At 56.7% G+C, this 283,449-nt stretch overlaps 1 protein-coding gene, 1 long non-coding RNA gene and 1 pseudogene across 7 annotated transcripts; 2 read left to right on the forward strand and 1 right to left on the reverse strand.

Moving 5' to 3' along the window:
- Positions 1-18,758: 18,758 nt before the first annotated feature.
- Positions 18,759-103,234, reverse strand: LOC107517423. Of its 2 annotated transcripts, XR_004950522.1 has the most exons (5): positions 103,148-103,234; positions 101,885-101,973; positions 100,591-100,807; positions 96,905-97,094; positions 18,759-20,087 (listed from the first exon to the last, which is right to left on the reverse strand). It is a non-coding gene; the product is annotated as an uncharacterized LOC107517423 (long non-coding RNA). The 2 variants fall into 2 exon arrangements; XR_001598510.2 differs by lacking the exon at positions 103,148-103,234 and having other exon boundaries at positions 101,885-102,746.
- Positions 103,235-104,837: 1,603 nt separating this feature from the next.
- On the forward strand, positions 104,838-208,609 carry LOC107517420 (contactin-3). Of its 5 annotated transcripts, XM_016158114.2 has the most exons (23): positions 104,838-104,994; positions 141,596-141,726; positions 145,601-145,727; positions 151,771-151,946; positions 154,863-154,958; positions 158,280-158,483; positions 159,957-160,059; positions 160,562-160,746; positions 163,752-163,888; positions 164,654-164,783; positions 165,287-165,437; positions 177,580-177,707; positions 179,390-179,565; positions 186,231-186,348; positions 187,300-187,458; positions 187,553-187,702; positions 189,217-189,287; positions 190,101-190,335; positions 192,341-192,456; positions 197,834-198,017; positions 203,352-203,464; positions 204,110-204,278; positions 206,393-208,609. In XM_016158114.2, exons 2-23 carry the CDS (start codon positions 141,672-141,674, stop codon positions 206,491-206,493), a joined length of 3,084 nt encoding a protein of 1,027 aa, XP_016013600.2. In that variant the 5' UTR covers positions 104,838-104,994; positions 141,596-141,671; the 3' UTR covers positions 206,494-208,609. The 5 variants fall into 5 exon arrangements, 4 of the variants coding, with proteins under 4 accessions (XP_016013600.2, XP_016013601.2, XP_016013602.2 ...); XM_016158115.2 differs by lacking the exons at positions 104,838-104,994; positions 189,217-189,287 and having other exon boundaries at positions 140,625-141,726; positions 187,553-187,683; XM_016158116.2 differs by lacking the exons at positions 104,838-104,994; positions 179,390-179,565 and having other exon boundaries at positions 140,625-141,726; positions 187,553-187,683.
- Positions 171,839-171,957, forward strand: LOC118602356 (annotated as a pseudogene).
- Positions 208,610-283,449: the final 74,840 nt, after the last annotated feature.

Raw genomic sequence — 283,449 nt, forward strand, 5'->3', positions numbered from 1 at the left:
AAGGAGGACGCCGAAAAACGACGGGCCACACATACCGCAGCCTGTCCTCCCTCCTAAAATTTTATCCATGGAAAACGGAACACTGAACTGTTGGAAAGGCGCATTTCTGAGGAGTTCAGAGATCTGGGGAAGTTGACGCAGCAACAGCCCAAGCCGCGGATGGGACACCACGCCCTGGGTGCCCGTGCCCGTGGACCTCGGCCGCGCGCCCGCGTCCGCGCCCCGCTGCGCCCGCGCGCGCCTTCCTGGCTCCCTGGGCGCATCTCCGCCTCGCGCCGCTGACCTCCGCGGCCCCGGTCCCCCCTCGCGGGGCTCCCGTGCATTGCGGTGCAGAGCAGCAGCCCTGGCCCCTAACACTGCATGGATGCAGACTCACTCGTGACACTAACGATGGCTCCAGGTACCGCCAACGTCGCATGGCGCGGGGCGAGCGGGCGGCGAGTCGACCCCTCAGAACACCTGCGCCAGGAGGGGAAAAGCTTAAGGGTCCTCAAAAAACAAAACAGAACAAACAAAAAACACCAAACCAAACAAACAGACAAAAACACACCCAAACCCAGAAATTATTGTCACGACCACACCCTAATCGGGGCTTTCCCAGAAGGCGACCCCGATGTCACGATCCGGGCCCAGGAAGTGCCGGCGGAGGGCGACGCCACCGGAGGTCAGTGAGCGGACAGACGGCCGCACGCCACTGGCCCCGGGAGGCTGCGGGCACCAGGCCCCGGTTCTTCCCCCACCTCCCGGGCTGAGGGCATGAGGAGGCCAGTCAGCGACACCCCCTCACTGCAGAGCCATTCCTCAGGCCACCGGTTCCCCAGAACTCTGCGCCTGCCCCGCAGGGGGCTAGAGGGAAACCCCGCGCCTGGCGGGCGTTTGTGCAGGAAGCCCTGGGACATTCTGCGCCGGTCCCCAAAGTCCGGCCCCATCACGTCGCCCGAAACCCCCCTGGGGATGCAGGTTCTCAATAAGCACCACGACGCACGACGGGAACTCTGAAATGAGGCCTGGGAGGCTCAGTTTCAAGCCCTCTGGGGGGATCTGCCGCCCACACGAGGGTCCCAACCCCGTCCGGCTCAGCGGGGCCCGTCCGCGGGCGTGGGCAGCAGCCGGAACTGCACCCGGGTGTTTGTGCGGCCGCCAGGCTCCATGGCACGTGTGCGACGCGGGCCAGCCGCACACGACCCGCACGGCTCGCTCCAGCGCCACGGTGCAAGGCGGGGGGCCCTGGACGCACGAGCCGCGGGAGCCGGGGCGGCCACCCCCGCGTCTCCCCAGGAGGGTCTGCGCACGTGACTTCAGCACCGTGGCACTGATGAGACCCGGGGTACCGCCCTGCGCGCGCCGCACCTGCGCCCTCCCACCTGGCTCCCGGCCGCCGCCTGGGAGCGCCCGCCCTCCGGGGGGACAGCCCTGCTCCCCCGGAAGCCCCGGCCTCCGCCTGCGCTGTCCCCGCCCCAGCGCCTCCAGCCACGTGCCCGCAATTTCCGACCCGAGGGCGCCCCTCACGTGAACGCGCGGTGCCCGCCCCGCGCGCGGGATGCCGCCCCACCCCGACTTCAGTGCCGCGGCTTCAGGGGGACAGTGCTCGAGAGATGCACTGGTGTCGTCCGCCTTCACGACGAGGCATCTCAAATGCCGGCACAGTGGCCGGGGGGGGGGGGGGGGGCGGGGACAGACGCCAGGTCGCCCGCTGGTCCGGACGCAGAGCGCCGGCCCGCGCCGAGGTCGCTGCGCTCCCGCGACCAGAGCCCGCGTCCCACCCGCTTCAAGCCGGCGCGCCGAGGACCCCGAGGACGTTTGGCCCGCGACGTCAGGCCCCGGGTGCCTCCGTGACCGCGGGGCCCGCAGCGCCGACTTGGCAGACGAGAGGAAGGCTACGGATCCGGTGACTTGAACCAGCCGCGTTTCCGGGGTGCCCCGCGTGAGCCGGCGACAGCAGGAGCCGCACCCGCGGAGCCCGGCGGGGCTCAGGGGCCAGCACGCCACGGAGGGGTCGGGAGCTGGCCCTGGTGCTGAGGGCGCGCGGCCGGGGAGAAAAGTGGCCTCAGGGTGACCCGTCTCCCAGCGAGAGCCAGGAGGAGACCAGGGCCACAGTCCTGCCCCACAGCGAAGCAAACTGCGCCAGGGCCGGGCAGGCCTGGAACCAGCCTGCCCCAGGACCGCCGGGGAAGAGCCCAGCGGAGCCCGCCTGACCCTCCGTGGGCTGACGAGCCGGCTGTCCTGCTAGGACTCCGGGCGTCCCGCAGCGCCTCCCGCACCGGTGAAAAGCTCGCGCACGGCGCGGCAACCCCTCTGCGCTCACGGCGGCTCAGCAAACGGCTCATCGACTCGCGGCGTCTTGACGGAGGCTCCGGAGCCGTGAGGTGGGGCAGGGTGCGTGGGGCCCCGGGTCTGGCGGCAGGGCGGCCACCGCCTCGCCCGCCACGCGCCGCTGCCCCCGAGGCCGGCTCCCCGACAGGCCCCCCGCTTCCCTCACCGGCCTCTCTGGCCACGGTTCCTGACGCGTCTGAACAAACGAGTCGTTCGCTCTAAGCGTGGATCGCCTAGTCGTGGAAAGCGATCCGTGGGTCGCACGAGCCCTGGAGCGAAGGACGGCCCTGGGTTTGGGGCCCTATGTGCAGCGGGATGGTGGGGGGACGCCCGTCGGCAGGCTCAGAAGCATGAACGGAACATTCTGGTCCACGTCAAACGCAAGAGCCCCCCTCGCCGGGCCGGGCGCTGGCCGACCTTGGGGGCGGCTTCCCTCCCCCTGCTGCTGCCCCTTTCAAGTCTCGACACCGGGGTTGGGGAGGGGTGGATTCTCCTGCAAGCGACAGACCCTCTCAGCACGAAGCTGCCACAGACGCCCGAGGAAGGGGCGCCCGTCCACGCCACACGCCGTGCGCGAACCTCCGCGCCAGTGTCCTGGGTCCGGGGGAAGCCGCGATGCGGCCGGCGGCTCGGCGAGCGACGCTGGAGCCGAGGACGTGCACCGCGGCCCGTGTCCCACGCGGGGCCCGCGGAGGGGCCGGCGTGCCCCAGAGGTCCAAGGTGAGGACCGTCGGCGAACCGTGTTCGCGGCGGGAGGACGCCTGGGCCCAGCGGCTGCTTCGCGAGCGATCGACCCCGCCGGCCGGCCGGGGCTCCGCGGAAGACAGTCCGCACAGAGCCGCCCCGCAGGAAGCGTGTCTCTGGCAATCAGACGTGCAAAGCTCCCAACTCCCGCGAACGGCCACCTTCCGGGAAGCCATCGGACCTATTTCAGTAACATGCGCGGAACCCGAAGCTCGTGCTGGGGTCACACGCACTGAGCTCACGTCTGCGTACAGACGGCCAAGGGGTCAACGCCGCGGTCTGGCAGGGTCAGGCCCCGGCAGCAGCGAGAGCCGCCCGGGGCGTCCTCGTGAGCAGATGGAGGCTGAGCCGTCTGGAGACCGACGCCTTCCGAGAAGCCCCGCCGCCCTCTCCCTGGCTGAGCCGCCGTCCCCGGCCACCCGCACCACACAGCGCCACACGCGGGCTCCTGCTCCCCGCTGGCCTCTGCGAGCCGCGGGCCGGCCCGGTGGCAGGTCAGCGCGGGCCACTTGGGCTCCCACACCCCAGGGGGTCCCCACCCCACCAGTCAATGTCCGCGTCCCCGCACACCTCCCGCACCCCAACTGCCTCCCGACTGCACCCCCTTTGGCCCCTCGGCACCAGCCCTTGACCTCCGTCCTTCCTCAAGCAAGTCAGACAGGCAGCCGCCCCCAGGCCTGTGCGCCTCCACTCCGTCCCTGCTCGCCTGCCCCCCCTGCACCCCTCTCCCCCTGCACCCCAACGCCCGCCCCCCACCCACGCGGCTCTGTGCAAACCGCGAGCCCCTCACGGCCGCCCCCCTCGCGCCCACACTGTGGAGCGTGGTCGCCGCCCCCCCCCCCGCGGCCCCTCCGACCCTGCTCCACGTCCCCCGTGCTACTCGTCACCTCCCGCCACCCCGGTGGCTCTGCGGCGGGTCCAGGGCCGGCACTCCCGCTCCTTCCCGCAGAACTGCAGGCCCCGGAGGACGGGCATCTGCGGGAGCTGCAGGAGCACCGGCCCGCAGCACGCCAGGGCCGCGCACACGGGGTTTTCTGCAGCCCTCGGTAAACGAGGAACAGCGACAGCTCAGAACACGTGAAAACAATCAAAAACGTGTATCACGTGGAATAACACCTGTGTCTCTGGAACGCGATCATTTCTACACGTGACGCTGGCCACATGTCAAGCACCCGGCAGCCACACGTGGCGACCGGCTCCAGCCCTGGCCGGTCCCCGATCCGGGCGGGCCCCGCGTACAGCGCTTTCTGGACACTCAGGAGCTGAGGAGGAAGCGGGATTCCAGGGGCGCCCTGTCGGAAGCCGTCCGCCCCGCGGCAGCTGACCCCACGCGGCTGACCACATTGCCCCCCTCCGGCTGTCCGCCACCTCACGGCGCTCAGCAGGGCGCTGCTCGGGGCTTCACTCCGAGTCCCGGCTGGCCTCGTCCCACCCCCCCGGGGAGGGTCACCGTGGAAACCCCTCACCGGTTCCTGACGCTTCCCGTCCTCTCGAACGTGACTCTCCACACGCAGCGTCTCCGGGGACCAGCTCCCCGGGCTGGGGGCCCGACTCTCCAGTGCAGCCCGAGCTCCGTCCCCGGAGGACCCAGTCTCACACTTGTCCTCTGCGAAAGTGACCATGACGCAGGCGCAAACAGAAATGATTTAGTGGCCGGAAATCAGCTCTGACTTCGCGGAATGAACTTCAGTCCTGGGATGAAATCCACCTGCTTTAACACACTGATCATGTCTCCTGAAAAACAAGTGAGAAGTTATTGATCTTGTAGAGAGAGGGTTTTGAACACCATCTGGCGAAGACACACGACAAACTCATTTTTAGGGTTAGCTAAAAGCCACGCAGGCGTCGGGGTGTGCGCCGGGGCGGCCACGGTGGACAGCGACGTGGGGGATGCTCAGCCAGTTAGACGGAACGGCCGTGCGACCCAGCAGCCCCTCTTCTGGAACAACGCAGCCAGAAAGCCCAGACTAGCTCTGAAGGAGCTCTGTCCCCCATTCACTGCAGCTTTGTACGCGGCAGCCGAGGCGTGCAGACCACCGGAGCGTCCATCAGTCGGTGAGTGGGTAAAGAAAACGTGACTGATTTTTACACACACACGCACACAATGAACTCTTCAGCCATACAAATAATAAACTCCTGTCATTTGTGACAACGTGGACGGACATCGAGGGCATTATACTAAGTGAACTAAGTCAAAGACAAATACTGTATAATCTCACTTACACGTAGAATCTTAAACAAAAACCCCAAACTGATAATAAAAGAAGCCGCCCCCGCATTGCTGGAGCTGCGGGGGGGGGGGGCACAGAGGACCTGGCGGGAGGTGGTCGCGAGGTGCAAACATGGCCCTCACGTGTCCGGGCCCCTGGCTTCCCCCAAGCAGGCGCCCAGCCGCCTGACTTGTGACCGGCCCGGACCAGTCCCAAGGCCGAGGACCCAGGCCCGGCGCCCTCGGGAACGTGCGTGTGCCCTCGGCACGCTGCTGGCCTTGCTCCTCCGGGCACGGCCGGGCTTTGGCCTGGCTGGGTCCCCCGTCCGCACACCCCAAGGCCCTGCATAAAGACATCTCCGTCGCTTAGTTCTAGGGGAGTCTGAGTCGGGCTGGCACTCCGCACTGTAAGGTCCGTGAGGACGGCGGGCTCTGCTCTCTCCTGCTGTCCCCCCACCCCCCGCCTCTGCCGGCGGCCGGGCCGCAGGTGCCGCCGTCCCGTGGCTCCAGCTTCGTGGCGCGGACACACTCGTGGGAGCGCCATCTGAGGCGGCGGAGAACAAGGCCCCTCGCTGGGCGGCTCGCTCCCTGGGCTGCGGGTCTGCACGGGGCGGTCAGGGCAGCCCCCTCCCAGGGTGGGCCGGGCTGGGCAATGGCCGCCTTGGGGCCCGGCCTGGCAACGGCTCCGGGACCCACTCCTGGGGGCTGAGAAGAGTTCTGAGTGTCCCCAGTCACCCCGTGAGCTATTCAAGCCCCTCGACCAGCCTCCGGCACTCAGTCCAGTGAGGACGGCGGGTTCCGTCTTCGCACGAGGGCCTGGCTGCTGCGGGGGGCCGGGCAGCAGAGAGCCATGGGGGGTTCAGCCTTCGCTGTGACGAGCTGCCTGCTCCTCGGCCGGGCCAGTGTCTCCCGTCGTGGGGGGCTCTGTTCTTATTCATCGTTCGATGGGAGACGTTCTGCCCCCAGCACCCCAGAACGCCTTCCTCTTATTAGCGCGCTAAACCCTTAAGCTACCTACCCCCGAAGCGAAGAACCCACGTGTGTGTAGAGGCGAGATCTGCCCGTGCACACATAGTCACACTTCCGCACCAGTCCCCTGCTGCGCTCCAGCCGGGGACCACGGAATCCTGGCGGTGACGTTGGGCCACGCTGCAGCGCCGGTCTCCGGGCCAGCTGGCCGGTGGTCGGCTAGTCGAGGGAGAGGTCGTGCAAACACCTGAACACGCTGTACGTCCGGCTGCACTGGACCCTGGGGGGCGGCTCCGTGTGGGGACGGCCACTTCCCAGGGGAAGACCCTCCCCTTCGACGGTCGGGGGCCGTGGGGCGCACGCGGCCTCTTCCGGCCCAGATTCAGAACTGGCCCCGCCCCTTCTCTGCAGGCCACGGGCTGGAGCGAGTCCCACGGCGCGTCCATTCGCGGGCAGCCGGGAGGCGTGCCCGCCGCGTGCAGGAGTGGAGGCTCGTGGCGGGGACGGCTTTGGGAGGGGACGCGAGGCTGGCCCTGTGCCTCTCCCGTGTGGCCCCTCCAGCTTCCTCAGTGGGGGACGCGGGGCCATCGGACGCCAGGCTTCCCTTCCACTCTTAGCTTCATTACTATTGACTTAAAATAATCAGGGAGGTAAATGTGATAGCTTTTATTTAAAAAAAAATAGCAATCAAAATCCACTGAATGGTTTGAGTTTCATTTCCACAGCCCACGGACAGGAAGCTGCTGGAAACTCCTGAGCCCCCCAGGAAGAAAGTCCCCCGTCTTTGGGGAGTGACTACCTCTACTGCACGTAGGTCGAGTCGAATTCTGAGTCGCTCACTTGCACGGAGGCCCAGAAGAGGGCCATAAATTTCTAACCTGTGACATTTTAATCAAGCTCCATGCTGTTGGCTAATTACAGCCCACTGCACTTAGAGCGAAGCCAAGAGAGATGCCGGCTGGGGCAGGGGCGGGCACAGAACTGTCCTGAGCACGTCGCCGACCACGCGACCACCACCCCGTCACACCCCCGGAAGAGAGGAGCCGGTCCCTCTGGAGGTCGTATTTCCAGCTTTCTTCCAATTTCAGTGTGCAGTAAGCTTGGACCCGGCTGACTCACAAGCTGCCATTGTCTCCGGGGGCATCCGCTCTGTCCAAAAACACGTGACCCGGATCTAGGGGCAGCACTGGAGCCACTAAACCGCAGAAGCGCGAAACCCACCAGGGAGCGCCCTGATGCCACGCACTGGGCGCAGCGGGTGGGCGCGGAGCCAGGCGGACACAGCGCTACCCGCTGACCGGCCCACGGCAAGGACGCATCGCGATGAAACTCGAGCCAGCCGCCTCCACCCCAGAGTCCCCCCGCAGGAGCCACGCGAGCCACGGCCACGTCTGATCCCTCGGCCACAGCAAACACGCCTCATGTCACAGGAAAGCCCGGCCTCTGCTAACGCGGCTTCCGCCCAGTCCTGGGCTTAGAGCCCAGCCGGAGCCGCTGGGAACTGCTGGAAACCTCCGTCTGCAACGAGGAGTCGTGGGGAAGGGGCGGACGTCTGCTCTTCAGTGAGAAGGTGCTTGGCCCCAGGTCCTGGGACTGATGCCACCGTGCAAACCGGGAGAAGGCGGAGCGCCCCCTGCCCGGCAGATCTGTGCAGGCGACGTGGAGGCCCGAGTCTCACGCCCGCACGGCTCTGGGGGTGACTGAGCAGACCTGAAGAACGGGCAGAAAGAAACCCGGTGGCGACAACATCCTTTCAGCACCTGGTTCCAGCCGCGCCTGAAGACAGCCCGCCCCAGGCGCCGGCATTGGATGCGTCTACTCCCTGCGCCTCCGTCTACGTCAGTCTGCGGTGCGGCGGGACCTCGAGGTCCTTCAGGATGTGACAGCTAGATTTAAGAATTTCTTGCTAATAAGAACTATTTAAAAATGGAATGAATAAACATAGTAAGTTGATGTCACAAATAGCATCAAGTAAATAATAAATTTGCTATTGGGAGCAAATCCAAGATGATTTAAGGACGAACAATGTAACTCGGTAGGAAGAGCTTAAAGTTCAATATGCGTCATGACAACAGAGGCAAAAGAAAATACGAAAATACTTTTTGAAAAAAATCAATGGCGGGCAGGAAGAAACAGGTTAGTAATAATTGTTTCAACACCTAGGATTAAAAACTTCTTTGTAGCTGAAGAGAACAGAACTTAAAAAGAAACATACAAAGAGTAAATAAGACATTTGCCAGAATTGTAACATTTCCAACCACAACAATGTGACATTTTAACAAGGTAAAAATATCCAAATGTAACCGACCTTTAGGCTCCGCCTCGCTCCCACGCCCCGTGCTCAGGACCTGTGGGACTTCACAACGGTGTCACTGGAGACGCAGAGTGGCTCTCACGTTTTAGAGGGACGTCATCCGGTATGGACTGTGTCCCATGTCACTGTGGCCAAGATGCCCTGCAGACTAAATGTGACCGAGAAACGTTTTCCGTGAAGATCGGCAGGCCCCAGTTTAGCTCCTTCTGAGCACACTCACCCCCCGTGGGCCCCACGCCGTGCCGCGACCCCCGCCACCATCTTTTCGCTTAGTTGATGCCTTTTGTTTTTGTTGTGTAGAAGCCTTTGAGTCTGACGCAGTCTCGCTTATTTTCTATTTTGTTGCCTGTACATCAGATATCAGATCGAACATTATAACCAAGACCCATGTCAAGGAACTTTATTCCTCTGTGTTCTTACAGGAGCGTCACAGGTTCGGGTCTTACATTTAAGCCCTGGGTCCGCTGTGAGCTAATTCCTGGCAGCGGTGTGAGGTATGGGTCCAGTTTCACGGCTTCACTGTGAATTTCCAGTCGTCCCTGCCTTGCTCACTGCAGGAACCGTCCTTCCCCCACTGAATGTTCTGGGCTCCCTCACCAGACACCGTGTGGACCGCATGCCATCGTGGGGGCGCCGACCCTCGGTGACCCCGTGAATGCACGGCCCTGATGGCCTGTCCCCGGCAGCCCTGGCCACCCGTCTGGTCGTGCCGATGGCTTCCTGGATAGAGTCAGCCCGTCTCACAGATTCGGTCACAGAGTTTGTCAATTATTCGCTGACTGCGCATGATCGGGGTGACTCCTGGGCTCTGTCTAGGTGTCTGTTTTTGTGCCAGTACCGGGCTGTTCCGATGGCTGCAGCTCTATCGTCCAGCCTGAGCCCAGGAGGTGTGATGCCTCCGGCTTCGGTCTTTCCCAGCTTTCTTTGGCTGTAGGGTGTTTTTTGGTTCCATATAAATTTTAGGATGTTTTTCCCACTTCCACTGGAAGATTCCACTGGAACCTTCATACAGATGGCCTTGACTCTACAGATGGCTTTTGGTAGAGTCGATTTTAACAACGTTAATTCTTCCGATGCATGAACATGGGAACTCTCCCGTTTATCTGTGTCTTCGATTTCTTTCCTCACGTCTTGTAAGTTTCAGAATAGAGATCCTTCACCTCCTTAGTTAAATTTAGCCCTAAGTATTTTATGGCTTTTGATGCTATTGTGAGTGGGATCAATTTCTTTCTTTTTTCAGAAGATTCATTGCTAGTGTACAGAAATACTACTGAATTTTGTATGTCAATTTGGTCTTCTGCAAATTCACTGAATTCATGGATTGGATCTAACAGGTTCTCGGTGGTCTTTAGGATTTGCTATATACAAAGTCGGGTCATCTGCAATTAGAAACAATTTTACCAGGAAGGGAAAACAGTTGTTCTTCACTTTTCCCACCCGGTTAAAACCATTGTTTGCCAAGGGCTCTACCTGGGACTCAAGGTCTGAAATCATGTTCACAAAAAAGCACTCATCAAAGTCAGTTATTTGGGAAAAGAAGAAAAATAATCGTGAGCACAAAAAAAGGTCTCATCCAAGCACATCCAAAGCCTTCCTGCCTCGAGGTAAAAACCACGTTTGCATTCTGGGAAATGACTTCTAATCTCATTCATGACTGTTAACACATGGCGACCAGCGGCGGCAGCTGCCCGCAGAGCTCTGACTCCTGCTGGGCGCTGCCTCTAGCGCTCACACTTGACACTCGTGGAACCCTCACGACCACCCGGTGACAGAGGCTCCATCGTGACTCCCAGCTCTAAACGAGGAAATGGAGCTGGAGCCGGGCTTGTCACCTGTCAGAGGGGGCAGGCCCACGCTGCCCTCGGGGGCCCGCAGACGAGCGGCCGCGTCGTCCCCAGCGCAGCGGGCGTCCAGGGCGCCAGGAACGGCGCCTGGGAGGTTCGCTCAGGTCTGTGCCGTGATCTTGACGCTGCGGACCTGAGCAGTCCTTCGTGCTCAGTATGAAACAACAACAAAACCGAAATAAAAGTTAGAAGCCAGTGTACCGTACAGGGAGTGCTATCAAGCTAATTAAAATTAATATCTGAAACACCATTTATATGCAAAGGTTTTTGTTTATGTTTGTTTTTCCTCTCTCATTAGCTCCAGACCCACTGAGCTTCTGAATACATCTCATTGTTTTTGCAAATTACATCCCACGTCTATTTATGAAATCATTCCCTGTGTCAGAAGAAAGTGATGCATTCTCCGGATTGTTTATGCTCAGCGAAGACCGAGTGAAGGTCACGGGCAGCCAACAGCCACGGGTCTGACAGCGCGTCCAGACCACAGCCCCCAGCGACGCTGTGAGGTACCTTCGCTTCCCCTGCTAAGAACCCGCTATTTACAGACGTGTAAACACACGTACGTAACGCACGCAAAGAAAAAGACCCGCTTTTTTGAACATTTAACAGTAAGCTGACAAACGGGCTGTAGATGTCACTTGTGTTTCTGTGTTTTGTGCCTGAAACGGCCTCTCCCTTCACCAGGAGCAGGGGGACGGAGCTGGTGATGGCGAAGGTGGACCTGTCCACACGCGGGCCCCGGGGCCCTGCGTGGTGTAGGGAGAACGCTTCGGCTTCCATTCGGTCAGCAGTACCGAGGGGCTGTGTGTCCACCGCGCATCTGGAAGCTGCTGCCACACCGTGACTGTAGCACACGCGGCCAGGAGACCACGCACACGCAGACAGGCGGGCGAGCTGCCCGCGCGGAGCGTGCGACGTGCCAGAAGGCGTGTGGGCTGGAGAGCGACCCCCATTCAGGAAGGAAGGCAGAGCCAACGGCACAGGCGTCTCCTCGGCCTCGAGACAGGCGGCCGGGCTTCTGAGCCGACAGGTCACGGGGCTTCGTCCCCAAGCCCCGTCCAGTGAAGCAGCTTCTGTGCCCAAGGGCCTGGGGCCTGGGTCAAAGGGCCTCGGCCGTGGGCGCAGCTGCCACTGGGGCCTGGGTCCTCCGGGGGAGAACCGCCAGCCGAGGCCAGCGGACTGGCCCAGACGGTCTCAGCACCCCCCCCCCACCGCCCCACCCTCTGTCTCCCCTGGGCCCCACCGTGGCCCTGCCCGGCCTCTCAGTGACAGTGGGGCGGGGGTCAGGGGGGCGCAGAACCTGCCTCCTTGCGGGAGATCTCGAGATCGCGGCGATGAGGATCAGCGTTTCACGTTTGAGAGAAGCTGCCGCGTCGAGCAACCCAGCGCTTATTCCCCGACGGAATGCCCAAGGGAGGCAGCAGGCAGGCGGCCACACTGTCCCTCATTTCCTCTCTGTCCCAGGGGCCAGAGGCCTGGCCCCTGCCCCCCTCCCTAGGGATTACAGTGCCCGTCTAATCTCCCTTCAAGGAACCTTTGAAGCCCTTACTTTGTCCACTTAACTCGTCCCCGAAGTGTTTACCACCCTCTGACGTCACCGAGCCCCGGGGATGGCACTGCAGGAGCCTCAAGGCACTTCCGCGACGTGTCCCACCAGAGGAGACAGACGTCACCTTGCTCCTGACAGGCAGCCGAGCCTGCGACGTAGTGGAGTAAAAACAAGGCTGCTGTGCCCGAATTCTCCGCTTCCACGCTCACCAGCGTAGCCCAGGAGACACTGACAGTTCTTCAGAAGAATGGGGGGGGCGGGGGAGGGAGTGGGCGCTGGGGTGTGCCGTTGCCGGGGACCTCGAGGCCCAGGGACAGCGGAGGCGGGACTGGCCAGCCCCTGCCCCCCCCCACCCCCCGGAGGAAGTCGCAGACACTCGCTGATGCTCGCCGTGAGGCCCGGCTGCTCGGTAAAGCCGAGGACTTCCGGGTCCTCACGACAGCAACAGGGAGCAACGCCAGAATTCGGGGGTCGTTTCTCACACGCGCTGTCAGCGCCCGCGGGGACCCACTCGGCTCCTGCGATTGGTCCCCCCATTTGATGGGAGGGGACTTCAGCAGACGAGCCGGCTGCTGCCGTCTTTGTGTTAACAGTGACACTCTTCACCGTGCTATAACTCGGGGTCCCCAACTCCTACCAGTAGGGGAGCGGGCAGAGTGCCATCTGCATCTGCAGCTGCCCCCAGCGCCAGCATCGCTGCCTCGGCTCCGCCTCAGGTCGCCAGGCGTCGGGTGCTCACGGGAGCCCCGGGCCCTGGTGCCACATAGGCTGGGGGCCCCTGGGATAACTTTGGCAATTTTTACCTTCTAATCAAATTAGTTATTGTCATACAAGCAGTTATAAAGGGCTTCCTACAATTAACAACTTACCAAACATTTTCATTTACTTTATAATCTTCTTCAGAATAAAAGCTACCATTAACTGCAGCGTTCAACAAATTTGTTGCTAATACACCTAGTTTTTTCAGCTTTGTGTCTTGTTATGCTCCTACCAGTACATTTCAGAAAAGCACTTGTAGATTACATGGAGATTGTAGAAACACTGAAGAGTATTAACTACATATTTTATGTATGTCAAATGCATCCACATAAATCTTCGGTGTGAGTACAGCAAAATTTACATGCTGAGGACAGTTACAGACAGGAAGTGCTCGCCCTGAACACTATGCTGTTAATTCTGCAGTAGGCTACAGAAATAGGGAAACTTGGAAAATTGCATTTAATCATTATCCAACTATGTGATTCACTTTCTCACTCCGTAAGAGGCAGCGGTACTGCTCAGGTACGTACGACTTTTCATTTTGGGAGAAAACGGGGTCATTCTGTGGCCTTGCCCCTTCTCTCCAGGTCTGACGGTTCCTTTCCGGCTGAACCAACAACGCGGCTTCGATAGATCCCAGTCCGCGCGTGGTCTGGTCACGCGGACGCGCTGTCACGCAGCACGACGGAGCCGCGCAGACAAGCCGCGCTGCAAACATGTCCAGTCAGGTTCCTGCCACGGACGCGTCCGGATGAGTTTGCCTGGCGTCCCTGCCGGGAGGCGGGCCGACAGGGAAATGCCGGGGCCGGAGCCCTCGGTTCCAGCCCGACCGGTGCCCGGCCACGTCCTCGTCCTCGTTGTCGCCGGCCTCAGGACCTTGGGTCCCCACCCTGTCCTCCTCCCGGGGGCGGGGACGGTGCCCGCCCTGCATGCGGCCCGAGACGGTGCCCGGCGAGTGCTCGCGTGATGTCAGCTGCCTGAGCACAGAGCGGCGAGGCCCCCGAGCCGCCGGCCAGCAGCCGGGCCGCCCCCGGAGGTGCTGACTGCCCTCGTCTCGTAAAGGCGGCAGAGAACAGAAGCCATTCGGAGCCCGAGTGGCTGCCCCCGGAGACGGCGACGTGCTCGTTAGCGCCACCGAGCGCCGGCTCCGAGTGTCACGGCTTCTCCCGACGCAGCGGCTCCCCCACACGCCTCCCGGCTCGCCTTAAACCAACCAGGTGCCCACGTCGCCCCTCATGTCAGCGCTCGGAATCACCTGCGGGCACAGGGGCCGCGCGCCGGGCTCCCGGCCCCCACGTGTCCTCCAGCCAGACCCGAGCCACTCCTGCTCGGTGGCCCCGTCAACCGCTCTGTGTGGTGAAGGGACAGGACAGGGGCTGGCAGGGCACACGTCACGAGGAGGGCGCCCCATCTCCACGAGGTGACGGCGCCGGGGACAGCGAGCAGCCGGCCGACGCAGCGCTGTGTGCAGGGTGAGCCGGGGCCACGGCCCTGACGGGGCATCAGGGTGACGCCCGCGTTTCTGGTTTGCGCCGCGGGACGGATAAGCCACGCTCTGGGATCGAAGTCGCCCTCGCTGAACCTGGCGTCGCTTACAAAGCCACAACACTGCGGTTCCGGAACGGAATCCGAGGACAGGTCGCCTCGACCGCCTTCCCGCCCCTTCGGGGACCGCGTCGCCTGACACCTCGGCCCGGCGCCCACCCCTTCGGCCCGCTCGCGGCTGGCGGCTGCGGGCGTCGGCGTGGAACGGCCCTTCGGAGGGGTCTGGACAGCGCGGCGCACGGCGCACGGCGGGGCTGCCACCGCCCGCGCCCCCTCGTCAGCCCGAACGCCGCTGTGATACCGTCGTGAGTCCCTCTCATTCGCTTCCTACCATCACGCGCACTGTGTGAACTTGTTCTGGGCTTAGTTTCTTACCACAAACCTCACGGAAACATCCCATCTCAGGGCTCGGGGCCGTCACGGAGACGGCTTCGCCTGCTTTGCTTCCAGGGGACAACGTGCGGGCGAGGGGCCACCCGGATGCGGCCCCACTAACGAACGGTCTCCGAGCCTCGCCCTGCGGTGGGGTCCCCACGGCGCTCCCGCCCCGCGTCAGCCGCGAGCCCCGCGGGCCTTGTTCTGGTCAGAAGCGATGTTTCGCATGACTAGAGTGTTTTCGTAAAGCCAGACATTCTGGAGCAGAGCTAAGCACACGTTTTGATTTCCCTCTCCCTAACTCCTTTTCCTTTTAAAATTGCGTCTGCACGTCGCTGCCGGGTCTTTCTAAAAGCGTGCCCGCATCCCGCCGCTGAATCCCTTGCGGACGGACAGAAGACGCCCCCCGGCTGCACGCGGCGCGACACTGCTTCCCGCTCAAGGTCGCCGGGAACGCCTCCCACCCGAGAGCGTGATCCCAGCCCGCGCTGCGGCTCGGGCGGCTGGCCGTCCCACACGGCCACACTCCGGGATGTTTCGTTTCTTCTCTGCACGGAGGGCCTTCCACCCCTGCCTGTACCTGAAAACTCCATTGCCTCGTCCAACACTGCCCAGTCCTCGAGCCGAGATGAACCCCAGCCCCCCGCCCCCCGTTAAGCCCGGCATCATCACTCCAGCTCACAGGGCCGTTCGTTTCCGAGTTACCGCAATTACACATAATTAATGCTGGGTGGCTTAAGCAATTACCTGGTTTCCAGGGTGACATTTCTATCACCGATAGCAGACTCTCTAACGGAAGGGACCTTCCTCGCATCTCCACGCATCTGGATCACGATGCCGCCCACGCAGGCGTTCAGTAAAGAGACGGTCGCTGGATTGACTGATGAGGAAAGAACTTCGAGCCGCGAGGAAACGCAGCTCGGTAATCTGGGTGCGTTCCTGTCTGCGCAGGTACCCGCACCCCAGGAGACAGGGAACGTTCCACTCATGTGGTCTGATCTTCCCTTGTAATTCTGACTTGTAATTTTGCAGCAACTGGAGAGAAAGCCAAAAATAAAACTGAGGATGAAAGTCACTGAACCGTTTGGAAATTGGAAGCTACTGAAAGGAAGAGCCTGGAGAGTCGTCGCAGCCTCCCGGCAGCCCTGGGGCTGCACGTGGCCGAGGTCCTCACCGCCTGTGCGCTGCAGCCCGGGACGTCAGACACCACCCGGCAGCTCCCACCGACCACCGTGCGGACGCGACGGGTCAAACTGCAAACCGAGCACAGCGTGGGAACGTGATCTATGCTCACGCTGTGCAGCTCGGACACTGGTCACGTGACGTAGCAATCTACACAATGTATCCGTTCATCTGTACAGTAACCGCATGTTGAATCCTGCCATGCGACAGGGAACGTGCTCGTTGCTAAAGATACAACAGTGACGCAGATGTTCTGATGGAGCGTACAGCTCCGATGTGCAGAAACATGAATGATAGAGAAATATCTACGTAAGGATAAATGTAGATTATTTCATTTGTAGAAAACGAATGAGCGTCATCACAGAAAATGACAAGCGGAACCCCCCGCCTCCCCCCCGAAAGGCCCGAGGAAGCGAAACTGGACTTGCCCCTGAGGCATGGGAAGGTGCTGGCTGCACAAAGGGGCCCGTCTGTCACTTTCTTTACCAAACACGTGAGTAGTGGTTATGGCGAGACACGAAGCAAACGTTTTATTTCACGACCTAACGACCTGCGCGCGCAGCCCCAGGGCAGAGCCTGCTCCACGCGGAGTCTCAGTGAGCTGGGCCTCTCTGCATTCGCCGTTGTTCGAGGTACTCGCGGATGCTACGTCAGGCGGTAACACGCTAGAAGACTTTATGAGCAAGATGCAAGCCATCGCCCTCGCGGCTCCCTGCACGCGGTGACCTTTTCCTGCTGGCCCCCGGTGTCCTTCAGATCACCACTGCCGCAGCCATGTCCCCAGAGCACAGCGCGGCCCTGGCCAACTCTGAACACCAGTGAGCCCCAGGGTCCCCCGCACTTTGCCGCTTCTGTTCCCACATTTCAAAGCCTCACTCTGATGAATAACACGGTCGTGTATGTGTGACATTAAAGGCAGGCCGAAATTGTGATTAAAATTGTAAAACATTAGATTTGCCCATAATTCTTTCCAAAGATACGTAGTCTGTCTCATTCCCACGAGAAAGGGGACCAACTCCGGAGGATGCGCTGGGTCTCGGGCACGTCCTGGCAGGACCATCGCGTCTGCCTCCGATCGGCGCGTCCGTCAGCGCCGACGGCGACGCCTCGGGATGCAGCCGCTCTGCAGGACGATTCCGCCTCAGCAAGATGAAAAACGCACACACGTCTCCGACAAACCCCGCAAAGCGGGATCCAAGAGCCAATTTATCCTCCGGAAATACAGAGAAGGTGCGTTTTCCTCCCCACCTCAAACGACAAAATGTTCGTCTGCAAAACCAGAAATGTTTTCACATCTCACATGAGCCCTTAAGACACGTCCTTTGTTAAATGGCTTTCTCCCCAGTGGGCTTTCATTAAGTTCAGAACCGTGTACCACACAGTGAGACACAAACGCAGATCAAATCGCTGTCGAGAGTGGCCGGTCCTCACACCGCTCACGGCTGTTACACGCACTCACACGGCTCCTCCTGAACCAGACCGCTGGCGACCGGTCACAGTCGGATGTGCCTGGACTTGTCCTCCGCAGGGCCCTCCCGGAGCCCGCGACCCCCAGTGACTCCGCGTGCCTGACCCCGACCCTGACCCTAACCCCACACGCAGCAGGCTGCTGAGGACCGTGCGGCCGCTCAAACAGCCTCCGGGCGGTCACAGCGGCAGCCGCGCCACCCACGACGCAGCCAGGGGGTCTGCTGACCGCACCCCCGCGGGAGCCCACCGGCGTCCGGACGTGGCTGGACAGGTCGGGTCCACGACCCTGATGGCATGGCCGTGGGGCCAGGGATGGCCCCGTAGTGGGTGCTAGGGCTCGTCAGAGGACCGGGGGCTCGCTGGGGCCCTGGGCGGAGGGCGCGGACACGGCTTCGCTCCACACTGGACGGTCCCGGGAGGCAGGGTCATCCTGTGAGGGGCCACGTGAGTGACCCTGGCGGCGGGGTCGGGGCGACGGCATCCGCCGCTGTGAGGGGCAGAGAGGCCGCGGTCACTCATGTCGTATGGGACTGGGGGGTGGCTGGTGGTTTGGGGGGCCACGTTCAGGCTTCGTCTGTCCGGACACGACCAGAATGGTCCTTCTTGCTCGCGTTTGACCTGCCAGGCTCCCGGGCTGCCCTGTCCGACGTCACTGTTTACGTCACACGGGGCAGGCTGAGGCCTGTGGTGACGCCAAGTCTGGCTGGATGTCGGAGGCTGCTTCCCCGTCTCAGGGCAAACGAGTCTGCACTCCAGGGGCGTCTGGCTGTCGCCCACGGGGTCCTCTGCAGGTCGTCACGCCTGCGTGCTCCGTGGGTCCGCCTGGAACACGGAAGGCAGCAGACTTCCGAACGCCTGTGACGCGTCAGCTCGGAAGCCCGTGTCCACGCGTCCTGACTGTCCGGGACACGCCGGTTCCACATGGCAGCTGCTGCGGCCACAGGTCGGTCTGGGCCGGTCACCACAGTCACCGCTACAGCCACCAGTCGTCGGGCTCCGTAACTCTCACGGCACCAAGAACGCGATCTCTGAAGCCTCACTGGTTTTACTGTCCAGTTTTAGTGCACAAAACCATGCCAGGCGTCCAGCAAGCATTTCGCATAAAACGTCTAATCTAAGCTCTGAGCAACCCCGTCCCCCCGAGGTCAGAGGTAAACGCTGTGGTTTGGAGACATTGCCGTGGCCCCCCTGACGCGTGACCAGCGTGGTCCCGGCCCGCCCACACCCTCGGACCCGCAGCCACGTGGCCACATCTCCCCAGGGAATCGCAGCCTCTGACACCTCGAGTTTCTCCCTACAATGTTGGAACATGCACGACTGAACCTAAAAAATCCAGAGAAAAGATGAAGTGTGCTTGAGACTGGCTACTCCAGGACCTTCCTAAAGGCAAGAACTAGGCTCTGCGGCTCCCGGGGGCAGAAATCACGCGACCGCACTTTGCTCCTGCTGGGTACGACCCCACGCGGGGAGTCGGGGTGACGACTCGCACCCCCGTGCGGCCGAGGACACCGCGTGCGCCGACCCGTGCCCGGCGCCCGCGCTGCGCGGGACCACGGCGGGGGGACAGGGTGTCCATCCTCACGGGACCCCCGAAGGAGCAGACAGGCAGCAACGCGCCCGCGACGTGAACACGCGCCCGCACGGTCAGCACCGGCGGGGACACAGGCCGCAAAGCCCGGTGACCGGTTAGGAAGGAGGGGCCGAGTATGCGCGTCGTGGTGACAGCGTTTGAACTCCAGCTTAGACGGTCGGGTCGCCCGCTTAATGGGGTCAAAGGGACGTTCTCCCGTTTGTGTTGTTCTCGGCTAATGCTTTCACTTTCCACTTTGATTCTCGAATGCAGATCATCACCGCTGGATGACCGAGGTGGAGGACATACAGAAATCAATGACAATAAGTCTTTATTATTGAAAAAAGCCAATTTAGATATTAGACCAGCTGAAAAGTTGTTTCATTTAGAGCATCAGCAGCCTCTAATTCAGCACAAATGTGTATCGCTGGACCGTGCCTGCTCAGAGCTCAGAGTATTTTGTGTCTTATTTAAGGCTTTTTTGCTATGTCTTGGCAAAAAACTTTTACTGGCAATTATTGCATTTATTTCTGGTTTCTTGGAGACTTCATGGCATGGAACACCAAGCAAACGGCTCGCCACATCTTCATGAGATCTTAAGCATGATACTTGCATCCAAAGTATGACAGCAACTAAGCACATTCCGTATTGCAAAGCAGCACAGGTAATTTAGCTGGATAGAGCAGAGGCAAATGGATAAATCCTGCTTTAATAAGGTTCCCAAATCCTTCACTTAAACACGGGAGGAAAATAAAAACTGAGCAGGAAAAAAAACCTTGTATTACCCACCAGCATACTGGAGCTACTGTGAAACTGATTAAATTCGGGATTTAGACCTAAAAAACAAGATTGAACAACAACAATCAAACAACACAATTCAACGAGAAAATCCCTTGCGTTGCTTTAAATAAAAGCCAACGGGCTGAGGCAGAAATCGTCCCGCGCGTTGACTCAGCCAGAGCTGTGTTTACGCACCGGCCACGAGAAACACTGCGGCCTGAAGCGCGTGTCCGCGGCGCTGCTGTGGGTCTCTGCTTCTGTTCTGCGGTCCGCGGCCGTCTGGGCGTCTGCAGCGGCAGCAGAAGGAAGGGCCGGCTGAGGCCCGCACGCGCCAGCACCCGGGCCGCCGGCATCTGCTCCCCTCCCGCCACAGCTCTGGGCCACAGGAACAGCTGGAGGCCGCACGACGTGGCTACAGAAACCGGATGCTGTTGGGTCAATTTACCTTACGTCGGTATCCTCGTCTGCAAAATAAGTATAAATCAGGGTCAAACAATTTGTCTAAGAAAATGTGTCCTGCCGGTGGAAATACTGGAACCCAAATCAATCAACTTTCTATTGACGGAGGCTTCTTTCTCTTCATCCTAAGAGCATGTTGCAATTTTCACATAAAGCTATTTTTAAAACAGCCTTCTTTACTTTATTCTAACTGATCAATCTCTATGAAATTCCTGTGTTCTTGGCCCTGCTGTTATTTCATGTCAGAGAATAATTTTCTCACTTGTGCAATGCTGAAAACGTTCTGGTATTTATTTGAGAAACGTTACAATGATATATTTAATTTCCTTGATATAACTATCTTTCCTAGAAAAATGCTGCAGCCATATCTGTCTCATTTATTACAAAGAGGGCCAATTTTTATTATTAAAACGACTGTCTTAATTGAGGTATTTTGTATTAATTTAACCCATTTCCTACTTAGAAAAAGAAAGTGCAGCTCGCTGCCAGCCTTAATTGAATTTTACATAAACAGGCCCTTTGAGGCCAAAGCAACTCTAACTGGGTTTCAATGCCAAAATAAAATATAAAACTGTCCTTAAAGTCATTTCTAAACAGGACTCGTCTCTCACCCCTATGTAACAAATGCATGCATACACCGGAATTGACTGCTCCAGAGTGATGTTCACTACACCAGGATCAGATTTTGTAACTATTAACCCACTACTAAGAACAGAATGCTATGGACAGAATGATGTCATTTGTTTCCGAAGACTATCGATGTACTAGAGCGATGTGAAAACCATAGGGAAAGCGAGATATTTCATGGCAAACTGGGGGTGCGGTTAGGACTGAAAGCTGCGAGTCATGTTGGGGCGCACGCCGTAGTGGCCGGCTCCGATGGCGAGTGTCCTTGGGGCAAATGGGAAATGCGTTAAAAAACATATGGACAGAAAAAGTTATCTCACTTATCTTCTCAAATGAAAAAGAAAAAAGTTTACTTCCAATCTAAAAAGAGCATGCCTTAACAAATGTAGAGAATCAAAATGTGACTGTAATAGCTAAAAGAAACAACCTTTCCTTAATCATGAATCAAGAGCTCTCTTTTAAGTCAAAAGATTCAAACTCATTGCATGTTTGTTTCATGGTAAATAGGTTTAGTGTGTCTTGTCACAAAGAAGGAAGAAAGGAAGAGAGGGAGGTTCCGGCAGGGCAGGGAGAGCAGGACGTGGCTGAGACAGAGCCGTCGCAGGGAAATACCCAGTGCAGGGTTTCTCAGCAGATGCTGCACACGGATACACATTTTTATGTTAATATTTATTTATTTATTTAATGCTTATTATAAAATAGAACCAGAAAATCAAACTTGTGATTTAATGTCTATCACTGCTCAGGGTAGAGCTAGAATTTTAAGCAAAATATGAGTCACATTTACTTATTGCATAGATAGTTTAGCTGACATAGATAAAACTCATTAAAGGAAGCCACAAATAGCTCAGATTTTAAAGACTCTACACATTTTCCTTCGGAGCTGGGGATGCGTAAGTGGCGACGGTGTTGGGGAGGAACCGTCAGCTGTCCCCAACCCTTCCGCGACGACGTCCCCAGAACAGGCCTCGGGTCAGCGGGGAGCAACAGCTGTGTGCTGCCCCCGCCCCACGGAGCTCACGGGCGGAGCAGGCTGGAGGCGAAGGCCGCAGGGAACTCCAGGGCAGTCCTGGCAAACGCTGCGCCGACCTGCAGAGGGAGTCCAGCAACTGGGAAGGCACTGGGCTCAGATGTCTGTCCGACCCAGAAACTGTGACCGAGAACACAAACACACGATTAACTCACATGCCACACACTGGGGACAGCGACAGCAAAGGTCATTTTAATATTCAGAACTTTCTGGCTTTGGCCTTCGCAGAACAGGACGTGGGAGAACGGGTCCGAGCGGCGCCTGTCTGTGCCGTCCGCCGGCTCAGCCAGGGAGACCGAGGCCAGTGCCGCTCTTGGCCGTCGACGGCCTCCCACGATGGTTCTGACTCACAAAGGTACCGACTTGCCAAATTAGGCTCTTCATCGTACGATAGTCCATCATCATTTTGGGTGCAGATCGCATGCACTTTTGGGTTGTAAAGATGTTTCGTAGAGGTAAGCTCCCTTTGTCTGGAATTTGGGGTGGCAGATGACAAAATCCCAACCACGAGCAGGTAAAACAGGACTGGGAAACCAGAACAGGGAACAAACGGCTACTTCAGGCGCTTGATGCCATCGTCAGGAGCTCGCACTCTTCCGCCCGCCACACTCCCTGACTCGCTGGCTCTTTCGGCTTTGTTCCGTTTCTGTCTTGTCGTGAGCTTCCTGCTGACTGCGAGCTGCGGTGCAGGCACCGAACTGCATCCCAATGAGGACGCGGTGGGGGAGGGCGTCTCTCCCTGATCCTGCGTCTCATCAGGAGACAGGCTCTGCTCGAAGACCCAGAAGACAGCGCTTACCAGTTTAGGGGCCAGAACAGCTTCCCACAGCTGCCGGTGACGCTCATTGGGAACACGGTATGTAGCGAACAGGAAGGGCAGGGACAGGAGGTGGCCGAGCTCGGCCGGGAGTCACGCCCTGCCCCGTGGCACGCCGCCGACCCTCAGAGCGGCAGCGACTCCAGAGCGAGGAAGACGGGGAGGTGCCGGACAGGCGTGAGCAAGGCCGACACACGCTCTCCCTCCCGCAGGGGGGTCTCGGCTCCCTGGGGACAGAGAGAGGGTCCCCCTGTGTATAAACACCTGCGGGAAAGAAGTCCTTAGCAGAAAACCAGGCTAATCATCTTCAACGTGCCAAACACTCTGAAAAACCTCTGTTTTATGTACATTATTGTGAAACGTTTACATTTTGTTTTCCTTTTGAAGATTCTGGATGTTATCAAAAGAATGCAAGCATGTTAATAAGTTGACACTTGGAGGCCAGATGAGCATAATTCACTTAATGCTGCCATGTCGAAAATCTCCAAGAACTAGTTTTAGCCTCCACAAATGGAGTGAAAGCAGAAGTGGCACAGCAAACCCTAAACCGTGGGACGCTAAGCAGGGAGGACAGGCGAGCCTCCGGGGCATCAACTCAGTCGCGATGTCTGCTGTCAGCTCGGGAGGCGGACTGGCGGGTGGCGTTTCCCACGGGAAACACTGCTGTCCCTCGGCCTTCTCCACCTGCGGACGGCGGGGCTTCGTCTGGAGCGAGCAGCATCTGGGCCACACTGTGGGGTGACCCAAGTCTGCGGGGGGCAGGCACCGCGGCTCTCAAAGCCCCGCCCCCACCCCGGAGCGGCAGACGCGCAGACGCCGCCTCGGGTGCTGCAGCTCGGGGTGCCAGGCCCGGCCCGGCCAGCAGGACCGCGACCGCAACCAGAAGGAAGGAGGCCGGGTGCAGCAGGTGACGCCGGTCCAGGGCAGCAGGGAAGGACCACTAGGTCCCCAACATGGATAAAAACCCCCCAGCAGGACCATTTTGCTTTAAAAAGTGCTGGCAATAGTGAAAGCAAAATATTCACAAGGCTTCTCACGACGGGGAAGGAGGGACTGTCCGCGCCGGCCGGTGGAAACGGGCTGCGACGTGCAGCTTTACTTGGGCGGGCGCCCACTGGACCCCGCCACCGCCGGGGTGTCCCACCGACCACGGGCCCACGCGGGGCCCAGCTGCTCCTGGTGCTGGTGTCCCCTCTGAGCAGGAGCTGTCCTGAGATGCGGCCCCTGCCGTCCACGAGGCGGGCACAGTGACCACAGGGGCCAGGCAGCGCCACGGCCTGGGCGTCTGGACCACGGACTCTCTCCGTCTGTCCAGACCCGCACGTTCCAGCAGCTTCCGGCTTCCCTGAGGACACACGCTGTGTGGACCGAGACGGGGACGTGAAAGGGATGGAGGACGTCGACCAGGCTGAGCTCAAGGCTCGACTCCCTGGACGGCGCCACCACCCAGGCCAGCCCCTTCTGGGCGCCACCTGCACACACCCACACGGCTGCCTCACCGACCACGTCACTGCCGAGGCCCGAAACGACCCGCCACACGGGAAGTCCTTGTTTGTGTATTACCCCTAACTTTTAAAATCAACGTGGCGCACTGCCAGCTTGACACAACTGCCCACACCCAGCATTTCGTTTTCCAGTACAATGCCATCTGGGTGTACGGTCAGCGAAAAGCACACCGGTTCCTCCTTCTGAGCCAGCCCCCCCGCCCCACGCCCCGTGCTGTCCGACCGAGCCCAGCCCTCGAAGAGACCCCCAAAGAAGGTGGAGTCTAAAATGTGGCGCCTCCTGCTTGTCTACAGATCTCGCCTCGTGTTTTGCGTAGACGGCCCTGCCCGGGGAAAGTGGATTTCGCTCCAGCACTTCCCGACCCGGATCTGACCATCAGAAGCACCGTGAAGCACACGCACGCACACGCACACACATGCGCATGCACACGCGCGCACGCACACATATTTTTAGAAAACAGAGCCCCTCTCGTCCCCGCAGACGGTACGCGTTTAACTTCAAGAAACGTGCCACATTTGTCCCTCTGACTGCACACCTGCCACACGGCTCTTCTCCTTGCCTCCGAGGCCTGGGCTTCGTGCAGGGCGGGCACCCCACTGTCCCCAACCTGCCACCTCTGCCCTGCAGTCTACTGCCGCGTGCTGGCCGGGAGGAGGGGGTGGTGGAGCTCAGACACACACACACCTGTGCCAAGCCTGGGCTGCACAGGCCTGTTTCCATAGCGACCGAAGCAGCCCTATTGTTTCAGTTTGTCACTCATCACAGCGCCGTGTGCCTGGGAGGCTGCGCTGAGTATTTCTGGCCGTTTTGTTGCGGAATCGAGAGACGGGATGGCCATGCTGCCATGGTTACAGCGCTTTGTCTTAGGGGAGATTCTAGAATAAAGTAACCTCCTTGGCTCCAACAGGAACTTTAAATAGAGGGGCGAGAAGTTGTGCCAGCCGGCTCCCTCCCGACTTCCTTTTCCCGTTTTGTTTTCTTGCTGCTCACGGTGACGCGGTGGTTGTGAGAGGAGGGAGAAGTGTGGACCAGATTGGAACAACGGCAAGGACAGAAAGGGGCCTTTGGAGACTAAGAAGAGAGAGGAGAACGGCTCGAAGAAAAATATATACTAAACATTCACATATTCAAGCAATCCTTTTATCAATCTACGTATTACCTAGTTCGAATGAGCCTCTCCCCACTCTTACAAACGCAGTTCATTTCCTCAGCCAGACCGTGACCCTCTTCCCAGCCCTGATGACTAAGGGCCATCGGGGATAGTAAAGACATCAGAAAACCTTTGCGCTAACATTTTAGGAAATTCCATCTACTCCTCATTCCACGGGTCCCACGGCTGATGCAAAGAAACAGCCGTTAAGAGTCACAGAAAAGGCCGCCACCGATTTTCTCCCTCAGATGGTGACCATGGCGTCTCTCCCGTATCAGACCACTGCAAACCCTCAGCACGAATTTATTTTATGAAAATTATTAAAAGCACAGGAAACTGTAATCCAATCAAACGCCCGGAGATGAGCACTGTTATTACCTTGATTTTATGACTGTGTCTTAGTATTTCTGTAAGGCAGATTCTACAGCGTAACAGAACTGAATTAGGTGCATTACTTGCACTATTTCACATATATTTCACTAAGAACTTCCAGTGGCATTTTCATTTCCAGAGGGTCGACAGTTAGTTGGTTGAATCGCTTAAATTAGAGCCAGACCTCCACCACTGAACTCCATGACGGGCGACTCCTGCTTCTGTGGCCCACCGGGTCGGAACCACGCTGTACGTACTGCCTGATGATGTCCTGTGCCTGAGTGACCCGTGGGTGATCAAGGAGTTGTCAGTTGCTAGACATTATTTTTAAATGTCTGTAGTGATAATTTCTCACTTCATTCATGAACTTTGACAAATCTTTTATGTCTATGTGGTTCTAATGCATTCTTTCAATCTCTGCAAACATTTAATGAGCCACTATTATGCACTGAACTAACAGGTTATGAATATATATGATAGGCATCATTTTCTCAAAATATTCTTTTGGAAATATAGCATAAGATACTTGAACTATATTTAATCCTTTTGCCTAGAAATGAAATGGTCACAGCTGGGGTTAACGGGGCACACAGCACCGAGGCGACATCTGGATGGGGGACTTTGGCCCAGACTGTAGGGCACGCACGGACAGGTGGTTCGCCCCACAGAGACCTGCCGTCACCTCTCTCCAGGGACCTGCTCAGTGGTGCACGGTCTCCATAAATTGTGTCTCTTAATTCCAATAGCGACATCAAGTAGAATGTGTATGTAAGAAAACCCAGCTTTCCTCTTCTCTTTTCCTGGGTTTTGGTCATTTTGCAGCAGGAACTGTTGTCAAATGCTATTTTTTTCCCCCATAAACTTTATTCCTTGCAGAAAGTTCAGAGCTTTTAAAAGAACTTAGCCTGAAATACAAGGCCAACTCCCAAGACATAGTCAAGAAATGAACGCTCCGGGAAACATGGCAGTTATAGGTATTGGAAAAACAATTTCATCCTAAACAGAGCTTCTAAGTTAAAAAAACAGTGCATGGTGTGTGTGCAAACATGTATCTGTAGTCGCGTGTGCACACACGACACAGCTAACGCCCACATGTCAGCGTCTGTGAGACGGCCGCGGCTGCGTCTGAATGCGTGAATGCACGCAGGTCGCGGGGAAAGACGGTGCCCCTCGGTGACAGGGACGGTAGCTGCGTCTTAACTCAGTTTAGGATTTTGATGTCCATGTTTCTTTATTGTATTTCTTTGCTTAGTATTCTAGTTCTTTTACGTTTCATAAAAAAGGAAATTACTGTATTACAAACAAGTAACACTGAAGGTCTGCTTCATGCCCGCACACTCGTCCCTGGGGGTGGCGGCCCCATCTGTGTCCCCCGTCAACAACGCACTCGGAGCCCCGTTCCCGGCGCCGCACTGGCCCCGGAGGGGGACGCGGCCCGTGCGGGTTCGGCCTCAGCGCCGTGAGCAAAGGCCGGGGCGCCCCCGGCCCGTAACCGGGAAGGCACTGCGGTCAGTGGCCAGCCAACGCCGGCTCCGAGCGCCGGCCTGACCCGGCCCCGCACGAGTCTCCGCCGTGTGCGCGCCACGCGCCCAGGCCCGCGGCCACGCGCTTCACTGCGGGGCGCGGATGGTGTGGAGCGCTCCGTGGCCCGAGCTCCCGGGCCAGCACCCCGCAGCCTGCAGCCCACAGCCCGCACCCTGCAGCCTGCACCCCGTGCCCCGCAGCCTGCAGCCCGCTTCCTGCACCCCACACCCTGCATCCTGCACCCCGCAGCCCGCAGCCCACAGCCCGCTCCCTTCAGCCTACAGCCCGCACCCTGCATCCTGCACCCCGTGCCCCGCAGCCCGCACCCTAAAGCCTGCACCCCGAGCCCCGCAGCCCTGCGGACCTTCCGCCCTCGTCCTGTGTGATGCGCACGCGCCTTCTAGACCCGACTCCGCACCTCCCGCCCCGGGGCTGACCCGGCGGTCGCTTCCAGCGGGACCTTTGACTGGCAGACGAGGTGACACACGCGCGCGGTCGTGGCACTGACGCTGAGGCGCCGGCCTCCCGTTCCGCGGCTGCGCGCAGGGTGCCGCGTCACTGCGGGTCACGGCGGGTCACGGCGGGTCACGGCGCGTCACCGCGGGTCACGGCGGGTCACGGCGCGTCACCGCGGGTCACGGCGGGTCACCGCGGGTAACGGCGCGTCACGGCGGGTCACGGCGGGTCACGGCGCGTCACCGCGGGTCACGGCGCGTCACCGCGGGTCACGGCGGGTCACGGCGCGTCACGGCGGGTCACCGCGTGTCACGGCGGGTCACGGCGCGTCACGGCGGGTCACGGCGCGTCACGGCGCGTCACGGCGCGTCACTGCCGCACAGCGCGCCGCCCACGCAGCGCCGTCCGCACCCGCCGCCTACGCCCGCAGCCCCGCAGGCACTGCTCTGCCCAGCTCCTGCCGGTCACCGTTTCACCCAGGCCACAGACACTGGTCACGCAGATGCGCCCTCTGGGGACGGCTACAAGCCAAGGTGGTCCCCAGGAAGCCCGGCCGGCCCTAGAAGGACCCGCCCGAGTGTCCCAGAGTGGCCCGATGCCGTGCCCCGCCCGCGGGCGTGCCAAGCCGGCTTCTCCACGCGTCACAGCGTCTGGGCCTCGCATTACTGCTGACGCTTATTTCAGTCACGCTGACTAAAGACAAGCGTCAGGAGCTCCCCGACCGCGATGCGGGAGCCGCGGACAGAGCGGCTCTGTGGGGCAGGAGGTGGGGGTGTGTGTGTGTGTGTCAGAGCTGAGGGGCCCCGCGAACAGGGACGCCCAGGACGGCGCATGTCAAGGACGTGCCGCTGGCCCGGCCACGTTTGCACGTCCACGGCCCTGTCATGAGCTCAGCCGAGTTGCGTCGTTGAGTCAGAGACCAGCCACCCACAGAACCCCAAATACTCGCTGTCCTGCTCTTTACAGAAACATCCGCCAGCCCTTTCTTAGAGCAAAGGATCCATCAGGGGGACCGAGTGGCCCCCGGACCACAGTCGGCAGGTTTCCGGTGGCTCTGTGGCAGCGGTGTCCAGTGAGACGGCCGGGCCGGGCATGAAGAACGGGCCCATGGGCGCATGGGGAGCGTGCAGCCACCTCCGTCCACCGAGTGGCCGCCCCATCCCGCCAACTGAACGTCCTTCTCTGCTCCCGGGGCGGAGACAGCGACGCAGAGCCCCTGAGCCACGTGACCCCAGCCGGCGGGCAGGGGTCCGAAGGGGAAGCCCACTTACTTCATGGAAACCATGTTCCTTTTGTGACCCGGTATTTCCCCCTAACATCTGTTTGCAAGCCCAGAATAAAACCTCAGAAAACTGCTCTGGGTCCCAGAAACCATGAGCGCAAAGGCGAAGGGAGCTTGTGGGGAACCCCGTCTCAGAGCATAATCTGCTGTGGGTGCCAACAGGAACAGAGAGAGTGAGACCACTAAAAGCTAAGCTCCACGGACCTCAAACCCTCTTCTCTCAAGTGCGAAGGACTCTCAGTCTCCAGACGCCTCTAACTTACGAAAACCATCTACGCGGGGTGTGTTCCCCAGGCGTGAGGAGTTCATTACAGCGACACCTGTTCTAAAATGCTTTGTGCAGCCGAGAAAATGGGTGAATGAAACCTTTGAAGTTAACAACCCTTAAAGGAAGTGGAGGCGTTTCTAATGAGAGGAAAAAGGAGACCAGGCCGACCAGAACCTCACTGTCCTGTAAAGTAGAGGTCCCAACCTGCCTGGCACCAGGGCTCGGTGCTCCTGTGAGCACCTGACACCTGACGACCTGAGGCGGAGCTGAGGCGGCGATGCCGGCGCTGGGGGCGGCTGCAGAAGCAGATGGAGCTTCGCTCGCTCCCCGCTGCTCCCCTCCTGCTGCGCGGCCGGGTCCTGGCAGGCCAGGGATCGGTACCGGTCCACAGCCCGGGGTTTGGGGACCCGCGTTATAAAGCTCTACATGAGAAACCTCAACAAGAGGGTATAAATGTTGCTCCTAACAGGTAATTCACGGCAGCCCAAACTCAGAGCTGTGTGCCATATGTGTGAGGCACATCAGCCTCATGTCCCCTCCCGCTGTCCGTGTCAAGGCCGATGGCTGGAGGCTGGCAGGTTGGAGGAAAGGGTGGCTATAACACGGGTCACTGTCCATCAGCCACCACGTGAAAGCAGCAGGACTCAGGGCAATCTGGCCTCTCGGGGACATCTGGAAACGTCTGGACAGGTTTTTGGTTGCCACAAGCCTGGGTGAGGAACATGCCAGTGGCATCTAGTGGTCAGAAGCCTGGACGCTGTTCAAGGACCCAGAATACATAAGGGAAAACTCAGCAACAAAGAATTTTCTGGCCCAGAATGTCCAAGGGCCCACCGGGTCGAGAAACCCTGCATTAAAGGAACACCCCACAACACACGCCGTGACTCACTGGCAGTCCAGCCGAGGGAAAAGCCACCGACATTCCAAGCATAGTCATTACACGCGGACAAGCGTCATCTGCAGTCACGAAATGCCATCCCTAAACCACTGCAGTGGGCGAGGACAGCCTGCAGGAAAGAACGTCACGGGGATGACGGAGAGGGCACAGACGACGTACCATGTCAGCATCACCACGCACGGCTTTTAATTAAAAACACGGCCCTCCTCTTCAAAGGCAGCAGTGCATACATGTCTGTGTACACACACCCTCTAAACCAGAAGCCCGGAACTACCTAGAACAGTGAAAACCTACACAGGGCAAGCTGCCAATCTGTCCACAAAGAGACAGAAACGTGTAATTGAAAAAGTGTTCGGCAAAGAAGCTGCAGGTGAGTGTGACTGATACCTGATTGTTCACCGAGAATGTATCATCCCTCAGGCAGAACAAGGTGGGCAATTTGCTCTGATCTCCTGAGATGATTTACCAAATGACTGCACAAAAATACACTTAGCTCATGTCAGAGTTAGAACACCAACCAATCAAACCCCAGCGCACTCAGAGTGCTGGTAATTTGGCCTAATTTCCCTTTGTGGGTTTTAGACAATATACTCCAAGGGAATAAGTCAAAGGTGGTATAAAAACCTCAACTGGAAACTGGAAATTCACATCTGAGTTCTTCCAGAACTAGATTTTAATGAAGTCTGGTATTGAGAAGCTATAACACGGATACATGTCAGTAATAATTTTAAACATGAATCAAATTGGTTATTGCATTGGTTACTGTCCTATTACAGAACAAATTATACACAGATATTAGCGTGTAATTTAATTTGAACACAAATGTAATGCCGATGAGCTGGATCTTCCTGGATCTTGATAATAAACTCTGCAGACTTGAACTGGAGAAAAATCTTCTGACAGCCGGCCGGCTCTGTCCTCAGGTGCGCACGAGAAAGCCACTCCGGCAAACTGGCTCGTTGCTCTCCGGGCTTCGTTCCTGCCCCGCAACCAGACTGCAGGTTCTGTGCCCACGGCCACGTGACCCTTCACTACCTCCCACCGTCGTGTGAGGGTCTCACGTCCTCAGTCCGCTGATGCTGGGTTTAGCCACACGATTTGCTCTGTCCCCCAGACTGCGGGCTGCAGTCCAGGTGCAGGCCGAGGGCCTTACGGGCGCTTCGCAGCCCTGCTCACCTCGCTGCCTTCACGCCCTGCCGCCGTTAGAGGAACGCGCCTTGCGTGGTTATTACCCGACAGGCAGCCGAGGCGCAGACTCCAGAGCCAGCAGGGCCATGAGGCCGCTCGTGGGGCCGCACGAACGGCCGCGACACTCACGGAAGGTTGACGGTTCACCCACGGGTGTTGGCGTTTCCCTTCTACGCGTTTGTTCCCTGGCCTTCTGTTAGAGACCCCCACCCCTTCCTCACTCCACACCGGCTCGGAAGGCTGGAGCGCACCACGCCCTGGCACTTGTCACTATGACTTGATTCAGGGATAGACACGGGGTGCTAGGAGGACCAATCACAGTGAACTTCAGGATTCCTGGAGCAGTGACCAGAACACAAGGTCACTGTTCCCTCCAGGTCTTTTCCTGGAAGAATAGGCGCGTCGGGCTCCCACAGCCTTCTGTCTGCCTGACACAGGAGGAAGTCCCAAGCCACCTGGACTTACACCAACAAAGCTGGAAGTGAGGTTGAGAGACGGGAAGGTAGAATCCTGATGGTGGGCTCAGTCTCCGAAGCACCTGCTCCCGAAGGTGAATCCCGCTCTGGAGTTTTGCTTTATGTGTGTTGGTCAGTTTCTCTGATTCCTTCCTCTAAACTGACCACAGAGAGAGTCCTGATGCTTACCACACCTCCGAGTCGATCCAAAGGATGGGAAATGAAGAAAGTATTATTTTTAAAAACAATTTTCCTTCATTTGAACTGAAGCATTCAGCCATCCTTAATGTCTACAAAAAGAATTTACTGCAGAAAGAGAACAATTATAACAGCATATGCAAAAAACATGCTTAAATCTCCTCTAGTCATATAATTTTCTTGTAAAAGTATCATTATAACATAATTACAGTTTATCCAAATCCCAACTCAAAATTAACATTTCGAAGATAGAATAGAATTATAATAGGTTTCCTACAGGATGAAATATTTTATGAACTTAAGACTAAATGTATAATCTTCCAAACTTCATCTAAGACTATCTAAAACTCTATTAGATTTAAGATGAACAAGTTTAATCCCAAGCTTATGAATAAGACACGCAAAAAAGCTTCTGCTGTCGGAGAGAATGAAGTCCGCGTGTCCTGAAGTCGAGTCCGCAGGAGCCTGCCGTCCGCGGGAGGCAGGAGAGTGAGTCCTTGACAGAAGGAAGGCGCTCACTTCTGTCAGCGGCTCAGGCTGTCCGGGTTCAGCGAAGAGCTGTCCTTGGTGACTGCCACCAACATCCACATGCCGCCTGAGCCACTGCGTCTGACAGGCACGTCACCCGAGGTGAGCAGTCACCTCTGGCTGCTTAGCTACTTGCCTACGTTTTAGAAAACACATCTTCTCTCTCTGACGACAAATGGGATACGTACTCATGTTGTGTGATTTGGAAATCACCAAAAGGTACGAAGAGGAAACAAGACCCGCCGTGTTCCAAACAGAAGATGTTTGCTACAGTCAGCATGGCGCCGTACTTCTCGCTCCCCGGACATTACTTTCTGGAAACATTTCACTTATATAATTGTGCGTCTTGGTTTCTGTTTGTTTTGTTGCATTTTTTACCTTTTGTGTTTGGACATTTCCCTATGATGATCGTTTGTTGAAGAATCCTCCAGCAAATGCACGTCTCACTCTGAGGAGGAGCCGAGTTTGACAACGGCCTCCACGAAGTGCGTCTTCTCCTCTGCCTCACACGCTCCTTGTCCACGCGGCTCTGGCCCCGGCGCTGCCTCACGCCTTTGCACCAGGCGCCCGCGGCCACTGGGCCCCCCCACGGCCAGTCTCTGCAACACCCCGGGACCTCCCTGCGTCCCAGCTGTGTGACCTGGGAAGCGGCTACACTCGGCCTGGGGGCAGCGCGAGGACCCCCGCGGGGCCGCCTCGCGACCCGCTCTGCCCGCTGGTTCCGCTCCCGCCCGACTCCTCTCCAGTCCGCGTGCCGCGTCGTGACACACGTGTCACTGTGGGTCCTGACGCGTCGTCACTATAAACGACCGAGGGACCACACTCCCTGGGTCTGTCGCATCTCCCCTCGCGAGGCTTCGCCTTCCACCAAGCTGAGGACTGCTGCTTGGAGAACATGTCACAGAAAATGCTCCCCACACAGGGACAGACGGCCAGTCGACACCAGCATGGCCCGCACTGCTGTCACCTGCGACGCCTCCAAACCTGTCACGTGTCACCTCGCCGCCCCCGAAACGGGGACTGCTGCCGTGACAACGTCCACTCCACAGACAAGAGGCCTGAGGCTCTCGAACCCTTAGCCGGGCCCCGTGGGTCACGCTGATGGGTGACGGAAGGCGGGTGCAGACGGCGTCAGACCCAGGGACTCTACTCCTGGCCAAAGAGCCGCCGGCCGCGTGGCCACTTGTCAGACAGGCACGGAACGGTCACCGTCACGGGACGTCCCCTGGGCAGCGCAGACCCCACGGACACCCTGACGCTCGCTGGGAGCGCGGTATCCGCCCCCCACCCTGCAGACCAGGGCGGCGAGCTCCTGGGAGGCCTACAGGCTTGTCCACACTCGAGAGCCATCGTGCTAGAGGCGGGTGGTCACTGGGCGGGGCCCTCATCACGACGTGCTGCCCGGGACGGGGCGGGAGGCCCGATAAACGTGCAGCACGGATGCGTGGCCGGAGGGGCCTGCGGCGCCCACGTGGCCGGAGGGGCCCGAGTCTCCGCAGCAGCTCCACGCGGCACCTGCCACCGGCTCACGTCACGCACGTCACAGCTGGGACAAAGGCCGTAGCACGGTCCTCGCAGACTCGGCCGCGAGGTGTCCCTGCCGGCCCCCACCCGAGGGGCCCCTCTCCGACAGCCACGGCTATGACAAGGACGGCTGCACATGAGGCCGAGACGTGGAGGCTAAATCCTGCTTTGCAGGGCCCCCGGTGGAAGGCGGCAATGTGTGAAATGGTGTTTGTCAGATCATTAAAAGAAACTAATGGACTCGCTGGCTGCCGGAAATCGCAGGCCTTTCGGGAGGATGGCGGCCCGTGTTTTTAACTGCACCATGATCATGCGGACGCAGCGGCTGTCACCCGCTCCAGATGCACGTTCCCTGTGCAGTCCGTCCCGCGACATGGCACCGGGGGCGGTCGTTGCGGGCTCAGACTTGGGGACAAGTGTCACAATGAGGCCTGAACAGGGGCTCTGCCGGCCGCACACCCTGCAGTTTAACGCTGCGCTGAGAGCACCGGCAGCACAGAACGTGAATCCTGACGGTCTGAAACGGACTGCTGTCCTGGACTGCTGTTTGCGTCCCCAAGTCACACGCTGGCGCCTGAGGCCCCGGTGTGACGGCCTCTGGGGGCAGCGTCTCCGAAGGCCGTTGGGGTCAGGTCAGCGCACAAGGGCTGACGGTCCCCCCTTGACCGAATCTCTGTCGGGCGCCTCTAATCCCCACCTCGCCCAGGCCTTGACTTTCCTACGGCCCTGTCCCCTTGGCACGGTCTCCTGCTGAGAGGCCCGAGCTGCCCCATATCTGACCCAGTCCCCCTGTGGCTGCCGTCTGGCCCCCCGGTCTCCCTCCAGCCAGGACCCTGTTAGGTCAGTTCACCCCGAACCCCCTCATCCCCGACCTTTCCTTAGTGACTCTCCATCCCGACCCCACTGTGGCTTGGCTACAAAGTCCCTCTGTTTCCACCGCGACAGACGGCGAGCCCCGGCCCTCCGCCTGCTGTGACACCTGTGTGGTGGGCCCTGCCTGTCCTGACCGCTCTGAGTAGAGTCTGCCTAAGCTGGCAACACGCGTCAGAGTCGATTTGTTCTTTTAACGGGTGTGGCCACCGAGCTAAGGTCATGGCTCTCCGCGGGAGCCGAGCGACGGCCAGGGGAGGACACGGGAAGGAGCGGCCACCGTGAGCTAGGACCAGCACGCTTAGCGGAAACCAGCCTGCCTGCACCTTGGCCGTGGGCCTCAGCCTCCAGAACAGGGAACAGCGAGTTTCGGGGGCTCAGGCCCCCGGCCCATGGGTGTCTGTTCCCGAGGCTGCGTGCGCCAGGCCCAGCCCTGCTGCCCCGCAGAGCCTCTCGCCTCATCTTCACGCAGGTCACGAGGGGAACGCTGCCTGCATGGCTCACAGTGAGGAGTCGAAGGCTGAGGAGCTTACACGGAGGTTAAGGGACTCCCGAGGCCGCACGGGCGTCTCCCGCTCACTCTGAGGCCAGGTCCCGAGCACGCCCATCCGGCTGCTGGGCGCACGCACGTGGCCCGCGGCCCGCAGCAGCTGCGGAGCCTTCCGGGCACGGGACATGCTGCCGGCGGGTCCCCGCAGCCGCCGGAGGCTCCTCCCTGCCGGTGCGTGCACACCGCGCCCCTTGCCACTGGGCTTCGCGGGGCGTGCACAGCAGGTGCATCCGCGGTGACTTCCTGTCTCACCCAGGAAATCCTATCCGCTTCGGTTCACAGACGGGAGGCTGCGATGCCTGTCACTGCACATCGGACGGGAGCTCCACACCGAGGGGCCCAGTTAGGTGACCTCGGGCAGGTCACTTTCTCTCTGAGGACAGTGCTCTTTGCAGACATCTCCTGGGGTAGGGAGACCAGGCTGGCCCTTAACATCCCCCCCAAACCCCCGGGTCTAACAGTGATTTTATGTCCTTGAAGAAAGTCTTGTCAAGAACTCCATTATCTCAGCTGACGAAATAAGTGTTTGATCTTTGTAAAAGGTTTCAGTCTTGCCACAGGATCACTGTGGATTGTGAGTCTTCAGGTCAAAAAATGAAAGAATAAGATTAAAGAAGGAAGGAGGAACGAGGGAGGGAGGAAGTCAACCATATGTGCTATTCTACCAAAGAGCTAAGAAAAAAATAAATAAATAAAGTTCAGACGCTGATCGTCTGACAGACTGTCCTGCTAGCGAACATGAAGTAATTAGTTCCACGCGTCAGGACACACTCAGTCACAACGGACGAAAACCCATCTCGAAATGGATCAAGCAACAAACAAAAGAACATTTACTGAGTCGCACAAATGAAAAGTTCACGGGCGGGTTCGGCTTCCCACAGGAGTCCGTGCCAGCAGCTCACTCAGCTCACCTTTCAGAAGAAAAAAAGACTCCCAGAACCGTCTCTCATTGGCTGAAAAGGGGTCAAACTCCTACGTTTCAGGTCCTCCTGCGGCAAGACAGGTCCTATGCGAGCACCCTCAGCCAGCTGGGAGCCACGGGGAGATCCAAGGAAAGCGGCCAGAGGATGAAGAAGGGTTGCCCGGCTAAAGCACGTGGTCCCCGCCTCACAGGCACGACGCCAGCGCGGGGAGGACGGGAAGGGGCAGAGTGCGTCCCCGCCGCGCGAGGGTCGCGTCCCGCAGGGGTCCGTGGCCGAGCGTGTCTCCCCGTCCCGGCTGCGCTGCGAACCGCACACACGCCATCCGGGCACAGACAGAGCCGCCGGCTCACAGGGGGCGTGTCGCGGGCGCTGAATCCCCGTGGCAGGCAAGGGGCCACGCTGACCACGCGCAGAGTGGCCCAAGTCCCGCTGCCCGCGACGCGGCGACAAGGCCGGTGGCAGGACCCAGCTCAGAGCCAGGTGCAGCAACGCCAGCACCCCTGCCACCCGGCCAGCGGGGCCTCCGCCCCCTGGGGCCACTCTGCTCCGCTGCAGACGCTGGTGCCGCCGACCGTGGGGCGCTGCGTCGCCACGAAGCTCGGAACCGTGGCGCGTGGGACACACGCATCCCCCTCGGCTTCAATCGCGGGCAGCCGAGGCGCGGCGGTCCGTGTCACTGCGGCATGTGCACCGAACAGCAGGACGAGGCCACGCGCGTCGGGAGCAGCCGCGTGGGGCGGGGGCGCGCCCGGGGGACGGAGTGGCCAGGGCGGCCAGGGGCTGCTGACTCAGCCAGATGCAAGGGGCCCTGCTCCACGTGCCACTGAGGCCGAAACGCTGCGGCAGGACCAACCCCCAAGGCAGGCGCCCGTCCTGGCCACGGCGTCCAGCATGCGGCCCTGTCCCGGCTGCGGTGCTGAGCGTCTGTCCCCCGTCCTGGCCACGGCGTCCAGTGTCTGTCCCCGTCCCGGCCGCGGCGTCCAGCGTCTGTCCCCCGTCCCGGCCGCGGCGTCCAGCATGCCCACGTTTATTCCACATTTTTGCCTTAAGGACAAATACCTCCACCACTTATCAGGCCGGTGTGTCCCAAGCCCTGTGCTGAGCCGGGTGGCCTTCCTCCCTCTGGAGGGACAGTGGGGCCTGGACAGCCAGACCCCTGAGCAGGTGGCTGCCGGCCACGGGAGGCCACACAGCACAGCGGGGTCGCCACACCCATGTTCGCGTCAGTAGCATGCGCCCTCGGACCGAGTTTCCTCAGCTGCGAACGGGCACAGCACGTGGGGTTTACACGCTGCAGGGTTCCGCAGTGAGATCACAATCGGTCTAAAACAACGGAACTGTGTGCACGGTGCCATAGCACAGCGGATGCTAATGAAACCATAGCTGCCAGATTCTCTCTAAACGGACTTCACATTTGCTTGCCGATTACATTTGCATTTGTCTGTATATGCGCATATTTAAGACTGAAATTATTTTTCCCAAAGAAAATATATACATAAAAAAACCTATAGAAGGAAGAGCCTTGATTTTTTTTCATAATCTTATAATGTCGTCATTGTTTAAACACAGGAGTTTCAGAGGAAAGGTGGTTGGACCATGTAGATGTGGAACTGGCCCAGCCTCCTGACCAGGTGACTCATTTCTCACGGAGCGACTATTTACACTAAATCGCTGGATGGCACGATACAATGAAATTAGATCTGAGCAACAATCTGGGACAATAGTGGCTGCTTATGAGCCAATATTACACAAAAATGAAAGAGATTAACAATCCACATAATCACGCCTTTTTAGAGCCTCTCTCTGTCCTGATTTCAGTAACGTGTACGTTAATCGTGTCTCACGGGGCAACCAAAGATCGGGGCACCTTTTCAAAGCTGACAGGCGTCTAACAGGCTCGCGACAGGTGTTGGCCCCAGGGGAATGTCGGCATGGGCAGAGCGCCCCGTGGTGAAAGCAAACCCAGAAAGCAGTGTCTATGCATCAAGTCCTGAGGGAGATAACAAGGTCACACGACACCGGCGACTGTGAAAACCACAGCGCGCAGTACGTGTGGGAGGGAACAAAAATGCGTCAATGGGCTGAAGATTTGTGGCTTTATTCTGGGAAGAATTAGTGAAAATTACTGAAGAAAAAAGTTGAACGAGGGCATAAAAGAGACGCTGGTCGTGGAAACGGAGAGGAAACACGAGGTCCTGGCCCCGAGCCCCACGCCGCACGTCACCTCTCCCTCCTCTTTCCCACAACGTCCTTTTGTAAACTGAAAGGAAACACACAACAGAAAAACGCACAGGCAAAAAAAGGAGTCGTTTTCGACGCTGGCATAAGTAGACTCTCACGGTATGTGTTCTCTTTTTCGGTTTCTTCTACAAAAATACGGTGATGAGTTTTTCCCACACTGTCACACGTCATGGTCACCTTCCTCGCTCCCACGTGTGCACCGCAGGTTTGGCCGTGACGGTGACGGGGACGACATGGCCCCAGCCAGCCTGCCCCGCTCGGCCACCTGTTGGGGAGGCAGCCGGAAGCGGGGTCGCCGGTCCCAGCTGCCTGCGTCTCCGCGTCAGGCTCCCGGGCCGTCGTGCGCGCTCGCCCTGGACGGGTGCGCGGGCTGCACCCCCCGCGCCCGGGCCCTCCGCGGCTGCGCGGCTGCTCACGTGTCGCGGCATCTCACCGCGCCCCTTGTCTACTGGGGTACGACGCACGCACGACCAGATGCACAGGTCTCAAGGCTCAGTTCCATGAGCTCCGTCACAGGCACCCACCCACCTAGTCACCACTCAGCAAAACACAGAGCACGTCCATGACCCAGAAAGTTCTCTCTCCCGGCTTCCCTCCCATTCCACGCGCCCACGCGAAGCGTTACTGCCACCACGTCCCTGCGTCCGGGTTCAGAGAAGTCCCACGGCACGTAGCTGCCGGCGTCCGGCTTCCTGTGCCCAACACGGCATTTAGCAGATGCCCCGTGACACGGATCCGCGGCACGTGCCAGGAATGGCCGTGTCACTCCTACTGGCGAGCAGCGTGCCACCGTGCTCACCCCGGTCTCGCCACGCCTACGCCTGTCCACTCAGATCACCGCACCTGTCCACTTACTTGATTCTCAGGTCAATGAGCATTCGAGCTGTTTCAAACTGGGGCTACTCTGATGCGCTACGATGAACATTTAAAAAAATGTTTTGTGGACATGTGTTTTACATCCACAAACACCTCGGTGTGTAAAATCTCGTGGGTAAATGGAGAACAGAATACCTGGGCTTAACTTCATGTGAAGCTTCCGAGCTGTTAGTCACAGCGCCTGAAGCATCTCACGTTCCTGCTCACGTTTAAGTCGCAGGAGTCACACATCCTTGCGGTAAACGATTAGCGGTCGTTCTCATTGTACCCACTCCAGTGGGTGCAAAGTGCTCTCCCGTGTGTCTTTACAATGTGTTTCTCAGGTGAAGCATTTTCCTTCACACACTCATGCTTACCAGTCATATCTTCTTTTAGGAATACGTGTTCGAAAGTTTTACCCTTTTAATTGGGTTGCTTGTCTTTACAACTTTGATTTGTAGTTCTTTACATCAGGGGTCCCCAATCCCTGGGCTGTGGACTGGTACCGGTCCGTGGCCTGTTAGAAGCCGGGCCGCACAGCAGGCGGGGAGCGGCGGGAAGCGAGTGAGGCTCCATCCGCATCTGCAGCCGCCCCCAGCGCCGGCATCGCCGCCTCAGCTCCGCCTCAGGTCGCCAGGCGTCAGGTGCTCACGGGAGCACCGGGCCCCGGTGCCAGACAGGTCGTGCGCCACTGCGTTATATAATTCTAGATAAAACATTTTTCAGATTTATGCATTATAAATATTTTTCTTTCAGTGTGTGCCTGGTTACTTATTTTCTTTTGTTGTATTTGATAAACAAGTTTTCTTTTTAATATTGACAAAGTCTAAATTATCAATTTTTGTAATGACTAATGTTTTTTATGCTTCGTCCCATAAGCCTTTGCCTACTCAAGATGACAAAGACATTTTCCTATGTTTTCTTATAGATGATTTATGGCTGAAGATATTATATATAGGCCTTGCACTATTTGAATTTATTTAATTTTGGTGTGTAAAGAGGTATATTGAATACAGTACTATGTGTTAAAAAGACTTCCATCTCCTGCGGAGTTAACTCAGCACCTTGTTTGGAACAGTTCACTGTATCTGCAGGTTCGTGTCTACACTCGGCACTACTGACCCACCTGTCACTCCTCGCACCAGCACTGTGGACTTCACACAGCTTCACAGTGATTCGGAAAGCCAGGTAACAGATGCCTCTCGACTTCATTCTTTAAAAAGTATACGTGTGTGTGTGTGTGTGAGTGTGAGTGTGTGTGTGTGTGTGTGTGTGTGTGTAGCCTTTGAAATGTCATTTTAATCTTAGAATTCATGATTTTTTTCTAAAACTGCTGGTATTTTGATTGGGACTAAGTGGAACCTATAGATCTCTAACTGTTAGTAAGGTTTATAATTTACCCTTAGTTTCCACGAACAATGGCATGCGCCTCAGTGGATTTTTCTCTTTATGCTGCTTGGGTTTGACAGCACTTCTGGAATTTCTGCCTCAAATCCTCCGATTCACTCTTTTAAATTCTTAGTCACAGTCTTCTCGACCGCTGCTCCGGCCCCATCCACCCCGGCCTGCGCGGCTCAGCCTCGGCTCACACGTTCATGCACCCACCCCAGAGTCTGCGCAGCCCGCGGGCCCCACTCCAGCCTGCTCCCCTGTGGGGCGACCGGCCTCGGTCTGGAGGCTGCCTTCTGACCCGCTGTGCACCTCATGCCTTCTCTAGCTGTGTCTGACCCACTGGTGAACTCGGCCACTCAATTTAATAAAATCTCAGCACCAGGGAGCTTAACCAAAGTTGTTCTGTTCTTCAGGTCTAGAATTTCCAAACATTTTAATTTTCCAGGTCTCTGCTAAAATTCTCCATTTTGTCACTTATATTCTGAACATATCGACCAGTTACTTAACATTTATGAGTTATAACTCCAATACGTGGTTATCCTCTAGGTCATTCTCAGTTGTCAGCTATTTCTCTTGGAAATTGGGGCCAGTTTTTGACTTCTTGACCGTGATTACAGTGTTTGCTGAGCTCGTACATCACTATGTAGGAAATCTGGATCAGTCATTTGAAACTCGGGCTAAGTGGATCCTTCTGCAGAGGAGTTACTTCTGGTGGCTGCCTCATCGCTGCCCTCTGATCGGGAACCGAGGGCACGTTAGCCTGGGCTCCGTGACGATCGGGCCTGGTCGCGCCCCTCGGGTCCCGCCTGCGGACACTGCGCGGGGCTGGGGGCCCTGACCGCGGCCCAGCAGTGCGGGACAGCCCTGCTCCATGCTCAGCCGCGGCCTTGGCACTGGCGTCGGCGTGAGTGGGAAGCAGGGCTCCCGATACTGAAACTCCCCTTTGCCATTCCTGGTCGTCTGGCCCTTAGTTTTTACGTTCTGAGTGCCTTAAAACTGAACATTTTCTAAATATTTTCCTAGCTTATTTAGTTGTTCTCAGCAAAGGCTGTTCTGAAACCTAGTTAGGCATTGTGCTAGAAGCACGATTTCTTCATAGCTCCTAAAAAGGAAATTTCTATACAAGTTACTGTACTGGCCTTCAAAAAAAATATTAAGATATCACCCTCTTTGACAGATCTAGAAAAGGCAAGGTTTTACTAATGTAGATTCAGGTCACTGGCATTCAGAATCTTTAGTTGGGATATGTCGACTTTTAATTGGTAATTATGGACATTGCTCAATAAGGAAAAATGCAACTTGGGTGTGTAGAGCAGGATGACGGGACTAAATGGCCCTCAGGCTTCCCTCTGAAAACATGTATGTACGAAACACACCTGAACCAGCACGGCCAGAGCTGATGGGACTGAACTGAAATTTGGAGCAAAAACTACAAAAGACAAGACAGACCTTACAGTCTGAACTTAACCAGACTTACTGCCTCCAAAAACAAAACTATTCCCATTCCCAAGAGAATCAGAATAGAAACTAGAGTCTACACGATATATCATGAATAATGAGCAACATCCAACACAAAATTAGTTGACAGAAATATACAGAAATGTGACCCATTTTTAAGAGAAAGGACAATCTAACCCGGACTTTGGAATGATCAGATGAGGCCTTTAAAACAGCTATCGTAACTATTATTATTAATTACAACTTATATAATAAATACATCTCAAATGGATATAGATAGGAAATACCGGTAGAGAAATAAAAATACAAAAAATAGCAAAGTGAAAAAATTTAAAACTGGAAAGTATAATATTTTACATAAAAATTAACTGGATGGGCAGAGTAACAGAATATATATAACCGAGAAAGGTGTCAATGAACTTGAAGATAGCGCAATAAAAATTACTCAAGCTCGAGAACAATAAAAAAAAATGATTGATAAAAATTGAACGAGATTTAGGGACCCATGTAACAATAGTGAAAGGTCTAAATTGAGTTTAATTGCTGTCCTATGAGGAGAGGATAAAGAGATTAGGGAAGAAAACTATTTGGAGAAATAACATTTGAAAATATCTTGAATGTGGTGGGATACATAAATTTGTAGAATCTAGAACCTTAGTAAATGTCAAATAGGATAAATCCTAAGAAAATCGTGCATAAATAATAAACTGCAAAATCCAAAGATGTCACAAAAATAAAGCCGTAGAGGGCACAGGTTAACGGCTGGGTTTCTGGTCAGCATCAGGAGCAGCAGTCGGGGAAGGGACGTCTCGCCAGTGGTGACAGGAAAAACGAAAGCATCAAGACTCTCCGCCCAGGTTATGCATTTAGCAAAAACATCTTTCAGAAATAAAAGAGAAATTAGTCGTTTTCAAAACGAGGAACAAAACGATTTGTTGACAGTTGACTTAAACTACACTAAAAACTATGTAAGCAGGTCCTTCAGGCTGAAAGGTAGTGATAATAAAGGGAAAAAATGAATCTTGAATCTTCGTTAACAAACGGAGAAATTGGAAAACCTCAAACAAAATGTAAAAACAAAAACACACAAACGAAAAAAAAAACAAACTGGTTTTGATGGCTAAGTACAAATCCCAAAGCCTTAAACTGGATTTCTGCTCCTAATAACCAAGAGCGCTTAAATTTTACTTTATTTTCAATTCATAGAGCCATCGGCTCCCAGATGATGGCGCGGAGGCTGCGCTCCGCCCTTTACCGCTTGCTTTTCGGACAGAGGCGCTATGTCCCCGCTGCCGGGACGTGGCTGCTAAGGCTCAGGGGGGAGACAGTCGGGGCGGCCCTGGGAGGCCGCGCTGCGCCGCCGCCAGCGCTCCCCATGCGCAGGGAGGCCGTGCTGGGGTGCCCCAGGAGCCCCGCCCCCAGCCCCGCCCGGGACCGGCCTGACGGGTGTCCCCCCGCCCCCCCCCACTCCTCGCCCTGCGGCCAGCGGAGGGCACGGTCTCTCCCCCCACCCCCCGCGAGGGTCTCATCTGCCGCCCCTGCAGGGGTCGTCAAGGGCACCCCGACACGCACAGCTCTGTCTCCGGCCTGTCTCCTGGGGCACCTGGGTCACTGACCCGAGGGAGTTTCTCCCACACAGACCCTTCGAAAGCCAAGTCCTCTGGGCACTGAAGTGGGGGGCGGGAGGAGGACATCGCGGTGGCTGTCGGCTGCGCACGAGCACCGTCTCCGCGGGCTGACTGGACGCGCGCCCCGCGCTGCCGCGTCCGGGCCCGGGCAGCTGACAGCGCCCCGTCCTGCCTGCGCGCTGGGCCCGGCGACCCCGCGGCCCATGCTGGCGCGACCTGCCGCCCTCTGCAGCGCTGACGACAGGCGGGAACCATCGCGGGGTGTGGGGGACGGGAGGGGGTGCTGGGCCCCCCGCGGTCACGGCCAGCACCAGCCCTCCTTTGGCAGCCGGGGCAGATCCGTGTTGGAAAAATAGCTCCAATTCCTTCCTTAGGCAGAGGAGACACATAAAAACAAAAAAAGCACAAAAACATCACACGAACCCTCTCAAAATGCTGGGGCTTAAAGGTGCTTCCGTCGAGGTTTTTGCCTCTCCTGTTTCTACCATTCTAAAAATTTCCAGGCAATCTGCATCCTCCCTTTTGACACAGAGCTCCCCAGGGTGGTGAGACTCGCCGAGCACAGTGTGGACTTGTCATCGCCCACACAGTGCGTGATTACTGTAGATTTACTGCAAAGCACAGAGAGGCGACCAGTCAGGAGCAGGTCACAGGCCGCTCAGCACGAGACGCAGGCCGCGGCAGGCGAATGTCTGTCTGTCTGGCTCTGCCCTCGGCATCCCCCCGGGAGGAAGAGCTCGCTTCTCCTCAGGACCCGCCAGGCCCCGAGTGTGGCTCCGTGTCATCGACCCGGCTCAGACAAAGGGCGTTTGTCTCAGGCCTCAGCGACCCAAGCCCCAGATGGTCCAGGGTAGCGCGTGAGGCAGACGGCCGACCAGGGCAGGGACGCTAGAGGCGGGAACTGAGAAAGATGCGTTTCCTCTCTGCGGACAGCCTGGCTGTCAGGTGACGGTCCCGCCCGGGCCACCGGTCCACTGGCAGGAGAGCCCATACGGAGGAAGGCGGAGTAAAAGCGAAGCCTCAGGATGTTACCCCTCTGACTCCAGCTGCCCTTGAACTTTTCAGCTTGCTGAGGAATCCAGGAATCCTTCCCTCTTACGCTGACTTAAACTTCATTTGCATGACTTAAAACTGAAAGAGCTAAAAATACATAACTGTTCATAGTTTGATGTTTTTTTCTGGCAATATATTTAGATAAACATACACCATTTAATAGATAATAGAAAGACAAAAAAATTAGGAAATATTTATTTTTATTTTTTTTGCATAAAACCACTCAGCATGGTAGGTAAGGAAATTATTATTAATCCTATTTTGCAGATAAGCAAACCAAGGAACAAGTGACAAAGTCAGAAAGTCAGAATTTGGACTGGAACCCATATCTCATTAACATGTGGATTTATTTATATTGTGTAGTTTTGCCCTTCAACTATCCCATCGTCCTAAGAATTTATTTCTTGAATACTAACAAGGATGGCCTACCACGTAAGACTAAGAGCAAATGAATAAATTATGAACTTATGAAGAACTTTATGGATCCTCAAATTAGAAATCCCCAAAATAATGACACTGAAAAGAGAGCCAGGACCTGCGAGGTGTAGAAAAGGATTAAAAACTTCGGTCCCTCCATTCGGAACACGTGTCGCGTGTCCAGGGCCTGGGTCAGAACCCCGGCAACGTGACCCTGACCAACCCCCCCGTTCCCTGTCCCCGTGGAGTCACAGGAGACAGACGGACAAGTGAGAAGGCCGGTGCCCACGGGCGCTGAGGGGGAGACACGGAGGTGCCGGAGGCACTCGTGACAGCGAGGGCGCGGCGGGCGAGGTCCCAGCAGAGCTGAGGCATGCCCGCGGGGCCACAATGCCTGACCCACATCTTCTGCACCAGCGGCATCTTCTGCACCAGTGAGCTCCGAAGCGCAGGGAAGTGTCGCCGACCGCAGCAGCAGCACGTACGAAGGCCCTGTGACGGAAGAGGGTCCCCGAGGGGCACGGAGGACCAGGACGGGGCCTGGGGGCCGGCACCGGCCCCAGCGCACACCTGAAGCTACGCTGGCACTAGCTTTTCCAAAACTCAGGTTGATGAGATTAGGTGTTCGCTTTTTAAAATGGACTTATTGCCATCTCTCCAAACACATCAGCAGCAAACACTTTTTCTACGCGAATTCGCATCCTATTGTTTAACAAAATCCGTAGAGAAAGCGGCGTCTTCGGAAGCTTGCGCCCGAGTTACCGTTTTCCCTTTGCTGTCTGCAGCCCGACTTCCTCTGGCTTCGATTAAGCTATTTTAAGCGAATACCTTTTCTGTGCTAATCCCTCCTAGAATCACACAATTTTGATGCGAAAGACATCTGAAAGATGCTCTAAAATAGTTCTTTAATTTTAAGGACGAAGAAACTAACCCTCCCCCCCCGCCCACAATGTGGTTTACACAAGGTCACCCGGTTCAAACGCACGAAGGACTAGGTATTTCTCAGAAAACAATTCTGCCAAACTAAATCCCAGTGTCTGCATCCAGCCACGGCCCTGTCGACCCTGAGATCCTTTCCGCTGACTCCAGTTTTTCCATCTCTCTTAAGCTGTGGAGCTCAAAACGAGTCACACGGCACCTCGCGGCTGCACCCCAGGGTGCATGCAGCACAGCAGGCGAGATTCCTGCAGAGCTGCTCGCAAAGCCCTAAAATATTTGTGCCTAAATGTTATGAACGTTTGATATCACTATCTGAATAAGGCTCCAAATTTTATTACAGGTATGTAAAAAGCCCTGCTGTGAAACAACTATAGTGGGCTTTAAACTCTTATCTAAAAGGTGTAGACTTTCCAAATAATCTATTTTTAATAGAAAATAGTCTAGACCATATTTTTGAAAAGAGATCATAGAAAATACAGGAACACACAAGTAACATTTGTAAGTTGAGGCTGGAAATCATCTGTTATTAAAGTTAATTGCTGATGTCCCCGTTTTTGACATTAAGTTAAATATTTCACAATGAACTGCCAAATAAATTACAGATACATGGGCAGCCTGGGAAGTCACAGTTGTTACAGAGTTGCCCAGCCCCCCCCCCCCCCTTCACTCTCTGAGTCGGCTTCGGAGCTTCCATCCGCCTTGGTTTCTGCCTCTCGTCTTTCGCTCATTTTCTTTTTTGATAATGAAATGGATTAAAATTTCTAAGCAATTTTAAATGGAACCATCTTCCATCTGTCCTGAGACACTTACACCTAGAATAATATTGCTCTGGAATAAAGTGTCGCATAGAGATAAAGTAACATGAAAAGCAAGGAATCGCTTCTCCATGATGTATGGCAATTAACGCATTTATCGTAGCAATAGAGACATAAATATTAGAGGGCATAAAAATATGCACTGGAAAGCAATTACCCTCCTGATTCCACTATTTATATCACCATTTTCATTTTTTTATAGCTTGCAGTGACACGACAGCTCCATTTCTCGTGCGTCTACCTCAGTTACGGTGACCCCAGGTGGGGGGTCGTCACCTGGGCCCATCTGTCCCGTCCACTCCCACTATTTTTCACCTTCTGCCTTTGCTCAAATATCTCTGCCCATTTTTAAGGTTAAAATCAACGTAGTCTATGTTCATAGTTTTCGCCTGCGCTCTTGCACGGATGCATTAATGAAGCTGCAAGCCAGCATCGTCACGACTGTCTTGGCCTCTGCCAGGGCGAGGCCGCTCTGCTTCCCGGGCCGCCCCGTGACCAGAGGAGGTCCGAGGACAACGCTCTCGGGACAAAGGGAAGTGCGCTTCTCACGCACCTCCACCGCAGACCACGCCGCCTACTAGTTTGCTGCTCATCTGGATCTCAATTTTCCTGTACAAATATTTGATTTTCTCCGGACAGCCTAACAGCCTTTCCTCTTTCTTCCCTTTTCACCAGAGCTCTAACTTAAATATCTATTGGCAAAAAAGTATTAAATACTATGTAAGTCCTTTCCCCAAAATATATAAATTCTGAAGTGCTCTAATCTGCTGCGATCTAGGTCTAAATTTTTCACCTGCTTTCTGCGCAACATGACAGTCAGCTGCTGCTTTTAATTGAAGGATGAGAGCCGAGATGCCTGTTTTAGGCGGCAGGTATGGGTTTCTTCTGCTTTTGAACAACTCTGTCCTATTTCCTAACAGATCATTTCTCGCAGTGCCAGGCCAGCCTCAGAAGGGTGTGGCGTCCCTGTAGGACAGCGGAGGGTGTCAGGCCAGGAGCTGCTCAGGTGCGTGGCTCCTCCAGACGACAGAACCGGGAAGGGGGTCACCGCCTGGCCCCGTCACCTCGCCGCGTGTCACCGCTCTCCCAGGCCACTCCCCGACCCTTGCGCAGAACCCCCTGGGCCGGCAGCGGCTGCTCATGTGCCCGCGAGCTTCCTGCTGAGTGTGACAGGCACGGCCTCGCCCTCACAAGCCTGCAGTGACCCCCAGTTTCGACATCCCCTCTCCGGGTTTCCCCCCCTTTCCTCCAGCCCAATGCCAGCGCCCTCCGTGGTTTTGTCTGACGGGGTCCCACCTCCACGACCACTTGCGAGGGGGTCAGGGTGACGAGACTGACTCGCAGGCATCGTTGCTTCCGGAAACGCGTGACGACCTCAGTGTTTTCACCGTCTGTGTGACTCTAGGTTTATCATTATTTATGCTTCAATGGTGTGATCGTAACGGGGTCTCTAAGGACAGAGGGGCAAAGGATGTGCGTTCCAACGTTCATAACGGAGCTATAAGCCGTACTTATTTAACACGCTCGGCGAATCCTCATCGCCGAGGATTCCGCTGTGCTATTGCTGACTTTCTTCCCCTCGATCATCTTTTGCAAGGCTTGGAATGTTCCTTGTCACACACAGCTCGAGTGGTTTGTCACTAACTGCTTCATTTGTAAGTGTCACTTGAGAGAAATAAAGTACACATTAAGCCAAATACTTGAGTAAAATTGGTAGGCCCTTATTATTTATAAATTAGAAGGTGCTTGGGTCTACCATGCATTATGTGGGCATTAAAAAAGTTTATTCTTTCCTGAGCAATTGTGTACTGCTACGTTTTAACATATAATTTTAAAACAATTTATTTCCCCTTTGGCTACCATCTATCTCGGCCTGGTACTCGCTGGCCAATAAGTGCGAAATGAGGCCACAGCAAACGTGGTCTGGTTGCCGCCCTTGCCCGAGACTAACTCCATGCACCGGCCACCTGCCGGCCCCGCCCCGCCCTGCCGGAGGGCGGCTCCCTGTGAGTCAGCACAGCGGGCTCAGCCGCCCGAGGACAGCCCTCCTCCGGGTCAGCCCTCCCCGTGGACCTGCTGGTGTCTGGGGCGCCACGCCCCAGCTTTCTGCTATCGCAGGTGGCGTGACTCTGTGGTGGCTGCAGAGCTGGTCCAGCTGCCATGTGACTCTGAGAGAAGACGGAGCACCGGGGGTGCCTGCTCTGCTCCCCCGGCCTCGAATCCTGTCTCGAGCTCTGCTTCTGGGGAACCCGAATGAAGCCGCCCTGTAACGGAAACAGACTCCGATCGCTTCTCATATTCAAAACCGAAATCAAACACGCGTGGCTGGGCACGCGGGATGAGGCGAGATCCTGCATGGCGCACTCATTGTTTTTTAAATTTCTAGTTCATTCCAGTTTCTACCCGAAACTGTGAAGTTTCTTTCATTTTTTTGAAGATGATTGCCAGAAATCTGACAAAGATGAAGAAAGCTATACTTTGTTTCTATATTTAAAAAATAAGAAATGAGCTTGTATTTTTAAGAAACCGGTTGGAAGGTCTGTGTCCTGCGCAGAGGCAGACCACATGCGCAAGCCCAGGCCGCCTTCTGAGAGGCCCAGGGAGCGGCTTCACTGCCCCGAGGACGCTAAGGGAACAACTCGCAGGAAATAAACGCCAATGCCCAGCATGCCCCTCCACGGGGGTGGGGGGGGTGGCAGGCCGCTTGGCCTCTGACACGGGCCTCGCCTTCTGGAAGCTTCACCAACAAGCTGGCCAAGGCCGCCACCACTCACGGTGAGTGCGTCGGGCTCTGGAGTGCGGTGACCGCGCGGACGCCCCTCCACCTGTCCCTCTGTACTGAGCGCAGCGGGGCTGAGGTTGGACTTGGGGACGTGGCTGCGCCCACCATGGCCAGTTCCCTGGGGAGAAGAATGTCCGCCCTCGGACTACACAGCGGAGCCCGCCCCAGGCCCCGGACCTGAACCACAAGGCGGGGCGCAGGCCCCCAAAGTGTTCACCCGCGCCCCACCTCCACGCCCCACCTCCACGCCCCCCCGCACCGCATCGTGCGCCGTCCACAGTAACGCGGCCGTGGGCAGGGGCCGGCCTAACCAGGGGGGACACCGCGTGGCCGCGGGCAGGTGTCTGGCAAGGGAGGGGTAAACAGGTAAGGGAAGAAATGGGGCATAAAAGGAAAACTAGCAGTCTGGTGCAGAAAAACTAAGATTTCAAGGAAGAGAATACAATTCCTCATGATAGCTTCATAATAGAGGACAAACAAGTAAGAACATGATCTGTAAAAACGCCATATAATGACAGTAAAACTAATGACGGTGAAATAAAAATCAGATGGCAGACCCCCCTCCCCGCACCCTGACAGACAAAACGACATCGCTGTTACAGGCCTAAGAAAGACATGCGCACAGAACCAGGGGCCCGGGAGAAGCCCCGCTCCAAGATCAATTGTCGGCACTAAAGGAAGATGGGAGGAGCGGTGAACAGGAATGCACACGCCCAAGGGGCCGAAAAGAGACGTTATCCATACGAAACGGAAGACGCCAGAAAGGACCTGGAATGACATGAGGAAAACTGCACACTGAAACGCCCCGGCGCGTCTCAGAAGTCGCTGCAGAGCCTCCACGCCCGAAATGCACCTCCGAGGGAGAGAATTCCTGCAGCGCCCAGAACGGGAGACGGGACCTGGAGCAGCGGGCGGCCGCCCCCCCACCCCCGCACCCCGCGCCTCCGCATCAGGAGCCAGCCGCTGAGGACCGCGAGCGCTGTCCCCCGCCTGGGTCCCGCACGCTGCGCCTGACCCGCCTGCAGAAGGAGCGCCCCGGCACGGCCCGACGCCCACACTTTACAGCCCCGAGGATCACTCAGGAAACATGTCTGGAAATGAAGAAATGTTTACTGAAAGTGCATTTGGTTACTCAGATTTAAGTTGGCCCTCCTACTACATTAAAAAATTACTTTTAACACGCCTAAGTTGAAAAAAAAAAAAAGGAATGGTATGACCTCTTTTCTATAATTCCGCCCATCCACCCACCCACCTACCTACCATTTTATTTCCCTCCCTACACATGTGAAATACGAAACGAGAGCCTCCTCACGCTGACAGCGCTAGGTGCGGTTTCCAGTTCATTTCATTATCATGGTTTTTATTTGAACCTTATAATCACTTTATAATTGTCGGATTATTTCATTCTTTATATTGTGCAGCTATAATTTTAACAAAATCAAGAGTAATAAGTTGAGAGAAAGGGAGATGAAGAAAACGGACTGATTCTACAGCAATGAAAAATACGAATGAATTTTATTTTATTATATGTAGTTTCCTAAATTCTATATTCGGAATTCGGTTTTGTTAAAATAAAATCAACCCTTTGAAATTCTGCTTTCAGCAGAAATTGTTTCTACAATTAAGCTTCAAATTGGTTTAAGAAACAGCCAAGTAGTTTCAAAAATACAGTGTGGGAGCCATGAAGCTAACTTAATTTACAGCTGGAAAGGGCCGGTGAACAGCGGCTAAGGGCGAGCGGCAGGTGCACCACCCAGTGCCCTCCAGTGTCGCGGAGACGTCAGCCTCGTCCACCTGGCCAGACCCCGGTTTGTCGCTCATTCATGGGATCCAGCCCTTCAGGTTTCCACCAGAAACTTGAAAATATCGATTCCTTCCCATCCATCTTACAGGTGTTCCGAGCTCCGGGGGTGGGTGCACACGCTGTCACGCGCGCATGCTGAGCCGGCTCCGTTTGAGCCCATCATTCCCACCGTCTTCGCCTCCGGAGCCCTGAGGCCGAGCTGCGGGCGCACGCTCCGCCCGAGGCCGGTTCCCGCAGGCGGTGCCACGTCCTGTGCGGAAGCCTCTGGCCCCGCGCTGGGCCGCTGCTCTCCTCGTGGCCTCGCTCTGCAAACAGGACCTGCGCGGTGTGGCGCTTCGCCGAGGCCACGCCCTCCCTCCCTGAAGCCACGCCCCCTCCCTGAAGCCACGCCCTCCCCACCGAGGCCACGCCCTCCCTCCCTGAAGCCACGCCCTCCCGCGAGGCCACGCCCCTCCACAGGGAGCCGCACACCGAGGAGTTCACCGCTCGTGGGCACTCCTAACACAGCAGCGCCACACACTCTGCTGATCCGTCTGATTTCCGCAGTGAGGGGGACACACTCTAAGCCAGCCCCGAGAGTCCTGCTTCTCTGCGTACAGGCTGAACTCTCTCCCCTCAGGCACGGGTGTGACCTGTGAATACTGTCCCCTTGATCAGGTTACACCACAGGACAAAGGTGACGTAATAATCGGTCCCATGACAATGCTGGCACCTAAGACCCTGCACAGGAGACTAATGACAGCGTCCCTGGGGGCTTTGAGACAGCGGCCCGCAGCCAGGTTTGGGGCCAGCCTCTAGGCCTGTGTGAACCCAACCCACAGCCAGCGAGGACACTGACCCTACACCTCAAGAAACTAAATTCGGCCCCAAACGCGAGTGATCTCGGAAGAAGACCTGGACTTCAGATGGAACCGCAGCCCCAGTCGACGCGCGAACGCCGGCCGAGGAGGGCCGAGCGCTGGGCCGCGTCACGCGCACCTGCATCCCGGAAGCACAGACACTGCGGTAACGAACGCCCGCTCTCTGAGCTGCGAGACATCTGTGACCTTTACACACCACGGAAAACTAATGCCCTGGGTAACTTAGCAACAGCGACCAGACAATACAAATCAGAACACAGAAGGCAAACAAGTAGACAAATACATCAGGGAAATGTAGACAAAATTCAGTAAAAACACAGAATACTTAAAAGATAATATAAACCATTTGAGTTAACTTTTACAGAACACTGAAGTCAAGCACAGAAGACACTTGTTTTTTTTTCATATCATCATGAAATATTTACTAAAATTTACTACAATTTGGACCATAAAATATGTCTCAATTAATTTAAAATAAATTTAAGGTCAACTTTAAAATCATAGGAGATTTTTAAAGGAAATAACAGAAAAATTAATAAAGTAAATAAGGAACAAAGTCAAGCTGAATCTTGGAAAACTAACAAAATTGATAAGCTAGTACAATGAATCAAGAAACAGAAAATTAAAATGAAATAATTCAAGAATAAAAAGACACATCAGAACAGATCCTGTAAATATGAAAAGGACAATGATGACAACCAGATACACTATAAACACCATTATGCTAATAAATATAGAAACTTAGATGAAACAAATTTCTTGGGAAAAAAAAATCACAAAAACTATCACAAGAAGATTTTGAATCTCTGAGTAGCTCTCTAGCCATTCACCACCAAGCTCGAAAGCATCCCACAGGAAACTCGGCCTAGATGCTTTCACTTGTGAATTCTGTCAGACACTTAGGAAAGAAGTAATGCCAAACTAAGACAATGCTCTCAGATTAAAAGAGGGACCACAAGTCGTCTTGATTTAAAAGACCAGTATAACCCTAATATCAAAACCTGACAAAGAAAATAAAATTAGAGCAATTGTCACTCATGATTATAAATACAAAATGTTTAAGGCAACACAAGCAAATAATGTCTAACGACATATGAAAAAACAACACATCGTAAACATGCGGAGTTTATCCCAGGAATCATTAGAAAATCAATCAGTGCATATTACGACGCTAACAGATAAAAGGAGGAAGAGCATAATGATAATCTCGGGAATTATAAAAACTTTTAGAAAACTGAAAATAGAAGGAAGTGTCTGCAATCTGACAAAAAGCACTGGGAAAACCCCAGACCTTTCTCTAATGGTGCAGCGGGAGCGTTTGGCTCCTCGGTAACCGAAAAGCAGGGCCGTTTAGCCCTGCCGCTTCTATTCAGCAGCGTACTGGCAGGGCTGGCCACCAAAATAAAGCAAGAAAAAGAAATTAAAAGCATATGTAGTGCAAAAAAAAAATAATAATAATAACATGTTTATTATTTCTACATAACATAGTTATTTACATAGAAAACACCAAGAATTTCAAAAATAGAATATAATTAGTGAATTTAGCAAGACCAAAGGATATAAAGTCAATTGAAATTCAATCCTAGTTTTATATCTTATTAATGAACAATGGGAAAATATCTAACGATACCATTTTCCTGTCAAAATATAAAACGGTTACGAATAAATGGGGTAAGATCTCCATACTGAAAACTACGAGTCGTTGTGGCGAGAAACCACAGAGGACCCAAATAAACGGAGAGATGCGCCGTGCTGTGGACTAGACGACAGCGGTGTCTCCTTTCACCAAAACCAACAAAATGGCTGAACTAAATCCCAACCAAAATATAAGCTTTTTTTAATTGACAAGCTGATTCTAAACTTTATCACAAAATGCTAACAACCTTACACTTGAAGCAATCTTAAAAGAGAAGAACAGCGTTCAGAGACTTTTACTGTCTAACTTCCAGATGTGTGTGAATCCACAGTGCCGCAGAGAGAGTTCTTTCGCGTAAGTACAGGTTAATGGATCAGTGGAACGGGGCGGAGAGAATGGAGATGCCCCCACGTTGCCAAGTGACTGCTGATGAAGTTCCACATCCTCTCTCAGGAGGAAGGGACCTTCTAAGGAATGCTACTGGAAAAGCTGAATATCCGTAAAAAAAAACAAACAAAAAACGTGGGGTGGGGGGACGGGCACATGGACCAACTCCTTGCATCTTATACAAAGTCAATTTATGAAGAATCATGGACTTAATTATAAAATCTAGAATCATAAAACCGCTTGGAAATACCTTCATGATCTCAGGACACATAAAACACTAACCATTAAGTGTTTTTTTAAATGGACAGATTAGACTTCATCAGAATACATAATCAAGAACATGAGAATGCAAATTACAGACTTGGAGGAAGTATTCGCAGTATATACATATGACAACGGATTTATCGCCTAAATATATACCTTTAAAAATTCTATAAATCAATAATTTAGAAAAAGCCAAGAAGGGTGCAAACATCTGAACAGACACTTCACAGCAGGAGCTACAGGACTGCTCAAAAGCAAACGAAACCGCCGCCAACGAGGCCCAGAAGAACTCGTTCACGCCCACCAGAAGGGCGCGGGGCACACGGCGGGGCCCCTCTGTGCGGGGCACGTCCCCCCTGTGCGGGGTGCCTTCCCTTCCCTCTGGGCGGGGCACATTCCTTGTGCGGGGCGCGTCCCCTGTGCGGGGCGCATTCCCTTCCCTCTGTGCGGGGCGCACGCCCGCTCCCCCACAAACGGCGGTGCGGCGCGGGGCGAGCTTGTCCATGGGCGAACCGGCCGCGGCCCTGGCGCCGCCGCGCTCGCCGCCCGGCCTCGTGCTCCAAAGCCGCGTCCTCGCTCCACATTTGAAAGCGACTTCGGGGTCACGTCTCACAACAGGTGTTGAGTCAAGGGACTGAGGAGGTGCCGGGAAGGTCGGCTCCATTGACCGGATTCCCCTTTGGCGACTGCGGTGAAGTTCCATGTCCTCAGAAATATTTCTAGCAACACGAAATCTATTGTATCACTTATAGTATTTTAATTATGAATAATGAATAGTCACAATTTACTGAAAAGCTAGTCACGTACCCACTTTTCTCCCAAGTCATCCGAATCCAGCGAGCTTTGTGTTTTTGAAAGAGAAATCAGTGTTCCTTGGTACCAGGATGCACCCAAGCTCACGTCGTAGTGAGCATGTCATCGCTGTGAGCCTTTAGTCCCTGTCTATCGGGCGGGCGTCGTAACACCGCCTCCCTTACCTGGCGCCTCTGATAATAACTGCGCGGGCAGAGCGACAGCCGCAGAGACAGAGCCGCGTCTCCGTGCAGCGGACGCACGGCCCGCACGCCCCGGCTCGCCGAGGGCTCCTCCGACATGCTGCTCTCGCCCGGCTGGCTCCGCTCTAGTTCTGTTCGTTTTGAATGTACGCCGGGAAACCTTGGGGACTGAAACCTATCCACTGCCAGGTAACTGAATAATTAAAAAACAGCACCACTGTGGGCGTGTGCACGGAATTCCAAGGCTCACAAGATTAACAAATCACTTCCGAGAATAAAGTTCACTGAGAGTAAAGAAACTACAGTTCTTTGGAACATACCTAATAAATCTCCATAAAAATAAGGTTATTTTGTGGCTCTGCAGTGCCCACTAACTCTCGCCAGTGAACATATGGAAATCTGGCGCCGCGGAAATGGAACCCGGAATTTACTGTGAGGAGTGACTGCGATGAAACGTGAGCTCATGCACATAGCGACCGGAGCAGGGGACGGAGCCCAGGACGCGGCTGGTCCCACACAGCTGCCCGGGGGACAGCGCGGGGGCCCGCGCCCTCGGGGCAGCGCAGGACATGGGGCACCTGACGCCGACGTCGGCCGGGAGCCGGCACAGGGCGGCGGTGGCAGGCCGGCTCGCTGCGGGGACGAGGCGTGACCGCAGCGTGGGGAGGGGGAGGCGGAGCCAGTGCCCATCAGTGGGACCAAGTGCCGGGTGTAGCAAAGAAGGGCTCCCGTGGTCTTCACCCTCCTGGCTGAGTCTTTCGGTAAGTTCTAACCGTCACTGTCCACAGGAAAGTCCATCGGCCGATGCACAAGCCAACGAAAGCTGCTGGAGAGCTGCACGCGGGCCCCGCCCGACGACCTGCGGGCGCTGAGAACCCCAACTAACAAGGCCACACGCGCCGTGTGGTAAGAGCCACTGTAAATACACTGGCAAAGCGCGTGGAGAAGGCCTGGAAGGAGGAAAGGGGAAAGATAAGCAGATCGACACATAACTGGATTGCTTGACTCGACATTTCTACAGGTGCAGGAGAGGAGCATGTGTTATGACCTCCAGTCAGTCACGAGGAAAGTCAGCGAGTAAAAATAAACGAAGAACTGGCGTGCATGATGGGAACAGCAGGAGTTAAAGCCGCCACTAAGTGCCCTAAATATGCTCAAGGATTTAAACAAAATCATTAACACGAGGAGGAGAAAAACGAAAGACATGAAAAGAACTGGACAAATTCTGGAGGTGAGAAACGACACTGTGTGTTTAGAAGCCCCAGGATGGTTTCACGGGGGACACGGAAGGAGAAAAGAAAGGTCAGTGGCCTCCAGGCGGGCTCCGCGGGTCGGGGGCGGAGGCTGGCGGGTGACTCTGAGGGCGCACTGGGGGCTGCGTGTGTGGCTTCACTCAGGGGCCTGACACCTGCGTGGGCTTCACCACCGCGGGGACGAGACTGCTCTCACGGTGAAGCCCAGAGCAAGGTCCTCTGGTGGCCGGGTGGGCAGGGGCAGCACCGGCCCCCAGGCGGCGTGCGGAGCCCGTCTGCATCTGAGGCGTCCTCACGCCCGGCAGACCTCACCAGCAGCTCCTCCCAGCTGGCAGCAGGACTCCGGCTCCCTCCAGGCTCCTTGTCCCTCCGGGGACACTCTCACCTCTGGAGAAACACCTGTGGAGGTCAAAGCCGGCCCAGAGACGAGCCCGCTGAAGGATGGCCTTACCCGCGGCGTGGCGACACCTGGCCTCTGCCTTGCGCCCACCCTGGGGCCCCGCTCAGTTAGCGGGTGGGTGACAGCCCACAGCAGGGGGCGTCTGGCAGCGCTTGGGGAAGCCCAGAGTCGAGGGGAGCCAAAAACGACACCAGAGGCGTTTGAAGCCTGTGTCAACTACGGCCACGGCAAGCAGCAAACGCAGGCCGAGCCCCAGCCAGACCAGCCCGAATCCTCGTATTTGGTACGTAGACGACGGACGCGAACTGAACTTACTGTGGTGGCATTTCCGCCACGTACGGAGTCAGGTCGTTATGTGAGCACCTTACACATGTACAGTGTGGGCCAGTTACATCACAGCGGAACTGCTGAAGAAAGTTGTGGCCCCCCCTCGGCACCCCTCCTCTCCGCAGAAACACCACCGAGGGGGTGATGGCCGCTGAGCCGGGCGCCCGTGTGTCCCCAGGTCCTCGGCCTGTGCTGGGCACGAACAGACCACACGCCGTGAGCGTATGTGCGTCTCCCGAAGCTACGGATAAGCGAGCTCTGCTCTCCAGGCGTTCGGGGTGTTCTCAGTCCCCTGTGCCAGCTCGAGGGTGGCTGCTGAGGGCCCCGGAGGCAACAGCAGAGCTGAGCTCACGCTCGGGGTCCCCCGTGCGCAGGCCTGCTCGGGCGGCACTGGACGTCTGTCCACAACCCAGATGCGCCGTGGCCTCAGGCTCTTCGCTCCGATCCAGTTCTCGAGGCGACTGGTACATAATCGAGATGACAACGGACGCTGAGGTCTCTGTTACCCCTGCAAGAAGGTGTCGTGTGAGGGCCTGGAGGGGGCGCCGGGCTGGGCCATACCGAGGCGGCCCCCGCATCCGCAGAGCCTGCGCTGCACCCGCCTGCACGTGGGTACGTGTGTGCATGTGCGCACGTCTGTGCATGTATGTGGGTGCACATGCGTGTGTGCATGTGTGTGCGCATGTATGTGTGCGCATGTGTGCATGTGTGCGCACGTGTATGCACATGCATGTGGGGGGCCCACCCCGTCTGCAAACACCTGGCACGGGGAGGTGTGTGTCCCCTGCGTCATGCGGGCAGGCACTGGGCCACCACGCATTGCGGGGCGGCTTCCTGGCACAGCTCTCTGCAGAGGGGGCCGTGGGAAGCTGTCCCTTCGAGCCTGTAGTGCACGGGTGGCCTGCGCCCGCCCCAGCGTCCTGCCCCCAGAGGACCCACCGACCGCCGACTCCGCCTTGCAGGCCCGCGTGCGGCCCACACAGCTGCCACGCTGCCCTCGGTGCCACCTCAGCTTTGCGCAAAATTGTACGGGTCTGGGAAGCAGGTTCGTCACCCGGGGCCGCACGGCAGAGGCTGGTGGACTCCTGGCCGCACGGAGCCCAGCGGGCAGGGTGGCACGGGGCGCTGCCGCCCGCCTGGCAAGGAGGAGATGCCCGCCGCCCACGCCGGCGTCCGCGGGGCCCCCGGGGACGCGGGCTGCACCGCAGGGCGGCTCGGCCCGTGACCTGCAACACCTCTTGATTCACCTGCTATTTTAGGGGTTTTGAAAACTTTCCTTCGTACTCCACGAGGTGCATTGAACCATGTTTTTACTTGTGACATTTGCAATACCACTGCCCTCCCATTTGGGTTGCAGACCTTTGAAAATATTAATGCCCTTCTCTGCATTCCCCATGATTTCTAGAATCCCTTAATACATTTTTGGATGACTGATTAATTGAGACATGGATCAAAGTACATATGTTTTAGTCTCCTGTTAATTAAATGGGCCATTATTCTATTGTCATAGAATAATGCATGACTACAAAATGAATTATTAATTATTAAACACTGTGCAACCGAAACTTGCTAAATACTTCATTCACTTTCAAAGGAGACAGAAAAGGTTGGCTCATGTCAAAAAAAAAAAAAACCCTGTTATAGTTCAGATTTGACAATTTAATTATTAATAACCTAAAACAGGCATTTTTGAAAATTTAAGCCTTAAAACCTATACTACTTCTTTTGTGTATAGAGATATCAACAGACATTATAATTTTTTATCACTTTCTGGCTTTCAAAACATCCCCTATATTACCTTTGATACTATTAGGCACCACACGTCAGGGCTGATACCAGATTTTAAAATATTACGTAAAAACTAACACGGGTTCCTTAGTGACCAGGAGTGACGGGGGCACCGTGTCTAACTGCACCGCGTCCTGTGTGTCATGACGTCTGAAAGGCCGACTTCGGGTTAGGGAAACTCGTTCAGACAGTGAGCGTCTAGACAGCGGCCGCCAAACGCGCTCGGACGCCCCGTTTCCGCTGCGGCCGTGTCCACATCCGGACACACAGATCCCGGGCCCCGGGCCCCACGCGGGCGGCAGGCAGGCCCCGGGGGACCCGTCGGGACGCGTGCCGTCCTGCGGTCACCCCAGACGGCACCACGGCCGCTCCCCCAGACGCCTCTGTAAAGCCCCCTCACCCCGACGCGCCGTCCCCAAACGTCACGCAGCCCGGCCGTCTCCGGTGCGCCCGCCCCTCGCCGCGCGGCCCCGGGGGCCAGGCCTCGCTTCGGTGCCTCCCACGTGTTTTCTCTGCCGCCACGCGGCACAGGCACCTTCACGTCCCCCGCCCCCCCCCACTTCCCGACGAGGACAGCGAGGCCCTCGAATCAAAGGTCTGGCTCGCCCAATATCTCCCGGTGACAGCGGTGACCCCCAGGCGCGAGCTACGTGTGCGCCCAGGGCCGGCCTCCCGGCCTTGCCATTGACTGTCCATCTGAAAGAGGTTATCACCGATTTCACCATGTTATCACCTCCTGCTTTCGAAACATGACTGCTTTGGAAGTAAGTAGGAGCCTGGAAGCCACAGCGAAAGACATACAGGCTTGATGCATGAAACTAACATTTCACATGTAAAAATTAGGAAGAAATTCCAAAAACTGTACGTTTTAAGTGAGAAATATGTATAATTCGGAACACAGGGACACGTTTGCAGTCACACGCTGGGGAAGCCTTAAATAAAGTATGCACGGGCCTGGTTAGGATAACTGGTCAGAGCAGTTCCGCTACGAAACTCAGCCCTTGTTATTGTAGAGACGAACAGCAAACACCAGGTTATGGGCTTGGTGGTTACTTGGGTGACTTCATCTAAGTAGGCAGGGTGGTACAGAGACGGGCCAGTCACACAATTTCAGACCTTACGGAAGAATTTTCAATGCCAACTTTTTATCTCATGGAATCACATAAATTGTAATCTACGACTAAACATTTCTCAGATAATTGTTAGATTTGTTTTTAATCTAATCATTAGCCATATTGTTGGCACTGCAGTCAGGCATTAGATCAGATACAAACTGGCAACCGCACAGAGTCAGTCATTAAACACTGTTACCCACCCCAACGCCACACTGTGCAAAAAAGAACACAAGCATTTGGTAAACGGGCAGCTGGCGTCCACAGGCCCGGGCGCTGACTGCAGGAGCACCGCGCATACCGGGCGGCTGGGCGGCAGGCGTGGCCAGGGTCCTGCCCCGGCCCCCCGAAGGAAGGAATGGAACACCCAACCCCAAACCCGGCCACGGAGAATGGAAGCGGGGTGTCAATCCAAGCAAGGACTTGCTCTTATGTGACGACAGCCGTCAGCCAAACCCGAGAGGTACAAAGGCCAAGGGTGGGGGGCTGGAGGGGGCTGATGAGATAAAATTGCAAAAAATGAAGAAAAGGGAAAAAGTGGACAAAAGTGGAAAGAAAGCAACTGATGCTAAAAATCTGGTAGTTGGAGCGGCTGGAGGTGGACTGATCGGAAAACGACGCGAACCAAAAGCAGGCGCAGAGGCCGCGGCAGAAAACTAGCCATTCAGTGCAGCGGTACCTTAAATCTCCCAAACGATTGCTTTTTCTTGTGACTGCAGTTGAGGGATCGATGCTAGCGACTTTTTGGTGCTACCAAGTAAAGCTCAGTCTGTTGTGTCTTCAGGCAGAACAGAATGGCACACATTGAAAGAAAAACATTTTCATGTGAGTGGATAAAATTTAAAGTTATGCCAATAAAAGCGAAAATGCTCATTAGCCCACAAGGCGCATTGCCCTCCAACACCTGGCAAACGTGGCCCACTACGGAACTCGCACGCCGCCATAGCTCTGTCGCTGATACGAGGGCCCCTCATGCACCTTTTAGATTCCCTATGATGTCCCCAATATCTTTAACTACAAAAGGAAACTATGTAACATAAAACAAGAAAGTCTATTAATAAATTTAGAAAAATTCTAGGAGAAATGTTAATGAAATTTTTACCAAATGTTATGTAGACGATTTTATTAATGACATTTTAACACAGTGAAGTACATAAATAGTACTCATGTATTTTTTTAATTGAATTTATTTTACAGTGACATTTGCTTATAAAAGTAGAAAAGTACAACATTCTTAAATCAAAAACAGTAATTACTGTTTCACAAAAAAATAAGAGCCCAGATTTTATCTGATTTTTAAAATGGCTTTCCATCAATAGCTATACTTTCTTTTTCATCAGAACTAAAAACAAAACAAAGCAAAACAAAACAAAAAAACACTAAAAGTAGTAACCACTGGGCATTATTTGAGGAGCACCAGAAAGAATTCTTTCCTTCCCCAACACAAGTGTGTAACAAACACCTGTTGCCTGCCTTTTCGTTTTCAAGATAAAGACGCTACGCGTTGTGTGTATGTGATCTGGCGTGGAGCAGGAGCGGGAGGATGTGGGGTAATAACCGGGACCAGGAGCCAGAAGGCCGCCGAGGGACCGATGCTGTGCCAGGCGCCGAGCGGGCGTCAGGGCAGGTGTCCAGGTCCGTCCCCACCGGCCGTTCAGCTCCAGTCACGCGGCACACGATCAATTGTGCGTCATCGTCATAGCGACAGTGGCTGAAATATTATGTCTTCCTCCTAGGTATGCACAACAGAGCAACGCTCTGCCAATATAATCTAATTTACAAGAGAAAAACTATATCCCTGTTACAAATCAACTTGAGTACCTTTTTAAAAAAATCAATGTTGGAGATGAAAAAACTCCAAATCATGCTAAAAGGCATCTATATAAAAAAGGTAATCTGGTCTCCAGAAACCTGGCTGCGGCACTCTGGATGACAAAAAGAACAACCTGACGACTTCTGGTTTTTCTGCAGTTTACAGGAATTATTTAGTCATCTGCATGAAACCTTCCATGTTTAATCGAAGCAGATGGTCTCTGTCTTTTTTACAAGCTCATCATAAAATGTTCATGTGTAAAAACCCAAAAAGATGATCTCTTCTGGATAATTTTCAGATATCAGGAAAAGTTTTCCCTCCTTTGAGAATAATTATTTTCACCAATAAAAATGAATGTCCAGCTATGGCTTATGAAATTACTGTATTTTGTAAAACCTAAAGCACCATTAATTTTAAGACAAACCAATAACACGTTCCACCAAAAACAAGAAAATCTGCCACTTGGATAATATATTCTTACCACTTGACATTTTTATTTTAAAATACTGCAGAGCTCTTTGGACTTAGCTAAGATCGTTAACTTGTCACTCTTGTGGACACATAAAAGGGAAATGTGAGCCAAATAAACCGGGCAGAGCAGGCTCAAAACGCTTTCACGCTGAGTGCGATTTCCCGCCTCCCTGTCCTCCGCAGAGACCCCACGTCCACGTTTCCTGCACACAGTGGGGGTCGCCCTGCGCCCTGGACGGCGGCCACACAGCGGCTCTCGGAAGTCTGCCCCCTGGTGGCCCCAGCGTGTTCTTCAAGCTGCCGACACATTCTGCGCCCTCCATTCAAGGCTTTCCTGACTTCGGACAAGGAATTCACGGACGCTCTCCGCCCCTGCAGCGGGTGCACAGAAGGTGTGCTACCTGCGAGGTCGCAGGGTCGCGGCTGCCCCACCACACCCCTGTGCGCTACACGCGCTACACGCACGTCTGTGTGTGCACAGCGGTGACGACCGCGCCACATCCGGTGCCCTGCTGATGGGGACGTCCCCTCCTGATTAGCTGGCGTGCGTGTTCAGAGCCGCCAGCCACGTGAGGATGACTCAGACGCCAGCGGAAGGACTTGCTTCGTGCATTCAAACACACGTGCACATCCTGCGCGGACGACGCGAGCCAGTCGCTTTACAGCGGCCCAGACACGGCCCTGTCCCAGAGCACGTTTGTCTGCGCCGAAAGGGGAAAATGGTCAAATATTGCGCACACTTTGCTCGTTTTTGATGATTATGACTTATTTCCCAGCCCGCCCCCCAGCAGTATGCCAGCCTCCGCAGATGGGGATTCTGTCTTTCACTCACTGACACGTCCCCAGAGTTTAGCATAAGACCTGGCATTTATTCTACACTTAATAAATATTTGGTGAAAAAAGTGATCAAAAAGAAGTTTGCTAATTTTTTTCTTTTGAAATTCATAGTTGTGCCATCCCTTTTTAGTCTTTACCAGGACCCCTGTCGGGTCACAGACCGTGAGCATCTGAATGAGATGTTAAATACATAAAGTCCCAAACCGAGATATTAAATATGCACCTACCAAAAAATTCAGTATGTACACCAGATTTTGAAATATTCCAAGAGTCCTTGTCAGTCACCGAATCGTCACTGCTGAGTGACGTCCTGCATTCGTAGCTTACAGACTCTTAAGTAATTATGTAGTGCGTTGAGATTCCTTTCGAAGATGTTAAATGACGGGCTTAAAGATTTAACCTTTTTCATGGTAGCTGCGCACTGAACCTGCTACAAAAATAACCAAACGAGAGCAGGAACCACAACAGCCTCCCCGTCAGTGAGTTCTGGCTGACTCAAGTTTTCTCAGTGTTTAATGTTTATAGGCAACGCTACTCAGGAAATACAGGAATTTTTACATCATAACTCTGAATATTCCTAAAAGACGTAGACCCCTTTGTAAAATTTTGGAATAAGTAATCACACACTTTTTCCATCGCATAATAAATCAGTGGAAGAGTGAAGACCAAGACCTGTCAAGAACCCATCCTCCTCACGGCCACTGAGAAGGGCATGTTGGTCCCTCTCGCTCACACCACGCATCTCCATTTGCTGAGAGTCTCAATGCGTGACGCAAAGAGAATGTTACTGCCGCGTGAAAAGAGTTAGTCACAGGAAACGCACCCGGGCATCACGCTCGAGACGCTTGCAGACGAGTCTCTAGGAGGGAAGAGAGACGATACGTGTGGCTGGGAATGCTGTAAATCACCCGCCTGAAACAGGCAGCACGCGGCCGAGGCCGGCGTGTGACTCGCCTGCAGGTCTGGATCTTGAGACGTGGCGGCTACTGATACGGAAATGAGTTCCAGGGTTTAATTCTTCAAAGTGAAAGGGACTGAATCTATGCCAGTGCGAACTGAATCGCGTGTGTGAAAATAAAGCTGCCTCCTTCAGAGTAATTACGTGTCTATCCAAATGGAACCCACATCCAAATAGGTTATTATTAGTCATATTAAATAACAATGATCACGAGTCATCGCTCCAGTAAAGAAAACGGAACACTGGCAAGTGGGTATTTCATTACAACTTGTCCAAAAACTGCAGTCAACTAAAGCACGTACAATGCAGTGGAAATGCAGTGTATAGGATAGATGATCAGGTTACAAAATGCGAAACTTAAAATGCACAAAATATGCGCTCCTGAAATAAAATTTCTCTTATTCTCTGAGGCTCGGTGGACAAGCATCAAAGGACAGAGCCCTGTGGATGGCCTTTCAAGGAGGCGGGCGAGTTTCGGGGGCTGACAGGACCGAGCGACCATTCGAGGTTCTTTGCCATCTTCTAATGTTGTTCTAGCTGACTCATTGGAGTGCGGTGCAGAAAGTGACAAGAAAGAATCCAAATGAAAAAGCGGTCCCGTGTGGCCAGGTACAAACCCATGGTGAAATTAGCAGAACTGCAGGGTACGAAAATGTGGACGCCGCGAACAATCGACGGCCATTCCGATTGGGGATCCGCGGACACGACAGACGTCTGTGTCTGTGCCCCGAGCTCCCAGCGGGTCGGCGGCCCCCGCCTGTGTGGCCCTCCCTCCTTCCCACACAGAACGGCTGGCCTCCTGCCCTGCCCACGACAAGGGACACTGAGCTCCCTGAGCAGACTGGACCAGAAGAGAAAACAGGCTGTGCGTGCTGCAGACACAGCAAGTCCCCAGATCTGCGTCTGGCGAACGAACGCACCCGCCCCCCGCGTCCTCACGTCCTCAATTCCACCTTCGGTGCTGCAGAGCAGCGCGCTTACAACACGTGCGACAAGCTCACACACCCCCGAGAACTTGGCTGACTGTCCTTTCAAACGCTAAACAAAACCCAGGCTGATTACTGTAGCACACGCACTGTCAAAAGCACAGAACGAAATCTGCACTCCACACACGGAAGCAAGGCAGGCGCACACCAGACACGGTGCCCGCACACGCAGACTGACCCTCCCGAACGACCCGCAAGCAGCGAGTGCGGGCGCCCGCCGTGGGGTCAGGCTCCCCCGTGACGTCAGGCTCCCTCTGTGCTGGACACAGCAGGCACCAGTCTGGAAAACGGCTCCGCCCACACGATCTAAATGTGGACGCGGCATTTTCTGTTTTCAATCGCAACACACTTTCCCACCTGAGATCGACCTTCCATAAAACATTTAGAAAATAACATCTGAGACGTGCGAAGTCGTTTCCTGTTGCCCTTTTCCCCTGTGACTTCTACGGAGGGACACAAGTAACAGCAGTGACTAAAAACGGCACTGCATCTAATCAGACTTGGAAGAAAAAAATAAATTTAAGTGAAAGATAATTTATAGCATGGCAGTAAATTGCTGTAGCTATAGTAAAATCATCTACTTTGATATTCTTGCCTAGAATTAAAATAAACTAAATAGTTTTTCTGATAACAGTGTTTTGGGGTAATGATCTTTGAGAAGTTGATGTAGACAGTCCATTATGTGTATAGAGACTTAAAAAAGACCTGTGGGAACATGAGAAAAGGATTGATGCTGAAAACCTCAGCAGCTGAACGTGTCCTGTCCAAGACGTGTCAACCGAAGGCCACCACCAGACTGCTTGATACACCTTCCCACAGAAGCTGTGGCCCAGCAGTTACTCAAGTGGGTGGAAAGTGGTCTTCACCTGACCAGACCACATAAACATTGAGACGATAGGAGAAAAAGGACTGGGGAGGAGGAATAAATCCTTCAGGGACCCCATAAGTCATGCTGTGTATCAGGGCTAAGTTTACACGATTCAGCACACTTTGATAGAACGCGTGGACAGAGACGAATGTTGCACTGGGGGCTGATTTACACTAGTTTTGGAAGGATCTAGAAAACTAATTTAGTGATTCCTTAGAAATTAGTATCACACACCTATCTAGAATGAGCACTTAATGGAAAGCTTTCACTAATATTTCAACTATATACACAAGATATGGACGCACACCTTCGGGATCACCATTTTCTGAGTAAAATTTTGCCAACTCTTTTGAGTTTAGCATCCTTCTCCAAGAATAAATCAGGCATTAATGCCAAGGAGTTTCTAACAGCAATAGATTCAGATGTGAAGACAGCTTGGCATCCATTAATCCATAATGAGAACTGAAAACGCAAAAGAAAACAGACCATTTCTTAGCTGGTATCAATTTAATCCATCAAGTAGTTGACAGCCACGTGACAAAAATGCTGAAGGAGAAGCTGCGTTCCCGCCTGTCCAGGCTTGGAGCGGGCGCACCTGGAGCGGGAGGGCGGGGGGGGGGGCGGGGGAGGGGAGACACGCGTCGCGGAGACTGGACGTGCGTGCCAGGCGCACACGGACGGCGCGCACTCGGGGACCGGCCGCGGGCTCTCGTGTGCACGCAGAGCTGTGTCTGCCCGTGCACAGAGCCGCTTCCACTTTCCCCTAGTGCGTCGCACCGACACCAGGTCTTGGCGATGACCGAGTCTTCAGAGTGCGGGACGGCGGTGGCGCTGCTTGGAGCCCCGCGCCCGGTGGGCATCGCACTGCTCAGCCGGGTCTTCCTGACGCTTTCCTCCCACTTCCCCCCGTTTCGGGTGAACTTGGTCCCTGACACCAAAGCCACAACGGAGCGACCTCACGCCAGCGTCACCACGCCCCCTGCGTCGCCACGCCCCTGCGTCGCCACGCCCCCTGCGTCGCCACGCCCCGCTGCGTCGCCACGCCCCGCTGCGCTGCCCCTGCTGACGCACACGCTCGGCCTCAGCGTCGCTACCGATGCTCAGGACGCCAGCCTGCGAGGTTCATGTCACTCGACAAGTTTTCAAAAATTAAAACGACGTAATCTATACACGTGGGAGAGAGAAGCAAACCCATGGCAAAGCTCGATTCTGTTAAACATGCTTTACTGTTATTTATTTAGTTATCTGAAAGTACAATTAAAATAGATGCTCCCAAGAGTCAGTATCAATTCAGGAGCTACTACAATCTCTGTTCTCTTAAAACACGGGACCGGAACCTGTGATGCTATTTTTACCTTTTCATAGAAAAAAAAAATTATATCACTGCTACAGATAATGCATCATTTCAAATTCTTCACGCAACTTTTCAAATTTTTATATCTCCAAATAGGTAAAATTAATGGTATGTTATATTCCAGTTATTTAAAGATGTTATGTTATACTGTGTTACAAAGTTTAAAAATGAGAACAAAATAATAGAGAGAAACCTGGGAAAGTATTAAATTTAAATATTACACATGTCATTGCAGGCTAAAAGTAATTACTTTATATAGCTTCTAAGTTTTCACAAAATACATATTGTCACTCAAAAGTTAAACTTATCTTTAAAAATTTGTTAGAATGTTTCACATCTTCTTATTGTCTATAGAAAAACTATATTTTATTTCTTAAATGGAGAAATGCAAATGGGGCAACGGACCAGGGAGAGAGTAACTGATGCTTCACGCAACATGGTCAGGAAAGGCCCCTGTGGCAGTGACCCCCGGGCAGAGCGGGGCCTGTCGGAGGCCGCGGGCCAGCAGACCCCGCCCAGGGGCACCCGGGACGCATGTGTGCTTGCTTCTGCACCGCCGGGCCGTGCCGAGCCACCAAGGACCATGAAGCCAGCCCTCAGGGCCTTCACCTGAGGCGGGGAAGCGTGAGGACCAGGAAAGAACTAGGAAACAACCCAAAGTAATGTCTCTTACATACCAAAACACCTACGTCTATTTTTAAAAAGCATCACCTCTCCCGCGTGACGTGGGGAATGAAGACAGAGTTTGTGCTACCGGATGGCGCTGACGCACGCACTGCTGACGATCCTGCCATTCGGGGCACTGGCTGTTTGCACGAGTCTGTTCTGATGTGTCAGGATCGAGGGTGTAAGCTTTGTCAGTAACTGTTAAAAAGAAATTCTATTTCCTTCCATGGAAATGCAAACACTGATTCCGTAACTATGTTACCTCTGACAAATCCTTCAGCAGGCTCTACGACATCGGAGCAAACGAAGGTACGGGAGGTGTAATATGTACGAAATGCTTTGCGCGCCCCTTTAAATACTGCCCTAAGACATCTAAACGTGTCCTTCCAGCCAACACTGCTGTTATGCGCTGTCACGTCACAGTGTTCCAGGTCACACCGCACGTCCCCACCTGTGGGCCAGCGTTTCCAGCCGCGGCTCAGAGCTTTTCCCGCTGCAGCTGCGGGGCCGCCCTCCCAGCCACGTGTGTTAGCTGGAGCATCCGGCCCACCAAAGTGTGGAGAACCACACGCAGCGACGCAGCGGAGCGCAAAGTGCGTCACAGCGAGCCGGCCCTGGAGAGGTCCACCTAGGAATGAGGCCAGAAATGCTTCGACTTGGGAGAAAGACGACGGGAATGGCTGGAGGAGTAAACCGTCAGAAACAGACGGAACTGGAAGGACAAGTGCCCGGCGGGACACCGCGGGCCCACGCAGCCCTCCAGGTGTCCCCTCCGCACAGAGTGACGGGAGCCACGGCAACCACGTGGAGGCTCGCGGAGTGAACCACGCGGCGAGTGCTGCAGCGCTGCCCGTATTCGTGCGACAAACCTTTAATGCACGAGGCTGGGACAGACCCCGTGTGTGCACGAGACGCCGCCCGCGCCCTCGCAGGCCTGTGACCGCGTGCGGACGCGGGCCGGCGGGCACGTGGCTGTGGGCGTGCGTCGGCGGCACACGCCCAGGGATCGGCCCCTGACCCATCTGCAGGAAAAGGAACTGCGCTCCTTGAAGAAGTGGCTGCTTCCAGGGCTGGCGTGGAAAGTTCTGGATCGACTTAGCGTATTTTGCGCCAGAAGGAGGAAAGTGCTCACAGAGGCATGGGACACCCCAAAACACCACCGGGGCCAGCCGGAAAGGACACGCACGGGCCTCGCCTGGGACAGGTGGGCAGATGAGTCATCAGAGGACGAATTACAACCCGCAGCAGGCAGTGAGGGCCCACGCGCCCTCTGAGGAGTAAATGTGGAGAAAGTGGCTAGACGGAGGCAGGACAGCCGTGCCTGAGACCGAACCCCAAGGACACGGAGCGAGGGCAAGGGCGGGGTCCCGGGAGGGAAATTCCTGAGGAAGAGCAGGAGCGTGGACGGGAGGGACAAGCGAGAAAGGCCCGGCCCGCCCCACCGTGACCCAGAGCCCCGGCCGTTCACTGACAGACCGAGCGGGCGGAGCAGCGCTATTGCCCGAACGGCAGCAGGTACAACGATGCGAACCGGAGGCCGCCTGTGGACGAGGCTCCGGCCACACGAGCGTCCGCTCTCAGGCAAGGCCAGCAGCACCGTCGGGCCTGCGCAGTGCCCATCCGGGGCGCTGCCCTCACGCCCGACCCCCAGGGAGGGTCGGCCATCCGCCGTGTCTCACGGCAAACGTTTTTGCCTGTAGTAAAACTTCAACTTTAACGTTAAACCTTTCATTTCCTTTTTACTGTTAGATTAAAGAAAAAGACTCACAAGTTACACAGCTGTGTTTTCTGCCCCATTTTATTGCCTTAAAGGAGGAACGTAAGGAAAAGGCCTTTGAGGCCTCACGGTTTTTGCTCAGCACCTTTAGACACTACACGTTTCCTTTGACAGCTGAACTCCCCTCACAAGAGGCTCAGTTTGAAAATAATCCCACTTACTAGCTTGTAACTGAGTTACATCTTTTTGTGGCTGAAAAGTTAAAAGTTTGATAAAGAAAAACAAAATGGCCATTGAGATTCATCATTGTAAGTTCTTAAAATGTATGAAAATTTCAGGGATGTTTCTTCAAAGGTTTGTGCTGTATTAGTTGTCTTCCTTGCTCTTTTAGTGTTAAAAATTAACATATGGCAAAACAGGTGTTTGTGAATATGCAGTTCCACGATTTCATCGTCGGCATAAGCACGTAACTACCACCGCCCCAAGGGTACACCCCCCCCGAAACACCCAGTGGTGCCCCTTTTCAGCTACACCCCCCCCCCCCCCCCGCAAGTCCTGTCGACCACGGACTCCGCTCCATCGCTACAGCGCTGCCATTCGGAAAAGGTCCCAGACGTAGCCCCGCGCCATCCGCAGCCGTACTAGATTCTGATCGCCGCTAACGACTTACCGTGAACTCGGCGCTTGACACGAGTTCACGATCGTACACTTTGGGACGCCGCCAGCCCGCCTACAGAGTCAGCAGGGCTGCAACCCTCTGCGGCTGCCAGTGGGGGACCCACAACCTGGACCCCGCCACTCTGGACATGTCCTCGGCCCTCGATTTCATTGCGAGTTACCCTTCCTGCATCCCGGCCTCCCCCCGCCGGGGCCCAGTGACTGCACTGGGCCCGAGGAAAAGGAATTCAGGATCTTCTCCCCCTCTCGAGACCCTTCCCTCGATCTCGTCTGCAAACCCCTGCCAGGCCCAGTGACGCGGTGCCGCCTGCCAGGAATGAGAGCACAGGCCTCCTTGGGGCAGGCAGGGGGACTAGCCCCTCATGAAGACACCGAGAGCCGTCCTCTGCGTGGGCGAGCCGACGCTCAGGGGCCCGCCTGCCCGCTGAAAGGCCTGGCACTGGTGCAGAGGACAGCTGAGGCCACCCTAACCACCGCCACGGCCGTGCGAGTGCCGCCGACCCTGCGGCTGACCTGGAGAGCCGGCCCCGCTGCTGTCTGGGTGGCTAAGGCACTCTGCGCCTGGCGGCACTGGGCAGGGGTGCCAGCTGCTCCCCGTCACCACGCTTGTCACCATCAATACTTTGATGTCGGCTGCTCCTGTGGGTTGTAGAAGCCTCTCCTAGTCCTTCCAATTTGCATCTCCGTCATGGCTGACGGCGAACATCTGCTCCCGTGTTTACTGCCAGTTCCAGGGTGTCCGTTCCAGTTTTAACCGGGTTGTGTCCTATTAGGTGTAGAGAGTTTCGTGTCCTGGGCACAAGTCCCCTGTCTCCACCTGAGACTCGTCGGGCACAGCTGGGGCCTGCCCAGCTGGGACCTGCAGCAGGAGCCTGAGCAGGGCTGGTGCGGGGCGTGACAAAGCGCCAGGAACGTGACAGCTCAAAACCGCGCACGTTGAGGCTGCCGTGTTTCTGTGCGTCAGGGGGCCAGCGGCACGTGCCCGGGCCCTGTTCTCGGGGTGTCACGAGTCCGGAACCGCCCTCGGCGCGTGGCTGGGGCTCTTCACAGACGCGCATCGCGGAGGGGCCGTCTCTGCCGGCCCTGGGGTCCGGGAGATGCTGCTCTCAGAACACAAACTGAACGCATTCTGCGTGTTCCGTGTCCTGGAGCAGAACATACAGAACTAGAGGTTTTCTCTTGGAATTCACCAGTGACACTTTTGGGCCTGCACGTTCCTTCTTTGGATGGGTGTTGGTAACGAACTCGCTTTCTCTGTATGCGGAGATGTACTTAGATCACCTGCTTCGTCTTGGGTGAACGTCGGCAGTTTCTGCTTAAGGAATGGGTCCGTTTCGTCTAAGTTGGCACGTGTGTGTTCGTGAGATTGTCCGTTGTCACGTCTGCAGGGACACTCTTTGTCTTGACACTTGTGATTTATGTTTCTCCTTTCTCCCAGTCATGTTCCAGCTTCATCGATGCCACCGACCTTTTCTATAACTGGTTTCACCAAGTGTCCTCTAGCCCACGAGTGTTTATTTCCTGATTTCTGCTTGCTTTAGTTTACCTTTTCTATTTTCTTATGATGGACGCTTAGACTGTTCAGACGTTTTCTCTTTTTAATATAAGCATTTGATGCTATAAACTTCCCACTAAGCACTACAGTTGATATCTTGTACTTTAACTTCCGTTAAATTAAAAATACGTTCTGAATTCCCTTGAGACGTATTTGACTCATAAATTATTGAAAAGTGTAGTGTTTGATTTTCCAGTGTCTCCAGACCTTCCTGTTTTCTCTTCATGACTCCTAGCCTGGTTCCACTACGCCTGGAGGGCACACCGGTGTGACTTCCGTCCTTGTAAACTGGCCTTACAATGTCTGACGCCTTCTCAATGCATGTTCAGTGTGTCCTTCAGAATGACGCGTGTTTTGCCGAGGCCATCGATTAGGTGTATGGTTTGGATCCAGCAGATGGGCGGTAGCTTCCGCCTCCCTCGCCCTCCCGGCTGTGTCGGGTTTCGCTTCCTGCACTGCAGTAGCGCCCTGTCTGGTGTGTGCACGCTGCAGGGTCACGTCTTCTTGGTGAATTACCTTTGCCACGTTCCTTTGCTCCGCGGTCACTGGAACCTCCTCTGCTGAATGTCTGCATGGTACGTCTTTCCTCATCTTTCTACTTTTAATCAACCTACATGACTGTATTTAAAGTGAATTTCTTGTGAGCACCATATGCTTAAGTGATGCTTTATACACTGAGAATTTTAATTGTTGTGCGTAGAACAGGCACGTCATGCGTAACTGTCAGCACATGTGGACCTAGCGCTACCACTGTGTTGTGGACGGTTCTGGTTTCACTTCCCTGTTCCCCTCCCGTCATTTTTGGGTGGCATGAACACACCTTGGTACACCATCTCAGAGTACTTACTTTCTCTCTGACTCTGCAGCAGTTGCGTAACTTTTCGGTTTCCTTCCAATCAATATTTTGCCGCTTCCAGCGGAATGTGGGACCCTTACGTCATAAAGGCTTCTTCATCCTCTTCCCCTTTATGGGCAGTTGTGTTATGTGGTTCATCCACTAACATTAAAAATTTCATCAGAAAATGTTACAAATTTTTTTTCTTTCAACTATCAAGCGTTTTAAAAAATGTGATAACAGAATAATTGTCAGTTACATTTATGCAGAGGGGGACATTTCTGTTGTCCTTTCCTTCCTTTGTTATTTACCTTTTGTCTGATGAATTTCTTCAGCAATTTCTTGCGGAGTGGATCTGCTGGCAACACGTTCTCTTAGTTTTTTACGCGAGGATGTCTTTATTGCACCTTCATTCTTGAAGGATGTAGAAGTCTGTCTTCATAGTTCTTTTCATTGCCTTAAAAATGTTGTCCTCCAAAAATCTGATAATTTAGCAGTCACTCAAATTATTGTTATGCTGTAGGTCATGTGTCATTTGTTTGCTTTCAAATATATATCATTTTCATATTTTTCAAGTTTGATTATAGATGTATTTGGAAGACGATTTCTTTGGGTTTATCCTGTTTGAGGCATGCCTGAATTTCTGTAGGATTATGTCACCAAATGTTGGAAGCTTCCAGATATTATTACTTCAAATTTTTCTATATCAGACTCTTTCTAATCTTTTGTAATCCCGACATATATATTATTCTCTCTGAAATTGTGTCACAGGTCCCTGAGGCTTGGTTCAGTTTTTAAAAATATGTTTTTCTCTCTGTTGTTCAGATAGGATCATTTCTATTGATCTACCTTAAAGTCCAACGATTGTTTTCTCTGTCATTTATTTTCTGGTTTTGAGCTTATTGTGCTACAATATTTTTCTGTTCTATAATCTCAATTTGGTTCTTCCTATCTTCTATTTCTTGTGAAACTTTCCATTTTTCTATCTTTTTAAAAAGTGCTCGCTTTTAACTGGTGGCATATCTTTATAACAGGTGATCTAAACATCTTTGTCAAATAATCCCAGCATCTGTTTCATGTGCTGTTAGCATCCATTGACTGTCTTTTCCCAAAGGAGTTGGCTTTTTTCTCACTCTCCATACGCCATGTTGAATCACATCCTGGCCACTGAGAACAGCGTGAGGCACCGGGCCCTGTGCAGACCCCACGGACAGCGCCTCCACCTCGGCCTGGTGGTCAGCCTGCCGCTGGGCTGGTCTGTGAGGCCCGTGAGCATGCACAGGACACGGCCCAGCGTCGGTTCTGCTGTCTGAACCCTGGCTGCGCTGTTCAGATCTGCCCGCGCATGCCCAGCCGAACGCTCATTCTGGGGCCTGGGCAGTGACCTAGCACATGGGGAAGATCGAAACCTCTGCTATTTGGGTCCAACCCAGGTCTGCATAGCTCAGAGACAGCACGAGTCCACGACGAGGCCTCCCGGTCCTCCCGCCAAGCACTGGGGCTTTCAGGGACGCTGCTCCCCCAGGCGGTCACTGCGCCTGCCCCAGGCCGGCCCAGAGAGAGGGAATCGACAGCAGTGAGGTCTGCCCGCCTCCTGGGGCCCCTTTCCTCATGTCAGAGGGACCCTGCTGTCCTTCAGCTGTGTCCCCTCAGGTCTCGTCGCTGCTACCTGGTCACAGGATGGCGTGGGGGCTGAGCACAGAGCAGACACGAACGAAAACAGAGTTGCTCCACCCTGAAAGTCAGGACTCCCTCTTCTGTCCCGAGCCAGGGCTAGAGCCTGCCCTGGATCTCCCGAACCCTGCGATGCCCACTGGAGTCACGCTGCGTGGAGGTGGCTGGGACCCGGGGCTGTGGCGGGGCCCCCACCCCCGCTCCTGAGCACCTTCCTCAGTCGGCCCTGGACCGTCCGCCTCTATGTCTGCACTGTGCTGAGATCGCGTGACGTGCCCCGTCTGCATCGTCCAGCCGGGGCCACCACGCCAGGGCCCAGGCCGCAGGGCTCAGCCATCGGACGCGCACGCCCGGCCTCCGGTCCTGGAGTCGGGACGTCCAGCACCCAGGGGTCGGCGGGCTGGGTCTCCCGAGGCCTCTCCTTGGCGCGCGGCCAGCACCTGCCAGCCGGGACCTCGCACGGCGCTGCCTCTGTGCACAGGTGTCCCTGGTGTCGCGTCCTCCTCTGACGAGGCCGCCTGTCCTGCGGACCAGGGCCACCCCTGCGCCTTGTCCAACCTCCGTCCCCTCTCTAAAGCCCCAGCTCCAGGCACAGTCGCATCATGAGATACTGGCGGCTGGGACTTCAGCACCTGGGGGCCCCGTCAATGATACTGTCACTACCGCATCCAAGTGCGCAGTCCCACAGTATCGAGTACACTCGCGCTGTCGTGAAATCGTCACCACCACCATCTCCGGAACTTTCTGACCTGCCAACTGAAATCCTGTGCCCACCAGATGACGAGTCCCCTTGCCCCCCTGCCCTCAGCCCCTTGCAGCCACCATCCTGCTGTCTCCGTAAACTTGATCACTCGCGGTAACTCACGTGAGCGGAATTGCAGAGTCTGTCTTACTGTAACTGGCTAATTTCACCTGGCGAAAAGGCCCTGAGGTTCACGCACGTCGCAGCGCATGTGAGAACTCCCGTTCCGGCAGCACCGTCAACGGCCCCCCGACTTTCAGGCAGGCAGCACCGTAAGGAACTCAAAGAGCTGTCACCTGATCCTTGCACCAAGCCACCCCATGAAGTGGGTATGGAGGTGGGACAGGACTCGAACTTAATTCTGCCAGAGAAAAAAGCCTCTGTTTATAATCACTCTCCCCGCCCCAGAGGAGAAAGGCCCCGCAATGACAGCGACGACTCCACCCACCCACGGAGGCCTCCAACTTCTGCCAGGGCCATTTTAACTTTTTGAAACATTTGTTTCCACTTTTCCTTGCTGATTCTGTAATGATGGACTTCAAACACATCAATTGTTTAAGGTTGGTAAACACAGTTTTACGATAATTGGTCCTCTTTCTTGGTATTTTCACTAAAGCCCAGGATTGATCCAGAAATCAGTATTTGAAAACCCGTTTCTTTGGTGGTGACAGTTCGGGGTGGAGTGGGAAGTAACCAGAACTATGGCCTTCCAGGTGTACGCCTGTCTCCATCTGCTTAGAGCCTGTGACATTCTGCCTTCTTGTTACCAGTGTCAGGTCAGTGAATTAACTTTAAATGACCCCCCGGGAGTCAAGCCTATAGGAAAAATGTCACACGGACAGACAGACATGCAAACCTCATCTCATCTCTTTTTCATAATCGGCACAGGATTGTAGTAAATACCAGGGAAAATAATTAATACTCTTTCTGATGACTTACTATAAAAATCATTCCTTAGAAAACAATAAATATGCAATCAATTATAAAGATTAAAATGCAGAAAAATTATAATACAGAAGAAATTAACTTTCTCACATTACTGACAGCTAATGAAAACTTGAGAGATCTGATTAATTATACAAAATCATATTCTCTCTGGTAAAGCAAATATAAAAGCAAATTGAAAATGTTTCTTAAAAATACTTATGAACTGCAGTGAAGTATACTGCCACTAATATTACATGATTTCATCTTCTCAAGATAAATTTAGAATCAATAAATTCATTTAGTTTGAAGAAAATTATACTTAATGAGCAAATAGAGAAATGAAATTAACTTCCATACTCTGATGACTGTAAGTACATATGGAAACATGCTTAAACTTGAAAAGTCTTTCAAAAAACACTGTAAGTATTCAATAGTAAATGGAGAAACAGTGAACAAAGCTAGTTTCTTAAAACCACAAGACACTGCATTATAACATAGTTTTTACTGCTGAATTCCGTATCTCAACATTTATGAATAAATTCATTCTCTCAAATCCACTGATTTATCGAAAGCACACATCCACGTCTAGTTTCCGAAGCACTCCTATACTGCTGGTGCACTCTCTAACCAGACTGCACCTCGCTCCAAGAAGATTCGGCCCAACCGTGAACACGGTCTTCACTCTCCTCCCGAGACGGTGAGGAAAGGCCCGGAGAGAGCAGCACACACTGCACGGAGCGGGAAGCCCGTCGCGCCGGGGCCCGCCTCGTCGACGCAGCATTCAGAGAAACGTTGGTCGCAGTGGGGCTGACCGCACCGACACGTCCCCCTGCAGAGCAGCTTCACAGGGTGAGCCGACTCGCTCCGTGAAACGCACATTCTGAGTGCGTGCGCACGAGTCCAGCACACTTTAAAAGGAGAGTGGGTCTCTGAGAACACCCCCTGAACACCCCAGAGAGAGAATTAATCTGCCTTAAGTCACCCCATTCGTCATTGCCACTGCACCCTCATTAAGTCGCATCTCAAACATTCAGAAGGGACCATGAAGTAATGGGAAAATATATGAAAACGATTGCAGAAAATAAGTCCTCCACATAAGACAGCGCGCAGAGAAGCTGCAATGTGCTGATGGAGAGAGAAGGGTTCACACTTTGCTTTATGGCCATTCTTTAAATCGTGTTCTAAAACATCGCTCAGCAGGGAAGTTAAAACGACTGCTCTGTACACACCCTGCATGAAGGTCCACTGCTGTGACGGTACCAGGGTGGCCTTTGCTGCGGGACGGTCGAGGCCGGGAGCACAGGCGAGGGGGGTGCTGGCCCCACGCTTTTCCGATGCTGCGTCCTCTGGCTTGACCACATTTTGCTTTGCTTTTTCATCTTCTCAACGTTTTGGGGTGAGGTTTTTTTGAATGTGATTTGAAATCTATTTTAAAAACAACAAGCAGTCTTGACACGTAGACTAGCTTTTCTGGAGGAAAAGGAATTTGTCACCCAAAAGATGTCATCAGTCTTGATGCCGAGATAAAGAAACATTCACTTGTGAAGCTTCCATCCAAAGTGTGCGTGTGTGTGCCTGCGTGCGTGTGAACTGGTCGTGTGTGGTTAGTGACACAGCAAGTAAATTTAAGATGTTGCAAATGAACGTGTTCAAATGACTCGCTTCCCTTTACCCTTCCATAACGGCCCCTTGCAGACCCGGCCACCTAGCTGTGTGTCATTCTGTGCGTCTGCCCCAGCGTGACTTCCGAAGCCTCGCCCGACTCGCTGGCAGGTGGACACACAGGTGGCCTCCCCGTGGGTTAGTTCCCACTTTTGTTCCTTTACTCTAGCAAGCTCCTGCCAAAATTAATTTCTCTCGCCAGACCTCTCCAACTTGCAGATTAATTCTAATTAATTCTTACATTGGGCCTTTGACAAGGTGCAATTTTTTTCTTAGATGTATTGCTCAATTACGAGAAGAAAAAACACGTCCCAGTCCTTCGGTTTTGTCTGGTTTGCCTTCATACGCTTTGCGTAAAGAGCCGTGATGCACGTTACGGCACTTTCTCCTAACATACGTACGCTGCGTGGACGTAGATAAAAGCTAGGAATGAAGGCCTTACTTTTTAAAGTTTTTATGGCACGTACGAGCACACGTGACAGACTGGAAGCACACACCTGGCCGACTTAACGCCAGTCGCCTCTAGGTGACGCGGTCGTGAGGGCCCCGTGCTGTGCCTTCCCCCAGGCCACGCGCAACTCCACAGGCGCTTGCGCGCACGGCGGCTTCATTATCAGAATGTCCTCGGACGCCATTTACGAGGCCTGTACGATGAAACAGGAACGACATGAAGGCCCGACATAAATGCGTCACTTTAAAGTGGAGAGACGGTGGCATCCAAGACCCCGGCCTTGCGTTCGGGTGACGGCCCACCTTCCCAGCCTGACAGGGCCTGCCAAGGCTGGGCCTTCCCCTTTCTATAAAAAGTATACGCTTTGGTGTGTCTTCTACTTTACCTTAATTCAGGTTTGTTTTCATTACAAAATAACAGCATTCTGATTCTAAATTAACAAAATGCAGAAACATAAATTCTAATGTATCTTAATTCTCCCGTCTTCTAACCAGCCTCCAATACATGCACGTGCACACATACATGCAGATATACACATGCACACATAGACACACATGCAGATATACACATGCACATACCTAGACACACTTGTACACATATACACAGACATGTACACATGTACACACCACCTCCGCTAGTCCTGAGGCAATCACTACTGATATACATAAATTTAAATTTATATGTACTTTTAAATATCTGTATACAGTTAATTAAAATATAAATGGAAAGAAATGCTCCGTATTTTTCCACGACTTTTTCTCTAAGAACCATGGTTTGGCCATGTCTCTGTCAGTCCCCAGAGACCCACGTCACTGCGAATGCCCGGATCATGTTCCAAGGTGGGTACCTCGGCCTGCAGCCAGTCAGTCACCCGCCTAGGCCTTTGCCTGCTCCCAGCGCTGGAGTCGCTTACGTGAGGCACTAAACATCCGCATCTGAACAGCTCGCAGGGCCGGGCCCGTGGCAGCCGCGCGGGCTGGACGCAAGCCCGCCCGTCCGGGCCTCTCAGTCTACCCCCCAGGCGTTAGTGCGGGCTGCCGACTGCTCGCGTCAATTCAGAAAATGTATGTGGATGAGACGTTTCCTCCTCACAGTAAAAGTACCTCGTAGTTGTGGGAGTTCATGAGCTCCAAGCTAAGACTTCAGAGCAAAAACAGACCTCGACGGTCTGCTCCCCTGACAACTGCCAGGATGGCATTTCGGGGGAACCCCCCGACCTCGGACCGCGTTCTGACTCCGCACGGCTTCAGAGGCGCCCGACTTCCCAGCGCGGAGCGTCCGTGCTTCGCAGACGTGTTCGTTTTCTGCATGGAAGGTTCTCCCCACCTTGCTCCCGAAAGCAGCTTGGAGGCACTTTTGGGGGTGTCTGGGGGCTACAGTCACACATGTGCAGGAAGGAAAAGTCCCCCACGACCCTCTTGGGGACCCTAGCTGGGCCTGAACACTAAACTGACAGAGACAGACGGAGGAAAAGCACACGAGAGTTTAACTGAGCTGCGGCCACACGGATGCTTCCTGAGAGAAAGAGGCACCGCCGTCTCCACCCAGCCGTCTGCATCCATCGACCTATCTTTGTCACACATCTCGTCGCCTCCTGCACCCATCCATCGCTCCGTGTCAGCATCTCTGTATCTATCTGCCTGCTCATCTCTCGCTGGCACACACCCTTGAGTGGCTCCCGGATGGAGGTGACGCGATAAACCCCAAGTCCTTGCGTGCTACTGACGGTGCTTTAATTAGACGCTTGACGCTCAACCTCGCAGAGGGGAGTTTGGATTTAAAATGATTTTCTTCTCATTGTTCTCTATTTACTGTTTTTGAAAACAGCCCAGCTATCACGTGGATTTTCATTTCTTCACAGACGACGTTTTGCTTGAATTTTATTCCTCATAGTTTGGCTTTAACAGCCTTTCTTAATCTTTGAAACTCTCGGCTTTCATCGGGAGCTGACGTTCCTGCGGCGTGCGTGTGCGCGCACGTCCTCCGGCTGCTGGCTGGGGCGTGCTCCCGTTCTGCCCCATCCTCCCGGCCCCGTCAGCATTTCGCTCCGGCTTCTGTCTCGCCCTTCGCGCTGCACCTGCGGAAAGTCCCCGGGCCCCCTTTCCTGCTCTTCCCCGTCCTCTGAAGCTGTGCTCCACTCGCTAGTCAGCAAATCTTTCAAAATTATTTCACAGGAATCTCTTTGCAAAGCGCAAGCTCTGGGAGAGGGTGTCCTTCCAGCCCACGGTGGTGATGACACGAGCCCTCCCCAGGGCCCAGGGGCCACTTTATCCGGGTGTCTTCCGACTCCTCTGTAGTCTCATCCCCCGGTTCTAGAGCTTTCCGTCCGCTGTGCGCGGTTTCCTCCAACAAGTGACAACTGTCTGCTGACCCATCGCGCTGCTATCTGAGAAGCTGGCTGCGTCACGGGAGCCCGCCCTCGGCCGTGCGGGGACAGGGCCAGCACTGGCCCTCAGCCCTCGCGGTGCCGCTCTGGACAGAGCGTCCTGTGGCCCCCGGCGACTTGCAGCTGTCTGACCCACAGGCTGAGGACACGCCGAGGCCCTGCCAGACCATCACACGGGAGCCGCCGCGCCACCACTGAGGTAAGCCCCCAGCCCCACCGCGCCCACCACAGTGACTCAGAAGCTAGAAGGGCCTGCAGCGACGGCCTCGGGCCCCCGGCGAAGGCCCGTCCCAGCGGGAACGCAGCCCTGTCCCTTTGTTCTTGCTTCTCCGTCAACGTGTCCCACCCTCCTGAGCTTCACGCGCACGTAAAGCACCCATGAATGTCTGCGTGCACCTCTACGCTAGCACGAGTCCCGTCCAGAACAAGACGCGATCGACAAACACGTAACCTTCTTCCCTCGGGTGCTGTGAGGAGTGAACGGGGCGAAGCACGGGAGGGCGGCGTAAACCGCGGGGAGCTGCGCAGCTCCGACGGGAGAGCGTGGCACTCGCTCCGGGCACGGGAACCACGGCCGGTGCCTGAAGGGCCCGCCGCCACGCGTGGGCTCTGGGCCGCTCACTCGACCGACGGGGCACGTTCTGCTGGGCGAGTAACCTCATCCGCGGCACGTTTGATTTTTAAAGCGCGCGAGTTATGAGTGGAATGTCACATTTTACAGGCGCACTGAAGGCACCTGTGGAAATGACAAACGCTGACATCCGTTCTCCACGTGAGCCGTGCGGGATCAGCCACGAGCTGACCTGTGCCCCCCGGACCCGTGCCGAAGCCCTAAGCCCAGCGCCTGAGAACGCATCCCTACCTGCGGGGCAGGCCTCTGAAAGGCGGCGGCGAGAAAGGCGGCATTTCGAGGGGGCCGTAACCCCGCGTGACCAGCGCCTTCCCCGGAGGACGACATGGGGCCACCGAGGAGAGTCCAGGAAGCAGAGACCGCGGGAGACACAGCCGGGAGGCGCCCGGCCTGGGGCTTCTAGTCCCTGGAGCTCTGAAGGCGCATTTCCAGCTTCGAGCGGCCTGGCTGGGGTGCTCCGTCAGGAACGGGGTGATCCGTCAGGAACACGGTTGTCTGCCAGGAACGGTGCTTTGCGGCGACGCCCTGGACCCCGAGCAAGCACTCCAAGGGGCTGCGTGAATCCCACCCAGTTCGCAGGGGATGGGGGGGGGCTGAGGTTTCCAGAAACCCACCCTGGGGAGTACATCCCCGGGGGGACTTGGGAGCAGGTCTGTCTGACAGTCACCACTCGGAAACACTGGGCCGTTTCTCTGGATGGGCAGAGGTCTGAGATAAACAAAATCCAGTATGGCTTTTTAAAGAAAATGGTGGTAAAACCCACACGACAGAGCCGAGTGTCAGCGACCGGCAGTGTGCAGCGCGGCCTCAGACCCCTTCCCGCCGTCGCGCCCTCTCCTCTCGACAGGCTGCAGGCTCTGCCCGCCGAGGGCGCCGCCGTGTTCTCCCCAAGTCCCCGGGCCCCTCCTACTGCCTCTACAGCGTGACTCTCCCGGGCCACGTATGCGTGGGGCCGCTGGCCTCCACGTGGCGGGGGATGTCGCTCGGCGCGGTGTCCCTGGGGCCTGTCTTCGCTGCCGCAGGCCTCGGCCCCTGTGCTCTCCAAGGCTGACCGACATTCCGTTGTGTGCACATTCTGCGTCTGGTCACCCGTCCCCCGTCAGGGGACACCTGGGCAGCTCCCGCCTTTGGCTGCTATGAACACGGACGTGCGAACCTCTGAGGCCCGGCTCTCGATCACCAGGGGCGTGTGCCCCGAAGCGCAACGGCTGGGTCCCGCGGAAACGCTCTCGTCACCTCAGGCTCCCCGTCGCTGTGTTCCGCGGCGGCCACGCCAGGCGCATTCCCACCGGCAGCCCACGCACGCACCAACGAAGGTCGCTCTCTGGGTTTACGTCATCATCCAAACGGTGTGAGGCACCAGCTTTACATGTTAAAAATACTGTAAGCTAAAACTTACATTTAAGAATATAGCGAATACCTAACAGAGTCACAAACAACTTACTTTAGAAACAAACAACGACATATTTTCGCCAGCAGCTGAGTTTAAATCGCTGGGGTCTGAGTCATTCGCATTTATACGTGTTCTGCCATTCATGACATTTTCCCTTTCTCCCCGTCATCCTCATGCGACACCTACAGGACCGCCACCACCCTCGGGCTGTGGCCGAGGACGCCGCCTGCCTCCTGTATGAAGAGCGGACCCACAGCCTCAGGCCGGGGGGCGTCCGGGCCCCGCTGCTGCGCGGTCTCCCCACTGCTGCTGCCACCCGCGTCGCTGGCTCAGGCTCTAAACCGTGAAGACGATTTATATCAGTGATGCTTGAGAGCGAATTGTGAAAAGTAAAACGTGAACTCTTCCCGCCACACGCATGATGACAAAACGCCCACGGCCCCCACGGCCCTGAGGGGCCCCAGGTCAGGGCTGAAGCGAAGTCAACCCACAGGAAGAGACGTGCCCGAGGCGCGACGACCTGGCAAGAGAAGGGTGGTGTGCGGGGCGCGGCCCCAGCGGAGGCCTGAGGCGGGCCTGCCGAGGTTCTCCACGGTGGCGACTCGCGGCCACTGACCGGCAGGGTGTGTGGCGTGGGCACTGCCTGACCACACCGCCACGCCGACGCGCGCATCTGGGACGGGCCCCGGGCACCCGGGCACGGCGGCTCTGCTATGTCACAGCGCCGCAGAATGAGAACTCGGGGCTTAGGTGCTTGCCAGACCCCACGGATCCAGGAGCGAGTGCGGGTCGGCGTCCTCAGGTGAGACCGACCACAACCCGGCCCTGAGCCACTCCGCGCCGCCGCCCGCAGGCCGACCCTGGTGGTCGGGTGGCGACTGGCCAGCGCACGTCCCATCGGGCCATGCGCGGTTCTCTCCGGATTGATCACGACTCCAACTGAAATTAAAAATGCTGCTGTTGAGCTTTCTGTCTCCTTGGATAGAGTTAGAGGCAGATATCATCATGTCATTTGCTAGTTAGTATTGACAAAGTCCAGAGGGAGGGAAAAGTAATAACTCCATTACCGGGAAACCACGCGTAGGTTGTGTGAATACCGTTCAGAGTGACGGATTCGGATGGGCCGGCCGTGTTGGTGTCTTACAGCTTTCAAAGCACCATTCATCCACGGGAGCAGAAAAAAGAAAAACGTTGCTTTAAAACAAAAATTTGAAGTACAAAATCAGCACATTTCTTGGAAGACAGTTTACATTATGCTAGTGAAGCGTGATCTGCGAGTATGCCGTCCTGCTGAAAACCGGCGGCCCAATTCCGCACGCGGAAAAGGACGGGTGTGGCGGAGACGCCGCGCGCTCGGGAAGGACAACGAGCAGCACCGAGCGAGAGGAGGAGACACAGGCCGATGGCACGTGGCCCGGCGCCAAGTTCACCGCGGCAGGACGGAGGCCGAGCGGCCCGGGGGCGCCTTCCACCCCCCGCTGCGCCGCCTGGCTGCCCCCGCTCCTGACGCGACCTGTAACCGGCCGTGAAGTGATTACGTTTGGACCACAGGTTCGAGGTTGAATAAATTACTATCCCGCGGTTAATCAGGGAAAGGCTCGTTCACGTAAGACTTCACAAGCGGAGGGTCAAATGCATCTAGTAAAATATTAAATAGCTACACCTATCCAAATCTTCCGTTTATTTCTAAAATAAGTTTATTAACCATCTGGCGACAACATCTGTAATATCAAGGAATATATTTGAGGAAAATTACATTGGTCCTTTAGTCAACCTTCAAAAGAAACTTAAACAGATGCAAATATTTGGGGAAAAATTAGCTCAGCAAGTATTATTTTACGTGCATGAACAAACTGCCCCTTTCTAAATTCCTGTAGTTAAAAGCACCAGGGGCAGGATCCGGAGGGCTGACAGGGGCCCCGCTGCCACGGACGAGCTGCCCCGATTCCGCCCAGCGGGTGACCACGCCTCGCCGAAGCCCCCAGAGTCGCGCTGAGCTCCTGCTGCTCCGTCGCGCCCCTGAAACTCCCCTCCCACCCCGGATTTGGAGACACCCCCTTCCTGGGTTTGTCCTGCTGCTGTGACCTGAAGAAAATACCCCTCCCTTGCAGCTGGAGTCAGAATTTTCGAGAGTTCAACACAAGTTATTAAAATTGACCACTTTCAAAAGAAATACAGTATCAATCTCCAATCATTCACTTTAATGAAAGTCCTTAGATATCTGTAATGTATTAAAAACAAAAGCTATAGGAATCAGAGAATCTCAGAAAAATGTATTTATGGTACAGATACTTAGGCAAAATAGAGGAGTCCCCAGTGGTATGTAACAAAGCTAAAGTGTTTATGTTATTTCCACATTGTAAATTCAAGATGAAAATCCACTCACATAGAACAGAAATGCTTTTTTTCCTAAAAACAATATATTATTATCCCTGTGGAAGTAATTCAATGATATTTTTGTACATCCTCACAGATGGCAACCAAACGTTAATAATATTCTCATATGTTCTTCCTCGTTAAAAACCACACTAACAGCCACCGTGTCTGAGCTCAGGCACGTCTCTAGCTGAAACTCTGCTGGAGGCAGGACCCTCTCCCCGTGACCCCCGTGAACAGCGTCGGGTCTGGGGTCTGACCGTCGCACTGCCTGCTCCCAGTGCGGCCCTGCTGCGGGGCGGGGACAGGGGCCGGGACACGGGCCTCGGGGTTGGAGAGGAAGGCCCGTGCCTCTCGGCACGGCGGGCAGCACGAGGACCAGCACGTCGTGTGGTCCCTGCCCCCAGGGCCTCTGGCGGCACCACGTGGCCGCCACGCACACAGCGGGCCTGTCGCAGCTGGGAACGCCGCGCTCGGGGAAACCTGTCATCTCTACCGCAAACGGTAAGCAAGCTCGCTGTTTGTCCGGACAAGCTGCAGCCTCGTCCCCCAGGGTTACGGGCTGACTCACTAACCCTGGGACACACTGAGGACGGCCATGAGCGCCTGTCACTCAGGCAAAGCCGCAGGATGCGCAGGGGCGTGAGAGGCCGGCGAGGCCTCCGCCACCTGCTGCCGGAAGTGGCCTGACAGGGAGCGAGCTCCAAGGGGGGGGACCCAAGATGTTCTCGGTGAAAGCAGGCTGGACCCCAAGCCCCGGCCAGCTCACTGCATTCCAGACGCGACGCTCTCCCGTCGGCCCTTCTCAATTTCTTCACACTTACTGCCCATCTCAGGGCCGTGGCACGCTGCCGTCTTTTGTGTGTCCATGCGTGTGTGTGTGTGTGTGTCTGCGTGTGTGTGTGCGTCTGCGTGCGTGGAATGCCTCCGCCCATCGCCCGGGGCCCCGTCTGCCCCCTCCGGAGCCTCCTGACCTGGTGCTTGGCGCAGGTTTCTCCCACACATCTCATCGTTCTCTGCCTTAGCGACCTCTTCACTTTAAGAGGACTTTTCGCAGTACCCAGTCAGAACGTTTGGTGGTCCCAGGTTTGTCTGTCACCCACACCAGGCTGTAAGTTGCAGAGTGGCATCGCAACTCCGTGTTCATCTGTAACCCCAGCCCTGCGCCGTGTGGCGACGCAGCAGGTCCTCGATAAACACGCACCGGGCGAAAGCTGACACGTGGTTCTACCCGCGTGCACGCCTACGAACAAAAACTCAACGAAACGAGCTCAGCTTACAAAAACCGAGCGCGGTAAAACCACGCGCTATCTCCTCCAATGTCGTCTGGTGCAGGAACGTGACCAAAGTCTCCGGTTCTCTCCGAAACGCACGTCAGAAACCCCGCACGGCCTTTCCGAAGGAAACATGGCCCAGGCCCAGGCCGGCACGGAGGGGGCGCTCAGCCCGGTGAGGCCGGCTGCTCCCCGCGGAGCGCACTTGCCATCCTTCTCTTTTAATTAAAGTGCGGAAATGCTCCGCAGTGGGGCGCCCCACTCCAGCGTCCGGCCCGCCCTTCCCCGCGGAGGAGCAGACGCCACCAGCCCTCACCGGCCTCAACGCTCCGTGACCGTCCTCACTCCCGCCGTTCCACTCCTGGTGTGTGATCTCACACTCGGGTCACCAAAGCCATCAGTGAAGCGGCAGGTACCTAACTGATGCAACTTTCCATATACTCAAGTGACACTCCACTGGAAATGGCCCTCTGTCCACTTGTAGTTGGATCTGAGGAGAGGGCACAGTGGTTCTTAGCAGCTGTGACAACAAGCGAGTCGATGTGACGGGGCTTCTCCTGCACCACTTTAGACCCAGACCAAGAATGGCACTGAATTCCGTACCTGTGAATTGCTGAATTTGGCATAAATTTAACTCATGGATTAATAGTTTGAACCATATGAAATTGTCACTTCCGTCAGTCGGAAATGGTTGGATACTGGCATTTCATGAGGTTCAATCATAAATAATTATAGTCAAAGGGAATAAAGTTCTTATTACCTATACTCATCACACTCACAAAGCCCAGGGGAATTCCGGTCTTACATCCGTGGGCTGTTTAAAAGGCGTTTGAAACTCCTCCTGTTATGAGATCCTAAATAAACAAGCACTCATCTTCCAACACAGAAAAATGCTTTCATATAAGAACAGAGGACACATTTCAGATTATGGTTCTCAATGACTTGAGAACTGGGTAAGAATCACAACATGTTACAAAATTCCACATATGAAATGTGAGGCTTAAGCATAAAATCTACTTTGGTAAAGAAACACACAGACTGTCCCTACCGTTTTAATTAAGAGTACCAGAACCCAACGACGCTCAGAAGTAGAGCTGGTGACACACAAATAACCTCGGACTTGAAAAGACCAGCTTTGTGTCGGTCCACGTGCATTTTCGGTTTAATTCTTCTTGCAATAAAGATCACGCCAGGGGCCTTAAGTTACCGAGTGGATAAAGCATTTCACTGGGGTCCTGTGACAACCCCTCCCTCTCTCCCTCCCGCAGGCTAGAGGTCTCCCCACCCCTGCCGGGGCAGGGCTCACCTGGCCTGTGGCCCCCACGCGCTGGACCAGGCGAGCGTGCTGGCAAGTCGACCGCCGGAACCCGCAGAAACAGGAACGATGCACGGTCCCAACCAACGCTTCGACCAAGGCGGCCGTGACTGTTCCTGGAGGTGACAGTGAGTCAAAGCCCGGCACTCTGGGCCCCGCTATGTCGTGAATAAAGGTGCTCCTTTTTCCTTCTCTTTTTGACCTGGAGCTAGTTTGACTGTATTTTCTATTGCTTGCGACAGGTCCTTACCACACGGGGTAGATGCGAGCAGGGAGAAGCATGATGGCCGCAGAGTGAGGACGAGACTCTCTGATTTAAGACGGCGACGCAGGTGCTGAGCGGTGGGCTGGGGCCAGCGGCACACAGGTGTCCCTGGGTGCAAGTGCCACCCCTACCAGGAGGAGACTGCGCTGGGGGTCCAGAAGGATACAGGTTAATCGACTCAGCCCAGATTTGTGTTGAAAGAACAAATATGTGACATAACTAATTGAGATGAATTAAATAATTAACTAGGTGAGCCGAGCCTGGGGAAGAGACACCCCTGCGCACTGACGTTCCTGAAGGCTGCACTTCGCGGCCGGTTGCTGTGCCAGAGGGAGGTCCTGTGGCATGACGAGGCGGGGACGAGAGCCTCTCGACAGGCGGGAGCCACGGAGGCGTGACGAGAATGGTGCCCTGGAAAGCCCACGACAGCGGAGGACCTGCTGAATGGCACACCGTGTGACCGGGCCCGGGGGCTGGGCAGGAAGCCGGGCCACCGCTCAGGGACGCCGCACCCCTGGCGCTCGGGCCCACCCCACCCAGGACACTGCTCAGAGAACCCGGCTCAGCAGGGCCATGAGTGTGTCCACAGCCCTGAGGACAGAACACAGATGGATTTTACTTATTTTCACATTTAGGTTTTGATACACGATGGTGCTGTTTGTAAGCGTGTGGCTTTATGAGACCAGGACTTACTGTTTCGCCGCGGCCGTTTTTGATTTACTTATCGAATGACGTCAGCCTGGCTTAGTGAGGGCCAGTGGGTGTGACGCAGAGGGACAGACAAGGTCCGCGGTCTGCTTCGGAGCTTGGTATGAGCTGAGGAGGAAATTGAAGTCGTGAAGATAACGATCGGGAGATGTGCCGCCGGTGTCTGGCAGGTGTTGGGAAAGAGAATTGATGACTTGGAAAATTACCTCGGCGGGCGCAGCACAGACCAGGCTGGTGTGGCTCAGGGGCTTCTGAGACAGCGTGCCCGCGGGAACGTGCCAGGTGGGGTGCCCATGCCGGCAGGACCCGCGGCCGCTCGTGAACCAGGACCGTCACCCAGTGTGCACGTGCGTAAGGCTCGGCAGTAGGATCTTTCCACGGGAGGCACCTGTCGTTTCCAGTGCCCACTTCAGTCTGACGGGGCCACTTCCCTGCGGACACTAAGAGCTGGAGGACTCCGCGGAGCCAATGTTTCTCACACCCTACACAAGCATTCTGGAAATCAGAGTCGCGGAACCTTCGGCCGCCGGTGCCATTGTGCGGAGACCTTCACGTGACGGTGCACGCCAGTGGGCGCTGCCCCAGCGTTCCCACTAACCGCGTGAGAGGTCACGCATTTAAATTCACTGTTGGAACAGAGACGCCTGTTTCCTTACGCTTCAAGCACTTCTCGAGCTGACAGCCTCTGCTGTGGAATGCAGAACGGAAAATTACCGGCTCGCGGCTTTCTCGGTGGAAAGTACCATGAAAGCCTCAGTTCTTTACACTTCACATTTCCTCTCTGGTATTTTGGGTTCTTATCAATGGGGTTCAATGTAAACAAATTCCGAAACCCTCCCATGGGGAAGGCATGGCAGGAACTGTTCGGACCCCCCCCCCATAAACGGTAAACGCAGATATTTTTAGGTTAATGTGCGTGAATTTAAATTTTGTAGCATGTCGTTTCTGCAAGGAGTTACAGGAACACGCTCTCGAAACAACTGTGGGATGAACTTCCCGAGGACGACGTCTGTTGAACAGAAGCCGCCACCCCACGCCTCAAGCCACTGGCTTCTTCGCAGCTGCCGTCGGTCTGTGTTTTTCCCCCAGCAGAGGGTGCAAAATATTAAACTTCAAACTACTGTGTAAACGGATATTAAAGTCATGCTCATTTACAAACTCGGAAAAAAGGAAAAAGGAAGCGCTCTTAGCTGCTCGTGGAGCCTGCCTCGGTTATGATGGAGGCCATTAGCCGGTACCGCCCCGCTGAACAATGGGCCCCGCGGTCAGTATCGCTGAGGAGGAAACTACCTGCACGGGGGGGGGGGGGGGGGACTGCCCAAAACCAGGGCCAGCATGAGGACGGCCGGTCACGAAGGGAGCCAAGCTCAGATCTGCCAAGGGCGCAGAGCACGGCGAACACGGAAGCGCCCTTCGGTTTCTGGGATGACGACCACGGCACGTCCCAGGGGAGCGGTGGCTAAATTAAATCATGCGGCTCTAGGGCTGCCGTGTCCTCCTCTAAGCGTCTCTGCAGACTGAACAGTGGGCGGCGCTCCACCCCCCCGCCTGGACGCATGGCCTCTGCCCCAAGTTGTGAGTGCCCCTCGCGGACTCAGTGCACGAACCCACCCTCCGACCGCGGGCCTCTGGGCCTAGACACTTGGCTTTCTTTTCTCCGACCTGACGTCAGCGTCACGATCACAGCAAAGGCTTGCGATGTGCTTACGCGGCGGGGCTTGCTCCCCTGTGCGGCTGCCACCACCGTGAGCACCCCTTCCCTGGGTAACTGCTGTGTCTTTGTCCCCAGAGTCAACACGCACGGCACGGGCTGAGGCGAGGAGCCAGGTCTAGCCAGACCCATGACGGGGAGCACAGGCATCCAGCCAAGCCCGCGAAGTCAAACCACAGGTGAATAAATCATGACTTTAAGCCCGCGGTCCGTAACCTTTGCAGTACCGAGGATGGGCGCTCCTGTGAGCATCTAAGGACTGAGGATCTGAGGCGGAGCTCAGGCGCTGACGCTGGTGCTGGGGAGCGGCTGCAGACAGAGACGAAGCTTCGCTCGCTGGTCCGCAGCTCACCTCCTGCTGTGCGGCCCGGGTCCTAACAGGCCATGGATCAGTAACAGTCTGTGGCCCGGGGGATTGGGGCGCCCTGCTCTAAGCCACTGAGTGTTGGGTGATTTGTTACAAAGCGCTGCTGTGATGCCAGTTAACCCTGACACCAGAATCCACCCTTTCTTGACAGAAATTGTCCTATACACAATACATTGTTCCATTTATTTAATATGAAAAATAATTATAGACCGAAAATTATATCTAGGTATTGAGGATAGAAAATGAAAACAAAAACACAGTACCCGCCTTTCGAAGGGCTCACACAAGCTCAACGTGGCAGAAGCTTGCACGTGGTGAAGGCCACGTGAAATGACCCGAGAGAACGTGGTCCGTCCCATGTGACAGAGGGTGTGGCCCTGAGGTCAAACCTGCATTTCATCACCAGTGCAGCCTGGATGATGGAGACGTACCATGCAGACATTTCTCATGCAAATGCAGACCAATTCGTGACGTTTCAACAGATACGACCCGTGTACCTACTTCATGCACGGAATCCCGTGCCAGGTGACTGCGACAGACAGCATTGGAAGGCTAAAACAAGCTCACCGTAAAAATTATAAATACTGTGCAGGCAAGGTATAAGCAGTCCCTGAACTAAAAAATTTACTAGGGCTTTACACATGGCTCCAATTCGAGGCAGACAATAATGAATATGCAGCGTCAAGTTCTGAATGTGCTATGAGGGTTTAGAGCAAGGAAGCATCTGGAAATGTTCAATAAAAAAAATAATTTTAAAGATTTTACAACAGAGGGCCAGAGGCCCTTCCATTTTTTGAAGCTTCTAGGATATTAAAAGTCTTTCTAATGCCAAAAGTAGGCTGTAAAGGTGTGGTACAGTTATGTTTTATGTTTCCCAAACTATGCCAATTATGCAAACTCACAAAAGCAACAGCTATGAAAACTTCACAAATTTAGCCATCATATTAAAAAGCACACATGTGGTGTCCCATGGAAATGAGACAGAGATTAGTGGCCCGGCTCATCCTGGTGGCCGGGGGCTGCGGCCGGCGGGGTGTGGAAAGCTGGGCTATGGCCCCTGGGCCGGGGTCTGCACCGAGCGATCATGGAAGGAACCGTCGGAGGCTGCCGCCCTCGCTCTGCCTCCTCGCTCAGGTCAGCATGCGCCCCGTGAGCCAGCACTGCTGACTATGACGAGGCTGCCAGTGACGTGTGTCTTTGGGAAAGGAAACCCGAGGCGGCTCGGACTGCCGTGTGGTCTGTGAGCGTGCAGAGGACAGGCCACAACACCCACCGGGGTCCCCAAACAAAAACGATGGCGGTACAAGCTCTTGTCAGGTATGCTGTGCGAAAAGCAGAACAAAAAAAACCACCAAATTATTACCAAAAACATACCGAGTGAACAGCATGATCCCTGCTGGCCGAGCAAAGTGACCTTGTGACAAAGAACTCGAAGCCAGGAGGAGGAGGGCGCGCTCGGGGGTGGAGGGCTCCCCATCCCTGCGCAGGCCTGGGAATCTCATGACAGTGACAACGGTCACTCCGCAGAAACACGCACTATCGGGGCCACTGCGCCCTGACACTCGACACTCCCATGCCCCGATCTGGGGGACGTTCGCAGAGGTGACCAGGCTGACCCCACAGCGCCGAGGGGACCTGGGTGCAGAGGTCGGGCGTCTCTGCCGCTGCGACCTGCAGCCGCGGAGCTCTGATCTCAGGTGAGGAAGCCGTGGGGGGCGGGGGGCAAGGTCCTACTGCCCTGAGGGGTGCCCGGGTGCCGCGCTGCCGCCCATCCTCGGCCGGTTTGAGGAGCGAGGGTCCAGAGGACACCAGACCATGCTGCGGCTGCGTGTCCAGTCTCCCCAAGGTCACAACTCGTGGGGAGCGGGCACAGGTGGACGTCAGGGACCCTCCTAAGTGAAGAGGGGTCTCTGCACCCTCTGGGACTCCACTGTGTAGCGGAGGCAGCCGCTGACGGCCGAGCACCGGTCCATTGGGGTCGCCACACTGAGACGCGGCTGGGGTTGCAGGGGCTGGACGTCAATGGGAGGCCACATCTGTGGAACAATTAGCTGCTCCCCATCTGCGCCACGCAGCGCTCGCCGTGTGCTCGGCCTCTGCCAGCTGCACCAACAGCGCAGAGAACAGAGCCGCGGGGCCACGCTCAGCCTTCACCCCGACAGAGGCCCGGTCTCCCCAGAGACAACCACCTTCGGGCTCGAGACCTGGTTTCAAGAGCAGGCTCGGGGCTGACAGCTGGTAGAAAGGTGTCCCGCATGCCTGACGGGGCTGGCTGCGGGCCCCTGGGAAGGGCACTCCAGCTCCCTACCCCACAACTCCAGTGGGGCGCAGACCCCCCACTGCCGTGCAGTGGCCGACAGAACCACGGAGGGCCCAGCAACAGGCTGTTTCGGGGAACGGGAGGACAACACATGTGGGCTTGGCTGCTGACGGACGCCTGCAGGGACTTCCGGCCCGGCCTCAGCTGTCACCTGGCTCCGGGACCTTACTTTCCTGGCAGCGTCCCAGCATGTGCAGTGGAGGAGCGGCCGCCAGGCCGACTCGCCAGCGGGGGGCGCGACTGAAGCCTGCCAATCACAGCGTCGGCTCTGCTGGGTCCGGAGACAGGCCGGTGAGTGCCACGGGGCATCGGCCTGGGCTTCGCTGGGACTGCGGGGTGGGGTTGGGCTCCTGCGGGCAGAGCTGAAGCTGCGAGGCCGTGAGCCCAGGGCTCAGCGCTCGGGCGGCAGAGGCACGAGGGACGAGAGGGACAGCGCTGCCGCGGCATGGCCCCCGGCTGTGCCTGAAGCCGGGGCTGGCTCTGGGGTTCTCGCTTCCGTGACCAACACACTGTCCTGTTCGTTTGCTATCTACCCACGGTTTCGTCTGCAAGGTGTTCCAACTCTGATGGTGTCCTAACGAAAAACAGTGGAATGTAATGTGGAGGAATCTGTAACGTCACAGTCAGTGGCAAATGTGTTGGCCTGAAGGTGGGGTCTGGGGTGACAGAGAGGTGACTGACTTAAATGAATCTGCTGTGAGTCAGCTACAATTTGCTTCAAATGAGCGAGAAATGGAGAGAGGCATGGTGGATTATAAGAATGTTGAATGGAGAAATGGGGACATTCTCGACCAATGTATTCTACGTGCCCATTAAAATGTGTGGGGCCCCCTGGGCCTCTGCTCTAGGTAGCTCGGCCCTGCAGCCAGCAGAGGTGACAGAGGGAAGGGCATCATGCAAGCAGAGGTGCCCTGCTCACGCACATGCCCGGGAGCTCCTCTGGCCACCATGGCCGAAGACGGACCCAGAGAGAGACGGGAGCCCTCCCCGCGTCCCATCTGCGGGCTCTCGGCTCCGTGCAGCGAGCAGATACTGGAGAGGCGGCACAGGCCCCGTCTCCTATACTTAATGCCCAGAACACTTCCCGACTCACACAGCCCAGACGCCGCTGCCCACGTTCTGCCCTCAGCCCACCTACTTGCTCAAGTTAAGGGCAGTCAGACCAAGTGGATTTCTGGTTTCCAGGATAAAATGTTCTACCACGAGCCAGAAACCATTTTAGAAGTCGCCCACTACTTTCCCATGAGTCCTGTAAGCAAACGGATGAGCTACACAGAGCAACGCATGCTTCTTACTGCCACTGTGGCAAGTGAACACTGCTATCCAAGTAGAAAACGATGTGTCAGGAAAACAGGGCTTTAACACAGACGTTCATATTTACGAGTCTGTACTCTGGGTGGAGATAAAGGATACACGGACTGTAACAGGAACATCTCTAAATCGCAAGCGTTCTCGTAATACCACTCAGCCTGCATCCCACAGACAAGCAGCCGCTGCTTTCCTTCTGGAAATGGGGCTTTGCTTTTGCACGGGCAGGTCTCAGAGATGACAGGGTCCTGACTGCGCCTTCCTCGTTCCAGCTCAGCCTCCGGAGAGCTGTGTGCGTTTACGGAGGCTGCTTCTGCTCCGAGGGGCTCTGATCACTGGGAGCGAGGCTCACAGGAAAGGTGCGTGAGCCGGGGAAGCGGTGGCGGCACGCCTGGTGCAGGCGACTCAGGGCGCTCTCCAGACCTGGGGTGCTCTCCGCCAAAGCTCAAACCCAGACGACTGTGTAGCCCCCAACAGCTTCGGGCAACATATGCCGGCTCTGAGAAGCTGCCACCTCTCCCTGCTCAAAGTTAATGAGCTGCATTTTCGATGCAAGAACTCTCTCAAAGGGCAGTGGGCAAAGCAGATGAGCAGTTGGGGAGGAGCAGATTTAGCTTCAGAGAGTCATCAGCGAGTCCCCCAGCCACTCGTCTAAGAGCCCTGCCATCACTCTGCAAATGCGCAGTGTGGAAGCTGCTCCCCAAGGAAAAGACACCAAAATGAATGCGTGCGCTAATTAAGAAAACCACCAAACGCACGCGTGTGTGCGGGAGAGCGAGGGCGTGAGCGCTTGTGCGATCACGCTGTTCTTTAGTGGACGTTAACTGCCCACAGCATGTTAGATCACTCCGGGATCCAGGACACAGATTGTGAGCAGTCTCCAACAGCAAACGTACAGCGTGAATCAAAGGAAGGGCACTGGCAAGGGGAAACGGTGAAATCTACTCAGGAACGCTGTGCTCACCTATTTCATACAGGAAAAAAAATCGATTTCACCAAGTCAAAATTTATAATAAGCTAAAAAACAAAAGCACTGCTTGTGTAATACACCTCAAATAAACTATTAGATTGAATGCTTTTAACTGTCACCCCAAGACTTACACAGAAATTGAGGACACCGGATGCCTGTGCGGAGGCAGAGCGCCGTCCAGGGATGGTCACGGCTTGCGATGGCCGTGGGACCGGGCAGCTGCCCTGCTCTTGCTCCCATGCTAGGCTGGGGCCGTCTCGAAATTCTTCATGGTCTGCTCTGTGACCTTGGGTTCTGTGAGTGCTGCAGGGGGTGGGGGTGAGCGCTGGGCAGAGACGTGTGCAGGCTGCGCTCCTGGCCTTGGCGACACCGTCACTGGGCGTCTGGGAGCCCTGACTGCACAGACCTCTGGCCACCTGCCCACCGCAGAGCGCTCAGCCAGACCCTCAGGGCCCACGGCCAGGAACACAGAGCTGGGCTCGGATGCCAGTGTCCCTCAGAATGAGAATTCACTCAAAGCACTGAGAGAGCAATGGCAGAGGCAGAAATGACAATGACAGAGCATCCTTCTCATCTGCCACCGCACCCTCGATGAGCCAGCCAGCCCCAGGAGTGAGGACGGCGGAAAGGACGGGGAGCACGCAGCGGGCAGCCCGCACCCCTCGCTCTGCAGAGCCAGACGCCTCCTAATGCACCAGGAAAACCATGCAGGTCCTGCGGGGACCACACCAGCATGGCAAGGGCAGCCAGCGAGCACCACGGGGGGCCTGCCGCTGCGGTGGCAACGAGATGCCCGTGCGCCAGAAGCTGGAAGACACAAAGCATGCAATTCCGGGCCTTCTGCCTGTGAGCTGAACGAGTCGACGTTTGCATTTAAAACTAGCGCTGCACAACATAGAGACACAGGGTGAAGTCCGTACCAAAAATGAACATTCCTAAGTCTCCTTTACTAGGACTGATGTCAAACGGCAAACGGAAACATGACGACAACTCGAGAGCGAGGTGGCGGGAAAAGGAAAACGCTTTACTTACGAGCACAGCTTCGTTCTGCGTTTTGAGCAAGGGCCCCTCCGTTTCCTCCCCGCTGCGCACAGATGCTCGGTGGCCACGGGCTGCGTAGACTGCACTGGCCATCGCGGGGATGGCGTCTCTCTCCAGTCAGCTGAGTAACATTTTCCCAATCCTCCGCCTTCCTTCTGTTATGTTTGCCCTTCTAAGGATCCTGAGGATATAAAAGCGAGAAATAGCCCTGAAGAGACTTGGCTAGTGATCAAAGTAGTTGCCCCAAATACTTCAAGGACTGCCGACCTTTGATAGAATACCACACTCTCTGCCAGTGGCACTTCTATTCGTGTGACCCGCTAACCCCTGACTGCATGTGATCTCTACTGTGTGCGCGTAACTCACAGAACGTCTCACTTGCGCACGGTCCTGCTGCTTTCGTAACTGCACACCTGCCTCGGTGGTTCCAGTTCCTGTCTCTGGGGTATCGGTCACACAATCATGTTGCGGACTGCAATTCCTAAACTTCCAGACCTACCCTGAAGTCTCACGCACATTCTCACTGTCACCAGAGAGCAACCCTGTTAATTGGCGTCACACTTAGTTACTTAAGTAGTCGTCTCGAATGGCTGACTGGGGAGGCTGACGGTGTCAGCTTTGACTTCTAAGCTGTCTGCGCCCTTCTCCGAGTCGTTCTGGAGTCTGTGATAACAGTGATTAATGGTTTGAAGACGATCAAGAATCACCTTGAGTCTCTTCTAATCCTATCTTTAAACCAGTTTGTACGGTAGGGTCATTTCATAATAACCGAAGAAACAATGGAAAGGTAGTGTATGTGAAAACGTATTTGGAAATGGCATCATCTTGGCCAAAAGATTCAAGAAGGGAAGCCGGAAGCCATCGGTCATTGTTTTGAACTTTAAACACATTTTGGATATGCTGACTGTGCCCCGCAGCCCCTGGACTTGGTTGAGAGAGAATGCACTGGCGCAATGTGCCTCACTCAGGGTCTGTGGGCTGTGAATAAAAGTGTGTGAACGATGAACACTTGTAACTACAGGTTGTAATGTCTAACCCCTAAAACTACACTGACACAAAGAAGTATTTCATCAGAATAAGTGTTTTGCAGTTTTCTGCCTTGCTTAATGACATGGTGCGCACCTAGCAGGATGGCAAGGGGCAGTATATTTACTCCATCGCAGTCGGCCCAAATGGCTACTAATTTAGTACCTGCCTACCCAGTCAACTAACAGTCCAATGAGACAAAAAAGAGGGATCACACACTGAAAGCCAGCATTGACCTTGGAACAACTAAGAAGCGTTTGCTGGGGCATCAGGAACAAATTACTACAAAGTCAGTAGCTTAAAAAGGGAGGCCAGACGTCTAAAATCAAAGTGTCCACAGGGTCATTTCCTTCCAAGTGACTCAGAGCTGTTCCACCCGTCTCCTCACTTCAGGTGGCTTCTGGCAGTCCCTGGTGAGTCCTGGTGTGCAGCTGTGCAACGCCAACCCCAGCCTCCTTCCCCCCACGGCCATCTTTCCTCCATGTCTGTCTTTCTATGTGTCTTCACAGGGCTCTCTCTTTCTGGATATCTATGTCCAATTGCCCTCCTTGTAAAAGGGCAGTAGCAATAGACTTCGGCCCACCCTAATTTGTAAGACCTTGCCTTAATTATTTACACCTGCAAAGACCCTATTTCCACAGGTATCTTGCGGGTTACAACTTTGACATGTTTTGGGAGGACACAGTTCAACCCACAACACATCTCGAACTTAGCTGCGGATGAATCAAATGGCGGTTAAAACAACGCTGGCGCCCCAGAGATCCCTAACTAATCCACAGATGAGAAGCTGGGCACCTAGATATCTTAAGTCCTCCAGGTGATTCTAATATGTAGCGAAACTTCAGAACGACTAAAGCTCTCAGTTATCTAAGCATCTGGCATAATACTGTTCTGAGGAGAAAAATCTCTTTTCCTTTAATTATTGTTAAAAAAAAAAAATCAAAGCTAAACCATCTAAATGAATAGCATATAATCAAAAATAACTAGAAAACTTACACTTGCCTCATGTTCATCTGATGAAGTGAATGTGCACTATGTGCTGGGACATAAGAGGTCAGCCGGTGGCCACTAGGACCGTAGAATCGGCTGCTTCTCCTGTAACCTTGGGAGGGAGGGACGGGCCCTGTGCTCTGGCTATTGTGAAGAGGTCTGGAAATCACCCTCTCCAAGACACCTAGTTATTAGCAACGGTGGCGACACATCCTTCTCTTTGTACAGGTCGAGTGGCCACAGTGAGAAGTTCCACAACATGACAGAATTCATGACTTTGTGTTATTCTGTACCTGGCTTCTCATACCGATGCTACGTCACGTTGTTAAAGCAGCATTTCAAAGGAGGAAACTGGCTGAAATGTAAAACAGTTCGTTATGTTGACTTTTTCAAAGTTTGAAAGACCCATTTGGCACAGATGCCCATCACTGCTGCCAAATACTATCTGCCATGCTGCCTAGTGGCTCGTTACGGCCTGATGATGATGACTAAACCAAATGAACTCCTGAACTCCTCCTTGTCTGTCTTAGTCTTCTATGCAATGCTTTCTGTTTAGCATATATTCTCCCTCAACTAACTTTTTATCATTTACACTGAATGTTTGTGTACCCCCAGAATTCGTATGTTGAAATTGTAACTCCCAACATGGTAGGATTTGTGCTCTTGAAAGACGAGATTAGAGTGCTAGCTAGTTCTCTCTGTCCTCTGCCCCATGAGGGTACCAGAAGACCCCATCTGTGAACCAGGAGGTGGCCCTTCACCGAAACCCAGCCCTCTGTCCTCCGACTTCTGGCCTCCAGAATGAAAAACGAATGCCTGTTGTGGAAGCCGCCCCGTCTAGTAGCCTGAGCTGACAGTCATAACTTTCATTCTCTACATTTCCTCTGAGATACTTTTTCTGCTGATACCAGCCATCCTCGATTCATAAAGTTTTTGTTTTCAGTCTCACTTGCCCTGCGATGCCAATACTATGGACAAAAGAAGCACGTAAGTCGTCGCTGAACTGGAAGCCTGTATTGCCTGCATCAGTGGCTGGGCCCTCACGTGAAGTCACTTAGCATGCGGGGCCACTGGCTTCCGACTCAGGGCTGGGGACTCCAAACAGCCTCACTTCCTCCATGGGTCACAACAGCCTCACGCCTGCCCAAGGGAACCGCTGGCTGAGAGCACCTACTCACGCACACCTTCCCCTCCAACTTGCCACCTTGTCAGTCTGCTGCTACCTCAGCTCTCTGTGAAATCTACATTCAGAAACTGGTTGGGAGGAGCCAGCAGTTCCTGGTCAAAAGGAGACGACAGGCGCCAGGTAGCTGCTGTCTCAGCTCTGCCACCAGTGACCCAGGAAAGTTACATGACCTTTCCGTGCCCTCGTCTCTTCTGTGGAGGACATTGATGTTTAGGAAGATGCACTCTGGGTTACTCACTGTGAACCTAGAAGAGACGATTCTAAGTTAACTTCTACAATCTCATAGCTATTTAAGTAATTCCAACATTGTCTTTTAACTTCCATTAACTTATATTCCTAAAGCCTGGGATGTCTCAGCTGGCTCACATTAGCACAGAAGGCGTGGACCACGTGCTGGATCTTCCAGCCCGGCTGTGCAGCAGCACGGGCCCCCAGCAAGCTCAGGAGAAGGGCGGAGTCTTGGGCCTCACCGCACCTGCTGATGCAGTCTGTATCCTCACCAGACTCCCAGCGGCAGATACGTTCAGGTTTTAGAAGTGCCAGAGTAGATGGGTAATAAAGACGCTTAAACGCACAGGGATGCACATGGAGCAGAAATTCTGGCATTAGACTCCTGGATTCGAGGCCAAGCCTGATCTCTACAGCTGTGCAATCTTGGAAGGGAGAGCTTCCAAATACAAGGAATCACTTTTCTGGTAATAAAAAACATAGTTAAAACATGTCACACAGGTACACCTGGAAAGTAATAACGAGTGTGACAGCAGAGCCAGTATAGACAGGAAGTTCAGCAAACGTCCCCTGAGGCGGAAATAAATAAGACACCAGAGTCGCATCTGGTCTGCAGCCTGAGCCAGGCCTGGCCTTTCCAGAATTCTCCAGTTCGACCCATTCTCCAGGAAAGGGCAGAACTTGCTTGAGTAAGGACATTCCATGGACAATTTGATTTGGATGCTACAGTTCTTTAGTCTCAATCAAAACACCTGTCAGGACCCCTCTCACCTGGCCCTCAGCACTGTAGATGAGGACTCTATAAACTCCACAACCAGACGTGAGCTAGGGCTTTGGGACAGGAACGTGGAGACGTCCTTAGCACCTGGCTTCCCACCCATGTGAATGGAAGGACTGTAGGCCACTTCTTATAGAAATAGATATGTTTAACTTAGCAACTTGGCTGCATTCCAAGTTATGCTTTTACCTATAAATGTCAGTCTGTGGGTTTAGCAGACATTTTTCTTCCTTTCCTTCAGCTACGAATAAATGGGCAAACAAATAACTGTTATGTGGTGTCGGCAGCATGAAATAGCTTCTATATTCCTTCTAAGAGAGGGTGTTCTAATAATGGGAAGATGATGTCACACTTTAAAGTGCTTTGATATAAAAGGTGCCATATAAAAAGGAAGTTATTATTCTTAGTTACAATACCCTGGGAAAAAAAAAAAAACAACTTGCCATCTATATGGCTGCTGAAACTTAACTGCAGAATTGCTTATAAGGCTACAATCGGTTGAGGCCAAATTCAATAAAAACTCCATCCGGCATTCACATTGAGAAGACCCACATGTGCTTTTAAATTTTTTTTTTTTTTTTTAATTTCCTGGGCTTCCGGCCCAGAAACTGGATGGGGATTTTATTTAAACCTGCTCTTGTGTATCAACTTTTGGTAAATATAAGGTTTTTAGTTGACTCACATTATGCTTTACATTTTGAGCAAAGGGAGGAAATAAAGTGATACATATCTCTCTAAATACATGCATTTACACACCTCTTACCTGTTCTGACTGTGAAACCGTGGCTCACACCAAATGATCATCATCACTCCTACAAATTTCAGATGCTCCCACCTCCTGCTCTGCTTCCACTGCAACCACAGATTCGAAAGTCCATTAAATCCCTTTCAGCACTAATCAGCCTTCGGCAGCACAGGCAAGGCAATCTCGAGTTTGGAGATGACTAATTACTTGGCCAGGCGGTGAGAGTTTAGGTTTAGATTCCTCTCTAATGCAAAGAAGCTTCTTTCCCATCTTCCCCTGTCATTTTGCTGCAGGGCCAGCTCCCGCCCTTGATGAAAATGCTCTTCCCTTCTCATTAGACAAGGTATATGTGTATGTGCTGGAAGGGAAGTGCATTAGGAGACCTCACCCTGAAAGTATGGAGAGAAGAGGTGCTCCTGGGATGGATGAGCCATGGCAAGAACTACCTGCTGGGTGCAAGGCACAAGCACTGTCTGCATGGAGTTTTCCCAGTTCCTTCCAGGACTGTGTTCCGCCCAATAAAGCATTTCGCCACACTCAGGGGGGTTGGCAACATGTCCCCAGATTGCAAGCAAAAAGATTATTTACAGCTACTAATAACAAGGAAACGACCATAAACCACCTTTCCACACCTATGCTGTTTTTCTCCTTCGCTAAGTAGAGACTTTAAGGAGCCCAAATTTATGGCAATTTAATTCTGAGGGAAGAAGGCACATTATTTTTATTTACTGTAGTGAGCTCTACCTATCCTTGCCTCCCCCTCTTTAAAACCTAAATCACCCCAAGATTTTTTCCCAATCCTGCCATTCCTGTTACAAAGAAGTTTCCTGACAAAGTGTGAGGGAGGACAAAGTAGCCCAAATCATGCCGTGGCCCAGGCCCCCGCTGCGTGCTCCCGGGAGACGGCGCCCCTGCTGAGGTATTTGGGGCACTCCGTGCTCAGGCCTTGGCAGCAGGTCCCGCCTGGCGGCGCGGAGGCCCGGGCCTTGCACAGCGGCCGCACCGTGGGGGTCCGCACCCACCCGGGGGCTGCGCAAGGGCACGAGTTCCCGCGGTGCTGAAGGAGAATGAGGGGGCGCAGTCACAACAGCCACTCCCCTGCCAGGCCCTCAAAGGTCGCCTGTCACGCTGCTGCCCTTCACGAGCGCTGCATCCCGCGACAGCCATCAAGGAACAGGTGGAGAGAGGCCCGGGCGGGAAACCTTCACGCCTCACTGACTAGACCTTTTACTACACACTTACGGCACATTTTAATAACTTTGACCCCAAGAAGGAACATACCTGTCGAGAAACCCTCTTGGCCACCTGGGCCAGCCACTGACCAGAGCCCCGAGCCGGCACTGACAGGTTGCTGACAGGTCGCTGACAACGCCGCGCCCGCACCACCCTCCCGCAACGCTCCTGCCACCGAGGAGCCCGCCCTTTTAAAGCGTATGCGGTTCCACTTCAACCAATGGGCTGACCTGGCCAGCCAATTGGAGCTGAGCAGCCATACCTCATTTTCATCTATGAGGACCAATCAGAGTGGCCGCATAACAGCCAATCAGGACAGTGCTATTTGGACCAATCAAACTCTAGAAATTTGGATTCCTCATTTGCATATAAACGGACCAATCCGGGACCATGGCTGGCATTTTCTCCACCTAAGCTGCCTCCTACTTGTCTACAAGAAAAGCATCTTTTCCCCGCTCCAGGATGTGTTTCCCTGGCTCGCAAAGTTGACTAAAGTTTCTCTTTTTACAGTACCCCACGATGCGGATGCCTGTTGGCATTAGATTGGTGGTCAACTTGTTGACAAAAAGACAAGCAATTGTACAATTCAATCCTAATGTCAATTTTACTCACAAGGACTATTAGACTGAACACAGCAACAGACATGTAAACATGCATATAGGCACAAAAACTATTTTTCCTGAACGACCATCCTTCCCGCAATGCCTCCTGAAGGTCATTTCAGTCCTGCCCACTCCATGTGTGTCTCTGCAGCTGCAGAGTTAGATTCCAGTGCACGTCTGCAGAATTCAATCAGCTGGTCCAGCTATGGCTAGGTGGGTCGCCTCCTGGCTCACTGACCAGCGAAGCTGCATTGAACCACTTCTGCAGTTAGTACCCGCACTTTAAGCCAGGGCTGAGGACTCCACGAGCCTCCATTCAAGTCCCGGTTCTTCGGCCAGTGTGGGGGTGTTTAGGGGATAAAAGTGGGAAGACCTACCTGACTGTCCTTGCCGGGAGAATGCACTCCCGCTTCATCTCATAACTACTTGGAGCTCGAGGCAAATTAATTTCTGCCTCACCAAGAAAGGGGACAATCACAGATCCAGGGCTTCCCTGGGGAGAAACCAAGAAGTAACTCAAATTGCGAGGCCCGCTACTAGGAACACAGCGCGCCCTTAATAAGGGCTCCCTCTAGTACTGAAGCTGCAGTCTGGGCACCTGTGGGCCTTCGATTCCTGATTCCTACGTTAAACCCCGCGCTCCAGGCCAGCAGGGCGCACAAAAGGCCACCCGGCAGCTGCACGCAACCTGCCGCCATCCTGCGCTGCTGCCCAGGGCTCTGCAGAGCCGACCGCACGTGCGCGTGCGGGACGTGGGAGCGGAGGGTGGAGTCCAGCGGGGCACGGGCGAGGGGGCGGGGTGGGGTCGGGGTCTGGTGGGGCGTGGGCCCAGGAGGGAGAGGGGCCAGGGACCGGGTCCCGCGGCGCATGGGGGCGGGGCGGGCGGGGTCGAGCGGGGCGTGGGGGCGAGGGGCGTGGGGGCGTGGGAGCGGGGCCGTGGGGCCGGGGGGGCGGGGTCCAGCGGGACGTGGGCGCGGAGGGCGGAGTCCGGCGGGGCGTGGGCGTGGGGCCGGGGGGAGGGCCGAGGGCGTGGGCGCGGGGGGCGGGGTCCGGCGGGGCGCGGGGCCCCGTTGGCTGCGCGGCCGCGCGCCCGCCCCTCCTGCCCGCCGTCCCTCCCCCGGGCCGCGCGGAGCGGCGGAGGCACCGGCAGCAGCGCCGCGGCGGCCGCAGTCGCTCGGTCCGGAGCGCGTGTGGCCGGCGGGCGGGCGCCGCTGCTCGCCGGGGACGCCGTGCTCCGGGAAGGGCGCAGGCGGCCGCGGGCCGGCGGGGCAGTGCTGCGAGCCGCGGGGCCAGGTAGGTCGCGCCTCCGGGGACGGGAGCGGGCCGCGTCCGGGGCCGCCTGGGCGCCCCGGCTCGTCGGCCCCGGGGCGCCGAAGTTCACTTGCGGAGGCGCCGCCGGCCGAGGGGACGCGGCTTCTCCGGCGACGTGCGCTGCGCGGGCTGCGCTCCCGTCCGCGCGCGGCGGGGTCGGGCCGGCGCGGGGGGGAGGCCCGCTGGGCCCTCGGAGCGGGGTCCGGTGGAAGTTAGGGGGGAAGTCGCGCACCCTCGGGGCGCGGAGGAGGGAGGCCGGGTCCCTGGTCGCGGCGGACGCGCCCGCGGAGCCCCCTTCCGGCGCCGGGAAGCAGGTGAAGTGGTCGCCCCTGGAGTGCAAGTTTTCCGAGCTGCGGTTTCTTTGCAGTTTCAAAGCTGCAGCCGGGGACGGAATCCCTGTCGCGTTTAATTGCCAGGTTTTCTCTGATGGGCTGTGGTCCGGTTTTCCGAGGCTCGGACCCGGGTCCCCGCCGCTTGTCCGTCTTCTGCGGAGCCCCGCAGCGCTCGCCACGCAGGTCACAGACTCCCCAGCCGCAGCCGCGCCGGGACCGGCCTCGCTCGCCTGACACGGACGACGGACGGCCTCTGGGCTCCGCCGGTGCCGGCTCCGCGCGGCTGGCCAGCCCGGTCGCCTTCCCTGTATTGCGTTTGCTTATTGGTTTGCATCCAGGAGATGCCCCCGTAGCAGTAATTTAATAACAGCAGTGCCCGCTCCGGCGACAAGAGCCAGTCTCCCTTCTGAGCACTGGGGAGGGGTGGCCAGTCTGGTCACCTCAAACTGAGATGTAGGCAACAGAGCAGCAGACCCGAGATACCTGGTGTGCACGGGGGAGGTCAGAAACCTCGGCTCCTATGGCGAGTATCTAAATCCAGAAATAATTTAAAATGATTAAGCAAGAGAAAAAAATAAGAGAGATCGCGCTGAGCTGGGGTTTGTCTGCCCCCGCGGAGATGCATATCGCACTAGCTGGAAAAGAATCCTGATCTGTAAATAGATTAAAGACAGGAATTAATCAGAACAATGAGTCAGACCACTTCAGAGATTGAAAGGAGTAATTGCCTTTGAAAGCGCTATTATGTCTGATACAAAGTCAAGTGTGTTGCTTTTGCTTTGCTAGCTCTGTTTGGTAACAGGAGCTGACTTTGGCTGCCATAAGCTGGCATCGAGGTTGTGGTTTTAATCCTTTGCAGGTCCAGGGACTAGGGAGGACATTGCAGGTTAATGTTCACAACTGTCTGAGCAACGTCTGTAAAGTGCCATGTTCGTGCCGCTGGTTCCATGGGACAGGTTCACGTAAATGATGCGAAGAAGAGGTCTGAGGGGCTCTGCCTCGTGGCGAGGAGAGGCGAGCTTCACGCCGCGAGCTGCAGGAACGACTGGCCTCTGCACCCTTGCTTGAAGCGAGTTGAGAGCCATCAGGGGTCTGAGGACCCCTGATGGGTCAGCATCGTTGCCGCACTTCTGGTAGATGGGTAGCAAGGTGGAAGGCTCACGCGTGGCCGCCCCTCGGGGGATGCGCAGCTGGGACGCCCCGCGGCTGACGGGTTTGCAGGTGGTGGCTCCAGGCAGAGTCCCACTCCCTCTGAGCTGCATGGTCAGCCCGAGGGCACGGAGGCTTTAAGGTCGTTTCTCCAGAAGTCTAACTTTTAAACATCCCTCACCACACAGCCACTTAGCCCAAGTGTTCCTTGAAGTGGCCACCAAGCCACCGATGGGACAAAAGTGCTGAGCAGTTTCAGCTGGAGCAGAGGTTGGCCGCGGACGAGCCGTGGCCTTCCTGCTGCCGATGCATGTTGCTTTCTCGCTGTCGCGTTTCACGTGTGCCTAGTCAGTGCACGCGAGCAGCCTCTGGGCTCTGCCGGCGACACTCTTTCTTTTGGAAATTTCCAGCTTCTCCTCCCGTGCTCAGTGCACGCCTTCCAGCTTTGCTCTTCCCGCGAGATCTAAGTGTCCCCCGTAGGTGTTCGTCAGCTCTCAGGATGCTTTGCGCTGGAATAGCGTGACGGTGTCATCGTCCCCTTCCCCGGCGCCAGGTCCGCACCCCGCGGCAGTGCCCCCCCCCCCCCCGCGTTCCTGTCGCCGCTTAGCGAGTTAGCGGCGCGTTGGTTCTGTGAGCTGGGAGCTGGTCAGGCGGGGGGGGGGGGTGCGGGGGGTGGGGTGCGGGGGGGGACGGCGCCGTGCGTGTCGCTCGCTCCCTCCGACTGGCCATCGCCTCCAGGCCGCCTCTGAGCCTTCTGGTCCCGGGGAGTCACTCCGGGTCTTTGGTGGTGAGCGTTTCGGCGTTTCGGAGGCGCCCCTTGGTTCTGCACCTGTCGGTGGCGCAGTGCTGGTGACTCTCCGGCTGGGTGGCCGTGCGCAGAGGACATCCTTCCTGCAAAGGAGTTGCACAGCCACAGCGTGGGGCCACCGAATCGTCTAACTTAGCAGATTTTTTTTTTTTAAATAGAGCGGTAACAGCTCAGTTTCAGACCTAATTTGAATAAAAATGTCAGAAATGGATCGAGTGTGCTAGCTGGTGTTCGGTGTTTAGCCCTCGTCCCCCTCAGTCCGCCCCCACCCATCTGTCTCCTGCACCCACCAGAGCATTTCTTCAGCAAACTTGCCGCGGGGGTGGGGGGATGTGCACTGCTCCCTGGTCGAACCTGTGCCGAGATCCAAGGCACGGTGTTTCATTTCCCCTTTTTTATGTACGTGTTATAAACAAGAAATAAGGGTTTGTAATGGAAGTACTGGCAGAACTTTATAGCATCTCAAACAGCTCTGCTACTTGGAGTGTAAATATTTGTGGAATCTTTACTGTGTAAGAAGCTGCCTTGCAAAAAGGGAGAAAAAATGCCTGTTTTAATGAGTAGGATAAGTAGTTGGGACGGCATGCATACTCCTCCTCGCGGACGCGGGCGTCCTGGGGGCCGGCAGCCCCCTGAGGGGCCCTGCGCCTGGGCCGTGTGCGTCCGCCCGTTTGCTCTCCTGGGTCGCCGACGTGGCTTGCCCCCCCCTCCCCCCGCTCGGAGGTCATGAGGCCAGCGCTGTAATTCACAGACCCCTGCGGTTCTGTCGCTCAGCCCGACGCTGCTTGCTCTGAAGGGCGAGTTCTCGGGGCCACCGCCGCCGTGGCTCCGGTGCGTTATTTCGGGAACTAGCACGAGCTAGATAGACCTCGTGCATCCTTTGTTTCCGATTCCAAAATATTTCTCGACTTGGCCCCCTCCCTGATGACCACGCACGTTGTCCGGGTCCCTGCCTTCCCTCCTGGGGCAGCGGGCCTGGCCCACATCGCCGCGCAGCCCCAGGCCAGTATTTTTAAGTGTCAGTTGTCAGTCGGTTGGTATTTCTCAGCGCTTAGACGGCTGGCTGCTGCGCTCAGAACTACAAACAGCGTTACCTGCAGAGCCAGGTAGGACTCAGCCGCTGCCCCTGCCCCGCATACACCTGCTCATGCCACGCCCCCGGGGGCGGGAGCTCCCTGGGCTTTCCTGTCTGCCTTCTTGTTTACCTCCCTCCTGCCTTAGGGCCCGTCCAGGCCCTTTCCTGGTGCCCCTTCCTGCCTGGACCCGCAGCACCTGCACACACGCGCACACACACCCCACCGCCGCTCATCCCCAGCTCGTCCATAATCCAAATGCCCTGTGACAGAGGCAGGGCCCTGCACCTCGCGGTCAGTGCTCCGGCCGCCCTTCCTGCCCCTCCCCCGCAGCACAACCTGGACTCAGAAGGTCGCTCGCCGACCCCTGCTTGCTCTGTGCGCATCCCCTGACTGCTGCCGCGTGGGCTCTCGCTCCTGCAGCGCGGCCCCCAGCACGAGACGGGGCTCACTGCGGGGCGAGCCCAGCCCACGAGGACCCTGCTGCGGGGCCGCGGAGCGTGAGGCCGGTGACCGGAGCCGGGAAGGCGTGCCCGTGCGTCTTCTGCAGCTGACGGCCGGAGCGTTCTCTCGGTGGCCAGCACTCAGACCTCCGGGGACCCACCAGTTCACACCCTCGGTCAGCGCGGGGGTCAGCACCCCCGAGCAGTGCCGTCCTCGGTGACCTCCTCCTCCCGTCACACGCACCGTGGCCCCCCAGGCACGTGGCGCCAGTGGCCTTTGCCACCATCCTCTCTCTCTGTCTCCGTGACAGTCGCCTGGTTCAAAGCACAGGGACGTCCGTTGGGGTTTTCACGCGCCGGCCCAGGTCCACACCCTCGGCCCCCTCTGCCTGTCCCGCCCACACGCAGCACGCGAGGACGTGGCCGCCACGCTCTGCCTGCTCCTGCCGCCCTGACGCGTGGAGCTGTGTCCGTCCACCGGCCAGACGCCTCGCGCCGCTGGACACCCACTGCCTGGAGCGAAGGGGCCGCCGCAGCCCGTGCCCAGGGCCCCCGCGCCCGCTCCGCCCGAGCTGCACCGTCACTCATTCCTGGACGACGCGGTGGCCACTCAGCCTCAGGGCCCCCCGCACCCCTCATTCCCCCCTCACCCTCCCCGCCGCTCCCGCGTTTCTGCCAGGCGGGCGCTTCCCTTCCTGCGCCGGCCGTCGGGCCGTCCCCGCCGTCTGCTCCGCGAGGGCCGCGCTGTCCTCCTGGGTGAGGTGCCCCTCCTCAGCCACGCGGGAGAGGGAGCGCGGGTCCAAGTTCAGTGCGCGTCGTGGAACCGGCCCACACCCGCCCTCCCCCGGCCTGCAGGGGAGCGCACGCGCACCGGGGTTCGGGGGACGCGCGGGAACCGCGTGTGGCAGGCTTTCCGCGGCGCGGCAGCCGGTCAGGCGAGCATCCCCCCCCCCCCCGACGTGAGGCCTGCGGGCGGCTCGGGGTTCCAGAGTCCCGCGTCCGCAGGCCTCCTTCTGTGCCGGCATTCCTCGTGCGTTCACAGGTGGCCTGCGCCCCTCTGAGGAGCCCCTGGTGCACGTCGCCGTGGGGACGAAGCGTTGGCATTTTAGAGACTGGACGTGGCACTCGGGGCTCTCGAGGGCCGTGGCTCTGGGCATCTGTGCTGATTCCGCAGGCAGCTGTGTGACCCTCAGCGCCGCCGGCCTCGGCAGGGTTCTGCGCCACCAGGGCAGGCCCAGCCGGGCGCTCCCTTGCACTTTCTGACTGAGGCACAGGCCGCCTTTGTCCCTTGCGTAGGGATAGTCGCTCCTGAAGATAACTTGGCACGTGGCGGGGGTCGGTCACGGCCGTCCCCCCAGCCGTCTACCCGCGGCCCGGCATGGCCGGCCGCCTCGCCCGCGCCGCTGCGTGTGCAGCAGCCTGGTCGCTGGCCGTGCACACGCCGGGGAGGTCGCCGGCTCCCTCCTCCCTTCCCGTGAGGCGGCGCCCGGGCCTGGCCTGCGCTTCACCCGAGTGACTCGGCTGCACGGGTTTGAAACTTGGGTCTCACAGGACACAGGTTTTCTCTCTTTCTCACTTCTTGTGCCGTGAAGTAAATATTTTCTCACGTCGGGTGGCAAGCTGCACGGCTTCGTTTAGTGCTGACGTATGGGGTTCTTATCTCGCAAGTACTAAGTCGGTTCCCTAGTACTTGGTGACAATGTTAGTCTTTAAAAAGCACAAAGGGTCTGTGCATGTGCTTCGGCCACATCCTGAAACAAAGCCACGTCGTCTGTGGAGGTGCTGGCAAGTGGCGAGCGCCTTCCCGTGTAGGAAATCCCGGGCTGTGAGCATTTGCACGCTCTCTTTAAGAGCGCCATGTTGTCTGTTGGCATGAATCGTTTTTGCTTTATGACTTCCATAGAAATATATTTTGTCGTTTTATAGAAATTACTTAATGGGTTTTTTTTCTGAATCTCAACTTTTTTATTCCACGATCATTAATACTCGTTTGTCATTCCACTTCCGTACACACACACAGTCCCCGAGATGAACATGAGACGAGGAAACGGAATTAGCCTACACCCGGCAGCCGAGGGGCGGGCGGGCGGGGCCACGGCAGCGTCCGGGCCACGCGTGGCCTCGCTGCCCTGTGGTCCGAAGCCAGTCGCCCCCCCCCCCCACCTTGCTCTCCCCTGCGCCTCCGTTTTGAGGGAGTGGGGAGTTCCCTCCTTGCCTTAGGTCCTTGTTTTTGAATTGACTTCCGTGCTGACCTCTAGTGGGGAAACGTTTTCAGCCGTCTCTGAAAAGATTACATGTATTTTTTCTGCAGAGTTATTTCGGGGATCGGGGAAGGCGACTGTGGAATTTATCCAGTTTGATTCTCGGAGCAGACGTCAGGAGAAGCCGGGCCCGGCCAGCTCTCCGGAGCGCGTGCGGAGACGGCCCGGGGCTGCCCGTCAGCCTGGGTCCCCTCACCCCGACCCCGGGCGCTGCCGGCGTCGAGCAGCACAGTGCCGCCGAGGTGGCGGTGCCGAGCTGGAGCCGCAGCCTGGGGCCCCGAGACGTGCGTGAGGGTGCCCGGGCTGGAGTGTGGGGGCGAGAGGCCACTGAAAGGCGGGGCCCCCCGCCACCGGGTCGTCCAGAGCCGGAAGCGGTGGGCAGTCGCGGGGGCGAGGCCACGCAGTCCCAGCGAAGCCAGCAGAGGCGTGGCGTGACGCGAGCGGCCCCGGCAGAAGCAGCGAGCACACCGCCCGCCGGAGTCACGTGCGGACTCGTCAGCAACGGCCTTAAGTCATTCCGCGCCGGGGTAGTTTACGCAGCAACGGCACACGCACCCGCCTGACTTAAAAGTTAGCGCGGGCGAGCGCCGTGCAGGCGTGCGGGCTTCCCCGCCTGCGTGTGAGCGCGTCGTCAGCTGGCCTCTGGGGGCCAGCGTGACTGACCCGCTGCCTGAGGGCACAGGGCGGGCAGCGGTGGGCCCGGCGTCCGTCCGTGCTGTGGCTGGACCGCGTGCCCGCTCCAGGGGCGTCCGGGGCGCCGCGGCGGGCGCCGTGTCCATCCCGCCCACGTTTGCCCCTGGCCACTCGCCCTTGGCGGGCACTCCCTTTGCGCAGGGGGCGTCTTCGCCAAGGCTGTGTTTGCATGTGGGTGGCGGCCCGTGCCAGTGCCTGGCAGACGCGTGGGCACCAAACCTGGCACCTCGTCCTGCTTCAGGACAGCGCCGGAGGGCCGTCCCTGCCCCGAGAGCCGTCGGGGGCCAACCACGGCCTCGCGTCAGGGGCCCCCTGCCTGTCCCTGCCCTGTGTCCTCCCGCCACCTCCCGGCTGCTGCTTTCGGGGGCAGCCCTCGGCAGACCTCCCTCATGCCAGCTCCTGCCCCTTGTCTGGGACACAGGCTCGTGCCAGCTGGCCGACACCCAGCGCCTTGAAAGCTCAGCGTTGTTGACTGTGCGTGAGCCGGGCCGGAGCCGGCGTGTCCGGGGCAGCCCACCCTTGCTCCACGTGCTGCTGGCGGGTGGTGGCCTGGGCCCGGGGGAGCTCGGCACACGCGCCCACCGGCCGGTGCGTCCCCGGTGACGGGCGTGCAGAGGCCAGCAGGGGTCGTCGCTCGTTAGTCCAGGCTCGCTTTCCTCTCTCCCGTGGCGGGAGGTGAACCTGGGAGCTGTGCTGCTCCTGGCGTCTGAGCCGAGGGAGGCAGGTGCCCCCCCTGCTGCTACGCACGTCACCCCCCCCCCCGCCCCCGGACTGGCAGAGGCCCGGGCCCGCCACTCGGGGAGGGCAGCATGGTGGCCGCACTCACTGCCAGTGTTCCACACTAAGGCAACCACCTACGCAGCTTCAGATTTTCTTCTAGAAGTTTCCAGGACACCCTCAGTTGGCATGATGGGGAGAGGTGGTCTGGTCTGCTGAATCCGACGACCTGACTTGTTCTCCCGAAGTCGTTGCCGACACCCCTCGGCGACTCGTCCCTCCTGTTTGCTCATCTCTGCCATGTTTCTGGTGCCGGAGGAGTGACCCGATTTCTGTGACCGAGAAGTTCGCGTCACCTGCACAGGTGGCCCTGGACGCCGTACGCTCGTTTTGAACCTGTTGTGACACTATTTGGTAGGTTTTAACTTCTCAAAGTACAGCCCCGAGGGAGGACGCCCTGGTCCCCAGCAGCCTGGGCCCGTGCGGGTGCTGCCCTTGCTCTGCCTGCCCCTCCAGGCCCACCTGCCAGTCAGCGTCGTGAGTGATCGGTGGACGGAGTCGTGGACGTGGGGCCGCCGTCGTCGTCCTCGTGATTGCAAGTTCCGCTTCACAGAGCCACAGCGCGGCAGCTGGGAGGAACAGGGTGTGGGTCACACCTTATTCGTTAAAAAAACCTGCGGAAACGTGCTTCCAGCATGACGTTTGCTCTGGACATACAGGTTTTTCACCTGTAGCGTTAAGTCACATGGAGCAGTTTACCTGCCTGCTGAAATCTCTATTCCAGGGATGATGACAGATGCTCCCGGGTCGTAGAGGGTGGTGGTCCGGGCGGGGACGGAACTAGAGAACCTGGTGCATGGTCGGCGTGGTGGGCAGACCCCGGCCGTCCCCCCACCCCCGAGCTGCAGACCCCGGCCGTCCCCCCACCCCCGAGCTGCAGACCCCGGCCGTCCCCCCACCCCCGAGCTGCAGACCCCGGCCGTCCCCCCACCCCCGAGCTGTGGGGACAGTGGCCGTGGCTGCGGGTGATTCAGAGATGGCTCCCCGTGCAGAGGCCGGTGTGCGTGGGCCGTGCGGACCCCATGCGCGTGAGGGCCGAGCACCGCGCACTGCGGTGTGCCGGGGCCCTGGCCGCCGTGCCCGCGACGCCGAGGGTGGCGCGTGTCCGGCGTTTCCGTTCTGCGTGAACTTTCTGGTGAGTGACGCTGCTCACCGTCGAGGCTTCCTGCCGGCAGGTGCTGAGCGAATGGCAGCCGCTGCTGATGTCCCAGCTGGGGACAGCCCCAGCCTGCGGGCAGGGCCAGGGCGCGGCCGCGCGCAGCGGCGCCTTCCTGGGTGTGGGTGTGCGGTCTGGCACATCGACGGCCGAGCGCCGTTTCCTCGCCAGCAGCACTAGCTCTGCGGCCAGCACTGGCCGGGACGCTCTGCTCCAGGCCCCTCGCGCTGGTGACACACGTCCTTCCTGCGAGGGGGCATCGGCCAGGCCGGCTGCCGCGTCCCGGGAAGTGGAAGGTCTCGCGTCGCGACCCCCATTGCCCTGCAGCACCCCCTCTCCACTGTCCTCGGTGTTGGACGACGCATGGCCTTTGCCGCAGGCCCGCCCCTGGAGCGGGAGGAAATGGGGTTCCAGCCCCCCGGCCGCTTGCACGCGGTTCGCAGGGGTCCGAGCTGGACGTCTCACGAGGCTCACGGACCGCGTGCATCAAACCACAAAAAGCCATCAATTAGCCTTGTCGTAAATCGTTCTGAAGTGAAAATGATGTGCCCAGCTATAAAACTCAGTTAATTTGTTAGAATCCCTGTGACAGCGTCTTAAAAAAGAGAAACAGAATCTTAACACCTGATGATTCGTGTGGGAACATCGAGTCAGTCAGCATATTTGTTTATCTCTTAGAAAGCTACATTTATTTTAAATCTATACATGTGCCTGAAACGTAGTAGCTACTGGACAGCTGCTAGTTTTAGGAAGTAATTAAGGGAACAGTGTTGACTGTGAATTGTACCTGGTTCTATTCCGAAAGCTTACCAGAACCGGGGACAGCCACGCCGCAGGCCGAGGTTCCAGCCAGCGCTGGGGTGTCTCTGTAATTTCTCAGGGTGTGAGTGGATGGACGCGGTGTGTCTGCCAAGTTTGCTTTTTTGCCAAGCGACGTTTTCAGGTCGACGTGTTTTTCCCAGTTCCACTATGGTCAGGACACGTGACGCCACTTGGCTGACCCGGGTGGGCGTCGGGAATGGGACCGGGGGGTGTGCTGCCGCTGCGCCCGCTGAGGGCCCCTCCCCCCACGTCCGCCGTCTGCCCCTGCCCTGGAGGTGGCGTTTGAGGTCCCGAGCGGCTCCACCGTCAGGTTCAGGGCTGTCCCCCGCTCCCCGTGGCCTTGTAGCGCTGTACCCCCTGTGACCTCCCTGGACCCATGCCGGGGCTCCGGGCTCCTGCGGGTGTCTGGGCCGCGCTCGACCCCTTGCATGTCCCTCTTCCCCAGAGAACTCCCGTCCCTGCTCCGTCACCAGGGGTCCCCAGTCTGTACCCTCGGCTGCCACCACCATTGCCACCTCAGGGTCTTGCTGCCCATCGAAGTGCAAGACCGCCTGGCCTTAAACTCAGCCCTGTTCCCAGACGAGGCTCTTTCTGCACTCCCTGTCTGCCTGTCTGTCTGGGGGATGCTTTCCTCACCCCTTGCACCCCGTCCCCTGGTTCCCTGTCCTGCCGATCAGGCCACACCAGCCAACCCGCCTTCACTGTTACACCTCTGTGACCGCAGCAGCCAACCCCCTGGCCCCTCCTCCTACCACCCTGCCTGGGACCACTGACTTTAGAGTCCATCCTCAGGCCATCTGCCCACCACCCCCAGGGGCTGTCTTTGCCTCTGGGGAGACATTTGGAGCAGAGGGCCACCGGACAGCTCAGGGCGCCCTGCGTGCCACAGCCACCGGACAGCTCGGGGCGCCCCGCGTGCCACGGCCACCTGATGGCTCAGGGTGCCCCACATGCCCACAGCACGTGGTCCCCCAGCTGCTGTCCTTGGCACCAGCGCTTCGCAGGCCTCACGCGGGGGCCCAATGCTTCGCGTCCTCCCTGTCAGGCCGTGTCGAGGCCGTGTGCGCAGCTGACGCAGCCCCATGACTCACACGATGTCGGGAGCGCCCCGTCAGGCCAGCGTGTGCTGAGGGGGAAATGCAAGCAGGCGCGCACTGGGTTAGTCCGGGCCACGGGCCCCGCCGTCCCGGGAGCAGGGCCGCCTGCGCACCCTGCAGTGACGAAGCCTGCGTCCAGGAGAAGGGAGACCGCGCTGACCAGCGGCCAGAGTCGTCTGTTTCCACGTCTGACGTTTAGTGGCTGCCCGGGTCCTTGCGGGACTCGCCAGAGCGGTGGGGAGCGTGGCGGCCACAGTGCAGGCCGGTACCCGCGAGCCAGTGGCAGTGTGGTCTCGGCACGGTGGACAGCGACGTGTCCACTCTCAGACGTCGTCGTTCTGTGAGTTGCACCCTGTGTCCAGACCAGGCAAACGATTCTTTGTAGGCCCAGATGACGATAAATCAGTTTTGCTCCCACAGAGCCTTCCCGTTAGAAAGTCAGGGGGGAGTTGCTGTACGTGGCACGTGGCCCCCGTGGCTCCTGCCCTCTGAAGACCCCGGCACCCCAACTAACCTGCCCCAAGGGCTTTCCAAAGTCTTCACCCCGGAGGGCGGGGGAGGGTCCCACAGCCACTGCCCTGAGCTCTGTGCAGCAAAGCGGCCCCTGCGTGCTGCACCGTCCCCTGCATGCGCTGCCCCCTGCCGTGCGTGCGCCGTCCCCTGCGTGCGACGCCCCCTGCGTGCGACGTCCCCTGCCGTGCGTGCGCCGCCCCCTGCGTGCGCCGCCCCCTGCCGTGCGTCGTCCCCTGCGTGCGACGCCCCCTGCGTGCGACGTCCCCTGCCATGCGTGCGACGCCCCTTGCGTGCGCCGCCCCCTGCCGTGCGTGCGCCAACCCCTGCGTGCGCCGTCCCCTGCATGCGCCGTCCCTGCGTGCGCCCCTCCCCCGGGACCACCTGCTCTCATGTGTCTGCGTCTCTGAGCTGCATCTGCTCCGGGCGCTGACGCGCGGGTCCCCGCGTGCTCACGCGCGTCCTCTGGTGGTTTGCGTCGGTATTAGCGGTCCGCCTCCATTTTTTGCACACGAACGCTCCTGTGTTAGCAGCTACACTTTGAAGTATACGTGTCAGACGTTGTTAGTTTCATTTATTTAAAATAGTGAAATCGTTAGATTTTAAGACAGCTCTTCAGTATTTCAAGGTGAGAGACAAAGGTTTTGCAAAGTTAAACGAGAGTTTTGATTTTATCGTGTGCCTTAAGATGGACTTATATTTAATGTACTTAAAATTTAATGATTGCGTTAGCATGTAATTTCTTTGCTACATCCTACAAAAGTCCTGTATCATCTCATGAGAGGTTTTGGGTCACATACAAATATAAAATTTAATTCAGCATGTTACTATACAGGATGGTCAATTATTTATGGTGTTTTACTCAGCTGCAAGCTGATTTCAGACTATAAGAGCTAATGTAATTTAAGCCACAAATGTCAGTCAGTGATTAAGTGTGTAGCTCGCAAGGACGCAACTGCAGGTTCACAGAAGGCCCATGGGAGTTGTGTACAGTTTCTCTCTAAATAACACGAATCAGGGCCTCCGATCGCCGTTCCACTCCTACGTAAAAGCAGTGCGGGCCTCACAGCGTGATGTGACGGTCCCCGTGCCCCCGCACGGCTTCCCCTGCCAGGCCCGCTCTGTGCTCCGTGGCCCCTGACCCGTCCTTCGATCTGCAGCCTGTGAACATCACGTCCACTTCCTAAGGAGTCGTGGGGAGGGGGAGGCCGTGCTCGAGCAGGTGCTTCTGCCGAGGAAGGGTCCTCTCCCTTCTCTGGACACTGGACATCACCGTCAGATGTCACGCCTGGTCCAGAACCAGCGTCCCGCGGCCCTGGGGGTCCATCTGCCAGCGCGCTGTGGCCGCGGGGCGGAAGGTTGGGGACGGGCTCGGCACGCCGGTGGCCCAGGGCCCTGCCTGTTGCCTCGGAGCGCGGCGCCGCTCCGAGCCTCGGTCTCCCCTCTGTCAGCCGGGGCGCTGCCCGTGTGCACCCGACAGGCACGCGGCCGGGCCCGCGCACTCACGCGCCCTGGCGTGCCAGGGGTGGGGCCGCGTTCGTGCCATGGACGCGTCCCGTGGGCGATCTCATTCGGGCGTCAGCGCATCTTATTGTAAAATGTAGGTGCCTCCTGAAAGTGCGCACGAGGGCGTGCACCTTGCGTGCGCCCGTGCGCCCTGGAGGCGGGTTTGACGCGCGGTCGACCGCCGCACCGCACCGTTCACAGCAGCTCCGCGGGGGGCACGTTGCGTGTGTCACTCGCCTGTGTCGCCGCGTCGCCCGAGCGTCCACGCGAGTGGGAGGTCGGTCCTGGGTGAAAGAGCTGAGGCTTGGAAAGGACAGGTGCGTTGGTCAGAGCCACACAGAGTGGGGGCGAGACCCAGGGACGAGAACCCAGGGCGGGCGCGGGAGCGGCCGGCGGGGCCCAGGCCGGGAGCGGGGGCCACCGTCGCTCGTGCCTTCCTGGGCTCGCGGTGAAGGGCGCGTGACAGGCAGGCAGACGGAGGAGTTCTGTGCTCCCCCGTCGTCATCTCGTCAAAAACTGAGTCCTGGTTGATCTGCACCTCGCCGCACAGGCCTCACGTGCTCGGTGATGCGTTTTGACAGCGGGCGACACCTGGGCCTCCGCCTGGCGCCACGTCCTGGCCGCAGGCAGACCCCTCCCGCGGGCTCCTGCCAGGCGTCCTCGGCGGCCGGCCGCGCTGCCCAGCACCGTTTTCCGGACCCTTCTGGCTCACTCCATGACGGGGACCCCCGCATGCTGTGTGCGCGTTTTCCTCCCGTGGACGTTTGCCCTGCCCTGGGGCAGCCCAGACCCCGTCCCCCACAGTGGGCTTAACCCCGTGCCCCCTGCCCCCGCCCCGGCGAGCCCCGACCCTCCCCCGGTCTTGGGAAACAGGTAACAGACCTCTCGGCGCGGTGACCTGAGCCGTCTCGCCGTCAGCGGCTCAGATGGAACCCCCCCACCCCCCCACCCCCGCACGAGCGAGACGGCGGCGGGTGCGGGTTTCTGTCGGTAACATTAATCATCGATTCAGGAGAAAACTTTTGACTAAAATTGATGCTGATTTGGGGCCCGACACGTTAGCGTTGGCCGGTGGTACCCTGATGCTTTCCGGGGTCACCAGCCTCCTTTCACGCAAAGAAGGGTGCCCGCGGCGCGTGCCACTCCTGGAGCGCGGCGGAGCCGTCTCCCGCCGCGAGTGGGGGACACGCGGACGCCGCTGGGAAGGCGCGATCGTGAGCAGCCCGGAGCGGCGCGCGCCCCGAGTGGCGGTAAGAACGGGACGCGCGTGGGTTGCAGGGGAGCGAGCTGCGCCGCTTGGGTTTGAGGTCGTTTCGGTCACGTGCACGTGGCGTCGTCCTCTCCCCACTCCTGAAAATGTGTGATGGGGTGAGGAAAGCCATGAGGCCGAGGGTGGGGCCGGCCGCCTGTCGCGTGGTCGCCGGAGCTCCGGGAGCTCCAGCGGGGCGGAGGCCGCGGGGAGGGGGGGAGGGGCGCTGGGGAGGGGGGACGGGGAGCGGGGAGGCCGCAGACGACACCCGGACCGACACCCGGACCCGCCCGCTCTGGCGGGGCGCCTTGGTTCGCGTGGCTCGTGCAGCGTTTGGTTCTCGTTGCGGATCGGTGAGTGTGTCCGTCTGAAGCACCCTGATTTGGGGTGCTCTATGTCCCCAGTGGAGGGGCCGGGGGCAGGGTGTGCTCGCTTCTCTCCCCGGGATGAAGTGGGGACACAGAACTCTGGGGTGCTCACTCGCTCACTTTCAGGGCTGGTGAGAAGCCCCTGCAGGGAATCCCAGGCGGCCTCTTCTCCAAAGGTCGGGGGTCACTAAGGTTCAGAGGAATCGGTGACTGATCTGAGAAGTAAGGAAAATAAGCTTAAAAGTGGGACTTTGAGTCCAGAAAATAAACACTGTATGTTTCCAGTGGGGAAATAGGGTTTAAGGCTTTATTCGAAGTTGTGTTTTTACAAACACGCACTTGTTAAAAGTACACATGAGTACTTTTTATTTCTAAATGTGAAAAAAGTCATTAAGCATCGGGGTGTGTGTTTTTCCCCTTTTTCTTTCACTTGGCGTACATTTAAAATTATAATGTGAGAAAGACGGTCTTTTCTAAAGATAGAATTTGAAAGCTTTTTTAATGGAATAACGTATGATCGCCGATTTTTATCTTGGCCATAAAAAGAACTTCTTTTCTGGTTTACATATAAATGATTAATGTAATTTCAGTTTTTATCGATTTATGAAATTGTTTCCTCCTTGCTTGTGGCTAGGGTAAGAATTATTTTTCCACACTCGAGAAGTGCTGTGTCGTCTGGTGTGGTTTGGGGAATGAGTTTCTCTTGGTCCATTTTAATGAGACATTAGGTTTTTTATTGCATTTTTTTTTTTTTAATGGAAAGGAAGAGGCTACAGAGCCTAGCTGTCCAGCTTGTTCTATGGATGAGAAGGTGGAAGTTTATTTGAAACGGATCGGAGAACGGTGTGAGTTTCCACACACGTGTGGCAGGATAAACTCTGAAGATGCAGGTGTGTGTGGTTTTCCGACTCTACTCTGTGCTCTGGCCAGGCTAAGTGGGGAGGTGGGGACTCTGGACCGGAGAGGAGGGAGAGGTAAGAGGTGAGGGCAGGTGAGAGGCGGGAGGTGAGGACAGGTGGAGGTGAGCACAGGTGGAGGTGAGCACAGGTGAGGAGAGGCGGGAGGTGAGCACAGGTGGAGATGAGCACAGGTGGAAGGTGAGCACAGGTGAGGAGAGGCGGGAGGTGAGGACAGCTGGAGGTGAGCACAGGTGGAGGTGAGCACAGGTGGGAGGTGAGCACAGGTGGAGGCGGCACTGCAGGCGGGGAGGTCAGAGGGAGCAGAGTGTGTCCCCTCAGGAGCACCACCAGGAGGCAGCGTCTGTGGCCCGCACTGTGCAGGTGGTGGCTCTCCCAGGGGGTCTGGTTGGGGCAGCAGCTTGTGCGGGGGACTCAGGAATGTCAGGCACCGGTGCCAGGATGGCCAGCCAAGGCGTCACCACCCGGGCTTGGCTCTGGGAAGCGGTGGGTCCGGATTCCCGGGGTGCTCTGGGCTGGGGTGGCGAATCTCCCCATAGTCCTCGGCGGGCGGAGAACCCCCAGGAAGTTCCCACGGGGTTCCGACAAGGACGGCAATCAGGGATGGGGATTGAGCGGGGGAGCCAGGAGTCCAGACGTGTTCCCTGAGCCGATGCAGGCGGAGACGTGTGAGCGCCCACCTCTGGAACGGGCCGTGTTTCGCTGGCTCATGTCACTTGGCTCTGCAGTGACGACAGCCCTGGCCGCAGCGGCTGGTGCTGGCCGAGCGCCAGACGCGTGGACCCAGGCCTCCCGTGGCCTTTCGGGGTGCTCTGTCACACTGCAGCGCCGCGCGGGAGTCCCCCGGACGGAGACCTAGCTGAGGGTCTGGGTGGGCCCTTGCCAAGGTCCCCAGGACGCCCGGTGGTCCTCACGCTGCCGGCCCTGCATGCTGGCTCCCGGGCGAGCACAGCATCGCTGGCTGCGTCCCACCCGCGGGGGGCGCCTGGCGTCCTGGCCGGTGCGAACCCCAGCTTCCTGGCCCGCCCCTCACGACGGGCAGTCGGCTGGGTGTGACGTCAACGTTCCCGGGTCTGAGGACGGTGTCGGGGGCGGGTCGGCAGCGCCCCCGCACTCCACGGGGGTGGCCAAGGCGGTGGCCGCGCTGCGCGTGCGTTTGCACGGAGCTGTCTCTGAAGTCGGGTGAACGCCGCTCCTCACCCGGACCGGGGCGCTGCGCTGGGCCCGCTTGCCACCGCCGTGTGCGTTGTCAGCCTGAGGGACGGAAACGACACTTCTCCACCTGCCCGGTCCCGGAGGCCCAGGCGCCGAGCGCGGCGCGCGCACAGCAGACTGGTGGCCTCGGCGGGCGGCGGGCCTGACCGCGGACGGCGGGGAGGCGAAGCCCCGGTGTTTCGTCCGGAGGTGACTCCGCATCGCTGAGGAAGTGGTGAGGGGGTCGCAGAGGCGAGGCCCGTGGGCCACTCGGCACAGTCAGCACGTCACCCAAAGCCACACGCCACACCACTCCCTGACCGGTAGGTGGCAGAGGCTGCGGCGTGAACCCAGCTGGGGCCACTCGCAGCTGACGAGGGAGTGACCAGGTAGGTGACAGGGTTTCCACAGGTGGCGTCAGCGAGAACCCCCAAGTTACGGTGTCTTAGAGCAAAACTCTGGTTTCTGGCGTGCTGCCTAGCAAGCGACACAGAAAGCATCGGCGAACACGAGGGCCACGTTTCCTGCGCACGTAGAACAGCCTCGTGAACACGTGCGGCCTGCACCTTGCCGAAGGCTGGGCTCGGTATGCTTTGCCATTCAGCCCCAGGAAAGCCAGCAAGGGGACCGTCCCCACGTCACAGACGAGCCAGGCCGAGTCTCGGGTCTGTAGCGTTGAGCCGACCACCGTCTTCACGCAAGCCCGGCCTCTCCCGGGCCGATCACGCTGGACTGGGGGGGTGCGGGTAAGGACGCAGGCGGCCCCGCTGCTCGGAGCCGCCCAGATGACCCGAAGCCCAGCCTGGCGGGGGAGCCGCTGGTGCAGGTGCCGCGGCACCTGGGGCCACGTCTGTATGCAGTGGTGCTTACTGTGTGCGGGAGGCCGTGGCGAACACTCCGTACACGTGGAACGGCTTTCGGCTGGTCTCGCTGCAGCCTGCGGTAAGAGGTGCATTTTGTATCATGGCCAAGCACAGATACACACGTGTACGTAATTCAGAAATTATGGATTCACGCAGAAGCGCTTATCCATGAAAAGGTGACACTGTGGCCTTTCTGTTCCATTGTGTGTTTTCCTTAACATCTTAGAGATGCCATAAATTCAAATATGGACAATAGCCCCGTTGTCATATTCCCAAGGAGAAAATGAAGTCTAAAGATCAATCTTCTCGGTGTTAAATAGCGCCCACGTTCAAGTTCAAATGGTAGTCTACAATTACATTTCTTTCTGTTGGAATTTCACGATCGTAACGGGAACCTCAAGTCCACCCCTCCAATGTAGCCTGAGTTGGTGCCTAGAAACTCCGGAGATCCTGCAGTGTGAGGGTAAGATCTCAGAAACCGGAAACCGAGGCTGAGACGCCGAGATGCCTTTTGCTTTTAAAGAGCCAAAGAATTGATGTGACGTGCGACATCGTCACGCAGCGCTGGCTCCGTGACAGCGTAGTCCGAGTTTGAGGGGGAGAGTCCGGCTTCTGGTTCCCAGGCAGGCGCCCCAGCAGCAGCGTGCGCAGAGCCCGGCATGTAGCGTTGCCGGGGACCCATGCTCTCAGACCACAAGCGGGGGGGGCTCACGACGTCAGCCTCACTTGGCAGAGGGTGGAAACTCCGTCTGCTAGTGCGAGGTTAAACGCGGCACTGTCTACCTGCCATCCTGCTGGGAAAACCCACCTCCGCGTACTGTGTCCTCGCTCAGACTGGCGCACTTTAGACCAGGGGTCCCCAAGCCCTGAGCCAGGACGGGTACCAGTCCGTGGTCTGGTAGGACCCAGGCCGCACAGCAGGAGGCGAGCAGCGGGTGAAGCTCCATCTGCATCTGCAGCCGCGCCCAGCGCCGGCATCGCTGCCTCAGGTCGTCAGGCATTACATGCTCACAGGAGCACTGTCCCCTGTGCCAGGCAGGTGGGGGACCGCTGGCCTGCGAGACCGTACTTTCACGTCACCGAGTGACCCTTTGTGAGCTTCCCGTGCGTGAGCCCGTGGACAAGCAGAAGGACTTCGGCGCTGGTCCTGCCGCAGCCTCTGCCTTTGTCCCGGGACAGAGATTGGCCCCCGGGGATGCCGGACACCGTGCCGTGTGGCGCCGGGGGGCGTGCCGTTAAGAGCCGGAAGAGTCGGCGTGTGTCGCAGCCTCGACGGCCTGTCCGCGCTCCTCTCCCATCTGCGACATCTGGCCTTGGCCTGGCCCGCTCGGGGCCAGCGGGTCTCCTCGGTCTTCTGCAGCAGCCAGCACCTGACCTTGTGGGAGACCCCGGGCACCGTCCCCTCCTGCCGCCCGGCTCAGCCACGCCGCCTCTGCAGAGCCCCGAGCGCTTTGCTTCACGGGGACACTGCGGGGTCTGTCTGTGAGCCTGGGTTTGACCCCGGCGTCGAGGGCGTTGGCACAGTGGTGGGTGGGGCAGGAGCTGGGGGGTGTGCAGGGGCAGGGGAGAAGCCACAGGGTGGGCAGGTGGGTGAGGTCCCACTGAAGCTGGAATCGTCCCATCGTGAGGGGGGCGTGCTGGCTCCATCCGCCCACGGCGCCCCGCCACGAGCTGTGGTCACGAGAGGGGTGCCCGTGCTCCTGAGGGTCTCGCGGCTTTGGGACCGTGAGGCGGGCGTTAATGGAAGCTGCGGGCAGCGGGCAGCACTGGGCTGGGCGGCAGCCTGTCTCGTGGTCTCCATGCAGCCAGCAGGGCCTGCTCAGTCCTCCTGGTCCAAGGTCCCCCGCGGTCCCCGGCTGGGAGCCTCCTCCCCATCCTGGTTGCGCCAGCCCCGGCCTCGTGGACCTTCACCCAGCCTCCCACGTCCTTTCCCTCTGCCCACGCCGCAGCCCAGGACTCAGCCACAGGTGGTGGCATCACAGACACCGCCTGAGCAGCTCTCGCCAGCGCTCGGTCACGCGTCACCGGCCCTGACGCCTCGGTGGCGTTTCGTAGCCCTGCGGGATGGCTCCCCCAGCAGCTTGTCAGGGCCTCGGCCACAGGCTGCTGCGTAGCTGCAGGGCAGCCTGGGAAGTGGGGTTCTGGCCTCTGCAGTCTGTTTTGGGGATCCTGCCTCCGAACTTGGGAGAACTCACGGGCGACGTGCCGATGCTGGCTGCCCGGCAGGACGGCAGAAGCCCGCCCACTCGTCACAGGGCCGCGAGGGTGGCCGCGAGGGTGGCCGCGAGCCCTCAGCCGTGGCCGCCTGGCGCGTGCCCCTTGCGGAAGTCCCCTTCCTGGGGGACACTGAGGCATCTGTTCTGCTGATCTGGATGTTTTCCCCGCTGTGCTTTGTGGGCTTCACGGGCAGGGTGTCCCGGAGGGGGGTGCGGGGCCAGCAGCGCTCAGCGGAGGGTGGGGCTGCGGCCCGAGGGCGTGTCAGAGGTCAAAGCCAGCGCCCCACAAAGGACAGTGGGCGACACGTTACCACACTGCTGGGAACCTGGGGCCCAGGGAATCGGGCGGTGTGCATGCTGAGCCGCTGCAGCGGCCTCCTCAGCCCCCTCTGCCTCCCCGAGGCGCACGGTGGGGCCTGGCTTCCGCTTTGATCGCACTGGAACTCACGTGACCGTCAGGGCCAGTAGTTTGTGACTTTCATTTGCCTGAACCACTTCGAAGGCCGATTCGACAAGTGGAGGCGACCAGGAGGGGCCGGCACTCGCCACCTGTGACTCCTGCTGAGCCGGTGTCCAGGCCCCTCGGCTGAGCCCGGGTGTGGCGGGCTGCCTGCCTGCGCCACGCTGCGCGGCCTCCACGCGGCAACCCGCGGAGCGGAGGGGCTCGCCCTGGAAGCCCCGCTGGCCGTGGTGTGCATCCGGGCCCTAATGCTTCCAGCAACCGTTTCTGGGGGGCCGTTGCCATGGCGTCTGTTCTTTGGCAAACAGAATAATGATACGTATGCTTTTTCTTATTTAAATGTATGAAGCAGACACCCAAGGAAAGATTTTCGAAAGGAAGAAAACATGAAAAAATTTTAAAGGGAGGCAAAACGGTATATTTTGGGAAATTACGAAAATAGCCCAACGCGGCACAAGCAGGCAGATTGACTTGTACGTGGGTCCCACTGATGACTTTGTTTTCACGGCTGGTAGGATGGGCTGGGGTCTGTCACCTGCGGTGGCTGGTGGCAACGCGGGGGAAACGCCAGGAGGCTTACCGGTCCGGGTTACCCGGGCGCAGGTGCGCTGCTGCCCGGACGTGCCAGGTTTGGGGGGCAGCTCACTGCGCATGCCCTGGAGAGGCTTTCCAAGGATCGTGGGGACCTCCGTTTTGAATGTTGAATCCAATTCAGTCCTTTTTATTTGTAAAATGTGTGGTCAGTGGAAATGCAAACATTTATGTAAGAAAACATGATTACTTGCTGTTTTGGTGTAGAAAAGGCATTTACTCATTAAAAAGCTTAACGAATTCACTTGTTTACATAGCGCTCGACTGAGATCTGACTGTGCAGAGCACGCCGAAGCCCAGGGGCGGGCGGTGGTCCTGGGGTGTGGGGCGTGGGTCCCAGGGGCGCGGGGGGACGGGCGGTGGCCCCAGAGCAGACCATGGTCTGGGGTGGAGGGACCCTAGTCCCGGGGTCTGGGCCGTGGTCTGGGCCGGGGCCGTGGTCCCGGCGCCTCTGCCCTGCAGGGAGGAGGCGAGCGTAGGGTGCGGCGCAGCGTGAGTCCAGGAGCCACAGTGGACACGCGTAGCAGCGACGGGGCGGTCAGGCCGGGGCCCTTCTGCACGCGGCCTCCCCGGAGCGGGGCCCAGAAATGCAGGACGACGGGCCCTGGTGGGGCTGTTGCCATAGCTACAGGGAGGGCTGCATGCCAAGCGATGTTCCCAGGCCGGGTGCCCTGCGGGCGGCCGGGAGTGAGGCCGCTGGCCGGGCTCGGTCAGCAGGGCGGCTTGGAGGGCGGGCCGGGCGCGGGCCTCGTGGCCGGTCAGCGGGCCGGAGCGCCGGGTGCTGGTTCGGTTCGACCGATGGCTCCCAGGGCCAAGGCTGGGCCAGAGGCAGCTACAAGGGAAGTGTATGGGTGGGTCGTGCGTGCCCCGCCCCTGTGCAACTGCCCCCCCCTGCACCCCGGGCACCCGCCTCTTCATCCCCGCGCGCCCCGCCCCTGCAGAGGCGCGTCGTGACCACGCGCTGCTCGCTGGCGACTCGGGGCAGCGGCGGCCCCGTCGTCTGCTGGGCGGGGCCCGCGCGAGGCCTGCGCGGTGCGGGGCGCGGCGCGCATGCGTCTCCGGCGCGCGTCGGGGTCATTGCCGCGCAGCCCCTTTGGAAGCTGAGCGCCTGTGCGTTAATTCGTTTGGGATTTAAAACCACAGGCATCGATAGCCGCAGAAGACGTCTAAGGGATGCACGGAGCGGTCACCTCTGTTGCGGTCACCAGCTGTACCACCTCCGGGAGGACGAGCAGGGGCCCCCCGCGGCTGTCACCTGCGCTCAGGCGCGAGCCCGTCGGTTTAGGAGGCGGGCGCCGCTGCTGTGTCAGGCGATGGGCCCGGCGGCCCCCAGCCAGGGGGTTCGCTGCGGGCTTCGCACCAGATCTGAGGGGGGCTAGCACGGGCCGGCGACATCGCGCAGGACACACAGCCCCTGTGGGTGACTGAGCTACCCGGGTCCCGAGTGGCCGCCTTCGAACGGGCGGCGCGAGGCCTCGTTCCCTTGGGCTGCGCGTTCTGCACGGGGAGAGGAATCCCGGGCTCGGACGCCACCTGTGCCCCGCGCGCGCAGTGCCATCGTGGCTCTGGCCGCGGGTCACACACCGAACCGTGTGCGCCACGCTTCCCGGAGGCCGAGCGTCTGCGGGGAGCGGGGCTCTCACGAGGCCCTGGCAGAAGTCCCCCGATGCCAGTCCCCGCCCCCTTCGGAGGAATCCCAGGGTCGGGGGGCAGGACAGCTCAGAGGCTTCTCGTCCCCTTTCTTCATTCTGCTTTGAGGAATCTGGGGTTTAGGGTAGACGAGCAAACTTGGCAAAGTTTCAGCAATGTCAGAATCCGTTTGTGGGTTTTTTCTTAGTGATAATTTTAATTATGAAAACAACAATAGCTAATGTTTGGGGCTCTCAGCGGAGGGATTGTCTGTGCCTGAGGCTGTGTAGCTGCTATGATGGCGTCACCGCCCGGAACCCCTAGGCGGAGGCGGGTGAGGGGCAGAGCCAGGCCCGGGGGCACACCCTGCAGGCCGAGGACAGGCATCCGGTGTGTTCTGCCCGCCGGACCTGGCGTCTGCGCTGTTCTTTCCCATTTCGTTCTCTGAAGGTCACGTGTCTGGTTAACAACGCTCAGCAGCGAGGCCCGGCTGCCCGGCCACAGCGGCAGCGGCGGGGTCGGGGCTGGGCGTGGACGAGCTCAGCCCAGGGGTGCTGCAGAGGGTCCGCCTCAGACCACAAGGTGTGCTCCTCAGGCGGCCACTCCGAGAGGGACCCGAATGCAGGACGCTCATCTGGGTGCCCTCGGTGTCACCCCCTGTGAGGGGAGGAAGGCGGTGACGGAGGTGTGGCCTCCTCGGAGGTCTCCCTGACCACCCAAGGGTGCCTGGCCTGGAGGCCGGGCTGGGCCTTTAGCACAGGAAGCAGTGAGGGGGGTGGGTACAGCGGGGCGTGGTGACTATCTGATCGTGGTCGGGGAGGGACCCTGTCACCTGTGGGCATGCGGGGACAACGTGCCTCGTTCTGCAGGGTGCGGCCTCAGAGCACCCTGGACATGTGCACCCGTCACGGCCTCCGAGGGCTCTCGTCTGCCCCTTTCCTTGGAGAGACTCGCCAGGGGGGGAGGCGGACAGGACAGAGCCCGTCCTCCCGCTGCGTCCGGCCCCGGGGCACCGACTCTGTTCTCACACGGGGCACGGAGAGAGCACTGTGCAAGGAGTCTCTCCCCGCTCCTGCCCGTCCGGGGTCCCTTCGCGTTTCCTTCCCTGTCGACGATCTTCTGGCCCAAGGATCCTCAGGTGACGGGACTCAGACCCCGGGCCTGTGCGAATCCGAAAACGAAAGGGGCAGCCGTGAGGCTGCTGGGGCCCCGCCCGCCGCCCGCACCCCACGCTGTGTCGCGGCCTGGGACGTGCTCGCCGCGCCTCGCTCGCCGTGCCCACCTGGTCTGGTCCACACGCCCCTCTCGGCACACCGTGCTCTGCGGAGTGTGCACTGTCCTCAGAGACGCCCACGTCCAGCAGAGCGACCACGTCCCTGGGCACAGCCACGAGCGCGTGCGTTTGTCCGTCCCGCGTCAGCGCCCCAGAAGAACATGCCCAGCCGTCCACACGGTGAACCCAGCGTAACTAATGTCAGAAGCTGAAACGGCGTAAGAAGCAAATGGCCAATATTCATGTGATCTTGGGAAATGTGATTCTAAGTAAAATGCAGAAATTGTAACTGAAATGTTAGCAGTTGGAATTCGGCAGCGTGTTAACAAGATAATAACTCGGACCAAGGAGGGTTTATTCCAGGAATGAGTGTTTCACGCGTCATCAGAGTCAGCGAGTTGGAGTGGAAAAACCACTCTGTGACCACAGAAAATGCCGGAAAACCGTCCAGCTAGAGTCAATTGCGATTCCTCACTTAATGTGTAGATAAATATAAACAAAGTGCTTCAACGAGATAAAGCCCACAGAGCAAAAACCGCCCGAGCCCGTGGGTAGCAGCGCGAGTGGCCAAGCCCCAGGATTAAAATTCAGAAACAGACGAGGATGCCTTTGGTCACCGTGACTTCCCCACACGCGGGTGACTGAGCCCTCGTGGTTGGGCGTAAGGACAGACGGGCCGGCTGCCAGGCGGCCAGACACAGGTCCCCGTGGGCGGGGCTGTGACCTGCAGCGAGGACCGCGTTTCGGCTCCGTGGCGCACGGACGGGTCATCTGAGACGTGGGGTCCGCGTGATGTTCACCCACGCCACGCCCGTGTGCCGGCCGACGGCACAGCGTCAGGGGCAAAGCCGCCTGCTCAGGGGCTCCGAGCGGTCGCTAGAGACGCTGTGGTTCGGAGGGGGACGGGCCGGGCTGGCTCAGCCCTGGCTTCCTGGGGCGCGGCCAGGGCGGGCCACGCCTCACGGTCCCAGCGTGTTCCCTTCTTTAACTACCGGACTTGCAGCAGCAGATCGCACTACGAGTGCCTGTCATTCGCTTGATGGCAGAGTCTCTGAGCGTCCCTGAGAGTGAGTTTACTATTTTAAGTCTACGTTTTGTCAGTGAAAGGTCAAGAACTTGTCCTTGACCCTAATGTTTATAGCCCGAGCGGGCGTGCCCACGGGGCTGTGAGTGTAAAGTAGCCACTTCCACGCCTGTGGGGACAGGTGTGGCTTCACACCGCGCTGGCCGGGGTGGTGCACGTCTGAGTCTGGTAAAACCAGCACCGAGTGGATTCACAGCTATTAAAACGTAGGGGGTGGGGTCCCCAAAGGGCACTCTCCGCGGCCCAGGCGGTTGAGGATGGCGGCGATCACGTGGCATGCATTCCTCCAGAAACTTATTTTGGCGGGACTCAAGATCCTAAGCTGGCGTCCCATCCGAGAGCAGAGAACTAGGTAGGGTAGCTTTCTGTAGAGGAAATGCTAAAGCAGATCCTAGCCATTCTGACTTTAGCTCAGGGGCCTCCCCACCGTGGGGCGACCTGTGGGCCCTGCAGGACAGCCGTGCCCCACCGTGTGCAGGGTGATTCTGAAGGATGCCGAGTTCTCCAAGATCAGTCGTTGTTCACGCACGGAGGGCCACCCAGCCGCAGGTGTAACTGAGGACTCCTTGACCTTGCCGATGCCCCTGTTCAGTTGGTCCAGCCCGGGGCTCTGTAGCTGATGTTTTAGACGAGCATCGCGAGGGGCTCTGGAGAGGTGGCTTAAGGTCATCGGGGAGCGCTCACAGTCTCTGTTTTAGACTGGGAGACTGTCTGTTTGGTACTCTATACCAGGGGTCCCCAGCCCCTGGGCTGAGGGCCGGTACCATTTGGGGCCTGTGAGGAACTGGACCTCACAGCAGGAGGCGAGCGAGCAAGGCTCCATCTGGATCTGCAGCCACTCCCCAGCGCCGGCATCGCCGCCTCAGCTCCGCCTCAGGTCGTCAGCCATTAAATGCTCACAGGAGCACCGGTCCCCGGTGCCACAAAGGTTGGGGACCGCTGGTCTGCACTCAGGAAGTTTACGTGCTTAGAAACAGCAGTTCTCCGGTAGAACAAAAGTATCGAAACATCATCAAGTAACACGCTGTAAATGCTACATTAAGAGCAAAACATCCTACACGTTGGGTGAGGGGTCGGACAGTAGGGTCTGAGATTGGAGAGACGCCTCTAAACTTCCTCCCAAGGTCAGGCAGGTTACGACCTTGAGCTGTTCCGGCTGCGTCGCCGTAGCGCAGGGCCGTGAGTTTCATGCCATAATCTACCGAGAAGTTCTGACGACGCCGTCCGCGCCCAGCGGCAGCCCGACCTCGCATGTCGGTTCCCTGGTTTATTTTCTGCTCTGTGGTCTGTGATCAATATAGAAAAATCGGTTTGTGTTCTTTCTGACTCTTGCGTTCCTGGAGTTTCTGATTAATTTTCCCCCAATGACTCTGCAAACTCTACCATTGGAAATTGAAAGTTTGACTTGAACTCGTCAGTTGAACATGATTAAAAACCATTGGCGAAGAAGCAGTAACGTTCTCAGGTGTTCTTTGAACGAGTCTTTGTCCTTGACCTCTTTTCCGCGGGGCTTGCCGAGATGGTCACCAGTGGCCGCTCTGTTCAGTTTCGCTTCCCATACGGCCCGGCTTCTCGTTTCTCTGGTCCGAGAACCGGGCCGTGAGGGGCCGTCCACTCCACACCCGGGCTTGACCCCTGCCTGTGCCGTTGCTGTGGCGGAAGCGTCCCTTCCTCGGTTTTTACCTTTCTGAGGGCAGGAGGGTATAAATCATGTTCCACACATAACATGAACGTTGAGAATATCTTCAGGGTAAAATTAGAAAACAGCACTGGAGATCTAGTGTGTGGGACCTTTTGTGACCTTGTACTAAATTTGTTCATGTCTAATATTTTTAGTTGTAAACTAAATCTATATATTTCTGGACAGCATTTTAGCTTCCTCATAGTAATTCCTGTTTCCTGTAAAAGTGTGTTTTTATCTCAGTGTTGGAGTGTTTTCCCTTTAGTACCTTTTTCTGCTGTTGTTGGTAGAAAAACAATGACGAGCGTTATAACCAGCACTTTGCCTGGAGTGACAAACCTGGAAAGCTTTAGCCGGGCTGCGTCGTCTTTGAGATGTTCTAAGACCGCGTTAGGCCCAGCGATGACCTCCCGAGCCGCAGGCCGCACGCTGGCTCTCGCCCTCCGTTCCTGGCCACGTGGCGAAAGGCGCGGGTCACTGTCCCCCGTGGGGACGAGCCTGCTGCGGCCGCCGCCCACGCCCCGCCCGCCCGCCCTCCGCCAGCGGTGCTGGCACTCAGCGCTCCGTTCCTGACAATTAGGTCTCGCCAGGTGGCAGTTGCCCTTTTTCTTTAAAAAAGAAAAGCTGAAAATTCATTCCTTTAATCGCTACCTTTTAGGCTGTTTTCCTCCTGGAGAAGCAGAACGACGGGGCTCGGCGTCGGCGAACCCTCTGGTCGCGTGCGGCAGCACTCGGGACTGGCGGGTCCGCCCTGCTCGCTGCGGCCGCGTCAGGCCGGGCGCGCCGGTCACCGCTCCGGTTCGCCTCGTCCCCCGACACCGCTGAGCGCCGTCAGCGGCACGGCGCCCGAGCGCTCGCTCGCGACTCCAGACGCCGCGGCGGGAGTCCCTCGGTGCACGTGCACCCCGGGCTCGGACATCGCCGGGCAGACCCCCGCTTAGGCGCGCCCCGTTTTCCTGGCCTCTCTACCTTCTTAGTTTTGTGTGAGGTGCTGCAGGTGAATTGTCCTAAGTCACTTGCTTAAATCTTCATTCCAAAGCCTTGGTGGCCAGTCACATTGACACAGTGAAAATCACACGTTTCAGTGCCCTGTGCAGACCCCCACCCCAGGGTGGGCCAGGTCATGCTGCAGCGACTGGCTTCATTCTGGCGCATCACACACCAGAACGGTGGGACCCATGGGGCTCGGGCCACCAGCCCCTGACCCACGGCCGAGGTGGGCGCTGTCCTGGCTTCCGGGTGACGGCCGAGGTGGGCGCTGTCCTGGAGTCTGGGTGACGGCTGTGGGCGCTGTCCTGGAGTCCGGGTGACGGCTGTGGGCGCTGTCCTGGTGTCCGGGTGAGCTCCGTTTGGGTCTCAGCTTCCTCTAAGGACTTTCAGAAAGCCGCCCCCAGCAGGGAGAATTGACACGTAAGATGAAACCACGTTGCCACCGTGTTAGTCCCCACTTGATGGCGTTTGGCAAGACACTGTCACATTTGCTCTCGCAGAGAAACAGACGTTTCGTGCATATGACGGAATATATGTCACGCACGTAGTTTATGTAGAACGATAAACTCAGACGCCAGAGCACAGCTTAAGAAACCGAACGCCTTCAGCGGCTTTGAAGGTTACTTTGTTTCTCCCTATTTTCAGGTCTCTCCTTACCCTGGGGCTTGGGCGCGGTTTGCATTTTACATGTATCTTTTGCCCGTTTTTATTTTAGTTCAACTGTGTGTTCAGGTAGCTCTGTACAGCTATTAAGTTTTGGGGTTTTTTTGTTTATTTCACGTAAATGGTCTTCTGTTCTTCCACAGTGTGCGTTTTCATTCCGTGTATTTCTGAAATCTGATCAGGCGGCTGTGTAAGCCAGCCTTCTGCTGGCCGGCCGCCCCGGCCCTTCATCCGCCCCTCGCTGGCCGACAGGGGTCCGTGCCCGGGTTCGCTGCCAGCCACGTGCTGCCGGCGTGGGTTTGGACGTGCTGAGCGGTGTGCGTGTGCAGGAGTTTTCCGGGGTGTGTGTGTGCATGTGTGCAGGAGTTTTCTGGTGTGTGTCTGTGCGTGTGTGCAGTTTTCCGGTGTATGTGTGTGCGCGTGTGCAGGAGTTTTCTGGTGTGTGTCTGTGCCCTGCGGGTCACCCGACAGTGACATATCTTTGCCCATGCCCCCCCAGCCAGAGCCTGGGAGTTTTCTGCTCTCCTGACTCAACAGCACTGGGCGGTCTCCAGCTTTTAAATTGTTTCCAATGGTTTTGTCTGGATTTGGTGTTTTTTATTAGTGTTTCGTATTTGTCTTTTTGACTTTTAATACTTTACCCAATGGATTTGTATTACTTCTTAAAACCAAAAGTTCATAATTTTAAATGGAAAAATAGGCTACAGAACAACCTGTGTATCACGGTTGCAAACTTGTAAGTAAGATATACCACCCTCCTGTCTGCATTTACAAAGCGTATAAATTGTGCATAAGCACTGTGTGTACAGACTTGCACACGCACACACCAGATAAACACACATGTAGACAAATGATGCTTGGTTAGTGCTCGATCCTGGGGACCACGGGCTGCATCCGTCTCCCTGTGGGACAGCCACGTGGCTTGGGTGGCGAGGAGCGGAGGGGGTCTTGCTGGGTGCGAGGCCGTGGGGGAACCGGGGAGGGCAGCGGTGGGGGCGTCTGCTGGGGACGCGGTGTCCTCAGCCGCGAGCAGGCTGCTCGGTCTCCCTCGCATCCCACGGCCGCTAGCGTGAGCCACGTGGAGCGCCGGGTGCGGAATGCGGTGTCCGGGGCACTGCGCAGACTTGGGTGGCCTCTGCCCGGAGGAGGGGGAGGATGCAGAGGCCAGCACGGGACACGTGCTGAGTGCCGACCGCGGCGGGGCAGCGCGTGGGCATCAGCAGGTGCACTGAGCACGGAGGCCCCGGGCCAGCGGTGGGGGCGCCCGGGGCGCCTGCGGGGCCGCACGAGGGGGCGAGGAGGCGAGGGGCTCTGAGCGGGGAGGCGGGTGAGGGGCTCTGTTGGAGGACGGTGGTGGCCGCAGGTCATCTGCAGTTTCCTGAGCTTTTGTTAGTTTTCGAGCCAAAAGCTGCGCTCGTCATTTCTTTTTTCCATTCCTGCCTCAGGGAGGCACGTTCCACAGAAACTCACTCCCCCACCAAGGACCCGGTTGTCCCCATGCCCTCTACATCTTGTCTGTCATGAAATGTTTTAAGTTTTCAAAATGCCCGAATAATAACAAGCGTTATCTTTTTGTGCACATCGTCCAATAACCGGCAGCACCTATGAGCTAAGCCGGAAGGTTTATTATAGGAAATGAGAATCCACCTTTCTTGTTGTTCCTTGAAAATCTGTCCCAAACCCCGGGCCAAGGGCCGGTACCGGTCCCTGGCCTGTTAGGCCCCGGGGCTGCGCAGCAGAAGGGGAGCAGCGGGGAGCCAGCCAAGCTGCATCTGCACCAGCAGCCGCCCCCAGCGCCGGCATCGCCGCCTCAGCTCCGCCTCAGGTCGTCATGTGTCAGGTGCTCACAGGAGCGCCGGGCCCGGTGCCACACAGGCGGGGACCGGCCGCTGCTCTGAAGCACTGGCTCTGCTGACCTAGGGGAGCGCCCTCCGGCCCTGCCCCCGGCTCGGGAGGGGGACGTGGGAGAGGCGCTCGCTGGAGCTCAGCGTCTCCGCTTCCTTGGCTTGTGCCGAATCCCGCATAGCTGTGCGTTCAAACTGTAAAATCAGCGCTTACGTAACCAAAATAACATCGTCGCACCCACCAAAGTGTTGCGCAAACAGTCGCTAATTAACCTGCACCAACTCCTTTTTGCTTGCTGCTAACCTCCAAGTTCGTATCCATGGCCTCCCCTGGACCAGGGCTGTAGCGTCGGGTCTCAGCCCCGGCTCAGAGGGCGCGTGAAGTCCCGCCTCCTAACTTAGGTCTTTTTTTTTTGGGGGGGGGGGGCGGCGGGGAGTGGCAGACCCTCACTGCCTCCCCCGCTGTGTTTCCCAGGGCTTCCCAGGGCCTCTTAGCTGTGAAACGTGACAATGAGCACAGCTCGGGAGGACTGGGCCGGGGTCACTCACGGGCCCAGGTGGTCTGTCCACCTGCCAGGCAGCCGTTCCTGCCCATCCCCTGGAACCGGGGGCACCCACCCCACCCCGCACCCTACCCCCCCCCCGTGGGCCCCGGCCCCCAGCTGCCTGGCACGTCTCTCTTTAGTCTAGAGGGACAGTGACGTTCTCCGTCTGCGGGGTCTGAGCGGAGGCCTTCGCAGAGTCCTCGCGCTGGCCTTTGGAAGCGGCTCATGTGGGGGACATGCTGCGCCTCCCATCCTGCCGGCGCCTTCCTCGTGAGGACGAGTCTCAGAGCCAGGGGCGGGGAGAGTCACGGAGCATGGAGCCCGTTCGGCGTGGGCCAGCGGGCGGGTCCCCGAAGGTGCCGGCCGCCCCGCAGCAGACACGGGGCCCGACGCCTAGCGTCGCGACGGGGGAGGCCGGGGAGCTGCGACCTGCACGGCTCCCTGGACGGCTGATTCGGGCCGCGCCCGCCGCCCTGACTCGGGCCCTCCCGGGCGAGCGTCTGCTGTGGGCCCAGCCGTGCCCTGCGACATCGGGTCCCGTGTGGCACAGGGACGCGCCCCGCCTCGGACGCAGACACAGCGGGCTGCGGCGCCCCTGGAGGCAGTGGGTGCCGCCCCTGGAGGCAGTGGGTGCACCCCCATCGGCCCCGCCCCACAGCGGAGGCCTGTCCTTCGGGGGGCGGGGCCGCGACCTCTCCCTCGGCGCTGTCACACCCCCAAAGTGCTGCGGAGACCCCCCCCACGGGCGGGGGAGCTGGCGCGGTTCTGGCATGCGGTGCCGTGTCCTCCAGGGCCACGAGCGGCCAGCGACACACATCGGTGGTTCCAGGGGCACGTGCCTTTCACTGAGCGGCTTCAGGCCGTCTGAATCCGTCTACACTGCAGACCTCTCATTGGCCAGCACAAACGTGAGCTTGTGGTTTGTTAGCTGCTCTCTGGCGTTTGGAAACGGGGAGGCCTCGCCGGGAACTCTGTCCTCCCGGCCTGAAACTTGGAGCGCCTGGCACCCAGACGCCCTGGAGGCCGAGCAGAGCCTGGGGCGCCTGCCCTCCGCCCCCCGCGGCTCATAGTTGTGGTCTGGGCCCTTCCACGCGCCCCTCCCGCGGCGGGCGTGTGGGCAGTGGATGAGGGCATGTGCGGGGGTGGGGGTCCGGTGGGGACCGCGGGGCGCTGGGCCCCTCTCCTCTCAGCTGAAGCAGATGCCTTGGGTGTAAATTCAAGCTGCTCTCACAGCTTCCTCCTTTAGATTCACACCCTGCCTTGATAGAGGGGATGTTTTATACACCTAGACAAGGCCCCTAATAGGTGTGAATTCTAAGCAGATAACTATTCATAGCCACAATTAGCATTTCCAGAGGTGTCAAAATCTCTCCTTCCTGTGATAATGCAACTTGTAAAAACACAGTTAAGCAGAGCAAGTGTTTTAAAAAAAGAGATAAGCAAAAAAAAAAAAAAAAAAAAAAAAAAGGTTGTTAGCGGCCCAAGCAGTTAGTATCTCTTGAAAATGAGTTAGAGACCAAAGTTTAAGTTACTGCTTTGTTTAAGTCTCTGATTTATCTCCAGTCAGGGTTCCAATTATACTTACTTTTTTTGAAATAACAGCAGTAGCCCTGGCGTCCTGGATGCCGGGGACTGGGCAGAGCACACAGTCACCGTCTTACTTGACTCTCACAGCACAGCGGTGGCGTGCGCACACTCACCTCCCCGGGCTGGGGGGGAGGTGTCATCAAGACTCTCTGGGGCAGGGACGGTGTAAACGTCACCCCCGCTGGTCCAGGAGAGAGGCGGGGTCTGTGCGGAGCGGATCAGAGTGAACGGGATCAGAGTGAACGGCCGGACAGGTGGGCGCCTGACGCCTGAGTCTGACCTGGCGGGTGGTGCGGTCTCATCGGGCTGCTGGACTCCCTGTCACGTGGCCTGTGACGGTGACTTAGTATGTACGTTCCAGAAGACCGAAGACACAGCGCTTAGTCACCGCACCTCTGTCCACGAGTTGCCAAGATCTTACTGTGCCTGCTCCCTAATTGGTCAGGGTTTCTGGGGCGTGGGGGGTGCATCGAGGTGGAGAACTGTGTACATTCGTGAATGGCTTTGTCCATCCGGTCCCCGAGGGAGGTGACTTTGTGGGCGTGACTTTGCTAGGCAGTCCTTCTAAACAAGGCTGCTGTCATGTTTGTCTCTGAAGGTGAGAAGGAAGAGGGTGCTCTTAGGGACCTGGTTGTCCCAACAGAAATGAAGCCAAACTAAACCAACCCGCCCCTGCCAAACATCCCTCCGTGTAAAGAGGCTCTGAGCACGTGCGAGACGGCGTTCAGCGTTGTCCACGCGCGCTCAAGACCGCGAATAGCATCGATGTTTCGTGACTTAGAGTCAGCAGCCGCTTCGTAATGTGCGCGGCAGAAACCACACGTGGTCACTTAGAGCGGCCAGGAACTCTTCAGGGCGTGTTTGGTTTCGAGTCCAATACGCACGGAATTCAGGAGCTATTTAAACCTGCCATGAGGAGCATGTCGTGAACGTGTTAAGCTTTGGCCCCCAGATGCAAGTTTCTGTTAGCAGAGGGAATTCTAGAGGGTGTCTCTCTCTTCCTCGATTTACAGCATCTCTGCGAATAGTAGGGTGTTCTTTCTGAGCAGATGGCATTCTGATGTGCATCGGCCTTGCTTCGGTGGCTTCTCCCTTTGTAATCATTTCAGCTCGGTAATTTCAGAAGTGGGGCGCGCTGCTGCGAGCCCCTCCTCCCTGTGTCCGTGCTTGGCAGTGCGGAGAGGCCAGATCGTCATTGTATTAATTGCCTTCTTTATTTGTAAAGTCAATGCCCTACTTAGCAGTAATGAAAAACGAGTAATGTAATTTTTAAATATAATACTCATGAATGGGGTTGCTCTTCATCTTCAGATTTTATACAGCATGTGCCTGTGTGTGTGCATATATAAGAATATTAGAATATACGTATTTCTTCTGTAATATCAGGCAGTTTGCCTAATATTTTCTTGCCTCTGATTTCTATGAGTCTGAAGGCAAGAATGAAATTGGTGTAATGTGTTTTCTTTTTGTCCTTTTAAGCGTGATACAGATTATAATGTGCCTGATTTAAATGCCCATTGCAAATCCAGGCCTGTCAACCCTGGTTAAAATTGTAGCGACTTTTCAAAGGGCTTTATCCTGAGACCAGTGCTCGAGCCAGACTCTGGGGGCGGGGCGACCCCATCATCCATCCGCGGCCTCATTCCCACCACGCTCACTCGGCCGTCTGCTGGCCAGCTCATCCGTCTTCATCCTGTTCCTGCAACAAGCCAAGGACACCACATCACTGGGCCTCTGCCACCGCGTTTAACTAGCAGCAGGTCACGGGCACTGACCAGTCAGAAGTGACGCGGGCTGGAGGGAGATCCTCGGGGTCCCCCGCCAAGCCAGGCATTGACTCTGTTGCCCAGCGGTCCCCCACCTGTCTGGCACCGGGACCCGGCGCTCCTGTGAGCACCTGACGCCTGACGACCTGAGGCGGAGCTGAGGCGGCGATGCTGGCGCTGGGGGCGGCTGCAGATGCGGATGGAGCTTCGTCTGCTCCCCGTGGCTCATCTCCTGCTGTGCGGCCTGGGTCCTAACGGGCCAGGACTGGTACCAGTCCACAGCCCAGGGGTTGGGGGCTCCTGCTTTGGGTGGTGGATCGAGGTGGGGGGCTCTAGGGCAGCCTGGGAGATGAGGTGGCTGGGACAGGGGCGACTCAGCAGGGTGCTGACCAGGTCACGCCCGTGCGGTGTCGTCCGCAGTGGGGTTCGGAGCCGCCCGCCCCGCTCACTCCGCACGCCGCTGACCGGGCCGGCCCTGCTCCCTCCGTCTCCGTCACCGCCTCAGAGGCCGAGCCTCCTGGGGGCCGTCCACCGACGCTTCCGCGGGGCGTCTCCCCTCCGTCCCACCCTCACAGGCCAGCGCACCCCGCCTCCATCATCCTTCGGTTCTGTCACGCCCGACCCCACCGCCCCACACCCATGGGTGCTCAGTGACCGCTCACGGGGCAAAGGCATCTTCAACGGGACGCCTGTGCACGTGCTCATGACGGCCACGCTCGTGGCCTCGGCCGCCGTGCTGGGAAGTCGTGCTGTATACGTTGCTGCCTTTCAGGGCCTGGACCGCTGTCACGCACAGGGAGGTCCCCGGCCAGACGCAGGTCCCCGGCCAGACGCACATTGCAGGCGGGGACTTTGCCGCTGCACTTGATGGGCTCCTCGCTCCTGAGGCTCAGGGGAGCACACCCGGGGGACGCGCGTGGGGTGCAGGGGGCGTGAGGGGCCAGTGACAGGTGCGGGTCCCCGCTCAGCTGCAGAGCTGCTGTCCAGGCGTCTCCGTGCCCTGTCCACGAGGGTCCAGCACATGTCCATCCGACACGGCGTCAGGACGCAGCATGTGCTTCCTGTGCTCCGTGGGGCATGGAGCGAAACCCCACGTGTTCGGGGGCTTTTTAATCATGGTCCTGGTGCTGTTACTACCAGCTTCTTTGCTATGATTTGTCTTTTTTTCCTGGAAAATTCCAGTGGCCTGTTCTTTCCAAGTCTTTTGTTGTTAGCGACCTCTTTTCCAGTTGGATTTGGAGCGCGGCCTGGATGGCTCTGCGTCCTCAGAGGAGAAGCGCGTTCGGTCCAGCCTGTGCTGTGCCCGGGACTCACCCGCGTCCCCAGCCAGCCACGCGCCTTGCACGTCTCCCCAGCTTCCCACGAGCGTCTGACGCATCCCGTGTCGCTCTCTGCTGCCCGGTCCCCGGGCCCTTTATGACTGATTGCTGCTGTAATTTATGCGAAAGTTGAAACAGAATCATCTCATCTATTATATGTGTGTGTGCACACGCACATGTGTGTATGCTGTGTTTATGTGCCTGTGTGCACGCACGTGTGCACGTGTACGTTGTGTGCATGTGTGTGTGCCAGTGTGCATGCATGTGTATGTGTGTGCACGTGTGTGCTAGTGTGTGCACATGTGTGCGTGGGGGGGCACTAGTGTGTGCATGTGTGTGTGCGTGTGTACGTGTGTGTGTGTGTGTGTGTCAGCTTCTTACGTGTCTCGGCTGCACTCGTCTCACATACGTGCTCAGAGGAGGGAATGGTGGTTATGGCTTGTTTTAGGTTTGTCCAGAATGGCTTAGCTGTCACCCGGGTTTGTAGTCGAGAATGACCGTGGACACAGCCTGGGCCGCCTGCTGAGCAGAGCAGCAGGAGGAAGGCTGGGCGGGGCAAGCGTCCGGCCCAGCTGTGGAGCCGGAGGGCCAGGAACTTGGCAGGTGTGGTCGCTGAGGGAGCCTATGCTTATGCGCACACCCGGGGCGTGGGTCATCGGCCCCCGGGCCTGGCTGCTGCGGGAGGTGGCTTCGCAGAGCCTCGGTGCCCTGTGCCTGGCGCAGCGGACACACTGTGCCCGTGTGTGGTCCCAAGCCTGCACCCCCCGGAGCCCCAGCTGCCTCTCTTTCCCTGGAGTCATGTGGCTGCCCTGTGACGAGAAGCCGGAAGTGCCTCCCCCACGGTGACTCCGGGGTGCCGTGTGACGCCCCAGCTCCCCTCCCCCTGACAGGGTGGCGGGCGCCTCGAGTCCTGCACTTCCCAGGCTGGGTGGACGCTGCCCGCAGCCCCAGGAGCACAGTCCCCGGGTTCCCGCCCCAAGGACCTGCGCTAGGTGGCCAGGGACTGAGGATAGATGTGCCGCTGTAGGGACGACTGGCTCAGCATGTGGTTCTCAGAACATGACCTGGACGCTGGCGTAGTGTCAGTTTTGAAACGACTCTTTGGGACACGTGTTCTGACCAGCTACATTACATCACACATCGGAGCCATCATTTAAGAAGAGAGTTTCATCTGCAAGATTGGCGGACGGAGCAGTGTGCACCGTCGGAGGTTCCGATCCGGTCCGGGCAGCGCGATCATCGGAGGCTCTCTCCCCCTGTCTCAGGCTGGGGGTGAACGTGGGAGTGCTCGTTATCATTTCTATCTCCTGCGATAGGTCCAGGGGCAGGACACACAGAAAGCTGCTTCCTCGACTCTCTTAGTTGTGTGAAAATGTGATCATTTGAGAAAATGAGAAAAGTTAGCATCTCAGGGCTTTATTTTATTTGCTGTCATTATTATGTGACAAACATTTGGATATTTAACATGTTAATGTTTAATTCTGTAGCAAGGTGAAGATTTCTGATTTTGAGGTGCTACTTCCCTCTGCCTGTCAGTTACGTAAAGTGTGTGTGTTTTTTTTTAAGTATCTGCATTTCATACATCTCTTTAGCATCAGAAATGATTCATTTCACGTAAGGATTTTGAGTGGCATACAGTTTGATAAAAAGAGGAAAACCTGTTTTTTGAAGCAACTCACGTTTTCGAGTCTAACTTCCGCACACGTGCATTTTACAGGTTGGGGGTTTACTGGAGACACCGCGTTCTGTGGTCGCAGGCTGGCCGGGGACCCCTCCCGCTGCCACCGCCGAGGATGACGTTGCCGTGGAGACAGCTGGTCCTGCTCTGCGTCATGGGCTGCCTTGGAGGTAAGGACGCGTGGCATTTTAAGTCGGGGTCAGAACTGTCCTCGAGTCACATTAAATAATTTTTAAATGTCAAAATAATACCCCAGCAGTAGCAAAGAAAAAGATCTTTTTTTCCAGAAGGAAAACTCTTAATTCTCTCCCCTGATTATTGGGTTCTCATACCACCCCTCGTTTCGGCACGTTGTGTTATTCCCACACTTTACAGTACAGCTCACCTGTAGTACTTCAAATTAATTAGAATTTGAGAATATGAATTCGTAAGTTTTTTTTCCAAGAAGAACTAAAAGTTATACTCTCTAGTGTAGAGGAATAACGTAAATTTTAAAGATGCCGCTGTTTTCACATCTAATCATCAAACTACTTTTATTTTCTGGCAAAGAACTTATTTGAGGCTCTAAAAATAAAAATAGGCTTTTATTTGATAATTTGGAAAGTGTGAAGTTTAGAACAAAGTGGGGAGAAAAGGGATAGTTTTCCATATATCCATCATACAAAAGCAACTTTTATAAATGATTTGACGTATTTTTTGTTTGTTTGTTTCATTTTGTTTTCTGCAAGAGTGGATAAGAGAATGGTTTTTAAAACAAAGTGATACACCCACACACACACAACAATTAAAAGGCAGGAGTTGCTGTGGGTGAGGCTAAAGGCGGCCTCAGGTGAGACAGGTGATACCTGAAGACGTGCATATCTTGGAGTAGACTTTGGAGTTCTTATCTCAGACTTTCAACATTCTTCATATATTTAAATGAAATGAAAACCTGTAAGTTTTAATATAAATTTTTAATGGGTTTTCCCCTGGGATACCTCAGTATTGTTCCTAAGACATTTTTTCTGACTGCTTACTGGTCAAGCACAAAGGGGAAAAGGAGTAATAATTTCAAAATTTCTGCTGTTTTACATCGTCTTTGGAGAAAGACCAATACAGATATCAAAACAAAATGTTTTTATCTTGGATTATTTTCTTCATTTACAAAGTTTCAAATTTCGGTCCCGTTGTAGAAAGAGCAGGTGAAAGGCAGCATATCGTTCACGATACTGGCTTTTACAGAAGCCACCACGAAGCGTCCAACCCTTTAGAAATAGGAAGATAGGCTCAGGAAGGGGAGGTGTAGCTAAAGAAAAGAGACCAGGTTTTCCAAAGTGTAACATTTTAATGTGTGGTTGTACACTATGTGCAAATCGTATTAATTATTCTTTAGCATTTTTGAGAAATGTTCTACATATTCATGAGCAGATTTATGGATGAAGCAGTATTCATTTTACTAAAATACTAAACCTTATTAAAAAGCTTAAAGGTCAACTTCAGCTCTAGGCACATTGGTAAATCGCTGTGAGCGCTGGTGAGGGAGAATCCGGTTAATCAATGCATGATAAACTGTGTGTGGTGTTACTTGGAGAACTGGTAATCCTTATAACATGGGAGGTGGGGAATTTGGCTAAAGAGCATTGATTATGAACAGTACTTTATGTCCTGAGCATCGGTGCTCCTTTCGAATCTATATAAAGCCTGGCTTGTGAGTGTGATAGTCTGTCAACCAATATTGGGTCATTGTTTTATATATTAAAATTAGAAGTCTGTTCCCGGTATAGGGATGATCTCACAATAAATGGAAACATGGTGTGAAGGAGTGTTCAGCCGAAGGTACAAACTCAGATGCAGCAAGTGCTTCATAATTTGTTGCTTTTACCTTCTCACATTTAACTTTGTTGTCCCTTTATGCATTTTTCCTCCATTGTCTTGCACACTTATCTTTGCACCTCGTTCTCCCCCACCCCTCCCCAGCGCCCCACGGTGAAGGGGCGGGAGTTCGTCCCGAGATCAGCTGACTGCTCTTCCTCGGCAGCTCCAGGCTTGGTTCATTCTTGCAGGTGTTTGTTACCATCACACACCGGGCGCTGTTCCGGGGAAGAAAACGGACAGAGAGCTTCGGCCCCGTGGGGTTTGTGTCACGTCACGATGGGGCGGAAAGTGACGCTGAGTCAGGAGGCACTGGTGCCACGAGGAGTGAAGGCAGAGCAGGGCGAGCGTGCGCGGCCGCGGGCAGCCGCATGCGCATGCGCGTCCGGCCCCGCGGGGACGCAGCTCCCACGTGCCGCCGGCGGCGTCGCCCCTCGTGCCTACTCTTGACGCGTCTCCGTCACAGTGGTTGGTGACGGGAAGGCCCCACCGTGTGACTGTTTCTCGTAGGAACAGTGACCTTGAACTGCAGCTCGGTGTGCAGCATTCTGTGCGAACCGCGCAGGGGTGCAGAGCCTGGGCCGGGTGTCCATTTTGAACGGAGCCGCGTTTTCCTCCGTGTAGATGGGACGTGAGTCACAGGAAGGGGGTGGCCCCAGCACGGCTTCTAGGAGCCCCACCTCGTGCTTCCCGTCTGTCCCCACGAGTGGAGTAGAGCGTGGCCACTGGGAGCGCTCGGCCCCATCCGACCATCACGTGGCCTCGCCTCGGGCCCTCGGGCACTGTCGCGTTCACAGCGCTTGCTCCATGTCGCTCGTGGGTGTTTGGAGGAGGACACCTCCGGCCTGGACCGCAGGGCTGGCCCCTCCTGAGCGGGACTCTTAGGCGCCCTTCGTTTGAAGTTGCAAACTTAAAACAGACCTTCGGAGCCAGGCTGGCATATCCGAAAAGGCTCGTCGCGAGCAGTAGAGTTTCGCGTCCATCCAGATGTTACGGCGAACCTGTTCCGTCGGTGACAGGCCTCTGCCATCCCCAGCCAGCCGCCTCACTGGTCATGAACATCTTTGGGGCAACCCTGGTCGGTCCCTTCGAGGATCCAGATCCATTTCTGGAGAAAAGGCCGCATCGTTCCTTCGACACCGACGGAGACATCAGCGCCTGTTCCCTCTGCGTCTCTCCTGCCAGCAGGCGAGCCCGTGCCAGGGCCTCGTCACCGGCCTCTCCGGCTGCACGCGGCGGGGCGCCCCTTCTCTCTGAGCACGAGGCTTGGCGGGACGGGCCTGCCGCGTCTGGTCATCCACGTGCGCTCAGCTGTGTGAGTCGGGGGCTCTGGGGCGGCGACCGATGCCAGAGAAGCCACAGGGGCGTCTGGGCTCGCACGTGGCGGGCGTGCGCCTCGGGCAGTCAGCACCAGGGTCAGGAGAGGGTGCGGCGACCGAGGAAGCGCCGGGGTTCATGTGTGCGTGTGAGCACGTGTGTGCATCTGATGTACACATGTGTGAGGGTGCGTGTGTGCCTCTGTGCACGGTGTATGAGCACACACGTGTGCGCACACGTTCTTCGTGCTCGGGTTCCCTTAAGCACCTCCACGGACACGTGCTCCCCGTGCCCTGCTCTTCAGCGTGCTGCTTATAAGGTGGAAACCCCACCGCGTAGTCGCGTGTCTGGTGCGCACGGCGCACTGACCTTCTCCGCTTTCAGGTCCTTGTGCCCGGCCGAGTCGATGCGAGAGGGACCCTCGTGTCACCGGCTGAATTCTGCCATGGTTTGGCAGAGGGGCTCCCAGTAGGGAGCCGGCCGCGGTGGCTTCGCGTTCTCAGGACTGACGCCTCTGGGTCGCCTGGCCTCTGGGGAGACACTTTTATGCCATTGTTCCTTTGGCGTCGCTGCCTGGGGCTCGCTGACACCGGCCTGGGGGGCGGTGGCCGGAAGCCCCTGCATGTGTCGGGGGCGTGGCCGGAAGCCCCTGCGCGTGTCGGGGGCGTGGCCGGAAGCCCCTGCGTGTGTCGGGGTTGGGAGGGGCCGTGGCCGGAAGCCCCTGCGTGTGTCGGGGTTGGGAGGGGCCGTGGCCGGAAGCCCCTGCGTGTGTCGGGGGCGTGGCCGGAAGCCCCTCCGTCCAAGGAGCTGCACGTGTTGCCCGCCTTCGTGCTCACCACGTTCTCATCACGGCTGTTTCCGGATGTTTCCCCGTAGGTGAGCTGCCCTCGCAAGGCCCCATGTTCATCACAGAGCCCAGCAGCAGCATCGTCCCCGCGGGCCTGGGCGGTCAGAAGGTCACCCTCGCCTGCGAAGCCAGAGGCAGCCCTCCCCCTCGCTACAGGTATGGCGGGAGCCCCGAGAGCGCGCGCCGGGGCCCTGTGGCGTGGCGGCGGCGGGTTTGTGCGCTCCGGTGTGTTCATGCCGCAGGGGGAAGCGGTGCGCAGCCGCGGCCAGGCTCCGTGCTCGGCAGACCCGAGGCGTATGCGCGGGATCCGGGCCAGGCGGTTCTGTCTGCTTCACATCAGGTCTTGGTTGACGAACACGTAGCGTGTTTACAGATCGATGGTGCAGTTTCGTGTACGGACTTGGACTCGCGTACTGTCATTGGGAACACATCCACTTTGGGGAATGAGATCAGAAACGTTCCAAAGGTCTTTAGAAATCATAGTTTAAAAAAAAAAAAAAAAAAAAAAGATGCCTCAGCATCTCTTCTTGCTTTACTGTTAAGTATAGGAGAGTAAAACACGTTCTTAGGTCCTTTTACCTATTATTGAAGAAACGGTATGTTTGAGCTGTTAGAATTTTTCGCAGGAAAGTATGTGTTTTTCGGAATGTGTAAATAACGCCTGTTCACGGAGAATCTGCACACGTCACAGGAAGCTCTAAGGAAAACAAGAACAAGCCTGGAGTCCTGTCACCTTTACATGGGTGTGAGCATTTTGGGGAGGATGCACTCACGTGGGTGGCGTGAGTATTTACGTTATTAGATGACACAAGACTAACATTTTCCCTCTCAGAGGGGCCTAGGCAAAGGAATGAGTGACGTGTAAGTCGCAGGTGCTGCGCTCACAGCTATGAGACGTGCTGGAGGCACCATGCACACGTGAGCATCGGCCTTGAAACCCTCCACAAAACCTTTCCTGTGACCTGCAGACTTCAGCCTTCGTTCATAATAAAATTCTAAGTGTCCATACTGGTCACGTGGGCCATCGGCGTCTCTGGTCCCTTCAGCCCATGTAAACAGGAGACGCCAACAGCCACGCTCCGGGGGGCCCGCCCGGGCTGGACGGTGGGACCCCGCGCTTCACACCTGGAGGGATCCAGGCCGGTCCCTGGCCACAGCCTGTGCCCCAGGCCCGGGTGCGGGTTGGAACCGGTGGGGGGAAGGTTTTCTCTCTGCCCTTCCTTCCTCTCCAGAGACTACAAGTATGAAAAGTGTGATAGCTGATTAAAATACAGGAAGCTGTACCTTGCGACCCAGTTTCATTAATCAGACTCAAATACGTGCAACATTTGGAAATATTTTCTTCTTTGGGAGAAAGATTAACATACTAACTTGATAGGACATTATCCCAGAATTTTTTTCAATATTTTCATAGGACATTCTAACACTTTTTAAAATGCATCCATTTGTTTCTCCCTGAAATCAGTGATGATCCTGGTAGACCTGACAGCAGATATGATGAAGAATTTGATGAATGACTGCCTCGTGTGTGGGCTGTTTGTCTGTTGTCAGTTAAGTTGTATTTCCTGGCATTTATTTTCTGAATAATTTGATGGTGAATGTTGTTCAGCTGAAAAATTGTCAAGGTACAAAATTTTGTCATGCAGCAGTATATTTCCAAATGAATGGGTTAATTATGTTTGAGAAGTTTTATCAGACAGCAGGAAGTACTGCGTTTAGAGATCCAGCCAGCCTCCCACCGTCATTCTTTCCTTGCATGCTAGGTGTCTGCTGCAATGACAGGAAGTAAGCGTTTAAACACGTTGATAACAGTTACAAAACGTTTACGAAGAAATTCTGCCATTTGCACAGTACTTCTTATATTTTACATGGCCTGGGATGTTATACATTTAAATGTAAATAAGGTCCTCAACTGACACGGGATGTGTGACTTGAATTGATGTGTCAATTTTAAGTCTGGCAGACGAAGACAGTTAACATGCTAAGTATTAAAGTACTTGCTTTGTGGCCAAAGGGAGCCAGCATTTTAATTGAAGCTGTGAGGATTTTCTACCATTGAGACTTCTAACCTATATAAAATTCCACTTAAACCAAAAGTTTACAGTCCCTAGAAATTGTGACCTTAAAAAAGCACAGGGGACCTCTTTTTACTGTGAAAATATTAACTTTCCTGTAACGAGCAGCATCCCGTTACGTGTCTAGGTGGTTCTGGTGAGCAGATGAGGCATAAAATAATACGGGTTTTAGCTATGACTTCACTCAGACACCACCTTCACTTCTGGCCTGATTTTCCCCCCGGCTTTTGACTCTAACAGTCAACCAGGTAATGTTTTGTATTCTTTGTAAATGTTCTAAAGAAAGTATACTTGTTTACTCGTGTTTTTACTTGCCTTTAAAAATCACAGGTGAGTATTATGTGATGACAGGGAGGGTATAAAAAAGGACACATGGCTGTTTCTACGTGAAGTAAAAGGCCATGTTCCTATCAGTATCTAGAAACACAAGCCGGCAGGTAGGTGGAGAGGTGCGTGGATCCAGGGATAGTCGTCAAGGAGGAAGATTGGGGGTCGCGGGAAGCCTCAGCAAGCGGGAGCTGAGCACGTCTCTGACGTCCAAACAAGCTGAGGGCTCACTCGCCCCTCGGAATCCCAGCCCAGCCGCGGGCGCGGGCAGCCCCGTCTCCAGTGCTCGGCCTCAGCCGGCACCCACCAGGTTTACAGAACCGCCGTGTTAGAGACGCAAGCGCTCAAAAGGCCTTTGGAGGAATCGCTGGTGTCGGGTTTAAGGGGGGCTCGTGTGCTTTCCGCCAGAGCCGGCAGCGGGGGCTCAGGGTTAATTGGCGTTTGCTCTCGTCCTCGTTGCTGGTGACGCTGAGAGGTGGCCTGAGGTCGCACTGACGCCTCCTCACATGGGAAGGATGTTCGACTTTTCACGAGGCTGCCCATGCCCGCCATCTGCTAACTGAAGGACCCCAGTTAGGAGGATCCGGGGTCACTTCTCCTGTGCCTTTTGTCATCGAAGGGACCACGTGTCCGTGCTCGGCAGCGCAGCGTGGCCGTGCCCCCGGGGCGCAAGGAGCGGCACCGCGGAGGTGGCCGCCGGGGAACGCGTGGGGCAGGGCACCGTCCACGCCCGTTGCGGGCACGGCGGGGGCTCAGCGCAGGCCCACCGTCACCGTCCGGCACCCGGACCCCGTGACGGGGCTCCTCCAGAGGCGGTGCCGGTCAGCTGCTCGGTCCTTGGAGTTCCTTCAGTATGACTTCCTGTCCCTCGTGGAGCAGGACACAGCGAACAGGGGCCAAAGCTGAGCGCTCAGTGGTGGAGGAGCACACTGAAGGCGGCAGAGGAAACTAGACCGGGGGCCGTGGGGTCACACCGCGCCTCGAGCCAGCACTGGCGGGCGGGGTCACGGGCCAGCAGCCCCTGGCTCATTCACAGGATGCTCTTAAGGTAGGGCCGGTCCCTCTGTGTTGGCTCCATTTTAAGACAGAAATCCGTGAGGTGCCAAAGGTGGCCGCTGAGGCTAGCAGCCGTGGCAAAGGGCACGTTCCTTCTTTGTGCCCTCAGAGGCTCCGATGGTGTCAGAAAAACGTGGACTGAAAACAGCGACAGGTCGGCAGTCAGCCCCGGGGTGGGGCTGAGCCGTGGGAGGCGGCAGGACGGGCCAGGGGATTTTAGTTCCTCTCGTGGTCGTGAGCGGGGTGAGGAGAAACGGAAACGGGCCACGTTCCTCTCCTTGGGCCTGAGGGGACGTTCCCGGTGGCCGTCTGCCGTGTGGCCCCTTTAGAGGAGAGTGACGGACAGCTGCCAGAACAAGCTGGGGTCCCGGGGGAGGTGGGCTGGCGCACACACGCGCATGCACACACATGTGCACACACACATGCACACGCACACCTCACAGTGGTCTGAACACAGCCGGGTCGGTTCTAACTGGGCTGTAATTGGGACATAAACCAAATAGTGATTTAATCCCAGGCAGCTTGAGTCTCTTTGTTTTTCAAATATATATGTTTAAAATGTATCAATTTTAAAATGACAAATGGAGATCTGTGTCATAAAACACATTCCAAAAACTCAGCTTTGAAAACACAGCATCACGATTTAACTCGTTTATATCTTCAGCAATTATTGCTGAAGCCTAACTAGCTATTTTTGGATAAAGTATTGAATATGCAAATTCAAACACTCCTTCCGAGGGTTGCAATTATTCTCATCACTTCAGTAAACATATTAACAAACATTGCATTTGAACACAAATGCATTTGCTCGTGAACTTGAAACCACATCTGAAACCACAAATTGCTTCTGTGATTAAATCCCTGACCCCGCCAGGCCTCAGATGAAGTGTTGCTGTGGGCTCGGAATCGGGGCCACGGCCTGGCCGGGCCCCGGGGGCTCCGTGCATCAATGGGCTTCGTGTTGAGATCTAAGCTGACATCTCTCTTCCTCTCGCACGCTGCCTTCATCTTGCTGCCCGACAGCCACTGTGGGCCACGGGATGGTCCCTCCCTGCCATCCCCTGCGCGGTCGCTCGCATCCTGAGATTTCTCTCAACCCCGTAAGAACGCAGTTCCACCAGCAAAACAGCGAAGCCCAGTAGGATCTGCCACAGACGGAGAAGATGAAGCTGCTGTTTCTGTTTCTGATTTTTCTAAGTTCAAAAGCAAAGACTTGGGCGTCGCGTGTCTGCTCTTAATTTCATTGTCGTCTTTCTGAAGGGTGCCTTAGACCTGGGAGATTTGTATGCAAAGAAAGAAAATTCAAGAAAGTCTTGATTTTAAAAACGAGCAAAAGATTAAAATACTTCAAGCAGTAGGGGTCAGACATGAATGTATTCATTTCTTATGTCTGTCATAAAAATTTTATTGTGTGCTGGTTCACATATAGAAGATGACAAGGCATCCGATCGGGCAGGATGACGAACCCCCCGTGACCACTGCTCAGGTAAAGAAATGACATGGAAAGGCTCCAGGTCCCAGCATTTGACCTTCTCCCCATGTGGGCTTTAAAATGCCCTTGAGGATCATCACTTCCATACAGTAAACATGTTTGGAACGGTCCCGACATGACTTCACGTGTTTCGAAAGGCGGTCTAAAACGGCGTTGTTTAACTTGCATTCTTGCTAGCCACAGCCTGTGAGACCTTCCCGCGTTTCTGGCTGGCGCCCGTTCTCAGCCGCGCACCACCCCGCTTAACTCTCCGCATGCCACTTGTGATGTTCGCACCTCGTCCGTCTGCACGTTTTCGCGGGGTTGGGTACAGTGCTGCGGGGTCAGATGCCTCGTGATGTGTGAGGGAGCTCCGGCTGCTCCAGTCCTGGCCAGCGAGATGGGATGACTTCAGACTCACTCAGCTACTGCACTGAAACCTTCATCTGTAAAACGGGCATCACGCCACCCATTTTCTCAAAATTACTATAGAGAGCAATGAAGCCGATTGCTGTAAAACGTACAGAACAGGTAGCAGTGGGAATTTATTATGAAAAAATTAAGTCTTCCGGGAGGTGGCTGGCTCGGTTTATGCAGGGGGCGTGCACTTGAGAGTGTGGGACGTGGGCGAGTTTTTAAGGCAAATCTGCCTGGACGTGTGTCAGCGTGCTTACTGCTCAGGAACTCACGCTTCTCGTGTTGAAAAGCTCTCGTTTGAAAACCAGCTTCCTTCGTGTGTCTTCTTTCTTTTGGCTCCTCGTCAGTAAGTCTGGCTCTCGGGCCTGTCCCCCTGCAAGCCGCGGGGAGGTGGCCCAGGCGAGGGGCATGTGCCTCGGGGACAGGCATTCACCCAGGCAGGCGGGGGTGGCAAGCCAAGCACGTCCCCCGTTAATGGGGCAGGAGCGCCAGGTCCTCTGGGCAAGTCAGAGCCGTGCGCTGCTCCACCTCTCTGGCCACGTGCGCCTGGCCTGCCGCGTGCGCGCTGACTCCGCGGCGCCCCGCCTATCCGCACCTGCGGGGACCGCGCCTGCACACCCCTGATGCTCACGTCGTCAGGAGATCTTGGAAACTCGTCATCCCCGAGACGCTGCTCCGATGCGCTTTGTACCACGCTCGCCCCTTTGTTTCTGACGGGTGACTGGGGTGCACTGGATCCCCAGCCGCATGACAGGGGGGCGGCGTCCCCGTCCCCTCCGCGTCCAGGGCGGTGGCGTTTACGTGGCCTCTGTGGCAGTGATCGTCATAACACACGCACCTGCTGTTTCCACAGGTGGCAGCTGAACGGCAGTGACATTGATCTGCGCGCTGGTGACCGTTACGAGCTGCATGGAGGGACCCTGGTGGTCAGCGACCCCCGCGGGAGCCGGGACGCGGGCACCTACCGCTGCTTGGCCACCAACTCGCTGGGCACCATCGTCAGCCGGGAGGCCAGGCTGCAGTTTGCGTGTAGGTGTGGCTGGCCGCGCGGTGGGGCCTGCTGGGGGCCACGGGGCGTGATCTCAGTCAGTGGACCGACACGTGTGGTTTCCGTGACCTCTGTGTGTGCCGTGCATGCCCTATGACCCTTTTGTGAGGACCATTGGGGGACGAGGGGACCCTGTTAGGGATGTGAGCTTTGCCAGAGCCGGGAGAGCTGGGACCGAGGGTCAGAGATGGTGCCTGTGGGGGACAGCGTCTGGATTAGGGGGTCGCAGCTGCCGAGTCGGAGCGTGAACAGCGGGGGGTGGCGGGCGGGGTGCGCCCTGCGGGGCCGCCCACCACGCCCTGGGAGCCACGCAGCACCACGTGACCTGGAGGGACACACTGCCCACCCCGCGTTCCCGGCACCCCTCCGTGGGCCGCGGCTCCCCTCCCGCCCCGCCCCTGCCCCCAGCCGCTGCCTAGGCGTCATTTGTGTGCTGGGTGCACGGAGCCGGCAGGCCGCCCGGCTCCCGGCTGTCGTCGGCTTTCCACTCCGTGGTTTCGAGGCTGCAGCGTGTGTCCGCCGGTGGCGTGCGGGGTGGCGGGGCCCTGCCACCACGGCACCTGCGAGCAGATGCCGCTGGACGAGGGAGGTGATGCCGGCTTTGTGACTCAGACGCCTTCAGGAGACGTCAGAGTCGAGCGGCCTTCTGAAGGGCGTGCTACCCCACCCCCAGCGGGGCTGCCCCTTCGTGCAGAGTCCCCAGCGGCCCTCAGGCCCCGAGCTGGACGCAGCTGCTTTGCACGTGTAGCTACGTGTGTTTCGTGCTTACAAGGCCCAGAGCCCCCCCCCCCAGTGGCAACGTCGCGCCCCCTGGGACCGGCCCGAGACCATCACACTCGCCGCCCCCCTCACGGTCATGCACCAAAGTGGCTTTTATTCTTCTCTCTGTCATAATAGCTGGTTTTCTTTCTAATTGAGCAAAGACGACGGAAGAGATTAGATCTCTAAAGGAAAGTGTGAATAATTCAGATTTGAACTCCGTGCAGCCACGGTGGGATTCACTGAAGGGTCAGAACCTCCTCCAAACGGAATCCACGTGGCTTCAGTCCTCTGTCTGTCCCAGGGTCAGCTGGCAACAAAATGCCCCCGGAGCGGGACAATAAGCCACAAAAAGCCTACGTTAATCCCATTGCGTGTGACACGGGTAATTGTGCTTTACGCTCCGTGGCTTCCGAGAAGACTTGCATTCACTTACAGAAGGAAATTAATATGAAACAGGACAAGCACAGATACAAATAGAAGGGCGCGTTTAAAAGGACTCGGGACGCCTGGGAGATGCTGATTCTAGCAGTTGGGACGTGTACCGATCGCGACAACCGGACGCAGCACGTGGTCTTACGGTTCCCGTCGCGGAGGGAGGCGCGCACAGCCGGGAGGAGGCTGTGGCTGCACGGCGGTTGGTGGCGTGCGCAGCAGAAAGCGGAGTTTCACAGAAGCGGAAAAGGAGCTGCGGCCGGCAGTAGCCGGCAGACGCCAGGGCCTCGCCCGAGCACACGCAGCAGGACGGTCACGCGTGTGCCCTGTCCCACCGGCGGCGCTCAGTGTCCCCTGCCGCCCTGTGAGCGTCACACAACCCCACAGGTGTCTGTGGCCCTGTCTCCCGGGTTTCCAGCCGGGGACGTAGGCCTGAGAGAGCTGCGCTGTGCGTCGTGCTCAGGGTGAAGGGGCGCGCTTGGCCCCCGCTGTCGCAGGGAGGCTGGCTGGAGCGCGTCCACGGTCACGGCTCCTGCTTCTCCGTGGGCATCGATGCAAGTGTGGCTGAGTCTCTTCACTCGCTGCTGCCGACAGAGTCCAGCACCGTCTGCAGAAATGATACAGGGCCCCAGTCTCGTCTGCCTCCGGCGCGCTGATCCAAGTGCTCAGAACGTCCTCGGGTCTGCGGCTCGTCATTTGGTCTGAGTGAAGACCGAGGTGCAGTTCCCCAGGTTCTGCCACCTCCTGTGAGCAGGGGCCGGGGGACGAGTGTGTCAGCCACAGGTCCACTGTGCACTGTGACGCCGCCGAGCGCATTAACATGGGATCCATGGCTTAGAGGAGCGTTGAAGTTTGTCTTGCTTTTCCTCCGTAGGCTCGAGCTTTGTTTCGAATGAAACCGGGAGTGTTTCCTCCAGCCCGCAGTTTCAGCTGGGAGAGCCGAGTCGTGGTTTGCTGTCCTGGATCAGAGCGGGAGGAGTTAAATGTTTTAAAATAACCACCGATGATTAAAATATAGCAATTATCTTGATGGCATTTATTAGCTTCTTGAAAAAATTGTTTGGGTGGTTATACAAACAATTTGCATTTTTTTCTGAGCTGTGAGTAAAAAGGAAAATGTGGGCGTATTTTACTGTCATCCTACTGGGTAACTGCCAGATACGTATCTTGCACAAAATCCTTCAAGACATGGGACAAATAGGACTTGTCACCGGAAACTGAGTATTTTCCACTCTTTCTGTAAACAGCAACAATAAGCATAAGTAGAACAGAATTTGCTCATGCTGCTCACGACAAGACGCTTTAGGAGAAGGTGTGAGAACCCGGCTTTCCTTGAGTGGCTTGTTGGGTCGCGACGGGGGTGGGCCTCGCGGGGGGCGCGGTTTGGGCCGGAGCCGTTTCATTTCCTCTTTCGGGCGTGTTTACTGGGGATTTCGTTCTGATCTGTGCTCGGCCCTTCTGGGCGGCCCGTGTCGCTCCGACACTGTTCCGGCGACACTGGGGGGGTGCGGGGGGCGTGTGGTGTGGTGTTGCTCAATTCCTGGCAGTGCAAATAGACGTCACAATCCTTCTCCTTCTTCTCGAAACAAACGAGCTCCTGAGGAGAGATTTCAGGTGTCACCCTGCGAAGGGTAGCGACGTCTGTGTGACCGCCTCGACTCGGCTCTTCCTCCTGGAACTGTTTTCTTCTGTTTTCCCATCAGATCTCGAGAACTTTAAAGGCAGCCTGAGAAGTGCCGTGTCCGTGCGCGAAGGCCAGGGCGTGGTGCTGCTCTGCGGCCCGCCGCCCCACGCCGGAGGTAAGGAGCCTGTGCCCGGCGGGAAGGGGACCTGCAGAGGGCGGCCTGCGTGGGACGAAGCCTGCTGGGCGGGCAGGGCCCGCCTGCGTGCCAGGCAGTGGACGCCCGAGTCCCCTTTCAGCGGGAGCTGGGTGGGTGGGAGCTGTGTCTGAGGGGAGACCCGCCTCGCTCGGGGCCTGAGCTTCGAGGGCAGGTCGCATCGGGTCGGGGGAAGCAGCGGAGCCGGAACACGCTGACCCTGCTCCGATGTTCTCGCCGGACACTGGGTCGGTTTCACGGTGACCGGCCTCACACGGCCTCTCGGCTAAGATGCACTTCCCGTTAGGAGGTCACAGGCCGATTGCCCCGGGGCCTCCTTCCCTTTTCAGCAGGATGTGTAGGCGTCAGGGCGTGATCTTACTGGGGGACCCAAGAAGCGGGGGTCCTGTGCTTGGACCTCGTAACTGACGTGAAACACTGATTCTCGAACTTCCACAGACGTGTAAACGCTCACGGCTTCCTCAAGCGTGGAAACCGAACCTCGCGACACCGTGGTTACTGCTGGAGTGTGATAAGTGTCTCTCAGGGCCTGCAGCGTCCACGCACCTTGTGGCCTGCGGCGGTCACCGGCACTGCCGTGTCCTCCGTCGTGAAGGCCACCTTGCACCACAGGCGTGGTGACCCTGCCGATCCCTCAGTAAACACCTGGACGGGATGTGTCGTGTGGCCTGGGGCCAGGGGCTCATTTGTCACCATTACCCCTTTCCCTGTAAAACGGCACGATTACCTCCATGGCCCACAATCACGGTTTCTTATAAAACTTTACGAAACAAGTCTCTCTGAAATAGAAATTTTGCACGCTGGGGCTGTACTAAGGGCAATTATTTTGCAGGCTACAGGAACCGTGTTCATTACGAGGAGGCAGATTCTAATTGAAAGCATATGGGACCTGCGGGGCCTTCGTCACAGCCCCGGCTGGTGGGGGGGGCGGCGCACGGTTTCACGTGGCTCGGGGCTTCCGTGTCCCCGTCTGTTAAGTGGGGGGTGTTAGGGACGCCTTCTGTTTGATGATCAACAAACAGGAAAGTTAAAACGGAAAGTAATGGGATCTTTGAAGGAGCAAAGGAGCCTTATGTTAGGGTGGAGAGTCTTCTCTTTGCATAAAGGAAATGACGATTTTTAATTAGATGCAGCATTCAGAAATGTACTTTTAGCCATTTTAAGATCCTGTCATAAATCTGGATCTAATTATTTGATACGGCCGGGCTTAAGCAGGCCAGTCACGATTTTTGAGATTCCTCCGCTGTAGCTACTTCATTGAATTCAGCAAACACTTAAGACTCCCACCCTGCTGGGCCCCAGGGACACAGACATGAGGAGACACCTCGGCGTCCAGCGAGGGCACGCAGCGAGGAACCGGAAGCCATGTGATGACCGGGAACGCGGGGTTCGCCACGCGGTGGCGGGGGGCGGGCAGGCGGCACCGCAGGTTAGATGAGCTGCTGCCGCACGGCGCCCCAGCCGCCCCCGCCGCCCGTCACCTCCGAGCTCAGCTGCTCAGCTGAGTTGGGATTAAACGTAGGAGAACAGGTGGACTCCAGACCACGTCGCATCTGGCAGTGGGATTTTCCATCGGAATCACGTGTGACGTTCATCTCAAGCTGTCACACTCGTCACTGCTCTTGCTGTCCCCTTGCTACGCGTTACTTTCTCGTGTGAGTTTTTCCGGCTTCACCTGAGCCCCTTCCGTCAGCCATTCTCATCTTAGTAGGAACCGGCTCTGTGCGCCTGGCCTCTCCCGCTGAGCCTGCCCCGTGGGGAGCAGCGGAAGTGTTTCTCCGGCCAGATGGAAGGCGCGAGCAGCCAGGGTCATTGCATGAAGGGTCACCAAGAAAGCAGAGTGCCCCTCTGACGCGAGATGAGGTGGCTGGGGAGGGACAGGGGGAGCCCCCTGGGGACTCCTGCTGGAACACGGGTCAGAACGCGGGAGCCCAGCCAGGCGCGTCCTTGTCCCCTGCTGCCTTCAGGCGGTGCCGGAGGGCACCTGCCATGGGCAGGGCCAGTGGGGTCCAGTGCCTCACATGCCACAGCCCCCGCGGGGCTGACGGGGGCTCAGAGACTCTGCTGATGGGGTCACACGTGTGTGGATGGGTTCGAGGCCAGGAGCCACGTGTCTGAGCACCCACTGGGCGTCCGCGTGGGCGCTGCAGGGAGACGGGACCCGTCCTCGCGTTCATGTCCACCGGGGCCTCCACGCTCCGTCTCCTGCAGCGCCCCGGCCCCGCCGGCCCACGGTCCTCCTGCTTCTGACGCCTGTTCTCAGCCCTGAGAGAGCGTCGCCCCCTCCCTCTGGGGCCCTTGGCCACTCGGCCAGCCCGCCTGTGCGCATCATCTCACGGGTGCACACCTGCCCCCCACCGCCGGGCGGGGGACCCTTCTCCCCGGGCTTGTGCCTTAGCTTGGTCGTTAACTCATCACTCATAGAATGTATTTTCGTCATACGTTCTTGACAATTCCTTTGGAAAAGCTTTGCAGTAATGAACCAATGCAGTGAGCTTGGTAACGTGAAGGAAAACGAGCCTGGAAGGGGACGTCGGGGGGCCAGCCACCGTCCCAGCGCCGACGCGCGGCCCTGGCGGACACGCAGGCGCCTGCAGCGAGGCCGTGCTGTCCGGAGCCTCGGGCCCTGGGGACGCCGCTGTGCCTTGACCCCAGGTTCAGGGACGTGCGCACATTTGACGTCCGTAGGAGGCGGGGAGGGCACGCAGTGTCCTGAGTTAGGTCACACAGGAAGGGCAGTAAGTAGCTAGATCGTCACGCACGGGGGGGGACGTTGGTGATGAGGTGGGGGTGAGGTGGGGGACGCTTCTCGGGGGGTGATTGCTGTGGCCGGCACCGAGCTGCGGACCGGCCGGCAGTGTCCGCGGCAGGGTGGAGTTCACTGTTGGAGGGGGAGGGGGCGGGGCTCGGGGCGCAGCAGGCGGCCTGGCCTGGGCACGAGGGAGGCCGGGCCACGCGGAGGCGGGCTCTGGGCGTCACTCCTGGGAAACGGCGGCGCTGGGGGATGTTGTGTGTCGCGGATCCACGCGACGAGGTCGGTGATTCTGAAAGGTCGTGGCAGGTGTCGTGTGGAGATAGAAACTGAGAAGGATGAAGACAGGGGCAGCGGTGACACCGTCCCCCAGGCCTGCGGGTCACAGGCCCCCGTGGGGCCCGGAGCGAAGCTGCTGCCCTCCAGGCTCTGCGACGCTGAGGTCGCGTCGTAGCGACGGTTTCGTGCGCTCTCAGTAAGTGGAAGACGTTCCCTGACGATGGCGTTTCCTTTTCTCCAACACTGTCTAGAGCTGTCCTACGCCTGGATCTTTAACGAGTACCCGTCGTTTGTCGAGGAAGACAGTCGGCGGTTCGTCTCCCAGGAGACCGGCCACCTGTACATAGCCAAGGTGGAGCCCTCCGACGTGGGGAACTACACCTGCGTGGTGACGAGCTCGGGGACCGCCGCCAGGGTGCCGGGCGCGCCGACGCCCCTGCTGCTGCGTCCCGATGGTACGCCGCGGGGCGCGGGGCCTCCCGAGGGGGGCGCTGTGTGCGCGCACGCGGACAGCGGGGAGAGCAAGCGGGGCGGGGGGGGGTGCGACTTGGAGAGTTGCCATGGCAGTGCTGCCATTCACGGGCGCGGTGACGGACCTGGCCCTGTCACCCACAGGCCTCTCTGTGCTCAGCACCAGCTCTAGCTCCGTGGTCTGAAGGGCCCAGAGCAGGGGAGTGAGGGGCCCTCATCTGAAAGATCACGCCTGTCACAGGGGTCGGGGGGCACAGCAGGGCTGTGAGCCACACGGGCCCTGCCAAGCCCTGGCCTGGGCAGCACTGCCTTGGCCCGTCTGCCCTGCCCTGGCCCGTCCACTCTGGCCCGTCTGCCGCGGTCCATCTACCCTGCCCTGGCCCGTCTGCCCTGCCCTGGCCTGTCTGTCCTGGCCCGTCTGCCCCGGCCCGTCCGCCCTGGCCCGTCTGCCGTGGTCCATCTACCCTGCCCTGCCCTGGCACGTCTGCCCTGCCCTGGCCTGTCTGCCCTGCCCTGGCCCGTCCGCCCTGGCCCATCCGCCCTGGTCCGTCCGCCCTGCCCTGGCCCGTCTGCCCTGGCCTGGCCTGTCTGCCCTGGCCTGTCCACCCTGGCCTGGCCCGTCCGCCCTGGCCCGTCCGCCCTGCCCTGACCCGTCTGCCCTGGCCTGCACGAGCTCGAGTTCCTCAGGCTCCGTGTGTTTTGTTACCTGCAGAGAATCAGGTCTAAACATAAAGTGAGGAAAAACGTGCACGTGACGTGCCCAGATTTGGCTCCTCTTTGCCTGCGGGTCTGTCCCCTCTGCCTCACGTGGCCCATTCTCTGCTTGGCAACCAGCTAACCGCACTGCGTCATACGCCTGCAGTTCGCGGAGCGCGCAGCCCGTGAGCAGCCTCGCCGTGAGAGGCTTTCGAGGGGTTGGAGGCAGCGTCTGTGTGCGGGCTCCATGCACGGGCCAGGCCGCCCCCGCCCTGCAGCTCAGGCAGCAGAGGAAGTGGGTTCGTGAGCCCGGGACGCCGCCCCCCACGCGCTCAGCCCCTGCGTGTGGCCGCGTCACCTGCCAGGGAGCCTGACCGCCCGGCGTCTTGTCCCCAGGGGGCCATGGAACAGGCCGAGCTGGGGTCTGTGCTGCCATCAGGCCACCTGCACCCCGCCCACAAATTTTGCTCTGTAGGATTTTTCCAGAAGTCATGATACATCCGTGTTTTAGCTTGACCAGAGAAGTCCAGACTGAACACAGGACACAAACCGCCCTTTTCGCATCATTTAAAAGCTGTTTTTCTCGAACAGTTCTCGAGACGGGGATTTATGAATCATGGACCCGGGCCTCCCGGCTGTTTATTAATGTTGCACGTTTGGCCCCGGCCAGCCCCCGACGGTGGCGAGTGAGTGATTTAAACCGTCAGGAGCAGCTGTTTCACATGGAGCGGGAGCTCTCAATCCTGCTCATGGTTTTACAGGTGCGATGGGCGAATACGAACCCAAAATAGAAGTCCACTTTCCAGAGAGTCTCCCGGCCGCCAAGGGTTCGACCGTGAGACTGGAGTGTTTTGCCCTCGGGAAGTAAGTCTCGTCACGTTCGTTCCCGCACGGCAGGCGATTAGGGGGCTGGAGGGGTGGGGAGAGTTTATGGCAGACTCTTTATTTTCTAATTTTCTTTTTATTAAGAAGTAAAGGAAAAATAAAATGCGGGGGAAATGCATGCGGATAGTTCAGTGTGGACCTTCCCAGGCCGTTGCAGGCAGCGCCGAGGCCGCCTCGCCACGCAGCCCGGGCGGACGCTGCCGCTTGTCTTCCCGCGTCCATCTGTTGCGTCCCGGCCGGGCGGGTGCATGTGAGACCTTTCACACCCGGCGACGCGTTAGCTCAGGGAAAGATGCCGTGTGTTTGTCGAGGCGCCGACCCAGGGGCCGGTCCATGTCGGGTCCGTGTCTGACACCTGCTGACGTCCTGCATTTGGAAACCTGCCGTCGGCTCCGTCCAAACCAGCACGTCGCCCAGGGCGCCGAAAGGGCTTCTGGGCTGTGGCGTGAGGCGGCCAGTGATGTGATGACTTTCTCCGCAGCCCCGTGCCCCGCATCGCCTGGAGGAGGGGCGGCGGGCTGCCCCTTCCCCAGAAGGCGGCGCTGAGGAAGGCGGGCGGCGTGCTGGAGGTCCCCGACTTCCAGCAGGAGGACGCCGGCTCCTACGAGTGCGTCGCCGAGAACTCACGCGGGAGGAACGCAGCCCGGGGACGCCTCACGTACTACGGTGAGCTCGGGGCATCCGCGGGCGCGGGACTGACCCACAGCGGCTGTCCTCCGGGAAGCGCTGCGGCCGCTGGGGATGGGCAGGTCCAGCGGGACGCAGGGCCCGGCGGGTTCTGTTCTGTGTTCTGCCGAACGAGGATAAATGCCCATCAGAAACAGAACTGGAAAACGGAGTTTTGCGGTGGGGCTGGAGGCGCAGGACGTGCTTTTTGCATTTTGAAATGATTCAGAGGAGAATGAAATAGTCCTTTTTTCCGTAAGAATAACCTTTTACACATTTGACCGTTGGAAGGAGTGATGTTTTCTGTCCGCCCTTTCTGGAAGCTGTGGTTTCGTATCTCACTGTCTTCACGAGGCAGGAAGAGTCTGCCCGGGAAGTGGGCAGCTCTGCCGGAGCCGCGGCGAGCCCGGCCCCGCCGCGTCCCCGGTGCTGCCCCGTGCCTCCCCGCGGCTGCGCCCGCTGCCTCAGAGCCGTGATCGCGCGTGTTTGAGGGACTGCTCGGTTTGGGGTGGGAAAGGGTAGTAGTGCTGCCTGTACTTGGAGACCGTTTATAGGAAAATTCAGTTGTCTTTTCAGAATTTGTTTCCAGATTCCTTTCATTGAAAAAGACTAGTTTTTTGATGAACGCACATTTAGGAAATATAAATCTGTGGTTTTGTAAAATGCACTGTGAGTACGTGCAGATGTCAGCGCTCAGTCGTTGGGGACGCCCACGCTCGCCCTGCCGGGGCCGACCCTGTCCCCGACAGGCCGCTGCCTCGTGCCCCATGCGGGCAGGAGCTGGGGGTGGAAGCTGCTCGCGGCGCTCACGCGGGGAGCAGACGCACTGCGCGAGGGAGGCGTTTGCACAGACAGGTGTTAGAACCGAGCAGTGTATCACGGCCCCCGAGATCCTGCGTGTCGGTCTATCTCGGCCCCCCAAGATCCCACGTGTGCAGGCACGTTGCCGCCTGCGGGGTCGACTCGCTGGCCGAGCCGCTGTCCTGTCTCGGGGCGGGCTTCGCTCAGAAGGCATGAGGGACGCTGGGCCACAGCGACCCGGCATCAGGGTCTGCCTGCTGGTTGGGGCGCTCGGCCTGCGTGGCCGTGCAGCGCTAAGGCCACCCCAGAGCGAGTCCCTGTCTTCGTAGCCTGGGTTAGCTCCGCCTTCCTGAGCAGCCACTGCCCAACCCAGGGTAAGACGCGATGGTCACAGGAACGCACGGACGTTCGGACCGCGCGGTGTTGGGCGGGAAGCCGTTAGCAGCTCAGACCGTGTGGGGCGAGGGTACGGTCCCGGGCGGTGCTCAGGGCCTCGCCCTCCGCCGTGGCCCGTCTCCTGTGGTCTCTGTCCCCCACCCCGACCTGCACGCTCCCTTTTTCTGCACGTTGCTGTTACGGCCACAGAGTGGCGGCCAGTGGTGACCGGCACGTCAGCCCCTGTCCACCCGTCCTTTCTCTGAAGCATCTCGCCAGTCCCTTCTCAAACCCGGTCGCTGGCAAGGGGAACGGCTGTGAGCAGGGGCCGCGGTCGGGTTGGCCAGGTTGCGTGGGCGGCGTGCAGTGGTGGGCGGGGGGCTCGCTGGAAAGAGGGGTCGACTCGAGAAGAAGAGGGGCGTGGAGGCAGGAAGGGCACGGTGCGCTGCACGGGGCGCACTGCCGCTCGGCGGCGAGTGCCGAGACGTGTGCCGGAGACGGCGCGACAGCCTCGCCGCCTGCGCCGCGGCTCCGGACCGCACGTGGCTGGCTGCTCGTCAGCCCCGATTCAGGCAGAGAACAGCCCGAGGGACCGTTTGGATCTCCCGTGACGGGAAGGGGCAGGCGAGCAGCCACGGTGGCGGCCATCATCTCAGCATGGGCTCGGTCTGGCACACTGCCTCCTCTTTGGGAGGAGAATGACGATGACGTGGGAAGCCAGCGGGCACTCGCACGAGGAAGTCGGGTCTCGGTCGCAGGCTCCCCTGGGGAGTCTGTCTGCAGCCTCTCCCTGACCAGGCCGATTATTTCCGAAAGTAGATGTGTTTTAACGTAACGTGGAAAGAAGCGATTTTGGACTAAACTGTGCCCCAGAGTGGGCAAGCAGTTTATATGAAAAGCAATAAGGTAAAACTTAGTTGAGTCCGTTTGCTCTAAAAGCCAGATAGCTACATTTTCATTCCAATTCTGTTTTCTATGAAATCAGTTTTGAGATGGAAATGGAAAGGTTGATCTGCCCCGGGCAGCAGTGAACAGACTGGCCAGACCGCGCCCCCGCACCCCCACGTGGAGGATGTGCGGCGGTCCCCAGCTCGGGCAGGCGCGGGGCCCGGGGCGGGGGGCGGGGGGCGGCCTGCACTGGGTGTGTCGAGCGCCGTTCACCGTGAGTGGTTGCTGCTCTCATCTGTAAGAGCATTTTCCAAATAGCGTCTTCCAAAACCTGAGTGAGGATGGTGAATCCACACGATACAGCTGATTTGCATGCGTAATTGAAGGTCGCACGCGACGCTTTTTCATCAGAAAGCGTGTGATTCAAATTGGAGCAATTTATCCATCTTTTCCCACTTTCACTTAATTCTCACAGCGGCTCCTGAGACTTAGCTCACTGGTTTGTGGTTAATTAAGAGTTACTTCTAAGTTGAAGGGAATGTAATTTCTCCCTTAGCTACAAAAGTTTCTCTTCTTTGGCTGTTAATTTTTAGTGCGTAATTAAGACTAGCCTCGCTGTCATTCACGGATTAAGCTGTCATCAGTTGTAAACTCGTGAGTGAAACACACACTTGACACAAAAACCTGTGTCGTGTGCCTGCGTGACTGCCTCCCGACCAACGCCCGGAGGGCATCATGCAGTGCCCGGGAGTCGACAGCGGCAAACACGGGGTGCGCTGGGCGCAGGGACCCTCGGATGCAGCACCGTCCGGGAACGGATGAGCCTCTCACACATCCCGGGAGCGAGACCCGCGGGCGCTCACCACTGCACGGGGTCCCTCGCTCGGCCCCGAGTAGGCTCTTCCGTTTGCCGGGTGGACTGAGGGCTTGTTTCGTTGCAGCGAAGCCACACTGGGTCCAGCCCATCGAGGACGTGGAGCTCGCGGTGGAGGACAGTCTGACCTGGCAGTGCCGGGCGGGCGGGAAGCCCACACCCTCCTACCGCTGGCTGAAGGACGGGGCGGCCCTGGCGCTCGAGGTGAGGCCCCGTCCGGCGTCTCTGCCCCCGCCCCCCACCCGACACACTGGGGGATGCCTCGCTAGCACCCGGGGCCGGAAAACGCGGGAGTTCGCATCCGAGGAGCGGTACGGGGGGAGATGGGTAAAATCAAGCCCCCCATCTGCCTGGGAAGAGACTTCAGGTTGAATTCGTTGGGAAAAGGTGAGTTTGTGACTTTAGTCTCTAAAACGACACACTCTGTTTTGGTTTTGAGCGGGAAGGCCTCACCTCAGTCAGACGTGGTGCGTGTTCCCGCAAGGCTCCTGGGGAATGGCTGTGTGCGACTTCGTCACTTGTTGCGTGAGCGTGTATCTTCTCGGCCACGTTTGCGTGCTAGGGCAGTTACGTTTCTCCCACTGCGTATACGTAACCTGCCGTGCCATCGGAAACCCTTGGTGCCCGTGTGTTCCCAGACCCCTTTTCTGCACAGAATTCGCAGTGCCATTCATCGGCGTGATTTAAAAACTGGCGAAACATTTCCAGTCGGCGAGGTTGGGCGCACGGCACGTGTTTTCAGCCTTCGGGGAGAAGGGACTGGCCGGGCTGCTTGTCCCCTTGCACCCTCGGGCTGAAGGGTGTTTATTAGCGTTTCCAACGTGGGCGTCGCATTCTCAGATGAGAAGTCTGCATTCCGAGTCCGACTGCCTCATGCCTGGTGCACGGTGGAAACACCGGCCAGCGGCTGCGTTTTCCTCCTGAGGCGGGGCACGCCTTCCCACGCGGGGCCTTTCTGTCGCCATCCAGGACAGGATCCAGGTGGAGAACGGAGCCCTGACGATAGCGAACCTGAGTGTGGCCGACGCCGGCATGTTCCAGTGCGTCGCAGAGAACAAGCACGGCCTCGTGCGGGCCAGCGCCGAGCTCCGCGTCACGGGTGAGCCTCGCACCCGCCGCCTCGTCTAGAACCTCGTTTCCCCCACAGTGGAAATACTCCGTGTTTCCTGTCACACTCCACGTACGAGGCGTCCGCGGCCGAGGGGCCTGGGGCTTCTCATCCAGGTGACACGTTAGTGACGAGGAGAAGGAAGGCCGCTGGGTCCTGCTCAGGGCAGTGGCCCCGGAAAACGGGCGTGTCCGACCAGAGCAGAGAGCGTAGCACAGCGCTCTGTGGGGGAGGCGGGGTGCCGGGAACCGGCTCGCCAGGACCTTCTAGGATGGGTTTAGTTTTGATAAACTCAGGAGTGAGCTAGTGTAAAACTTCCAGTAAACGTCAAAAACTCCCACGGAAGACACGTCTCGCGGTTCGGACTCGGCGGCGGGCCTCGCCGGGCGCATCGGGGTCGCCCGGTGCCGACGTCTGCGTCCGGTGCTGCCTTCGCAGGCAGCTGAGAGAAGCTCAGCAGCGAACTCCTTCTCTCTCTTTTCCTTCCTTTCCAGCGTCTGCGCCAGACTTTTCAAGGACTCCGATGAAAACGCTGATCCGGGCGCAGGTGGGCAGCGAGGTGTCCTTGGACTGCAGGCCCAGGGCCGCCCCGAGAGCTGTGTCGTCCTGGCGGAAGGGCCATGCGCCGCTGCGGGGCAGTGAAAGGTACTCGGTGCCCACGGACGTGCGGCCCACTTTCCACGGCGAGGCCTGTCCACCCTGACAGCCCAGAGAGAGCCAGTTGTTTAACCAGCAGAGTGGGTCCACCCGGGAACCCAGGGGCTGCTGTGGAGCACAGGCGAGCCGCGAGGGCCCTCGGAGCCGCGAGCGGGGGCAGGAGGTGGGGACGGGCTGCTGAGAGTTCCCGGGGCTTCTCCTTGGCTGGGCGTCACCAGGGCCCCAATCCGAGGCCACCAGCTAAAGACGTTGGGTGGAGACTGGCATGGGAGGGGGGAGTTTTGCTGGCTGAGGGGAAGCCCACCCGCCTGCCCGCCCTGCATGGCCTCCCGTGGGGGACCGGGTGGCAGTGACTGAGGCCCTCCGGGGCCCCGCTCCCCTTGCCGGGAGGTTCCCCCGACCGTAGCCTCGCCGAGCAGGCTCTCGGAGTGGAGCGGGGCGCCGCGGCATCCGTGCAGGGTCGGGGCGCGTAGGCCCGGCGGAGGATGCTCTGTGCCCGTGTGGCTGCGGCCGGCACCTGCCGACCCTCGGGGAAGGTCCGGCCTCCGTCTTCCCACGCAGAGCTCGCGTGCCGGGGAGGACTTTTCTCCCTGTGGCCCGGAGGACGCTAACTGTGCGGTCCAGGGAGGTCGGCTCCGGGCCAGGGGCCCAACACAGTAAGCCGGGACGTCGCAGCAGCAGGGGGCAGCGAGGCCCACGTCTCCGGGGCTGGGGTGACGCGGCCTAACAGGGCCGCCGCGAAAAGCGAATAACGGCCCCGAGGACACCCGCGTCCTGGCACCGCACACCCGCCGTGACACCGCGTTGCCTGGGAGACGTTAGAGGGGATGAGGGTGTTGGGGCCGACCACGGCTTTACGTAGGGGTTCGCCCTGGCCCACCCGGGTGCTCAGGCCGTCCCTTGACACCGCCGAGGGGAAGAGGAACAGAGTGTTTGACAGAGGCGTTCGAGGGCAAGAGGAGACGCGGGGAGATCTCAGGAGTGCGAGGCCCCCGCCTGGGCCCGCCGGCTGAGGGGACCCCGGAAGGGCCGGCGGGCCCAGGCTCTGCAAGGTGACAGCAAGGACACAGGCCTCGGTCCCCAGCACACGACTGACGGATGCTACCAGCGGCGTCGGACTGGGAGAGGCTTCCAGCACCTTCTGGAAGAGCTCAGCCCCGGCGAGCCCTGCCTTCCTCCTGGGGCCAACGCTCGGCTGCTGACCCCGCAGCAGCAAGGCCGCCAGTTTGTGCTGCTCGGGGCCCCTGAGCTCTTGGCAACCGTCGGGGGAGAAGGCGCGACCTCCTCAGGAGGGCGGCGTGTCGTGCCCTCTGAGCCCCTCCAGCTCCGTGTCCCGCAGGTCGGGTTACTGTCCACACATGATGAGAAGCCCCCGCTGGAGGACTTAGCCGCTGGGATGCGGGCTCGTGTGTCGGATGCTCAGGTGTGTCCGAGGGGCTTTCTCAGCGTCACCTCTGCTCGGGGTCAGAGGAGTCTCGGCCTTTGCGGTGGAGTTGAAGATATTATTCTCTCTAGAAACGAGGAGGAAGCAAACAATAAAACCTGAGGCCAGGAGCCGTGGATTCACTTTTCCACAGTCACGAGGCCGCACTGCAGACAGCCAGGCTGGACCGCGTCGGATCAGAGGCCCGAAGGTCCCCCTGTGGTTGGCCGTGACGCAGCCGGCATTCACCGGCCTTCGGTGGGCTCCACGGCCACCAAGCACAGCCAGAGGGAGGACGCGGCGGAGCCCCGAGCGGGCAGTTAGACGCAGCCCAAGCAGGCAGCTAAATGCAGCCCGGCCCACAGCGGCTTTCTGGGCAGGAAGTTAATGAGTGCGTGGAGCTGGGATTTGTAAGACACTTCAAACAAGTGTGGGCTCATGGCACAGACTCTTTGGCTTAGGCTGAGCTGGGTGCTAAGTCTTCCCAGACCACTGTGGATTCTTTGTGGTGGGAAGAATTTTAAATGCCTGTAATCGTGGGCATGAATGGAACAGTGATTGTGTCCCAGGGGCCTGGTGTTTTGCACAATGGTAAACCCACTGGCGGTCACAGTAGGGTCTGCGGTAGGCAGAGGTTTTTAATCTCAGTTTTAAAAGGGGGATTAAGCAGATTAAGAGATTTTGCTAAAGGACATTGAGGGAGAAGGGTCTGCCTTCCGGCCTTCCAGAATCTCGCTAGCCCTGGTGTGGCGGCGTGAGCCACGCAGCACGTCTGAACCGTGGCGTCCTCGTCCAGTCCGTACAGTGGGACAGCAGGCCTCCCCCGCGTCCAGGCCGCTCCTTGCACGGGCTGCAGCTGCCCCCATGGCCGGCCCTTCCCCTCTGGGCAGCCGAAGCTCTGCTGAGCAAGTGGCGGCCAGATTCCTCTCCAGCTTCCCACGACGTCAGACCGAGCCTCGCGGTCACTGGGCAGCGAAGGTGCCCTGTGCCCCCAGCCCTGGCCAGCGGCTTCGCCCAAGCTGGGAACCGCTTTACATGGACCATGGCTATTCAGGCTAAAACAGATCGTGTTTGGGGGACAAATGAATTTACTGTTGTATTTGAAAATACAAGAGAAAGCAAAAATTTTTGATAGGGCATTTATGGCAGGATTTAAAATTCATTAATTTTTTAGGGCTTCTTTGTTGTTTTTCTCATAGACGACCTTGGGCTTTTCAGTAAGAAACAGAGTAAATAGGAGACTTTCTCCAGCTTAGCACAGGGCGCTGTGGGTGGCAAATACGCTAGTGATTAAGCCAATATGTAAATCTATTGTATGATACATACATAGACATATCTGTCTATCGATAGCATCAGTCAGAGCCTAAACCAGAAAAAGAGATCCAAGGATCCAACATCTTTTAAAACCTTGGCAGCCGGTAGCTGTGTGCGCGGTGGAGGTCACGTGGTGTGTCTGAGCATCTGTGGTCTGTCCGCTTTGCAAGCTTCACCCCAGCTCAGCGACAGCCCTGGACCCTTGGCGTCAGCCACGGAAATGTGCGTGAGAGCCAAGGTGCCCGAGTGACAGGGTGGCCAGGCAGGAGCCTGTGTCCCTGCTGCCTGCCAAGGCAGCAGAGGGTCCCTTCCCAGCTGAGGCCATGGAGACCGCCCTGAGTGCATGACAGACCCTGGGTGCACTCCGGGACCCCGCGCCGCCGAGGTCAAGCGCTCGTCACGCAGTTGGAAGCATCATGGTGCCGGCGGTGTGCCAGGCACCAGGAGCTCCTCTCCGTCAGAGAAGCCCGTCCTTGGTCTTGGCTTTCCAGGGTCTGCACAGGTGACTCAGGGCAGGTTCGGGGAACAGCGGAGGAAGCACAGGGAGCCCCGCGAGGGCGCAGACAGGCTTTCTGCGGAGTGTCGTGTGCGAGCAGCCGGAGACGCGGCTGGACAGGAGAAGCATGCCTGAGGCTCGGGGCGGGGCGCCTGGGTGCTCCATGGTCCCTGCGGGTCAGTGTGCGGGGCCGTGGGGGGCCGGGGGAGCCCGGGCTGCTCGTGGACAAACCAGTCGGGCCAGTCGCTGTGTCTGCGCCTCGGGGCAGCCAGGTTTCTGGGACTTGGGAGAAAGGCCTGAGCACCGGGCTCGGGCGTGGCAGGAGCTGAGGCCGCACGGAGGCGAGGTCCGGACGTGGGGGGCAGCTGCACCTCGCACCGAAGCCGCAGTATGGACACGCAGATCCTGAGTGGAGGACACCTGCTTTTATGATTTCTATTTAAAGGGTGAAGTTGCAGTTTTATAAGTGATTGACTTATTGTCAACCTAAGTCAAAGGTCATCTTAAGTCACCTGGTGAACAAATATACTAAACTTTGAAATAACCGGCATCGCTATTGAGTAACGTTTCTCTTTTCTGTGTTTTATGTTTTTCATTCAACGTCGAGAGACGAGTTTTCTGAGTGAACGCAGCGCCCTGCGCCTGCTGGCGTGCGGCGGCGTTTCCGAGGGGTCGGCGTCTGACCGCTGCTGCGTCTGCTCACCGCCTCGAATCTGTGTGTTTTCTGGACACGGTTTAAGATAGGTTTTTTCTTTCTCCTTTAAGCAAAGTAAAATTGAAAAAGACCCTGGAGAGTGCAGACGGGCATGGTGCGCGAGAAGGAAGCGCCACTGGCGTGTTTTGAAGGATGCGTCTCTTTTCTGTGTCGCTCAGCATGTAACGTGCATCAGCCGATCATTTCTGAAAACGGGCTCCACGCGAGCGTTGTTGGTCATCACCGTAAATAGTTCACTGCAGTACCACCGATTCTGAGCAGTCAGGGAACAGCCCGTTACTTCTAATTAAACACAGCAAAATTATTTTATGTTCTGTGCAGCATTTAATACTGTAGAGATTTAAATGCTTTTTAAAGAAAGAGCTAGTAGAGATCTTTCCAAACATTAACAGCCGCGGTCCACACAGCATCTCTGGAAGGCGCTGACCAGGTCTCCATGTGCATTCTACGTGGTTATGAGCTTTAAAATGCAGTGGACTTCATGTGCTGTGTGAGTCCATTTCTGTAAAAGGCACGGTTTTGGGAATGGACCACACAACCGCTGCTCATTGGAGTCGGCAGTGGGTGGAGAGGGCCTGTCAGGGTCATGGGCGGGGGGTGCGGGGCAGTTTCTGGGTCTCGACGGGGCCCCACTCCAAACCAAAAAGGGTGATGACCTGGACTGAGTCGTCAGCTCTTTCAAACAGAATGAATCACCCCGTCAGGACCCCACGCCTGGTTCCGCATGGGCATCTGGAGCTCGGGAGACACGCCCCACAGGTCAGCACCGCGTACCAGGACCTGCCCTCGGCCAGTGCGCAGGGCGTCCCGTGGGACAAGGGCCACCGGCCTCCCTGCCACCACTGCCGGGGGCGGGCCTGCTCCCCTTGCCGGAGCTGTGGGTGAACACAGGGCCCGTGCGCACAGCGTCCACCCCCCACCCCCTCACCTGGCCCCTCGCGCTCATCCCCGAGGAGTCTGATTCGTGTGTGTTCGGAAGGCCATCCCGCACCCTCACCCCTCGCCTTCACCCGACGCGTGCAGGGCAGGCGTGTGCCACAGGGGACTAAGCCAGGGAGAAGCTCCGAGAAGAGCCACCGCCTCGGCCCGGGCGGGCACAGCCGCTCTGTGAGGACGGCCGTCGCAGGGCACGCAGCATCGGAGCTCTGTTTCGAAGGACGTGTAAACCACGCAAAGCCAGAGCAGGGAAAACGCCGCCTGAAGCAGGGGAGCATGCAGGCGGAGCTGAGGCCGGACGCCCGTTCCAGGGGTTGCCTCGGGAGTGCACAGGCCCCCAGGACAGGGCCTGAGCCGCATTCTTCCCCAGGTCCTTCCAGAGTGGTGGATACTGGGGGATCACTGGTTCCGACGGGAAACGAGAGACCAGGGAAGGGGCCAGAGCCTCAGCGTGGGGGCCGCCTCCCCCGGCCCCAGACCCCCCGCCACGCACCCCTCAGGGCTACAAAGAGGAGGGCGATGGGCCCGGCCCCCACCTGAGCAGGTGCAGCTCACGGAGACCCCGGACAGGGGACGGGCCCTCCAGCATGACACAGGGTGGACCTCCCCTTGTGCCCACGGGCAGCGTGAGCTGTGTATGCGTTCGTGTGTGCGCGCCTGATCGGCACGCAGCGTGCTGACTGCCATCGCGTTACCCGCTGTGTCAGGTGAAGGTAAACGTCGATTCATCTCTCTGTTTAATTTTAGTCCATGGAAAGAGCTAAGTGTTCCAATCAGAAGGACAGGGGACAAGTCATGCCCTGCCACTCGCCGCCGGGGCCCGACGCTGGACGAGCAGCCCAGCCCCCGGGCCTCGCTCCCTCCTTGGGGAAATGGGGCCAGACCTCACCTCGCAGGGTCTGTCCCCCCTCTGTCTAGGCACCTGGGCCTCCTGGGGATGGGCTCTGGCTGCCCCACCACCCTCACCCTGGGCCGTATCCGGGTCTCAGGGGTCGGCTCCTGCTGCTGTTGGCGCCGTGGTAACGTTCACTCCTTTAATCACATGGCTCAGATCCTTAGCAGTCACCAGATTGGGTTAAAAACAAAAGAGATGAGGAACGAGAAAAGACCTTTCTTGCTTTGCAACAGTCAATTGAGTTTTACATTATTATATTCAGAAATAAATAAATTCCACCCAAAGATTATTAAAGAAATCGCTGCTTTCAGGTGTTCTCTAAAATCTCATCAGCTAAATTTTACAGATGACCACGCAGTTCTTAAATCCATACTTTAAGACTGGTTTTATGGATTATAAAAGTTAAAGCCACTTTAAAAAATATTTATGGCAGGGCGAGCGTTTTGGTGGGGACCGCTGGTTAATGAATCTACTTCCCGTCGGTTTCTTGTTTAAACTAGGTAAATTAATGGACATCCTTACTCAGTGGAAACGTTTTATTCACTGAGTTTTCTACCTGAACTGCATGCGTGTGGCCATGTGGCATTTCTCACTCAAGCCCAGAAGTCCCGTCTACAGCCACGCCACCCTGAACAAGCCCAATCCCATCTGATCTCGGAAGCTAAACAGGGTCGGGCCTGGTTAGTGCTCAGATGGGAGACCGCCTAGGAAAACCAGGTGCTGTAGGCGGTTGGGGGTGGGGGGAACATGCATTTGCCTACGGCCCAATCCTTTTTTCACTAAAAATTCAAAGGAAAAAAATACAAATGCTATTATGGAAAACTAATGTCTTCACGTTCTGTCTCTCCATTTTTCTGCTGATGTTTTCTCTCAAAGTAAGAACATCGGCTGTTTTAACGCCATCCAGATGCAGCAGCGGAGGGCATCGTTTGAATTTTGAATCATTTCTAGAAAGAAATGGGAGTCTCGGCGCATCCTGCATTTATGCTTCTGCAATGTCCTCTGGCTGGAACGCCTTTTCCTCTCACCCTAGAAAACCCTGCCCCATCCCGCTGTGCTGCGGCCTGCCCCAGGCCCTGCCAGCCAGCCTCCCCCCGCCTCGCCCTTGGGGCGTCTGTGCCCCACACCCCTGACTCGCCGTGCGGCGGCGTCTGTGCTGGCCGCCAGCCCCCAATGTGTCTCAGTCCTTGCTCACACCCCCGTCCCCCCAGGCTCCGCTCTATGTGTGTCTGTCTGGGCCTGGGGACGTCATTCGTTCATCGGGTGTTTATTTGGCACCTGCCGCTCCCCCCGACTGTGCTGCGTGACGAATCGCCCGGAACTAAAGGTGCAGAGTGGCCGTCGTCCTCTTCCTGACAGTGCCCATGGGCCGGAATCCGGGGGGCTCGGCCGGGCCGGGCCCACCTGGGCTGTCGCCGGTGGCCGACACGTGGCCGAGGCCCCAGAGCCGGGAGCGGGCTCCGCGCTGCTTTCTCATAGTCCGTGCCAAGTCCCTTCTGCACGCTGTCTCCACGTGGGCCGCTGCGGGTTCCCTCGAGACGTGGCGGCCTCAGGAGGGGTCGAAATGCGTGTGTGCTCCAGCAGCGAGCTGGAAGCCACCACCCTCACTGTCCTCGTTGGCCACAGTGGACCACCTCATGTGTGGGGGGTGGGGAGCAGGGTTCCTGGAGAGCTCACGAAGCGGGGACTCGGCCACGGCCACCTCCTGTGCGCCGTGCTGGGCACGGAGGAACCCGGAGCAGGCGGGGCAGACGCGCTGCACTGCGGGAGGAGCGGAAGGCGGGGCGGCACCGCGTGGGCTGGGACCACGGTGTTCTCGCCAGACGGAGGCAGAGTTGGTCACACGGGGCGGGCTGAGGAGTAAACCAAAGGCAGGAATGCGAAGAAGCTGCTTCCGGAAAGCGGCCCGGACAGGAACCGAGGCCTGTGCACGCGGGGTGGCCGGCCCGAGAAGCAGGGGGCCCGTGAACCTGGGGGGTAGCAGTAAAACACGAGGGGGCAGAGGCCGGAAGTGGGTCGTCAACGTGAGGCGGGGGTCAGATCTCATTTTCAGTGGAGTCAGAACCACGGGAGGGTTCCAGGTGGCGTGTGCCGGGTCTGGGGACAGGCGGGCTCTGGCCCTGCTGCAGAGACAGAGGAGAGGGCGGGAGCCTGGCCCCCTGGCGGAGGCAGCCGGCGGGTCGCGCCGGAGCCAGACCTCGGGCACCGCGGGGAAGGCGGGCCGGACGGTGCATTCTGGGGGTGGAGCCAGCTGAATCTGAGCCTTGGATGTAAGCGTCACCCCAATCACATGTGACACGCACGAGCCGCACACAGGCGTGTGGGCTCCAGAACCCTCTGGCTCAGGTGGATTCGTCCCTTCCTGGGCAGCGTCTCACATCTAAAACGCACCGATTACTTTATTTATTGCAACTGCTTCTTAGAAATGTATAAAGCTGATTTTTATGGATTTCCCCTTGAGCCTTCCTACTGCGAACACGGAGAGTGCGGTATTTTGGTGCCTTCGCCTCGCGGAAGCCTCCGCGGAGTCGGGGGCCGGGCGGCTGGGTGGGTGGCCGGGAGGGGCCGTTGTGCTTCTTGGGGGAGGGTGGGCGGTGGGCGGTGGTGGTGACCGCCGCCCGTGTCCCAGTGCCAGACGGCAAGGACTTGGTCCCGGCCGGCAGCCCGCGACGTGGCCTGGCGTTGGCTGGGGTCGGCCTGCCGAGCCGCGGCGCCCGCTGCCGGACGGACTCGGAGAGTTCGCTTTGTACGTGGCGCTTTCCTGCTTTCCGATACTTTACGATTCTCCCTCAGCGCCATGTCACAGTTAAGCAGTTTCTGTGGGCAGACGGGCGTGTTGGACCCTTTGTGGGTCTGGAACCCTGAAAACATCTGTGATTGAGGTCGAATATGTAAAAATCTTTTTTTTCCTGGAAGAAATGTTTTTCAAACCTTTCACGTGCAAATGCTAAAGAAAGAGATCTGAGCTCACAGATTCCATTAGGCACTTAATGTCCGCAGTATTTATTAACTTACTTAACTGGGACAGTCACCGCGTTCACGGCTTGCGATGGCGACGTCTCCTGGTTTAGGCGCTTCAGCGTCCTCGCGCCTCGCACGTTTGTCATTGTCACTTATTTTACTGCTCTAGCCCGGTCTTCATGGCTCTGCTTTCGAGTTTATTTCATCTCCCGACAGGTGCCGGCCAGACCTCGTCCCCTCCATGTGGCGGGTCACCGCCCTCCTGCGGCCGGGACAGCAGCTGCTCACTGGACGAGGACCATGTGTGGTGCTGGCTTCCGGCAGCCGCACCCTTTAGGGCGTTAGAGACAGTCGCGGCGAAGTGACTCGGGGACGTCACATGGAATGCTAGGCGAGTTGCACACGCTGGCCCCGGAACACACAGGACTCTCGGTGGCTCGGAGACCCTAGCAGCTGGGGCCGCACCGCCCGGCCGCGGCCGGAGCCAGGGCGAGCGAGCGGACCGCTTTGTGGTGGTTTGTGTCACAAATCAGAGTCTGAGGGGGGAGAGTCCCAAGGACACGGGACCCCCCTCGGCGGCCCCGGAATCACGTGGGAACGGTCAGAGGCGGCTGCTTGGGCCCCCAGACCTGACCCCCGGCGGGCCCAGCGACGCAGTCTGCGGAGCCCCCCAGGCCCAGCTGTGCGGCTGGCACACACCAACTCCGCTGTGCGTCACGGCTGCCCCTCAGCCGGGTGGGACGGGGGGCCTGGGGTCGGCCCTTCCCAGGCTGCACAGCGCGGGGGCGGAGACCCTGGAGGAAGCCCCGTGTTTGCCTGGGTCGAGGACCCAGCCCCTCCCGGCCCAGGCGAGGAGGACCTGGCCCTTTGCCAGGTCAGCACTGCGCCCCGCTCCGCCGCGGGCGGTCAGCTCCGTGCCAGGCTGGGCTCCGGGGCAGAGGACGCCGTGGGACGACACTGGGTCCCCCGTCACCTGCTCCCCAGAAGCGGCGTCTGCCCCGTGTGGGAGGCAGACGGCCTTGACGTCCCTCAGCCCCGCCTTCCTTCCCGGGAGCCGGCACGCCCTGAAACGGCCGAGTGGCCCTGTGGCTGGCCAGGGGCCTCAGTCTCCACGTTCTGGGAGGAAGGATCCAGAAACCGCTGTTGGGTACTTAGTCAGCTTTATCTGAAATAGAAGTAATAAAGCTGACATTGTGATTTCACTGATTTGACTCAAATCTCTTGACATTACAGAGAATCGTAATGTCAAGTTTGGGGCCCCTGCAGCCGTTCGTAGGTGTTTCTGTCCCGGGCTGAGCCATCCGAGATGCGTTTGCTGGGTCTGATTCACTGCCTCGGCATCGGCATCGGGTATTTACAGGCTTAGCAGATACTCCGTTGCTAAGGATTTAAGTGTTTCAAATAGGCTATCGCCTGAGTCTCGTGAATCACTTAGACGAACGTTTCATAGAGTTACTTAAACTGGATATGTCTTCTTAGGACCCTTTCAGGTTTGAGTCCACGTTAGTAAGAAACACTGTCGAGTCGCTGTCACAGTAAATTTGGTCCCGGACATGTTTGCCATGGCAGACGTGCGCTGGGGAAGTCTGTGTGGCAGGCAGGCGGATGTTCCCCCCTTGTGGATTTTCTTGCGGTGAAGGAAAGTGTTTCTCTCGGCTGGAGCGGGGGCCACGGCCTTCCCTGGGGCCCCCAGGTGGCATCCGGGTGCTGTGTGGCCCCCAAGACAGCAGGGCTGCGTGTCTCAGCCTGGCGCTCCCTCCGACGCTGGGTGACTGGCGGCCAGACCTCTGCTCGGCCTCTCTCTCCTTGGAGGTCCTCTGACCCGTGATCGCTGGGCTGACTTCGCCTCGAGCGCGGGTCCCACGGTTTCCTGAGCACAGCTGGGGGTTCTGTGTGAACACGGTGGGAGGCGGTGTTTGGCCGGCGTCCGGGGTGGCGGTGAGGACAAACGCCCCGGGCTCTTCCTCTCTGACGTGTGATACTGGCTTTTCTTAACCATCTTCTTTACGCTGTGCGGTGTGTATGGGGAGTGACTTCCGCTTGCAGCTAGGTCGTAGGCGCCCGTCCCTTAGGCCCCTAGAACGAGTCCTCAGAAAGCGGAGCCCAGAAAGCTCCGTGGCTCTCGACACAGCGGTTTGATCGTCGGAGTCGACCACATTCCCGTCCCCACCAGGACGTGCCTCCTGAGACCGACGAGCCGCGTGTTTGTCACCCTCGTTGGGTGAGTTACCATGACGTTCGGAACCCAGGCAGGGGACCGTGCTCAGGAATTCCGCCTTCTCAGACAGGGCTCCACCCTGGTCCCACATTAAAGCGTGCGGGGTCATCACCGGTGCTCAGATGCAGTCACGAAGGCCAAGTCGGTGTCCGAGCCCACAGTCTCCTCCCTGAGCAAGCGGTTTGACAGGCGTAAACCCGCTGCCATCCCCGAGTGACAGCACAGGCCACCGGAGGGGCATTCGCCCCCCGCTAACAACAGACTGCGCCAGGCCAAGAGGCAGATCAGCCTCTGATGACACAGGCAGCCGCCGGTGAGCGCGTGGAAGGGGCTCCGTGAGGCCCACCAGGAGCCGAAGTGCCATGGAGACCGGAGCCGCCCTTCCTCGTGAGAGCCGGGAGCCGCGATTCTGGGGTCACCCCCGTGCGTCCCCCTCTAGCTCCGTGCGGTGGCCGGAGTCCCGCTGTCGTGTGCACGGTCAGCCGTGCCGTCTGCAGACTGCGTGCCCGCTCAAGGCTGGGCCACGGCCAGGCAGGTTTGCTGTCCAGAGACAGTGGCCCCATCCGTCCAGCGAACGGCGCTTGTTTTAAGCCGCGTGGAGCCCGGTGGGCCTCTCAGAACCTCCTGGAAGGCCGGTTTACGGAGGGAGGGTCTGGTTAGCTCGCCGGCTCTTCACGTGCAGAGCCGGCGTTCTCGGAGGCCACGCGTCCGTTGCGAGATCCGTGGCTCCCGAGTTGCCGGCCGTGCCTCCGACCCTGACCCTCATTCCCAGCATCCTGAGGGCGGGTTTGCGGGGGAGAGGCATAGACCCCTGCACGGAGGGACCTCGTTCTCCCCGCATTCCGGTCGGCCCCCGTCCGTGGCGAGGGGTGGCCGTCACCCACCCTCACGACGTGGCAGGATGTGGGGGTCACCCTGCCACCAGATTAGACGTAGCACACGTAAGCCCGCAGTCGTCCAGCCAACAAGGGACAGCTTTACTTGGGTCGGGGCCTGCCGGCCTCCGACGTGGGGGTGCTCGGCCTCCTGGAGCGCTGCCCTACCCCACCCGCGAAGGCCGTGGCCGCTGTCTTACCTTAAAAGTGCTAGCTCCAGGCCACACTTAGTTTAAAAAATTGCTGTTAGGGGACAAATGACCACAGTGGATTTATTCTGATTTTCATTTCCTTTAGAGTTTCCTTTCGGAAGGACGGAGGACTCCGCATAGTCAACCTGACTAAAGCCGACGCTGGAACTTACACCTGCGTCGCAGAAAACCGCTTTGGGACCGCGAACGGCACGACGCACTTGGTCGTCACGGGTAGGTGGCTGTGGCCGGTGTGAACGTCACAGGAAAAGACCCTTCACGGGGTGCGGAGTCGCGAGCAGCGGCCGCCGTGGGGAGCCCCGTGCGCCGGGGCCCGTCCGCGCTCGCGGGGTGCGCGTGGGGCTCGTGCGCTCCCGTACGTCGGTCCCCCGAGCACAGTCCGCCTGCCCCGACGCCCTTGCCGATGCGGGGGCCGCCGCTCGGCGTCGTGCGCGCGGTGCCTCGGCTCGTGCGTCGCGGGCTCCCGGGCTGTGTCCGTGCGCGAGGCGAGCGCGGTGCCCAGGTCGCCGCCCAGCAGGGCTCGGAGGAGTCGGCGGAACGAGCAGCGGGGGAGCCGGGCGACCGGGAGTCGCCAGCGGAGAGAACGCGCGGTTGCGGGGGGCGGAGGGGGCGGGGGGCGGAGGGGGCGGGGGGGGGGGTTCACGCAGGTTTCCATGGAGACGAAGGCGGCACTGGCGGAGCCGCACGGAGGCGTCGTGGGGACGTCGCTCGGAGCTGGAGGGGGGAGCGGGACGAGCTGCGGGGGGCCGAGCCGCGGGGGGCGCGTGACGGGGGGGGCGGGGCCCCCCCGGCGGGCACAGGGCGCAACGGCCGGGTCTCGGGACACCGCCGCTCCGGACGGGGTGCCGGTGGCCACGTGAGGCCGGAGCAGAGCCACCGGCCGGGGGCGGGTCCTGCGACAGCCCTGACCGTGGGGCGGACGGGAGTCGCCGCCCGACTGGCATTCGGTCCCAGGGGACGGAGGAGAGACCGGGACCTCGCCGGCGTCTGGCGACAGCAGGAGGCGGGGCAGGGACGGGCCAGCGGGCGGGGGTGGGGCGGGGCAGGACGCGGGGCCGGCCTCTGGGGTGCCGCGTGGGCGTCGTCCCTGGGCTCGGGGGCGCAGGGCAGACGCGGTGTTGGGGCGGCGGGGTGACCCGGGGCCCGGGGCCGCAGCAGAGCAGACATGCCCATCGCGCTCCCGAGGGGGCGGTGGCAGCGGACAGCGGCGCCCGTGGGCCTGCCACGCGGCCAGGTACACGCACCTGGGCCGGGAGAGCCGGAGGACAGGGGGAAACACCGGGCAGTCGAGGGCACACGGCGGAGTCCGCGGAAAAGCAGAGACTAGGGGAGAACACTGGAAACGCGCGGACGCAGCACCGGGGAGAGCCGCGGCCTCGAGACAGCCCCGCCCCGAGGTCGAGGGGAGAAGGCGCGGGGGGGGGGGGGGGGGGGGGGGGGGGCGGTGCGGGCCGGGGCGCGGGCCGGGCGCGCGGAGGAGCCCAGCAGAGCACGCGCCTCGGCAGCCTCGGGCCCGTCTGCGCCGGGGCGCCAGGCGCTGTCACCGAGGGGCGCGCGGTGGCCTCCACGCCTGCCCCTGCGTGGCGCGAGGCAGCGTAGCCCCGGATCGCGTTTCCCAGTGACGACTCGTTTACAGGGAACCGCACCCTTTAAGCCTGTGCACCCTGTAAATCCAGGTGCTGTGATCGTTTTCACAGGCGTTCGTGGGTGTGAGGAAATATGTCAGAGGCCACACTGGAGGCGTGGGTTTCAATCCCAAAGACTGAATTGTACAGAGGGGCGCGTTGCGTGTACGTGCACGACGCACACGCGCCACCAGCCAGCGCGACAGCCTGCCGGGACACCGCTCCCCGCAGCGCCGCGGTCTCACCCGGGGCCTTGCCGTCTCCCCGCAGAGCCCACGAGGATCACTGTGGCGCCCTCGGACATGGACGTCTCCGTGGGCGAGAGCGTGGTGCTGCCCTGCCAGGCGCGGCACGACCCGCTGCTGCGCGGCACCTTCACCTGGTTCTTCAACGGGGCCCGGGCCGGCGCCGGCGACGACGGCGCCCACTTCGCCAAGGTCGGCGGGGTGAGTCGTGCCGCTTGGCGCCCGCCCCCCGCGGGCGAGGGGATGCGTGTTGTGGGCGTGGATCGGGGTCCCCAGTCCTGTCCTGACTTTGTCTTTGCAGTGACTAGGAAGGGAGCAGACTCACCCCGACCCACAAGTCGTAATCTCGGTTAAAAGCCACGTGAGCCGTGTTTACGTGACATGCCGCCGTCCACGGAGATTTTATCGTTAGTCGCCCGCGAGGGGCAGCTTCCTTGCACAAGTGTTTATTTTCAACACGAGCTGGACGAGCCCCCTTGCTAGCTGCCCATTCTGTGCACCCCCACAAGGGTCATCTTAGTTAAGCCCCAAAATGGTGCTGGGCGTCAATGGCAAGACTTTTCATTTTATAGGTGCACGAACTAAGGATTTGAAATGTTCACTGAACGTTTATTAACTCACTGAGGGTCACTGAGCTCATTAACAATGAAACACATTCAGGCCTAGACCCATGTGTCCCCAAACTGTAAATGCTTTATGATCTTGCATCCTGCCCCATTTGCAAACGGCTCTGTGTGACCAAGAGTTACAGCTCTCAAGGAGAATTGACACTTTGAGGAGAACTGTTAGGAAGTGGCCCCGTGTGGGTGAGCCACACAGATGACGAGCAGGCCGCACTGTGGGGCCCCTGGCTGCATGGCCGCAGCCCCAAGGCCACCCCGTGGAGGCCTGTTTGCGCCGGGCCAGGGGTGGCTGCATGGCCCAGCTCGGGCATCCTGGTGCGTGGGGCCATGTGGGCCTCGTTCTCTGGACAGACCGATGGCGGGGACTTCTCGTGACAACCTTTGTATTCGTGTCCACAGCACCTTGACGTGTGAGGGTCATGTGCAATGTAACGGGGGGACGTTCTGGCTTGAGTCGTCCCCACCCCAAAGTTTCGTCAAGTCCTGCCGTCCAACTGCAGAAGAATGGGCCATGTTGTCCCCTGTCCGGTTCCTGGCTCAGAGCCTGGGGCCCTTGGAATTTCCTGGGTGACAGAAGTGACTTCTTTCCAATGAGGCGGTTGCTGGTGCCCCTCAAGAGCTGCAGGATGGGACCTTGGCACCAGGGAGACCCGGTGTGGCTTGGGGCTCAGGGCTATCAGCGCCCCCAAGATTTCCTGGACAGGGACCGGGCAGGTGGTTCTGCTCATGGTCTGTCAGGCGCAGCCCACGGAAGGGCCCGAGAGCTGCTGCTGGGCAGGAGTCCACTGGCTGGGGCGCTGCACCCCCACTGCTCAGGGAAGACACCCCTACACCGGCGCCTCCCAGGCCTCACCGTGCACCCCTTCCTCTGGCGGGCTGGCCGCACCCTTTGTAACAACCTGGTCAGTGTAAATATGTGCCCCCTCCCCTCGTGTTCCCCGAGCCATTCTAGCAAATCACTGAACCCAAGGAGGGGCCGTGGGCACCCGGATTTGCGGCTGCTCGGGCAGAAGTACAGGTGACGGTGTGAGACTTGAGACTGGCGTCTGGAGGGGCCTGTCGTGTAGGCCTGAGCTCTGAGCCAGCAGGCTGTGAAGCCAACGCCAGGCAGAACTGAGTTGAGTCACAGGACACCAACTCGTGTGAGGACTGCTCGGTGTGGGGCACGCACACCTGCCGTCAGGTGTGCTGCGTGCTGAGCGTGAGCTGGGTGGTTGACGGCGGGGAAGGCACCTGCCCGTCCTGGCTTGGCGGCCGTGCCTGTGAACTAGGCCTCGTCGGTCGTGGGGCTTTGCAGACGCAGCGAGTCCTGCTGGACCCGGCCGCCCTGGCCCCACGTGCCCAACTTCCCCGTAAAAAGAGCCTAGCCCAGCACACGGAGGCAAGGCCGCCGGCCGCAGACGCGGACCCTGGAGAGAGGGACACGCACCGCTGTGGCTGGCGCCGAAGCGGGCGTTCCACAGCCCAGGAGGCCGCAGACCGGGGGCTGGAAGGGACAAGGCAGGGCCCTGGCCTGGGCACACGGGGCACAGGCCTTGGTTTCCCACTTCCGGCCCCGGGACTGCAGGGCAATTCAGTGCCACTGTTTAAAGCCACCCACTCGTGAACCTTGTACGGCAGCTGGGAAACCTGATTTGATGGCCTTTTAATAGAAAACAAAATGAGATTTTTCGACGCCTCGCCACGGCGAAGCTCGTCAGCGCCTCTTCCGAGTCCTGTGATCTGGTGTACCCCGTCTTAGGGGTCCCTTTTCCTCGTCATTCTGCCTGATTCAGGGCTTTTAGCAACTTCACCAGCTGCTACGAACCGTTAGTATTTCTTTTACAATTTCATTAAGTGCCCTTTTCTTAAATCGTTAATTTCTCCCATCACAGTAGAAAAAGGCGTTTGCCAGTCTCCCACCAGCGCTTTGCTCCATGCTCAGGGTTTATCGCTTGCCTTTCCTGGGGACAAGGGTGGAGTGTCCCCTTCATAAAGACCCCTCATCCACGCTGGAAAAGGCTGCTTCTCTGAGCCAACTCTTGTCCTGGCTTTAATTCTGAGGCAGAGAATTTGCTCTGAAACACTGGTTTCCCTTGCTGTATGATGGGGTTTAGCTTGGGTTTTAAATTGTTGATGATCTTTTGTCTAATACAATGCCCTCTGATTTAGCTAATACTAAAGACACATAGGACAGAGACCAAACACCCAGAGTAGTTGGATTTTAACGTACACCACACATTCTCAGAGCAGAGTTTTAAGACCACATGAGGTTCCCGTGTCACGTGGCTGACCCTGCTTTCCGCAGGCCTGCGAGAGGCACAGAATCGTCTCTGCCAGCCCCGGACAAGAGCCCGAGTGGCAGACCCCGCTCCCAGCGTTGCCAGTCCCGTCCTTCCCTGACGCGCCAGCTCGTGGCCCAGGCATCTTTATTGACTTTGCCATCGGTAACTTAATGCGCTCTGTGAGTGTGACGCGGCGAGTATCCACGGTGACGCCGCCCCGAGCGCAGGCCACCCTGCACGCCGGGTCCGCCCCCGACTGTGCGCTCCCGGCAGCGGCCACGCGAATGCCCAGGACGTGCGTAGACACAGTTTTCAAGAACAGTGAACGCGAGGGAGGGGGCTGGAGGGCGCACAGTAGGGGCCATGCTGTCGAGGAGAATGGGCCGAAAGCCTCACTCATCGCTTTCACCGACTCGGCCAGTTCCCGTTGGGACTATTGTGGATGATCAGTATTTGTTCATTAAAAAAAACATGCGTTTTAGGGAAAAACTTCATCCGCTCAGAAAGCTCCAGCAGTTTAGGTCCGATCTGTCGTGTACAGGTGAAGACACCAGCCCCAGGTCTCAGCGGAGAACTGTAGGTTGAGAAAAGCTATTAAACCCAGTGTCTAGAGCAAACACACATCGCATAGGAGGAGTGTGGGGCCAGGGCCCACGGGGACAGGCGCTCTGGGACCTGCGGGCGGCGAACGGCTCTCCCCTGTGAGCGTGGCGTGCGGGGACCTCCTGGGCGAAGGGCCGTCAGAGGCCAGGCAGCAGGCGGCACAGCCTCGTGTGCATCCCGTGGACTGATCCGTGACAGACGAGGATATGTGTGGACAGGCATCACCGGGAGCGACCGGAGGCTTGGTGGTGACAACCAGCCTGCTCTTCGTTTACCCGGCCGGCCCCCACATGATACCTCCACAGGCCCAGCTCACCCTAGGTGTGCCGGCCACTCCTGCTGGACACCGCTGTGGGGGAGAGGCCACCTCTGAAAGTGGTCCTTCGTGCCATGGAGGGCGTGGTCGCTTCGACTTGCTTTACTTCACAGATCTACCAGGATACGAGGACGAAGCGTTTGCAAATAGCAGTTCATTCACATTACAGAAGTGTGCCAGAGGTTGCAGGGGCACCTTCAGTGTGGGCCTGAGGCACGTGGCTCCCCCAGACATGGCTGTGGTGGTGCCCAGTTCCAGCGTTTCACACTTTATCTTTCTGCCCAGACTCAAACACTGGCTGACTTGGAAGGGTCGTGGAGAGACCACACCAGCACTGCGCCCTTATGAGAGGGGATTAGACCAGAGACATTTTTTTTGTTCATCTTGACCATCTTCCCTGAAGCCCGACCCCTCCCACAAAGCTATCTGGGGTCGAAAGCATGGACTCCGGGTGCCCGCCGGGGAGAGGGATGTGCACAAAAATGGACTCGTTCGCTCAACCGGGCATGGAGAGCTGTTCCCAGCAGACGTAACTGAAATCCGCGTCTGCTTCTATCAACCGCAGTGTGTACCAAGACCCAGGGCCCGAACCCGCCCCCAGTGGGAGCCCCGCAAGAGGTACTTGTAGGAAAACCCGTTAAAACAGCAGGGTTGTGGCCAAAACTAAGGCCTTAAGTAAAAAGACGTAAATGAAAAGCAAACATCCATCCAATGCTACAAAAAGAAAGGGGTGACAAGTGTTAATTTCAAAAAAAAATAATAGTTCAAGGCAAATCTTAGTAAAAATGGACAATTTACTTTGGAACATTTGCTCTGCCATGCAAGTGTAATAATCAGAAAGCAAAATGGTCCAGACGATGCACTGTTAAAATACATCAGGTCAAAAGTGACGTGGAAACGACGCGCCCAGCACTGCTCATGCGCAGCGGACTCAACGCCCCGCCGCCTGCCCGCGGGACGCGCCTGCGCGGGGGGCGTGTCCTGCGCTGGGACCTGCCCTGCGGGTTCCGCGCACGCCGCTGCCCTGGTACTGGTGACCCGTCCGCGTGTGTGCATCCGCTGCCCTGACCTGGGTTCACGTCCCAGAGCAGGAGCCACGTGGTGGACGCTGCTCCGACGTGGCCGACACAGCCTTCGCGACGCCGGCTCTGGACTCTGTCCGCCCCACTCGGAGGCAGGAGCGAGCCCGGGCAGAGCAACAAGACAAACTGATGTTGAGAGAGGCACAAATTGAGGAGTGTGCCTCCTAATTTTTGCTAAATTTTATATTTCATTTACATATTCATCTATTCGGTTTCATACTGGTGCTTGAAAAAAAGTCAGTGGGCCCACCGTCTTCACATCTTAATTAATTGCTTCCTTCTTCCATCCTACAGAGTAAAAAGATAATTAAGAAATACATATCCCTTGATGGTGAGCCTCACTGCATTTCTTCGGGAAGGTGGTTTGGTTTCTATGTGTGCTCTAAGTGATTTCGCTCTTCACCGATCAATACCAACAGTGAAGGGCGATGACAGCCTGTATCAAGCCCCTCCCTCTTCCTTCCAGAAACAAGGCTGGCCTGCGTACCTGCAAGGTGTACCCTGTGTCTAGGGACATAACAGAGGTCCTGCTCTGGTCTCTTTCACCCACATGCTTTCAAAATGAGCAAATAACGGTATCAGCACTCACCCCAGAGCTCTGATGGATTCCACAGCAACAGTTCCTCCACGGAAAATACGAGCTCTCTACAGGACGACGGCCCACCTCCAAGGAGCACACGCGCTGGTACAACTTGAAGGCTCTCGAAAGGTCAGACGCGCCGAGGGCTTAGTCCTGGGGATAGATTCCTAAGTAACCCCGAGGAGGAGAGAGGAAGAAGAGTCCACGTTGATGAAAGGGGGATGTGTAGCCTGATGATTGCTTCACTCCGGTCCCCACAGCCACCTTCACCCAGGACTCGGGAACTCAGGCCCAAGCCGAGGAAGCCAAGACAGAGAGCAGCCCACACCGGCCAAGGCTGGGAAGAGGCCGCCCCGTCAGAGAGTTAGGGGTTAAAGCAGCGTAGCAGTGGTCAACGGCCACGCCACCCTGAACACGCCCCATCCCGCCTGATCTCCGAAGCTACACAAGGTCCAGCCTGGTTAGCACCTGGATGGAAAACCACCTGGGAAGACCAGATGCTGTAGGTGGAAAAATGAGGGATTGTAAGCTGACAAGGTCCTTGCAATCTGCGAGGTCAACCAGAGGATACCTCGCCTAAAATAAACAAGCAAACAAGTAAATAAACAAACGTTGCAGCAGCTGGCGGAATCCGCCTTTCACAGATGCCAGGAAACCCCGCAGGCTAATTGGACCCTGTGCTGGGAGGGTCCCCGGCAGCTGGTCCCTCCAGAGGCCCCAGCCCCGCCCCCTCCCAGAGGCTCCGCCCAGGCCCCGCCCCCCAGTGGTCATTTCCACCCGTCACATGGGTACAGAAACCGGCTCTCGGGCCTCATGAACTGGACCTCACATCTCACATTCTTTTAAAAAGAGGGCCCTTTGCTCTGTAAACTGGTGTGGGGGGAGGCAAAAAAAGCTGTCACTTTCAGGATTTAAAATGTTTCAGTTTCTCCTTACGGAGGGGTCCGTACCGACTGTCCCCGAGTCCTCGAAGCGCCCCCGCGGCGTCGGGCTCTCTGAGCGCCAGCGTGCCTCGGCCCCAGGGACCGGGGGGGGGGGGGGGGGGTCGCGTGCTGCCTCGTCTCCTTAGGAGACCCTGCGGCGGGTGGGGCTCGGGGGGCAGTGAGGTGCTGAGCGGTGGGAGTGGAGGTTAGTGCCGCCTCGGGCTGGGGGCGGGCGCCGAGGCCGTGATCTCCGCCCGCGTTCGTTTTTGAAGCCGTCGCTGCGGGGCGGGGGGCTGGGCATTTGGCCGCACGTCCCTGCCCACCGTCCGGCTGCCCGGTGCCTGTCCCCGCACCCCTGGTGTGGCCGCGGCCAGCGTCCCGCCGCCTGCCTTCCCGCTCGGCCTCTCCCGACGGGGGTGTGGCCGGGACCCCGAACTCCCGGACTAGAAGCGTGTCGCGCCCGTGTGTCCCACAGAGCGCATCTGGCGACCTCATGATCAGAAACATCCAGCTGAAGCACAGCGGGAAGTACGTGTGCGTGGTGCAGACCGCGGTGGAGAGCGTGTCGTCCGCCGCCAACCTCACGGTGAGAGGTAAACGCCCCGCCCCGCGCCCCACGATTCCCATCCTACCCGGGCGTCCCGTGCGCAGGAACCCGCCACGCGCCAGCGAGCGTTAGTGCTGACTGAGGACCGCCCCCCGCCCCCCAGAACGTGGCGGGGCGGTGCTCGCCCCGGGGAGCAGAGGGTCTCAGCTCCGCCTTCCAAAGGCGCTCACTGTCACGAGCATCCCACAGCCGCTGCCCGGGCGACGTGCGTGAGTGTGTCGTTCACTCAGCGGTCGTGTTTAACGTGAGGGAACAGTGATGTCTGTGTGCGTGCGTGTGAGGGGCTGTGCACCATACGGACTGGCTGCTGGGCTGGAAGATGAGCAGCGTGCGTCACAGGGTGAAGCACCCCCGGGTAACGCACCAGGAACGAGTCACACCGGCAGCTCACAGGGGACCGGGAATGACAGAGTCACACTGGCAGCTCACGGGGACGGATAATGACAGTCACACCGGCAGCTCACGGGGACGGGGAACGACAGTCGCACCGGCAGCTCACGGGGACGGGGAATGACAGTCGACAGTCGCACCGGCGGCTCACGGGGACGGGGAACGACAGTCACACCAGCGGCTCACGGGGACAGGCATCGAGCCCAGAGTGAGACACCTGCACTGGGGAGGGAGCAGGAGGCCTGCTGAGCTGAGGCCTCAGGAAGCCGGCGGCGTCTGCAGGCGGCGTCTGCAGGTGGCGTCAGCAGGCGGTGTCAGCAGCTGGCGACTGCAGGTGTGCATGTTGTGATTTTGGAAGCACTGCCTCCCGTCCAGACGTGGAACCCAACAGTGGAAAGATGGGGGTGGGGGGGGCCAGGTAAACGGCCTTGTGAAGTCGGGACTCGTTGGCAGGGTTCAGGCAGTCATGTGACACGGCCTTCCCTTTGGTGGATGAGGGTGACATTTGGGGAGTAGCCCCCAGCGTTTGCACCCTTGCCCGCCTCAGGCTCCCCGGGACCCCCAGAGAACGTGACGGTGGAGGAGATCACAGACACCACGGCCCAGCTCTCCTGGAGGGAAGGCGCGGACAACCACAGCCCGGTCACGTGCTACTCGGTGCAGGCGCGGACGCCCTTCTCCGTGGGCTGGCAGGCCGCCACGACAGGTGAACGGGGACAGGCAGACGCGCAATGCCTGCCCGCGGGTTTCAGGTCAGTGCCGGGACACGCAGACCCTGACCCTCGACCCCTCCCGTCTAGTGCCCGCGGTCATCGACGGGAAAACCCACACGGCCACTGTCGTCGAGTTAAGCCCCTGGGTGGAGTACGAGTTCCGTGTGGTAGCCAGCAACAAAATCGGAGGTGGAGAGCCCAGTTTACCGTCAGAAAAAGTAAGAACTGAGGAGGCAGGTTAGTGTTTTCTTCCTGAGTAATGGCTTAGCAGGTTCCCCGGGGTGGGTGGCCCGCTCCCTTGCCCAGGTGTCCAGGCCAGCAGGGGACCAGCCTCGATAATCACTGTCCCAGTTATCTGACCTGTCCGGTGGCAGAACCGGCCCAGTGGCATTTGTCAGAAGACTCATGTGAAAGCAGTTCTCATCTTCAAGCGTCTAATCCACTGTTAGCGTTGATTAGAGCATGTTGAGTGAATACGGTTTTGTCACTTAAGGTTTTAATTACTCTGTGACAGTCGCCCTGTTGACCAGAAGTGCCATTTTTACTTAAAAGCAGCCCTGACGACTTGTCAGGGAATGACAGCCAGGGGTCTGCTGCCGGGACACCCTGTTCTGCCGCCAGCTCAACGGGTGAGCTCAGGCGGGCGATGAGCTGGGACGTGTTAGCTTCTCCAGTATGGAATTGAGAATCGTTCCACAGTCCGTGTGGGGTAGCTCTTAATGCTAGCTGCAGACTACCTTATAATTCTAAAAACATCCAGCATTACACCCGAAAACCAGAAAGTGTCCCCAGCATCACATGGCTGAGGCGTCCTGGCTTTCCTTTTGTGCTCTGTGGCACTGGCCATGCTAACGGGAACGATGCTTTAAGCTCAGCAGGCAGGTCCTGGGGTGGGGGGCGGGGCTGAGCCCAAGAGGCCTCCCGGAGTGCGTTTCCCCATCCAGGCCAGCGGGGGCCTCGATGCCGGGTCTGGCGGGAAGGAGGGGACCTTTCGCTAAGGCGCAGCGTGTTTGGGGCTCCTCCGTGCCCAGCGCCCCTGGACGTGTGGACACAGCTGTGGACGACGCCCGCGGCTGGGGGCCCTGGGCTCCCCGGTCAGGCCCGGGGTGCGCCAGGTCCGGGGGACCAACGCCGGCTGCCGCTCTGCGGGGATCGCACCACGGGGTGGCGGGTCCGAGCCTGACGCTTTCCCGTGACGCTGGCGTGGACGCCAGAACGCACTCGCTGCTGGCACGGCCCCACCGGCTGCCACCGCCGGTCACCCCGGCGACCCTCCTTCCCTTTGCAGCCTCCACACTGAACCGTTTCTTCTTCCTGTTTGAAGTTTGGTAATTTCATGCAAACAAATTTTTGAATGATTGCCCCCAAATACCTACCGTCGACCCTGAACTGTACAGCTGACAGTCGTGTGTGACTTCTGACTCACCAAGTGCTAAGCTGTGTCTCAGCGTCCAATGGGGCTGGTGCCAGGTGCCCGTGACGCCCGGCCACGCGGCCACCCCAGCCCTGGCGGGCCCTGCGGGTCAGCGCACAGCGGGCCCACTGCCTGCCAGAGGACACACGGGTCAGCCCGTGCTGCTCGGGGTCGGCCGTGTGTGTGCGCGTCTGCACCACACACGCGAACACGCGTCCACGTGCGTGCGGGGTGGCAGCAGTCGCCTGACCCCGACTGTGACGCACGCGCAGCGCCGAGTCCGGCCCCGGCCGCCCCGCGCGCCCGCAGCTCACCGCTGTCTCTCTGACCCTCACAGCTCCCGAGGTGCCGCCTTCGGAAGTGAGCGGAGGCGGCGGAAGCCGGTCCGAGCTGGTGATCACCTGGGACGTGAGTGGCCGCGGACGCCGGGCGGGCTCTCCGCGCATCGTCGCCGTCCCCAGCCTTTGGCACATTTCATTTTGAAAGTCCTTTGGCAGCGTTTCATAGATGAAAACACGCGAAGCAGCTGGCCCGGGGCCAGCCGGCTGCCACCGCAGGGCCGAGTCAGGTCCTGGCCGGTGGCTCCGGGGCGGCCCTCGCACCTGCCGGTGACACACACCTGCTGAGGCCAGCGGGCGCTGGCCGCCTGGCAGTTCTCCCAGCTGTAGCTCTGTGTCATAATCAGGAACAATTTTAATTAACACGTTTAGAGTCAGAAAGCACTAGAACTCTGTATATCATTCGAAGGTGTTGGTGGGGAAAAGGTCAGGAGGCCGTGATGGGACATGGGATGTCAGTAGCAGGTCTTGACAGGAAACAAATACAGCTTTGAGAGTTATTACATCGTTTCTACTGCCTTTTTTTTTTTTTAAGTTTTACTTTTTTTAATTTAATTGTCACATCCACAAAACCAGCATTAGGGATTAGGTGTTTTTTATTGGGCTTAAGAGATGAGGTTCATTCAGCTTCTTATTATGATTCGGACCTCACACCGGGGCTGTAAGACGCTGAGAAATCCGAGTGACTCGAGAGGGTCCTCGTCAGCCACCTGCACGGCTGTGCTGCGAGGCGTGCTCCGTGCGCACTTACAAGCGGCCGACTGTCCCCCTGCGCGGTTTCTGATTTGGTGCCGCCGCTTAGTAGGAGGTCAGCGGCTATCGGGCGGCTCTGCAGCGTGGCCTCGTCCCCCTGGGCAGGCGCCGACCGGCCTCTCCTTTGCAGCCGGTCCCCGAGGAGCTGCAGAACGGCGAGGGCTTCGGCTACGTCGTCGCGTTCCGGCCCCTCGGGGTCACCGACTGGATACAGACGGTGGTCACGTCAGCCGACACCCCAAGATATGTCTTCAGGAACGACAGCATCGCGCCGTTTTCTCTGTACGAGGTTAAAGTGGGCGTTTACAACAACAGAGGCGAAGGCCCCTTCAGCCCCGTGACGACCGTGTTCTCTGCAGAGGAAGGTACGGCCGGCGACAGCTCAGCCCCCACGATCCGCCGCTGGGCTCGGGCGCTGATCCGGGGGTCCGTCGCGACTTCGGGTGTACCCCCTCCAGTGACCGAAGTCAGCCGAGGTCCCCAGTGCAGGACCGAACAGCAGCCGAGCCCACGTGGGGTGCGGGGCCCAGTGGGTGGTCACGGGCGGTCAGCTAGAAATCCATTCGTGAGGCGCCCGCCCCGAGTCCCCGCCCGTGCCCGGGACCAGCACACCCTCACGGCTTTCTTTTGGGGTAAGATTGAGACGTTCCCTTGGAAGCGCCCTAGCCTCGGGTTTTGTAGCTGTCCTGCGGCTGGTGAGAGGGACCCCCAGTGTGACTCTGCAGAGTGGACGCTGCAGGCCTGTGGCTCCGCCCCCAGTTCCAGCCGGTGGGGACCCCCGAACCCCACTCTGTCCGGCCCCGTCTCTGCCTCGCTTTCACGCCTGCCCCAGACAGAGATGGCCTCTTTAGAAAACTGTGGTAGCATTAGAGAATCGTGGGAAGCCACCACTTGCGGCGTGCCCTGGTGAGGGTGACGGGCTCGCGGGGACCGGACGTACACCCTCAGCCAGGTGCTGCGCCCAGAATTTCCCCAGGAGGAATGGCACGCGATTCCCATCGACACATGAGAAGATGAAACCTTGATGAAAGAAATGAATAAACTTACCAGCATCCATGCAGACGCCTGAGCTAGTGTTTCAAGCCAGGGCCTCGGGTCGTAACCACCCAGCTCGTGACAAGGCTGCACGGCGTCCACTCAGTCCCCAGTGGCCACTCCTAAAGCGGGAGGCAGACTCGGTCTTTTATGGACTCCACCCCTATGCTTAGCCTCTCTTTTTCTACTGCGTAGAAGAATAAACAGGTGTTGTGAGCCAACAGGTGTTATAAAAAGCTCTGCAAAAGAAAAAGGCTTTGGTAGGCACAGTCAGACCCCGTTTCCAAGCATGCGGGGATGCCATTTTGAGGGCAGATTGGGGGTCTGGGGAGGACGGCCCTGAAGTGGAGAGCTCCCCGGGCTGGCAGGGGGCAGTGCGGAGGGGGAGAGCCTGCCTCCTGCCCCTGCCTCCCCCCGGTACCACCACTGATGAGTTGGTGAAAGGTCCTTCTGTTCCAAATGTCAGAAACGTGTTCGACTGTGAGGACAGCTGGCTGGGCCACACACTGAATCGGGAGGAGTCGAGCAGCACCCCTGGTGGAGGAAGGAAGGGCCTCAGTCAGGGGTGCAGTGTGCCCCCAAACTGCCTGCCAGTCCTACATACCCCTGGTTTCCCCAAACCGAGTTCCGGTTTCTCATACGAGAGAATCCAGGAGGCCCACATCTGGGTCAAGAATCTGCCTCAGGATCCATCAGCCCAGCTGGGGAGCAGGACTGTGGAACCAGAAATAGGTTCTGGGGCGGGAGTCCCTGCTCACAGCCGTGTGTGGCCTGGGAGAGGGCCCGTGAAGCCCTCAGCGACATCTGTTTCCAAGGGGACCTCTTACTATGGGACGAGCCCTGCGCACATCTGTCCACACCTTCAAAGAGAAGGGGCTCCTCAGTGCTGACTGAACAAACGACTTTGACCTTTGTTTGACGAGACTGGTGATTTTGACGGTGGTGACGGTGGTGACGGTGGTGATGAAGGAGAAGCAGTAGCATGTGTGGGCGCAGAGTTCCCCAGCAGGAGCTGTGGGATAAAGGGAGAGAACGAGCGAATGCTCGGGTAGAGAGAACAAAGGGAAGGCGGGAAGAAGGCCGAGACACCGGAAGGACATGCAGGACGAGCCTGGGGCAGGGCAGGCGTGTGGCCCTGACCCCGACTGCCCCTGTGACGTGGAGGCTGACCAGTGTCTCTGTTTCCAGGACATGGCTTATGTTTTCAAATATCTTTATGGGATATTCTATAACTATCCAAGTATGTTGACGTTACTTTTTAAAAAAAATTAGAACTTCAGTAATTTTTAATTAACTACTAAAGTTATAATTCATTTCCCTTTCGTTCCCAAACAGAGCCAACAGCAGCTCCATCTCAAGTCTCAGCAAGGAGCCTGTCCGCCTCAGAAATCGGGGTGTCCTGGGGCGCCGTCCCTTGGAAGCCGAGCAATGGACACTTGCTGGGCTACGAGGTGATTTCCTTTACCTTCAGTCAGCTTGTGTGCGGACACTGTCGGGCGGCAGGGTCTCCTCAGACAGGACAGCTTAGCTAAAGTCTGACTTTTCAGCAGCTCATTGTCCCCCGTGACTATCAGTGGACACTGAATTTAGCTCAACAAGTTGAATAAAAATCATTTTAGTTGGGGTCAAAAAGAAGTAGTCCTAGAAAAATAAATCATGTATCACACGGGCCTAATTTTTTAGAAGGATTAACTAAAAGACGAGTGAGACTGAGCTGCAGACTGAGTTCACAGGCTGCTCGCGCCAGCAAGGTCCACCTTCCTCCAGCTGTTCGTCTTACTTTCTCCGTGGCCTGGTCAGGTCAGAGGGTCTCCTCTAGGGTCCAGAGAAGCCAGCTGCCTGTCATGTAATTTTTGCCCTCAAAGAACTCTCTTTGGGGAAATCAGATAAAAGACACAAGAGGTAACACAAGAACAAGTGTGATGCGGGTTCGGCCGGTCACACAGTGCAGGGGAGGGTGGGCCATCCGAAGAGGTCGCCTCAGGCCAGTGAAGCCGAACCTTCTAGAGGAAATAGGAGGACGTTCAGATGGGGGGGCAGGGTTTGTCATGCTGGAGAGGCGGGGACCACATGTGAGTGAGGGCGCACGCACGGGGACGAAGGCCCAGCCCCCCGTCTCCTGCCTCCACTGGCCGGATCCAGCGGGAAGCCAGTGGGCGTCAGGCCGGGCATGCAGTCCCCAGCCCGCCCGGGACCAGGCGCAGGTCTGCATTTGTCCCCTGAGCATGTTGGATGCGTCTTGCCTGGTGTTTGTTTAAGTGTGTTTGGTCTAGCAGCTAAGTTGGAAATCTTGTGTCTCTGAAAATCTGTAGCTGTAAACAAAATAATGTTAGTCTATTAAAATCACATTTTTGACTTAACACCTGGGCTTTAGTAGCTCAAAAAGGTGCCATTTTCATTTCATTTGAAGTTTAAATTCAATGAAATCTCAGTGACATTAAGGGTTTCTCATGGCAGGGCCGTTTGTTTTTGGAATAACCGAATTACTCATAGAAATACAGGTAGCACTGTAATCCTGACATGACTCAGGCTGCTTCTGTTCACGTCCCATGTTAAACCTGCAGCTTGTTAAGCGGGTCTGTGGCTCTGAAGAAAAGAGGACGTCACCTCATCAAGAAGCGGGAGCCCCAAGGGGCTTTAGCTGCCCAGACCTTGCGGTCGCCAGTGCGTCTCCCTCTCTTCCCGGGTTTCAGTTACTTGTGGTCAATTGCAGTCCAAGAATATTAAATGGAAAGTTCCAGAAATAAACAATTCATGAGTTTTAAATTTGCAGCCACCCGAGTAGGGCAGTGCAATCTGGTGCCACACCCCCGACCCCCAGGAGGCGGTGCGTCCTCAGTCCAGAGTCCACCTGCGCGGGCTGCCAGCCCCTGGGGCACGCAGCGGCCCTCTATGATAGCTGGGGGACCAGGCGAACGCGGGAGGGCGCGCTGTGGCCGTGGTGAGGCTCCAGCTCAAGAACAATGTGGAGAGGAACGGCCCGCCTGCCCTCCTGGCCACGCCCACCCCATGTGCTAGGCCCCCTTCCACTCACGGCTCCTACCTGCTCCCCACCCTCCCCCGGGGAGGCCCCAGCACAGGCGTGTGGTGGCTGCAGAGCGACCTCCTGCCCGCGCTGGGGCTGGAGCTCGCGCCGACGCTCTGCGCCCCAGCTCCCCGGCACCCGCCCCCCATCCCGAGGCCTGGCAGCCGCAGCCCCAGGTGTCGCATTGGCATGTGAGAGACACCTCATAGCGGGAGAATCCAAGGGCCCGGGGCTGGGCTCCCAGACACCCGCCAGTGACCAGGCGAATGTCTCATCGCGGTTGGCGCCTGCGGCAGGGGAGGATGGGGGGCGGGCGCCCCATCTCAACTGCTTTTGCTCAAGGCCCGCGACGCTGATTGTTGGGCGGGCGCAGCCCCGAGGGGTGCAGCTGGGGGGACGGCGGTGGCCCCGCGGCCGGACGCCCTGCCTTCTGGCCATCCGGGAACCTGGGCCGCCCTCCGGGGTGCCGTCAGGGACGTGGGGACAGCGCGCAGCCCTAGGCCCCTCCGCGCGGCACAGCGGCGCCTTTTCTCTGCCGGGAACGCACCGCGCGGCGACAGGACACGCCCGCGCTGGCTCCACTCGGGCGGCGGTCGGGTCCCCCTCGGCCACTGCCGGGGGCCGCGGCCCCAGCTCCGGGCGCTGGCGGGACCACGTCGCGCCGCCCCCGGTGCGCCCTGACCGCCCCTCCACCGTTCGCGCCTTTCCCCGCCTCCTGCACGCGTGAGCCGTGCCGACCCTCCCTGACCCCGAGGCTCGGGCTTCGCGCCCACGCCGGGTCGGCCTTTCCACCGTGCTCCCCGGTGCCCGACGGCGGCTTGGCGTTTCGAGCCGCCCGGTCTCCTTCGTCACCTGCGCTTGCCGCGTAAGTTCGGCCCTTTCCGTAGCGGGCTGGGCCGCGTTGAGCCCTTGAAGGTGCGTTTCCGACGGGCCCCGGGGCGCGGCTGCGGCTCGGCTCGCTCGCCCTGCGGTGGCGGGGGCTGCGCGCCCGCCTGTCTGGCCCCTCCACGCCCGAGTGACCTCCCCGCCGCTCACCGGCAAAGTGCAGCCCCTCAGTTTCCCTCTGCGTCCCCGGCTCGTGCCCCTGCAATCCCCCTGTGAGGAGTCGTGTTCTGTGCTCTCAGGACACGGCCGAGGCAAAAAGGCGCCTTTGCTTTACGTTCTTCTTGACTTTTCCTTCTTTGAAAAAAAAAGTATCTAACCTTATAGGTATGATTTTGGGCAAAATTTTATAGAACAGTTGATTAAATACTTATAGAAATGGAAGCCATTAATGTCACTGCTTTGTTTTAGATGCGTATTTGCTCAGTTGTTTAAGTCATGGAAGATTATATAATAAAATCTAGTATGTTCGGTTGGGCAGATTTTCTGTACCGCATAAATGCTTCTAGTACCCGTCAGCAGTGGAGACCTGAAAATGCATGTCCTTGGACGCTGGAGATTCACCAAGCCCTTCAGCACCTGACAGGTGCTGTCGGGAGGCACCCCCTGGAGGTTTATGGAAGCAGTTCCCGCGCCAGTGGAGGGTTACCTGCCGCTCTCCCTGAAATCAGCCCCCTGGGAACAAGGCCTTAGCAGCTCCTGTTACAGCGGCTTGAGGGGGGACAGGCCGCGGACTGGCACCCCGCAGTGCAGCCTGGCGTCTCCCCTGGGCTGCCGGCCGTAGGCGAGGGTTCTCTAGCTCAGAATTACCTGGCTTCGCCCCGCTCCGCATGCTGCACCCCATGCCACGAGTCTTCAGACTGTCCCCACGTTCCATTCCAGTTACTGACAGTCACTCTCAGCTGATAACTATCCAGTGCCTTCCAGGGCCGGGCGTCTGTCGTATCGTTCAGGACCCTCCACACCCAGCGACACCTACACCATTCACAGCTGGGGAAAGCAGTCGGCAGGGGTGTCCGGCGTCCGTTAGCAATATCTTGGCTGTGGCTTTAGAAAGGACAACATGTTATTCTTACTTTAATGAATGAATGACATCTATGTGGTTTTCTTTGATGCTGGCAAACAGGGTCTGTCAGATATGTGTGTGTGGTTTTTTTATTGCTAAAACGTCGAGTTTTGGTATTTGCTGCTTTAAAGTGGCAGGAGCCACGTGAACTACACATTCCACTGTGTCTCCAGCACTTGGATTCACGTCATCCTTGTAAAAGCTGTTTTCTCCTTTCCAAGAGAAATGCACATACCTATGTGAACACAGCACCTGCACCTAACAGGGCTTGTATGTAAATATGTATAAACATGCATGCACATATGTACACATGCACATACATACACACATATATTCACATTTTTAAGGAAATATCAATCTGGTATAATGTTAGTATGCTAATTTAGGGTCATTGTTGAAAAACCAGAGATTTATAGTTTGCTACTAATTTTTTTAAAGAATTTCTTTAAAATTTATTTAAAATTTTTAAATAAAGAAAGTGTAATTGTTTATTTAAAAATAAAACAGTAACATCTAGTGCATTATCTCAGAGGGTGAGCCTGGTCGCCCGATGCAGCCTAGAAGCACAAATTTAGAGCCACCTCTAAATTTGAAGCACTTTGCATTAAAATTAGAATTTTTGCTTCCTTTAAAAAAAAAACCAGCCCTGTAAGCAGTGGGCACACCTCCCCCGTCAGCCAGAGCTAAGAGGAGGTTCCGTCATGGGGGAGCGTGGCATCTGGTTTGCTACGGTCCCCACGAGCCCCCACTGTCTGCATAACCCTGGCGGCCAAGGACCCAGGGCCACTGCTGCTGTGTGCGAACAGCTTGTTCTCTCACTGCTCACAGAAGGGCCCTCCTGGTTTATATTCCGCAATCAAGAGTAGAAAAATGGAAGTCAGACAAACAAAGCACATAAAGAACACAGGAGAGCGTGTGTCTCTTTACGAGCGCAGAGCACTTGGTCGCAGCCCGCCACCACGTCCTTGTCACAGGCTCCGCCCTGTGTTGTCAGCGGGTCTCACCCCGGAGAGTGGTGCTTTTCCAGAGCCGTGTGTTGGGTGGTTCTGTTTCCGTTGCTGTTTTTGTTTGTTATTGTTGTTTTAATTTTTATTTTTTATAATCCAAACCTTCTAGCAAAGCCTAGCAGAACTTTGTAGCATACGATGGAAGTCATGAAGGAGCGGGTATTTTTATCATATTTTTTCTGCCCTTAGTTTTTGTTTTAGCCAACATTCTCATGAACTTATTTTTGCATTTTTGTACTATACATACATATAGCTTCATATAAAGAACCAGGTCATTTTGCACAGTTCAGAAGAATGAAATACAAACAAAACATTTTAACGAATACTTGCGTGTAACTCTTACCTGCCGTGCTGTTCTCTGCAGCATCTCTGGGCTGCTGACATGGGGCTGTCGCCGTGGGACAGTCTGGCGGCCAGCTGGCTGGGTGACAGTCTTTGCCCTGCCAGCTCACATCCGCACAGGACTGTCTCCTGCCCAGGGGATGGACAAAGGGCCACCGGCACCCTGGGTGGGGCGGGGTCTGGTTGACCAGGGTCTGAGGTAAGGGGGTGGGGGGGTATTTGCTCAGTTAGACATGCAGATTTCGCTCCTTTTCCCTGTTTTTAAGACCACACCGAGTAGGGCTTAGCGCCGACCGTGGGTACCTGGTTTACTCATGTGCTTGTGGATCGCGCGTCTCCTCCAGATCCTTTCTTTCCCCTCCCGCACGGAGCCAGGGCGGCCCCCAGCACATAGTAGGTCCTTGATAGTCCCGGGAGAAGCCCCACTTTCACCCACTGCAGCGCGGACACAGGGCGGGCGGTGCTGCCTCACCAGCCTCCGCACCTGCCGCGTTTCTGTCACCCAGGTGCGCTACTGGAGCAGCGGCGACGAAGAGTCGGCGAGCACCGTGACGGTGGCAGCGAGCGAGACGTCGGCCACGCTCGGCGGCCTGAGGAGCAACCTGGCGCACCACGCAGCCGTGCGCGCGTACAACAGCGCCGGTGCTGGGCCCTTCAGCACCACGGCCAGCGCCACCACCCGGAGGCCCCGTGCGTAGGCTCCGGCTCCCTGCGCGCTGGGAAAGGCGGTCTCGCGTGTCCTATGAACCCACGACCCCGGGTGGCCCCGCTCCTGGCCCTTGTCTTCGCGGTGTCCCCAAGCTGCAGGGCGAAACCTGGGGGTGCGTGGGGGGAGGGGACTGAGGACACACCTGTAGGAGCCTCAGGGAGAGGTGTCAGGCCCATCCACGGCTCTCTGAAAATCTGACCAATTCATTGCACTCGCCTCGTGTATTTTTAGTTCCCCAGAGCTCCAGGGTGTCTAGTTAAGTTCAAGTTCACATCAGAGAGTCGGGAGTGATTCCCCCCCTTTCCTACATTATTCAAAAGCTGGCCATGTCCAGTATAGGTGCCCATCAGAGGACCTGGCTTCAGGCTTGGGAAGTGCCCGTGCTGCCCGCGGGCTGAGTTTGTTGGCTCCGTGGTCGCAGGAGACCACTAAGCACCCCGCACAGGCCGGGCGCTAACGGGATCGAGCTGGGCTGCGGGAAGGCCTGCGACCTGCAGTGTAGTAGCTCCCGCGTCATGCCCATGACCTTGAGAGCACAGGGGTAGATTTAAGTGATGTGTTACATTGCTATGTTCTCACGGTGCAGCCAGCACATGGCCGTTGTCATAGCCGTTAGCCATCGAGAACGTTCTGTGTCCCAAGGCTTCACACACATCTCCACATGTAAACCTCAGAGCTGCCACGTGAGGGGGGGGGTACTATAATTTCTGACCCACCGGTGAGGGGAGTGGGCACAGAGGGGCTGCCTTTACACAGTGATGCGTTACTTCTATGTGCATAAAACTTTTTCCTAATGTGTTTTCAAAATTTATGAACTCCATAAAATTGTTTACTTGACTGGTTTCATATGGGAATGGAGCAGTTGTTTTGCTCAATTGACAATTTTATTAGTTTCTTTTTTCATATATAATCCCCCAATTTTTATGAGACCACACATTGGTTGGCTAAGACTATTAACCTCAATGATATAAAATTAGATATCATTGGCTAGTGTTGTGGATACGTTAAAATACATCTAAGACGGAATTCTGCTACTTGGATTTTAGTTAGCCAGTGTTAGTTTGACCAGGCAAGGTCACATGTTTTTCTGTGCATTCTCTATAGGAAAGAGAGCTGGCTACCGACTTCCTCAGGGTCGTACAGTTGTCTGCCAAAGGTCAGAAACAAACTGTGTCCATCCCTTTAGCAGCAGACATTTTAGAAGCAGCCGACCACTGTGATGACTGAACTTCATTCTCCGGAGTCGGAGAAGCTGACCCGCTCCCCTGTCCCCAGCTCGGGGTCGGGGTTGGACCCTGGAGCACGTGGGTTTGGAAAGACACAGAAACGTTCTGTGGTGAGAACTCCTCGCTCACTGCGGTCGCGCTCCCAGCGAGTCTGAGTCAGCACGGTTCCGACGTTGTGGGTTGTGCGGGGAAAGCACGGCATTGGTGGGAGTTGCCGGGGGCAGAAGCGCCCACACACGAGGGGCCGGGGCTCTTTACTGATTAGCGGTGGGCGTGAGCACTCGCAAGGAAGTCGCGGTTGTGCGAGCCGGGTGACATCATCGTGGAGACAGCAAGGAGCCTGGCGAATTGGTAGAGGGCAGTGACTGATGATAAATCGGGAGGAATATCATGGTCACGTACAGTGAGCAAAGTAAAACCGTAAAAAGAAGCAAAGCCCATTTATAATTTCAAGACAGTGTAGAAATGTCCAGCCTCACGAAGGAGTCACATGTTCCAGCTACGATGACAATGCGGCTTCCACGGTTAGCACTCACCGCACAGCGTCCAGTCCCTGTTCTAAGCATGTTTTCCACATTGAATACCCTTTTTTTCACGTTATTAATTCTCATGTTAGCATTAAGGACACCGAGGCATCCAAGTCACCTGACTTTCCCCAGGTCACAGAAGGTGTGGCACATCCGGACAGTCTCAGCCACCGTGCTGTCCTCTCTCTCACCCCCATAATCAGAACATTCCTGTCTCTAGTGCCAGCACTTCCTGGGATTGTACCCTGGGCTTAGGCACAGAGGAGGGGTCCTCTGGGGGAGGGGATCCAGAGGAGGGGGAACCCGGGGGGGGGGACCCCAGGAAGACAGGACCCATGTGCGCACGGAGCTGTGGTGTGACAGAAGTTCCAGCCACAGGCACAATATCTGAAAACCACAACTCAGCTGATGCCACACGTTGGCCTGAGGTGTGACCGAGGAGTTTTCTGCACTGAGTGAGAGTTATCCAGATAACTACATGCCGAATCGCCCTGAAATCGTACGTGAAGAACATTTTTAATTTTAAAATTTTATGTGTGTAATTTTCAAACATATCAAAACCAGGAAACCAAAATCTTTTAAAGCTATTTCTGACACAGTTACTGGCAGCAATAAACAGTCATCCTGACCTCTGCAGTGGCTTTAGCTTCAAGTCCTACTTAGGAAGTTCGGTGTGGCTTTTGAGATTATTGCTATGAAGAGAATTCTTGTCATGCCTCGGGCATAAGAACTAAAATCACATCTTTGATTGCTCGCTTGCTCGCCGTCTCGCCCTCTGGATTTTAAACGTTGTGGGCACAGAGTCTGTCTGTCTTGTTCACGCTGCCTCAGTGCCCAGAGCAGCACTGGGAGCCACTCATTAAAAGCTGATTGGTTGCCGAAGGGGTGATGAAATCTACAGAAGCAGGTCAGACTGGAGTCCTATTATTAATCAAATCCTTTTGACTGAAATTGTGGATTGAAAACGCTACTGTAGTCCTTACCGTCTTGCTGAAAATGGCAAGTGCGGCGAAGCAGTGATCACGGAATCTGTGTGGACGGCTTTATACTCAGGACGGGTCTCGGGCGGCATTTTTGATTAATGTAAAATAATAAAGAATTCTCAAGTACTGCTGCTTCCATTAAACACTTCATTTTTGACGTCCAAATACTTGTGATTTTTGAAAGCATTTCTGAGTTAAATACTAATTAGCCTCTTTAATCAAGAATGGGATTGTTACTTGCAACTGAATGAGAGAGCTCACTCTTAAGATCTGTCGAAAGGTGCTGGTAAGGAAAAATAGCAGATGGCTCATCAAGGACAAAATTCGCTGGCTCCTAAAAAGAGACATACTGAAAATTTTATGTTCAGCGATTGCAAGAAAGCATTTCAGGTCACGCAGTCTGCAGCACGAAACTGGAAGGTCAGGGGTCATGCTGGCTCTCGGTGTGCGGGGAGCCAGCACTCAGAGGGCCTTGCCGCTCATCCAGAGGGGCTCAACCTGCGCTCCCCAAACCAGGGGCCCGTGCGCCCTGCCCCCCGCCTAACGCCGCACCCTCCGCAAGGCCCGCTGTGTCTCTGCAGTCGGTGTGTCGGCGTCACCCTCCGCTCATCCCCTGGACCCCCACAGTGATGGGCTCGTGACCCCTAGGGGACCCACCATCACCGTCACCCGGGGCGGCCCTCGCGGCCAGGGCAGCGCTCCACACTGTCGCGCTGTGTCTGCCCTCGCCTTCCCTGTGGCACTGCGTCCGGTCCCTCCGCGGGCTCGGCGGTCCCCGCCGCCCCGGCTCTCCCCGATTGGCTGCCCCTCCGCCCAGGAAGCCCTCCCTCCAGACCCCCCAGCACGTGTCCCCGTCGGTCCCCGAGCTTCGCTCCCCCGAGCCACGGTGTCGCCCACCACTGTTTAACGACGCGTCCTGGGTGCGACAGGCCCCCCCTCCTCCCCGCTTCCACAGGGGCGGGGGGCGCAGCTCGGGGCACCACACGTTCCCTGATGGTCCCTTCGCTCTTGTCCCTATGGCCTGTGGCGGCCGGAGTGCGGGCTCCTTCGGGCGCAGACTCGGCCGCTCTGATCACGACCGTGCCCAGCGCTCTGTCCCCCGGGTCTGCGTCGTCACAGTCGGTGTCCTTAAGAGTGCAGACAGACGAGACTGCCACCAGCAGTTCCTCCCTGAGCCACGCTGGTTTACGTCAGGCTGGTTTACGTCAGGCTGGTTTACGCCACGCTGGTTTACGCCACGCTGGTTTACGTCAGGCTGGTTTACGCCACACTGGTTTACGCCACGCTGGTTTACGTCAGGCTGGTTTACGTCACGCGGGTTTACGCCGCGCTGGTTTACGTCAGGCTGGTTTACGTCACGCTGGTTTACGCCACGCTGGTTTACGTCAGGCTGGTTTACGCCACGCTGGTTTACGCGACGCTAGTTTACGTCAGGCTGGTTTACGTCACGCGGGTTTACGCCACGCTGGTTTACGTCAGGCTGGTTTACGCCACGCGGGTTTATGCCGCGCTGGTTTACGTTTTCGTCGGCAGAGCATTGCAGCTTGACCGCTTCGAGCGACCTAAACCCGTTGTTAGCACCAGACCGCAAGAGTTTAGAGGCGACGCAGAGGAGCGTCCGAGGGCAGACGAGCAGGGTGGGCGGGCCCAGTGCTGGGCGGCCCTGGTCACGCCCGGGAGCCAGCCGTCCTTCCTCCCGGCGCCGCTCAGCAGTGCTTCGGCGTCTGGCACCGCCAGGCTTCCATAGCGTCCCCAGTGAAGCTCAGGCGAGCAGGTCACGCCCTGCGGTCACGGCCACGCGTGTGACGGGCTCCGGCGCGGCTCGGGCGCATGCAATGCCCTTGGCACGCGGGCCACCGCAGGGCGGCCTCCGGTCCTGCGTTTTCTGCGGCCGGTGGGCCTTGCCGTGAACCTCGCCCCGCCCGCGTCCCCCGTCGCGTCTGCGCGAGCGGGAGCCAGACGAGGAACCCACGTTTGCAAACCTGTGACCTTATTCATCTAATGGAATTCTCATTCACGTTTCAGTGTGTTGCCTTGTTTTTATCAAAACTTGATTTGAACGTGGAAAACAAAGACTAAAACGTAGACTCTGCCGCAGCTTTTCCTGTTCGTAGCTGTCGCTTCGCGGGGGTCTATCCGGGAATCCTCGTTTCCGACGGCCTCTCACTGTCCCCTCTCACCGCAGAAGGCTGGCCTGAACCACCCACGCGTTGCTTCCTGTGACTTATCCCTGCTGGGTGGGGGGTTCCTCGCGGCCTCTGTGTGCGTCCAAGTGGGTCGCGCCACCAGGCCAGCCACGGAAGCTGGGCTGGAGGATGGAGGGGCGTCCTCGTCCCCCCACCAGCGTGGTCTCCAGAGACCGTCGCTAGCCAGGGGCACGTGGCGAATACGGTGAAGCGAAGTCTCTCGCACACTGGCGGAAATGCCTTTCGTGAGGAAGCGCGTGGCTGTCCTGACTCCGCCCCCGCCCCGGGCTTCGCCGCGTGGCCCGCCCCGCTGCTGGCCCCCGGTGACGGCCGCCCGTGCGGACTGTCCCTCTGTGCTCGTCTCTGAGTGAACTTTCCACTCTGTCTTCCCAGCTCCCAGCCGGCCTCCCGGGAACGTCGTCTGGAACACCACGGACACCAAGGTGCTGCTGAGCTGGGACCGCGTCAGAGCCGCGGAGCACGAGTCGGCCGTGACGGGATATAAGGTGAGTCTGCCCGGGCGGCGCGCGGCCCGCATCCCGCATCGCGCGTCCCCCGGCCCGGCCATGCCCCCCGCGTGGAGCCGGCGGAGCGGCTGCTCCGAATGCCAGTGGCGTGGTTTCTTTCTGTCACCTGACCGGACATGCAGATAAACTGCTTTTTATGAAGAGTGCACTTCTCCAGAACGTCTGATTGCTTAAACGTAAAGTGAAATAATTCTGTTTACATGGAAATCTTGGACAAAATGTTTGTCAGTTGTTGTGTTAATTAGTTACTTCTGTAACTTTCTCCGAGTGTCGCTTCTGATGCTCACCCGTGTACTGCTTCAAAAACAAACGTGTTGGCTGTGATTATGCGGGCTGGTGTTCCGGATCGAGCCCAGCAGGGCAGTGCCCCCTCCCTGCGGCCTGGCTAATCCCACCAGCTCCTTCGTGGGTGGCGTTCCCTCTCCCTGAGCCTTCTTGGCTTTGAGACCTTGATGACTCCACCTTTCATCCCCCATCTAAGATTTATGGCCAGAGCCGAGAATGCAACCTATGTTCTTACGAGTATATGAAGATGGAGTAAACAAGGTAATGTCAGAGCATTAAGTTCTATGAAAAAAAATAAAACCAGGCAATGGGAAAAGTAAACGTTTGTTCACGTCTTAGGTTTTCTACAGGACAAGCAGTCAGAGGGACATGCAGGTGCTGGCCACAAATAAAACGTCGGTGGAGCTTCTGCTGCCCATCGGAGAGGACTGCGTCGTCGAGGTGAGGGCCACCACGGACGGCGGGGATGGGGCCAGCAGCGAGCAGGTCCGGATCCCGGGAATAACCGGTGAGTCGCCCGGTCGCCACTTCCTGCATTTGCACCATCGTGTCGTGGCCCCACATGGGAGCCACGCGGCGCCGTCTGCCCCCTCCCTGTCGGTCGTCTGTCCCCTCCCTGTTGGTCGTCTGCAGCTGAGAAGGTTTAGGGAGCAGGACGGCGAGGCCAGGAGCACAGTAAAAGCCGACCGACAGGAACTTCGGGGAACACGCAGCAAAACGTTGTTCGTCTGAGCCTTTTTCCTTTCTCTGGGCATACATCTTCCTTCAGATTGCCTGTGAAAGCAGAATTCCTTAAGCATTTCTCAAGGGCAGTGTTGACCCACAAACTTTTTAAGATCATTAATGTACCAGTTGTTTGCTTTCTAGAAATCATAGATGAGTCTTATTAATTCTTTATAAAGTAGAAACATCCTTAATATTATTAAGGTCACAAGCAACTTGGTCAATCCAAAAGATTCCTTTTCTAAAAAAAAATCTCACTTTCTGATTTCAAAGGAGGCTCACACCAACTTTCCTTTAAAAACCCAAATGAAACCTGTTTTATTGTAGGAGTTAAACTTTTAGAGGTAAGGGAGACAGACTGGTATTCGTATTTTATCAGTGACTATGGTAGAGGGAATTTTGTCTTGTCTTTAAAACCTCGAGTATGGAGTTTCCAGGTAGTTTGGATACAGCTGACCATTGACCAACGCGGTTTGAACTGGATGGGTCACTTACCCACAGAGTCTTTTCTGTAAATGTGCATTTGGCCCGCGTGTCCCTGGCTTTTCCATCTGCGTTTGGGAGACTGTGGGTGCGGAGGCCGAGGCACATGGCCTTTGGATTTTGACTGCACAGGGGTGGGTGCCCCCGCGCCCCGCGGTGTCCAGGGGTCACCGGCACTGCAGAGGCCACCTCGTTTTGTGCTCGCATCTATAGTTCCCAGTGACATAAATTAACTTTGTTCCCTGTTGCACTGAGCTTTGCTTAAGCCGTAGTACTGGCTAGTCAAGGTTAAAACCTTGATCTTTAATCACAGAAAACAAAATACTGATGTCATTAGCAAGTAAAAAGAAAGGGAGGTGTGGAAACTTGGAGGAATTTTATCTTTCTATGAAATCATATAGATTGCAGTACTTAGACTAAAAATGACTAACCTATACTGAGGGAATGCTAAGTATGTATCTTGGAACGGAGTTCTGCTACATATACATCTGTAAACACCATTTTAACTACAGACATTCCTAAAAGCATATGCTCTTCAGTAGAGAAAAATCAGGAATTAACTTAACGATAATGATGATGGTGATGATGGTGGTGGTAAGGATGAAGACAGTGATGATGGTAATGGTGGCGAAGACGGTGATGATGGTGATTGATGGTCGTGATGGTGATGATGATGGTGATGATGATGATGATGGTGATGATCACGGTGATGATGATGGTGATGGTGATGATAGTGATGATGATGGTAATGGTTTTAAAATAATTAGCCTTGCTCTCTCCTTCCAAGAATAGTGCAGGTGATCGAGTTAACATTTCAGTGTGGCCAGCGTGGACTGTGAAAGGGAGTGGGTTCTACGCCTGTGCAGGGACAGCAGTGCCCTGGTGTCTTTGGGCCGTGGTCGCAGGAGGAGACGCTCCTCCTGGCATCTGCCATCTTGCTGTCCTATGTGTGAGACTGGTGCAGACAAGGGTGACTGTACGACACGGAGCTTCCACTGATGCCTCGTTTTATATCATGCGTAATAATTTATCTAAAAATGTAGAAAATAGAAACACAGATTATTCAAACTCATAGCCAATGAAGCTTTCTCTAATTAAGCCATTGAATTATCTCAAAGTTGTCTGTAATAGAGTATAATAGTTTTCAGAATAATTATTTTTTTCAGTTTCAATTAAAGTTAAATAATACTAGATGAACAAAGCCTAGAATTGTTTTAGAAGACTTAAATACATCAGTGTTTTTATAGATGCTCTTGGCCATTGATACATGCCACACTGATGAATAAAATGAGGGTGATCACAGCGTGCGGTCCTAGGTGCGGTTCATGCCGATTCGAGGAGAAGCGTTGCTCTTGGCCGGACTGCTCGTTTGGGTACAGTCCTCATTAACGTGCTGTTGTTTATCCTCTTTGACAGACATGGATGCACGAGGGTCCACGTCCGCCATCGCGAATGTCTACCCCGTGTCAAGTTATGTACCGATAACCCTGTGCTTCGTAGCAAATGCCCTGTGGTGACAGAAACTCTTTTTTTTTTTTTTTTACTATTTACTGGAAAGTTAATTGGTTACAAAAAAAAAAAGTGCTTTCATGAAATGCAGTGATAATGCATGTTTTTTTCCAACTATGTATTTTTAACTTTCTATATAGGTAAAATATGAACATAATTTAAAAACAAAAGTAAATCATTTTAGGGAAATCTGAAATGCCTTAATACTTACTTGATAAACCAAAGGAATTTACATAATACGTAGCTCAGACTTGGGACACAGATGCTCCCAGGCTATGATTTTAAGCACTGCCCGTGGGTGAAGACTCACACGTTCCCACGCGCGCACACACATTTATTGTGTCTTTTTTTCCTAACATAGAAAAGCTCATTTAATCAAAGTGCTCTTTCTCATCGTAGCAGCATCGTTTGGGAGACTTGCCCGGTATTATTCTGAAACGGTGAAAAACGCATCTTGCAAATCACTCTGTTTGGTGGGAAAGGGCATGTGTCTCAGCGGGGGGAGGAAGCTGCCCATGACAGGTGCCCTGTGCAGTGGTCTTGGGATCACCCCAAACCGCTCCACGCCTTCTGCGTGGAACGTGGAGCAGTGGCACCCGGCCCGCCCACCTCCGCCCTGTGAGCTGCGTGTCACAGGCACGGGGGAAACTGGAGCGAGCTGGGTCGCCCCGCGCGGGACCCGGGCAGGTGTCAGCGCCCCTCCCTGCATCACGGTGAGGACCAGCCCCTTGTTACAGCCCGCATTCCTTTCTAGATACTGCTTGCTTTTTTCATTCAGCACTATAAAAGTGAAATGATCACATTTTATCCTTTTTCAAAATAATAATAAAAAAAAAGATTAAAAAAAAGGTTCCTTCACACCGATAACAAGTGTCCAGGTTTTATTAAAACATGGTTAAGGACATGAGAAATGACTTGAATCTCAACCCAAATATTAATCAGAATTCCCACGATTCATTTCCAAGTTGTGATGCCATTGAGACTCTCCTTTTTGGAAGACAGAGATGGTTTTTCTCATGAAATCCAGCCATCTCTCTGAGTGAGTCTGGCAGGACTTTGGTCTCCGAGTTAAATTCATGATAGAACCTGGTGACGCTGCTGATTTTGACACGCACAACTCGTCCTTCAATATGTGGTTTTCGAAGGGTTGTTGAAGACACGACCTCAGTGATATGTAAAGAATATATGAAGATCAGCAGACTGTTAGACATTGCAAAATCAATTTTTTACCTCTTTCTTACCAACTTCCCATTTCTCGTTCTTTGCAAAGGTATCAGAATTTGAAACCGACAGGTCAGATATCAAAAAGGAATAAAAATAGCAGAATTCTGATATCACCATAAAGCATCGATTTACACTTAGAGATTAGATTTAAGATAAAGTTGTTATATACAAAGGAGAAAAATATTTATGGCTTTCTCTGCCAGGTCTGTATATAGTGTATATACTGTGTGTGTCTAGGAAAAGTTGAGTGGCCAGTAGGTTGACCAGTAGACTTCATTCAGCCATTGTTATTTCTAGTCAACAATGGGGATACACCATCCCCAATACTGTATTTTATGCCACACGTAATGGAGTTGCACCTTTTTATCACTTGGTAATTCCCGTATGTTCCTCTGCTTTTTGTTTTCAAGATGGTGACTCTGTTTCCTAGTGTTTCTAACAATATATCTCCATGAGATCTGCGCCTTGTTTCATATTGAAAAGTATAAAAATTATCTTCAGATTTCTGTGTGCGTATCCTATGGTTATCTGTATGCATTATTTTATATTATTCTAATAAAATTTATAACAGTTATATGGCTGTGTGTGAATAATTGCAGTATGGTCAGAAGGAGCCTTTAAAAGGGGACTAAGGGTCCCCAGAATAGTAATATGGATGCTGTCATTTTTTTATATTTTTTTAGCTGACTTTTCATCTTTCTGTCTCTTAACGAGATGTTTTTTAAATTATTTTTGTACCCTAATGAGGGAGTAAAATCATGCCATCTGGAGTAAAGGTATCTCGGCCGAGGTGGGAGGGAGGCAAGGGGACCCTGGAAATCCACGTCATGGTATGGCACCTGGTCTCTTCCAGCCAATTTGCCTTGGCTGTGCCTGTCCCCACATTTTTGGCAATTATTTCCTTAAGATTAATATCAATTCATCAAGTCCTTCATAGACTTTCTTGTTGGTATTAGTGTTAGAGACTTGTTTTTCAACAATCCTGATTGAATAGATTCTAAATATTTGAAAGTAGATGAGAAAAATACTAGTTTCTAATCAGTAGCTTTTTAAATTAATTATTTTAATTGAAAATTTTTTTTTTCTTTTTCTCCCCATCTACCCCCTCCTCCCCCCCCAGTAGTTTTAATGTTATTGTTGATGTCAGAAAAATTATAGCTAAAATAATAATCCAATCATTTTCTTACATGAAGGAAATCCAGAGCTATCTGTAGAGGCAGGAGAATTGGTGGGAAAGTGTGGGTGGTGTGGAGCTGGGCGTGGGGGGCGTGTGCACGGGCGTGGGGTGCGAGCCGAGAGCTAGGACACTCGCACGAGGTGCATCAGTGCACCCTGGCAAAGGACAGAGACCTGCAGTGTCCCCCCTGAAGCCAGTGCCAGGGGACATCCCGGGTCAGGTCAGCTCTGAGCCACACTGCCTGGGTCTGAGGAGCACCTGGTGGCCGTGTGGTCTTGCTCTGCTCCCAGAGTCCATAACCCTAGCCTCCCATCTGCAGAATGGGACTGAGGTGCATTCCACTCCCGGGGTGCGTGGTATCCAGTGCGCAGCGCACGCTCTGGGCTGCAGCCCCCTCCTTCAGGATCAGGGTCTTGGCTGCCCGCTTAAGAGGCTGGGCGTGAACGACTGGAATGGGGCGTGTGACTGCTTCCGGCCCTTTTCCTCCGGGTTGTTTCCATCAGGTGGTGAACACGTGACCCAGGGGACGGAAGACAAGGTTTGCAGGTGGCTTTGTTTGTGTTTAGCGTTGTCCCTGGATCTCCCACTGAGAAGACAGGTGAGTCCAGGAGTCCTGGGAGCCAGGCCACAGGGCCCCTGGCATCAGATGATGTTTTCATAGGTTGGTACCATGAAGCTGTTAGATGACGTCTCCACTCTGGGTGCGGACTCTGCGTTAAGCACTTGGTTACGTCAGTCTTCACCGAAACCTTCGGTGCTGTCCCCAAGCCCATTTCACAGATGAGAAAGCCCAGACTCAGGAAGGCTGAGTAAATGTCAGGTCACCCTGCAAGGGCGGGGTGAGCTCGAGGGCTGCCCCCGGCTGTCCAGCCGCTGCCCCCGTGTCCCCGGGTCCCCCCGGGCCAGGCCCATGTGGTTCCAAGGTTCTGTGCTCGTCTCCAGGGCCGGTGCGGTCGGCTCTGCCTCTGTCGCTGCCCGTAATTCATACCCAGGACCCGAAAACCCTGGACGCCTGCCTCAGCCAGTACAAATGTGGACGTCCTATAGAAGAACGTGGAAAGCCGTCCAAGCTAGAACTGACCCAGCTTCTGAATTCTTTAAGGAAATATTATTAAAATACTTGCCTGTTGTAAAAATGTCTTCTAAGCTTTATGTTTAATTTTCACCAATAATTTTCTTTAAATTTTTTAAAGATGGTTTGTGTTGATTTTCAATAATTTACTATTTTCGGTGAAACAACAGTGTAAGTCAATGAAATAAAGAAAATGCAAAATAATTAGGATGTTACAAGTTGTTTTTTTTTTTTTCAATTAAAATCCCCCTGCCGTATCATAGTCTTATAATGCCACCTTTTTTAAAATTTAAGATTAATCTCAATTGGGTTCACTTTTTCTGTAGTATTTTCCCCTTTTTGAAAATGAAAATTGTACTGATAGTCCTTAAAACTTGGATCCACTTTGGTAAATATTGTAGGTAGAATCAACCACAGCACCAATTACAAAATTAGCAATTAGTACATTTTACTATAGTTTTGAAAGAAAATATGCCACCAGGTGAGAATATGGTGCGTTGAACTCGTTAGGTCTTTCTCCAGTGGTCTTTATTTGAACCTTGAGCCCTCATTTGCACTCCTGCTTTACGCCCTCATTTGCACGCCTGCTTTACCCGTGGGTGATAATCATCTCTCGAACTTGCCCACAGGATACGCTGATGCAGAATTAAGCCTGTAGGAAAGGAGCTTCTGTTATTCACCATTCACTCCTGGTGTTCCTCTTCCTCCGCCCTTCGAGATTATCTCAGGCCATCGATACTGCGGGGAAGAGAAAGAATTAGATCCAGCATAATTGGCTGTTACCTGGGAAAACTCAAAAAAAAAAAAAAAAACCCATGATGATAATGGCAAATTAGCAGATTTATTCTGTCATCAGACATTAGAATGGGGCAGATGCAAAGCTCATGGCCAGTGAGGAAGTGACTCGCTCATCGGTGTGGCTGCCGAACGGGCTTTTCTGAAGCCCCCGGTGGGAACAGTGTACCCTCCACGGCCCAGTGTCGTGACCACGCGTGGAAACGCTCCCTGGGCCGGGGACTGCGGCTAGGCCATCGCCCGCATCCTGCAGGCCCATCTGCCGGCCCCGCACTTCCTGCTGAATGAGATCAGAGAAGCTTTCACCATTTCATCTTACCCTTTCCTGTTTTGCTTGCTTAATTTTTCCTCCTGCACTGTGGATAATAATATGCGATGATTCGGAGAAGGGGCTTATACAACTTTATTTGAAGTAATTACAAGTGGTAGATCATCCGTCTTGTGAACGCGGACCAGACTGGGGGAAAGGGCGCCCAGGCTGCTGGTTCCGAGCTTTCGTTCCCAGCCACAGTCTGCGATGGAGTCCCGGCCATGCCACCCATCCCCGTGTGGCCTTGGCCTCGCAGGTTAGTCCCTGTAAGACACCGAGGAAGGACGCGCCTGGAGGACTGTCGTGGCGAGTGACGTGGTCTAGTCACAGAACTGTCATAGCTTACAGTTTGGCTCGTGGGTCCTCGATAACAGAGTCTAATAACTTAATAATTGTATTGTTTTTAGGTTTTAAATGCTGAATCTTTCCTCAAGGGCTACTTGTCAAGTAAACAATGGTATCTGCCTCAAAGCCTCGTTCATGAACTCATCCAGCGCTTTGGCCACTGGTCTTGGGAGGAGAGCTCTAGGGCAGGACCCCTCTCAGGGAGCTTGGGTGCAAGCCACAGCAGGAGGCAGGGCTGGGAGAGAGGTGAGGATGAGCCAGGGTCATGGACGCTCCGGTAGCTGCCCATGGAGAGTGGGCTGGCCGCAAGCAGACAAGGTCCCAGCAATCTGTGAGGTCGACCAAGGGTTGCCTCGCCTCCACGAGTGGGTAAGCAGGAACAGATGGGAGAAAATGCAGGTTTTGAAACGCAAATGATTAAGTAGGATGTGGAGGTTGAGTGGGGATAATCACATTTTAGCCAGCAAACGTATGCTCTTATATAAAAGCAACTTGCAAAAATAAAATCTCTCTCTGCAACATCATCAGTGGACAGTGAGCCCCCTGATCCCAGCTTCCTCCCTTCCTTCTTCCCAATGGCCGACCGATCCCGCTCAGGATTATTTTCCAGGGCCTGGCAGGATGTACCACTTGCTGGACACGGCAGCTGCCAGACCTGAGACCACGTCCGCAGAGCGCAGGCCCTGCGGCGGGCACACGAGAGGGCCTGGGCCTCTGCTGGCTACAGGCCCTGCCCCAAAGACGGGACCCCCGCCCCCCCCCCCACTGGGGACTCCGCCCCAAACCCAGGCCACCACTGTTTTTCAGAGGTTGAGGTTCAGAAAGACGTTAACTCTCAGGCCCAAAGCTTTGCTGCTCTGCCTTTGCGTAAATAAGACCTGTTCCGATCTCGCGTGTGTTCCCAGAGATTTACAGCAATTAGGATCAGGCCGGTCACTGACGCTAATTAGGTCCAGGGTCATCTCTGCTGCAGAGAAGGTTCTGGACATTAGTGAAAGCCTGGGTGGGAAGGCACCTGTGGGGAGAGAGGAAACCAGGGGAGCGAGTCCGGGAGGGGCCCGCGCGGGAGGAGTTCGCCATGTGTGTCCACACGTGGAGCGGGCCACCCTCGGCCGCCAGGGCCACTACCCACGAGTGACAGTAGCTGGGGGTGGCCCGGCTCCTGCCCCGCAGCGTTCGTTCGCAGCCTCCAGGAGCGAGCGAAATCTGTAAAACAGCGCGTCCCGGGAGTGGTGTCCGGGTGCGCAGGAGACCTGGCCCCAGGTGTGCAGGAGGCGGGAGGGCCCTCAGGTGCGCGGGAGGCGGGGCCCCAGGTGTGCAGGAGGCGGGGCCCCAGGAGTGCAGGAGGGGCTGGAAGCCGCCGGAAGTGGCTGCCTGGGGCGAGTCTGGGTCCTAAGGGTCCGGCAGAGCTGAGAGGTGGCCTCGCAGGGCTTGGACGTCCCGTTTGGGAGGGTCAGGAGGTGCGGGGAAGGGCAACATCACGCCCTTGGACCTGGGGAGTCCGACCCCACTCACTGCGCAGAGCCTCTGAGCAGAGCACGTGCCCCCCGCGACTCCCGCGTCTCCTGCGAGGCGGGTGCTGGGAGCCCGCCCCTCCACCGACGAGGGGCCCTCGCGCCGAGGGGACGAGCAGGTGAGCGACCCCCACCCCCCCCACCCCCCGCGGTCCGCGCGCCGCCGGCGTCTGATGCTGTCCGCGGAGACGCCGGCGCGGGGCTCAGGCCCCCAGGCGGTCACTGGGGAAGCCGCCCGCCTTCCCCCCGGGCCGGGACGACGCCCGGACGGCCACGGCGGGTAGAGTTAAGGCCCCGCGTCCCGAGCGCTTGGTTTGAACTATTCTCCCTCACGACCAAAGGGTATTTTAAAGGCAAAGAAATTGCGTTGAAAAGCGTTTTCTCCCTCGTCTCGAACCGCGTGCCCAGGGCTGTGTTTCTGTTGTGTTAAAGCCTTTCTGTCCAGAAAAACCCAGGCGCGCGGGCCCGGGCCGCCTCCGTGCGCGTGCGGCGCCCGGCGGTGCGGGGACGGCGCGGTCCGGACCCCGCGCGGCGCGGACGCGGCGGTGCAGCAGGGGCCTCGCCGCGCGGCTCTGAGCGGGGCGGAGGAGCCGGCTTTGGGCTCGTTTCCGGCGTTAGCGAGCCCCCGGCCTGCCGCCACCCGCAGCCCGTCTCTGCGGCCGGGGCCAGGGCTGTCCCGGGTCTCGTCGAACGCGCCGATCAAAACGCACGGTCAGGTCGCGTGTCCGCTGTTCTCGGATGAAAAGTGGGTGGAAAGCGCGCGGCAGGACAGCAGCGCCCGAGACGGACGGTGTAAGGGGGGATCCGACGTCGCCGTCAAGGTCCAGGGAGGGGCAAACCCCGTTCAGACGCTGGATCTCAGGCGGGAGCTTCGCGGGCCCGAGGCGCGCCCCGCGCCGCCCTCCAGGCGGGTTGGGAGGCACGAGCCGGTGCGCAGAGCCGGCGGCGACGCAGGGGCCTTTCCTCCCGCGCGCCGCGCGCCCATTCGCTGGACTCGCCTTGCCTCTGCGGCCGCCGGGGACGCAGGGCTCCCGGCGACCGCACCTCCAGGCGAGGGCAGTGGTCGCGGCCGCTCAGCACGGTGGCCGGGGGGGTGCGCGCGGCGCACAAGCAGAAGCGCCACTTCCGGCGTGGACAGACGCTCGGTCAGTCATCGTCAGGAGTGGCGACTTGACATTTCCATAAAATGGCGACTTTGGGACAGGAAATCAGTTACAGAAACAAGATTATCCTGTTCCTAATCTTGCTTGTGCTTTTCCAGCATAAACAATAGGGGTTTTTTTTTAACCTTTATTACTGTGCTACTTTCCCTACCTCGTCTCTCTTTATTTAGTCTCCTATTGTCATTATGGTATTTTCAAGAAATGCGCGACAAGAACATGAGACTCCAGTTGTGAAACGTGCAGCTGAGTGCGCGGGCCGCGCGTGGTCCCGCCTCTCAGATCCGCAGCATCCGCGCCTGGGCGGGTCTCCTGACGGTCCCGCCTCGGTCCAGGGCCGGCCAGGCACTGCCCCAGGTCGGAGCCGTGGGCACAGCAGCACCTGCTGCAGGGGCAGCGACGGAGTGGCCAGAAGAAGCGAGTGTGTGCGGACAGCTCGGGGACCGAGGGCGGCGGTTGATCGGGTGATGGCAGGCAAAGGGCTTGCGGATGGTGTTGGGGCAGCGGGGACTTCAGCGGGAGCTCCCAGGCGCATGTTCCGGTCCCAGAGGATCAGAGAAATCCCGTCCACGACGCGGGAGGAGGCAGGACAGTGTGGGCGGAAGCAGACCGCATCTTGCTGGCCGGCTGGTCGCAGGGACAGGACGGACTTTATACGCGGCGCAATGGGACGCAGTTTAATGCTCGAGCAGATTAGTATGGTTTAAACGCTTCTTGAAAACCTCTCCAGCCACTGCGTGTCCAGCGAGTAGAGCTGGGGAGGCCAGTTAGGAGGTTGGCGTGACTGCCGCGGTGGTCTCCGGGGTGTCTGTTTCGGAGGGGGGGCCCACATTAGAGCCAGGGCCTGCTGCCCGGACATGCAGGAGCCGACGCTAGGCCACCGGCTTTGCGAGGTCGACCCCGGGGAGACGGGGGACACAAATCCGCCTGCGCCCCAGGGTCTGGGTGGCAGCTGAAGGAAGAAGCCATGGGTCGTGCACATTCTGTGGGGTGCATTATTCCAGCATAAACACAGCGAATTCGCGGATGCAACGAGCCGTCAGTCACGGTCCTGGGGCCCAGTGGCTTCTCGTTCTCTGAGATGCTGTCAGGACACCGGGTTCCTGTCCCAGGGCCTGACTCCTTGCCTCATCTGCTTTATCCTGGACAAGCCAGGCCGCCGCTGGGGTCTTAGAGTGACTGAGACCCCGTGGGCCGGGTGACTGTCAGATTAGAGCGCCCCTAGGTGCTCTGCTGGGTTAAGTAAGGGTTCATTGGCACAGCCGCGTGGACGGGTGGTGGCGTGTTACTCAGGGTCCTGCCTCGTTCTTCGGTTTGTTACTTTCTTTCATTCTGTTTCCTCGTCTAACCATTTGTGGTTTAACCCAAAGAGCTGGATGTCTCCATCTTCCCCTCGCCGAGTGTCAGCTCGTCGGCACCAGCCGCGCTCACCAGCACGGTGTGCTGCACATGCACACTGGGCTCTGATGGCTGGATCACACAGATCACGTGACTCCCTCAGCCTGACTCCAGCCCGGGAAACCATTCAGCAGAGCAAACCAGATGATCCGAGTTTTTAATTCAAACCTGAATACAGTATCACAAATGTCATGAAGAGGGGATTCACCTGGCCAGAGCCCTTCAGGTGTTACACCAAATACCGGGAACATTTTCAAAATTATGATAGGCTGTTTGGAAAATAGCTTTAACTATTTTTGGACTTATTTAGGGCCTCTCTAAAATCTGAGCACGTGAAAGAACTCTCATATAACACTTGGGATTTGTATAACTTATATAACTTGCATAACTTTGTATTTCTGAGGATTTTGAATTTTATGTCCTCTCCTTTGAGTTCATAAGTAGTTATAAAGGCGAGTCACTGAACTGTTGAAATATAACCACTAAGTCCACCCTTTGGTTTTCTGAAGCAGTGTTCATTGAGCTTTAACTTACTCCACAAACAGTGACACCCTTTCACACGCCAGAGCTGCTCCAGGGGCTGGAAACAGCCGGTGACCGCAGCGGAAACGTCCCTGTCCTCGTGCAGGTCACACGCGGGGGCTTCGTTGTGTCGGGCAGTGCGGTGACAGCCTCGCGACACTTTCATTCATTTGAAGCCTCGAGACCTGGCTATGTCAGAGTATCGCTTGCTGTCCTAGTGATTGACCATGTCGCTCAGAGAAACACCTTGATCCAAAGTAATAAATCGACTCTTGTTTAAGATAGAGGTATCTTAACATTTATTCATCTCAGACACGCAAAGAAGCTTCTGAAAGCAGTGCTCCTTTTCCTGGGAGGAAAAAACACATTGAGGCATTTAACTCATAAGTTTGCACGTAATTTCCAAGGGCACGAGGCCATCTTGAGTCCATCGCCATAGCGAAAGGCTGTGACCCAGACCAGCTCTTCGGTGAGTTAGCAGCAGTGAGGACGCACGATGCCGGTCGCCGCTGGGCCATTTCAAGTGCGTGGCTCGCTCGCGGCTTCCTCCCCGCCTGGCCGACGCTCCTGCGTGCCCGGCACCCAGCCAGGCCGCGTCTTATCCTCCAGGCTCACTTTTAACACGATCGCTCAGTATGTGCGCTTCGTCCTAACACCAACCGACGGAGCGTCCTGGCTGACTACGGTCAGCAGGTGCGTCAAAGTCACCAGCAAGTGTCTGTGCGTCCGCTGAGCGTCACGCCCTCTAGTTTTTACCAGGAATTAAGTAAGGAAACAGACATTTGTTTCTCACTGTTATCGGGACTGAAATAAGAGGATTTGACTACGTAATTATTAAAAACTTCTATTTCATAAAAACTAAGTAGAAGTAAAAATAAACTTCAGAGTTACTCAGCTTACACTCCAATGTGTTTCCTTTGCAGAGTGCGAGGTTTAGACACACGGCTGGAAGCAGCAGCGAATTCCAGAAGGCAGGTCGTCTAGCCGCCCGCCACCTGTCAAGGGCTGTAATAATCTGAAGCACCGCGTAAGTGCCGCCGATTTTAATTAACCGGCAGAGTTTAATTTCTCCAAGTGGCCTCGGTAAGCTTTAATGTAATGAGCATTGCTAACTTTAGATCAGGCCTTTCGAGACCAGACAGCAGCAGAATTACAAGTAGAGTCTGCCGTGAAATCACGCTCTGACTCAAAATCAGCGCACTCGAGGGTCTTGTGGCTACAAACGCGACTTCAGTCCCGGAGTAGCCCTCTGTGACTTCGGCTTCACCTCCGAGGTTGCTCTGGTCCGTGACTCAGCGGTTATTAGAGATGAAGGTTTCTTTTCCGACAGGACTAACGTGTTGCAGGCATGGTCCAGACAGCTTGTGCCACGCAGCAGGCGCTGCGGCTTTTTTAGTATCAAAACTAGTGCAGAATGTCAGCCTCCGTGTGGGCCTGTCCACAAATCAGTATCCCTTAAAATATTGAAAAATTATTGGTCTCCAATAAAAAGAAAAGAAATCCACTAACAGAAATGGTTAAAATGTTAAATTTCTTCTTTAAATGTAAGCTCTGAAATGATCCCTGTCACCTGGAGTCGTTTCTCACTCCAGTGAGTTTTAGCAGCGCATACCCCTGACTCTGAAGTTTAAATAACTGGATAAAGAATGAAAAACCTGCCTTTGTGGGTTCCAGGTCCATTTCCAGCTACGTGGCAGACGCACCCTTTCTTCTGAAAACAACACACAAAACCGGAAAGAAATGCGTGTGTAGCCACAGTGCGACACAGATGACTCGTTAGCCACTTGTACCCTTGGAACCTACACGATCATATTAACCAATGTCACCCCTCTAAGTTTAACAAAAATTGTTAAAAGTTCAGCTACCACACACACACACACACATACACACACACACACACGAACTAAGAGCGATGACTGAGGGCGAGAAACAGTAATTGGAAGTATCGCCTGAAGGTCACCTGCAACTCTCAGCCTCACCTGCTGTGGCTTTTTGGTATTTACGGGTCCAGGCAGGTGCCGGTGTGGAAGGAAAACTCCTTAAGCCTGAGCCATGTGCTCCGGTCAAGGCAGAGCTACTGTCCATTAGGGGGACACAGGTGCCCCACCCTCCACACAGGGCAGAAGGGCCTGTGGACACAGGCGAAGAGGACTTGGCACTGACTGAGGGGAAAACATCCCCCCATCTGTCTATAACCAGAAGCTTAAAATGGAAGGAAAATTATCCTCTCTGTCAGAGACTCGTGTGTTATTCCATCCCGGCCAGGTCAGCCGTCTGTATGAAGCGACTGTTTTCCCGCTGGGCCCCGGCTGCTTCCCAGCAGAGGGAGTGATTATCCCCCGGCTGCTCCCGCGAGAAGCGAGGTCTCCCTGCAAATGCGAAAGATGTAATGAATCGCTTTGCATGAAATGGATTCTTTTGGGTGCCCAGCGAGCTAATATTCTGAGGATTTTGCTTATTGCCTCAAGCTAATGAAAATGCCAGTTTCGTGGTTGGGCTCTGCTGCTAGCCCCGGAGCAAGCCTGTCAGCATGCGAGGCGTTGTGACGGCTCCCGGGGCAGCGTGCTGTAGAAATTGCCCACGAGGTCCCGCGCGGTCTGAGTGAGCGCAGGTGTGTGGGGGCGTGTCCACAGCCGAGTACCTGCCCCAGGTTCTTCGTGATTTGAATCAAAGAGAGGAAGGCGAGGCGACAGAGGCGGGTAGATCATGACCTTCGGGCTCAGGGACCCTTTGGGGAGGCGAAGGCCGAGTGGAGAAGAGCGATGACGTTTAACCGAGAGTGACGATCGCAGGAGGAGCTTGGCCATCGGGTGGGAGGGCCGTCCCCAACCCCGGTGACGACATTCCCCAGGCCGTCCATGTCAGGGCAGCCCCCAAACGGGACGTCCGTGGAGACGGAGCCCCGCGCACTCACGTCCTGTCACGCTGGAGTGTGACACGACTTTCAGATGCTGCTTCCCACATGCAGGGGCCCGGGCGGCGGGCCCCAAATGGCTGCTGGCGGGGAGCGTACTCAGCCTCCAGCTCGGGGACACATTCTCCAGCAACTGCCTCCCAGAAGGCAGTGAAGAGGCGGGTCCCCAGACAATGACAGGTTCCACAGTCATGCACCGTCACTGTGACTGGCAATGCTCCGCTGCCTCCACGAGACGTGCGTCCAACTGAGGATGCTGAAAATAGATTTAAAAGGTTCAATGAGGGATAGGCGCTCTGATAACATCCACGCTGAGTCTTTTTAAACGGGTGAACCGGAGCTGCTGCATTTAAAGGTGCTTTATAAATAAGACTCTTCTTCCTAGAGAGGACCAGTCTGTAAGAGAGTCAGGGTCATTACGTCGTCCTCAAAAAGTGCATACTTGGAAAACTATACTTAGATGTAAAGATTAGATTTCAAGTCCTTTTCAAAGGAACGAGGTAAGTACAGTGTTCTGCGTCGCTTCGGAACTTGGGGGCCCCCAACGCAGACCCCGCCGGTGCGGCCTGGACCAGCCAGAGGGTGCCCTGATCCAGGGCCCGCTCGCGCTTTGATTTGAAATGATCTTGTTACTATTAATTTCTATTAGGTAAAGGATGAATGATCCTATTGAAAAATGAGCCAAAGATATGAATAGAAGACATTCAAAGGACCAGTAAATGTAAAAAGTGACAAGGCCAGCTTTGCTAGTATTCAGACAGATACACATTAAAAGAGAAAAATGCAGTTCTTTTTTACCTATTAAATTGACAAGTCCTTTCTTAACCAAAGTGCAAGGTGATCTACTGCAGCCCAATAGGAAACGCCTGGACATCCGTTGCTATAAAAGAGCACACAGAAAAACGGAAGAATAATTTTCAAAAGCTTTCTGTTGCGGTATTGCTCAGAGTTCTTAGAGAAACATATTTGATGGTACGAAAGAGTAGAGATCATTGAAGATCATCATTCTCCTTCCGCTTGTCGAAAGGTGCGTTTTCAGCAGCGGGGAGGACCCTGCCGGGCTGGCCCGCGGTGCTGAGCAGAGTCATGTTTATGCCAAGAGACTAAGTAACTGCTGTGGACTCCTCTGGGTTATGTGTGTTCGTCAGCCTTTTAACACTCGTAACTGGCTGTGGTTTCTTCTCTCATTTCAAATAAGCACTCCCTCTTGCGCCTAGTTTTGCGTTAGTAATTGTTTTTTGTTTGTGTGTTTTTGACTTAGCGAGACACCCACTTGTCCCTGCTCAAACCCTATAGCTCTACCGCGAGCTCCAGCCGCGGGTTTTCCTGGGTTTTCCCTCCCCTGGGGTCCGCTCAGCGGCCGCCGCCCCTCGGGGATGAGTCCGCGGCTGCGTTTGGTTTCAGAACTTTCCCTTCCAGGATGGAAACGGCGTCGTCCTTACGCCAGGATTGATGGGGCGTGCGCGGGGACGCCCCCTGCTCGTCTTAACTCCCGCCGCCCCCAACCGCAGCAAGAGTGTCCCCTGGGGACGGCGCCGTCTTTCCTGCCTTTTGCTCCAAGGGTTTGCGTTCGGCCTATTTCCTTCGCCCTGGGCGCGCTCGGTGACTGCGCCCCGGCCTCGCGCCTCGCCGCCTCGTCCCGATCCCCGTCAGCTTCCCCCCCCCCACCCCACCCCCGGGGCCGCCGTTCCGCGGAGCCCGGTTCTGAGCAGGGACTTTCGGCTGCTGCCCCCCGAACCCCGTCTCCCCGGCCGGGGCCCCGCGCTCGCACCCCGCGTTCCTCGCCATCGCTCAGCGCTGCTCCGGGGCCCAGCGACACGCTTGGCATCGTCCCCTTCGGCGCGGAGCCGTCGTGGGGAAAAGTCCCCAGGAGACTCCGAGTCGCCCCAGCTTCCATCTCCTCCTGGATGCTGCAGCTAACGGAGCCTTCCAGGAGCCAGAAATCTTTTCACACTTTCTAGGTGGTATCAGTGCGATTACATAGTGTAGATTTTCCCAATTAATAATCAGTGTTTTTCACGTCGCATTGCCAAAGTGCCGAGCCGTTATTTTTTATGAACGGTGAGCGCTTTATGCTATTGTATTGATTCGTTTGTTTTTCTTCGCGTCTCTTAAAATGTTTCCATCTCTTTCTTATTCATTCCTGTGATTATAACAATCCCTAGAGAGGCTGCAATCCAAAAATCTTTTATAGTCATCCTTGAAATACATCTCATTAAATCTATATTTAATAGAAAGAGATCGTTTAGTTAGACTAGTTTGACCAGAAATATCTTTTAGTTTTAGGATTTATTGCTGAAAGTGATTTCACAATTCCTTTTTGTATTTTACTTTCTCATAATGTATCTGAGATGATTTAGTTAAATTGTCGCATTGAGGATTTTACTGCCTGAGCTCATTATTCTGATCCCAATCCACGCCAGTTGTACCCGATTTCAGAGGCCGTAAATGCCGAGGGCACCAGGGCCGGGCTTGGCTGACTCCGGAACCGGCTTAGAAATTTAAAAAAATAAAAAATTAAAGGGAACAATGTTCCTTTTTTTTTTTTTTCTAGTAAAGGATGTGGATTTAAGAAAATACCATGAATCATTGCAAGCGTGATTCCGGTTAGAGCTTCAGTTCTGACCAGTTTTCGGCGAGCCCAGCGGGTGTCGCTTGGGGATGGGCTTGCATTCGAAGGTGCAGGTGGTGAGCATGGGGGGATTGCAGAGTTCGGGTCCCCAGCGGCGGCCCTGCTGCGGGCGGGGGACAGCGCGGTGTCCGCGGCGACGGCCGCGGGGGACAGAGCTCACTGGCACCTCCACAGCCACTCGGTCTTATTCCCAGGAAGGAGAGGAGGCGCCACGTCCTGGCGAAGCTGACTGTACAGGGAAATAATCATGTTTCCACAGCTAAATTCATTTGTTGATTGAATCCGGTGCATGGAGCGGAATTCAAGGTTCCCAAAGGCATGTGGCAGGGAGTGGCTGTCTGTCTCCTGTCCTTTACCCAGCTGCTCTGCCCCGGGGAGAGCGGGTGCTGCTGGGGTCTGGCTCAGCCCTCCGGAGGTGTGGCAGGTGCCCGCCAGACCCCGGCCGCGCAGGGCTGGCGGGCTCCCCGCCTCTGCACAAGCTGAAGGGGACATGGATGGGGGCGGGGCACCTTACCTCCACCATCCTGTCCCCCCCTCAGAAGACAGCAGCGTCCCTTCTGGCTCATACACTTACCATGTGAACCTAAGACGTGTTTTTATTAATTCATTAAGGAAAATATTTGTGTCCTTAACCAGAACAAGTTTCCTAGGAGGCAGCAAAGCAATATCTTAAAAGCAATTTTGAGTATTAAAATTTTACCCCACAGCAAAATGTACCTTGCAGGGAGAGCATATTTACATACGTGCTTCTAAATTTATTAATTTATTCCACAAATATTTGCGGCATGGATAATTTGCAGAAAGCCTAAGTGCTTCAAGGGCTAAAATATTAATAAGACAACGTCTCGGCCTTTTATAATTATTTGAAATTGGAAGAACGATTCCTCACAGGGCCACCACCAAGCGACTCACGACAGTACAGCAGTCCAGCAAGGAAGCAGCTTTTCATGTCCTGCCACCTAATGTGGCTCCCGTCACAGGCCCACCGAAGAGGAGTGTTCATTAGTTAAAGTACCTGTGCTGGGGGTCAGGGATGCTGGGTGCATCGCGTTTGGGGGTCAGTGATGCTGGGTGCGTCACATTTGCCCCTGGTTTCTGCTAAGTGGGGGGGGGGGGACTCCAGCAGGAAGGCTGCGAAGCTCGGCGTCTGCATGAGGAATGGGAGGGGTCCTGGGTGGAACTCAGGCCCACATAGCTCTGGAGACCGCGGTCTGAGGAAGGCCACCTGCAGTGTGGCCCTGGGCTGCAGTCTGGGAACTGGGGTGTTGAAAGGGTCCCCACCTGGCCCCAAACTGCTGAGAATGGTCCCCCGTGCCTGATCCATGCACGCAGATGGCATCAGCTTTGCTGGACTCCCGCCCTCCGCCCCGGGGTCTGGCGCTGCAGGGCCTGTGTGACCCGCCTGGCGAATCCCTGCGCCGTTAGTCCGATGCCTTCCACACACGCTGCCCCCCCCCCCCCCGCAGCCGGTGCACTGGCAGAGGGCTCCTGGAAGCGTGTGCCCACTCCCGAGGCCCCCACCCCGGGCGTCGTGTCCTTGGCCGATGGTACCACTCTCCTGCAGGACGTCGTGGCTGTGAGTATGACGTCAGGCCAAGGCCTCCTGGGAAGTTGTCGGAACTGGGCTGGTCTCGGGGACGGGTGACCCAAGGGCAGCCTTCTGTTTCCTGTTCCTCACCTTCAAAGGCGAACTCGCTCGGCAAGCTCATTGTCCTCCCGGTGGAAATTCACGGAGCACCTGCCGAGCCCCAGCCCTGCGCAGGACCTGGGGATAAGTCGCGCCTCGGGCCTGCCTGGCACCCGCCTCCAGGCAGCTGGGCTTCCACGGCAGGTGAAGCGACAGACTAAGAGGGACACGTGCTTGTCCTCAGCACGCACTCCTCTCCTCCTGCGGGGGAGAACATCATGCCATCCCGTCACGGGACAGTCCCTCAAGGACCTGACCCTGTAATGGACAGAGCACCAAAGTTCAGTGCATGGCTTTTCTGCTCTCCCTAGAAAAATCTAAGGTGTATTGTTAAAGTAAAATTTTAAAATTCAACAAATCAGGGCATTCGTTGCGTAAGCATTGCCTGGTTATGTGGGTGCGGAACGGCCACTGGGTGTTTCATGACCGGGTTTCCAGCGCCCCCGAGGAGCCGCCTGGAGGGGAGCGGGGGTCGCACGCGCCCGGCCCCGGGAACGCCCCTGCGCGACCCGGCCGCGCGCCCCAGTGACGGGCGGACGTGCGACCGGTTCCCTCAAGCAACTCCGGCGACCTGGGAATAATCAGCTCGGGCATGACACGCGAGGCAGCCGAGCTCGCGAACAATGGGGGGGAAATGGCGCTGTTTGTCACCCCCTTGGAGTTTGAAACACCGCGATGCCACGCTGGACGTTCACCCCGCTCGCCTACTGCTGCGTCGCGCGGGTTTCCTGGGCGCCGTCGGCCTCGGGCGTCTGTTCGAAGATGTGCGCAGAACGCACGGACCGGTTCGGTTAGCGCCCATCTGCACAGACGCGGGAAGGCCCGTCCCCGCCTTCCAGCAGCTTCTGTGGAGGGCGGCGCGCCCGGGACGGCGGGAAGCAGCGCCGCCGGCGTCCGCCGCTCGGGTCTCGCTGGGGCGCCGCGCCGGGCTGGGGGACGCCGCCCCGGGCTCTGCCGCCCCCGCCGCCCCGGGGCCCGCCGCGCGTGACTCAGCATGCGCTGGGGCCGGAAATCTGGCTTTGGTTCTTAAACGTTCGACGGGCCGAGTTAATCTCGCACGAATGTAAGTGAAATGCAGCGTTTTTCAGGCATGGAGTCATTCGAGGTCACCGCTGTTGAGAATTCACACTCATTTCGAATTAGAATTTAGTGTGTGCTTGTTGCTGAAAATCTTAAACAAAAAAGTCAAGAAAAATTGAAAAAACTGTTGAATTTTAAGATGTACCAAAAACATTGAATTCAGTGACAAAGAATTTGAGTGTGGCAGCAGAAGGATCTGGGTGCAAACGTCCGCATTCTTCATGGTGCATTTGCCTGGACAGGTTACTCAACCCTCAAGAACTTATTTATTTCTAAAGTGAGGCTAAAACAGGCTCTGCCTCCGGAAACCGTTTCCAATATTAGAGGAGGTAATCCTCGAAAGACGGGTATCTGCTCAGCTCGAGAACCATTTCCCGTGACATGTGCCGGGGATGGTTGTAGTTTAACGGGCGTGAAGTGTGTACCACACCTAACTACGCAGCCGTGTGACTTTTCAGAACAGGAACACGTCCGTGTAGACGGCAGTGAGATCAAGAAAGCAGATGTTATTGCGTGTTCCTTCGGGAGCCCCCGCCTGCTGCCCTCAGGAGTGATCTGCCCTGACGTCTGTCGCCGTTGGCAGGTGAGCTGCTTGCGGTCATCCTCCATCCACTCGATCAGATTTCATCCAGGTGCCCTCACATTGCCGGAGCACAAACCCCACCCCCTCACCTCGCTGCCCGCAGCGGGTCATCCAGCGGCGTGCCAACCAGGCCTGGTGGCAGCGCCTCGTCTCCGGCCTAACATCGTGACAAACCATCTTCGCTGTGTTTTAAAATGATATCAGATTAAGAAAATGCCAGTCTATTCCACTTCATCTGAGTTTTTGTTTTGTTCTGAATGGAGTGTTGAATTTTATCACAAACCATCTGTGTCCATGGATATGATTTGCCTCTCTTTTGTGGTTAATGTGTCAAATTATATCTTTGTTGCCAATGTTAAGCAACTCTACATTCACAGAGTAAATGTCATTTACCTATGGAGTATTGTTCTTCCTACATTTCCCTGGATTGCACATCATCATATATATATATATTTAATATCAATAATTATTCTTTCTAGTGATGTCCTTACTGGGTTCTGTATCAAATTCACACTGGTCTTTAAACAAGGAGAGAACTGTCTCCTCTTTGAAATTCATGTTTTCTCCCTGGAATGTTTGGGACCATCTGGACTTCGAGTTTTATTGTGTGCAGTTTGGCAGCCAGTGGTTTTCAAGAAAAGTGTACTTTTCTAAATTGTCAGATATGTCTTTTGTGGATTTTTTTGTTGTCTTTATTTCTATCCTTTACTTCCTTCAGATCAATTTTCACTTCTCTTTCTATTTTTTCAAGATGGATATTTAGTTCATTGATTCTCAGTCTTTGTTAGATTCTAATAAATTCATTTTAAAGCTACAAATAGGCTTCTAAGCGCTGCATCACACATACGTCAGAGAGTTGCTATATTGTGCCATTATTACCATTCGGTTCCAAAGATTTCCAAATTTTCTTTCTTTTTTCTTTTTCTTTTCTTTTTTTTTTTTTTTGCAAACAATTTGCACTTTTTTTGTTACCTATTCAATTATACTACATCAAAAGAATATTAAAGTTATCTCAAAGTAGAAATGTTTCGACTTGGTTATAACTTAAGCCAGTTCTAACACTTTTTAGCTAACTTATGTATATTCTCATTTACATGTTTAAGACACCAGTCCAAATGTTTGCAGTCAAGAATTATACACACACACACACACACACGGTTATGTGTTCACTGTCAAAAATCCCCCCAAGGTCTCACACACCTGTCATCGTACAGGTGAGAGAGAATAATGTTTTGACAGAGGTTTACAGCAAGCCAAAGAAAAGGAATTAGAGAAAGGGGGTGAGTCTCATAGTCAGTGGCTTATCTGATTGGCTGATGAGTCGCCTGAAAGTAAGCTGAGCGGTTCTGTGTCAGCAAAACCCGCGGAATGTCTAGCTATGATAACAGGTTTTCTTTGTGATTTATTTCCTGACCCACATATTATTGAAAAATGTACTGCTTAATTTCCAAGAAGCTCGGGGATATGCTAGTGATTATAACTAAACTGATTAATTATCCCACATTCTAAAGACATAATTTGAATAAATTAAATTTTACACTTTCTTTAGGTTTACCTGATGACTCGTCATAGATGCTCTTTTAGCAAATGTCCTCTGTGGACTCAGAGAAAACGTAGATTCTTTCACTGCTGGGTGCAGAGTTTTACGAATGTCCGTGAGGTCTGTGAAAGTCAGGTGAAAAGTGTTCAGACCCACGACATTTCCGGTTCCAGGTGTTCAGGGTACGGGCGCTGCCAGTGACCACGTGCCGTCTGCAGTCAGGCCACTGATCCTCGCCTTTTCCTATTAGTTTGGTCGGACCTATCGCACGTGTGGGCCGACGTGTGGAAATGGCACAGTGGCTTAGTGCTGGGGGCTCGTTTTAACTTTTCGATGCTCGTACTTGGCACAACTGTAGTTTGGAGTTTGGACTGTGGTGCGGTGTATTCTGAGACTATCTGTGAAAGAATGTAAGGCAGGCCGAGTGTTGCCGAGCCTCTCTGCCAATCTTTCTTTTTTGTAATTGCCTCGTCGTTGAAAATCAAGAACTAGAATGAATGAAATGTGTTTTTCACCGGAGCATTCTACACAATCCCTGATAAATATTGATCGCACCCAAAGCCAGTGGTCCGAGACTCCTCAAAAAAATAAATGATTTCTATTTTCCTCTAATCCAAAAAGCAGGTATGATTTCATGTCCTCTAATGGTAAAATGAAGGGTTTCACGTTTAACTCGCCTCCTAAGAGCTGGAAATGATGCTGCCTCAGACGCTCGGCCGTTGGCCGCTGCAGTCATAATGAGGCCGGGCGGGAGGGATTCACAGACCTCTCCAGTGACTTGGTGTTTAATATTTGGAAACTTTAGGTAAAAACCGGCAGAATTGCTATTGATTATAAAGAGGATTTAGATTGTTGCAGGAGTAATATCTTGGGGATATTCTTATTTTGATTTTTTTCTTCGTTTTGTGATTGAATGTCTTGTTTTACTTTCTGTCCCATCTGATCTCACTGTGAAAAACATTTTCTGTCCATTTTCTCCAAAAGCAAAGTGCACTTTGATCTCAGAGATAAACGAGAAGATTCCAGCAAAGAAAAGAAGCTTAACATTCCAAGGCGCCAGGGCACCACAGCCACGTCCTGGCCTGCAGAGAAGTATTTTGAATGTCCAGCATGGAACTGGACACGCTCCCCGTTTTTAGTTTATTTGTTCTGGAAATGCCATGATTGATATTCCCTCTGTGTATATTAGAAAAAGTAAATTAAATAGAATGCTCTTTATGGTGCTTTGTAATATGGTGCGAGCTTGTGTTCTAAGCACTAAGCGGCTTTCTCTTTCCCGTCAAGTAAAACTCATAAACAAATAAAAACGGGTAAACCTCTTAAAATCAGGAGAAAAATCCATCAGGGTTATTTTATTTTCATAAATAAATGTTAGATTCGATCACAGTTTCAAGGCTAGACAGCGTAAACGATGTGTGGACTGCTCACATAAGACTTCCGTCTTATACACTATGTACCCTAAATGGTGGCAGATGACAAGGGTCATTAAAGATTCATTTTAGACCGAAATCCCTCGTCGGCTGGTATTGGGTTCATGCTGGTCAGTTGTAACTACAGGGTCTCAGTGGCGTTCGAGTCCTCATTCCATATTAAAAACGTACCAGGACAGATGCCATGGTAGTCAGATTTCACTGGTGTGTTCTCATAACGATCTTTTTTAAAATCTAGGTAACAAATTACTGGATTATTTTGGATTATTTTCCTAGATTAATACAATGAATATTATGTATTTTAAAACATTTAAATATTTTAAATGCATTATAGAATAAAAAGTCATATATAGAATACTTGCAGTACATGTTAAAAGATTGTGATAAAATACGTAATACAAACGTTTTCCCGTTTAAGCGTTTTAAGTGCGCGATTCCGTGGCTTCCGGTGCGTTCACGGTGGGGCGCTGCTCGTCGGCTTCCAGACCTTTCTCGACGCCCGCTCCCCCTCCCCCGCCTCCGTGCCCTCCGTCCACTCCGTCCCCGTGAAGGAGCTCGTTCCTGACGTGTCGCGTCAGCGGAGGCTCTCGGCGCCGGTCCTTTCGTGTGGCTCCTCCCAGGCTCGCCCTGTCCCAGCTCGAGTCAGAACCCCCTTCCCGTCTGCAGCCAGGGACTCCGCCGTCTGTGCGCTGTGCTGTGTTTAGCCGCCACCTGTTGGGTGGCTTCCGCCTTCGGCCCTCTGAACAGTGCTGCGTGGACATCGGCGACAAGCACCGCGCTGAGTCCCTGCTTCCCACTTTCGGGGCCGTACACCTCGAAATGGAGCTGCTGCATCGTGTGGGCATTCCCTTTAGCTGTGTAAAGAGCCACCAAACTGTGTCCTGTGGTGGCCACCCAGTTACATCCTGCCGGCAACCCACGAGGGTTCCGATTTTTTCATGTCCTCACCAACATTTGCCATTTTCTTTTCTTTTCGTTTTTTTTTTGATAATAGTTGTTTTTTTTGGATATGAGGTGGTATCTCATTGTGGGCTTAATTCACATTTCTCTAGTGACTAGTGTTTCTTTGTCGTTGAATCGTAGGAGTTCTTAATATATTCTGGATGTTTATCCCCGATTAGATATATAATTTTCAAATATTCCCCCCATTCTCTGGGCTGTTTTACTCTCTCTATGGTGACCTTTGACGCACGGACGTTCGCTTGGTTTTGATGGGATCCACCGTATGGGTTTTCTCTCCCGCCGCCCGTGTTTCTGGCGTCCTAGACAAGCAGCCATCGCCTGACTCAGTCTCGTCAAGGTCTCCCCCACGTGTCCCTCTAAGAATCCTGTCGCTTCCCCGCTCACGTGCCGGCCTCTCGTCCATCTTGCATCAGTTTTTGTAAAAGTAGGCGCGTGGGCATCCGGGTGTCCCAGCACCGAGTGTTCACAGTCTTTCTGCCCGGGAAACGGCCTCGGCCTTGCTGCCGAATCCAGTGGCCGTGCGGCGGGGGTTTACTCCTGGGACCTTTGACACGCCTTCGGTCTGCACAGCGGCCTTTGCGTCAGTCCCACAGTGCGTCGATCGCGTAGCTTCGTAGTGAGCTTTGAAACCAGGAAGTGCGAGTCTTCCAGCTGTATTCTTCTTTTTCAAAATAGTTAGGCTGTTTGCTGTCCCTTGAGATTCCATATGAATTTTTGGATGGGTTTTTCTCTTTCCACAAAAAACTGTTGGGGTTTTGACAGGGATTGCGTTGGATCTATATATAGGTCGTTCTGGGTTGTATTGCCACCTTAACGATACAGAGTCTTCCAATCCACGAATATGGTGTATCTTTGTATTTATTTAGGTCTTTAATTTCTTTCAGCAATGATTGATAGTTTCCAGTGTACAAGGATGCTTTGCCTCTGTTGTTAAATTTATTCCTATTTTTTATTTTGATGCTACTGTGAATGGAATTTTCTTAATTTCCTTTTTGCATTGGTTGCTAGTCTACAAAAATGCACCTGATTCTTGTGCATAGACTGTTTATCGTGCCATTTTGCCAGATGTGTTTATGAGTTTAACAGCGTGTGCGTGCGCGTGTATGTGTGTGTGGTACACGCGAACGTCATCGTCAGGGTTTTCCACATATAAGGTGGTCACCTGTGAGCTGAGATCATTCTCCTTCCCGCTTTTCAGTGTGGGTGTCATTTATCACTTTCTGTTGCCTAAAGACTCTGCCCGAAACTCTCCGCACTGTGGTGGCGGTAGTGTCGAGAGCGAGCGTCCTTCCCTTGTTCCCGATCTCAGCGGAAAAGCCTTTGGTCTTTCACCACCGAGTGTGACGTCAGCTGCGGTTTGTTCACACGTGCAGTATGTTTTTAAGGCTGTATGCGCCCTACTGAATTTATACACCTCAGACAACTCGTACTTAAGAACGTGTATTTGGGAACGTGGGTTGCCGAATCTTATTTCTAGAATGGCTTTAGATGCTCCAGCTGAAAACCAAAATAGGAATGTCTTAAACTAGGCTTGGGCTTGTTTGTGTCTCGTGCTCTAAGTCCAGAACCTGAAGTCTGACTTGGTGGCTCCGCAATCCACCAGGAGCCGAGGCCCAGCCCCTCACTGCTCTCTGTCTGTCTCCCTCATCTTCCCTGCTGGTCCAGCGTGGTGAGGTTCACGAGCAAAGGCTCTTGCTTATGGAAGCCCTTCTCTCTTTACCAAGCAGTTTTCTGGAAATTTCATCCAGTAAATCCCACTCGCATCTCATAGGCTAGAATCTGCTTAAATCAAAGAAGAATAATTAAATGGTTATTGTGAAGATAAAAATCATTGTGCTTCCTCACTGAAAAATAAGGAAGAGAATATCAGTGTCTTAAATACATGTGTCCATAAGCCTGGCATTCAGTAAATATTTCAATAAATATTTATGCCACAAAATGTAGGACTAAATATAACTGTATGAAATTCTCAAAGTGAAAACATCAGAATATTGCTTTCAGACATATGTTCTATTTCACCTTACAAGCAATGATAAAAATCAAAGGGTCCTGACATTCTTTAAATGTCAATATTGTATTTGCCTCATTCGAGCGAGTGGGAAAAATTAATCATCCTTTCCATGTCACTCTATGATCCCAATGTTATTTCATTCAACATTAAACAGTTAAATTTAATAGCAAAAAGTGATTTGGGGGAGCTAGATTTAAGAATTCAAAATTCTTGTTATTTTCACATAAACATACATACGAATATTAATTAAAGGCATAAATTTCTCAGTGCTTTGTCTTATGTCATCTAGTGCCAAGTTACCCGATTTCTGATTTCCCGTAATGATTTTATTAATATGCTCTAAGCCAAAAAGATTCCTGGAAGATGGTGCCAATTATAGTTTTTACTGTAAAAATAAAACTTTATTTTCTCTTTCTTTCTGCATGCATTCGTTAAGGAATGCGAATTACTCAATTAGATTCATTTTGTTGCTTACATGAAAATTCCACAAGCCAGAATCTCAGCTCAAGAGTGCCAACTGGCGGACCCCACCTCAGACCCTGCGCTGCGGACCGACTAGTGTTTTACTTAAATCTTTTCGTGATTTAAAGGCTTACAGTGTCAGTCTTCATCGTAAGTATTGTTTTCTTAGAATACTGTTGATTTCTCAATGGTTAGAGGTGAACGGATTTGGTGAATGTTGGAATGCTATTTACCTCTATTTTCCTTCTACATCACAAGATAGAAATTAATCAAAATGAGCGACAGAGCAGAACATGGAAAATCGCAGGACTTTAAATGGGCCTTTCAGTCCAAATCAGAAAATCTCTTTGTGAATAAACACATCGAAGGGTTTTCAAATGCTACGAATAACAGCATTGACAATCCCTTTGCCAATACTATTTCTAAAGTTCTGTTATAACAAGCCAAAATAATTTATAATTGTATTGCAATCGCTCACATCTATTGAGCACGCACTACGGCTAGGCTCTCTGTTAAAAGGTTGGTTCGTCTTACGTATAATCTTCACCAAGACTCTACAGGATATGTAATTTATTATCCTCGTTTTATACATAAACTTACTAAGCCACAGACTCACACAAATTCACATACAGTGGAGCCAGGACCAAAGCGCTGACCCTACTCACGTGAAGCCCGTGACCTTAGCCGCTGAGCCGCACGGCTGCTCGGGACCACACACAGCAGTAGGGAAATGTACACACACGGTCTGCACGTGTCGGGACATGTGTCTGCATGTGTGTGTGCACGTGTGCCAGACTTAGAAACACTCTCCTCAGCTTCCACTCAGAAGCAGAATTAACTGAGAAAGGTTTAGAATGATAATGTATTGGCATTTAGGTCGCTTAAATGGTACATATATTATTACATTCAAAAGAGACAAGTCGATGCATTTATTGAAAAAAATAACTATTATTTAGAAACCTAACAGATATTGACTAGGATTCTTGTAACACAAATCGAATCTGAAAACATGATGTTGCCTTCATTCTTCAGTAACAGGGGAAGTGTTGCCCCAAATAAATTTAAGAATAAGATTCAGTACAAGATAATTCCATCTATAAAAGTCTAGGTTCATACAGATTGGGCAAAAACATATGGTTTAGAGAGCAAAGCTTACTCTGGGGTTCTGTACTAAAGGTAAAACTGTCTTTCGTACTCCGAGGTGACACTTTCCATGAGCGGTTCTGTTTTACACCAAGTGCCTCATGTCACCGATCTGTGCAGGGACGTTTTTCCCCCTGAAGTGGGTCCATCCTTTGGGGTCCTGGGTCCTGCGCACAGGGTGAGGAGTGATAGAATCTTATGAGAGGCATCAATCCTTTAAAAATCAGGAGTTTACTAACAGAGCTTTTGAAAAATTGCAACAATAGGTTGCTTAGCGGTCTCACAAAATCTGTGCGGCGGACAGTGTACCCCTTTCCGTGTGAGCCCCGGTCCGTGGGCCAGACCTGTCACTGGGGTCGGACCTCACCGGGCCTACTCACTATCAGTTCAGTCGTCTCTAACTAGCGGGAAGGCGGTAAAGGCGTAAACTTCCAGGGAAACTGCTGAATACATTGGGTCAGTGGACAGAGAGGCCAGGAGGCGGTCTCTGCGGATGGCAGGCTGCTCTGGTCTGTCCCAACAGTCAGGACACAGGGGTCCCCCGCAGCGCGTGGCCTGGCCGTCCCCGGGCAGCAGGCACCGGGCGATGGGTTTAGAAGGCGCTGACCATTCCGGCTTGGGTTGTTATCTGTGCTTATTATTCATCTCTTTGCTGGCAGAGAGGTCTTAAAAATCCCTGTTTTCCATTACTTTGCCTCAGAAACCCTACCACGCAGATGTGAGTGTTGTAAGAAGACCCGACGCGCCGGAGATAACGCATCGCGGGACTCGGAAAATCACGCTGCTGCTTCTTCGAGGGCCGTCCTTGACCGTGTCTGGATCGCGCATGTGCTAATTTATTCCACGCTGCCTTTAGGGTGCCAGTCACCGGGGACGAGGGTGACCGAAGCCAGCGTGGCCTTCACACTCGAGGGGCTTCACAGCCGCAGGGGACACGCGCCAGACAGAGACCACACAGCTTAGGAGTGGGCCGCACCGCGCCAGAGGGAAGGGGCTGGCGGAGATTGTAACCTAGACAGCCCACGCGGCTCGGAGGGGCCGTGTCCTGAGACAGTGACGGCTCAGATGCGACCTGAGGATGAGTGAGAATTTGCCCGGTACAGACGTTCCTGGGGGCGTGGCGGCGGCGACGCAGCAGGTGGCGGCGGCGGTGGCGCAGCGCGTGGCACTGGAGCGGCGTGCGGCGCGTCGGGGCAGAGGCGGGGGGTGGGGACGCCCTGCGGAGGCCACACGCACGGGGCAGGACCCCGAGCCCCCCTCTCACGTGAGGGCGCCGCTGACGGGGTTCAGCCGGCAGGAGCGGGGCCGGCGCGCGCCCTTGTCAGGACGTGGTCTGTCGCATGGAGAAGAGGTCGCAGGGCGGGAAGCGGACTCGGGCTGGGGTGTCACGCGCCATGTCCTGGGGACCGAGGCTGGAGCTCGCTCGCGGGCCCGGGGCTGCGCGTGGCGCGGGGGCGGCACAAACGCTCGGCGAGCGCCGCACCGAGCCCTGCGGGGCTGCGCGTGTCCCCGGTGGCCGCCTCGCGTCCCCCGCCTCCGGCCGCCACCTGGGCCGCCCCCTCGGGAAGCGCGCGCGACCCGGAGGGGCTCGGTCCCGGGCGCTGTGCGCGTGGCCACCTCTGTCAGCGCGATGTCACCATGCGGCAGTGTCCCCTGTGGAGGGGTCCGCGCGGCCCCCCCTACTTCATCGCGCTACTCAGCAAATCATACCGCGCAGCATTCAGCAAATGTTTCGCGCATTGATTTTTGTCGAAAGGTAAGGTCTTCTGTGACAGAAACGCGGGGTCCGCATTTCGGAGGGTGTCCTGGGTCTTTGAGGCAGCGGCCTGGAGACGCGCACAGAGCAGGGGCTCCGTGTGTCCCATCGGCTCTGCGTCCCTCACCTGCCAGCCAGGGGCTCGGAGCGACCTCACCTGCGGCGAGCTCGCGGTTTGGGTGCCCAGCCAGCCCGGCTCACTGTTGCTAGCTTCTGCCCAGAATCTGTTCAAGTCCATAGAGCTTATCTGTTTAAATACACACAGAAATGTAGAATCGGATTTCTGAAAGTGTATCACAGTGTACGTGTCTGTGCTTTGGCAAGAAGCACCGTTTTCCGCGTGGAGCGCCGCGCCGCGCTCGGGGTTGCGTTTTAGGTCGCGGAGGCACGTTGCGGCCTGGCGCCCTCTCCCGCTCTTTCCGCTTTTCTCACGCTGGACAAGGAAGGGAGAAATTAACGCGGTTCCTGTACCTGTATCTTTGAAGCCGCGGGGCAGAGCGCCTCCCCACGGCAGACTGTCGTCTGCGCCTCTCTGAGATCAGAGCGCGCCCCTTAATTCTCCCGGCTCAGCGTGATCGTGCAGCGCCACGTTTGTCCCCAAGAATCCGGGCTCCGGCCAGCTGTGTGCATCATTGCGGGTTCGTCGTTTGCATCACGTGTGAGGGGCACCTGACTTGCTATTTATCTGAGTGTAGAGGGAGACAATTCCAGGAAAAGCTATGGTTTGGAGTCCGAAGGACGCATGCGCCTTACGGAAGCAGCCGGGGGCGAGGTGATGGCTGCGCTCCCACCCTTTCCGTGACGTCATGCTCGCCTTCCGTGACGTCATGCTCGCCTTCCGCGACAGGAATGTAAAAGGCTCTGTTTGCTTTGCATTTCCTCAAGCTCTGTCTTCATTTGGGGTGCATCCTCATTCACGCAGTGACACTAAACCAAAAGAGAGACCCAAAATTGGTTAAGAAACTGCAATTTACAACTAATTCTCATAGATGCTCGCAGAGTGACAGGAGGCAGCAGAGGCGGGGCCCAGGCCGCGGCCGGCGAGTTTGAAGCTCAGCCTCGCCGCGGCCCTGGACACCGTTTGCTGCAAAAGCTCAGGTGGAATGTCTTGAGACGCCTCTCGAGGGAGCGAGCTGGGTGTCCTGAACCAGGTGGCTGAGATATGAACTTTGTCATATTTTGTTTCCATGAGAATTTTTAAAATTACAGAGTCACTTGCCTCACGTAGCTTAAATTTGTTTCTTCACAAAGGCTGACTCATAGTTAGCTATATCGCAGTCACCGTCAGAACTAGGTTCATGAAAGCAGGAAATTCGATCCCCCAGCTCCTCAACCCAGCAGCGGGCCCAGAATGTGTTTTCTGTAATGGTCTGCGGTGGCCCGAGCTGGCAACAGTGTATCCCCAAGCACAGCTTCTCCTCCTCCCCCTAGCAAACTACTGGGCGTTTCTGGCCTGCACTTTGTGCTCCGAGCGAATCTCTGGCTCCAAAAGTAACTGTAACTATTTTCTTAAACTTCCATAGGACAAATGAGAAGAAAAAAGTCCCCTGAGAGGATGTCTGATTGTTTAGGGCCCAGGCTCGGAACGGGGGTGCCCCACTCACGGTTAGGCGTTCAGGGTTCTGGGCGCACACAGCCCGCCGGGCACTGCCAACCCCGCCCCAGGGTGCAGGGCTGCAGCCACCTAGGGGGACCGGTCGAAGTGACGCCGTGACAAACATGTCTGAGTTTGTCTCACTCTCTGCCAGCACAGGGCTCCTTGCGAGGGTCCCTCTGGGAAGGTCACCGCGGAGTGTGTGGTCTGGCGGGCACGGGCCCGCTGCCTCCAGCAGGCTTTGTCATTGTCATTGTGCTGTTCCGTTCCCTTGCTGCTCTGGGTTTGAATTGAACTCGTCACACAGGAGTGTGTGTGTCCTGGCTCAGAATCACGCCTGCTCATTGCTATGGCAACCGGCAGCCATCAAGGGGAAGCAGAAATGAGGCATCTGTGTTTAAAAGGGCATGTCCTGTGTCCCCACCCGAAGCAGCTGGTCTCACCGGTAACGCTGAGGGAGTCGGGTTGTTTTGCAGTTTTGCAATCCATTCTCGCGACTTTTAAAAAATAGGTTTAATTCCTAAGAAATGATGGTAACGATGCCGGACTTTAAGTGACAGGAAAAGAGATTTGTATTCTGGATTGCAGCTTGCACATTTTCTTCATAAAAAGTGTTCGATGTGTCTCACTCCTTTGTCTTTAAAGCCGTGGTTCTCAGCCAGGAGCAGTTCCGAGCCCCAGGGGACATGCAATGGCTGAGACACTTTTACTTGTCACAAAAATGGGGCAGGGGGCGGCCGTGCCGGCATCAGGCTGGTGGAAACTAGGGGCGCTGCTGAACAGGCTGCCTGACATAGGTGTCCTGTTGGCCACTCACTCTGGCTCCTACGTCACCGGTGCCGCGGCCGTGAGCTCCCGCGTGGGGCACTGGGACCTGGGACTTGCTCCTGAGGTTCTTCTCTGTGACTCTGCCGGGTGGACACTTGCCGTGTCTGAGGGCTGACGTCCCAGCCGGGGCGTGGGGTGGGCAGGAGAAAGGCAGACCATCGTACACCCACCTGGCACACCGTCTGTGCTCATGCAGACCTTCGAGGCGCAGGAGCCCGCAGCCCGCCGCCTGCCTGCACCCCGGCCCGAGGGGGTGGGCGGGCCTTTGCAGAGAGGAAGAAACGCGGTACACCGACCTGGAGCTTATGACCTACCAGCCCGACCCCCGGGTGGCCGTGGCACCGATTCTGGGGCAGTCACGAACGCCCCGGTCGGCGGGGGCGGGGGTGCAGGTGAGGAAGGGGAGGGAGTCGTGTCTTCCACCAGAAGGACAGCTCGGATGTCTGCTCCGCAGCCCTCTGTCCCGTCTCCCGGGAGAGTAGCCTGGGGGTTGTCCATGCGGGGCTCAGAGGCTGAGCCATAACTTGGGTCAATGTGTCATCTTCGGGCTGCCAGAGTCCTCGTCGAGTGACCAGCAGTCGGCCTCAGGGCTGGGCAGCGGAGAGCTGAGGTGAGCGGTGAGGGTCACACTGGGAGCATGTAGGACACCGGCCTGTCAGGTAGTGAAAACTCCTCACACTCAAGGCAGCGCAGAGAGCTGGGGACGGGAGGCCTGGCCCTGGCACGGTCTGCACTGACACCCCGCTGGGGACACCCGCTGTTCCTGCCGGGGACACCCCGCCATGCCTGCCCGAAACGCCCCACTGGACCCACAGTGGGACGCCGAGCGTTTTCATAGTTTGCCGCTGGGCATTCACCTTCAAGTCAGTTTGCTTCATTTTCTGCTGCTCATAACCCAAAGTTCTAAAATCTAAGAAGGTAAAAAATAGAGGTGTGAAATAGTGGAAAATCAGAAGATCCGTGTGCCTTAGAAAATGTGCTAATTCCTTTTATCTTCCCCGTAATGCATAGACGTAGTCTTAAAGAGATGTTTCAACAGTTTAACCAATTTGTTTGCATCCGACTCTCCTTCGGCTTCTCACGGACGTGTTACATCTGGGAAGATTGACTTTCGTTTCGGGAGAGTTGTTTGCTCTGTTCTGAATATCACAAAATTGTCTTCCAATGAATAAAAGAAACGTGTCTTTCAACATTACCCATTGTACAGTGAAAGCAACTGACTCACGGCACACAAACCAGTCAACGTGGTTGATTCGACAAATTGTCAGCTGCCACCGAGAAACCTTTTCAGCTCCTGAAGGTGATGTGTAAAACGTTTGTAATAATTATGCCCTGAAATATCGAGCAGAGTTAAGATTCTTACATGCCTTGCTAGGTGGTGATTTGAGAAACGAGAGGAAAAAGCATCCTTAACCATAAGCAGCATTTGAAAAGGAGGCCTCGGCAGCATTTCCGGAGACAGAGGCTCAGGCATCTTTCTCAGTTTCTCTGACCATGTGTCAGTTGTGATTCTTTCAAATTAAGACAAGTGTCATCAGAACATTAGAAATTTAATATCGGCGTTGCTTTTGTGCAACAGGCTTTAGGGGTATTTTTAAGGTCTGAGATGCAGTAAACCTCCGCGGCAGCCGCGGTGGGTCGCTGAGTGGGGTCAGGCGCCATCTGGGTGCCCGCGCTGGCCCGCGGCGCCCGCCCTCCCACGCGTCCGCCTGCGGGTCTCCTGGGGGTTGAAACGAGACTGGCGTTTGAAGCGCGGGCGCTGAGGCAGCCGGGCCCGCAGATGCGTGAGGAGCTCCCGGGGACGCCACGCCGCGGGTGGCGGCATCCCAGGGTGCTCTCCCCATTGTCCCGGCGACTGCGTTTGCGGAGCAAACGTGAGTCTGGACTTTCTGGGGCCACCCGCAGGCGTCTGGAAGCCAGGCCGAACCCCTCGGCGCACCCCGTGGTGACCCCGTCTGGTCAATGGAGGGCGTCCTGCGTGATAAGGGGGACGCATTGAAAGTCGCGGACCCTGCTGTTGGTGCCGCTTTGCCGAGGGGTTAAAAAGCCGGCGCCCCTGGATCTGGTGACAGCCCGGCTGGCTGCCATACCCGCTGCGCAGCGTCTCCCGGCTTCGGGGACCCGGGAACACAGTTTGGGACGCTTTGGGTCACGAGGTCTCAGGCCCCAGCCCGCCCCGAAGCAGGGAAGTCGGGTCTTCAGGTTGGACGTGGGACAGATGCGTCCTCGTTCCTTCTGCTCAAGCTCCGGGGGCGTGTCTCTGCCGCCCGAGTGGAGCCCCTCCCGCGGCGAGGCCCGTGTGCGCGGGGCTGGCTGCCCGGGAGACCCCAGTGCCCGGGTCGCAAACCCGAATCTCAAGTCTCCTCCGGCCCATTTGAAGGACAATTGGCACAAAAGAAACTCTATGGAGGACACTGTGTTTTCTCAGCGGCACAAGCGCCCCGAAGGGACGACCGGGTTCCCGGGGTGAAGGTTTCTGGGGCCAGGCCGGGGAACACGGCAGGAGTTCGCTCTAGGCTTGAACGGATGCCGTGCGTCTGCCGACTGGGGCCCGGACGCCGAGCGTGAGAGCGGAGGGTGGGCCTGGGGTCCGGCAGCCATGCCAGGATCAGCGGTGGGGGAGGGGGTCACTGGCCGAGGAGGTGACGGACAAGGGCAGGCCGGCCGCGGGGCGGGGATTCTGACGCGTGCGGCGGGCGCCCTCCTGGTGGGCCGCGTGCCAGACCACGCACCACGCACGCGCGGGGCAGCCTCGCGTCTGTCTCACGGTTTAAGACGCGCGTTGGGCGGTGCCACCCCGCACTCGGTGCTGCCTATGACCCCACAGTGCTGGGGCCCACGGCCCGCAGGCTCCCGCCCTCGCCCCTCTGTCCGCTGCCCTGACGACCCAAGGCTGGGCCGGCCCTCTCCTCTCCCTAGAGGGGCCCACCCAGCCTCCCCTCTACCGCATCCCTTTGACCAGACGCCTCCCCCCGCAGCCAGACCCAGGGGCCAAAGCTCCTGCCTGCCTCCCCAAGGCCACTCATTGTGGGGTTCCAGAGCGCGTTCCCAGCGGGCTGCAGAAGGACGCACACCTGCCGGTCCCTGCTCCAGACGTGAACCCCCCGGGGGACGGGCTCCCTGCTCGTTGCTGTGAACCCCATGAGGACAGGGTCCCTGCTCCCCACCGGGAACCCCACGGAGACGGGGGCCCTGCTCCTGGGCATGAACCCCACAAGGACGGGGTCTGCGTGCTCTGTGCAGCGGTGGCATCCAGCTCCTGGAGCGAAGCCGCTGGAGAAGCATGTCGTGGGGACGCCCACTAAGGTGCAGGCCGCCCGTGACAGGTCAGCCGCACCCAACGGCGTGTCCCCCACTCACCCAGGGACCCTGGCCGCGGCTGGCACTCGTACCAGGCCAGGAGGACCTGCGTGAGCCCTGTGCCCCGCCCAGCTGTGCCCGCTCTCGAGATTAGTGTCCCTAATTCCAGCCTCACAGGACACACCGGAGGCAGAGAGCCGCTCTCAGGCCCTGTGCCTGGCCAGTGCCTCTCCCGCCCGCTGGTCCCCCTGCCAGTGACTGCCAGCCCTGCCCCCGAGCCACACGCCGAAGCCGCTGCATCACCCCCCCAGGAGGGGCCCAGGGCGGGCTCCTTCTCTCTCCCAGCTTGTCTTCTCTCGGCCTCGGCGGAGACTTTGCTGGACCCAACTCCTACCAGGTTCTGGAACCTTCTCCCGGACCCGTCTGTGCTCTTCTCACACACCCACCTCAGCAAGAATCTGCTGTCTGTGCAGTCAGTGCCCCCCAATGCGAGATCCGGCTCCTCGTCCCCAGGGGCCCCCTTATGTGTGATTGGCTCCTCACCCCTCTCCCCTCATCCCCTTCCCCAGGACCCCACTGGGGGGAAGTGCCCGGAACCCCCTCGCCGGACGTTTGCCCCCAGGGACTATCGGCCAGAGGCTGCTGGCCCACATTGTGGCCACATCGAGCCCTGCGCCCCACCCTGCGGTGAGGTCCCCGCATGGCCTGTCGCGATGGCCGTGAACGAAGTCCCCTTCCCCCCGCCTCTGCAGCGGGCACCGTGGCCGTTCCTTCAGGCGGCCTCCCCATTGGTCGCGGAGTCCCACGGACGCGGGTCCCCTGCCCGGGCTTCGCTTAGGGTCAGCAAGGCCAGGGGTCGCTCCCGGCTGGGCTGCCGGACGGGCGTGTGGTGTGTGTCATCGCTCGTGCCCCGGCCTCTGCCTTCGGTCTGAGAGATGGCACCCCGTTTCAGTTCTTCCTGGTCCCCACGGCGGGACGCGGCCCCCACCGCACGCGGGGGCCGGAGCAGGTGCGGGCGCTCTGCCTGCCTCCCGCTCCTCCCGCTCTGAGCCGCGGCGGACGTTCCGGGGCGCCCGGGGTGCCCCCCACGTCGAGACCGACCTGCTCGCCCCAAACCTCGGCTCGCAAACGCAGCGTCTGAACCCGAGGGCGTGCAGCGGACCTTCACCCCGCGCAGCCGCGAGAGGCCTGGCGGCCGTCGTTCCCCGTCTGCGCCGTCCGCAGCAGCAGCAACGACTCCGTCGCCTCCCAGTTTTTCTGAAAGTTAAAAGCGGGATAAAACACATGACGAGCGATTTCGAGTAATTAGAACAAGCGGCTTCTTGGGTGAGATGGGAGCCAGGGATGGGCAGCCGAAGCCTCCGCCCCCCCCCCCCCGCCGGCCGCCCTGTCCCGCCCTCGGGGGTGACTGCAGACGGGGGTGACCCGCAGACGGGGGTGACCCGCAGAGGGCAGCGTGTGGGTGCAGCTCCCCGGCGGGGTCCAGAGAGGCCAAGCCCTCTCCGAGGAGCGCCCCACCCAGTGCCACACCGTGGGACACCCAGGCAGGTGAGTGTCACGTGCCTTCCAGAAGCGGGGCCCTGGTCTGCACTCGTCAGGCGCAGGCGGCCAGCTCCGATGCAGCTCGGCGGGCTCCCTGGAGGAGGCGCCGGCCTGCTGGTCCTGCCCTTTCAGTGGAATGAGGGGTCCCCCCCGCAGCCCGTGTCCTCCCCACCCGCTGCACCTGGCCTTGGAGACTGTCACCGGCCCAGGCGCTCAGAGAAGGTCCCAGAAGTGCTGTCGCGGGCTCAGGTGCACACGCCCCCGGCCGCGCGGGGCCCCGCAGGCTGAGGCGGGCACGTGCGCGGCGGAGGGACACGGTGTCCACACTGTGGAGGCCTCCGCGGTCCCGCACGCGCCTGCCGCGCCGGGCGCGCACCCCAGCTCCCGGCGCGGGGCCGTGGGGCCCCGGTCGCCCCGCTTCTGGAAGGCACGTGGCACGCAGGCAGTGGCTCCATGTCCCCATGTCCCCGTGTCCCCCCCGGCCACGGGTGCTCTGTCCCAGCCGCGGAGCAGTGAGTGGTGGCTTTCCTGGAGTGAGGCCCTGGGACTCAGGGCGGGGCTCAAGGCTTCTCCCGAGGGCCCTGGTTGGGGGCGGGGCAGGGGCTGGTTTGGGCCCTTTTTCAAATTCCTTCAATGGCAATCGAATTTGGGGGGTGGTAAAATGTATGAGCGTCGCTTGCCCCTTATCCCGTGTCCCACATCGGCATCCTCGCTGTGTGCGTTTTATTGACAGATGGCTGTGAGGGGGTTCAGGACAGGCTACCCCAAAATATGGGATTTGACGTTTTGACTATCTTAAGCCAAGACGTTTGAGAAGACGGTAGGATGGTCCCTGGGACTCCTCCCCTCCCCCGGCCCTCCTTCCCTGAAGGAATTTGGGGTAATAGATCTGTACAAACAAACCTTGTTAAACGCACCCCAACCTTGTTAAACGCACCCTTACCTGCTCGCACCTGCTACCCACCCACGAACCCCTTCCTCAGCTCCATTCTTGTCTAAAAGGCGTGAAAGCTTCCTGGTCTGGCGCGTTCTTTGGGTCCTCATTGGGCTGCTTCCTGTGTATCTGTAAAAATTCAACAAACTTCTCTATTTTTCTGTCTCTGTCAGTTTAATATTCAGGACCAGCCAGGGACTGACCCTAAGAGGGTTGAGGACATTTTTTCTGTCCCTACAGCTGAAAATTACATGCTCGTTTCTCTCTCACTCACACACACACTACAGCAATCACACATTTTTCCTTAAAAATCTTTGAGTGAGAAAATCTTACTGCATTTGTGTGCGAACACACACCCAGAGTCATAGGACTTACTGTTAATCTGAAGTGTTTAAGCCTAAGAAGATAGCTTTTTGCTCCAACATTCACTTGAACTTGAAAATAACAATGAAATGTGCCAAGTGAAAAGAATGGTTTTCTCTCTCTCTTTTTAACTAGTCATCCTGGTTTTAAGCATGAGACACGAGTCATCAATTTCACTGTGACTTAGCAATTTATTTACACAGTTTTACTGCCTTGGACATTCACAGTTGAGTTTTGATCTTGATGAAATATTGTTAGCCATGTAATTCATTTTCTGCTCCTTCAACAAGGTGTTTGGGTTTGTGGGAGCTCCCATTTGAGGTTGAAATTGAATTGAAAATCCATGTGAAGGCTACACGGATGGGGCAAGTCTGAATATCAGGGAAGTGACAGTTAAATTTACTCTCTAGTCTCTGACATAAGCGCCTGTGCCTCAGGCCTTGAGAGTCTCTCTCATTATCATATCGATTGGAGTCAACAAACATAACTCAGCTCCAAGGTGGGCGCCAGTTTATTCCTAGATGTTTACGACAAATCCGAAGTATATTTTTTATACGTTTGTTGCACTGCGTTTAGTGTAAGTTATTAATGCTTACCACAATGATTTACTGGTTCTTTATTGGCAATCCTCACTTATTAAAGATGTTATTGATTGAGCTTAAATTAACAAATCCCCATTAATTCATAGTGTTGGTCATAAAACAGAAGCTGCCTCCATCCTACATTAATTTAGAAACAGAGACAAAGGTAGAAATAAGACAGGAACAGTTTTCTCGTTGGTACCAAGTAACTGCGCAGTAGAAAAAAAATTGAACAGAAAGAAATTGTTCTTCTTCCTCATGATACTTTCCTATTGCTTAGAAAATTGGAAGGCAATTCACCAGAGTCTGGGGCAAAAAACAAAGACAAAAACGGGGGGAAAAAAAAAAAGCTCCCGCATAGCCTATGAAAGCCAAATGCCAAGTCCTTTAGAGGATCCTTAGGTTTTAGAGAGTATTCCAACATTGCCAAAGGGAACGTTTTATTTTTATTTTTATTTTTATTTTTATTTCTTTTTTTAAAGAAATACTATTAACAAAGGGTACCCCAAAAGGAACTTTTTAGGGCTCCACTGGGAAATCTTTCTATAGATGTCAGCTCTAATTGAACATGTCCTCTTCTTACATCTTTGAACGTGTGGGCAGGTGGCTAAGGGGTCCTGGGAGGTATAGTTTTACTGGTTCTGCTGGAAACGCAGTATTCGGTGTGGAATTGATTCTACTTTGGGGTGAATGCTGCTCACTCAAGTCGATTATCCAGGTGCCCACTTAGGAGCCCTCAGGACAAGATTAGGATCGGGAAGGAAGGGGGCTCTCTCGAGTTAGCGGATGCAGCCCCCTCCGAGGATGCCCCCAGGCTGTGTTCCCACGGGGGTGGGGATTTCAGCCCCACAGCAACTTGGGGAGGTGACAGTGACAACATGTTTGGGAAACAGGCCCTTGTGCTGAAGAGGGGACAAGTGCCAGATTCGAGGCCGACGGCACAGGGAGACCCCTCATGGCCGTCCTGGGCGGGCTCCTCACCTCGTCCCTTTCCCCCGGCCTTGGCCAGGGGTCTAACCCCCGTGTTTCAGTCACCTCATCCTTAAATGAGTCACCTCTGCCTCGTAGGTTGCTAGGTTACGTGCAGTGCTTAAACGATAGAATATGTAACGGTTTTTATCATTGTTGCCTCTATTACTGTTACTGTTACTGTCGTTGGATGGACATGAAGCGCCGGGTGGAGCGCAGGAAACAGGCACCTGCGGACCGTAGAGAAACGGGGTTCCCTCGACAGCTGCTCTGCCGCTCTGAGAACCCGTCCATAAGCCGTGGGGCCCGCCTCCCTGGCTTGGGGTTCGGTGGACAGCACACGCGACCTCCACCTCTCCCGCCCGGCCTGGACCCTGCAGGCCGCCTCTGCCCGTGGCCCGGCGCCAGCGCGCCTGGGCGACATGGGGCCCCTGTCCTGCACAGGAGGAGTGGAGAGGTCACCGGATTCAGCCACCTCTGCGGCCTGAGCGACCCCTCGAGGCCGCTCAGGAGGAAACGTGCGGCACTGGCCAGCGGCCCCAGGCGTGCTTCACGTGTTCTCGCATCGCCCTGGGCCCTCTCCCGGGACCCCACGACCCAGGGGCACAGCCCCAGGAGGCAGGGTACCCTCCCAGAGCCAGCACCGCGGCTGCGCGCGAGCCGCTGGTCCCGGGGTGCTGGCCGCGCCGCTGGCCTCTGATCAGACGGTCCCCGCGTCCTGAAGTGACAGACGCTTTCGAGGTGGGAATTGGTTAAAGACCAGGTGTGAGGGGGAGGCTCGCAGGGGCTCCAGGCGGGGCGCGGACCACCGCGCGCAGAGCCGCAGAGACTTCCTGCGGCGCCCGCCCTCCGCAGGGCTGGCGCGGTACTGCAGCTCCTCGTTCCCGGATGCCCCGGCGTCTCAGAAATGATTCATCTCAGCTGAACATTTAAACTGCTTCCAGATTTTGACTGTTATAGTTTTTTTAATAAACTTTAAAAAAACTTTTGAGGTATAATTGACATATAATCTGTTTAAGCTTCAGGTGTACAACATAACAATTCAATATTTGTGTATATTGTAGAATAATCGCGATAAATGTATTCGACATTTGTCATCACACACAGTTACCATTTTTTTCCCGTGATGAGAGCTTTTAAGAACTACTCTCGTAGCTTCAAATACGCAGCGCTGTGCTTTTGAGTGCAGCCGCCAGGCTGTGTGGTACGTGCCCAGCACGTCTGACTCACAGCTGAAGTTTGTTCCTTTTGCCCCCGTCACTCATTCTGCCCAGCCCCACCCGACTCATAACCACCGATCTGCTCGCTGTCCGTGAGTTCGTTTTTCTGTCTTGTTCTCTTGTTGTTGTTTTAAGATTCCTCGTGTAAGGGAGCCGATACAGCATTTGTCTTCCTCTGTTTGATGAACTTCGCTTATCATAATACCCTTAAAGCCATCCATGTTGTCACAGATGGCAAGAAGTCCTTCCCTTTTATGGCTGGGTAATATTCCCGTGTGTGTGTGTGTGTGTGTGTGTGTGTGTGTGTGTGTGACATTCACTTCATCCATCCATGGCACCTGTGTTTCCATATCTTGGCTATCGTGAGTAATGCCGCATCGGGCATAGTGGTGCCTCCACCTTTTTGAGTTATTGTCTTTATTTCCTTCTGACAAACAGCCAGGAGTGGCACGGCCGGGTCGTGAGAGAGCTCTGCTTTCAATGTTCTGCGGAGTCTCCATGCCGCCGCCCACCGTGGCTGCTCCAGTCTGCAGCCCGCCGGGGGAGTGAGGGCCCCTTTCCTCCCCGACCTGCCAACACTGGTCATCTCGCGTCTTTTTTTTTTTTTTTTTTTTTTTGATAACACTCGTTCTAGCAGGTGGTATCTCAGTGAGGTTTTGGTTTGCGTTTCCCAGATGGTTGGCGATGGTCGCACCTTTTCATGTACCAGTTGGCCGTCTGTACATCTTTAGAATGATGTCTATTCAGATCTTCTGTCCATTTTTAAATTGCATTGTTCTTTTGCTGTTGCGTTGTACGAGTTCTTGATATAATTTTGGACGTTAACCGCTTATCAGGTAGGCGATTCCTTCTCCCATCAGGCGGTGGCCTTCCCTTCTGCTGACGGCTTCCTGCGCTGTGCAGAAGCCTTTCGGTGTGATGTGGTCCCACTCGTTTTCGTTGACTTCACTTTCTTCTAGGAGTTTATGGGTCCAGGTCTCACACTCACGTCTTTAATCCATTTTGAGTTGTTTTTGCGTGTGGTGTAGGATAAGGGTCCCGCTTTACTCTTTTGCATGTGGCTATGCAGTAAGAGTCTTGAAGAAGATTCTGGACATCAATAGCTTCTGAGCTCCCCCGGTGAGGAGGGAGGGCCCCTCGGTGGACTGTCGGCTGCAGGAGCCCTCTGCGCCGCCCGTGCCCTGCCAGCCCCCCTCCTGGGCAGGATTTTCTCCTCATCCTGGAGCGAAACTGTTGGGTCCAGCCTGCGTTCCTACCTAACACGCGGAGATGCCGGCGCAGCCTTCGGGCGCCCTGTGAACAGGATGGATTTCACGCCCGCCTGGCCAGCTCGGTCTGAGGCCGGGTCCTGGGCGTTTGCAACGCTCCCTCTTCATGATCTGCTCCTTCGGGCACAGCTGCCTTCAGGTTGGGCGAAGCATCAGGAGAGTTCTTCGTTAGAAGCTGGGCCGTGTCTGTCACTGGCTTGTCTTCCTCAGCCTGCTCGACGGAGCGATTGCCTAACGCCCCTCGGCCCAGCCGATGACAAATGCAAATGTAGAAAGGCCCGAACGTATTTTGTGGCCGCCCACGCTCCTGAGGCAGCGCCTGGGTCTGTAACGGTGAGAAGCTCCGCGACAGTCCTCCCACCGGAACTTAAAAGCCACGCTGTCATTTACGCACGTGACTTGGCCTTAGGGTGGCGTTCGCACGGAAACAACACCTAATCTTTCACGTGAGCGTCGCCAGCGTAACTTCTCTTCTTACCCCCACGGCGGCAAAGACGACAACCTAAGCTGCTTTAACGATGCCGGCGGCTCGCTCCGGCTTTTCCATCCCTAGGCGACGGCAAGACGGCCACACAGACAACTCAGCGTGTCGGGAAAGCAGAAGTCGTTTACTCAGCAGCAAACACGCGCCACGGGCCCGGCCACGTCAGACGCGGCGTCAGGAGCTGGCGGCGTGGTGGGCAGACGCCCCGTGGTGGAGGGACAGGGCAGGGAGCGAGCAGTGGCGGTCGGGGCCGTGGGGGCCATCGAGGCTGGGGGGTGCTACGGGGCGAGGTGGCCGCCGTTCCGAGCCGGGGGAAGTGACAGGCTGCTCTGACAGGTGACGCTTGTGCCACGGCCCTGAGATCCGTGGAGAGAGCGTGGTGGGGGTGGGCAGAGCCCACTGGCAGAGGGCGGGGCAGACCCCGCGTGGCAGCCCTGTGTGAGGGCGGTGACCGTGGAGACACCCGATGCCGGGCACCAAGGTGGTGAGGGGTGAGGTCAGCCGTGGGATCCTGGCGGGATCCGTGGGTGGGCGGACGGCCGTGTGACCGAGAAGAGGGGTGAAGGGCGCCCCGGACCGGTCATCCTTGCTACAAACGCTCAGAGCTGCTCCGGCCTGGACGCTCGGCGGGCTGGCGTTGAACCCCGGCAATGTATTCTGGGTCACTCAAGAAGCCGTAATAGAAGCCCTGGCCCCCGCTTCCAACCAACAGTAAATTATAAAGCTGGCGGAACCGCTCGGTGTCGTCCGGGCTGCCCGCGAGTGGCGGCCCCGCGCGCGAAGCCAGTCATGAAACCGGCATGTGGGGCGGCTGCTGAGCCCCGGGGACCTCGGGCCGGCGGCCGGGCTCGCGCCCCTCCTCGCCTGCGGAGCGAGTCATCGCGGGGGCGGAGAGCGGGGGGGGGGGGGGGGTCGCATTTTATTTAAACGAAGAGTTGGAAATTACCTGTTCGGTCTTCCCGCTTTGTGCCCGTCAAAATCAGATTCCGAGGCTGCGGCCGCCTCCCCCGTCTCCGCCGCGAGGAAAGGCTCCGTCCACTGCAGACTCAGAGACAGCCACGCGACAGCGCTGTGTGTGGAATTTCTCCCCCAAATGTAAGTGATAAAGTAAGGGAAATTGCAATAGCACAATTCTTCTCTGTTCTGCAGTGGGAATAAATTTAAAAAAAAAATTCCAGCCAAATGTAAGACTGCGAATAGTAATTATAAAGCTGACTTCGCTGTACGGATCTGATTCTCTTCATAAGTGGTTTAATTACAGGATAGCACCCCGAGGAAACAACGAATAGTGTATATTGGATCAGATGACATTGTCGCGTTTCGTGAGCATTCGAGGTTTTTGAATTATTATCCTCTTGTTCCTGCGTAAGCCGCCAGGTCCCCGCGCCAGCTCTGCAGCCTCGTCACGGTGTTCAGGGCCCGGGTCCTGCCCAGGTTCCGGAGAGTTCCTACGCCTGTCATTGGAGCTGTGTCACATCGAAGCCTGGGCCGCCTGGTCCCCTCCCCGCATCGGTGACGTCCACCGCAACCGCTGAGTGATGTTTAAAGGATCCGCCCCTAAGAGCCAATGTGGGGCCGGGCCGTCAGATTAAACAAAGGGAAGGAAAGGAAAGCACGTGACCCAGCCTTTGGGACACAGTCACCCTGAAACTTCTTTGTTGTTGATCTGAAATTCTAATTGCCCTGCTCAGCAGTAATGGGGGAGGTCCAGGCCCCCGTCCAGAGTGTCTTCTCCACTCTCACAGGGACCACCTCTCTTCTGGCCCTCGAACGCGTGCGGGTGCCCACCCCCCGCCCCGGCTGGTGTCCCGCAGCGTCTCGCGGCCCGGACACTGCCCGCCAGAGTCGGCTTCAGACCCCAGGCCGAGCACGCCGTCCGTGCCTGTCCCCACTCACGTCGGTGCCAGCGGCGAGTCTGCCTGGTCTCCTGTGCTTCTGCCCTTTTGGGTGTGAATCTGAAGTCCCTGCGATCCCCTCCCGTTCCATTAATTTAGCTGAGACGGCTCATGGGACTCGGGAACAGTTACGCACACTCGCCGGCTTTTGAAGGTCGTGGTGAAGGACACGGACGAACGGCAGGTGGAGAGGCACGGGTGAGGCGTGGGGTCCCGCGTGCAGGGACGTGTGTCACCCCCGGTGCATAGATGCGTTTGCCCACCTGCGAGCTTGCCAGGCTGCATAATTCGGGGACTTTACGGGGCCCCCTTGTGCGGGCATGATCCCCCATTCTCTGCGTTCCGCTCCCTCCCGTCTGGAGAAAGGGAGGCGGGGCTGGAAGTGCCCCCTCCGCAGCACGGCTCGGTCTCCCTGGTGGCAGCCCGCACCCAGGCGCCACCCAGAGGGGCCGCTCTGTCGCCAGCACCGCGCTTCTGCTGCTCCGGTCACTTGGGACCTCGCGAGGGCTCCGGGGGCTCTGCGTCAGAGCCGGGGCAGAGGCCAGTCTCCATGGATGTCCTGTTCGCGCAGTCATACGGGTGCACACCCATATCCGTGTGTGGATGCGTTTTTGCCGTCTTCCAGAAAGGGGGCGACAGGCGTTTCCATGGAGACGCCAGCGGTTTTCTTTTCCTCTACCCGCCTCCGTCACACGTGCTCCAGGGGCTCTTTCCACACGTGTCCTGCACTTCGCCCACCCCTGTGGCAGCCACCCCGTCCAGGCCTGCCACAGGCCACCCGTCCTGGGGGCTGGTGCAGCACCCCGCAGGGGGACTGCTGTCTGCCTTTGGGGCGAGCAACAGGTGGCAACAGCTGTGCCCCTCGCAAGGCCCTGTGTGGGGACGGGGTGTGGGGGGCCCAACACCCCCTACCCCCGTCTGTGCCCCCGACTCGGAAATTCCGGTTTCGTGTCTGTGGGACTGGACCTCTCGTTTCTAAGGTCCCAAACATGGTTTTGCACTTATGTAAGTAGAATTTGAAAGTAAAATAAGTTTTGTCAAAAGAGAAACTAGTTCTATGATTATTAGACGACTAAATTAGCTCTTTGGGCTTAAATTGTTTTCGAGTCCCCTCCAGGTTCTGTCACATTTTCCCCCACTCTCCACGTGTCGTTCTCAATCTTAGCGTGGCTCCTTTCCTCAGAAATCAAGGCTCAGCTTCGTAATTGCAGTTAATTATGTTTTTAACTGTCAAACAGAAGAATTCACCTATAAAGTAAAACACAAGAACAACACGATCACTCGGTAATACTCGGAGTTGGAAATTACAGACAATAGTCATTAAAACATTGAACAGAGAACAGAGCTATCACGATGCCCATTTCCGTTCTTGAGAAAAAGCCAAGAATACTTTGTCCCTAATTCTTTGTGAAGTAAAAAGGGCTTTGACAGCTGATTGTGTTTATATTTCACAGAAAATTTAAGGTTTATTGTTAGAAAATTATAATACCGTTAGCAATAATGGCAAAGCCGCATGTTTACCATATAATTACCATTCCCCTCGGAAATTTAGGCTTATGGAGAAAGAAAATTAGACAAAGAACCTCTCGGAAACTTGTATGCGTCTAGACCCTTCGTCCAAGGGGTATCTAATAGTAACATTTCAAAATAATCATTATGATTTTAAAAGATTTTAGGATCTTTGGCCCCTCCTAAGTACACTGAAAGCGGGTTTTAATTTGGGGGACGTTTCGGAAGAGACACGTCGATCCGCGCGGGCCGCCGCGCCCCTCGCTCGCCGGCCCCGCTGGGCGCTGGGCGCGCGGGCGGCCGCCATGTGCCGTCCACACTCTCCTGTCGGTTGGGTGCCACATCCCCCAAGGGCGCGAGGGGCGCCCAGCTCCACCTCGGGCGCTGGGCCCGGCCGCCCGGTCTCGGCCTCAGAGTCTCGCGCCCACGCCCTCCGCTCGCCCGGGCTCCTGCCGCGAGTCTCCAGCGCGCGGGTCTCTCGCCTCCTTGGCCCCGTGTCTTCCCGGGCCTCCCGTTCGCGTCGGTGCCGCGGTCCGTGGAGTCCGCGTCTGGATGTCTCTGTTAGTGGACACAGCTGTGAGGCCTGAGCCCGGCCCCCGGCTGCCGGACCACACCACTTAGAGCGTAATTCCTGCTCGCGCCCCGCACACGCACAACGCGCGCAGCGCGCCCGCTCTGCCCCGCACACGCACAATGCGGGTGACGCGCCCGCTCTGCCCCGCACACGCACAATGCGCCCGGCGCGCCCGCTCGTGCCCCGCACACGCACAACGCGCGCAGCGCGCCCGCTCTGCCCCGCACACGCACAATGCGGGTGACGCGCCCGCTCTGCCCCGCACACGCACAATGCGGGTGACGCGCCCGCTCTGCCCCGCACACGCACAATGCGCCCGGCGCGCCCGCTCGCGCCCCGCACACGCACAACGCGCGCAGCGCGCCCGCTCTGCCCCGCACACGCACAACGCGCGCAACGCGCCCGCTCTGCCCCGCACACGCACAACGCGCGCAACGCGCCCGCTCTGCCCCGCACACGCACAACGCGCCCGGCGCGCCCGCTCGTGCCCCGCACACGCACAACGCGCCCGGCGCGCCCGCTCGTGCCCCGCACACGCACAACGCGCGCAACGCGCCCGCTCTGCCCCGCACACGCACAACGCGCGCAACGCGCCCGCTCTGCCCCGCACACGCACAACGCGCCCGGCGCGCCCGCTCTGCCCCGCACACGCACAACGCGCCCGGCGCGCTTTCAATCGTGCCGGTGGGAGGAGCGGCGAGGAGCGGAAGGGCGGCCGGCGTCCCAGCTGAACTCTGGTGACGTGAGGCCCTGGGAGGGGCTCCTGCAAGCAGACACTCGGTCCCCTTCCTGGGGGTCCCCCCGCCCCGGGGGGGGGTGCGGGCGGTGCAGGGGCGGAGTCTGGCGACACGGACTTCTGTCCAGCATTTTGTCGGAGTCGGTATCCCGGGGGGAGAAGGGGGGGCTGGGAGGCGGGCCTGTGCTCTCGGTGGGGGGGCTTGACCCTTCTCCAGTCAGAACGGCCCCTCCTGCCCCTCCCCCTCCCCCTCTCCAAGCACAGAGCAGACCGTCGCGTCACGGCGCATGACACCCAGCTTCGCCCGGGGACAGAGGATTGGGGGGGCCCTTGCAGCGGAACTGAGATCTGGCGGTCAGCCGGGCGGGGTGAGAACGCACACTAACACTTAAAAAGAGTTTCACTGCTTTCCAAACGCGGTTGTTTGATGGCGCAAACCCGTGAAAGCTGCTGCCGAGCCTCCCGCGCACAGCTGTTTATTCTCCTCTTAGCGTTCCCATCGTTTGTTATTTTTATTACAAGTTATCACCCCTAGCTGATGGGAATGTTGACAGGAAAGCCACTCAGGGTGTTGTGACATTGAACGTCAAAGAGCACTTGAAGAAGTCGGAATTTTCCTGCACTGAGTCCCCAGCACTGCGCCCGCGAAACCAAATCAACAAGCGGCAGACGAGATTTAAAATGCTCTTTGCTGTAGGGAGACCTCAGTGAGTATATGCAAACTATACCTCTATTTCCAAAGATAGAAAGGAGGCAGATGGCCATTCCCTGAGACGGAGCCGGTGAGGTGGCTAAAATGAGTCTCCTTAACTCCCCAGAAACAGGCCTGTTCTGTAAGTCCAAACTCAGCTTCCTTGGAAATACCTTAGCTTTCAACAGGAAATGTGTCGGCCTGGCTCTGGGATCTGGTGGAGCAGAGGTGGTCACCTCGTGGCTCTTGCCCCAGGCCTTGTGTGTAGATTCCAAACGTCTAAAAACATTTAGAAGTAAAATTGTCAGAAAACTGTCTTAGGTGCTGCAGATTGCAGCCGTGGTGACGACAGATACTGCTGACCATTGGGAAGAGGCCGAATAAACCCCTTTTATCAAAGGTGTGTGTAGAAGCGATAGTTTAAAATTCACATACGATATTACGGAAGAGAGATGAATTAAAAATTATGAGTAGAAAAATAGTTCAAAACTTAAAGAAATGACACTGGAAAAAGTGAATTCACTTGATGGAGAGGATTGCCTTGTACGTGGTATCCAGCTGCAATGGAGCTCAATTGTTTTCTTTGTCTTTTTTAATTTTTTAGGCAAGGCAACCCTTGGTTAACCTCACAGATTGCAAGGGCCTTGTCAGTTTACAGTTCCTTATTTTTTTATTTTTTACGCCTACAGCACCTACTATTTCTAGACAGCCTCCCATCTACTAACCAGGCCCGACCCTGCTTAGCTTTTGAGGTCAGACAGGATCGGGCTTGTTCAGGCTATAGACTAGGTTGTTTTCTTAATTATATTCCTAGTTTACCTTTGGACTAAAAAAAAGTGATCATAGTACAAAAATACAGCTTATTTCCTTCGGAGTCAGGAATGAGGGTGCTGACTTTGTCTTGCAACTTTCCAGTGGACGTCCTTGGTCACGCCCCCCACAGGACACAGTATCATGGACACCATCAGCCAGCACGACGGTTAGAATGTGTTTTCTTGTCCTTTTAACCTGTCGCTTCTCCAAAGTTCCACTTCGATATCCAACAGAACAACAACAGCAACAACAACAAAAAACCACCGGCCACGAGCATCTACGTTAGATCCCACTCTTGAAACGCCGAGGGCCCTCCCCCGAATAGATCCCTGCTGCGGCCTCGTGCCCGAGCCAGAAGTCAGAAGAAAAGGTGCTTCGTTGAAGGTAGGTGACATCTGTCACCAGATCCCTCCCTGGCATCGCTGTGTGACTAGAGGAGAGACTGTGGGGTGGAAGGGACCCCGAGGGGCTTCCTCGCTGACGAGAGGCAGCCGCCAAGCCCAGCGCAGTGCGTCTCTGCCCCGCCCCGCACTGCGGTGTGCAGAGCCCGCCTGTCTCCATGAGGGAAGCCGGGCCGGGTGTGGGAAGGGGGGACGGGGAAGCCGCCTGCACTGGGACGAACCCAGACCCCTGAGAACCGAGATCGTGGGCGCTGCCCGCAAGCACGGTTCGCGGGCAGGGAGAAGCCCTGCTCTGTCCCGCTGGATTTGCGGTAAGAGCAGCCAAATGTCCATGATACCTGAGTGTAACAAAATTCCTTGAGAAATATATGAAGGAGGCTAAGTCCACGTGCCAGGGGCCGCGGGGCAGACGGCGTCACACACGCAGGAGGGGGCGGTGGGTCCAGGGTGCTCAGAGAATCCCTCGACTCCCTCCCCTGCGAATGGCTCTGGCTGCTCCGTGGAAAATGACACCTCTTGATAATTTATGGCCTCTTGGCCCTTTGCTGAGACTGGCGTTTCAAGAGAGAGGAGGCAAGAGGCGGCTTGTTCTTCCATCCCCTCGCTTTGGGTCCATTCTCAACAAATCCCGGTAATTACAAAACCCAACTTCAATGCCCCCACTGAGGGGGATTCAGACTGTTCCTACCGCAGGGGGGAAGGTTCCGATGTCGAGCGCTGCGCTGTCCCTCTGGAAATGACGAGGCAGCTGGAAGATGGATAACAGGCCTGGGTGATTGAATTTGCTGTGCCTGACGCCAAAGCAAAACAAAACAAATCAAATCAAATGAGGAGACCGACTGAAAGATGAAGCCGTTGCGGGCTGCTCCCCGCGGAGCCGCTGAAATGCAGGGCAGATATCAAAGGCAGCAAATTAAACTCAGGATGACCAGCCGGTGCGTGGCCTCTCCCGCGTGGCTTCTCCGATCCGGCTCTGCGAGATCGCATTCTTTGTAGGACATTTTATTTCTGTTTTCCCAGTGGCGTTTGTTGGTTTTTTTAGGTTTGGGGAGTACGTAGTATAATGCAATCATTCTCTCTTTATGTCATAAAATGCCATGATTTGGGAAAGGACGGTTTCGTGGGGGCTAGAATGCCGGTTGTCGCCGTCCGTGGGGCGCCCGTCACTCACTTCATGTGAAGCAGGCTGGGGAATGTCCCGCATTCGGAGCGGGGCTGGTTTTCCAGCCGTATTTTGACCCCACTTGCGGGAGAGCATGTTGCGGGTGCGGATGCGTTTGGGCGTGGGCCCGGCGGTCAATGTGTCCGCGCGGCACTCCAGCCACACCCTTCCGAGCGTCCCAGCGGGACGGCGTGGGGCCCCTGCCCGCCACACACCCGTGAACGCGCACATGTTCGCAGTTTCACTCTGGCGAGCGGGTTTGGGGTGCAGACGCCGGCACCCCCCTTGAAGGCCAGTGACACAGCGGTCGCCCTTGCAAGGGTCTTGAAACTCAGAGCCCTGTGTCGCGTGCACTGCCCAACACAACCCTGGTGGGCGCTCTGTGACCTCATCCAAACGACAAATGAGAAATTAAAGACCAGGAGTGACCGAAAGGGCTGGGTCCTCCCAGAATCGGGGTCGCGGCCCTGCGGACCCAGCCCTCCCCGTGAGCGGACGGGCTTTCCGATGGGCTTTGACGAAGATTCACGCAGCGCGACAGTCCGAGCCACTGCTGTAAGCCCCAAGCTAAACCGGGGGACGCCGTAAGCCTGCATCGCCACCTGTCACCCAGGAGGGCCCCACACGCCATCCTCGAGGCCCCACCTGCCTGGCCTCCACCCCTGAACCCCGGCCCGTGGATGTCACCCCAGGCCCTCCCCCACACTGCCCGCAGACCTCGCACACTGCTGACTGTGCCCGAGGTGGTAGAGGCGGTGGGGGGGGGGGTGATGGGGTAAGAGGTGGGGGGTGGGGGGTTGGGGGGGTGGGGGGGTGGGGGAGGTGGCGGGCCCAAATCCGTTCGTGGTCGTCCGCAGCAACTACGTCATGTTAAGAGCTGTGTGTACATGTGCATGTATGCGCACATGTGTGTGCATTCACGTGAACACATACTTAAGTGTGAAATAACATTTCTTCCATTTACTTCATAGCAATCTACTTGACCTTGTCCGTGCCTCAGTTTTCCTTCTGTAAAACGGGAATATGGCCCTGGCTTCTCAGGGTTTTCTTAAGGTCCGAAAGCCGTGAACCGTGACCTCACTGACACGCGGTAAGTTCCCGATGCGCTAACTTCCTCAAACACCTTTTGAAACATAACGGTGTCTTCGTCACCATAGCAGGAGGAATAATCATCATCATCGCTTGCGGTTCATAAAAAATGGAGCCCCGCTTCCGCGCCGGCCCCGTCGAGCTCGCCGCGTTCTGTCGGGCGGGGAGCCTGTGTGACAGGCGCCCGAGCGCCCGCCTCAGCACCAGGCCCTCCGGGTCGAAGCCCCGAGACTCCGCGTCATGTCACCGAAGCCAGAGGTGCAGACATCTCCTCTGTCACCGTCACTTTTGATGAGAACCGCAATTTATGATACGTCGCATAAAACCTGCTTAATTCGACATTTACGAGACGCTGAAGATACATGAGTGGCGTGGAGACGGACGCGGCTCCCATCGGTCACGCTGTCGGGACTAAGGGACAAGAACGACAGGCCTGGAAACGGGCGCGACGCGGACATCGACGGGCTCCTGGAGGCAACTGAATAAACGTCCCGTAAACTCACGCAGGCGTATTCTTAGGCCCATGCGAAAAGCTCCGTCGCGTGTGCCCGTGGGCCAGCGGGGGCCCCTTCGCCCGGCGCACCTGAGCGGGCCGCACGATGTCAGGTCACGGACAGGGACTGGGTTTCCGGCTCCTACGGGAAGGTGTCCAGCTGCCGGCGCCGAGCCTGGCGCTCGCCGTGAGGCCGCCGCGCTCGGCCTCTGTGCTGTCGAGGTGCGTTTCTTCAGGACTTGATCGTTGGGAGTTTTTATTACTGAAGACTGTTGAATTTCGTCAGATGCTTTTTCTACGTCCGTCGAGATGACCTTTGACTTTTATTCTTCCACCCATTAAGATGCCGTATCGCACTTATTGACTTGTGTTTGCCGACTGCCCTGGCGTCCTGGGGGGCGGGGGGGACCCCACGTGGTTGTGGAGAATGGTCCTCTGAATGTGGTGGAGAATCCTGCCCCCTAGCATTCTATGGAGGATTTTTACATCGATGCTTAGCAGGGATGTGGGCCTGTGTTTTCCTTTTCTCGACGCGTCCTTGTCTGGCCTTGGTATTGGGGTGAGGCTGGCCCTGTAAAAAGAGTTTGGAAGTGTTTCCTCCTACGTTTTTTGGGAAACTTGAAGACGGATTGGCACGAATTCCCCTTCTGATGTTGGGTAGAAATCACTGCTGGGTCCTGAGCTGCTCTTCGTTGGGAGGTTGCCTGTCACTGATTTAATCTCGTTGTGTCCAGGCGTTGGGCCTTGTTTAGGGTGCCTGCTTCTAAGGGTGTAGCTGGTTCCCCCAGGCAACGCAGGCAGCTGGCGTATAGCTTCCACGGCAGTCTCTGTCCGTCCTGCACTGCCGTGACGTTCCTTATGATGTGCCTGCCTTCATTTGCGACTTCATTTATTTGAGTTTGCTGTCTCTTTTCCCTAGTCTTGCCAATTTTGTTTATTTTTTCAACAGATCAGCTCAGTGTTGATCTTTCCTGTGGTTTTTATAGACCGTTTCATTTCATTCTGCTCTGGTCTTTATTATTTCTTTCCTTCTGCTAACTTTGGCCTTAGTTTGTTTTTTTTTTCTTATACTTCCCAGAAGCATAAAGTTAGCTTGTTTAGTTGAGATCGTTCTTTTTCCTTAACATAGGCATTCATCACCATAAACCTTTTCCTTAGAGCACTTTTGCTGTGTCCCATAGGTTTTTGTATATTGTATTTCCATATCGTGTCTCAATATTTTTTTTAATTTCTCTTTTGGTTTCTTCTTGGACCCATTGACTGTTCAGGAATGTGTTGATTAATTTTCACATATTTTTAATTTTCCACTTTTCCTCCCATTATTGGTTTCTAGTTTCATACCATTGTGGTCAGAACAGGTACTTGGCATCACTTCCGTCTTCGTCAGTTCGCTGCGATTTGTTCCATGACCTCGCTCATGCCTCGCGCTGGAGAATGTGCCCGTGTGTCTGAGAAGGGTGCGCGTCCTGCTGCCGGGTGTGGTGGCTCGTGTGTATCCGTTAAGTCCATTTGATCTAGACGGGCGTTCGCATCTGCCGTTTCCTCGCCGGCTTTCTGTCAGGATGATCTATCCATTGTCAAAAGCGGGGCACTGGAGTCCCCTGCTATGACTGCGTCACTACGAGGTGACCCCTCGACGCCAAGGCTCGTGACCCCAGACACTAGGTGTCGCTGCTGCTCCCCACCTCCGATGTCACACGCGGGTGACATCGCACTCAGTAAAAGACGTCCACTGCCACGAGCTGTCGCTGCCAGGCTTTTCCGTGGTAGGGCAAGTGAGGGAACAGCCCCCCCTCCGTGCCGAGTAGTTTCGGGGGACACGCGTCCACTCACCACCTTCTGCTGCCCTCACCATGAGTCACTCGTTATGCTCCTCCCTCCCGGTTAGCCATGGCCAGAGCCATCTCAACCAACCTGATCTTCTCCTGTCAAGTCTCAGCAGACACTTGGTCGCCCCACCCCACAGTCCTCCGTGCCCCGCTATGATGTCGCGGCCCCCACTCGGCTCTGGGCAGCAGTCCAAGCTTCGCGTGCCCATGGCCTTGTTAAAAAGGCAGCGAGACATGATGACGAAATCGAGGATGACACGTTCAGGACCATAAACCCCACCGCTCTCCTTCACCTTCACCACCAGGGACTCTGCGTCCCCCCAGTCACTGCCACGTCCTTCAGACAGAACCTCACACTCGTTTTAACCCAAAGGACAGAGAGCCGGGCGCAAGAAGCAGAGGCAGAGAGGCGAGCACCAGTACTTTCCGATGGGTCTGCCCGGCAGGTCCGAAGGCTTCAGGTGAATGTCGCATGCCTGCGAATGTACCGTAGGCCCTGAGAAGTGTTCATCGGACGGAATGGAACATGGCCAAGTAGTACCAGGATTGTAGAGGCATACGTGGACGTTGTACCGCCTCATTTAACTTTAACTTAAACATTTAAAAAAAATGAAAATGTATTGACTTAAGAATTTGAAAACTGAAGCAAAAGAGGAATAATTTCAATAATTTAAAAGAAAGAAATCATTTAAATAATGGGGACGATTCCATCCGACAAACGTGTCTTGGAGCGAGTGACGGTGGGTGAGGGGTGCCGTGGCCCCTGCGGGGGCTCCTCCTGTAACGATCACATCGTGCCGAGCGCGAGTCCAGGGCCTCACTGCACGTCACTCACACGCTGTGGCCCCGCATGGGTCGGCTCGCCATCTGGTGCTCAGCTACAGATCCAGGTGCGTCCTGGCTCGGAGCAGTGCTGGCTGTTTTGGACATGCCGGTGCGTAAACGTGGTCGCCGCGTACCCTGCACCCCTGCTCCCGAGAACCTGTGGACAGCAGCCGTCAGGCCATGGTACCACACCGTCTACTGAGTTCTCGTGAGAAGTCAGCCTCAAGATGGTGCTGATTTGACCGTGTGTGATTTTCACCTCACTTAATGTCTTTAGACCAACAGTCCCCAACCCATGTGGCCCTGGGGACCGGTGCTCCTGTGAGCATCTGATGCCTGACGACCTGAGGCGGAGCTGAGGTGGTGATGCTGGCTCTGGGGAGTGGCTGCAGATACAGACAGAGCTTCACTCGCTCAGCCACCGCTCACCTCCTGCTGTGCGGCCCGGTTCCCAGCAGGCCACGGACCGGTACCGGTCCACAGTCCAGGAGTTGGAGGTCCCTGCTTTAAACTGTACAACCTAGAGAGAGGTGACTCCTTCATGCTAACGAGATTCGTCCAAATCTAAGCTTTGATTTAGTAACTTGTGAGTCTTGACATGATTTCTTACTTCATCACAATCGAACTCGAAACATGCATAGCGTCGCTGCGTAACCATGAACTAGTCACATGGATTCTGTTTCTTCATCTATAAAATCGACAGATGGGAATTTTGATCACTAACACCCCTTCCAGTTATATAATTCTCATACTGAACACATTAAATCCTATTCTGTATGCAGAGTAATCTTACTGGGAGATGATTTGGTTAAAACTTTTTATGAAAATCAAAGCCAGGAAGCTGTTCCGTGATATGGAGAATAGTTAGGCAGAATTGGCCATATGAGATTGCTGAGTGAATTATTAAGATTAATACTAATGAAACTCTATTTTTATGAGTTGTCCCTTGACAGAAATTCTTAAATAAAAAGATAGCAGTAACATCTCAGGCACAATTTATTGCATAGCCGGCAAATTTTGAGAAATACCTTTATTAAATTACCCTTGAGTCAAAAGCCTGTTGTCTGTGAAATTGTCAAATGAAATTATAACCATTTTTGATTAAAAAAAAACAGCTACCATTTATGGTCATGGGTTTAATTTGAGGACATTAGAAAAATAACTATTTACAACAGTTTCATGTAATTGAAGAATTTATCGGGCACATTTACAATTCCATTTACGATAAACACAGAGGAATATAAAAATAGGGTCTAGTTTCCGATTATTCTCTAGAAACACTGGTAGGAAATTTAACCCTACCAGGCCCATAGCGAAATGAAAAAGTCATTCTTTAGTTACATATGTTCTGCTAATCTAATATTTTTGCTAAAAAGTCAAGTATGTCACGAAACATTTCCTGAGGACATATTAACATATACACAAATACGAATGTATTGAATTACATTTATTAACATATAGACTAATAAGATGTATTGAATTATATTTCTAGTACGGAAGTTTACCTTTTCAACATTGCCTGTACGTTGAAGGGAAGGCTGTCAGTCGTTGGGGGGAAAATCTCTCCCAGTTTAACTCTTTACAAAAAATTTCTTTTCTGGTGGTTGGTTGGTTTGCTCTCGTAAAGCATGCTTAGCCATTTACCGTAGTCTCTATGTCCTCTGTGTATAAAGACAATTATCTAAGAAAATATCGAAACTCAGAAATTGGTCAAAGTTCATTGAAAACAACAGGACCAAAATTTAGAATGTACGTTATTTAAAATTAGGACTCAGGATACTCATCCGTAATCAGATAACATCTTGCCGCCTCGACCGGTGTGTTTCGGTCCCCAGTATTTACCGCGGCTTCGCGGCGCGCCCCAGGTCTTGGGAGGAGGGCGGGAGGCCCGACCCCGCCAGCCCTGGCGGCCCAGGGCCCAGCGGTTAGTGAGAGGAGGAGGAGCCGGGGTTGAGTGCTGGCCTCGCTTCCTGCGTCCTCACGGCGATCGACTAAAGTCTGCTTCCAGAACTTTCTTCGGACGTGAGGGGCTGACGGGCGCCGGCTGCCACGCGCTTGCCCAGGGCGCCGCACCGCACTGCGCGGGGCTGCGCCCTGGCCACCCGGGCGCGCGCGGGGCTGGTGCGCACGGAGCTGGCGCGCGCGGAGCTGGCGCACGCGGGGCCTGCAGGGCAGAGGCGGTCGCGCGGGCCTCGTCGCCCTCAAGGCCCCTGAAAACGTCCCCGCGGAGCGTCACCGCCGCCAGCGCGTGGGAAGAGCTCTCCTGGGTCCGCGCCTGCTCCGCGATCGACACGACATGCCTTGTCCTGACGGGACGCCAGCTGTGGCCCACGGGCTGCTCTCGCCCTGCAACGGCATGACGAGCCCCGGGGGGATCGGGCTTTGCGGAGTCCAGGACAGCACAGGTCTGCGACTGCCGCCCTGGCCGGCCGCACGTCCCCTCCCGCAGCCCGCGTTCTCGTGGCGCGAGGCGGCCGCGCTCCTGGTCCTCCAGCCCGGCCCTCTGCCCCGTCCCGGCTCCTGTCTGCATTCCGTTTCCTACGCTGAACTTCTACCCACCGGTGGTTGCTTTCAACCCCTTAGTATTAACTTTGGGCTTTGAACTTCGTCTTAAATGCTTTATAAACTCATTTTCCTTACCCATCCCCCCACCCCCCAATAAAAAGGCGTACTCGGGCTCCAAATCCATTCGACTGCAGAATCCAGCCATTTGATTTTGAAGTGGATATGCATAATACAGGGAACATTTTTAATGCACAGCGTTCCACACCAAATATCTGCATTTTCTCAGGTTAATTTTCTCATTATTCAATAGGCACTGAAGATAGAGTGAATTTTAATTGAATCTGCCAAAGGAATATTCCTGAGGGCAAACGCAGTGTGCATCCTTTGCAAGAAAGACCTCGCACCCCATTGTGAATTTATGTAACCCAGGAACGACCAAAATTGTGTTCATTTAAAAGGTTTATTTATTCCGAATCAATTCTGTGGGTGCCGCCAGCCACCCCTATGCCGCTCTGAGGGGGCTCGCTGACTTCATAAACGAAAGAATGAGAGGGTTGGTCGAGCCACAGCAAAACTTCCAAAAATACAGACTAAAGAAAAAGCATGTTCCTAAAGCCATTTCCTAAAAACAAACAAACAGCGTTCCTCTGGACGTCCCGGACTACGATTTCAGCGCCCCCGACCCGCTGACCAGCATAATGCTCACTGCTTGCAAGGTCGATCATTGCATGTAGGATGCTATTTATCTATGATTCAGAAACTGAAGTTGCCTTGGATAAGTCCCTATTTTTAAAAGTGATTGGATTTATTTGTCAGTAATATGGTGGGTCAAAGAGTTTAAAATATGATCCCAGTAATTTTATTTAGGAATGCATTTTGCCAGCAATCACAGGAAAACCTCCCACGGTGGCTTGAAAACGTGTTTTGGTGTTGGGTTGTGGCGGCGGGTCGGTGGCTCGGCGTCGACGTCACAGTTCGGTGACATCTGCAGGCCCGCTCCCATCCCTGTCTTTCCAGCTTTAATCTTAGGCCTTCATTGTCACGTTTACCTCCCGGTCACAGGAGGGCTGCCAGGCTGCCGGGCCTCGCGCCTGTATTCCAGGCAGGCGTGGAGGGCAGGTGCAAGGAGATACCATTTATTCTTCTGTTTGTGGTGAGATTTTGCCTTTATTTCAAGAAAGAAAACCCTCTTGGGAACTTTGACCTCATTAGCAAAAACGATATACCGTGGGCACTTCGCACCTCGTCAGAGGCCAAGAATCAACTGTCGTGGAGTGTTTATCTGGACACAAACAGCAAACAAAGGTTAAGAGGACTGTGAATCACTTCGGAGTAGTCAGTCTGCTATATTACAATTTATTCCTATTTCAGAATCTAAAAGGAAGCAGTGAGAGAATACTCAAGATATTAAGAAAGACAAAGGGGTTTTTATAAATAGTCATTGAGCATAAGATGTGCAGGACATGACAGGTGGAGCGTGCTGGGTTCTGAAGCCTCCAAGGAGATTAAACTTGGTCCTCTGGGCCGGGTCCCCCAATACCCGGGCCGTGGACCGGTTCCAGTACCATCCTGGCCTGTTAGGAACAGGGCTGCACAGCAGGTGGTGAGCGGCGGACCAGCAAGAGAAGCTCCATCTGCATCGGCGGCCACTCCCCAGCGCCGGCATCACCGCCTCAGCTCCGCCTCAGGTCATCGGGTGTCAGATGCTCACAGGAGCACCGGGTCCTGGTGCCGCACAGGTTGGGGACCACTGCTCTGGACCACTGTTCTCCGCATGACATTACATTAGAATCACATGGACGGGGGGCTTTCCAAAAATACTAACAGCCAGAGAAATCAGAACTTCAAGGGGTGAGCCTTAAACATCCTTATTTAGAATGTTCTCTGAGTGATTCTGAAGGGCTGTCACAGTTCGGAGAAGTGTCTTCTGAATGTGAGTGGACAGAATTGGAGATCCCGCCTTCATTTAAACACAGATGCATTCCAAACATAAACGTGGAGGGAGACTGCCTAGTCGCTGCAGGCGTCCTCTGTGGAAGATTTGTGTAAATACGTACTTAGTGAATGGAACTCGAGCATCTCTAGAAATAGTTTGCAAAAATGTAAAAGTAAATCATTATTTGTAGCCTTAATGTCTTTAATCATGAGGACCCTGGAAGCCCAAAATACAAAAGTGTCGATTTTGAATTATGCCCTTTAAAGAATTTCCATTTAAAGCCTGATTTGTTTTTAAAAACCTTAGGTGTTTTGGTTTGTGATGCAGAATTGCAAACTTGCCGAATTATCTATTTAAAGTTATATCCAGTGTTAGGTTGGACTTGGTCAGAGCAGACTAACTTCTGCAACAAACAACACCCAACCTCGGGGGTTTAGGACATGGTTTTCCTCTCCAAAACGGAGGAAGGAGGGAGTGTGGGGGAGACTGCAGCCCCACGCCATGGCCCAGAAGCCGCCCGTGGCCCTGCCCACCTGCCTCCGTTGTCTGGAGGGGATGGGGCAGGATGGAGTCTGTGGGTGGCACTGTGTCCCTGTCGGCCACCACTGCTTAGAGGCTCAGAACTGAGCTTTCATTTGCCTAGAAAGAGCCATGGAAATTTTCCCAAGAAAAAACGCACATATTCACACCATTTTGCATATAAATTCAAAGATTTTTGTGGATTTGGCTTTGAAGCTCCACTCTACAAATCTAATTGATCATCTAGATTTACCATGAGCACTTTCAACAGCTCCAGTGCCTATAAACTACCTGCACTCCAGTCTGTCTGCCCACGGCTTCAAGCACTGGACTCCTCTTCCTGAGAGAGACCAGAAGTTCCGTTCCTTCATCATTCTTTTCAATATTCAAAGAATGTGTCTGTGGTGTCCTAAGTCACAGGTCACAGTCGCCCCGAGGGGTAGGTCAGGCTTGCAGAGGTGTTATTTTATTGTCCTTTGTTGACTGCAGCTTGTACCCAGCAAGCTCCCTGGCTTGCGCCCCGCCCAGGCCTGGAGGCCTCTTTTCTGGGATGCACAGGGGTCGGAATCAAGGTTACCCCATGCCGGCTTGGATTGTGCCAGGGATATGTGTCAGGTCCACCCAGGGTGGGCAGGAAGAACCCTGATTGACGGGCCGTCGTGTCCACCCCTGGGCAGGAGAGGGAGGGCAGACCCACGTCCTCGCCGTCCGTCCTCTGCTGCTGGCTCGCTCGCTGTCCCGAGAGCCTCACTTCCTGACCTGCCTCCCGTGCTGCCCAGTTTATCCGCAGTCCTCAGATGGTTCCACAAACACAGCGTCCGTGTGTGGGATAAGCTCACGGGGCAAACTGGGACGACGGCTTTTGGAAACCATGATGCTGATTCGACCATGTCGGGCGGTGAACGTGCCTCGAGCTTGCGGTGCCCCAAACCCGTGAGCATCCCTCTGCATGCCGACAGCGTCCCGGCTTCCTCCGTGCCATGAAGATGTGACTCACGCGTAATCGAAGCGCCTCGTACTTAACCCTCCTTAAATCTCTATTTGCTCAAACCCATCAATCACCTCGCCCTTTAAAACCTCTTTGAATCCCGTTCCTTTGATCTAAGTTATTTGCTCTCTTTTCTAATTTTGAATCACTTACCAGCGCGATTATCAGACACTGTCACTTACGACGTTTCAGCTGCAAGAAGTGGAATCCAGGTCAAGCGGGTCTGACGGGCGAGGGGGCCGCCGCTGGCACGTCAGGGCACAGGGCACAGGCGGCCGGGCAGCTCCGCCAGGCCGCCTCCCGGGCCTCGGGGCTCCGCGTCTGCCCGGGGGTCGGCCTTGCCCAGGGGGCTCTTCCTTGTGGTCAGAAGATGCCGACAGAGCAGCGCAGCTGCACGTGCGTCCACAGCCGGCGCGGACAAGACGCACTGTCACGTCCCGGACGCGCCCCCGAGTGCCCCATGTCACATCAGCCCCTGCCCACCCTCGTGCCGGGGGGAGCGTGGTCTGAGGCACCCAAGCCCGGGCTCTGAGCTAGTCTTGCCGGGGAACAGGCATGGCGAGGGCCGGCGGAGCGAATCGAGTCCAGCTCTGGGGCATGCGGCCAGCACGAGGACCGTCAGCCCCGCAGTGGGGGTGGCATCCCGTGACTGCTCAGGACACAGCCCTGGCGTCCACCGCCGTGGGCGGCTCAGCCTTTGTCAACGCCACCGATGAGCGTCCAGGCCTCTGTACACACTTTGCCTTCTCCCTGGACACTCGTCCCCAAAGGAGTTTTCCCACAGCCACCTTGCGTCTGGCCCTGTTCGGCTTCGGCTCCTCTCTGCTCCTCTTGTTCAAGGTCGCGTGCCCCTCAGTCCCTCCCCAAGCTTCTGTGTGCTGCGCCTTCCCTGCCCGGCAGCACGGCCCGGCACCCCGCCTGGCACCCCGCCCGGCACCCCGCCCCGTGACGGTGCAGACAGCAGCTCGGACCCCGCTCTCCGGTCTCCCTCCTTTCGTGGATCCCCCACAAAACAGTGTCCTTTGATACCTGTGACATCCCCGGTGCACCTGGCACACAGTAGACAATCAGTCAATACTTTTTGAATCAAAAGATGTGAAGTTAGAAAGAACTTGATTCTGCGGTCACACCACTGGAATCCTTCCAAATTAACATTAATCAATCGACGTTAAATACAGTTGGCCGAAGAGGGGGCGCCACAGCACTGCACTAGCACGGCCCGAATTCTGCAGAAGCGTGTCCCGGCATCGGGCTCGCCGCCCACGCCCCAAACGCGCGAATGTCGAAGGTGAAGCTCAGTTCTGAGGCTGGCTCTTCGCCGGCGTATGTTGGTTTCTAAGACTGCAGGTGCTTTAGTTTTTAATCCCTAAATGGCCACCACGTATCTGGTCATGAACGAAGCCGAGAGAGGCAGACCGTGCCATCATGAATCCACGCCGACTGTCCTCGGCCGGGGGCGTAACGGGGGCCAGGCGTCCGCACGGATGAACAGCGGGCGTTTGTCACGTCGCCAGCTGTGTCCAGGCCGTGGCTTTTAGTTTTCATTAGCGTCACTTCCCGAGGATCGATCCTCATCCCTTCCCCCCTCAGCCTGCCGACAGTGCCGCCCGCGGTTACGTGGGGGAATCGAAAAGCTCGTGAGCGATGTCTGTTTTCCTTTTGTTATAAAGCTCTTCCTGGGTTTTTCTCAGAGAGACTAATTTCTCACGATTTAAATCAAAATTACATCTTTCTCCAATACAAGGCAGAGTGGAAGAAAAGAAACCCAGAAAAGCAATGTTTTGCACTAAGCCGATAGAGAGCACACGGATTAGCTCTAAATCGACTGGCGGTGCGTCGGAGAAGTAAATCTAACTCAGACTCGGGAGCGAGAATCCATCCTTGTCTCTGTGGTTTAAGGACGATTTTGACAAGAAATTTAATAACACGAAGAGTGAGTGAGGCGCAACGCGCAGTCTATTTTATGAAAGAACTGGCCGAAACGTCACTAGGCATAAGTCACTGTTCCCCGTTCGTTTTTTCAAATTCATTGCATCTATTCATAAAAACGGTCCTCGCGGCTCCGGGACCTGAAGTGGAAATGCGAGGAGAGACGGAGGCCCCGAGCTCACGGTGCGCGTTCGGGGCCGTAAGCGCTGACGCAGTACATTGAAGATGATGGCGCCATAAACACCGAAATTAGAAACAGCCGATTTTTAGATTTTTCTCACCGCGGTTTTGGGCGAGCTCACCAGAACTAAACGCCCGTCCTCCCTCTGGTGTCCCCGTACCCGAGGTCTCACTGCCATCTCGGCCCCCCCCCCCCCCCCCGCTCGGGACTCCTGCTCATTCCCGTGGGTTTCGACACTTTCCAACTGCTTCTTGGCGATGGGTTGGGGGGCAAAAGGTCACCTCTGGGCACACGCAGAGTTATGGCCACGCCGGGCTTCACGGGAGAAGGGACTGGCCGGGCGCGCGTGGGGGGGGATGGCCCGGCGAGGCCCGTGGTCCTCAGAGGCGGTTGGACCCGTGGTCTCCACACTGAGCCTCGGGGTCAGCAGACCACGGCCTTGCAGCCCCACACGTCCGCTCGGTGGCCTGGGGCGTTCCCTGCTGCTCTGTGAGCCTCCCTCAGAGACGAAGGCGAGGGCCGTGCTCCAGCCTGCAGGGCTCTGGGGACGGTCTGAGGTCGCCTGTAGGGACTGGCGCGTGTGTTGCCCGCCCACGGGCGAGCTGTCTCTCCCGCACGTTCACGCGCAGGGTCCTCAGGAGGCGCCTCACAGAGGGACGCGTCCCTGGGGCACCACCAGTGGCTGGATCCAGCATCACTGGCGCCCCAAACCACGACCTTTCCAAGCCCTGGGACGCGGTGCGCCTGGTTTTGTACTCGATGCTCGTGGAAGCTCCTAGCTACATGAGCTCTCAGTAGATATCTGAATGAAAGAAAAACTAAATAATAAAAAAAAAAAAGACTGGAAGAGGCCAAGGAAGCTCTCTGTGTGTCAGCCGGTGTCCTGGGCTGTAGACACGGGGCCCAGGTCTCAGGGGGCCGATGAATGGGAAGTCACGGATGATCGGGAGCATGAGGGAGACAGGCCAAGGCCCGGGAACCAGGGCAGCGCCCAGACCCACACCGCAGTGGGCAGCGGGTCACAGAGGACAGCTGGCCCCGCCCCTGCCCATGAGCCACGAAGCTGCCCGTGATCCACTTCCGCCCGCGGCTGGATCTCCAAACGGCCGTCGGACCACGTGCGGCCACGTCTGACTGAGGCTATCGCATGTCGCAGCTGCAGGGGGCGCTCGGCGCCTGACCGCTGTCCCCAGGGTTCGCGGACACCCCCAACAAACGCTGGAAGGGCCACCTGGCCGACAGGAAAGGCGCCGCAGGCTGACTTCGTGCGGAGGAAGCCGCCTTGCCGGCGGGGCCAGTGGCTGGCCAGGCAGCGCCCCGTCCCCGGCGCACCTCGCGCTGCCTCCTCGTCGCGCTGCGTGTCTGAGCGACGTCCCGCTCAGCGTGTCCTCGGTGGCGCCCGCGTGGCGCTCACGGGGGAGGCGGGAGCCTGGGCTGTGGTCACTCCGCGTGGCGGCCGCACCCCGGCGCCCCGCAGGGCGCGGTCCGCCAGGCGCGGGGCCCAGGAGTGTGTCGTGTCTGGTTTCCCGCCGCGTCCTCGGCGTGGGCAGGGAGCGCTCCGCGGACACGCGCTGAGCGGGGAGCGGCGGGCGGCGGTGCGCGTGGTGGGCAGCGCCGCAGTGGCCGCCTGCGCGGGCCGCGTCTGCCCCGCGCTGCCCCGCGGCTGAGCCGCAGAAGCGCACGCGGCTGGAGGCCGAGGAGGCCGTGCTCGCTCCGCGGCGGCGCGCCCGGCCCTCAGCCCCCACCCCCCGGCCCCCGCCCCGGCCCCCGCCCCGGCCCCCGGCCCCCCAGCCCCCCGGCCCCCCGCTCCCCGCCCCGGTCCCGTCTGCGCGCCCCCCCCCCCCGTCGGGTCCTCCGCCCTCGCGGCTGTCGCCTTGTCACGGCCGCGCCCCCCAGCTGCCTGCTCACCCGCCACCTCACAGACTCTCTTACTCGCCGCACTGGGTCGAACGACGTCCCCCCAAATTCACGTTCGTCGGAAATCTCAGCGTGCGGCCTTATTTGGAAAGAGAGTCTGCGGGTGCCCAAGTCACCACGCGGTCGTCTGGGTCCGCGTGGGCCCCAAGCCCAGGGACCAATGTCCTCTCGGGAGCGAGGCCGCAGGGCCCAGGCGACAACGCAGAGGCCGGAGGCGTGTCACCGCCAGCAGACGCTGAGGATGGCCGGCGACCGCCGGGAGCTGGGAAGGTCCTCCCCGGCGTCTGGGGGAGCAAGGCCCTGCGCCCCGACTCCAGGCTGCCGCCTCCGGCACTGCGGGCCTGCACCCCGCAGTCTTACACCCCCTGCCGGGCGCCTGCTAAGGGACGGCACCAGCCCTGAGGGCCCCTCCACCCGGTCCTCAGCGCTCCCCAGCTCTCCTGCGGCTGCCCTGGGCCTCGGCTTCCCTGTGCCGTCGCCCCGCCCCCTGGTGGCCGCACGTGCAGACCTGCTGTCCCCGAGAGCCTGCAGGGCCCTGGCCCCCCAGGGGACCACCGCCCTGCCTCCTCCCTCCGAGCCTCTGACAGTGACCGCTCTACCTCCGCCCACGGCGTCCGCAGACGCTCGCGCCCCTAGACCTCCTCCTCTACGGCCTTCCTGCCGTCGGCTGGGGCGCCCCTCCTCCTCACGCCCTGACCAGGCCCTGACCAGGCCCTGACCAGGCCCTGACCAGGCCCGTGGGGCCAAACGCTGCCCCCACCGAGGCCAGTGCTGTGGTCAGTGCCGGCTAGAGGCAGCCCAAAGCCTGGGATTAAGCAAGCTGGCTTTTGGGGACCCGGGAGCCACAGTCAGGACGGTGGGCGTGGGCAGGTGGCAGGATCCGGCCAACGCTGGGACCCAGGGGGCTGCGCAGGGCTGATGCGGGCGCTGGGCACGGGTGGGGCGTGGCATGCGGGTGGTGGCGGTGCAGACGCCCTCAGGAAGGCGGGGCGCGGACCCAGGGGGCTGCGCAGGGCTGAGGCGGGCGCTGGGCGCGGGTGGGGCGTGGCATGCGGGTGGTGGCGGTGCAGACGCCCTCAGGAAGGCAGGGCGCGGACCGGTGCTGGGGTGAGGAGGACGTGGAGTGCGGGGGCAGGGGGCGGGGGAGGCACGCCAGTTAGACGGCAATTTATCATCTAGGCCCATCACATTAAAAAAAAAAGAAAAAAAAGAAAGAACGAGCCTGAAAAAATGGTGAAGAAGCGAGTTACCCGACAGGCCGACACACTCGCCCGATGGGCTCCAGCTCCTGGCTCTCAGAGGACAGCAGAGAGCCCGGGAGGCGGGGAGGGGACGCGTGTGTCCCACGTCCCTCTGTGCCTGGCTCTGCGCTGACACTCGCTGTCACACACGCTCCGCTAGTGTCTAGGCCTCCGCGGGAGGCGCTGAGTTGAGGGGTGATGGCGTTTTCCTCGTCGAGGACAGAGTTCTTGAGTGTGAGGCACGGTGAGCGACCCCCTCATGTGGGCGGAAACCGAGTTACACAGAGCCACCGAGCCAGCCGCCCCGCGGCGCCCGCACACCGCCACCCAGGGTCTGCTTTGGCCCTTTGCCGGGTGAGACTCAGGTGCTGGCCAGACTCGGGAAGGCCGTGACCCCCGGCCCGCAGGTGTATGGGGGTCCCGAGGGGGCGGACGCTGAAATGGCCAGTGGAAATGGTGAAGAGCATCGCTGGTTATGACGGGGGGTGGCTGGGGGGTGTCTGAGAAGTGGGGTGGCTGAGGGGGGTGCAGCGTAAACGAGGGGAACCCCAGTGCACGCCACGTGGGTGTCAGAGGCGGGAGGGTAAGGCCGCTGTCCCCAGCGTTCTCCAGACACGCGCGTGGTCAGCGGCCAGCGAGGTGCCGGGAGAGACGGCTCCCCTGGAGCTCGCCCGGTGGCCTCGGCAGCACGGGCGGCGACATTGCCCTGGCCGTGCTGTGGAATGACCACTGACTGCGATTCCTCTGGGGACCTGGACGCACACGAGGCACAGAACTAGGGGCTGAGACCGAGGCCCGCGTCTGTTCTAATATCTAGTCTGAGACCTCGCAAAGCATTTCCAACACGCTGAAAATAACATTTTTAAAATGAAAACCATTTGTGTGGGGTTTGGTCATCCTTTCAGTGTTACAAAACTGAGCGTTTCCGCAGCGGCGCTGACGATGAATCGGTGCTGAGCGTCTGCGTGCAAACGCGTCCGTGTCACTTCCTTTGAGAGTGACCCTCCAAGGTCAAAGAGGATGGAGCAAAAACACTGATTCTGAAAAAGCATGAAATGCTGTGATTTCCAGTGGTTCTAGGAAATTGGCCTTTGACCTTCTGAGCTGTGCAAGAACACCGCCCGGCCCCCGCGGTCTGTGCAAGGAGTGCTGAGAGCCCTCTGTGGAGCCAGGACTGTGAGCAGGACCATGACATGGTCCCCTGGCGCCCTCCAGTGGCCGAGGCTGAGAGTTCAGCCGTGAAGGTAAAAGTCCTGTTCCCGGTGGTGCTGTCTGAACCCGTGAGCCCAAGGCTGGAACCAGAGGCTGTAGATCGGCCTCGTTTTGTGGGTCTGCAGGGGAGGGTGGCCCGGGGACACCAGCCAGGGGGTCTGGCCTGACAAGAGCATCCCCGGTGGGCGTCCAGCTCCGGGTGTCCTGGCCAGGCTCCTGCATTTCCTTTCTTGCTCTTGGCCATTGCCTGGACCTCCACAAGGTCTCGGTCCTGTCGGCCCCCGGGCCTCCCCCGGGCTCCCCGCCTCCAGTCACTGTGGGATGCCTGCTCCCTGGAAACTGTTCAAACACAAGGACCACGCAAACATGACAAGACCGGACGAGCAGACGAGCCGAGCTGTCTCCCCCAGCCTCGCATCGCACCACCCTGGGAGGACTGGGCGGTGACCTCGTGGTGCCTAAGGCACGGGTGACCTTGTGGCAGAAACACGAAGCAGCCTTTGTCACGTCTGTGCTTCCTGTTTGCGTCTGACCAGTAAGCGGCTCCCACGGCAGAGAGGGCTTCCCTAGGCTCAGCGTCCACGTTCCACGTGGTTGCCTGGGAGGCGGGGACATGCCCTGTCACTGACTCCCACCCACGCCGGTGCCAGCGTCACACCAAAACACCGTTCGTTCCGCTGGAGAGGGACAGTTTCCAAGCTGTGAAGTATTGTCTTTGCTCTTCCTTTTTCCTTTTGGCACCTGTGAATATTTAGGGATTCTTTCAGTAAGGTTTTCATCTGTTTGCAACACATGAAAAGTCTATTTTCATGCCTCTGAACTTTCAATTTTTTAAAAAGACATTATCATTTTAATTCACCTATTGCCAAGTCATCTCTTTCTATCGGCTGCACTGTCTGGAGCGTTTGGGGTGGCAAACGAGGGGTGGGGGGCAGGTCTAAGACTGCTGGGAAGCAGCGGTTCCCAGCAGGGCAGATTTTGTCCCCAGCCCAGGGGGGCATCTGGCAAGGACCGGACAGCACTGGCCATCAGAGCGGGTGTCCGCACCCGCTCCCTGCGGCAGACAGCCCCGCGCCCCGAGACTGAGCGTTCCGCGCTGGCAGACGGTGTGCTCGCAGGAGGCGGCGTTTCTGCAGGAAGTGAGGACCGTGGGGTTCAGCGTGACTCCAGGGGTGTCTGTGTGTTTGCTGTCCGTGGTGCATCTTGGGCCACATGGCCAGAGTCTGGCTCGGAGACGCTGCCAGCCCCGAGGTGCGTCCCCAGGTGTGGGAGCGGTTCCCACCGGGAGGGTGCCTGCTCGGGGCTTCTTGCTAGCCTGTCACGCGGACTCACGCCGTTCTTAAATACGCTGCCCCTGCTACAGGGCTTGGGGCGCGGTGCAGCACCTCAGCGGCGGCTTTCCTGCGGGCAGACCGGGCTCAGGGTTTACCTGGCCAGGGGCTCGTCCATCTTGCTGCTCACCTGGCCATGCCACAAGCTCAGGGGACATGCCGGGGGGGGGGGGGAGCATAGCTGGAGGGGGCACATCCCGGCTGAAAGTTAAAAGAAGAAAGAAGACGACGCTCCGAGCAAATGGAGTCTGAGCCCTCGTCAGCTGGAATCCTCTGCGGTTGGAGCTTTAGTAAGAGCACGCGTGTTTATACGCAGCCACATCCATCTTGGCGTCTCTCCCTGCTCAGGAGGGCACAGTGGCCCCACGGTCCCACGGCTCAGCTGGAACCTCAGGCAGCACCGTGCTCCAAGGCCCGGCTCGCCCGCGTGTCCGGACCCCCGCGTCGTGGCGGCTCCGGCCCCACCAGACCGCGTCCTGCCGCCTGGACGTGCTCTGTGCGCCCGGTGGCCCCCCAGCCCCTCCTCCCCCGTGCGGCTTCCCCGGCCCTTTGGTCCCCATGTGCTCACCCACAGCATGGCCCTGCCCACAGCCACCCGACAGGGCCCAGCAGGACAGTCGGCGCCACCGCGCGCTGGCACTACGCTCTGGCGAGCTGTGTGACCGGCACACCTCAGCGTCCGCAGCTCTGCAGCGGCCCCGCCCGGCGGCGCGGAGTGCACAAGCGCCACGCGGACGGGTCGCAGCCGGCCTCCTGCAGTCACGCGGGCACCCGCACGAGCACCTGCTGCACCTGCACACGCGCAGCACACGCGCCCTCAGACTCCCCGCCCTGTCGCCCCGCCCCCGCTCAGCTGCTCGCCCCCACTTCCGACACTGCAGCGCCTCCGCCTCAGACGTGCAGACAGCTCCGCGGTGACGCCCCTTGTCTGCAGGATCCGAACCCAGCTCCACTCCAGGACCCCGGGGCCTGGCCTCTGGGAAAGGGGCTGATCGTTTGCTTGTGTTTTTAGCAATGGCAGTGGTCTTCGCCTTATGGCGTCATCATGAAGAGATGTGTGGTCCGGAAGATGGCGTAAGGGATCAGGTGTCCGGCAGACGGTGTCGTGAGGACGTGCTGTCTGCCGGGGCGCTGGCTCGGCCCGCCTCCCGCAGGAGACCGAGCGCGCACGGCACGAGGACTCCCGGTTTACCCGTCTCAGGAAATAGCGCAGCGCGTGCTCTCCGCCTCGACTCTGCGTCACAGTGGCTGAGGGAGCCCCAAAGCGCCGTGTCCCCACCCAGCCAGGTACTCCAGAGCCCCCAGCGAGCCGAGCGTTCCCAGGTGATTTCAGTGTGTGCTCGGCGGCGGCGCCACCCGGCAGCGCCACCCAGCGGCGGCACCGGGCACCAGCACTCCGCGCCCCCACCTGCTCCACCGCCTGCACCGCTTCCGTGACAGGTGGGGACGGTGAGGGCTAACGCAGCCGGGCTCTTCCCACAGGCCGCGCTCAGCTGAGCGCCTTACCCATGAGCCTTGTCGGCGTCAACGATCCCCAGGTGAGCGCAGCCGCCGCGCTCGCCAGCCAGTGCCGTGCCGGCCGGTGAGAAGCCCCCGCCTCTGCTGAGGGGTGTCGGCAGCCACACCTCCCACGAGGGGCCGGGCAAAGGAGGTGCAGCGGGCGTCCCTCGGGCAGGGGGTCCGTGGAGACGTCGGGGTCCAGCCGGAGTGTGCGACCTCGTGCCCTTACCGCCTGGCACGGTCCCCTCCTGCCTCCAGAGGGGCCTGGTGTCACCACATGGCTCTGTCGTCCTTAGCCGCCAACATGGCTGCAGGTAAGAGACGTTTCTCGCGCTCCATCTCCTTCGCCTGGCACGACCCGGCCGCCCCGCGTCACTCTCTGCCCTCCCGGCCTGTCACCCTCCCTGACGCTCTCTAGCCAGAGACTGAAAAGCCCAGGTGCAGGACGCGCTTGGCTGTGTGACACACCCCGTCAGGCGTTTGTTCGCTCCCGCCCCTCCCGGCGCCCACCGACAGCTCTGTCTCCTCGCTCACCCGCTCTGAGTGGGCGTCCGCCCGCATGGGGTCCGCGGCGCGTGACCTGCCCTGTGAACACCGCAGCACAGGCCTGTGCGAGCACAGCCTCACGTCCTTGGTCGCGGGTGGTGTGCCTGGCTTCACGGCTGTTGACAAAGTTGTCACAGGGAGTGTCCTTGCTCGCACGCCTCCCGGTGGACCGCGCGAGCTCCAACGCCTGGCGCTGCCCCCTTTGCAATCTGCCATCCTGCGGCATGACCGACTCGTCAGAGCTGATCCCATCGCTCGGAGGCCGTTGGAGCCGAGCGCCCGCCCTCCTGTTTGCATGTCCCATGCCCCCTTTGTTGCCAGCTGCTTCTGCCCAGTTTTCTCTTGGGTCATCTGCGTTTGCCCTCACTGGTTTGGGAAGGTCCTTTGCAGGTCTGGCATCCTGGTCCTTTCTCTAATCGATGTTCCGCGAGTGTCTTCCTCCACTCGGCAGGCTGCAGTTCGGCCTCTACAAGGTAGTTTTTGGTAAACAGAAATTCTTTAACTGTTGTGCAAATCACCTTTTTGTGTTTTATAAAAACACTTTTCCTGTTCTGCTCAAGAAACCTACCTGCCCGGGTCAGTAAGATAGCCCCGTTTTGTTTTCCTAAAAGCTTAATTGTGCGTCCTTCACATTTAGATCCACAATCAGAAATCAATTTCCGTGCTTGGTGCGAAGTGCTGGTCAGGATTCCTCTCAGCTTACGGGTTTTCTTCTGGTTATTTGACCATCTCCACATGGAGCCAATTAAGTCAAAACCCTTTCTTGCTGTCATTTTGTGTGAAGGACAGACACGTGCAAAACAGAATCACATCCTATTTTCTTTGTATTTGGCAACGCTGTTTTTATGCACTTGACAGTTTCTCATGAACGTCATTTGAATGTGGATCTGCGTACCTTTTACAACCATGGTATCATGTTGGACAGCTGTGCAATCACAGGCCAGTTTGTCTCCCATCGTCAGGTGTCAGGTTGGTCCAGACCCTTCAGTATCATGATCAGTGCTGCGAACGTGATCTCGAATATGCAGTTTGCACATTTATTAAGCCAGTTTCTTTGGATACAGTTGCGAGTCAGGCCGCTGGGTCAAGGGCCCCCACGTGGCAAGGCTCTGCGCAGCTGCGGGGCGCGGCACCTGGGCCTCTCCCGAGCGGCTGCACTGTGCCTTTCGCGTGGGATTTTGTGCCTTCCAACAGTGACTGAGAGGGTTTGGCTCCCTTCGCCTTCGCCCTGTGCCTGCCGTCTGTGGAAAGTGTCGCTCACAGGGCCCCCGGCTGCTTCCGGTGGGGTCTGCCTTCAGTGAGATAGCATCCCCTCGTTCTTTTTCCGCCATCTACTGGGATCCCAAGTTGAGGACATACTTGTTGTCGTGTCCCAAGGACATGCCACTACTCGGCATGCATGTGCGGCCCAGCGTGGTGACCAGGACATATGACCGGCCCCGCTGCCCTGGAACTCGGGCGACCCAGCCGGCACACGGCCTGCGTGGGCTGCAGCGTGTGCTTTTCCTGGACATTTGCACTGTAAAGTGGCCTTTTTAGCCGAGCAAGAGGCGAGGGGAGGGAAAGCAAGTGCCTAGTCTGTTTTGCTGAGAGGTGCGGCACGTGTGGCATTGTCTCGCCTGTTTGTTTAGCATGAAAAGCTTCATCGAGTCTCAGTCACGGAGCCATCACAATGAGCGATGACACTTCTCTCTCCCCTGTCTCGCTACCCTTTTACTTAACACGCCGACCGGCGCGTAGGCACGCTGATGGGCGCGTGGGCACGCCGACCGGTGCTCACTGGGGCGTGGGCACGCTGACGGGTACTCACCGGCGCGTGGGCACGCCGACCGGCGCTCGGTGGCACGTGGGCTCCCTCTGTGAAGGAGCACCATAGACAGCGTGGAACAGATTCGAAAGCTGCTGGATCTGCAATGCGTTTCTACCCTCGCCCACTCATGCTTCTATTTCCCACTTGGTGGCTTTTTTCTCTTAGGCGACCTTTCCCCTCGTGAGTTTGTGCCCAGCACGTTTTACCATAACCACTGGTGGCCACTTGCTCGGAAGTGAAACCACTTTTGTGAATACGGGTCTCTCCTCTGGGTGTGGGGCTCGGCTTTGGCTGTAACTTCCCAGCCTCATCGCGGAGGTTAAAGGCGCCTTTATCCTGCTCGGTGATCACCCGGAGTCGCACCAGGCAGAGGTGTCTGGAACGGCACCTCTGAGAGCAGGTTTACTGCACCCGGCATGTCCGCCTTCTTGTCATACCTGGAGATTTCTGAGCGAAGAGGGCATTGGCCAAGGAGCTTTGCAGAAGTGTCACCCAGGACCAAGAAGCCATTTCCTCCCAGAACAAAGACCTGAGGGAAACACAGTTCAGAAACGATGCTGGTGGATGGACGATGGGTGGATGATGGATGGGGAGATGACAGGCGCATGGCAGGTAGGCAGCAGATCGATGGGTAGACGCAGGGGCGGACAGGTGGCCAGATGGCACGTCGGGTTACAGTGGGCATCTTCGGTGCTATATTTCTTGTCAGCTGAGCATGTCACGATTTCTACTGGCTTTCTAGATCAAGTACAAACAGAAAAACAAATTCACTTGTTAGGACATCTTTCCATTTATTTGTGTCTCTTTCAATTTTTTTTCTTCAGTGTACAAGTCTTTCAGTTTTTTATGTAAATCCAAGTATTTTATTCTTTTTGTTGCAGCTGTAGATGGGACTGTTTTCTTAATTTCTTTCTGAGAGTTTGTTAGTTTGTAGAAATGCAACTGATTTTAGTTTATTGATCTAGTATCATGTAAGTTTGCTACATTCATTTATTACTTCAAAGAGGTGTTTGGTGGAATCTTTAGAGTTTTCTGTAAATAATATCATGTCATCTCCAAACAGAGACAGGTTTCTACCTTCTGTTTCGATGTGGATACCATTCAGTTTCTTTTCTTGCCTACTGCTCCCTCTAGGACGTCCAATATTCTGTCGGCCAGACGTGGCAAGAGGGCCAGGCTGCCGGTCCCTCTCAGGTATAAGGTGCCCAGAACAGTGGCAGCCTGGCACCTAGTAGATTCTCAATAAATGCTTGTAGAATTGAATGAAATAAGGATGCAGGGAAATCAAAAGTCTCAAAAGTTCTTTCAAACTTTAAGCACAAGAGGAATTTTTCAGTTCATTCTATCAAAGTTGTTTTTAAAACGAATGCGATACATAGGCAAACCTGGTATTTAAATCAGAGCCATGACATTCTAGATTTTCGACCCTGGGCCTGGGTGAGACACTCGTGGGTGGTGGGCTCTGCCCACTGCTTTCATGAGAGCAGCCATCCGTGTGGGCGCTAGGGTCCCTTCCCGTCCTCCATCCCCGAATGTCTGGCTCGAAGCTCTTCGTCTCTCAGATGCTCAGGTGGGAGGCCCTCCCCACTCCGCACCTGGTTTCTGCCTCTGTGCTGTGGCCACATTTCATCCCGAGGCGCATTTTCTGTGTATTTGCTGCTCGTCAGTGTTGCCCGGTTGATCATGCTCACGTCAGCTGCATCTCGGCCTGGAGCTGGTCCCTGTCATGCCAAGAGCCTGCTTTGGATGTGATTCTCGACAGCAAAGCGCCTAGACACAGCCAGAACACAACGTGTGTAAGCAAGACTGTCCGGATTCGCCATTGGCTGCAAAATTTCCAGTATTTTCCCCCTGCAACTGCATGCCCAGAGCCTTCTGTTCTGAAAGCGCCCCACGTGAGCTGGTGACAGCCTCCATCATTTAAAGACCTCCTGCACTGCTCCCCACGGGTCCTTGTGGGTGGCATCCTGCTCGCTGTCACTCGGGCGATGGCTGTGTTCCAGCACGTGCCCGCCAGTTTGCAACCTCCGGCGGGGGCAGAGTCATCTTCCTTTCATAGGCGACCCGGAGGAAGTGTGTGGGCTGCGGCTGCCACAAGGCCGGGCGGGAGGCCTGACCCGGAGGGGACATGCCGTGGGTCGTGGGTCGGCTCACTGCTGACAAGCCGTTCATTGTATTCGTCTCAGTCTTCACGCTTCTCCCTGAGGGCTCATCCGGCCTCGCTCAACTAACCGGTTTCACAGACGAGCTTGAGTGCCAAAGCCGCAGCTCTTCCGGTTTCAACCGTCTTCCTCTGCAGTTCCTGACGAGGACAAGTGAGAGTGACAATGACTTGCGTGTGTCCGATTCCCGGGACAGACGTGGGTTAGCAGGGGGACGTTACCCCACACCACACCAGCCTGAGTCTAGTCCATCTCCGAGGAGGGGGATGGGAGGAGGAAGGAGCTTGTTGCCACAGTGAAAGCCACCGCCTCCGGTCGGGGCTCGATGAGAACGTGTGTGACAACAGTCCAGTGGTGGCTTTGCAGCAGTGGACGCCGGGGCTCTGTGCTTGGAGCGAGAAGCCGGGACCCGGATGGCGGGCTCGGGCCCATTTCAGCTCACGCGCAGCCGTCAGCAGCGGATACGCTCGGGGTCTCCTTGCGGAATAATTCAGTTTATACCAGTGGTGTCAACAATAAAGCCGAGGCGTTTTGGTGGCAGTTGGATACAGCCATGTGGCACGCACACCGAGAGTACAGGTGGGTGGGGGTCTGAGCCACGGTGAGGATTTGGGACTGGGTGGCCCAGCGCCGGCAGGACGAGTCCCTGCTCGCCAGGACCTACACTGTTGTGTGGCCCTGATTCATTACGGCTTCCTGTTCCACAGCGGCTGCCAGGGCACAGCCTTTGCATCTGCCTTCCAGGCAAGAGGCAGAGGGGCAGGCAAGTCTCTCAGCTGCCCTAAGCCTCAGTCCCCACCCTTAAAGTGGGAAGAACACCACTGCCTCCTTCTACGTGATCACGAGGGCCGAGGGGGGACTCGGCAATGCCAGCCACTGCCGCCACCTGTGCTGGCGTTGCAGGGTCGGTGTCGGAGTTCTCCTGAGAAGCCGAGCCCGTAGCGGGGAGACAGAAGAGAGGAGGGCAGGGGAAGGACCTCTCCACTGCAGGGATCTGGCTGCTGCGGCCCTGGGAGCAGCGAGCAGGCTGGAGGCCAGGGGCCGCCCGGGGTGCAGGCCGCCCTTGCTCATGTGACTGGAGGCTGCAGATGCAGGCCGGCTTTCTATGTCCCTCCTGGGGATTCGCAGCCGATCTCAGCCTGCGCCACAGCCGAAAGCTGCCTCCACGGCCCCTGCCAACACCAGGCCCGGAGCTGCCGCTGTGCGAATGTCCACGTGGACAAAAGCCCAGTGTGGCTGCAGGGTCTCGGGGGCACTATCCCCACCAGGAAGCGAGGGCCAGAGAGCGCTTTGTGTCCAAGGCCACGAAACAACGCTTCATGCCAGAACAGGCCTGAGTCCGGTAACAGGGACACTGGTCAGCGGGCAAAAATCATTGTCAACAGTTTTCATTATTTTGAGGAAATGAAAGATTTTGGGCCATCCACACCCTGTGTAACAGAATCTTGAAAGCACTAGGACAGCACTTGCTTGATTTGTGCGAAGTGCCTTTCACACATAATCTCATTGAACGGTTGTGACCCGAGGGAGCAGGCCCAGTGAGTGAGTCCCCATTTCTAAGGTGAGGAAAAAGGCTCAGAGAGGGTTGACGACATCCCACAAGTCACACAGCTGCTCGTAAGCCCATTCTCATAACAGCTGAGGCGTGCCACCTCCAAGCACAGCAGCTGCCGTGGCGGGGACGTGGCCTTCACATGCGCCAAGCCTGCCTGCTGTCACGTCTCCACGGGGCTGTGACGGAGGAGGAGACGGAAGCCCAGGGCTGCACAGTGAAACGCCTGAACTCGGCAAAGCCAGAGAGCCAAAGTCACAGGCACCTGAACCTCACAGAGCCCCGGCCACTTGCCTGTCCCCGCCACAGCACCCCGTCATTTTAAGGTGTCCACTGCAGGAGTCGCCAGCACTGCTTATGGCCCGGGGGGGCCCCCACATGGCTGACGGAGGGCCGGCGGGCTCCCCGGACGCCGGGGGTCCCACCCACATGTGTGGTTTCGAGGGGCCAGCTGGAATGCCAGCCAGCCACATGGAGGTGGACAGTGGCTCCCCCAAGGACAAACAGCAGAGTCTTGTCCCAGCGCAGATGGACATGGAGCACGAGCGAGTTACACATGTCATTCTAAGCCACTGGGATTCGGGGTGTTTACGTCAAAAACCCACAAGCATCCTGAGCGACACAGAACCAGACCCCGTGGGGCTTTCCAAGCCTCTCAGGGGATTGGCAGGTGTTGGAGCTCTGCCCCGGTGTGAGCAGGAGTGGGCCAGGAAGGTCAGTAGGGACGTCACTGACGACACGGTGGCAGACGTGGGAAGGGACAGAGTAGGCCCCTCCTGGCGAATCTTGCACTTTTCAGAAGAGGCTGGGTGTTTGCGGCCCCCACCCGCCCCGTGGGTGAACAGAGCTGGCTGTGGGCTGCGCCTCCCCCGCCCCCACAGTTGTACAGCGGCAGCCCTGCTCCGCTGCCTCAGCTGTGACTGGACGTAGAGCTCGTGCGTGTGTGATGTGTGTGGCACGGAGCATGTCGGTGATGGCCTGCCTTGGTACTCACATCTGTAAATGGGTAACGTGGGGAAAATGGGCTTTCTTCACCTTTTCTCAGGGACTTCTGCCCGATAAACTCACACACGTGGACACAAAATCGTCCTCATTCAGCTTCCAGTGATGCCGACCCCCCCCCACACACACACACACATCAGAGGGTCTCGGGCTGGACAATGCCTGTGTTTTCTTCCAGCTAAAGAGACGTGTACCTTGGCAGGACGAATGGGGTACCTTGTCCCTGCTGGAAGTCCCAGAGTCCCCCGAGACTCGGCAGTGGCTGATGGCGCCTGTAGGTTTGGTCCTGGCATTGAACACGGGGACGTCCCCTGCCCGCACACTCCAGCACAGCTGGTCAGAGAGCCATGCGCATTCTCTCTCCGGCTTGAGAATTTCTCGGTCTGGCTTCATTCTGGGCGCTGGGGTTTCAGGACCTTTGTCCTCCGGCTTCATAACCCAAACTGTCGTCAGAGCTCATGGCTGTGCGGCGCCCTCTCTGTGCCCACAAGGGTGGCTCCCAGGTGGTCTTGGAGGGACTCTTACTCTGTGGGGTCAGCACTGGCCCATAACATTGAAAACCCATCCAGACAGGCCTTCGACGCCTTTTCCAAAGCAGGCGTACTTCTTGTGGGCCAGGCCCAAGAGGTCATGGGCAGGCCTCAACCACAGTGAAGTCCCCTCTGGGGGGCCCAGACACCCTACTTAGGCCACCCACATTATTGCCGCCACTATCAGCAGCACCTGTTACACCCATGCTTGCTAGGCCGGGTGCCACACCATCACCAGGGTCCCAGTGCCTGGAGCTGCTTTCTCTGGGAGCCCCTTGATGTGGCTGAATGAGGATAAAGCTTCTATTAGACAATCGTTCGGTGGGAACGAAACGTCTGTGAAGGGCAGGCCTGACATTAGGTCTTGATGTGTAGAAACAGGTCTTTGTGTGAAACAACAGAAAAACGCAGCGTTAAATTATGTCAGGACACAGGCCCAAGGACGTGTGAGGAGCTGCTCACAACCAAACGGGAAAGCTAGAAAGAGGAAGCTGCTTAGCAGCTTAAGTGTGTTGATCCAAGCAAGGTGGCTACACCCCAAGATGCTCCAAATCCCTAAAAGTCATCTGATCCTTACAGCGTCCTGCTGAGGTACATACAGTCAGCCGGATGAGCTGGTCTGTTCTGTCTTTATTCACGTCCTTGGAATGTGTGCTCGCATCAGCAAACAGCATGCAGGCGGGCCTGTGCATGATGTGTAGGGGGGAACCCGTGTGTGACGTTGGCGGGCCCTGTGTGACATCGGGGGACCCGTGTGTGATGTTGGGGGCCCATGTACATGACATTGGCAGGCCCCCATGTGTGACGTCGGCAGGTCCCCAGTGTGTGACGTTGGTGGGTCCACGTGCGTGATGTAAAGGCGACCCTGTGCGTGATGTTGGTGGGCCCACATGTGTGAGGTACAGGTGACCCCCTGTGTGACATCAGTGGGTCCCCAGTGTGTGACATTTGCAAGGTCCTAAGAGACTGCCAAATGAGGGAGCAGCTCCCCCAAGTTGATGTGCGGGCTGGTGACATCTGAGTCACATAGGGTGCCTTAGGAGCACACAGTCCCAGGTCCTGCCCTATAGGAAAAGAGTCAGAATTCCAGAAGTCAGAGTCAAAACCTGTATTTTAACCACAGTCATCAAATGAAGCTGATACAGAGCAGGTTCGGATCCCACCTAAGCCAGGACGCCAGGACCTCAGCTGCACGGGACAGACTGCTAATTCCAGCGGGCTGAAAGCGGGAAGGGACCAGGCCACGCTGGGAGGAACAGTCTGCGGGGACCGCGGCTCAGGCTCG

This window comes from Rousettus aegyptiacus, unplaced genomic scaffold (assembly GCF_014176215.1).
Source record: "Rousettus aegyptiacus isolate mRouAeg1 unplaced genomic scaffold, mRouAeg1.p scaffold_m13_p_4, whole genome shotgun sequence".
NCBI classification, from domain to species: Eukaryota; Metazoa; Chordata; class Mammalia; order Chiroptera; family Pteropodidae; genus Rousettus; species Rousettus aegyptiacus.

What these genes read in the sequence shown, in the direction of transcription:
- LOC107517420 (XM_016158114.2), top strand. Translation starts at nt 141,672, where the DNA reads ATGACGTTGCCGTGGAGACAGCTGGTCCTGCTCTGCGTCATGGGCTGC. An exon ending in GGGACGCCTCACGTACTACG is followed by an intron (nt 160,747 to 163,751) that starts GTGAGCTCGGGG and finishes GTTTCGTTGCAG; the next exon opens with CGAAGCCACACTGGGTCCAG. An exon ending in GGGCGGCCCTGGCGCTCGAG is followed by an intron (nt 163,889 to 164,653) that starts GTGAGGCCCCGT and finishes GTCGCCATCCAG; the next exon opens with GACAGGATCCAGGTGGAGAA.